Here is a 234,016-nt window from a genome sequence, read left to right as displayed (position 1 = left end):
AGTCCTTGGGATCAGGGAACACAGATGGGGAAGTGTGGGGAAGAGGCAGGAAGAGAGGTCCCTGACTCCCGAAGCGGGATCCCTTGCCTTCTTTGGGGCGCACAGTGAATCCTGAAATCTATCAAGCCCTTTCCCTTTATTGGCGCAGAGAAAGAATTCACTTCTGGGTGCCTGGCCTCAGGCTTTGTGAAATGATGGGCAGGGCAGGTGGGTGTCATTGCAGCCAAGCAGTGAGCAGAGAGGGGACCCAGTCCAGAAGAGTGGGCGAGGAAGAGAATAAACCCCCCAAAGAGGGCATCTCCCCCTGCAGCCCAGGGAGGGCTGCGCTCCCGGTACAGGTCTGAGGACTCGGAGTCCGTCCATCTCAGTGGCCCTGTGCCCTGTCGTGCTGGCTTCCAGATCAGTCCTGTCTCCCACAGCTGGGTGACCCTGAGCAGTTCCCCTGGCCTCTCTGAGCCGTGGCTTCCATGGGGATGTTGTGTGGATAAGTCAGCCCAGTGAACGCAAGGCCCTGTACACAGCTTGGCAGCTGGGCGGCGGGTAGGGGGCCAGCACTGTGGATCGCTTGCTCCCACTGTCTGTGGCTCAGGCCAGAGATCACACAGGGTGTCCACGGGGACACCAGGCCTCCAACCCAGGAACCTGGTTCTCTTGTTCACTCGCTGAGCGACCCCATCCTGGGCCTGAGGAGTCAGGGCTACCATTCGATTTTCTGCCCTTATGTGTCGTGTGCACGTGCCCGTGTATTTGTTTTGCTTTGTTTTCTGTGGAAAAAAAAAACAAATCCAAGGCAAGCACAGCCTGCATTTCGACATCTCCTGGAGCCGTGGAAACCAGTAATTCCCCTGGACAGGAAGGATTTCCGGTTAGACTTAATGTCCACGTCCAGAAGCAGCTGGCAGCCAAGAGTAGAGAGAGCGGAGTCCACAGTAGAAAGGGGCGTCAGTGGACCCAGATGGGAGGGCTCGGCTCTGACCCACCCCTGCCTCTCTCCCCTTGGCGTCCTCCACCACCCTCACACCCCTAGTTGAGGCCTTCAGAGAAAAGGGCTCACTTGAGGCCACTTGGGGGGCAGAGCAGGATTTGAACCTTGAGATCTCACCTCCTGGTGCAATGTTTCAGAGGCAGAGCCGGGGCTCTGCCTGGAGCAGCGTGCTGTGCTCACAGCTGCAGAGGTGGGCGAGGAGGGCTCCAGGGCAGAGGTGGTTTGGGGAGCGGGCAGCTCCAGCCCGTGAAGGCCTTGGTGTAAGACACCAGACACAGGGAAGGGAAACCAGCCAGTTCCCCAGCATTGAGTTGGTTGGGGAGAATATGAGCTCAACCACCCCCCCACCACCACCTCAGCACCAAAGGCCTTGGGGGCTCAGGGGACCCTCGTGGGGCCCAGATAAGGCTCCTAGCACCACCCTCTTCTTGAAACACACGCGTGGAGCCCCCGTGTCCTTATCTATGAGCTGGGGCACGCGGGACCGACCGCAGGCTGCAGAGGGTGCTCTGTGCCGAGTGTACCTCCTCTCACTGGCTCCCGCTGCCATGTGGCTTCTGCCCTGGGCCCTGGCCACAGGCACACGTCTCTCCTGTCGCTCGGGGCTCATATGTGCTCCTAACGGTCAAGGCAGGAGCCAGGGCAGAGAACACTATGGCAGGTGGGGAAACTGAGGCCTAGGGATGGCCCCGATGCCCCATACTGGCAGACGGGTCCTTCCATCTCCACGCCGTGTGCTTTTTCTGATTCCAGCCAGAGACTCCAAGTGCCTTTCCACCAGCCCGCTCAGGCCTTCAGCAAATGACTAGGGGTGAGCCAGGGCTGGGCCCCGTGATGACCTGGGTGGGGAGTCAGGTCCTGCCTACTCCCAGACAGCTGGACCCCAGCTCCCCACAACCTAAGGTCGGGCATCCAAAGGCCACCCCAGCTGCTCCCTGGCCTGCCTCCCACATGGTGTTGGGAGGGGAGACAGGGCAAGAGAAGCTGACATGGAGGTGGTGATGACTGGGGAAGCGCTCCCGCAGCCGGAGGCAGGCTTTTGGGTGTTCTTGGAACTCTGGCTGGAGCCAGGAACAGCCTGTCCTTGGGCACAAAGGCCCCTCCTCACACCTCTCCACACTTCTGCAGAATGGTTAGAGGCTTGGGTTCGTGGTTCCCCATCTCTCTCACACACACACACATTCACATACCTCTTTGCACTTGCTTGCGCTAACACATATCCACACACGGACACACGTGCACTCACACACTCTCAGACACATTTACACACACATACCACAAACATGCACGGCTGCAGCCCGTTGGGAGTACTGAGGGGGTAGGGAGCCCTGAGGGCAGCCCCTCTCCCTGACTCCTGTTAGCCAAGGGTCACTTTTAGAGAGGAAGAAACTCCCGCCCAGAGGGCCATGGACTTCATGTGACTCTGCCACCTTCCCCACAGGCTGTACCTCCCTGCCATGAGCCAGGGGTCTCTGGAACCATCCAGTGGGTGAGAGAAGTCAAGCCCCAAACAGGGGTCCAAAACACTGACCACAGCCTGTCCTCGTATCGAGAACAGTGGGGCGAAGTCTCGGCTTGCCAGGCGTGATGAGGGCCCTGTGAAAAGTGGGTCGTGTGAAAAGTGGCCTGTGATGAGGGTTGTACAAAAAGTGACCTCATCTGTTAGACACGCGTGTTGAAGGTGAAGCAAGACGGTGCCCAGGCTTTGGCTTTGTTCTCAAGCAATCCAGAATATAGACGGGGGTTGCTGAAGCGAGACTGACAAAATGGTGAGCCTGTCCTAGTGAGGGTCCGGGACTCTGGAGACCCACTGCCCTGCACTCTCTGTTTCATGTTCCACTCCTGGGCGGGAGATGAGCTCAGGGCAGCTGGACCAAGGAGGTGCGCGGGCATCGTGGGGGCAGGGCCTCCACACCTGTCCCTGGCCTCATTCAGCACCATCCCCCCCACAGCCTGTGTAGCCGCAGCGCTGGTGTGACCTGGCTCACCCCGGGGTTAAGTGTGGAATGAATGAGTGAGGTCTGCCCAACATCCAGTGCCAGCTGCTGGGCTGCGTGATCGGCACGTGCATCTCAGTCTCGGTCTTTGCGACAACTCTGTGAGCTGGGTGCTACAATGAGCCCCGTTCACAGAAGAAGAAGCCAAGGTCCAGAGAGGTTGACGACTTGTCCAAGATCATACGGCTGATGACAGCAGAACCTCTGCCTGTGCCCCTTCCCAGACCCCCTTCCCATCTCTCAGCACCAGGGGTATGTCAGGTCCAGGGTTTAGTCCCTGCCTCTGGCAGCTGTGCCACCACCCAAGACAGCCAGGCATGGGGCCGGCCTGCCTCAGCCCCCAGGTCTCTGGGCCCCTCACACCTGCCCGGCCGAGCCTGTCAGCCTTCCTGTGGTAGTCTGGAGCCAATAAACAGCTAGTGCAGCTGCTGCAGTGGTTACTGCAAACCTGGGCAGAAGCTAGAACTGAAGCCAAGCCACTCAACACAGAACACAAACCCCCAGGAGGTCTCCACCCCCTTCCAACCCTCTTGAAAACCTCCCTGGGGGCCTCTTTCCCAGTTGCAAGGGAGCCCTGCTGCTACCTCCACTACCTCCAGGAGAGCTAGGCCAGCACCTGTGCCTTCTCTCCTTGCACGATCACCCATTCTGGCCCTCCCCTACCCCCTCTCCTCAGCCCTCCCACCACTGGAGCCCTGTCTTCATGCCCATTCCCCATCCACATGCTCCCTCTTGGTCCTGGAAGTGAAGGTCCATGCCAAGCCCTCCATGCTGGGAGCTGAGTAGCATCCTCCTCTCCTACCTGCTCAACACCCACCCTCTCCTCTGGTCACCCCCAGAGGTCAGGGCCTAGCCCCCACCGCCCCTCTGCACCCAGCTACTGCAGCCTGTGGGGCAATTTGGGATCCAGTCCTGCCTTGTATGTCCAGGATTGTGGTACCTGCTGTGACCTCCATTTCAGCACCCCCTCAGTTCATCCTGGCAAGGACTCTGGGGTCAAACGGACTAGATGCAGAACTGCAGCTTCACTATTCATCAGCTGTCGTCCTGAGCCGAGCCTCCCCCACCCCAAACCCCAGGTTCCTCTCTTGTAAAATGGAAATGAGACTGCCTGTCCACCAGCTGAGGGTCATTGTCATGATTAAACACCTGGGACGTGCTTGAGCGTTTTTTAGCTACTGCGCCAGTCACGGAGGGGTGACAGTCCCCTGGGCCTGTGCTGCCCTTGAAATGCCATCCTCCCCCCCACTCATGATTCCCTCTCTGTCTTTTGCCTCCTATTACACCTCTCAGCACCTTGAGCCAGGCCTTCTGAAAATTGTATACCAACCAGGCGGCAGATGAGGCTTTGCCCCAGGACAGGATGTGAGTCTGTCTGGTCCTTGGACTGTAGACCCTCCCCGCACCCTCCCCAGACACCCACACCCTGTTCCGCTCTGACTGGGCTTCTGCCTGAGTTTCCCTCTTGCGCTGCAGCAAGTGACTTTGCCGAGCCCATAACTGGTCTTCCTCTCTCTGGAAACCTGACCCATCCCGACCCCACAGTGGAGACTGCTTCAAACAGTTTGGCCCAGATCTCTCTCCCCCAATATCCCTGGCAGCTCAAAATTCGCCCCCTTTCCTCTTGCAGGAATCTGCTGGTCCCCTGGTGCCTCTTGGTGGTTAAGTCTGAGAACTGCGGCTCCCTGCAGGCTGCAAGCCTTCACAGGGGGACTAAAGGGGATTTATCTTTTTGCTCTCAAACCCAGATGAGTCCTGATCACTCCAGCACAGTACTACCCAGGCCTCATGCAACTTTGCTTGAGTAAAACTGTCAAGTGGTAATATATGAGTTTTCCTTCTTGATTATAAAAATAATACATACACAATGTGAAATGGAAAGAATACAAAAATAGGAAGATGTAAAAATTCTTAGCAGCCCAATTTCCTCCAGAGACACCACTGTCGAGTTTGGCCCTAACCTTCCCTAGACTTTTTGCTTGTAAAAATATTTGTATCTGTAATGTACACACACACACACACACCAGGTTGTACTCGACATGCTGTTCCATAACTTGCCTTGTTCTAATCATCACCATTCCCTGCTAGCACAGAAATCTGTTTCGTTTGACTAACAGCTGATTGCACTCTTTTACTAGGTAATGTATTTATCAACTCCCTATTGAACAACATGGGTGTTCTTGTTTTTAAAAGTCAATTTTTTTTAAAATTACCTTTCTGTTTGGTACAGTAGGAGGATCTAGGGTCAGGACTTTTATCTAAAATAAATAAAGAGCTCTTACAACTCAATGATAAAAAGACAAATAATCCAACTTAAAAATCAACAAATATCTGAATAGACATTTCTTCAAAGAAGATGTCCAAAGGATCCATAAACACATGAGAAGATGCTCAACCTCATTAGTCATTGGGGTATGAAAATCAAAACCTAAGTGAAATACTACTTTGACATCAAGACTCAGAAAGATGAATAATAAGAAGCGCTGGTGAGGCCATGGAGAAATCAAAACGCTTATGCATTGCTTGTGAGAATATAAAATTTTCTAGCCACTCTAGAAAACAGTTTGATGTTCCTCAAAATCTTAAACATGAAGTTGCCATTAAGGCTAGCAATTCTTACACATATGTAAGAATTACATATGTGTAATTCTTACACAATATTATTTACAGGTAATCTGTGATAAATTAAGCTACATATTCTAAATCCTAGAGAAACCACTGAAAATACAAAATGAAGAACTAAGTCTAATCCGTCAATAGTGGAGGTAGAATGAAATCATTTGGGAGGAAAAACTCAATGCAAAAGAAGGCAAGGAGGGGACAAAAACCAGATGGGACAAAGATAAAATAAATAGAAAGAAGGTCAATTTATATATTGATAAGTTGAATATAAGTGGCCTAAACTTTTAATTGAATGGCAGAGTTTGTCAGATTGGATAAGAAAGCAATGCCACCACTTACAAGTTCCTTGTCTTTTAACTCGAAATCTTCCTTTCAATACCCTGTTTGTGACACAGTGACCATTGTTTCTTGCCACCTGAAATTATATTAGCCTTTATTAGTAGAGGGGCTCCCCTGGTGGCTCAGACATTAAAGAATCTGCCTGCAATGCAAGAGACCCGGGTTCTATCCTGGGTTGGGAAGATATCCTAGAGAAGGAAATGGCAACTCATTCCAGTATTCTTGCCTGGAGAATCTCATGGGACTGAGGAGCCTGGAGGGCTACAGTCCATAGGGTGGGAAAGAGTAGAACATGACTGAGCAACACACACACACACACACACACACACACACACACACACACACACACTACCAGCAGAGGGCACTAGAGAGACACTTTGTTAGGTAAACCCATGTGTGGTTAACAATTTTTCATATTAAACTTTCCGTGTTAGAATCACTGTGTTGTTTCTATATTCTGTCTGGATCCTGACCAATGCATTGACACTGGCCTGATCCTAGGAGATAACCCTACAAAGATGGTATTTAGACATTTGTTTCGCTGTGCCCTTGGGCTTGAAGGCATGGCTGAACAATAGGAAGTGGAATGATGGTGATGCATGGCATGCAGTGACACCACAGTGCTGTCACCTGCGGTTAAGTGACGAGAGAAGCACATGCCTCGGGAAGCCGGCTGCACACATGATGGTCATGGCAGTATCCATGACCATAAGGACGACACTGTGGGGAGAGTTATTTTGAGCACGCTTGATTGTTTACCAAAAGAAAATGACAAACATGTCCTTTAATTCTCGGCTTATGTTAATGTCTGAGAACCAGAAAGCTTCCATGACAACTCGAAAACATCTTTCATTTCTTATACAAATGGACTGACATCACTCAAACAAAAGTTTAACTGTGTAATCAGTTGAATTACAGTATCGTTTGAATTCACAGTCTCGCTAAGGCTTTCATGTGAAGGGCATCAGTGGAAAGGAACCGGATCCTGAAGTTTGTGATGGGGACATCTGTTTGGGCCCAAATGAAACTAACAACTTGAACCCTCCAGCCACTCCATTCCTCCCTTGCCTGTGCAAGTAGCCCACCCTTCTGAGTCTGAGAGCAGACTTCACCATGGATGGGTGCTTTGAAAGGTAATACCCAAGACCAACCAAGACTTCCATCACCAGGTCAAATCTCAGCATTTTCCAGAGGGACAGGACTTCAGAGAAACAGCTTGCACACCCAAAGAATTCTGAGACTTTACATCACATATTTTTAAGCAGATTTATTGTGATATTGTTCACATGTCATACAATTCATCCACCTGAAGTGTATAATTCAATGTTTTTTCCAGTATATTCACAGATATATGGAGCCATCAGAACACTCAGCATGGAACCAAGACTTTCTCTGTTCAACCTATTCCAGTGGACCTCAGATACAGATCTGACTTGTGGCCTCCAGAAGCTGTTCACTGAGAAATTTTCTCCTCTCTGGGCCCACCCAAGCCACCAGTCCCCACAAAGCTTGGCTGAACAGGCTGACCTACCCATCACCCAAGAGTGTCCACCTGGAAACTCAAGCGAAGCATCTTTCACAGGCGGAGGGTCTTATCCCAGCTTCCCGGAACACGCAGTGAATAACGTATCACAAGTCAGCCGTGACTCCAGTGGTCTGGTGGCCTCCCTTTTCAGTCTTGCCCCCTCTCGCCTACACTCAAATTCTCAAACCTTAGTTGAATTGTTATCTGAAAATTCAGAGACCTAGATTCCACCCTCAGAGACTGGTATTCCACAGGTCTCAGCCATGGCCTGGGAATCTGCATGCATTCCCAGCACCGCATGATTCCTAGGAGAAGCATCGCTTTAGACCTTACCAGACCTTGGGAGCACTGACTGACATTCCTTTTCATGGAGCAACATTCTATAAAGCCCAGCAGTGTGTTAAATTCTCCCACATCCTTATACTTGCTACTCGAAAGAAGTCAGACACAAAAAGCAAATCTTGTAGGATTCCGTTTCCACCAAGTTCTAGAACAGGTAAAATGTATCCACAGAGACAGAATCACTGGGTTCCTGGGAGCAGGCACAGAGGTAGCTTTCTGGAGAGATGGAAGCTTTCCATCTCTTCATGGAGATATGTTCTTTAATTTAATTTGGTGGCGATTACTCAGTGTATGAATTTGTCAAGTCATTGATCTGTACATTTAAAATGTGTGAATTTTACTGCAGGTAAATTATACCTCAATGAAGTCATTTTTTTTTTAGATTTTATAATTTTTTTTTAGTTTTTAAATTATGAAAGCATTATAACATATTTACAGGACACTTGGAGACTACAAAGTTACATATAGTTCCACTATATATTACAATATTTTTAAGTAGATAAATTAAGACTTTTTTAGTTGGAGTTTCAATATAAAACTCTCAAAAATTAATAGAATAAATAGAAAGTAGGAGGAAATAGTAGACCTGAAAAGCACTATGAACCAATTCAACATAAGTAAGATTTATACAATTTTCACACAACAGCAGAATACTAATTCTATTCAAGTTCCCATAGACTATAAGCCAGGAGGCACTGGAACATATCCAGGGATGTAAAACAAGGTACAAAAATTTCATGGTTTGAAGGTTCAATGAAGTCAGTTTGAAAACCTCTCCTGTGTTGTCTCAGAAAACTGCTATTTCAGGTATTTAAACACGTTGTGTTTACATGACATCCGCATATGAGTCCATCTGTGCGAGCACGTGTATGACTCACCGTTTCTTTCATGCATTCGGCGCTGTGCGTCAGCAACAAGTCAGTATCCTAATTTGTCTGTTGCGTAGGCTCTGCTTTGTATAGTAAGACCAATTCGGGCCCTCGTGCAAGAGTTCTAGGAAAAGAAATATAGGGAATAGTCCCACCTTTGGGAAATCTGTTTTTAGGAAATTCCTGAATACTTTGTTCCCCTCCACCACACCAGACTCCTCTGCATGGGAGGCACGCACACGCACACACACGCACACACACACACACACACACACACACACACACATGCTTCCTCCTCGTCAAAAGGGAAATGCTCTGTGAACTGAACACACGCCCCACAGGCTCTGTGACCCTGCGAGTCCTCAGAAGTCATCAGGGGTCCAGTGGTCACACCTCAAGGAGGTGGCCCTCACACTTGTCAACAGCACCACTGCCTCCTCCCAGAATCCCCAGAGGTCAAGAGGAAACCACAGGGACCAAAATCATGGCTTTGACCTAAGAAATTCAAAGAGCTCTGAATGTGTGTGATCTGAAGACAAAGGAGTCTGTGGAAACGCCTCCCACGGAGAGCCCTCTGGTCTGTCAGGTCCGGGATTCTAGCCCCTGCTCTGCCAACTGACTCCGGAAGTCACCTTGGCAACCATGACCACTCTGGCAGCCTCAGTTTACCCAACTGTAAAACGCTGGATGGACTGACCAATAACCGTTATTGATACTTGGCTCAAGACCCCACGCTTCAAATGAAATCCCTTTTAGAAAACATAAGAGGGTATCTATGGTTGAAAGACCACCTGATGTGAAGAGCCCCCTCATTGGATAAGACCCTGATGCTGGGAAAGATTGAGGGCAGGAGGAGAAGGGGTTGACAGAGGATGAAATGGTTGGATGGTATCACCAACTCAATGGACATGAGTTCGAGTAAACTCCAGGAGATAGTGAAGGACAGGGAAGCTCGGCATGCTGCAGTCGATGGGGTTGTAGAGTCGGACACGACTTAGCAACTGAGCGATTGAAGGGAGGTTCAGGGGCCCGCGCTCATGTCAGAAGACGCTTCAAGGCTCTTTGAGAGCTGTTTGAGAACTACTAGGTGAGCCGAGTTCCCAACCCATGTAGCTGAACTGACTTCACAGAAACTCTCCATGACGCTAATGACCCAAATCCTCTACTTATTTTTTGCTTTTAGTTGCTAAGTCATGCCCACCAGGCTCCTCTGTCCATGCGATTATCCTAGCAAGAATACTGGAATGGGTTGCCATTTCCTTCTGCAGAGGATTTTCCCAGCCCAGGAATTGAACCCAAGTCTCCTGCATTGCCAGGAGGATTATTTGCCGCTGAGCCACTATAGAAAGTCCAGCCACAGTGACCTGAGAATGACTACAAGGACCTGAGACCACACACCATCACACTCAGGGAACTCCAAGGTGAGGTAATGCCAATCATCTTGTGATTCTTCTATTATTCAGACTGTCCTCCCTTGGCTGTTTAAGGAAGTTCTTACTCTCCTCCCACCCCTCAATCTGCCCTCCATGTGAATTTAGAAATACCTGTCATTTAACTCCAAATTTAAATGGCACAGAGGGAAATAAAGTCCACATCTAGTCTGACATAATCAGAGCTCCTTCTTTTCTAAGACCCAGACACACCAGAAATGGCGCCCTTGCCCCTCCAGACCACATGCCAGGGCCCGTGCTGTGCACTTTGCACAGATCATGTTCAACCTTCACCACCTGTGTGCTGGGCACTGTTATCCCATTATTCTGCTGAGCAAAACTGAGGCTCAGTCAGCCAGAGGCACACCAGGGCTCTCAGGTGGGCTGTGGGTGCCGACAGTCTGAGCCTGTTTCCTCTCCTGTTGAACAGGATGACAAGAATGCCCTCAGAGGTTGCTGGTGGACGCAAGTTCACGTAAAGGCCCTGCTCAGAGCACGGAGTGACGGCAGTTAACAATAAACGCTGGCTCCAGACACTTGTGTTACAGACAGTGCTTGCTAAAGGCATGGACACCAGACAGTCTTTTATAGAAAATAGGATTTATTTTCACATTTAAGGTGAACATAAAGAAATTTTCCAAAAGTATATTGTGTACATAATCAATAGCTTTAATTTATTAAACACACAAGAAAAACAAATCAAAGCCCACCAGGAAAATACACTTTGACTTCCTTCCAGAGCACATAGCACTTACAGGTTATTGCTATTTTCAACCTGGGAATTCACATTGACAAGGCACAGCTTGTAGTGGGTCTGTCCCCCGGTTCAGCTGCTTCCACCCCCACGGGCTCTCCCCAAATACAAGAGCAGCAGACCAACGGGATTCACAGTGGCTGGGATTAAAGGCCTCGGCTGCGGGACCATCACAAAGGCCTGGAGTGTGCTCCAAAGGCCAAGCTCTGTAGGTCTGTGGCCTGTGCCACCAACTCAGGTCACACCACAGCCTGGAGTAGTTAGTGTCACAGCTTCAGCTCCAGGGAGTCTAGTGAAATTATTCTGATCAGAAAGACAATATTAAACAGATATGACAGCCCTTTACAGCAACTGGCTTTCCCCTGTGGTCAAAGAAAAGGCAGAAACCGCCTTCAAAGCTAACCCATCATCTGTGCCCGAGACGCAGGTGAACTTGAGCCGGGTGGTCACAGGCGATGCCTACAAGGAGCGGTAATACTGTGTCCACGATGGGTGTCCAGGAACGGGGCGCTGGGGAAGGGAGGACACTGGGGAAGCTGCCCGGTGGGCCCTGTGGGGTCTGACATTCCTGAGAGGCCTCCTGGAAGCACACAGGGTCAGCTCAACTGGCCGCAGTCTGTGATGACGATCTTCTTGGACGTCTTCCCACTCTTGGAGCCGAAAGATTCTATTTTCTTCACGACGTCCATGCCCTCTTTCACATGGCCAAACACAACATGTTTGCCATCCAGCCTGGGAGGAGAGGTGAGCCAGGTAAGCAGAAATGAGAGTGCTGCAATGTCCCCCGGGGTCACAGTCCCTAGGTCATGGAACTATTTACTGAAAACAGCAGTTCTGAAAGGAGCTCAGACCGAAAAGCTGGCCCAGCCCCTCACAGGTCCCGTGTGGAGCCTTGCTGAGCCCCCAGCACGCACCAGAGCGTGGCTCCCTCCCAGGCTGTGTTCTGCCTCACCTGCTGTGTGACCTTAGGCCAGGCCACTCAACCTGAATCCTGGGAACCTCACCTACAAAGGGTGAATTGTTCTCATCCTGCACAGGGAGATGATGGGATATTGAACTATTCTGAAGAAATAAGTCTGTGTAAAATGGAATCATTTTAAGTTTTGTTTTTTTTTTGATGTGGACCATTTTTGAAGTCTTTATTGAATTTGTTACAATATTGTTTCTGGGGTTTATTTATGTTTTTTGTGGTTTTTTTTGGACACGAGGCATGTGGGATATGAACTCCCTGACCAGGGATCAAACCTGTACCCCCTGCATCAGAAGGTGGACTCTTAACCACTGGAGCACCAGGGAAGGCCCTTATAGAACTGCCTTAACAGTCAGGAATTCTGGGGTGAGAGCCAAGATGATATGTATGGTGAACCTACTTGAGTCCCAAGCAGCTCTCAGTCTGAGAGAGTCCCGAAAATCTAAAAGGCAGCTCAGTTCAGGGCCACCAACCAAGACTGGTTACCCTTTGGGATCCACTAAGGGTTTTCATGGAAGGAGGGGAGGCAGGGCCAGCAATAACCTGCCCACTCCAACATCCGTGTCCCTTCTGGCTCAGAGGCTACAGACCACTAGTATCCACCACCACCTGGGTCTCCCTAAAGTCCTGGGAAATGGGCTTTATTAAGTCTTAGCTCCAGGCCAGCTGTTGTCCCCTCACCCTGCTGAGACGCCTCAGGGTGAGGACACAGGGGACTCTGAGTAGAGAAAACTGATTAGGTAGTGGGAAACTGACCTGGGACGACATCCCTAAAATACAAGGGCAATGGGAAAGAGGGTCCGGGGGCGCCGGTGGCTGCCACAGGCTGGTGCTAACGCCTGATGAGAAATCCGGTGTGATATCCAAATGCTGTCTACTGCAGCATTTTCCAAGGTGCAGCCCAGGGTTAAATAAGCTGGGAAATGGCAGGTTAAACCAAGTGAGCAAGCTTCTGCCACAGGCCATCCTGAGGCCTGATAAGTTCTGCAGCATCTCCCCAATGCATTTGGTAAAAGAATTCTTTCCTGTGTGTACGTGTGTTGCGCATGTGCATGCTCAGAGCACTGAGAAATTCCAGCTACAGCAACAATGGGAAGCCTGATAAAAGACAGAGTTGCAAAATAGCCCAAATTCTTCCTCAACCCTTTCGGGGACTTTCTCCTGTTACACACTCAGCCGGGTGAGGGCTACTGCCCCAGAGCAGAGAGTTTGGCCTCAGACTATCCTCCCCCTCCAGCTCAAGGCCAACCCTGCTACCAGAGGGCCTGGACCAGGAGCCAGCAACTCACCAGTCTGTCTTTATGGTGCAAATGAAGAACTGGGAGCCGTTGGTGTTGGGGCCCGCGTTGGCCATGGACAGGACGCCTGCAGAAACAAGTGGGGTGACCAGGCTGCCCAGGAGGCATCTCACCTGGGAGCTGTTCCAGCATGGATGACGCAAAGCACAGGAAGGATACTTGAGGCTGAAGATACTTGGGGCTCAGAAGAGAGAGCCAAGCCCAGAGCACACAGCCACCCAGGGCCTGTCCGCCTTGATGACACAGGAGGGAAGGGCCTCCTGGGAGCTCTCAGTGGTAGAGCAGGGGCGGGACCTCAAGTCCTGAACTCTAGCTTTTTCCACATCGCACGTTGGGTCCTAAAGGTAACACAAAGCTAGGGCTTTGCTTAACAGCTCTCAAAGAACGGTGGTCAAAGAAAGGTTTGTGTTTGAAACTGAGCGCTCAGGATGAAAAAGCCTCTGAGACAATCCAACAAGCCCACCCTTCACACTGAAGGAAGGAACGTGTGCCCTGGATGTGGAGCCATCAGGTTGCAGCCTCCAGGCCTGCTGGGGTGGCAGCACCAGGCTCACAGCTCAGGGCACATACCCAGGTGGGGACTGACAGCCTTACTCACCCGGCCCCTCGTGCTTCAGTTTGAAGTTCTCGTCAGGGAAGCGGCTTCCATAGATGGACTTTCCCCCTGTGCCGTTGTGGTTGGTGAAGTCACCGGCCTGCGAACACGGAGCGCTGGCTGAGTGTCGCCACTAGAGCTGGCAGAGGGGTGCCATTCCCATGCTGCGACACAGCCCCCAGCCCACACAGAGCCCACCCAGCGGGGAGCCCTCAGGCAAAGGGGTCAGAAAATACCCGATGATAGAAGGGTTAATATAATGCTAAGGAGCATAAGCAGCAACAAAATAAAGATTTCATACTTTCTGCCCCAATAACTACCCTGGTTTCCGAATGATTCATTTTTGTCTGAGTGAGATTTTAAATGATCCTTAAAAATTCTAGGTCATTTGGAGCTGCTTCTTAAGTGACCTAGAATTTTCTACCCACAACTCTTGGAGGGTAAACAAGGAGGAGGCCAGGAGTCCCTGCTCCCCAGTGTGGTCTGTGGGTAGCTGGCACAGAGCCAGGTCCCTCCACTGAGCCCCCGTTCCTGTCCCAGCATCTCCTTTTCACCCGGCCCAGGACAAAGTCCACCCAGGGCCAGTGGTCTTCCTCAAAGCTTGCCCGAGGCTGCCACAAGGAGCCACAAACAGAAGAGCCCAGGGTCTGCCAGCCCAGCCCCCAGCCACCATCATATTGCTGTTTTCCTGAGATGACCTCCTCGGGTGAGAGGGATGACCTGACCAGCCCTGCTTTTGAAGCATTCACAAATGCCAATAAGGTGTCCCCAGAGAGGACTGGGCCTCCCGGTGCCCGGTCCCACCATCCCGTGCTTCCAAGTGCCCGCCAGCTTTGGAGTCCCTGCCCTTGCCTGCTGTGGTGAGAGGAAGACCCTAGCCCAGCTTGGACATCCACTTCGGCTCCTGCTCAGTCTACAGCCTCAGGCAGAGCTGGGAGCCTCTGCAGCTGAGAGCCATGGGCTGTGGCCAGGCCTGTCCCACAACCACAACCCCCGCCAATCGCTGCATTCCTCATGTCCAACATGTCAGCAGGCCCAGCCCCAAGCCATGCCACTCACCATGATGTGACGACAGCCACCAGGTCAGGGCAGAGGGAACTGGGGGGCAGAAATCCCAGCTGACAGGACTTCAAAGAGGTCATGACAGCCATGCCCCTGCCTCTAGGCCTGCTGGCCTCAGACATAAGCCCCTGTCTTAGCAGGGTCTGACCTAACACAGGACAACCCTTAGCGTGGCTCAGGCCCTGGCACCAGCGGAAATTCTCACCTGCCACACCTACCCACAACACTTCTAACACAGCAAAGCTAATGCTTCTGAAAAGAGGCTGAACACATGACTAAAGAGCAAATGCATTTAACCGAGAAAGGCGCCCTAGGCTGGAGAGAGGCTCCAAGTCTGGACCTGTGTGTTCTTGTCTGTGCCTGGCCTCCCTCCTCCCCTTCCTCCTTATCTCCTATGCCGAGTGCTCGGTGGGACACACTGGGGGCTGTGGGCAGAGACCGAATACGCTATTACTCCAAAGCCCCCAGCACATCCACACCCCGATGCCATTCTCCCTCCGCCGCTCCACTCTCCCGGCGCTGCCAGGCAGGGCCGACCTGCTGCTTGTCCTGTTGCTTAGCTCCTGGGGCAGGGAAGGCACTATGGCTGCCAGGACAAGCTCCAGACTCTCAGAAGGAGAGGACAGGCTGAGCGAATGGCCGCGGCTGCCCTCCTTCCAGTACTCTCCAGGCACAAGCACACTGGCTAATCCCCGTGACATTCTCCAAGGTCGCCCCGTCAGTATGCTACTTACAGAAGAAGAAGTCGAGGCAGGAAGAGGCCCACCATACCTGGCACATGAAGGACGGAATCACTCTGTGGAAAGTGGATCCTTTGTACCCGAAGCCCTTCTCCCCGGTGCACAGGGCTCTGAAGTTCTCTGGGTGGGGTGGGGGGGTGGTGGTGAAGGAAAAAAGCAGGTCAGCAGGGCCAGGCCTCAGTGCAGGGGCCACAGCTGGTTCTAGCCAGCACCCTCTCTACCCACCCACCCCCGGACATGGGAAGATCCCTGCCCCGGGGTCTCTGCTGACGGTGTGATCTGGGCCAAGTGGTCCTGTGCCCTGACCTCAGCATCTGAGCACTGCGGCAGGAGTAGCACCAGGCCAGTGGGGCAGGGAGTCCAGGTAAGTCCAGCCTCCACCAAGAGGCTCAGAGAGGGTCAGAGGCTGCTCCAAGGTCCCCAGCAGCTGAGCACATGTGGTGGTGTACTCCAATCTGGCCATAGGTCTCCGCCCTGACTCCTCTCACCATCCCACCCACCTCACCATGCCTCTCTCTCTTCCATGTGGCCCAGAGTCAGAAGGCCCCGGTCCCCGTCTTACCTGCTGTCTTTGGGACGACATCTGCCTTCAGCTGCGGGGAAAGGAGAGGGAAGACAGGCTCAGTCCAGAGGCAGGTGAAGGAAGGACCCAACCCCCTACACGGTCCAGGAGCGAGGGAAAGCACCATTCCTGTCATTCTCAATCCTCCGTGGGAAGCCACCTAAGCAATCATTTCTGCCAGATGCTTCCTGAATTGCAGGTTGGGAGGGGCAGCCTCGATTTCCCAATCTGTCAGAAGAGATGACAACACCACCCTGGCCTTCTTCTGGGGGCAGAACTGACAGAGCTGCTTCAGCTGGGCCCAAAGCATCAGAGACGCAGAGAGGGTGGCCCCTGGGGGGAGCCAGTCCAAGCTCCCCAGTGGGCAGGTGGGAAACTGAGGCTCAGAGACAGGCAGGAGGGTGGGGGAAAGGGAAGGCTGGAGCTCCATCCAAGCCTGCCTCTTGCCTCCCAGTTGCAAGAGCCACCCTAGTGTCTAACCTTTAAAATAAACGGGTGCTCTCCATTTTCCAGAACAGGAAACCGAAATTTAACTAAGACCCCTTTGTTCAAAATGGGCTTGAAGGCTACACCCAAGCTTCCCCTCTGTTATTTTCTGGACTATGTAGGTCTCTTGCTTTGTTCTTCAAAAAGGCCCAAAGAGCTGGGGCAGGCACTGTGTCACCTTGGGAGGGTGACTGGGGTTGGAGTTGGGGCAAAGAGCTCTGAGCACAATGCCCTGACCCCAAGAGGTCTATGCCACGTCTGTCTGGTGGCTGGAGCCTGCGGCCAGACCAGCGCGAACTGCTGGGAGAGGAGGCGGCCCAAAACCACCTTAGCTCTCGGGACAGCCGGATAGCAGGGGGCGGGGCTGAGGCCGGCTCCGCCTTCTGCAAGGGCCAACACGTGAGCTCCCCGCCGGCCCGCCGCCCCGACCCCCGAGCCCCTGACAGCCACTTCGAAGCTCGGGCCTAGGCGCCCACCCGGTGAAGTCTCGGAGCCCCTCCTCGGCCGGCCAGCGGGGCGGACCCTCCTAGCCTACGATCTGACCTTGAGCTTTCTCCTCCACAAGCGCCTTCCCTCCCGCCTCCACTAGTTCAAAGATCCGAAGGGAAGGCCTGGAGAGACCAGTCCGATGCCCCTTCTTAAGAGATGGGGAAACTGAGGCCCAGAGCCCGGGGGCAGGAAGCAAGGTCACCCAGCGAGCCAGGCACAGCGCCGGCCTGCGGTCCAACGCTCTTCCGGGACCGTCCCCCACGCCCAGTCCAGAGCGGTCCGGTTCGGTGGTCTCACCTCCAGCACCACGCGGCCGAGCGGCTGCCCGTCAGCGCCCACGTCCAGGTACACTAGCGGGTTCCCGGAGGTAGAGGACGAGCCGTGGGAGCCGCTGCCGCTGCTGCAAGCGCGAACCGCCGGGAGGCGCAGGTGCGCTGAGCGCGGGCCGGAGAGCAGGCCGAGCAGGCGGGGTCCGCAGCGGAGCGCTAGCATCATGGGCGCGCGGGTCCGAGCTAGAGATCAACCGGCGAACGGAGAGGACGGAAGAGAGGGTCACTAGTGCCCAGTGGGCAGAGTCAGCAGCTGCCGCGCACCGCCGCCTTTATTGGCCCAGCCGGCCTCGCGGCCCCGCCTCCATCCCGCCTCCTCCAACCTGTTCGCGGGCTCCCCCTGCTGGTCCCAGATGGCAGCGCACCCCGGCTGGTGGGGCGGTGGGGCGTGAAGTCTGAACACACCCCAACCAGGGCTGGAAACCTGAGGGACAGACGCGACTTTGCCAAGGGAGGCCGGTTCTATTTTGTGAGGGTCCCAATAGATGAAAAGAAGGGGTAAATGCTAAAACGTGGTTAACTCCAAAATAGGAGCCTCCATATGTTTTTCTTTGAATATAACAGAAGTCTGCCTTTGAGGCTTTTGTGTTCACTGTCCTTCGCCCTATCATAGGCCCTGCAAATGGACAGACAGACCAAGAGAGACTGTGGCAACTGAGAGTCAGACAAAGAAAGTTGGAATCGAGAGGTGGAATTAGAATGAGAGGTGACAGGAGGAGACAGGCAGACTCCTCCCATTGTGAACACAGGGCTCCTTGTCCAAGCCTGGGCTTGTCTCCAGATGCTTCCAGAAACCAGTCCCTCTTCCAGACTCAGCCTGGGCCTGTCATGCTCTTACCAGACCCCCAGCCCTCCACCAGGACTGGGTCTGAGTCCCCCTCCCTGACGCCCAGATAGTCCTGAATGCCAGCAACCAGAACAGATGGCTGCTAGCTCCCCTCCTGCCCCCAATCCTGCCCCCAAAACTGCATCTGCAGGTAACAGTACAGGGGCCAGTCCAAGGAAAAGCGAGAAGGCAGGATGGGAAGGGGAACTGAGAGTGAGGAACCACAGTGAGGGGGAATCTACCCCACATGCTGAGGTGGGCTTCACAGAAGCCTACGGGCATGAGAGGCCCACAGGAAATGAGTGACCGGCAGGGGACTTGAGAGAGCATCTGAGCCAACATCTGCAATTCCCAAGATGTATGACTGAGGCTGGGAGAGAGGAAGGCACTGCCCAGAGGTCAGCGAACAGGGAAGTCCCCTGCCGCCAGCCAGGGCCAGTCCTCCCAGACCTCTCTGCAGAATAGTGTGTGATTCTAATCTCTCCCCTTCTTGTTTTCCAGGTCTGTTCCAAGAATAAAAGGAACAAGAGTAAGGGGGTTGGTCAGCTATTAAGTGCTGTGCCATGAGCATCAGCGGTGGACAGAGCGTGGATGGTCTTTGCTCAGACAGTGGTGGGCCTCGGCTGCAGGGGCTCAGAGTTCTGAGTGGGCAGAGAAGAGGGTGGGATCTGTGCCTTGGAGTCAGATGAACTTAAACTCTAAATTGATCTGCCCCAGACCCTGAAATGACTCCTGGGAAGAGGTCAGCCAGCAAAATGCTGACCTAAGGCAATTCATGGGGGAAGAGCATAGGGTCCTAGCCACATGGGAGTGCTGGCTTGGCCTTTTTCTGGAAGTCCACAGTCCTCTTCTCTATTTCTGCCCCAGGAGGAGCCTGGTCACTCAGTGATATTCCGGCTACATCCTGGAGCCCAGATGCTCTCCAGGTCCCAGTCCAGGACAGGGCCTCACTCTATCCTGAGGAATAGCGTCTCCTCTTTTGTGATTGTGCCTTGAAGTAGAATAGGCTTGCTTAGGAAGCCAGCTTGCTCCCTGCCCTATGTGGGCCCTCAGCACGTCTCCCACATCCTCCCCTATATCAGTACATTCCTTAGATTCCAAAGAGGAAGAGAAGAATCACCTTACATGTCAGTTCCAGGCCCTGGGCTCATATAGCTCTCAGCTAACCAAGTGTGTTCTCAGTCCCCCATTGTCTCTCAAGCTGGCTCCTGGAGGGACTCTGTCTCAGTGGAGTATGAGAGTCCAGTGCCAGGGAAGAGCTGCCTTCATTTGTGTAACCTCCTTAATTTCCAAAGCCCTTGCCTAGCCCTCACCGCAGCCTGAGAAGCAGTTCCATTGCCTAGATGGGGAAGCAAGGCCCAAAGTGTTAGGCGAGGAGTTGCCTAAGGACAGAGCTGGAAGGAGTCTGACCCCGAAATCAGGGTTTGCATTTGTCGTGATTATCAAGGAGCTGGTAGTTGGGACAGAGTGGGGAGGGCAACAGAGACCAACCTTGGACAGATGACACAGCAAGAGAGAAACTAAGGAGTTAGCCAGGGGGCTGTGGAACTCAGGGGACAAGGAAGATGGTTTCTGTCTGGGGGATCAGCCTGGAGACAACTGCATTTGAGGGACAGAGACAAAAAATGCAGAGAGGAGATTCCAGAGGGGGAATGAGCCAAGGCCAGCCCAGAACTGGGAGAGGTCAGGGCACCTTCAAGGAAAGGCTCCAGTATTAACCATGAGCTGAAAGCCTGGCAGGGGATGAGGCGTGGTGGCCACGGAGAATCCTGAAGGCCAGGCTGAGGTCTCACGTTGTTGAATAGCACTGGGAAACCACGGATGGTGCAATACTTCATTCCACTCTGTTGTACCTTCTATCCTCTTTGGAAAATCAGACATCATCACTGCCTCTTGCCTGAGCCAGAGAAAATTGCACCTGCTCCACAGGCTCAGCTGTGAAATCATTTCTTCCTGTGCTGACCTCAGTCGGCATCAGGAGCAGGGACTGTCCCTGGCCTGAGCCATGGACTGAAACATGCCCAATCCCCACCCAGGTGAGACGGGGTAGGTGTCACACTCACCTGGCTCTGAGGTTATTTATAAACTCTGTGTCATCCTTAGAAACAGCAGTTTCTCTCTGCTCAGCCCAAGTGGCTTCTCATCCAGGGTGTTAATGGTTTTCATCACTCAGGGATCCTGTAAAGCCATCTTTAGGCCTCACAGAGCCAAAGAGCTGTCAGATTATGCTGACATCTGGGGTTGCAAGCTCAGGTACCTGTCGGGGCCGGGCAGTGACACCTCAGGGTGAGGCATGCTGGGCAAGGCTACAGGGAGAAAGTGGAGGCAGCACTGTGTCCTGTGTCCAAACAGCACCGTTAAAGGGCAGCTCCTACCCCAGCCGGTCAATTATTGTATGTATACAATGGGTCCAGTGTAGTCAGGTCTCATTTTTCAATAAAAACTGAAAACTTCGGGTTTTATGGAAATCTCCCAACTCATGTATTGGCAACTCATTTTAAAATAAAATTAAACCCTAAATAAGCCCTAAACAGCATATTCACACCCTGGCTGGGGCCTCTGGCCCTGTAGTTTGCAAGCTCTGATCTCTACTGTGTAGATGAGAGACCTGAAGTTCAGAGAGGGAAAGGAACTTGCCTCTGGTCACACAGCCTAGAAGTACTGGGACTGTGGTCAAACCCCTCTCTTCACACTTACCGCGGCTCTTTCTGCAAGATTCACTCAGCAGACATGTTTTCAGGGCTCCTACTAAATGCAGGGTCTGAGCTTTACCCTCAAGATACAGAATAGCTCCTGTTTCTTCTAGGTGGTCTGTGGGGTTACTAATGTCTGCGTCACAGAACTGTTCATATTAGGGAGCTGGTGAGGGGCATTGAGCATGAGGGCCTCTGTGAATGAATGAATGAATGAATACACACCGCCTGACCTAGGCCAGCTGAGGACTCGGTCAAGGTGGGAAGGCTGGCTTTGAGTGAATGATGTGGTGCCCTATGGATATGTACCCTAAGGTGCACTCCTGTGAGTGGATTTTTTTATGGGTGGATTTAAAAACATATATATTTATTATTTTTATTTGGATTTGCTGGGCCTTAGTCAGAGTATGTGGGATCTAGTTCTTCAACCAGGGATCAAACCTGGGCCCCTACATTGGGAGGGTGGAGTCTTAGCCACGGGACCACCAGCGAAGTCCCTGATAGATGGATTTTTTTATGGGTAGATTTTTACTACTGCTGACCCAAGACTCCCTTTAATAATGTAAGAACACCATCATCATACCAACTGATGTGTAATATTTGGAGGCTTGCTTAAGTATATTCATCAGACCGTGTGTCTTTTGATCCACAACACAACTTGTGAGGTCAGCTGGGCTGGAATGTTATCTCACCTAGTAGAGGAGGGAACTGGAGCTGTAAATAGCAAAGTGGCAGACAGCCTAAGGCTATACTGAGGAGCCAGCCCTTGAGCCAGGGTCACCGAGTTTGGGCTCTTCCCACTCTATAAAATGGTTATGTGGCTAAGACTCCATGCTTCCAATGCAGGGGGCCTGGGTTCAATCCCTGGTTAGGGAACTAGATCTCACATGCTGCAGGTAAGACCAGGGCGGCCAGGTAAATAAACCAATACAGAGTTATGATGGCATCTTTCCCTGATCCCACCCCCAGTGAGTCAGGCGGGCTCTAAGATGATCCCCAGTGATGCCCAGTAGTCACAGCCTGGCGTTGCCCCCATCTTGGATGTGGGCTGGACATAACAACTTCCTCCTAGTGAACAGAATAGGGCAAAAGTGGTGGGGTGCCTCTTCCAAGATTAGGCAACAGGGAGACTGTGCTTCCCGCCTGGGGCTCGCTTCTCTGTCTCTCCTCAGCCGCTGCCCTTTAACACACTCAGGCAGCCCGTGGAGGCCCCGGTGGTGAGGAACCCAAACTGGCCAGCCACTACAGGAGAGACTTAGACATGCATCTTCTGCAGGCAGCCAGCAGCCAAGTGTGCCAGCTTGGAAGTGGATCCTGCAGGTCCCGTAGAGCCTTGGGGTGACTGCCGCCCAGCTGGCGCCTTGACCACCACCTCCTGAGAGACCTTGAGCCAGGAGACCCAGCTAAACCATGCCCGGACATCTGACCCACAGGAACCCTGAGACAATAAGATGCTTGTTCCTTTAAGCTCCTCAGTGTTGGGTCACGTGTTATGCAGCACAGATAACTAATAGATAGATGAAACCTGTAGCCAGGGCCCTTTAAAACCCAGCTCCTATCCCATTGCTCCACACACAGCTCCACTCTGACCTGCCATCTCAGCAGGCTTGTGTCTTCACCCACTTTTGGCAGAGACCTCAGGGCCGAGTTGGCGACAACTGGCCCTGAGAGATGGCCTGATGGGTCTTGGTGACCATGTGGGCTGGGCTGCTATTGTCTCATTCCTCTGAAGGAGAGAATACGTGGAGCCTGAGAGAGAGGGGAAGGTGTGAGGAAGCCATTGGCAAGAGGGCCTGAGCTAGGGATTAGCCATGGCATTCCAGTGGCCTCAGAGAAAGGACAGTACTTCTTAATAACTTAATAACACCCCATCCTCAGGAGGAACCTGCTAACTGGGGGATTAACTCTGTTTACAGATGAAGGAATGGGTGTCCAGAGAGGGTAAGCAATTTCTCCAAGGTCCCTCAAGTGTCAAGTGGAGACTGGCATTCTTCCCCATTCTCCTTGGCTATGTGTCTTCCTTCAGGAACTGGTGGGTTCCAAGTGGCACCTCTTAGGTGGATCATACCAGATAGCATCCCTTTCTTACAGCCTTTCTTCCGGCTAGCCTGACACTGCTTGGCGGTTTTGATCTGCCATCCCATCTATCCTTGTGATAACTCCACAAGGGAGAGGCTCCTGTCTGCACACGGTGAGGACAGCTCCAAGCCAGTGACTTACCCAAGCCGCACAGATACCAGGTGGCTGAGCAGGACTTGCCCAGGCCTGGCTGGCTCCAAAGCTTGCATTGCCCCCGCTCTGGCTGGGTCTTCTTGCCCTAGAGAATCTACCATTGGTTTTCAGCCCTGCTGGAGATGGTGTCCACTTGCACAGGTGAGCGATGTATAAACACACATATACTGTTATTCACACAGAGTCAACAGGAAAAGGAGCCCGCAGCAGGACTCAAGAGCTTCCCAAGCCAGCTCAGGTCAGCCATCGTGCACACCCACTCCCACCTGTGTTGGCCAGCCCTGGTTGGTATTGTTATCCTAAGGATAACAATATCCTAAGGACAGGGCCTCATTGCCACATTCCCTAAAAGTGGGACTCGAGCCTCTGCCAAGACTAAGGGGCTGCTTGGGCCAACCTCATCTGAGCTCTGAGCTCTACTCTGTGGCTGCCAGGAGGCAAAGAGCCTGCAATTCTGCATCCCCATCCCTGCTTTTGGTTTGTTTGTTTCTCCTGTTGACCTGTGTGATTTTCTTGAATCTATTGGCTTTACCCTCAGTCTCTGCTTATTAACATTTGTATCTCTTCATCTTCCAGTTGAATAAATTCCCTTCGAATTAACATTACCTACCCTCTACATAACCAAGATTGCCTACCAATGATGGCAAGTTTTGTTTTTACTTCCAATTAAAATAAGCACTATAGTCTTAGATGCTTGATAACAGTAAGAATACTTATCATTTACTGCACACTCAATATAATTGCACATGGTAAGAATTTACATTCTTTCTTCCTATTTTGGCTGAGCCATGTGGCTTGTGGGATCTTAGTTCCTTGACCAGGGATTGAACCTGGGCCTTTGACAGGGAGAGCATGAAGTCCTAACCACTGGACTGCCAAGGAATGCCCTATATTACTTTTTAATCCTCCACGGCCCTTAGGAACAGGTACTAGTGTTAACTGATCTTTATAAAGCAGTTATAAAGAGCTCCTCTTTGGAGGTCTCCAAAACTAACAGAGGTTATATAAGCTGTCTGACGTTACAGTGTCTTCCTCACATTAAGTGGCTAAGCCTGTATTTGACTTGACTTGGCCTAATCTCAGAATTAATCTCCATTGTCCTTGAATTTTAGTACAAAAGGTTAGCAGATAGTAGTTAGACTGGAAGAGGCCTCAACTTATATAACAAAGATTTCAGATGTTAGATGAGCTTGGAAAATTGATTGACTCTCAGGCTATGTTCCTAAGACTGCATGTCAGTATCACAGGGCTGTCCCTGGCCTAGGTTCAATCCCTGGCTGGGGAACTAAGATCCCACAAGTCATGTGGCATGGCCAAAAAAAAGAAAGAAAGAAAGAAAGAAAGTACATGAGCAATTCAACAGTTCATTATAAAATAGGCTTAGTGTTAGATGATTTTCCTCAACTGTAGTCCAATGTAAGTGATCTACTTATGTTTAAAGTAGGCTAGGTTAAGCTATGATGCTTGGTAGGTTATGTGTATTAAATGCATTTTTGACTCAGGATTTTCAACTTAAGATGTGTTTATGGGGATGTAACCCTATTACAAGTTGAGTCTGACCCTCTGAAAGTTGTTGTGAGGTCTGTTGAGATGCTGCAAGTCAAGCCCTTGACACCATGCCTGGCACAAAGAAAGGGTGGAAATGACTTTCTTTTCAGCCCGGATCTGCCTCTCAATCATCCCAGCCATAGAGCCCACAAGGGGCTGACTTCAGGGGGTATCTGTCACCCCTAAGCTCTGAGCAAACAATGAACAGAAGGGCCACCCTTGGGCTCTCTTTGCCTATTGAGGGATCAGAGAGGCCAGTCCAGTCACCCCTGAGCCAGACCTGGCAGAGTCACCGTGAGGGCTGGGCTCAGCAAAGAGGTGGGGGAGGGAGAGAGAGGAGTCTGCGTGGCGGCAGGTGTGTGTCTGGGGAGGGTCCTATGGCCAAGGCTCGGGGGTTGCTCAGCCTCCTGTCCTCGATTCTTGTTTCAGTCTCATCAGGCACTGTGGTTGGACTTACTGTCTGATCCTTCTCCAGCCCCACAGGCCACTCTCTAGGACGCCTTGTTTGCTGAAGCCCCCCTGTCCCTCATGGCACCAGCCTGGTCTGCTCAGCTGTTCCTCTCCCCAGGGCTGTCCCCACAAGCCATCTCCTTTGACAAAGGGCCAGTGTTGTTGGGAGGGCAGGTGCTATGCAGTCAGGATGGCAGCCAGGCCCGCATGGATTCTGGGCGGTCAGATCACAGAGGAGTGACCAAGGCCGGGCTGGTTGGGGCCAAGGCCAACAGGCTCTTCTTTGTTTTTATTGGTTTTGAGCCACTTCCCCGAAAGAGGTCAGGGAGGGAGCCAGTCCGATGCTTGGCTTGGGGAGATGATATATATTTGCCAAGTCAGTGGCCAGAGGTTAGATGAAGGCCCCCAGGAAGGGTACAGTTTCTCCACCCTCCTCACTACTGGCCCAAGTCCCCAGTGCAACTTGAGACCAGCAGCAGAGAGCTGGAAGCCACTCCTTTCAGTCAGGAAGGAGACCACCCTTCTACATGACAGCTTGTACCCCCAGCCCCTGTCCCCATTTCCTTCTTGGTCAGCTCCATCAGATGGTTGAACTCCTGCTTGGGTCCACTGCCTACCTCTCTGCTGCCAGGTTAGGCCACCTGCTGGTCCCACAGGGCCAGCCTTCAAATACCCATGCTGGCTAGTCAGCCCTGGTGAAGGTGTCTCCTTCTGACCACCCCCGCCCCCCAACAGGGGGACACTTCTCTGAGTACAAGCTGGTCACAAGCAGGATTTAAGCCAACGGTGGGCCAGGGCTGTTGACCATCTCACGCCTTATCAATAAAGACCAAGTACCTGAAATGTGAGAGGTGAGAATCACCTCTGCTATTTGTAGCTCGTATTTGTAGGAACAGGACTATCTACAGATATTAGAAGGGGTCACAGAACAAAGACAAATCAATGGGAGTTTCAGAGAGGAATGAATGAAAGCTACAGATTTTAGGACGGTAGGAGGATAAGCAGGAACCTGTCAAGGACTTCATGTGGGTTGTATTTTCCCACCAGATCATAAGCTCCTTGGGGGTCTTGTTCATCTCTAACTCCATCACCATCCCATCCTGTAACTACGTGTCATCACTCAGCTCATGGTGATGGCAAATGTGGGCAAGATCGATGGATGGATAGATGGATGGATAGGGGCGTGAGCGGGTGGGTGGATGGATAGGTGGGTGGACAAACTGATAAACAGCTGGCTTCAGAGACAGGGTTGGGTGAGTAATAACTATCTGAATCCTGCCCTGGGAGGAGGCCAGAATGGAAGCTGCATGACCCTTGCCAGCACAAAACCCGGGCTTCTCAGCGATTTCTTAGAGGATGTAAAAAGCATCAAACACAAGAGAAGAGACGGATAGCTTAGACTTCACTAACAGTAGTAACTTCTGTTCAACAAAAGGCATCATTAAGAACATGCAGTAAAGAAGTGAAGCCATATCTATGTGAGATGATGGACATTCACTAAACTTACTGTGGTCATCATTTCATGATGTAGGCAAGTCACGTCATTATGCTGTACACCTTGAACTTACACAGTGCTCCTATGTCTCTTACACTGCAATAAAACAGGAAGGAAAAAAAAAAAACAGAATTCAAAAAGAAGTAAAGAAGTGAAGCCATGAACTGGGAGAAGATATTCACAATGCATACATCTGACAAAAGTTCATATCCAGTAACATTAAGAACTCCTATAAATCAATGCAAAAAGGCAAACAGGCCTAAAACAGTGGTCAAAAGACTTGACTAGGTATTTCACACACAAAAAAGCATATCCACATAACCCACAAGCATATGAAAAGCTTATCATAAGTTATTATCATAAGTCATTGCTACTGCTAAGTCACTTCAGTCGTGTCCGACTCTGCGCGACCCCATAGACGGCAGCCCACCAGGCTCCCCCATCCCTGGGATTCTCCAGGCAAGAACACTGGAGTGGGTTGCCATTTCCTTCTCCAATGCATGCAAGTGAAAAGTGAAAGTGAAGCGCTCCGTTGTGTCCAACTCTTAGCGACCCCATGGACTGCAGCCCACCAGGCTCCTCCATCCATGGGATTTTCCAGGCAAGAGTACTGGAGTGGGGTGCCATTGGAGAAAGCAAATGTTTTAACCATCCATCATAAAGGAAATCAGTCCTGAATATTCATTGGAAGGACTGATGCTGAAGCTGAAACTCCAATACTTTGGCCACCTGATGAGAAGAACTGGCTCATTTGAAAAGATTCTGATGCTGGGCAAGATTGAAGGCAGAAGGAGAAGGGGACGACAGAGGATGAGATGGTTGGATGGCATCACCGACTCAATGGACATAAGTTTGAGTAAACTCTGGGAGTTGATGATGGACAGGGAAGCCTGGCGTGCTGCAGTCCACAGGGTTGCAGAGAGGCAGACACGACTGAGTGACTGAACTGAACTGAAATGTTTTAAAGCCCTAGTGAGATAGCATTATATAGCCATTTGGATGGCTAGAATTAAAAGAGTGAGGATGTGGCATAGCTAGAACTTTCATGCATTGTTATTGGGAATGTAAATGGGTTCAATCATTTCAGGAAACTGTTTGGCAATTATCTACTAAAGTTAAAAATATGCTAACCTATGACTCAACATTCAGAAAACTAAGATCATGGCATCTGGTCCCATCACTTCATGGGAAATAGATGGGGAAACAATAGAAACAGTGTCAGACTTTATTTTTTTGAGCTCCAAAATCACTGCAGATGGTGACTGCAGCCACGAAATTAAAAGATGCTTATTCCTTGGAAGGAAAGTTATGACCAACCTAGATAGCATATTCAAAAGCAGAGACATTACTTTGCCAACAAAGGTCCGTCTAGTCAAGGCTATGGTTTTTCCAGTGGTCGTGTATGGATGTGAGAGTTGGACTGTGAAGAAAGCTGAGCACCAAAGAATGGATGCTTTTGAACTGTGGTATTGGAGAAGACTCTTGAGAGTCTCTTGGACTGCAAGGAGATCCAACCAGTCCATTCTGAAGGAGATCAGCCCTGAGATTTCTTTGGAAGGAATGATGCTAAAGCTGAAACTCCAGTACTTTGGCCACCTCATGCGAAGAGTTGACTTATTGGAAAAGACTCTGATGCTGGGAGGGATTGGGAGCAGGAGGAGAAGGCGACGACAGAGGATGAGATGGCTGGATGGCATCACTGACTCGATGGACATGAGTCTGAGTGAACTCCGGGAGTTGGTGATGGACAGGGAGGCCTGGTGTGCTACGATTCATGGGGTCACAAAGAGCCGGACACGACTGAGCGACTGAACTGAACTGAACTGAACCTATGACTCAAGAAAAATTCCACTTCTAGACATATATTCAAGAGAAATGAGAATGTCCATCTGTATTGAACATTCATAAGAGCCTCAAACTCGGAACAACCCCAATGCCCATTAACAGTGAAATAGATACCCACACTGTGGTACATCCATACAATGGAGTACCACCCAGCAATAAAAAAGAGCCAACTACTGATACATACTGCTTCATGGGTGAATCTCACAGACATATTGAGCAAAAAAGAGAAAAAAAGCCAGAGTGTGTACTGGATGATTCCATCTTTAAGAAGTACAAGAGAAGGTAAAACTCATCTAAAGTCAGAGAAATCAGCAGTTACTTTTGGGGTCAGGTGAGTGAGAAGGTGGTACAAGGAGCCTTCTGGAATTCTGGAAATGTTCTATATCTTGATCTGGGTGTGGTAGCTATGTGTGTACAATTCGTCGAACTCTACACTGATAACATGTGCAGTCACTATATTATTATGGTATACCTCAATAATGGGCTTCCCTGGTAACTCAGATGGTAAAGAACCTGCCTGCAATGCAGGAGATCTGGCTTCGATCCTCGGGTTGGGAAGATACCCTGGAGAAGGGAATGGCTATCTACTCCAGTATTCTTTCCTGGAGAATTCCATGGACAGAGGAGCCTGGCAGGCTACAGTCCATGGGGTTGCAAAGAGTTGGAAATGATTGAGCAACTAACACACTTTCTATATCTCAATAAAACATGTACCCAAGTTTAAAAAATGTATCGAAGTTTCCTTTGTTCAGGAATAATTCAGTGCACCAATAATTCAGTGGACGTGGGGAAAGGGAGAAACCAAGAGGAAACCCCATCATGGCCCTTCAGAGATGCTCAGTTCTTGGGACTCAGTGGAAAGCATCTCGAGGAACTTTTTGACCAGTGATTGAGTCCTTGCTGAGGCCGATGACAGGGAGAGAACACGCTTAAGGGAAGTTCAAGGGTGGGGTATATGATGACAGAGTGACGCATGACAGGGACTTTCCTGCCAGCTCCACCCCAGGCCCCGGTGTGCTTCATCTGCTGAGGCCTACAGAGGGAGCTGGCTGAGCTTTTATGCTTCCCTGCCCTTCTGTGCCATGTTCTGAGGGGAAGGGTAACCCCTCACCAGCTTCCCATCCACCTCTCTGGGAGGGAAGGGTCTGTGTTGGCCACTGTACCAGCAACTGCCCACCCAGCTGAGGTCAGAGTCGCGTGGGAGGAGGCGGGAGAAAAGCAGGCCTTGGGCTCCTCCTCTGCCCTCCCAGACCTTGGTTGTCTCCTTGGTTACACGGGGAGGGTGGGCTACCCCTCCCAGGTGGCTTTTACTGGAAGTTCTAGTGGTTCCCTGGGTGCCCCAAACCACCATGAGTCGAGCTGGCCCACCCAGCCTGTAGTCTCCTCCCTACAGCATAGCAAGCACGTCTGGAAAGCCCCAGGGCCCCACTCCGCTGATCTCAGGGCCCAAGTTATCTGGGCTTCTTCTGCCATAAGTCATGGAGCATCACAAGATGGTGACACAGGTGACAGCTGGAAGTCCCAGGGATGGAGTGGGGACAGGCTGGTGACTAAAGCACCAGAGGTGCAGAGAAAGGGGCCCACGAGTCACACCCGCCTCCTCCCCACTGCCCGCCTCCTGTCAATCAGGAATGCCTCTCCACCTCTTTAGCATCCCTTGTGCCCATTCTGCCACTCCTGCCCCAGCTTAGAGACTGGAGGATGCCTCTCCCTGTGCTCCAGCCTGAGCCCCTCTGTCAGACTTCCTCAATGCTTCCAGGAGGTGCTTCCCACCCCACCTCCAACTTTATTCGAGTGTAATTTACCTTCAATAAGATGCACCAATCTGAAGAGTAGAGTTTGAAGAGTTTTGACAAATGTTTATCTTTATGCAACCAACACCCCAATCAAGGTATAGAATGTTTCCATCATCCTGGGACATTTCCTTATATTCCCTTTCAATCAGCCACCCCGCACCCAAAACAATCTGTGTTCTGGTGAGTTTTGCAAGTTCTTGAAATTCACATACAATGGAATTTCATAGTAATTAATTATACACAACACATTCCTTTACATCTGGCTTCTTTTATACAGCATAACGCTTTACCAGCATCCATCTTATTCATTTATTTATTTGACTGCGTCGGGTCTTGGCTGCCGCACGTGGGGTCTTTGTTGTGGTGTGTGGATCCCACATTGCGCTGCACGGGGCCTAGTTGCCGTGTGTCTTGGGGGATCTCCGTTCCCTGACCAGGGACTGACCTGCATCCCTGCGTTGGAAGGCGGATTCCTAACCACTGGACCACCAGCGGAGTCCCTACCCTCATCCATCTTTGGGACCCGCTGGAGATGTTTCCATTTTTGAACATAACTCAATTTGCTTATCCATTCTCCTGTTGATGAACAGCTAGGCTGTTTCCAGTTTTTGTCCACACCAAAACTTGTAGAATTCTTCATAATAGTAAACAAACAAACAAACAAACAAAAAACAACTGGAAACAGCCTAGCCTACAAGTTGAATTGCTGGGATATACAGAGTGTATATATATATATATACACACACATATATACACACACACATATATACATATCTTTGTGCAAAATTGCTTTTCCAAAGTGGTTTTATCATTACAAGCTCCCACCAGTAATGTATGGGTATTTTGGTCAAGTCATAACCATTCCAGCATTTGATGTGGTTAATCTTGTTAATTTTAGCCATCAGAAAATCTTTTTAAAAGCCACATCTTAACAACCCAAATATACATCAACTAATGAATGGATAAAAAAAGTGGTAAATCCATACAGTGGAATATTACTTGTCAACAACAACAACAATCAAGCAGAAATACATGCTGCAACACAAATGAACCTTGAAAACATTATATTAACTGAAAGGAGCTAGTCACAAATGACCACAGATAGTATTCCAGTTATATGAAACGTCTAGAACTGGCAGATCTATGGAGACAGAAAGTGAATTAAAGCTTACCTAGGGCTGAGGGGCTGGGAGGGCTGAGGGATGATAACTAATGGGCATGGGTTATCTTTTGGGGGTAATGAAATGTTCTGAAATCGATTGTGGTGATTCACAACTCTGTGGCTACATTAAAAGCCATTGAGTTGCACACTTTAAATGGGTGAATTGTGTGGTCTGTGAATTGTATCTCCATAAAGCTGTTTACAAAACCCACCACATTTGATTAGCTAGCTACCCCCCTGCAGCGCCCTGGTGTCCTCAAGGTAAAGACCCAGATTCTCAGGCCCAGATTCACCCACATCCTCTGGCTCTTCCCCAGGCGCAGTGGACATTCTGCCGTTTCCAGATGCCCCGTCCCCCTTCATGCCTCTGAGCCTGTGGACATACTTGTCTTCCTAATCCTTGTTCCACATCATTCTGACTCACTCTTTATGGTCCAGCTCACCTGACAGCCTTCTCTCACCTTTCTTCTGATTGCTCATTTGTTCGTTCATTCATTCGTTTATTCACCAAGTAATTATTAGGCTCCCACTGTATACCAGGCTATAGTCTAGGCACTGTGGATACGCCAGCAACAAAACAGACAACATCCCTCACAGAGATTGCGTGACTGTCTCGTGAACAGTATCAACTGAGCACTTAGTAAATGTGAAGCCTCATACCCCAGCCCCTGTCCTGCCAGCCTCTGCTGCTTTCTATTTGGACACTAACCCTTCTGGACTTTCACAAGTTGATGGTAGGACTTGTGGTCCTCCAAAATTGAAGGCTCTGTGGGGTCAAGACACAGGACTGGCTCTCCTGGGCATCAGAGCAAGGCTGCCGCTTTTTCCATGGGCACCTCCCTCCACATCTTATAGAACCCTGGCTTAGCCCTGCTCCCATCTACCTGGTCACTACCCTTCTTGAGCAAGACAGGAGTTGTGATGAGATGAGAAGGTAGGATGCCCACTGCCCAGATGGGTCACTGAGGTCCTGAGAGGAGAATGGGTGAACGTTTGAGGTCACACAGCTTGTGGGACTGACAGGAAGCTGGGTTCTCTCTCTCTCTCTGCTCTGGGCAGGTTCCTTGTGTCCTGGCCAGCTCTGAAGGCTGAGGATGGATGTCCCCCAAACCAGGAAGTGATTCCAGGCCCAGCCAGGACCATTGCCCCCAAGGCTGGTGTGGTGGGCATGTCTCAGGCTGGAGCAGCACGTGGCAGGACTACCATATGGCAGCCATGTGTCTCCCGAGCCTCCTTTGCCCTCGGCCTGGCTCAGGTGAGTCACACACCTGAGCATGCAGCTGTCCTCTGGGCAGCCTCTCCCCGGGGAGTACAGTTTACAAGGGCAGCCACAGGAGCAGGGCTGAGAGCACACGTCCTCAATGACTGGTTAATACTCAGGTGTCCTTCTCATGATGACATTGCTTCTGAGGCCTCGCAGACACGTGGTTCCTCCTTGCTTTTGTTCATTCAGGTCTGCTCTGGCGGCAGCAGGGCGGAGCTGGGTCTTCAGCAGGCAGTTCAGGGTACCTGAGGCCTCCCCGGAATCCTCATCCGTGGGTCTTTTTAGCTCATTTCTCCTTGCTTGCTGGGGTCAGGGCCCCTAGGGCGGGGGGATCACTGCCTGGGGTTGTGTCCCTGTTCCTCTTTCTCCTGCTGCACCACGAGGCAGGGGAACTCCCTTTATGTCCATCACCCAGTGCTTCCTGGGACTCGTTCCTCTTTGGGCACCAAGCTGCGGGACTGGAGGTCTCTTTCCAGCCGCCTCTGGCACTTGGAGGAAGAGGCTCACAGGACATGCTCCTGCTTCTCCGCTGCACACCACCAGGGGGCAGCTCAGAGGCCGCAGTGGGGGCGAAGCTGCCTCCTCTGCACCCTTGGCCCCTAGCTGCAGCCCTCACCTTTCCCCGAGTGTGGAGCAGCTGTGAAGGTGCTGAAGGGGTTGAGTGATCATTTCAAAGTCTCAGGATGTTGAGGGTAGGGATCAGGCTCTGCGCCCTTCCTGGCATTAGTGATGTCCTCATGTACCAGAGCGGTAACCCCACAGGCCTCTGAAAAGCTGCCCACATACACCCTCTGCCTCTTTCTCCATATCCTCTCTCTCTCTCTCTCTCTTTCCCTTTCTCTTGCGACACCCCATCTTTCCCCAGAGCCATGACAACACCTGGGCCCTAGTCCTCGGGCTATGATGGAGCCCAGCGGTCCTGGGAGGACTGGCCCTGGGAGTGACAGGGGAGGATGGCGAGGGTTTCTCTCCATCCCTCCGTGCCTTGAGCTTGGGCTCTTCTCATATAACCACCAATCCAGCGCATCCTGCATGGCATATGTGAATTTGCTTCACGCTGATGGTTTGGTGACCTATGGTTGCATGACAAACCAGCCTGAAGCAGCAGCTTCAATCAGTAACAATCGCTGATTCGGCTTACGGACCTGGAAGCTGACTGGACCCAGCCGTTGCTGACAGTCCTCCCTTGGGGTGTTCTGGGCCAGATACTGGCTAGGCTGGGGTTATCTTGAAGTCTTCCTCACTCTCGTGTCTGGTGCTCAGGCTGAAACACTTAGGCAGGACTGGAGACAGCTAGGGCTCCGGGGGCATCCCTCACTTTCTCTGTGGTCCCTCCTTGTGGTCTTTCCAGACTGTGGCTTCAGAGAGATGGACTTCTTCATGGTGGCTGAGGACCCCCAGATCTCTAACAGATATCCATGTTTCTCCATCTTATATAACTTGACTTTTTTCCTGACAGTAACCTTAATGTTCTTGAATGTTTGGAGAGTTCCCACTCCGTCCTGCTATGAACTGCATAGCAACACGTCTTCTGTTAACTTGACAATGACAATGAAGGGCATCTGGTCCAAATCACTTCACTTTAATTCCTGGGTTTCCTCCTGGATCACAGAACTGATGGGGAGACATCTCCGTTTGAAGACAGACATACACACACACCTCTTTGTCATGTCAGGCCTCCCACAGTTTTTCCCCTTCTTAACAACACTCTCACGTCCCTTGGAGGGAATCTTTTTCCCTCTACATCTTCTGAGTTTATAAATCAATGTATCCAGGTGCCTGAGCCCTACAGTGTAAACCAGAAGTCCGCAAACTTTTTCCTAAAGGGACAGATAATATATTCTTTATGTTTTGTGGGCCAAGAGGCAAAATTGAGAGTATGATATAGGTACTTATATATGACTTGAATTATGGTAAAGCATCAGGATGCAGAGAAGACATCAGATTAAATAGCTATTTAGGGGGCTTCCCTGGCGGTCCAGTGGTTGGGAATCTGCCTGCCGGGGCAGAGGACATGGCTTCGAGGCCTGGTCAGGGAACAGGGATCTCACTTGCCACGGTTACTTACACTCTGTGATTACCTGCACGCTGCTACTACTGAAGCCCGAGTGCCCTAGAGGCCGTGCTCGGCAACAGGAGAAACTGTTGTGGTGAGAAGTCCTGCATGGCAACTGGAGAGCAGTCCCCACTTGTGCCGCTAGGGAAAGCCCACACGCAGCAACAAAGACAGTGCAGCCAAAATGTTAGAGACAGAGATTTAGGAAGTCAAGTCATCAAAACTTGGTTGTTAAGATCGTGAGAGGGATGGGGAAATTGCAGACGAGGCCAAAGGGCACAAGAGCAACATCCAGAGAACTGAGGCGTGCTGCGTTAGGTGGGGTTCTCCAGAAGCAGACCTGAGATTGAGATCCGTGTGACAGTGATTTGTTGAGGGACTGCTATTCAGAACAACCTGTACGACTGGGAGGGGTGGAGCAGGGAGAGGCTAGCGTTGGCCTGATCACAGAGCAAGGGCTTTGGAGCATAAACTGTACTACATGACATCTTCCTTAAGGCAGAGGGCCAGAATTTTAGACTCTGTTCTAGCCATTGCTTGTGGGCTGCCCCTTTGGGGTATAAGTCCCCAGATAAGACAGTTCTTGACACCTCAGGGCCATTCTCTAGAGAAAAGGCAGCTGTGGGCTAAGAGCCCACACTCACGGTAGGTCTGGGCTTTGGCCCTGCAGAGGGATGTGGGCAGAAAACAGCAGTGTTTCCTATAGTCCTTGCACTGCTCAGACCCACCTGCTTCTCACATTAAGCTGATCTTGTCTGCCTATTGACAGACCAGAGTCGTTATTGGTTTGGGTTGTAACCAAAGGATAGTATCCACCCTCACAGGGTGTCATCTCCAATCTGATACCTCAGCTGCATCTTGACGAGGCCGTTCTACCATCTCTCAGGTCCGCAGCCTCTGTGTAGTGTAGAACCTAGGATCATGGAGTCATGGCCACACCATCTTTTCTGTAACTCAGACCTCTAGTCTGCAATGATCTTGTATGAGAACCCACATCAGTGAATTAGACACTCTGTGAGCCCTCAGATAGGGCTTCCCTGGTGGTTCAGACATTAAAGAATCCGCTTGCAGTGCAGGAGACCTGGGTTCGATCCCTGGATCGGGAAGATTCCCCTAGAGAGGGGAATAGCAACCCACTCCAGTATTCTGCCTGGAGAATCCAATGGACAGAGGAGCCTGGCGGGCTACAGTCCATGGGGTCACAAAGAGTCAGACACGGCTGAGCGACTAAGCACGAGTCCTCAGATAAGGGTGCTGGCCTCAGGCCCTATAGGACAGAGAGGCAACCCCTTACCCAGAAGATGTATCAATTTGAGTCAAGGTGAATCACCCCCCCACCTCTCTGATAGAAAGGGTCCTATGTAGTAAACTGGCACCAAGTGGCTTGTTGACCTCCTTGTGGAATGTTGTTGTATCAGGGGCTCAGCTTTGGTCTTCATGGCTAACAAGTTGGACTTTCAGCAGTGGCAGTAGCTAGATCAGCCCTGATGACAGGGAGTCTCTGCTGTTGGGCTCACACGTAACTTGATCTCTATCTCTCTGACACTCTGTTCTCCATGACACTTGCTGGAAGCCCATATTATGCAAAACACTAGATAGAGAGCAAGGGATGGGGACAGATTCTGGCTGATCAACTGGTGGAGTCACCCTGCCTCCTTGGTTGTTCGGTGCCTCTTCTGTACTGGACGCTCCCTGGCATCTGATAAAATGTGCTCTGTGGATCCTCACATTTTCCCGTCTCATAGGTCTAACCACATACCTCTTTACCAGTCCTCCCATCTCAGGTAGGCCACTCTTGCTCTTTCCAGTCCATTATTACTCTTTCCAGTGCATGGTCAGGACACTTCAGGAGCACTGAAGACCCAGAAGAGGGGACTGTCATGGAATCCAAGACAAGGGAGTTTCAAAGCAGAAGCGGCAATTATCAAAGGTAGCCGTGAGGTCCAGTCTCCAAAAGGGGAGCAGACTTGAGAAAACAAGGGGTCGTAGGCGAGCTTGTGAGAGAAGTTTCAGAGAAGAATATCAGAGACTTTGGCTGCATGGTGTCAAGGATGATGAGCGATCAAGGGAAGATTGAGAAGTCTGCATGAGAAGGAGCAGAGAGGCTGGACAGTCAAGGGTGAGGGTGAGGCTGTTAGACCCAGAGCCTTAAGCTCCAGGCCTGTGGAAGGGAGTGGGGGAGGGTCGGGGAAGGGGCTGAAGTCCTTCCCAGAAGAGATGGAGGTGACAGTTTCAGAGGCTGAGGAGGGACTGGTCCTGACTGGGGAAGGAACACCACATCCTCTGGGCCTGGGCGGAAAAAGATAACTCTGGGGGAGGATGAACACAGGTTAGTGGGCGGGGGAAAGTTAGTGGGGGTCTATATAAGAGTGGGGTAGCTTGCTAAGCAAGGTGGGCATGGTGTAGCAGGAGGCAGGAGCTGAAGAAGAGAGAAATTGGTGGGCAGGTAGGAGTTCCTGCCCTGAGGTCTCAGTGAAGCAGGAGATGCTAATTTGTCCTTGAAGCCACAAGCGGGGCTGAATAACTTGCCCTACCAGCACTCTATGGCCTTATGTGGAGGGACAGTCATTTAATAGAGGGTGGGGGCTCTGTAGGGTGGGTTGGCAAGAATGGAAACCCAAGAGGACCCATGGGCTGAAGGACATGCTGAAGATGTGTGAGGGGAGAGAGGAAGCAGAGGGGAGAGAGCGGTATGGCAGGAGGCTGAGTTCCAGGCTGCTCTGAGCGAGGCCCTTCCTGGGATTTTCCCATTGGCTTCTCTCACTCTAGGCCCACAGAAGGAAGTAGTCAGTCAGGAGGAGTTAGAGGGGTGGGGTGGGCGAGTCTCCATGCAGCCTTGCTAGGAGGTCACCTGACTCTATTAAGCTGTATCCCTGGCTTCAGGCTCTGAAGCTAGAACAGCAGGAAGGTTTGCTTTTTATCTTAAAGTTAGGGGAGCATACTGCCCTGCCTCTCCCTCCCCACCCCCTGCCCACTTCCTGCCTGTAAGGCAATGGCATTTAAACTTTTTGTTTTTAACCACAACCCACAAGTAAGAATTAATTTTACAACATGATTCAGCAGACACAGACATACAATTGCAACACAAGTTTCATGATACAATCGGCACCCTCACTTTGTAAGGGTGCTCTTTGTGTTTTCCATTTCATTCTCATCTATTTCTTGAAAAAGTGCTTGTCACAACCCACCAAAATGATTTCAAGAGCCACTGACAGGGCCATGGGAAAGCTCTGCTCCAGGGCAGTGGGGAACTGGGGGCCCCTTTGGGAAGCTGTTGTTGATGCTACTCATCCCTCTTCCAGGAGTGTCGGTTCTCAGAGAAAACGCCTCTTGCCAGCAGAAGGCAGTGGCCACAGGATTCCAGGTTTAATGTAAACTCTCCTTCTGCCCTTCCCTTCCATCTCCCTCCAAGAAGAGAAGCTTGCCACCCTGGAGAAGTCCCGGAGGCAGGGGACTTCCTGGCCCCCAGTTCTCCACGGGCAGTTCTGTGGCTGATGACACCCTGCACACATCCTCCTGGCTCACTCTGGCACACACACACCTGCTCACATGCAGATCTGTGCTCTCTCCTGACACACATCCCCCCCACACTCACCTGCTCATGTGCAGATATGTGCTCTCTCCTGACACACATCCCCCCTCCCCACACACACATAGGCTCCAGGGGATATACTTTGGGGTGCCTCCCAGATTCCACTTCCTTCTTTGGACCCGGTCTCACACTGTCTCTGTGGAGGGAAAGCCACAACAGTCAAATTCTAGTCTGTCCTATTTTCTGAGGCCAGAGCTGAGCGAAGAGGGGAGCTCTTCTGATGCTGGGCTGAGAATCAGATTCACTTCCCTGAAGTTCAGGAGGAGACACAGGAAGGGAAATCAGTTGTGTGTGTGAGGCTGTAAGGACAGTTAATAGAAACAGGACCTGGGCAGCGATTGTAGCAAAGAAGCCTATGTAAGTTGCAATCATGGGCAAGAGAAGACTCAAAGTCCCCCTTAAAGGGGAAGGGGCCGAGGGTGCTGAGAAGTGGGGTGGCCAGAGAGAGGTGGTCAGAGGGATAGCAGCTGTGTTAATGTGATGAGATTCCTGTTTCTAAGCCCAGAGAATCCACCAGGGGCTTGCTATTAGAGCCCAGACAGCACTGCATAGCCTTTGAGTCACAACGGGCCTGAGGCCCAGCACTCCATACAGGGCCTGGCACCATTCAGGGTCCTTTCCTGCCTGCCAGGCCATCCCTTCACCAGGACCAGGGATGCTGGAGACCTGGAGGTGAGACCACTGGGCGCTGCACATTCATATGGACTAGGTTCCAGGTTCTCTGCAGGGACCCCTATATCAGGGGCTCCTCCGACTTAACACCTGTCTGCATAGTTCTGTTTGTTTTGTTTTGCAGGGTGATCGGGCAGGGGTGGCGGTTGATAAAGCAAAACCAGCAAACACCCAAACCACTCCCTACCATTCACAAAATCGCTAGTTCGCCAAACCTTCGTTTTTGTCCATTTATTTAGAAAAAAAATTAACATGGGCAAATGAGATACCTCAGTGTTACAACAGAGTATAGAAATGTCTAGCAATAGTCAAATAATTTGATCTTTAAATACAAAATAACCACATGAACACCTAATATACAGGTTTCATCTGAATACATATTTATTAGATAAATATTAGAGGCTGTCACATCATCTAACTACATACAGTTTTGCAAGACTAGAAATCACAATTAGTTTTCTGACCAGTTTAAAGTATGAAATGATTGCATTGTACAGAGATGTACAAAGACGATGACGTCGCTGTGGGGGTTACTTCAGGCTGCACGGTGGGTGTGTGTTCATGTGTGTGTGTCAATCACCTGCGATCATGATATCAAAAATTATACAAAGGATGAATTTGGTTACAATTTTCTTCTGAAATCCCCGTTTCTTTTCATTATTTCCATAGCACCCTAAAAACACACAGGTGGTGGGACTAGTACACTGAAGCTAAATAGTACATGTAGGTAAAATAAAAACAAAAACGGAACAAAAAAATTCCTTTCCACACAGAGTCAGAGTATATTACATGATGAGACAGATGCGGAGAGAGACCTCACAGACGCTAACAGACAGGATCTAGTTTTTTTTTCCCACATTAAGATGGAGTTCCAAGCCTTTTTGTTTTGTTCCGTAAAATAAGAACAATACACATTCCGAGGGAAATGAATGCATCTGTTAACATGTCTCTATTTCTCATTTACATATGTACACATGTCCCTTGAGTGGCTGCTGCCTGCGTCGCCCTGTCTGGTTGGGTGAGGCCGAGGGAGCAGGCGTGGAGCTCTCTGGGGGCTCAGGGCTTCCATTAGGGAGAAAGTATTAGTTCCTTAAAAAATAAAAATGGCTACAGGAGTATGATCCGTGGGTAAAGCTTCAAACCAAGAAGACGGGGTGACTGCTTGTACTTGGGCCTTCCCGCCTGCCTGCTGGCGCCCTGTCCATTCCGTGGAGTGGAGGCAGCAGCGTGCCTGTGGCCTGGGTGGATGCTTGTCATGGAGACGTGGCTTGCTGAGGCATCGTTTTTGCTGAGGTTACGTATGGCTCCAAGTAGTCATCCAAAAGGGTCAGGGAAGCATCTCCCCGGAGTTCAGAACCGCTCTTGCTTGGGGAAGCCGTCGTCACCTGAATGTGTCACCAACTAGGGCTCGTCCCAGCCCCGGACACCTTGATGCCTAGCCCCCTACCCCCACCCCACCAACCCGGCTCCAAAATCGCTCTGGAAGAGTGTGTGCCCAGAGTGCAGGATGCAGGCACCGCAGGTCTGGAAAGCTCTCTGCTGAACTTGCTGGTGGAGGCTTGCTTGAGAGGGGACCCAGGAAATCCACCTCAGGGTGCTGAGCCCACGGCTTACTCAGAGACGGATGAGGGAGGCGCCCAGAGCCTGGGTTGTGGGCAGTAGATAGACCCTCTGTGCTAGAAAGCTGTGGGTAAGTTGGTGAGCAGAGTGGGGACACCCTGATAACAAGAACACACCCAGGCCTTTTTGAGACAGTCTTGCAAGGCAGGAAGCGGGAAATTCTAAGGAAGGCATCTATAGGTCTGTCTGGGGTGGGGCATCCCCAGATGGCCTGACACAGCTGGGGCTAAGGGTCACTGGTCGGAGATGGCCGCACGTGTCCCCACCAGCCAACTGGGGATGGCTCCCAACAGCGGGTGGCCTGGTCTTCGTCTAACTCACGGTACAGCCACCCATGCTTTTCATCCCTTCATCTGTACAAATGGCCCTGGTTGCATTTTTGTTTTTGTTTGTTGTTTTTTTTTTTTAAAAAAGGGACTCGATCTTTGTCGTTGAGTCAAGGTATTTTAAAAACACCAGCAAAGGCTATAACCAGGTCATGAAAATGTTGAATATTATCAAAGACAATACTAAAATATTCACAAAGATATTTACAAAAGCAATTCTTAAAATAATTGATTTGCATACGGAACACCACGCTGTTTGAAAAAACCTCAACAACGGGACAAAGGAAAGAGGTGGGGGAGGGACGATGGCAGCTTTCCTACAGAAAACTTTGTGCCGGGCCACCTGGTTCAGTGACCGGAAGTCAACAGCTGGGGCCAACGTTCCGGTCAAATCCAGAGGAGTGCTGGGTGTCCCCCGGCCAACAGAGGGGGAGACAGAGACTGAAAACACAGACAGTGAACGGGGGAGCCAGTGAAGGTCCCGGGCAGCAGCAGGGGAGGGGCATGACAAATTTACAGAGGTGACCCAAGCGACCCAACCGCCCAACATCACAGCCCACGTGGCTCGGGGAGCACAGGGGAGCCTGGAACAAAACGGGCGCACAGAAAGCTACCCGGGGCACTGTGAGAGCGAGCGATTGGCGGGATGGAGCAAAGCACGGAGGGTAGACCAGAGGCTGCTTCTGCTGGAGCAGGAGTGTGGGGTGAGCTTGCAAGAGCAGAGGGACACGAAGCGAGGGAGAGGCTGGCGGCCAAGAGCTGGGGCTGAGACAGCCACAGAAACACCATGCGATGCTTGATCCTGGCACACACGGCGATGGGCTGGGCTGGAGCCCGGGGCAGCCTGGAGCACAGACCAGACAGGCAGAGGAGCCGGAGAGGGAGCGATGCCCGGGGTTCCTGCTGCTGAGCCCTTGCATGCCCTGCCTTTCCACCACCCACCCTGCCGTCCGGGCGGACACGGGCACTGGGACAGAGGGACGTGGGCATCCCACGTAACAGTCTCAGAGGGGCTGGGGCGGGGGAGCAGAGGAAGGAAGCAGAACACATGGGGAGAAATGGTTCACTTGCTGTCCAAGTCCAATGTTCCTCTTCTCCAAGTGACTTCGTAGCTTTGTTGCGGTCGTTTAAAAAAAAGGGGAGGCTTGGAGCAAAACTGTAAGTTGCTGATTCTATTGGACTCCAACTTTGACTGGTGGCCCCCGCTCCCTGCAACTAAGGGCACAATAATTTCAGCTGGGTTCCTTCTCTGCACCCCCGTCCCCCCAAGGCTGGACCCTGGCCTGAGTCAGTGGTTCTAGGGCCATCCTGGCTTTGAGAGGCCCTGACTCCCTTTTTCCACCCATCCCCGAGCAAGAGGGTGAATGGCTCTCCCTCTCCCAAACACAGAATCTTGTCTTTTTTCTCTGCTTTCTGAGACTGTTCATAGGGTATCCTGGCTTAAGAGGTCTGGGGTCAAAGCGATAACCTTGGCCCCTGAGAGTTCTCTTGCCCAGAGGTTTGTGCTTTTCTGTGGGTGGTGGTGGTGGTGGTGGTGGTGGTGGTGGTGGGCAGGCCGTTCTCACTGCTGCCGACCGCCGCTGCTCCTCCAAGGCTTGGGGCCGCCGGGGTCTGGGGGGCTCTCTCTCAGGGTCACAGTCACTTGGAGATGGCTCTGGGCCAGGAAGCAGGGAAGCTGGGTTACAGTTTACAAACTGGAAGAATCTGGGGGGCACTGGAGGGTCGTCTGGAAGCCGCCATCAGCGTGTGCCCCCTCCCTGGGCTGTTGCCCCATCTCGAGGGTCATCCTCAGGGCCTGCTCTGGGCGTGGGCTCCAGACCCGCACCGCCTTCACAGCGCACCCTCCTGCCCCTTGGCTCTGAAGGCCGCAGAAGGGGCGGTCCGAGGGCTCGGGCTCCCAGCGGGGAAGTGTGTGGGGCAGACGGGGAAGGAGGCCGAGTGGGGAGGGGTGGCCCCGATGCAGGGGTGGGCTTCAGTTGTTCTCAAAGAGAGACAGGAGGTCATCGTTACTATTGCTCGGCAGGTCAGGGGGATCCAGATACGAGAGGAGCTCGTCAGGGTTTGTGAGTTCTGGAAGGAGCTGGAAGAGAAGTACAGAAGCCCAGTTGAGGTGTCGGCCGAGGGCTGGGCCAGCCCAAGGCGAGGAAGGCAGGGCACCCCCCGGCCTGTTCACTTGCCCTCGACCTGCCTCCTGGGGTCCTGGCCCAAACGGGAAGCTCAGTGCTCATGGTCCCCAGATGCACCCAGGCCACCATGCTGGTCTGGGGCACACCGTGCTCACTTCACGTCTGGACGGTGGGGCCCTCAGTCCACCAGCTGGGAGGCTCCTCAATGAACAGAGTAATCCTCATACTTGCCACAGCAACTGGGGGTCACTTGGGCCTCCCAGGAAAACCAAGTGGCTTTGCACGTAAGGCTGGGTGATCTCTTTGGATCCCACCACCCCACACCTCACCCAAGAACTCCTGGCTCCTTGCTGAGCCCGTGGCTGGCTGGCAGACCAACCCTACCCTCTCCTGCGAGGTCCTTGGAATCTTCTGATTTCACAGGGGAACCCTCATCAATCTACAAGCACCTTCCCTGGCCTGGTCTGGGGAGGAGAGTCAGACAAGAACTCAAGATGGCCAAAAAGCCGAGTGAGCCCCATCCACTACAGAGATCAAGGGTGACTCCTGCTGGGGCTGGGGCCTGAGGGAAAGGAGTGATGGAGGAGAGGGCGGGCCTCCTGTCTGTGATTCTAGAGTCTAGGGATGAGGGATGGGAGGGGCAAGTGCTGTGTCCCTCTCCCTGCAGCCCTGCCCAGCTACCCAGCACCCATCACCCAGTGTCCCCCAGCCCCACCTTCCAGATCATTCAGTTCTCAACGTGGGGGGGTGAGAGGGTGGTGATCCCTAAATCTCAGCTTCCCACTCCCACCTCAGTCACCACCACCCGCAGTGTGACCCGGGGCCTCTCACAGTGAGCGATGGAGCGAGCAGAAGCACAGGGCATGGGCGACACACAGACTAGAAACTGCAGACAGACATACACCAGCGACAGACGGACAGACCCTGTCCCTCCAGCCCCGCCCGTGCCGCGGGGCCAGAAAGTGTGGCAGACGCGGAGATGGCAAGCCGATGTGGGGGAAGGGGAAGGGGGGGATGGGTGGGGACCCTCTCGGGCTGCCTCCAGGACCAGCCCAGAGGGACTCTACAGGGGCCTGGGCGAGGCGGGGCAGGGCTGGCCTGCGGGACTGTGGCCAAGGGGACGGGGGCGGGGCCAGCAGCGAGGGGGAGGGGGCTGGCCCGCTGTGGGGTTCCCTGGTCCTGGAGCCAGGGGAGGCAGGTTGGCGGGGCCCACCCTCCGGCCGCCCACCCCTCCTCACAGCTAGGCCTCCTCCACCCCGGGCCTCGGGCCCTCAACACCCGCCCCTGCTCTCGGACAGGTCCCGGCGCCAGGCCTAGCCCCAGGCCAAGGCATGTGGTGACCCCAACTTACATCCAGCGAAGGCTCCGGCATGTCAGATGCTCCCTGCGCTCCGGCCTGACCCTCTAAGGCTGAGGAGGGGTTAAAGGTCAGGTCGCTGTGTGGATGGTTGCCGGGAGCGGCCTGTGGCGGTTGCCGGGGAGGCTGGGAAGGAGGAGGAGGAGCCCCACTGTGATGTAATGGAGGCCCTGACTGGCTGCTGGGGTGTGGGACGTGCAAACCTTGTTGTATGGAGGGATGGGGCTGGTCAGAACTGCCAGCGTGTGGCATCTGTGGAGGAGGAGAGAGCAGGAAAAAGAGAGGTGAGGTGACAAGGTACAGCGACGAGACGCCTGGAGAAATGAAAACCAAACCAAACCAGGAAAATAACAAACCCCCAAAACAAAGCCACCCCTCTACAAAGCTGAATGCTTTTTTTTTTTTCCCTCTGCAGAGAAACAAACAAACAAAAATCCTCCCCCCGAAACCGCCTGTCAGGGAGGCTGAGGCCACGTGGGGCCGGGAGGGAGGCGGCCAAGGGCTCTGAGATGAGCGGAGACACTGAGACCGCGGGGTCCAGGCAGGCCCCTGGGAGCCCCTCTGCCTCCCTGGCCCGGACACCAGCACAATGAACAACAGCAAGGGCAGGATGGAGAAGCGAAATGGGCACGTGTCCGGGGGCAGGGAGGTGGGCAGGAGCGCTGCTGGCGGCGTGCTGCAGGCCCGCGCTGGGCTGGCGGAGAGCAGACATGGACGACAGCATGGGGCAGGCGTGCAGCTCGGGGTGGGGGTCTGCGCCCCGACGTGGGCCCTGGGCTGGGGGTGATGCTGGGCGCACAGGCTCCGGTGCGAGCTCTGCCTGCTGCCCCAGGTAGGGTGTAATTGAGCCCATGGAAAACGAGCAGACCCGGGGCTTCCGAATCCTGCCTGCTGGCCGCCCACCTGGGCATCCACAACATGCTTCTCTCATAGACAACCTAAGGACCCACCCCCCGCCCCACGTGCACAGGGGCTGTGGGCGGGCAGGGACACAGGCGTGAGTGAGTGAGAGTTACACTTCCCCTGTTGGTCTGTTTGCTGCCTCAAGCAGTCCTGCCTGCAGAGCTCAGATCTCAGAGTGAAAGGCTGAGTCCAGGTCCTGGCCCCGTCTCCGGCATTCCCCAAGCGACGGCCCCAACGCCCGTCACACTCTGCTAGTGCACGGAGCTCCCTGATGGGCCAGGCTGCTTGCTCACTTGGAATGGGCCGCCAGGTGGCCACTTGTCTCTGTGGTCTTTCATTACCCTCCTCCCCGCCCTGTCTTCTGGGCCACACAGAAATATTGACACTTCCTTCGTGGGTTTGCAAACAGCAGCCACACCGTCCCGATCTCCAGAGAACCCAGTTCCTCTTCCTGTTTCTCCTAAAAGTTGTTTTCCGGGCCTTGCTGTGGGCCGGCCTCTGCCCACAGTTCAGGTGGCCCCCTGCAAGCACTGCCCCTACAGCCCGGAGCCCTGAGAACAGGCGATGTCCACATGACCTTAAGGCTGGTGACCCTGGGGGAACATGTGTGGGATGCAGACGAAGTAAGAAGGACCAGGAGGGGCTGGAGGGACGGCCACCACGGCTGTCAGTGTGAGGCCAGCCTGTGACTCCTCCCCACGCCTGCGGTGCTCCACAGTGACTGCTCTGGGAAGCGGGGGGCAGGAGGGGGCTCCACACACCTGGAGCAGCCCAGCCCTAGACAGACAGTCCCCTGGATCTGCTGACACAGCTGCCCTGTTTGGCCCTGACATCTTGCTGGAATTATCTCGGAGCCTGGAGGGGCGGGTGCTCTCTGGTGCTGCCGACACACCCATCAACCTCCCACTTGGCACAGGAGAGCCCTTGGGTGAACGAGCGCCTGCTTGGGGCCCTCCCACTGTGCACTGTGAATCCTTCTGGCCTCGCGCTCAGCCGGGCGAGGCTGCTCTGCTTGGGCAGGTGTGGGGGGTTGGTCGCCTTGTGATTGCACCCCATCACCTTGTGCATCTGTACTTCTGGGTCTAGTCACCATCTAACACAAGCCCAGAAACGGGCGACGATGGTGCATATTTGAGAAGCATCCTGGGGGGCTGTGGAGTCAACTCACAGGCTTAGGTCCCTCTGCAAAGACCCTAGGCAGCAGAACTGACAAGGTAGGAGAGAGTCTTGTTGGACAGAGGAAGGAAACACTGCCCCCGTTGCCATGTTCGAGTGTTGGGAATTGTGAGGACTCAGAAGGTGCCATGTGAATATGGGGTCAGGGGGTGATCTGGGTGACTCCTGGGCATGGAATGCTGAGATCCTGGGGAGCAGGGCTAGGGAAGGGGGCCAGGAGAAAGGCTCCCAGAAATCAGAAGCCCCACAGGGCAAAAAGTAACTTACAAAAACATGGCCAAAGGCCTGTGAAAGCAGCTGTTTCTGATGTGGCATTCTGGGTTCCTGTGGGCAAGCTGCTACAGCGCCCCTTACTCAGAGTCCTGGTTAATAGTCGGTCTGGCTGAGAATTAGTGGCTCTGGTGTACAGGACAATCTCCTGGCCCAGTGGCAGAGCCAATTCCATGTCAAGTGTGGGGAACACAGTACAATCCAGAAGCCCCTTCCTTCGAGGCCACACCGTGGAGCATGGAGAGCCTGGAGAGGTGCGTTTGGGTACAGGCCCAACCCCACCGCTGGGCGCTGACGAGACCCCCTGGCCCCTTCCCTCTGGCAACTGTGACCCAGGACCTACTGACAGGCCCTCCGTGACTGCCCCTTAGCTAAGATGAGAGACACAAAGAATAACGGAGGCCTCAGTCTTCAGCGCCTGGGCCTCGGCTCTCCCAAAACACCAACTGTGTTTCCTCCATCCAGGCACCACCAGGCATCACCAACTTCTGCTCCATGAGCACGGGGCCTGCGTCTGTCTTGCTTGCAACTGATACAAGGCACAGCTGGGAGGTCAGGCTCAGAGAATGCCCACTAGACCAAGTGGGATCATCTATCGCCGCCTAGATGAGGACCTGGGGGGTGGTCAGACCTCCCACCACTGCTGTTGGGGCCACAGGAAGAGAAGGGACAGCACAGGGCACCTCACCCAAAGGAGCTTTCTCAGCAATAGAGTGTGTGTTAATATGTGAAACAGGATGAGAAGTGAATCCTCTTGGGATAAGTAGATGTCCTCACTTTTCTTTTTGAAGAAGGAGGTAATCAGACTCTCAGGGAGTAAAGTGATTGGGTTTGGGACAAAATTCTAGATGGCTGGATGGAGCTATGATAAGTCAGTGTAAGTGTGTGTAAGAGGGGACGGCATGTCTGTGTGTGTGCGTGTGCATGTGTAAGATGTGTGCCATGTGTACGGCAGTGTGGGGGCCTGTGTGCGGGGTGTGTGTAGGCATCCGCACGTGTGCATGTATATGCAGTATGTATGTGCAGGTAGAGCCTGAAGTTTCCCCCATCTGAGAACCTGATGTCCTGGGTGAAACAGCCAAATCCAGGGATGCTGTTGAGCCATGACCCAGCCTCAGTTAGGCCCCCCACTCCTTCCTGAGTCCCCAGACTCAACTCTCCACCCTCTCCTTTGCCTGGGAGGGAACCAGGCAAACATCAGAAAGGTCCAGGGGAGCCCTCTGTCCCAAACAGCCCCACACTGGGGCTGGGGGCACCGGGGAGGTGGAGGGTCAAGGGCGAGGAACAGGTACTCACAGTCTCCTGCATGGGGTGACTGAGGGGCTTCTCGAGGGTAGCCATGTTGTTGGGCATGTCCGGGGGGTGGGAGAGCTGGGGGGGCCCATGCATGAAGTCGTTCATGGACGTCCCGCCGGGGTTCCCGTGGGGGAAGTCAAAGTTGCCATGGCCTTGGTAGTTGTTTCCTGGAGATGGAACCAGATGGGGAGGGGTGTCATCCAGAGGGAAAATGCCCCCCCACCCCCTGCCCAGGGAATCAGAGTGTGGAAACGAAGAACCCAGGCCTAACCCCCTGCAGGGCTAGGGTCGGCTCTGGCAGCTCAGACCTCCAGGCTGTATGGTGGGGCCCAGGGTGGCCTTCTCCTGTGGTCCTTCGCACCCCCAGGTGTCTGCTGGTTTACAGCTACAAGCAGGGCCAGCGTAGGGGGACGGGGTGGGTGGGACTCCTGTTGGCAGAGGGTCCTAGAATGAGGCCCAAGTCTGAACTCTCTACAGGATCTGCTGAGCTAGCCCCCAGACCTGCTCCCCTGCAGCCACCACATGCCTTCCCTTCATCACTGGTACGACCCAGGCCCAGAGCAGGTGGCCAGAATCTGCCCAGTAAAAAAGGAAGCCGTGTTAGATTTGAGAGTCCACCCTGAGAAGTCAGCTATCTGGCCCCCAAGCCGCTGCTCCCTTCACCGTGTGCTGGTGGCGAGAGCTCAAAGGATCAGCACGCTGGAAAGCTGGGCCCCTCAGTACGCTGCGGGACTCTGGCTAGGTAGGCTAACCTCTCTGGGAATCTGATCACCCTGGAGCCCCGGGGACCTGAGGGCAGGGATTCCGTGGGGTGCTGCCATCCCCAGCCTTCTGGGGGGCAGGGAGGGTGCTCTCTGGGAACCGAGGGCAGTGCAGTGCAGCTGGGTCTGGGTGGCAGAGAGAGTGAGGGACAGTGACGGTGACCTCGGCGGCTGAAGGCTGGTGCTCCAGGCTCCTGGACTCTTGTCTCTCAGAGGGTGGCAGAGTCACAGGGACAGGGCCAATATGCAGACCATCGGAAGGAACACAGGGGGCCTGGGGAAGGGCCAGAACTCAAGGGGCAGGTGGTGGCAGCGTCTCAAGCAAAGGAGCTCGGAAGCCCCTGAGATCGGCAGCTGCCGGCCCGGGAGCTCCAGGAGTCAGGAGAGGAGGCTGAGCAGGGTGGGGTGCGAGGGGCAGGAGGCTGGCTCACGGGGCAGCATCTCACGCATGCCTTCCCAACTGGGTACCAACCCGCAGGGCTGAACGGAACCAAGCAGTGGGACGGAGAGGGAAGGATGGCACTGCACCCAAGGCCAGCGGTGCGGTGTTTCTGGGGGCAAGTTACCTCTGCCTCTTCACACTACAGCTTCCCTGCACCTGCCACCATCACCCCAGAAATCCTGGGCCCCTGCCGTGGCTTCTCCCTCCCTCCTCATCGGCCGTCACCCACCTTGGCTGCTGTAGTCGTTGGAGTTGGTGCTCCCAGGCGGAGGCGGGAGTGGATAGGGGGATGGGCCAGGGCCCAGGGCGGCGATCATCTCCATAACATTGGGCATGATCATCTGGCTGGGACTCATGGTCTTGAACCTCTTGGAGGGGATGCCATCAGGGTCATCTTTAATGTGTAGGTCCGACTTGATGGGCACTGGCCGCCAGCTGCACGTGGGGTCGATGGTGACCTCTTCAAACTCGGAGCTGGGGGAACAAAGGGGCAGAGCTGGGGTCCTGGGTACCAGGTTGTAGACACAAGAGCCTCCAGCTTGAACAGACTTTGTGATGCTCTCATCCAGGCTCCCTCTGCCCCCATTCCCATCACACTCTGCCTACAACAGAGGTATGGGAGACTTTTACATCGTTGGAGAGAAGGGGAGACTGAGGCTAGGAAAAGCAAGTGGCTGTGCAGCTGGCCCCAAAGCCTGTACTCCCGGCATGGCCACCACTGCAGGCATTGTCAGCTTCCTGCTCTGACTGAGCATAGTCCTTTCTGGAAAGTTCATTTGCCCCCAGGTAAACAAGTCCTTAAATTTGCAGAGAGGTGAGGAATGTGGGGAAATGGTCTGCCGGCCCAGTGGGGGGTAAATTATCAGGGGCAACCATGTATGCTCACCTCATACCATCAGGGCCCGCATTCTTGCTGTCCCCCCCACCCCTTCCCCACATGGAGAGGCCTACTTACTGTTGGATGGCATTCAGGATGCCCCACATGTACTGATCCACTTCCAGGCCCTCCAGCAGAGCGGTTTTACTGGAAAAGAAGAGAGGCAGGGCTTGGGCTTGGCTCCTGAATCCTAAGGCGTGGAGACACAGCCCGCTCCTCCCCACTGTGTCCAAGAGACTCGGCGCCTGCCTCTGGTTACTACTGGGGCACCAACAGGAGAGGGCAGCTTTGCAACAGCTTGGTACAAGGGGACTATGCACTGCCCCTGTAATCTGAGCCCCTCTGCTATGCATTTAGGGCAGGTGGGAGGTGGCTGGATCCCATAGAACAGGCCCAGAACTCCTCCCACAGCCAGGTGACTGTGCTTATGCTGAGGCAGGTGTCACTTACTTGCACACAGGACACCTCCAGGTCCCTCTCTCGCAGTTCAGCTGCAGGTATGACTCCAAATCAAAGCACTGCAGAGGCCGAGAGACAAAGACAGATGAGCCCAGGGCCCTCAGAAACCACTTACATGCAACCCGAACTGCCTCTGGGACCCTCATGAACATGTCCCACCAGGGAGGGAGACAGGCGATGGAGAGACCCAGGGCTGGGGGGCTGGGTGGAGTGATAATCTTGCCTATTTTCTGCTGTGCATACAGCCTATGGGCCACACCAAGTCCCTGCAACGCTGTGCCCGGCCCTCCTCATACCAGCCCTGTGCACCAGATGACCCATGGCCTCCGAGCAGCTTTCCCCTGCAGCCGCCCCTCACCAATCCTGCCCCTCTCACTGGCCGAGCCCACGCAGGGAGGACACACCCCATTTGGTTCATCAGCATGTATGAAACAAATTAGACAACCAGACGTCCCCTGTTCCCGTTTTCCCAAGGAAAGAGCTTTTGATGGAGGGGGGCTCCTGACCCACTATGAAGCCCTTGGGGCCTGTTGTGAGAGGGTGAGGGCTGAGGATGTGGCTGGCCTGGCCCCAGGGTAGCTCCCACCCAATGCGTCTCACCCTCTAGGGCTGCCTGTGTTTAGCCACCCAAACTGTGACCAGGCACTCAACCCACGGCCACTTCCTGAGCACGTGCTCAGGGCAAGGCCTCAAGACGAGCCGGGCAGAGATGCCCCTGCTCTCAGGCTCACATCAGCCATGGTGGCCAAAAGGGCAGTATTTCCAGCTGGCTTATGACATCTGCCAGGGCTGGGACTGTCTAAATCCAGTTCTGGAGCCCTCTGGGGCTCCAGAAGAGGTCTCTTTAATTCTTTCTCGCTCCTTCTGAGAGAGGAAACAAAAAGAAGTGAGTGGCTACCTCTCCCATTTATAGACATCATGACGATTGTCATTATCTGTCAGATCCAAAGAGTTCTGTAAGTTGGACAAGGAAACTGTCCCCACGGCCCAGAGGAGGTACTGAGGCTTAGAGGGGAAGAATGAATTGCTATGATGGTGCATAACCAATGAAGCCTGAATTCCAAGTCCCCAGCACTTTCATTTTGGGGGTGGGGGCTCCATCCTCTTATTTCTAACCTTGTTACTACTTCATCTTCTGTACTGTTCACGTCTCTTGGTTCATAGGGAAGAAGCAGGTCCCACCAGTGAGGTTTACATCCATCCTAACTGCTCAATAAAACCTCCTGCTGCTGCTGCTGCTAAGTCACTTCAGTCGTGTCTGACTCTGTGTGACCCCATAGACGGCAGCCCACTAGGCTCCCCAGTTCCTGGGATTCTCCAGGCAAGAACACTGGAGTGGGTTGCCATTTCCTTCTCCAATGCATGAAAGTGAAAACTCAAAGTGAAGTCGCTCAGTCCTGTCTGATCCTCAGCGACCCCATGGACTGCAGCCTTCTAGGCTCCTCCGTCCATGGGATTTTCCAGGCAAGAGTACTGGAGTGGGGTGCCATTGCCTTCTCCGAAAACCTCATGAGACTTCCTCAAATCCAGAGAAGTTAAGTCCTGACACTTCAACAGCTCGTTGACAATTCACAAACCAGATGGACCTAGCTCTGAGTACACAGAGAGTTGCTTGAAGGATAAATGATGTCAGGAATGAGTGAGTGAGATCAGCTGCTAATGGCCATGGCATCCTTCCAGGGTTGGAGACAGCCCTGCTGCCTGCGCCTGCCCCATCACCATCCCAGCCAGGTTGCAGGAGGCTCCTCCCAGGACCGCTCACCTGGACATGCTTGCAATCATGGCCTCGAGCAGGCAGCTGGATGCGCCGGAACGTGATGGGGCACTTCAGAGACACCTTGATGGCTGTCTGCTCCACGCCATCCTCCCCATTGAGGGTCGTGTTGCCTGATGAGGCCGCCACACTGCTGAAATTCCGCTTGACTGTAGGGTGGAGGCAGAAGTGGATAAGAAGGGCAAGGCTGTCCTGTACTTCCCCCACTCCCTCAAGTGGCTGATGCACACCCTGGTTCTGCCTAACACTGGGAGGTCTCAAAAATTGGTGCAGGGCACCTTGGCCTGGGTGAAAGCGAGATCGGCACGCTGGGGGCCCGGGGATGCCCAATACTCTGGAATGACACTCTTCAGGTGAAAAGTGTGAAGTGTCCCTGGAGGTGCCATGTCGTCAGCCCCCCAGTCTCTGCAGTTCATGCCCTGTGTCTTCAGTAGGAAGGCAGGACTTTCTGCAAAACCTGCAAAAACAGTCTGGCACTTCACTGATTTTCTGGGTCAGTGGGAGAGCCCCACAGGCACTTCTGCACTTAGTTCTCCGAGTGTGGAAATGGCCTGGCAGGATTCTAGGGCTCAGCATACGAAGAAGCACATTTGAAGAGGGTGTAGGAACATACTTCCCACTTCCTGCATGGTGCCCCCGACCCCAAGTGTCTGCACCTGGGACTCAGAGCCAAGTCCCTCCCTCTCAAGTTAGGCCTGGGCTGTTGAGGTAAGGAGTCCAGTCTGCAACTGACCTCTGTGCTTCCCCCACAATGAAGAACCCTCTTCTCCAGTTCCTCCCATCCTTCCAGGTGATCACCTCCAGGGAGCCTGTCCGGACTACCTACACCATGGTATCTTGGTTTAATCTGCCTCATCTCCTGTGATAACAGCACCGTGTACTCATCTGATTGTCCCCACAGCCCGAGGAGGGGCACTGGAGGGGAAGGGGGAGGGGCTGGTGCCAGGGGACCCTCAGGGCCCAGTGGTGTCAGGCTTGAGGGACAGTGCATGCGGAGAGACTGGGGTCTGGTTCCAGCCCTGAGCCCCGACTCACTTTTCGTGATACAGTGCTCCGCAGGCAGGAGTCGCTTCTTGAGCAGGCCTTGCAGCACGGAGCGCACAGAGGGCCGGTGGACCAGCTGCAGCACAAAGAGGTGGGACTGCCAAGAAAAAGCAGAGACTCGGACCCTGCCATGTGGCTCCCATGCCCACTCACTGTGTGCCAAAGGCTAAACACAGCAAAGGGCCCCACATCCACAGTGATGCCCTGCTAGGAGAGGGTCCCTGGGACCTGGGAGAGCCCTAAAGGACCAGGATGTGTCTTGGGACCTGTGATCTGGGGACCTAGAGAGGGGTCACTCCCCAGGGACAGTGGGTCTCCACCAAAGCTGACTCTGATGCTCAAATAGCAACCCCCACCCCCCGCCCCCACCAAAGGAAGTCACAGGACACAAGGCATCAGGATTGGAGCCAAACACTTCCTCCCCTTGCACCCTGCTGTTCCCCATCATGCCTACTCCACCCTTCCCACCAGAGGATGTTGTCTTCACTCCTCCAGGAAGCCTTCCAGGACTGTCCACTCCAACAAGCCCCCACAAGCTCCTCACTCTGACAGCATCCCTAGTCCTGTGACCCCTATCTCTGGGTGGTCTTGAAGCCCCAACCCTCATGAGGGCTGGATCAGAGCTCTTTCTCCTCCAGGGGAGGCCAGCAGGCACAGGCAGGTAAACTGCAATTCCCAAGCAAGCCCTGAGTACCAGACCCTGATCCTGGGGGAGAGAAGCATGGCTCAGACGTGGTCCCAGATCAGTGAGTCACAGGTCAGGAGACACACACACACACACACACACACAGAGTTCTGAGCTAGCACTGCTGGGTGATCAAGGGAGGGTGTTAACTCCAGACTTGGTGGAGTTGGGTCTGAGGGAAAAAGATGATTAGAATATAAAAATTTCTTGCAAATGAGGCATGAATGCAGCCTAGCTTTGAGGGAGACACAGAACTTCCCCAGTGGAAGAAGGTGGTGGGCATGGGGGCAGCTGGTGTCCAAGAGCTCCGGGAGGAAGTGGTGCAAGGCTGTAGTGCAAGAGGGGAGAAGGCCAGAGCACGATGGCCTGAATTTCATCGCACAGTCCCGGGGGGTGGGGGGAAGGACAATGGCACATTTCTGGGGTACTTCTAAAAGATCACTCCGGGAGCTGTGGGGAGGGGGACCCAGGCCATGGCTGACCCCACGGGGCGCTGAGGGTCCCCCACCCCCCACCCCCGGCACACTCACGCAGCAGCAGGCGGTAACGGTGATCTGGATGGTGTTGCGGCCTGGCTGGCACACGTGCTTGAGGTGCAGCGGCTTGTGGGATGTCTTGTTGTCCCCGCGCTCGATGGTGAGGGGCGTGGCGTTCACGCTGACCTGCACTGAGGCCGGCCAGTTGGTGTTCATCTGCCGGTCCTCATGGTGGTAGCACTTGAACTGCAGCTCCAGGTCAGACCTGGGGGTGGGGCTGAGGCTCAGGGCGGCTCTGCTAGGGGGCTGCCCGGGGTTTCCAGGATGCCTGGCGGGGCCACACACCTCGGCCTCATCACAGCCCCCCGTCAAGTCGCCCAGGACTCTGTCTTCAGCCATAAAGTCTCTTCTGACCGCCTCCTCTCTTCTCTCTCACCCTGGACATTCCCACTGCCCAGGCCCCCCAACCCCATCAAAACCCATTCCAACAACCCCAGTTCCCCCAGGACTCCCACACACTGTTTAACCATAGCCCCATGGCTCTGGCCACTGTCTCCCAGCCCCCTGCACGTAAGGACAGAGACAGAAAGGACACTAACTCAACGAGACCAGCTGGAAGACTGATTATGTCCTAGGCTCCTGTGGAAGAAGCATCCCAGGCCAGGGCCGTGTCTGGTTCAGTCCCCGCATTCCCCTCCATGGTGGGCCCCAAGGACACAGCCCTGAAAGAATCCCCACAAACCCAGCAGGGACCACACATGCGTGAAAGGTGAGCAGGGGCAGTAGCCAGGGCACAGGAGGTCTCGGGTGAGGGTATGCACGGGTAAGGAGGGGTGGGTGAGCAAGGCCCCTGCACGGGCGTCTCTCCTGCCTGAGTGTGCTCCCACGCCCTTATGCTCACCCTGGCTGTCTCAGGCCTGCTCTGCAGCCCGATCAGCCTGATCAAGGCAATGGGCCAGCTGCGTGTGCACAGCTGTGTGTACACAGGTGTGTGTGTACAGGCAGCCGCTCAGCTCAGACACATCTCATGCCCTCAAGGTGCTCAGCGGGCAGCTGAGTCCTGGCAGAGAAGGGACCGAGGGTGGAGACACCAGTGGGTTCTGGTGTCTAAGAGGTCTGAGCCCAACTCCCAGTTCTGCTTCTTGCTCCCTGTGCGGACTCACCCAAGCTAACCACTTCTCTGGCCTCAGTTTCCTCACTGTCAATGGGGCAAGCAATGCCTGCTCATAAGATCAAAGGAGATCAGGTATAGGAGGCTCAGAACACAGAGCCTGGGCTAGCAGGGGGCCTCTAGACCTGACGCTCCAGTGCTGGATGTTTGAGCAGCAGCCCCGTCCAGTGGCCAGCTGCTCGCCTGGTTCAGGAAGGACCCAGCCCTGCTCCTGCACCTGTCTATATTCCTGGCTCTGGCCCCATGAGCCACGGTCAGGGGCCAGCTTAGAGTCCCTTCTGGAATATCCTGCTTCTCAGCCTTTAGGTCTCAGCTAGCCACCGTTTCCACTGGGAACTTGTCCTTGAGCACTTGCTGAGGGCCGGGCTCAGTGACAGCTGACCCCCACGCTCGGGCCCCGAGGCCAGGGCAGCTCTGTCTGCCTCCAGGCACCTGCAGGTTTCCTGTGACAGCCCCAAGGCCTTGCACGCAGCAGGGCCCAGTCAGCGATGCTGAATGGGTGACGGTGTCCAACAGATGCTGTTACCACCTCTCCCAGGCAAGGCCGCCTCCCCCTGGCGTGGGCCGTGCCGCACGCTTACACTCACCTCCACATCAGCGTCTGGTGGACCGTGGGCCGCAGGTGAAAGACGTGGTTGCTGACGGCCAGGTTGTGCTCCAGGCGGAAGGGCTCCAGCACCACGCCGTCCCGCACGGGGAACGTGAGCCGCAGCTCGTCATTGTGGTTGGCTGCACAGGGGAGGAGCCGGTGAGCCGCATCGCCCTGGCCGCCGTGGCACCTGACACGCGCCCTCGGCTGCATGTCCCGCGTGTGTGTGTGAACAGGGCCACAGCAGCCGGGCACACCAGACAGCTCCTGGCATCTTCCGGTTCACTGGACCCCATCCTGAGCATCCCTGCATCCCAGGTCCCACGTATCCTGTTCTTGTCCCACCTGCGGTCTGCCCTGGAAGCCCTGAAGACTTCTCCCAGTCCTTTTGCACAGCTGAGAGCCACTTTGCCTCCCAGCCTCCCACTGCTCAGGCAGGGGGAAGGAGGTCTGCTCTCACACCCTCCACTCTTCACACGCCCAGCCCACACAGGCCAGCAGCCAGACTTCCAAGTCCCCTGACTCCTGGTGTACTCTGAGGGAAGGGGAGGTCGGGGCATGTGGAGGTGTCTGGACAGAGGAAGGGAGGACGTGAAGGAGAGGGCGGGCGCTCACCTGGGGGCGGCGGCAGAGCGCTCATATTTGGCTTTATGTCAGGCGGGAAGGGTGGCTTAACGTCTTGGCTGGGCGACAGGTATGGGGGGATGCTGCTTCCGGGGGTCATGGGGGGTGTGGGGTTCCCTGGAACAGGTGAGTGGGGGTAGTTTGCCACAGGAACTGGCCTGGGAGGCTGGAAGGAAAGAGAGACCATAGATAGGTTACGGGTTTAAGAAATAAGGAAGGAGGGGCCCTGCCTCTGGACACAGACCCCGCCCACCCTAGCATCCCAGGGCTGCGGCCGTGGCTCCCCCAAGGGGAGAGACACCCCCCCGCCCCGCAGGGAAACCCCTTCCTCCACTCTGGGCGCACTCAGGCCTCTGCTCCCATAGGAAGACAGGTGGGTCTGGGAAGGGCATCACCACCCTTCACTTGGGTCACGACATCAAAAGACTGTAGGGTCCCCAGCCCATTTGACCAGCGAGGACACAGGCTCAGGGCGATGGAGGACTTGCCTAATACAGTCTGGGGAGAAGAAGAAAGCTAGAAACAGTTCCAGGTCTCCTGCTGCCCACAGCATTTTTGTAGGCCACGTCCTTCATCCCCCTCCCACCACACTGGGGTCCCTGGATGGAGTCAGGCGCCAAGCATCTCCAGGAGCCCCTTCCCTTAGTCTCTTAGTCCCCACATCGCTTTTTTCCAGGGCTGGTCAGGTCCACACTCATTCCCATCCCACCCATCTGAACTGTGGATTCTCCAAGCATCTCTGTGGCTTGGAGCAGATGGGCCTACTAATGTCCAGAAAGACTGGGGCAGAAACAGTGAGGTCCCCTCTAACAGTGCATATGGGTTATAATTCCCGAGATGGAGACTGAAACATACCCTATTGACGTTCCCTTGGCTGTAGTTGCTGTAGCTGCTTCCAGAGAAGGTGTTATTTTGTCCATTAAACTGCTCTGGCTGGTAAAGCAAGATAAACAAAGCCATGAATGGAAGGCAGAAAATCTACCAGAAACCCTCTCTCCCTCCTGAAATGAAAATCTTCCAGAAGGACAGCGGATGGTGAAGAGGCCCACCCAGTGCTGGGGTGGGGGGCCGGGTGGGGGCAGAGCAGCTCACTGCCGTGGTCAATGTTTTGCCTCTCTCTACCCATCGCTACCAATTTAGCGAGTTTCTAGAAATAGCAACACCTAACGTGCTGAAGTTGGGGTAAAAATAGTAAGCCCGCGTAAGCCAAGTGGTGGGTGGTCATGTAAGTTGGCATGATTCATGAGCAAATAGGTGTAAATTATTTCCAGAGTCTTCCTCGCTCCTGAGAATGTACTTTACAGTAATCCCAAAGAAGGAAAGAGTTACGTGCATGAAAATATTATAGTACTATTTCAAAAGTGAAACCGCAGAAAAAAACCCCACACGTCCAACAGAAAGGATAAAATGCCGTATGGTTCTCAGGAGAATGTTAGGTAGCCATTAAAAGTGACAACCACTGGGACTATAGCAATAAGTAACACACTGTGTCAAGTGAGAGAAACAGGTTCAAAATTACAACCGTAATAAGAACCATATAACGTTGGTGCCCATGTGCATAGAATAATCGAATGTAAATATATTTGAGCGGGTGCTTTTTCTTAAAAAAAAAATATATTTCCTTCATTGTTATTATCTTACATGCACTATAAATAGTAAAAGGAGAAGGAAAACCATCGTCTGAGCCCCGTGAGAACAGGAACCAAGAAAAGCCAGTCTGTCATTTTGGTCACCACATGCATAGCTCGGAGCATACGAGGTCACATCCAGAAATCTCCGCCTGCCCCCTGGTGACCTCAGGGGGTGCCCGGGGCCAGGATGACGCAGGTGGGGGAAGGGAGCTGAGCTGGTGAGGAGGGAAGGGGCCCGTAGGGCAGTGGGACTCACCTTATAATACTGCCCCATGTTGACCGTGGGGGGCGGGTACTGCCCAGTGCTCGGCTGGCTGGGCATCCGCTGCCCGGGGTAGTTGGGAGACGTGAGCGGCCGCGGGGGGTTGGGGGTAGGGTACTGGCCTGGCTGGGTGGGGAACTGGCTGTTTGGTCCGTATTGCTGGTTTCCATAGTTAGGCTGTGGTGGCAGAGAAAGGAGCAGGGAAAGGTCATCAGTGTCTGGAAGCCAAGCTGCCCACCGATGCTGGGGCCGCCTCCTCTCCTCTCCTCTGCCCCTGATGGCTGCCACCCACAAAACATCCACCCCGCCTGCAAAGAGCAACAGCTCAACCAGATGATGCCTGGGGCCCCTTTCTGCTCTGACATGCAGGGACATAACAGCTGGCCTGTCTTCTCAAGGGCCTCCCCTAGAAGCTGTCTTTCTGGAAGCCCCACGGCCCCGGGTACTCCCAGAGCCTCTTGTTCACACCATCAGGAGGGCACTTGATTCCAAAGCCCCCTTTGGGTTTCTCCTGGTGCTTGGTTTGTGACAGACAACAGGAGGCAGATCTGTAAAGGTGAGCCCCTGAATCTGGGAGGCTCTGTCCCCCTACCCCACACTGAGTAGAACACACTGATGTTGAGTTCTGGGTCGTCCATGCAGAGGTTGGGAGAACCAGGCTGGTGAAGGGACAAGACAACCCCTCGTGGGGAAGGCAACCGTTCCTGGGAGGGGCAGGATCACTGTCCTGGGAGAGCTACTCCCCACCCTCCAGTTGCCTCCTCATTCGTAAGATCAGGTGACCCTGGGGCACCCCATGTCATTCCATCCTGCAGAGTTGGTGCTGCTTCCCTGTCTGTTGAAACTCCTTGTCTATTTGCTATCTCTCTTGCCCTCTCGGCTCAGAGGTGCAGGAGACGGCTATGTCCCAGTGTCTGGCAGCGAATAGGCCAGCAATTAATACTTGCTCAATACATGAAAGAAGGGCAGAGAGTAAGCGGCGGAGGAGAGCCAGCTTTGAATCAGCAGTAAAGAACTCGGTGCAGCTCTCATTACTGCCCATGCGGCAGCTGCTCTGTGTTATGGTGGGATTTCTGTCACATCACTGCAGGACAGGAACTGGAAGCTGAGATTGTCCACCAGCAGAGTCCTGTGCGGGACCAGGGGACTGCCCCCAGCCCCTGCCCCAGGGTTCCAACAGCCTGAGAGGTTCTATGAGAGTGTATGTACTTAGAGATTCCAAGACAGGCTAAAGCTGTGTAGGCTGTGGCCCCTGGTGTCACAGCCCAGTATCAGGAACTGTGTAGCTGGGTAGCATCAGCAGTTCACAGGAGATGACTTAGTAAAGATAGAGAGCCTTTGGTGTGCCCTGCTGTGGCAGGCAAGAGGTGGGGAGCCAACAACGTACAGGAGCAGGGCTGACACCAGGCTGATGCTGGGAATTCTGCTGCCTCTTCTGGGGTCACCTCCTTGGGTGCCTGCAGTCCTGAGGCTGGACCTACAGATGCACTCCCAGCCCAGCCAGTGGGGACGCTGGGCTTCTGAGCACAGAGGGGGCTGAGAAGGCCCTGAACTCGTATGGGGACTGTATGGGAGTGGGATGCACAGGTCAAGGGCCCCTCCCATCCCCAAGGACAGCCAGGGCCTCAGGAGCTGCCATCCTTCTCCGGCTTCTCCCCGAGCTGGGGCCACCCTGGAGAAGGTCTGGGCTTGACCTTGTTTGACCCTGACCTCTCCTGTCTTGGACCCAGGGCACCTCCATCAGTGGCCAAGCCATCTTCTAGACCAAGGGAGCGGTGGATGCCGAGGGGAAGCACACAGACCTTCGATGAACTCGAGGTCTTTGGGCTCTAACCGCACGGTAAGCCCAAGCAGGAGGCACAGTTCTGAGAGGGGGAGGAGCCAATCTGAGGAGATGTGCAAGCAGACACTGGGAGATGCTTGGGATGGGCTCTATCCAGGTGAGGAATCAAGGTGGGCCTCCCGAGAAGCATCTCTGTGTCTTCTGCAGGTGAACTAAACCTTTACCTAGGTACCCACATAGGCCACTCACTGCCAACCTATTTTCTGAGTGCTCTCTGAAGGCCCTGTGATGCCTGCTCCAGGAAGTTCTTCTTCAGACCTCACACTGAGTTCCAAACACCCCATCGTGCATCATTCCTTTGTGGCTTCCGGCTTAGACCTCATCCTTCCGGCTGAAGTCCTGGCTCCTGGAGGACAGGAGGTGTGGGTTTGCTTCCCTTGGTCTTCCCCAATCCTGTGGCTGAGCGGGCCGGATAGCCTGATAGGCAGCCTCGCGCCTGGCAGAGCCCCAGGAACATGCTGCCTGCCTTCCAGTCACTTCTCTGAGATGCAAGGCCTTCAGATCACCACAGGGTTTTGTCTCCTCTCTCTCTCGGGTGAGATGCCCTCACGTGGGTGTGAGGAATGTGGACCCAAGATCTTAGTTCCTTAGCCTAAGTCGCCCAGCTACTGTCTGCGCTAAGACAGAAGAGAGTCCTAAGGGCGCTCACTGCTTGCTAAGTGCCTGCTCATGCCAGCCCCAGGGCGAGGAGCTCCAGGTACATCCCCTCATTCAAGACTTCCAGGCAGCCCCATGACATGGGCTGGATGGTCATGAAAGAAATAAACGGAGATTCCAGGAGAAGACATGGCTTGCTCAAGGTCTTCTCGATGGGACATGCCAGTGCTGACCTTGAACTCAGAAGCACCCGGCTCCTAAGACTCTGCCTTTTGGTTCAGGCTTCCTGAGGGTCACTCCACGCCCTTTTCAAGGTACTGCCCACAGCACCCGTGTCTTCAAGTCCCAGGTCCTCCCCGCTACCCACGCTGCCCGCCATCTGCCTGCTGCCAAACTCACCTCTCCAGGGTATGGCCTCTTTATGCTCTGAATGGGAAGGGACTGGGGCCGGGGGCCCGGGTACGTCTGCTGGGGCATCCGCTGCCCGTGTGTGCCAAAGGGGCTGATGCCGGGCGGCCGGGGCTGGTTCATGCCCATGGGAGGGCCGCTCATCCCCGAGGGTGTCATGCCAGCCGCCATGCTTGCGGGGTTCATGCTGCCCCCCATGGAGGCAGGCCCCCGAGGCCCGGGCTGGTTCATGAATTGGCTGTTATACGCCTGGGTGGGACCCATCTGGAAAGAGGAACAGACCTTCAACGGGAGAAGAAGAAAAAAAAAAAGAATAAAATGCCACATGCATTGAAAGTGCAGGGAAGGAGGGGTGGGGGAAGTGGGGGCTCAGGACTGGAGCTGGGGCTCTTTCCTGTGCGGCTGCAGCTGGAGACCAGGCTCCAAAGGACCACCGGCCGCCTGGGCTCACGGCTGCCCTCTGCAGGCCGCACAGGGAAGATGCAGCCCGAGGGGGGTTAAAGGGTGGGGCGCAGTCACTCCAATGCACAGGCGGCATTTCCAGGGAGGCAGGCAGGGAACAGGGAAGGGGGTGCAGGGGTGGGGAGGGGCATGGGAGGATGGAGGTGGATGAGGATGGAGGCAAGAGCCCCTTTCCTGGAAGCCCTGGCCCCGCACTTGTTTCTCAGCCAATAGATACACACCCTCTATCCATCAAGTCTGCCTATCTCTGCCCACCCGCCCTGCTGTCCCCAAACTTAAATCCCCAACCTCCACACCCGTCCTGCATTTCTGTGAGGGCTCCCCGTCTCCTCACACCCCATCCCATCCTTCTGAAGGTCAGAGCTGGGACCTGGGCAAAATCCACAAACGAGACAACTAGCGGAGCCCCAGTCTTCAGAGGACATCAGGGCACAGACTGGCGTCGAGGCTGCTTTAGACACAGCCTGCTCTTGGGTTAAGTGGGGGCCAGACTGCAATATGGAGCATCTTTCCCCATACAGAGACATACAGGTAACACGCAAAACCAATACAAGCTCCCAAACACCCCCACCACACTCATTCACACTGACACACCCACACCTCAACACATAACCCCTCCCTGTGCTTCTAGGAAAACCTAAATGCACCCTGACGCCATCCGCTCCTCCCAGCACACAGACACGGACAGCCCAACTCCGATCCCCGGGGCCGTCTGCTGAGTGGGCCAGGACTAGTGTGGCCCTTACCGGTCCATACTGGTTTATATCCTTATTCTGTGTTTCTTGCAAGGCTGCCACGGTGGCCGTAGCTGTGGCTGTGGCCGTGGCTGCTGCCGCCGCCACTGCAGCTGCTGCAGCGGCAGCTGCTGGCTGAGTGAAGTCAGCGGGTGGCCTGGTGTGTGGAGGGACACCCATGCCTGCAGGGGCATTTGGACCCCCAGGGTAACTGTGAGGGAGAAAAGAAGGGTGAGTTAGATGTTGCCTGAGCCTAAAGATGAACCCACGACCAGCCTTGGGTGGGGAGAGAGAGGTTGGGCCATTCCAGGCCCTCCTGCCCACAGCTCATGGAGCAGGGAGGTCTAGACTCACAGCCCAGCAGGGCCAGGGGCCTCCTGTGGGTTGTCAGTCCCTCAGCCACTTGGCAACCACCAAGTTGCTGTGTGCCTGGAGCCCCCTCTAGGTCCTAGTGGGTGCTGGCTCCTACACCCTAGGTCATGGTACTCTCGGCCACCGCAGTGAGCCCATTTCCTGGAGGAGGACACCGAGTCTCAGAGAACCTGAGCCACTGGCCCATGGCCCCCAGCAGGGGTGGCAGGATGGGGATGCAGCTATGTTTCACCAGGAAGCCCCACTGTACCTGGAAGGGCTGCAGTCAGCCCTGGGGACCTGGGGGGGTGAGTCCACAGGGCAGTCCTGGACAGGGCAGGATGGACAGTGAGGGGAGGACTGGGGCCTCTGCCCCACCCCACGTCCCCGGAGTGCTTCCTGCGGTTCCTTGCTGTCTCCCTCCCTTACTCCTGAGCCGCGGGACTCCAGTCCCTGCACACTTCGCCTCCACAAGCAGCGCGGCAGAGCGGACCCTCCTGCACCCCAGCTCTCTCGGTGTCTCCCAACTTGTAAAGGTGCGACGCAGAGCAGCATCATTGGGAGGAATGAGAAGGTTGTCCTTCAACCCCAAGGGCTGATGGCCCTCAGAACGCCACCCAGCTGCGCCGCATGGGACCTGCAGGCTGGCCCTGCTCACCTGGCCCCGAAGCCCCCGCTGCCGGGGTAGTTGGGCCGGCCGTACATGCTCTGCTGGATGTAGGGCTGAGTGGGGCCAGCCTTGGCTGAGAACTGCTGCTGCTGCCCAGCGAATTGTGGGGAGTTGAGGCCGGGGTTGCTGGTGGTCATGCCCGACGCCATGGGGTTGCCGCCTGGATTCATGGGGTTGTTGGCATTGGCCATAGGGTTCCCAAGGACCTGTGGGCAGAGAGAGCGGCTGTCACCCACGTGGGTACCCCAAGTGGTGTAGGGAGGGAAAAGGACAAATGGCAGGGGGTGGGGGAAGCATCAAAACACAGGGAGGACAACAGAGAAAGAGGAGGGGGAGGAAAAGGGCAGGGGGCTTTTCAATTTCCTCTGGGCATGAACTGCTGGCGCAGTACACAGTATTAGAAGCGGGTAACTCAGCCCGGAAGCGGGCTTTGTAGATAAGAACGTCAGCCCAGGGTGGAACAAGGTGAGGCTGGCCTGCACATGCTGCAGGTGGGAAAGGCCTGGACTTCTCAGTCTTCCCGTCCTACAAAGCAGCCTGGATGCCCAAGGGTCAGGCCCCACGGAGGCCCTGCACTGCTGCTCTGTGAGGGCCAAGGGAAGCCCAACCCTCTAGCTCTGGAGGGTGGCAGGGCCCTGGCCGAGGGGCTCCCTGTGGCCCAAGACTGCAGATAAAGGGCGCTGGTTCTCTACAGGGTGGCAAGTGGCCCTGAGCCATTCATGTGGCCAGGCGGCGGGAAGGAACGCGTGGAGGAAAGAGGAAGGAACAAGAGCGGGAGGCACGGCAGACGAGGGATGTGGGGTGCAGTCTGTCACGAGTTTTAGGCTCAATCTTTCGCTGAAATCTAACCCAGGCCATCCAGGGTCAAAGACTCCAGGTGTTGGGACCCTAAGGTCAATAACCTCCAGGAAGTTCTCCTGTTAATCCAATCTAAGTAAATGTGAGCCAGGAAAGAACCCTTTGCTCTCTGTCGGGTGAAAGCCATTGCCCCAGCAAGGCCCTAGAGCTGGGGCAGGGCATAGGGCCAGGTGCCATCCTCCTGGGGCAGGTGTGGGCCCATCCTGGGTAGAGGCGTGTCCACAGCTGGGTGTGCCCTGACAGCCGGTCTTTCCAGCAGGGGAAGAGCCTGGGAGAGCCAGCAGGGCTAGCATGGCAAGGTGACCATGATGGATGGTCCCGCCTGGAAGGAGCTGTGGCTGGGGGGGATGACAGGCTCTTACCTGGCTCTGGGATGTGTTGGTCACTCCCCAAACCGTGGTGACCACGGAGAGGGAGCCGGGAGGCTGGTTGGTGTTCTGCTGCCAAGGGACAGAGTCATAGGGGAATGACCCATCACTGCAGAGAAAGACAGAGGAGGGGCCTCAGGGGTGTTGCAGACACAGGCTCAGAGGGAGGCAGGCCCCATCACCCCACCATGCTCTGTGGCTCCTGGCCACTCTCCATTCTGGACCCCCTGAGCCTGGCACGGTGGCCTGTTGTGTAACAGTGACCAGCTCTCCCGGCATCACTGCGGAGGTGCCACCCCCCTGGCTGTCTGTCTCCTGTGAGACCAAGTCCACAGGTCATGCTATGGAAGAAGGGACCTGCAGCTCAGTTTAAGCTTTGCCTTCGACCACAAGCAGCTCTAAGAAGTTCTCCAGAAAGAGCCCTGGTTCCTTGGCACCAACTTCCCCTCAAAACTACCCATCCCTTCTCAGAAAGGGCTTCCCTGGTAGCTCAGATGATAAAGAATCTGCCTGCAACGCAGGAGACCCAGGTTTGATCCCTGGGTCAGGAAGATTCTCTAGGGGAGGAAATGGCAACCCACTCCAGTATTTTCGCCTGGGAAATCCCATGGACAGAGGAGCCTGGCAGGCTACAATCCATGGGGTCACAAAGAGTCGGACACGACTGAGCAGCTAACTTGCACTTCTCAGAAAAGGTCAGCAGGGCCCTGGTCTGAGTCTTGGCTCTTCCCTCCTCCTAAGCCCTCATGGTGAGTTGGCCGCCCTGCTCAGCTGACTTGGCCTTTGGAAGGAGGGTCCTCAAGTTGCTTTTTCTTCCCAGATGACAGGTACTGGCCTCCCTGCTGTGCTTCCTCCCTTGCTCCCACCCAAACTCTCATGCACATCCCACCAAACTAATCTCCCTCGGACACCTGAGACACAATCAAAGACCTTCAGTGGTTCCAGTGTTCACAAAGTCCCCACTCACACTGCAGAACAGTTTACCCCACTGACTAATCCCACCGTACCCTGCTTGCCACCTTGGCTCTCACTTCTCCAGGAGCCGACCCCCACCCCAGCCACTCCCCCACCTCCCCAGTCTCCTTTCTAGTACCAGCAGTAACCCACCTTGCTCAATGACATCTCCCCAGGAGGCCCCAGTCATCTGAAGCAAGACCCCATGCCCGGCCCGTCACATCAGAAGTGCTCAGTAATAGCTTTCTATTAGTTGCCATGGCACAGATGGAGAGTGAGGTCCAGCAGACCCCAGGGAGGGGAGCCGGGGCACAAGCTCGAGAAGGACCCGCCAGGGTCCCAGTCCCTGGGAGTGCTGGGCTGGGGCAGCCTATGCCCTGCAGCCCGTCCTTCGCTGACTTTTCTAGCACCTCTCACAGAGAGAAAATCCCAGAAGTGGCCCCAGAAAGAGAAGAAGCACCGAGCACCCATGTCTGTGCTACCACCTCTGCCCACGGCATTCCGACTGGGCTGAGGTCGGCAAGGCAGCAGGGGAAGCGGGTTCTGGAGGAGCGTGGCTTGCTAGGAAAGCACCTCATGCCTCTGACTTGCACCTTCATCACAGGAAGTCAGCAGAAGACCAACGCGCTCACTCACGCCTGGAGACACCTGAACCCTAGCAGAGCAGCCAGCTTAGGCCCTGGAGGTCAGACGTCCAGGAAAAGGCACAGGCCTGCAGGACAGAGGAGCAGAGGGCCCCGGGTTTGAGGGAGTGGGGGGTCTGAGCCTCGTGTACTGCTCCTTGCCGGGCAGGGCTCTCGGTCACGTTGGTCAAGTCAGGTCAGACTGAAGGGAGGTGTCACTGACTGCCCATGCTTGCTCCTCCCTTGCCCCTGGCTTCCTTCCTGTCTCTGTTCAGAAGTCACCTCACTGGAGCTGCTGCCCTGACCTCCTGGGGAACAGCAACTCCGCCCCTGTTCCCTTTTCCTCTCACTCTCGTCTGTTTTTTTTGGTACCCTGGGTACAAGTCCTGCCCCTCCCTGGTTCGGGGACCCAGTGCGAACTTCCAAGGCTGTCTGTACTCAGTCTCCTCATCTGTTAAATGGGCGTAAGAACAACACCTACCCCCACTCCCATTCTATTCGGTCTTCAAACTGCAGGTCATGACACATGAAGTGTGGTGTGACATTGAACCAGCATGAGGGGGAAAACGGAGGGAATAAAATAGGAAGCTATCCAGTGTGAGCACAGAGTAAGGAGGAATATCACCCTTCGAACTGACTTCCTGGTGTTACACATGAGCACACACGTACCCTGGATCATGGGGTAAATCTGCGCGTTGCTGAAATTCTCAGGTGTGTGTGTTAATTTGCTTCAGTCACGTCTGACTCTCTGCGACCCTGGGGGCCACAGCCCTCCAGGCTCCTCTGTCCATGGGATTCTCCAGACAAGATTACTAGAGTGGGTTGCCATGCCTTCCTCCAGGGAATCTTTCTGACCCAGGGATGGAATTCAGCCTCTTATGTCTCCTGCATTAGCAGGCGGGTTCTTTACCACTAGCACCACTTGGGAGCCCGCTGGTCTCAGGCAGGTAAGTCCGAACACAAGCCTCCGTGGCCTAAGTCTGATGATGTGGCTCTAAGAGGAGACTGCAAACAAAAAGTCTTTCTTAACTGGAAAGTGACACTAAGTGACTTCAGCATTACTCATGATTTCTGAGAGGAAAACAGTGGGCCTAGAACTGGGGGGTGAGGAGCTCTCCTCAGGGAACCAGTCCGTCTGCCTGCCTTCTCCCTCTGCAGCCCAGATGTGATGTGGGTCAGCGGAAAGGAAGTGAGGCCCAGATGCACAGGCCAAAGGTGACCGACAGCTCACACTCTCTACACCTGGGGGTGCTGCTGGGGGGCCTGAGAGCCTGGGCAGGATGGAGAAGCACAGGAGAACAAGCAGAGCCTGCTCCTCGGCACAGCTGGGCTGGAAGCAGCCCTGCCCTCCCAGGAGGTCGCTGGGGATCCCAGCGTAGCACCCAGTCCCAGGGCTGCCGTTCCAGTCTCACAGGGAGGCCGCACAGGCTACAGTTTTAAACAACAAAGAGGAGACCCCTGGATACCCTGCCTCCTGTGGAGCCCTTACCCTACATGCGCCGGGACTAAACTAAATGGAGCAGAGCCCAGGCCGAAGTCCGTCCTCTCTCCCCAGAATTCCTGCCCCACAAACTCCCATCAGCCCTCCAGGCTGAATCTGCTTGTGGCCGAGGTTCTTACCCAGCAGTCAGGAAGCAGGGCCCCTGGGAGCTCCCCACGAGCCACCAGCTGCTGCCTCACCACCTCAAGCGGGGAGGCCCCGGCTCAGCGGGATACAGGCCTGTGAACAAGCTCCCAACTGCCCTGCAGCTTGTGGGTGGGCCTTGTGGGCGGAGACCGGCTCCTTCCTGTTTTGTCCCCTCCACCCCAGGCTTAGTGAGAAGCAAACTTAACCCGGGTTCCCAAAGTGGGCATCCCACTGTCTGGCTGGAGGGTTCACCCCAGAGCCCAGATGCAGACCCAGTGTGTGTGGGGGACATGTATGTGTGTGTGCACACAGAGGGGCCCCGCTGGCATGTGCGTGCGTGGAGGAGGAGACGGGCACCCGCATGTAGGGGTGGTCTCGGGGACTTGCTCGCCCCCACTCGCACCTGCTGCAGAAGCAGAAGTGGCAGGCGCACCGACACGGCTGTGACTCATCTCCTGGGGAGACGGCGCCCGCTGGCGCGGGGGAGCTGCTCGCCCCCACAGGCCCATGGTGGCAGTCAGCCCTGCCGACGACGCCTCTGCCCAGACTCAGACACTGCTGTCGGGGGAGGGGAGGAGGCCCGCTTGGCTCCCGGGGCCCCAGCATGAAGGTCAAGCCAGGCTCCTGGGTCCAACCAGGGTGGGAGGGGCTCAGGGCAATGAAGAGGAGGTCAAGGGGTCTGGGGGTGCCCTGAGGCCGTGTCCCTCCTCCGCAAGCACTATTTCACCAGTATGTGTGCTCAGCCCGGGTCGGAGGTCCCTGGCATTTCAGAGCCGCTCTCCTCCTGTCCACAGCTGATCTCAGTTCAGAGGGAGGCCCCCCAGGATCTGAGAACCCACTCTAAGTAGTCCTGCCCAGCTCTGCGCACCTCCAATCCGGCATGGCCTGGTCTCAGGCCATAAGCCACAGTCCTGACCAGCCAAACCTGCCCCACCTGCAGAGGCACCGACGCCAGAAGCCCTAGTAGCCTCAGCAGCGTTCTACCTGCCGAGCAGCTCCCGACCTAGCGCAGCCACTCCCCTGCCCCTGGGCCTCCAGGTGTAGGCCTGGGGTGCTCCATCCTTGCCTTGAAACGTGTCACTCACCTTTAGTCTCTTCCTCCAAAGGCCGCCTCTAGCAGGAAGCCCTCACCACATCCACGGACCTGAGCTCCACTTGCTCCTCATATGCTTGGGGCCCGAGTACCTCCCTGCCCTTTTCCTTCTGCCCCAGGAGCCCTGAGTTCTCCGGCTACCTGCGCCTGGCATGGTGTCTTCACACACCTGCAGGGCTCAGGAAGCCTCTACTAACCAAAATGCCAAAGAGAAACACCACCCCTCTGTGCCAGCCCCCAGAGCGATGTCTGAGGATCAATGAATGCATTCTCTCATTCAGCCCAACTGCTGACCACCTACAGTGCACTTGTGACCCCATGGGCACTGCCACTCAGGAAGGGAGAGGCCCTATCCTCCAGGGAGGGGGACAGAGGAAAGCTAATGAAGTGGCTACCCTCTCACGATGCCTCCGTGTCCACTGAGGCCACCCCTCACCACGCCCAGGGATAAGAATGGCCCCTCTCTCAGAGGCGGTCATGAGGATTTAGTGAGCTCACATGGGTAAGGCAAGGCCCAGCACACCTCCTGCGGCCTGAAATTACTGGCTGCTAGTATCGTTATTATGATTCACTGAGAGGCTTTTACATGCAAGGAACTGTGTGAAGGGACTTTCATCCAAGAACTCATGTGATCCCTTGAAGTGGGCTCAGCAGATGCCTCTCATAGGATCTGAGGCTCCCAGTCTCCCAGGGCTAATTGAGGGCAAGGCGGACAGTGGGTCTGGCCAATGCTAAAGGAAATCAACCCTGAATATTCATCGGAAAGACTGATGCTGAAGCTTCAATACTTTGGCTACCTGATGCAAAGAACTGACTCACTGGAAAAGACCCTGATGCTGGGAAAGATTGAAGGCAGGAGGAGAAGGCGACGACAGAGGATGAGATGGTTGGATGGCATCACTGACTCGATAGATGTGAGATTGAGCAAACTCCAGGAGATGGTGAAGGACAGGTCAGCCTGGGGTGCTACCGTTCATCGGTGGCAAAGAGTCGGATCCGATTTAACTGAACACCAACATGGAGCTCAGAGTCCAGTAAGGTGGCACTTCCCTTTACAAAGATGGCAATGATGCAAGCAAGCACACATTACAAAGGCGATCCAGAAGTCCATGAGAACTCCAAGAAGGGGCAGAGCTTCCCAAAAATTCCTGGGGAAGTTGTCTTTCAGAAGCCACCCAGTGAGGGCATACAGGGGACATAAAGTTATGCTTCAAAGACTGGCTGCAGACGAAACCCAAACAGTGTCCCAGGAAAAAACACTTTAATACATCACATCACTAGCTTTGGCCTCGACTGAGTGTATTGGCAGATATTCAAGGGCTCTGACTAAACTTTTTTTAGCTAATGTTCAAATGGCAGAGGGAGGCCTCTCAGTCCAGTGGTTAACTAGGCTCTGAGCTTAAGATTCTTTGAGGTCAAACCTTGACTATGGTTGGCCACTGATGATTCCTGTGACCTGAGAAATGTTACTTAAGTCAGCCTCAATGTTCTCATCTGTAAAGTGGGACTAATACTCTCTTAGGATGAAACATGCAAATACAGGTAACGTTTAGCCCAGTGCCTCGCAGTCAGTCGCTGCTCAGCAGTACCTAGACCTTTCTCTCCATTTCTCCAGCTCAAATGGGATCAAAGTACTCAGATGTATTTGATGATACAATGATGGCGCTTAGAAGTTTTGCAAATAGGCTATCAATGGGAGGGGGTGTTATTATCATTCCTGCCTGCTGAACCTGTGTTCCAAGCCTCCAAGGCCTTCCTCAGGGTGCCTCTGCCTTTCTCGATCTAGCAAACTCCTATCCATACTTTGAAGCCCAGCCTGGATGTTCCCTTCTGTGACTCTCCAATGCAGAACACCAACGGCATTTTCCCCTATTCCTTCAGCACTTTTTTTTTTTTTTAAATATATTTTACAAAAAGCTCTTCACACTGCAGCTACAGCAGACAGTTTATCTGTCTGTTTGCCAGCCCCACGGGCACTGACCAATGTTTGCTAAATTTGAGAAAATGAGTAAAGAGGGAACTATGACCGTCAGTTCTTGGGCACCTCCTGTGAAAGTATCTACACAGACATTCAAGGAGGGAAGAAGAAGGGAGGGCTGAGTTATTTCTTCCCTTGCACTTCTAACAGCCACTTTATTTGGAGGAAATAACAAATTCCTATTAAGGGTATTGTCAGACCCTAATTCATTTCCCTGATCTGGCTATATCGGTCCCATCTCTGCGCAAGGCTGTAACATTACCACTAATGAAACACCAAGCCAGTGAGGAGCTGAAGCTCCCACCCTCTTTAATTTAGGGGAACCATTAACAGCGCTCTCCATCATCACAATTACTGGGGACCACTTCCTTCCCTCCCTGCGGTGAAACTCGGAGAGGAACTTGTGCAGCTAACTGCATACTAGAGGGTTTTAAATTTTTTCCAGAGGAAGGAGGAAAGGAAAAGATCCTTGCATCTTGGCAGTCTGAAACTGATGAAGCAGGATTTATAGATCCTCCAACCTCCCTTTCATTGCTTCTTTTTTCCTGGGGGTAAGAGGGGGATCTATAACAAACTGAGCTTTTGGTGTGGCTGTGCAAAAAAAGAGCTAAAAATGAAAGCGGTGAAGGCGGTGTGATGGTACCAAGGAGAGACAAGCACCGGGGTCAGCTTTACTAGATCCCTTCTTTGTTAGCTGGCCGTGAATGAGGACATTTGAGTCTGGTGGCACCCGGCTGAGGGTTCAGAGAATAAAGACTAGTCCGTGGAGCGACCTGTGCCCAGGCATGGTGACAAGCATGTTGTTAAGTCCTGTGCGGTGGTTGTTCCATTTTTACACATGAGGAAACTGAGGCAGAGAGAGAGATTACAGAACAGCCCAAAGTGACCCACCTAGGAGACAGCAGGGCTGAAACTAGAGGCCCAGCAGCTTGGCTCCAGGGCGTGTATGCCACCTGCTGCACAGACAGCAGCCCTGGGCCTGCCCAGGGCCAAGGGGAGCCCCAAGGCCCCTCTCAAGAAACCCCTCCAGGAGCTGCAAACCCCTCACCTGGAAGAGGAAGGGTGGCACCCCTTGGTCTTGGAGGCTTCCCCAGCTCTGGTGGACTTTGATTGTAATCAAATTAAGAGTGTAAACAAGATTTATTAGGCTTTCAATTACCTTCATGACACTGATTTGCATAAGGACAATGTGTTAATCACAATGGCTTTTTGAGTCACTCATTAAAAATCTAGAAGAAGGCAGAAATCTTTGCAGGCATCATGTCTGGGTCACCGCAGGGACTATTAAGGGATCCTGCTGCCTGGCCCCCAAGGCCTGAGGCCCCAGCTGCCCTGGACTGACCTTTCCAGGGTCCCTTCTATGCAGCAGTCTGTGGGCGTCTGGAAAGTGGAAGGACAGCCGGTCGACAGTTCAGTGGTCAGGACCAGACAGGGACGAACCCACAGTGCTCCACAAACCACTGAGCTCCAGCCAGACATGTGGGTACCCAGGATTCCTCCCAACTGCCGACATGCTCAGAAGCTGGTTCCAGAGGTTAGAGGCACAGGCTCCGACTCACAGAGTGATGCTGCAGTGCCGACCTCCATGGCCTGTAATGGATGTGACCGTGATGCCTGAACTACAGATATACAGCAGTCACAGCCTCCCCACCCAACAGCCTGGGACTTCGAGCATCTTGGCTCCCTCACCCTTCCCTGTTTGCTTGTCCTCAGAGAATTCAGACAAGGACCCTGAGTCTTGGAACAGTCACATACCTCCAAGTACCGAATCATGAACATGCAGGGTCCCTAAGCTCACCCCCACCCAAAGTTTCCTTAATGAAAGGCAGAAAGGAGGTTCCTCCCTCTAAGTCACCTGACACAGCTGTGGAGGAGGGCAGGCATAGAGTTTCCTTCTGTGACAGTACCTGTCTTTCTCTTCCACTTCCTTTCCTTCTCGTTTGGGAAATTACAGGAGGGACTTAGAAGGTGAGGCACCCCAGTGGAGTTTCTCTAAAAATGAGAGACTCACCACCTGGAGGAAATTCACGAAGTTATAGGCAGAGAGCAGCCACTCTCCAGTCACAGGCCACAACGTGCCCTCGGAACAGCTCTGGCCTGAAGGGACATGGGTTGGACCTTGTTCAACAGATGACACTTCTTTCTGGTCTCAACTGCCCCACTATAAGTTGGGAAATGGGGCGAGGTGTGGATCAGGATTGGGTTAATGACTAGAAACCATGTCACTGGTCTTGAATGGCCAGCGGGGAGGAGGGTGAAGGGCAGAGCGCTGTGTGTGGTTCCCTGCTCTGTCCCTTCCTGACTGTGCATTCTTGGGGAAGTCGCTGTCCCACTCTGGGGTTTCCCTCCCAGTTCTGCCACAGGAGTGAAGGATATTGCCCAGAATGCCCATTGCCTTGCTGTGCTGCTATTCATCAACACTTAGCAAGTCTACCCGCAGGCAGAGCTCTCCCTTCTCTCAGAGGCCACTGCTTTGCCCTCTCTAGCACCCCATGGGCATGCACAGGAGGCTGAAGCGGGGGTGGTAGCAGAGCACTGGGTGCCAGACAGACAGTGGCTCTTCAGTCACAGCATTTCTTTAAAAAGCCAGTTCGAATTCTGGAATGCCATCCAAGTCCTTCAAGGTCAAGGTCCACCTCCTCTGGGCAGCCTCTTGACTGTGTCAGCCTGGCCACCTTCCTCCTGCTGCTGCTGCTGCTAAGTCACTTCAGTCGTGTCCGACTCTGTGCGACCCCAGAGAAGGCAGCCCACCAGGCTCCCCTGTCCCTGGGATTCTCCAGGCAAGAACACTGGAGTGGGTTGCCATTTCCTTCTCCAATGCATGAAAGTGATAAGTGCAAGTGAAGTCGCTCAGTCGTGTACAACTCTTTGCGACCCCATGGACTGCAGCCTACCAGGCTCCTCCACCCATGGGATTTTCCAGGCAAGAATACTGGAGTGGGGTGCCATTGCCTTCTCCACCTTCCTCCTAGAGAACCCCAAAGCCAACCTGTCACCAAACCCTAGCTTTGCCTTGATCTGCCAGCTCGCAATTTTGCCTCACCAAGTCTTTCTTCCCCAACCAGCAAGAGTCAGCTCCTGGAGCAGAGACCCCCTTCATCTATCTGTTTAACCCCAGGACCAGGCAGTCTCATGCTTTCAGCTCAACTCAGCAAAGACCTGGCCAAAGGCTGGCTGTGGTCATGGCCAGGCAGGTCTGTGGCAGGTCTCCAGAGGAGCAGGCCTGCCATCAGCAGCAGCAGCTTTACTGAAATGGCTCAGAGGACGGGTGGCTGAGAAGGATGTGGGATGTGGGATGACGAGACGCAGGACGATTCTGGCAGGACAGGGAGTTAAGGAGCCAGAAGGTAACAAGGGTAAATGCAAAGGGTGTGGCTTGGATCGCAGCGCCTGTGCTCAGTGGCTGGCAGCACTCAGCCGGAGAAGACCTGTGGCTTCTAGCCAGGCCGGGGTCAAGCAGGCGAAGGTGGATGAAGGAGGGTTTGGCCTCAAGAGTGGTGGGTCTCAACCACAGGTGGTATCTCTGTCCTTTAGACGTGTGAAAGTCCTTTAGCAATGCCTGGGGTGGGGGGGTCACATAGGAACTGAGTGGGCAGGAGCCAAGACGTGACCTGCCCCACAAAGTCCTGCACCATTAAAAACTACCCTGGCCCAAAAGGCCAATAGTTTCCCACCCCCAGAAACACCCACAGAAGGGGGCTGCTCTAAGCGACTGAGCTGTCAGACTGAGGGTGCGATGAGGCAGTGACCCTGAGAGGGGGTGAGGGGCTAGGTGGTGAAAAGCACTTCGCAGTGAGGCAGGGAACCAACCCCCATCCTGCCCGAGCAGGTGCTGGACCCGAGGAGCTCTAAGCGCCCCTTCTGGCTCCAAGAATCAATTGCCTCTAATTCGATTTATGAGCATGGCCAGTACCCGACTTCCCGGCAGCGCCTCTATGGTGTGACCCAGGTCTCCTGCAGCGCACTCTGGGCTGCAGGTGCCACGGTCAGGCCTGGTAATGAGTGTGGAGTGCCGACTGCAAATGCCCCTCCCTGTGGTCAGCAGGGACTCACACTGGGAGAGCAGACCGCACAGCAGGCCCTGCTGTTCCAGGGTCAGCCTGCAGAGCGCTCTGAGAGAACAGCCCTGCTCAGCGAGGGACCTGCGAGATAATTAACTAGGACACGGGCCGGTCCTGACCATGTGCTCCCTCTGGGGTTGGTGGAGGGCAGACTGGCCAGTTCCTCAGTGCCTGCTGCCTCTGGCAGGCCCAGTATCACCTGTGACGCTGGGTTTCCATAGCCCTGCCCCTATGTTGAAGGTCCAGCCTCCCTTGACTCCTGCCTGGGTGGCCTTCAGCCCAGTGACCTTCCTGAATCCCTTCCAGACCTGCCTGTGATTCTGCTCAGGAAAGAGGGAAGGCTCTGGATTTAGGGATACTAACTTTCTACCGAAAGTCTAGAACCTAAAGAAGAGACAGCTCTCCACCGAAGGGATCAAGCAGTCAGGCTGGATAAGATGGCACTTTCAACTTCTGTTTTGATGGTGGACAAATAGCACTCACCCATGAGGATTTAAAATACGACACCCGGATTTTAGAAAATGTACTGCCCTCCTGACTATTCAGGGGCCCCACCCCGGTTCTCTGACCTGGGGACATGTCCAAGGAGACCTGGGGGCCCGAGGGGTGGCTGTCCAGCACCCACGCAAGCGGCGCCTGGCCCCAGCCCGGGTGGCGCACGCCCACTCACCTGTGCGACAGAGTGGGTTTCATGGAGCTCATGGAGTTGAGGGGGGGCTGCATGGGGAGTTTCCCGGGGGGGTCGCTCTGGCGGCTCTTCTGATGTCGGAGCAGCAGCAGGCGGCCGAGCTCCTCGCACCAGGAGGACAGCAGGGCTGCAAGGAAGGACAGGATGGTCAGCGAGCTCGTGACTGGCCACCGCGCCTTGCCGCGCCTGGCCCACCTCGCCCACCCAGGCTGGGCGCTCCCCACGCAGGGTTTGCCCCCAGCTTGACACAAGTATTCTAGCCCTCTCAGTATTCTTGCCTGTATAGCGGGATAAACATCTGAAGGAAAGAGGACCGAAAAGCTGCTATTGCTGAAGGAGAAGATCAGAGGAGGGCAGAGTGTAACGGCAAAGAGGGGAGAGTCAAGACGACGGAGAGTAACGCAGAGGCAGGGCCAAGGTGAGGCCGGAGGCCAGGCACAGACCGGCGTGTGCCCAAGTTAGGAACTGCTGGTTGCCCCCACACATCTCAGTGAGGCCCACACCCTTGGACTCTGGATAGTCAGCTCAACATGGCTTCCTCTCCATGAGTGGGACCCCAAAATCACAAGGTTTAAACAAAATCTGGATCCTTCCTAGAACCTGTTGCTGTTTCCAGGAGTGTTTGCAGAGTTCTCCTTTCCCCCAAAGTGCCTGGAAGAACACAGGTACACCCACCTTCCAGGCAAACCCGTGATGGGTCCCTGTGCTACTGGGCACAGACGCTGGAAAGGACAAAGCATTTCCAGGGCACAGGGTGGCCCGGGGGTGGGGCAGGGGCCGAGCCAGAGTCTGCCGGGGGTACCAAAGGCAGGAGCACAGGAGAACGCTTCACATCCAGGCTTGGGGAGGCCTCAGAAACTAGGAAACGCTACCAGAATAAGCTAGGTGTTGGGGGATGAGAGAACAATTCTACTTCATCCTGAACTGTGCCAGTGAGGCCACCAGAGGCCACAAGCACCCTCAAGGTCAGTGTTTCTGGCCAGTCCAAAAGCTGAGGTTTGGGGAAGGAGTCAGAAATCAGGAAGGCTGGGTTGTCAGCACCTCGCTGCGTGATCCTAAGGAACACACAGACCCTCTCGGGCCTCGGTTTGCTGGCAGGGAAAAAGGAGTCATGACTGACGCCCTGTCTTTCCTCCAGGGCTGTGGTCAGGGGCAGAAGGGGACACTGTGGAGACTGTGGCCACAAAATGGGTTGATCACAGCCCAGCCAATGCTCTGCTCCTGCCGTCAGTAATCAGTCACACTAATTACTGTTCTGAGGAGTTCTAAGGAGTCGACCCCGTCAAGGAGTCAGGAGCCTTCTGAAGCAGGACAGGACGCACAGCCCCCTAGCCCATCTCCAGGGTCTGCCATCTGAGCACTGTGCAACATGCTTGTGTGTCCTTTTCTTGAACCCATCCCCTGTGATCCACGGTATTAGCTGTTCTCCCCATTCTACAGATCAGCAGACTGAGGCTCAGACAGAGGAAGTCACCCGCTCACAGCAACCACTGAGGGAGGGGCAGACACTCAGATGGTGCCCCTCCTGTGTATCCTGGTGGGTGCAGCCCAAGGCTGAACCAGAGTGTGGGGGAGAAGATGAAACTCTTCAAAAGGCCCAAACTGGGGCTTCCCTGGTGGTCCAGTGGTTAAAAGCCCCACCTGCCACTGCAGAGGATGTGGGTCTGATCCCTGGTGGGGGAACTAAGATCCCACATGTCACAGGACAACTAAGACCCAACATAGCCAAATAAATTAAAGAAAAAAAAGGGAGGGGGGGCCCAAACCAGGCAGCCACGGTCTCCAGCGCCCTGACTCAATGAGAAACTCCTCCTGCTTCTTCTGAGTCACACCTTTTACCGTGTTCAGCGGGCGATGGGGGAAGAAGCATAGATACACAAGGCCCTGGAGAGACGGCACAGGGCTGCCAGTTCAAACCACCCAGACCTTGGATAGGCTCCCCTAGTAGCCCAAGGCCCGGAGAGGCAGGCTGGGCCCCTGGCCCAGGGAGGCTGTATCAGGAGTGTAGAGAGTGGGGCCTGGCATCTTGAGGGGCAGCAGGCTCTTTCCTGCCCCTCACCGGGTGGGCAGGGGCCAGGAGGCAGCTTTTAGGACCAGCAGGAGAACACTGTCCATCCAGCCGTGCTGAGTGCTGGCTAGGAGGGAGGTGCTCACGCTCCCAGGGGCCCGCTGGGGACGGAAGGGCGAAGGAAGGGTGGTGGTTCTTGTGGGGATGGGGTGGGGTGGTGAGGGGTCCTGCCGGCATCACTGAGTATGTTTGCCTGGCCTGTGTGGTGGGCAAAGATGCTCAAAGAGGCAAGAGAGGCTGACATACAATCTGTGCCCTTCCCAACTGGGCACCTGTTTCCCCCCCTCCAGGAGAGGGGATCAGTGGCCGAGCTGTGTGTAAGAGCTGCATCCTGCCCCCTCTGGGGGCCTCACCATGCCACCACCTGCTCAGGGAGGAGGGTGCCAGAGAGGAGAGGCCCCCACCCTGGCTTTTGTCTGCCCAGAAACCACGGCAAAACGCCCCCCATGCGGGTGCCCAGCAAACATCTGCCACAGCTGGAGCGGGAAGCGGCCTATTCATCGAGGCTGGAACAAACAGAAATGAATTTCCAGATTGCTCCATTCTTCTCCCAGGCCCCTAGTTACCGCTTCTTGTGCGGGGGGGCACCGGGCATCTGGAACCTCATTTGCACGCCAAGCACGAGGCCCAGCGGATCACAGCGACGGAGGGGCCGCTCGGCTGCCAGCACAAAGGATGGCCGCAGATGGTGCCGCCTGCTGCCTGCCCTGCCCACGCTGCCCCTCCTGGCCCGTGCTCCTCCTGGGGGCCACCGAGCCATGGGAGGGGCTGGGGCACCTCGGGGGGCCTTCGGAGCTTTCCTCCAATGTCACAAGCCACTCCCCCATTTGGTCAAGGACGGCCCTTGTCTTCCTATTGCTAGCAGAGTGGTTTTCCGTAGAGAGAATAAAGGGAATGGTGTAGAGGGGCCTGGGATGCTGTGAGCAGATGTGATGTGGGTATTAGGCGGCCCCGACACAACACAGATGCCAGGACAGCCACATTCCTACAACCAAGAGGGAAAGGACCGGGAGCGAGGCAGGCACCACCCGTCACCCCCTCGGCCTGAGCGGCCAGCTGGCAGAGGCCACGCGGGCAGATGCAGACTGGAGAGACACAGGGTAGGCTCTCATCATGGTGCAAGCCAACACAAGCCATTCCGAGGCAAATGCTGGTTAGTGATAACACGTGGGGATTTGCAGCCACAAAACCAGAGACTCAGGAGGACAGACAGACAGAGACAGGCAGGGGATTATACAAGGACAGACAGACAGCCTGGCAGGGTGAATGTCTGGGTGTGCGTCTGTGGGTAGGCCTGGATCTGGGCTGTCTGTACACGGCTGAGTTGAGCATGCCTCTCTGATGAGGTGATACCAATGTCTACAATACTCCCAGGAGAGGGGAGGAGAGGGGACAACGGTGAGCAGGCTGTGGACGTGATGACTAAGTGTCCTGGCTCTGGGGTTCCACAGACCCGGCTTGAACTGTGCCCTGACGCTCTCTAGCTGGGAGATTTCACACTGGCTGCTTTACTGCTTGGAGCTCAGTTTCCCCATCTGTGAAATGGATTTTTATAGGAGCCGCCCACCTCAGAGAGTGGATGTAAGCTGTAAATCAGTGCTGTTAGTCAACCAAAAGAGAGGGAGGGTCGGCGGAACATCCGAGCAGAAGCCAAAAGAGAAGCAGGGTTGGCGGAGGCCCAAATGACCCGTAACTCACAGCAGCCCCAGGAAAACCACCACTCGATCGCGCGCCCACCTCTCCCTTCACACAGCACCTGGGTAGCTGGTGAGGTACGGACCCGACGATCATCCCAGCTCGCTCTCTACCGCCCATGTGAGACCTTGAGCAAGTCACCTACGTTCCCGTGCCTCAGCTCCCTCATTTCTAAACGGTGGTCGCGGTAATTCTACTCCCTGTCTCACAAACCAGCTGTCAGGATGCTGGTCAGGTGCTGAGTTACCACCATGCAGTGAAGGAACAGCATCGGGCACAGCGTAGGTGCTCTACGTATGTTTGCTACAAAGATGATCAGTATTATTGACCTTGGTAGGTAGATAAGCAACCAACAGGATGGGCTTTGGTGTCTCTGTCCACCTCTGACCATACAGCAGCAGCCCCAAGGGGTCAGTGGAAGAGAAAGGGGATTCCAGCCGGGGAGAAGACAGACAGGTTGCCCTCTCAGAACTCCCACTGCCTGCATGTGCCTCTACCGCTTACCCGGCAAGCCACAAGGGACACTAGGGTTCCATGGGCTTAAACAACCAAGTCATCTGCCAGCAGCACGTGTCTTACAGTCGAGGCCACAGCATGGCGTGACGGGTGCTGTGTTTTCCTTTCCCAGTGGTACATCAAACAGTGGTGTGTGTGACAAAGGGGGCTGGCTGTCTCCTATTCCTGGGACCCAGGAGACGTGTCTAGGGGCCCCTGCACCAGAGGGTGCTATGGTGAGGTGGCACAGACATCTACGGAAGAGAAGTGGAAATGAATGTGGGGTCTGAGAATCACATAGGACACAGGAAGCAGATCTGAGGAAGGGCATTGGGGGAGAGCCCAGTTCCTGATATTTGCTCCCCAAGAGCTCCCTGGCTCCTGCCCCTACAGCTGGCAGCCACCACAGTGTCCCTTAGAGACCAGTAAAAGGAAACCAGATGTAGAAATGAGGGGAGGTCTGGCGTGAAGCTCTGGGGCATCTTAGTCCAGGCCTGTCCGAGATGTGGCCCGCCTGGAATCAGTGACAGGCCCTGTGTTTGCCTCTGACTGCAGCTCCCGGCAGAAGAGATGCCCAGGCTGGGCTGGTCCGATGGACTAGTGTGGGGCTGCCAGTCTTGAGAGAGGCGGCAGAAGGAAGGGGCTGCATGGCTGGATCTGGGAACCGTCGGGGCCCCAGGTAGGGAGGGTGGATCTGTAATCTCCAGCCCAGCAGAGTAATCGGCAGACAATGAGTCACTTGCGGGTGGAGGGGAGGCAGAGGCTGGGGTCTGGGAGTCAGAGCATCAAAGGGGCAGATGAGCTTGCCTAGGCACATGCGAAAAAACTGCCCCTTGCCAGGCAGGGCTTGGGCTTAAAAAGGAGCCAGAAACCATAGGCACTCGTGTGGCCACACACACACACACACACACACACAAAAGGCGTTTGTTCCCTATGAAGGCAAGCAGAGGGATATTAAGACAGTGAGAGGCCAGGATATTCAGTCCTGGTGAGGTCTGGGAATGGGGAAGGGATGGGAGCAGCTGTGGGGGGATGCAGGGAGGATGAAAGGCCGTCTGGGGAGGAGGGTGCAGAGACCTGGATGTGCGGGCCAAGCAGGAGAATTATCAAATGTGCTGCAGCCTGGGGAAGCTACATGCAAAATGAAACAAAGGCGTATTAAGTATCAAAGAGCATCTTAGCGGCTAAAAGGCTGCTGGAGAACAGAGGAGCTCTGAGTGTGTGAGTGTGTGAGAAGGAGGGCTTCTGAGACTCAAGGATGAGGCAGGGCTCGGGGTGCCCAGGAGGCATATCTGCCAGGCAGCAGCCCCTCAAATCGTGCTTTTGGAGGGGGCTGGAGAGGAAGAGTCAGAGTGTGGCAGAAAGGGCCCCTGGGAATATGCAAACGGAGTTCACTGTGCAATGAAATATACTAATGATACATTTTCAAAACGTTTCCATACATTAGCTTACTACATCCACACAAGACCCTCTGAAATGGCAGCAGGAGCTCAGTGGTCCCTCTCCCAGCAGGGAAGACTGGCCATGGGCTGTGCCTGGTGAGTCAGGGCAGAAGAACCAGTCCTCCATGCTGGGCTCCTCCCCACCTCTCCTCCTTTCCTCCCTGCCACAACTGAGTTCCTATTCCCGGATCCACTCGAATTCCCCAGGATCACCTCAAGCCACCTCGGGAAGATGGGCACGCCACCCCGCCCCACCCTTGGGTCACTGCAGCCTGATTATCTTTGCAGTCTGCCGCCTCTGCTTCTTGCCTGTTCCAATCACCTTCTGCAGCGTCGTCCTTTCTCTCCCGAATGATGACAAGTGCGTTCTATCATTAATCTCAGTCTCCAGTCCCGCCTCCTGCCAACCCACACGCTACAAGGCGGCCGGAGGAATTTTTCCACAAATGTATGCTGTTCACCTCTTTCCAGTCTGTGTCCCCAGAGGCTGCATAGGGCCTGGGAGACAGCAGAGGCCCAGAAAATATGCTGATTTCACTGAGAGTCAGGCTACCTGGGGAAAGTTGGGGAGCAGGGTGTTCTACAGTGAGAGCGTGAACCCCGAGGGCCAGGATAGGATTCCAGGGGTTTGCTTCTGCAACCCTGGCCCCCAGCACAGGCTACGAAGCCAACACACCACTAACAGATTAAAATGTACTGCATCTACATTACCCAGTGTGCAGAAGACAGGCGAGACAGTCAGACACTGGACACACTGCATCTGAGACCCAGTCGATCAGGCTCATACACGTGACCTGGCATCCTATAGCTTTTCAGCCTGCCAGCAGCTCCCCATTCCTCAGGGTCAGGGACCCAGTTCCAGGAGCACCAGCCCTGAATGCAATCTGATTCACCATGTGTCCGGGTTGCTGCTGTCATCAAACAAAACCTACCACCAAGTCAAGTGACACCTGATTGTGACATGCACACCCCATCAGCCGACCACGCCCAAATAGGGAACGAAAGGTAAGCAGATGATAGAAACAACACCCTTTCGTTAATGCAGAAGAGCCAGCTGTGGGCACTGTGTTCATGTTGATGCGTCCGTCACACCCAGGATGACAAAGGGACTTCCTAGAGCATCTCACCCCAGGCTCCCTGGAGATGCTGCTGCTGCTCCTCCTTCTGCCTCCTAGACGCAGGCCACACCCTCCTACCCTCTGACCTTCTTTTATCTCCCAAAACATGGGGTCCTGCCTGGGGCCACTGCCCAAGGAAGCTTGGGAGGGTGAAAACCAGCGAGGACTCCTGCCTGTGCCGGGGGACCAGGGTTCTTCTACTCTGCAGATCCGGGCAGGGAAAAGGAAGCACAGTGAGAGCCCAAGAGGGATGGGTGAAGGGGGCTGCTGAGATGATGATGACGGCCTGGCCTCTCCATCTCATCTGTAAACTGCGGAGTCAATAAGAGGAAGCTCTCCTCACAGGCCTGGTGTGAGGAGCCCTAAGATGAAGGAAGGGCCTGAGATTTAAACCACATGTGCAAGATGGCAAGTCTTCTGCTAGAGTCTCAGCTGCAAACTGGAAGCTGTGAAGTGCTCTCTCTTGCTTTTAGAAGGCAGAGTGGCTAAGAGCACAGACTCCAGCCAGCCTTCTGGGTTCAAATCCCAGCTCAGCCACTTAGCAGTTGCGCGACCGTGGGCAGGTTACTTAACCTCTCTGTGCTCTTGTTCCCCTTTTGGTAAAGTGGGGATAATAAATAACACCTACCTCCGAAGCCATCATGAGGATTAAACAAGCTGATACATATAAAATGCTAGCGTGATGCTGAGCGCGCTTCCCCAGTGGCTCAGTGGTAAAGAATCTACCTGCAACGCAGGAGCCACAGGAGACGAGGGTTCATTCCTGGGTTGGGAAGATCCCCTGGAGGAGGGTGTGGCAACCCATTCCAGTACTGTTGCCTGGAGAATCCCATGGACAGAGGAGCCTGGCGGGCTACAGTCTACAGGGTCGCAAAGATTTGGACACGGCTGAAGCAACTTACGACACACGCACGCACGCACATGATGCTGAGCATATAGGAAGGACTTTAAGAATAAACTGTTACTGTTTCTGTTATTAAGAGGTTTCTCTGTCTCCCCATCTACATACTGTAGCTCAAATAAAATACAATTTCTTTCACCCATCTCCAGGAGGAGCACAAAGAAGGCGTATATGCCCTGGACCCAGTCTTACACCACTTTCCGCACACTGGGTGTGCTCTGGGTGGTGCTGTTCCTTGGCACCCAGTGGGAACCACGTCCAGTGTTTTTCTCTGCCAGACACTCTGAATTCGGCAGACCAGGGCCCCCATGGAATTACGTCCCAGCAGCCACACACTCTGACTCAGCTGAGGCCATGCAGTGCAGGGGGCTAATCTGGGTGGGCTCCTGCCTGCAAAGTGCCTGGGCGGCAGGCAGACCCTCGCCCCTCCTCAGTCCCTATGTCCCTGTGTGTCCAGCAAGAGGCGGGATGGGAGCCAAGTTCAGGATTCCTGCTCTGATCCGTGACCCCTGAGAAGAAAGCTGTCCCTGGAATTGTCTGCCTGTCCTCCTCTGTGGGCGCACCACCGCTGGGTGCCCCAGAAATAGACAAAGGGCCTCCTCCCTGCCAGTTCTCTTGGATCATCTCCTCCCAGGAAGCGGCACCAGATACATGTGACCACAGAACGTCAGGGCGGGGGGCCGCGACTCAGGGCTGGGTGCTGTGGCGGTCTGACCCAGCGGGCAGCTGGGGCCACGTGTGTATCTGTGAAATGGGGCGAGAGCACCGCACTACGGATGGGGAGGACCTAATGGGATCACGGAGTGGCATACGAACAGGCCTCTTGCTTTCCCAGCCGACTGGTGCCCTCTGCCTCACTGCAGCCTCACGATGCCCAGCGAGCGGCTGGCCAAGGATGAGGCTGTCCGTGTTCTATGGGGCAGAAATTGAGGCCCAAGAGGTGATCCAAGCAGCGCCTCCACTGCTGGTCTTGGATGCTTTCCCTTTCACCCCCACAAGTCAGTGATGTCACCTATCTGAGAGAAGGTACATCCTCCGGAGATGCCTCCCACCCACCTCCCCCTCCCAAGATTCGGCACCACCCCAGTGCCCTGTCCCTGGTCTGCTACCAGCGTCCTGTGTGACCTCGGGTAACTTCCTTCCCTCTCTGGGCCTTATGTAAAAGAAAGGTGAGAACCTGTGCTTTCTACAATCTGTTCCCCATGAAGCAGCCCTGTCCCCAGAGGACCCCTCCTAATCCCCTCCTCTTGGTCCTGCAAATGCCAGTGTACAACAGGATCCAGGTGTGACAGGGCCCAGGGACGTGGGTGGGCGGGCAGGACTCAACCTCAGCAACTGGGACTACTGACAGGTGAGAACCTCTCCGTGGTTACAGGAAATGTCATTCCCTGGGGGCTTGTAGGTTGAACTTGGGTGACCCTGACAGCTGACCCCTAGAACATAAAACCAGAGATGTTTTCCTTGAGGGAAAACCCTGCTATCCTGCAAAATGGCTGCATCATCACGCTGGCACCAGCAGCACACTGTCCCGAGTTTCAACTGCTTCTGGCATTTCTAGATCATTCCCACACTTTGCAGCCAGCTCTGTCATCTCCCATCACTGTGGGAAAGAAAGTCAAAACAAGAAAGGATCGACGACTGGCCCTTTGGCTGTGAGTGACCCTGTTCCTCTCCAGCTCTTCCTGGCTGCCCCTCACCCACCTACACTCGGGCCCCACGTACAGGGAGATTGACCAGGGGGGTGGTACCCGGTCCCAGGATTTGCAGAGGCCTGTGGCCCGGCCCACCCAGCCCTGCCTGCTTCCCCAGGCAGATCCTACCACCTGCAGTCCTGTGGTCCAGGCAGGCAGGAGAGGGCCTCTGGGCTGTCCCTCCCTCGGGAAGGCTCCACCAATGTTCCCACCCCCTCTCCCCATGGGCTGCCTGGGGTGGCAAGAGCCAGGAGTCTCCAAGCCTGTGAACTCACCCTGGAACTGAACTCTGGGGGATCTGGAGCTGGGGACAGCTGATTCCCAAACCAGTTCTGCTGTCTGTCAACCCCGTGGCGGAGGATGCTCTGGGACCCAAGAGAAGTCAGACAGGTTGAGCCTGTCCGTGAACTTTAGGAAAATCCCATCCCGGAAAATTCCTTGTCCACCTCACACTATCCTCTGGGCCTTGTGAATAACTCAGATTCAATTGGAAAGATGCCCGAAACAAGCTCAAGGTGGGGTTGGGGGTTTCATCAGAAAGACGATGAGCCTTTCTTCTCGGGGGTGCCCTGCAGACCTACTGGCCTGAGGGATGGGCCTGGACAGGGCAACAGCCAAAGAAGCATTGCTATTTGCCGAGAACAGCTGGTAGGGCACTGCCACCATGTACAGAACCCCGCAGGAGCACTGGCTCACACACTTTTGCCCCCCCCTTGGACTTTTATAAGCCACCTGATGGCCGGGAAGTCACAGCTCCCATCTTGGAGGTAAGGGGTCACAGAGAAGCTAGCTAACCTGGTTTGGACACACCTGAGCTTGTGGCAGGCCAGGACCTGGGATATTTGCTGGTGGTGGGCTGAGTGTGGAGATCTAGACCATCTCAGTTGAAAATTATGCAGCGTTAGTAGCAAAGCAAGTGTTCTGAGGAGGGGAGGTGCCCTGAGCCACCTCCACAATGGACCGAGGCCAGGAGGCCTCTGTGCACTTGACCCCAGATTCCAGAAGAACCTAAGTTCCAAAAGGACAGACCTCTCTGGCTACCCAAGCATGGACCAGAATATCCATGGGGGCTGGGGAGTGGGGTGAGCTGGGAGCCAAGAGTCTCCCCACCTCCCTCTCATTCTGAAGTAGACCTAGAGCAGGATGGAGGAGATCCAGAGGTCCAGGGTGGGGAGGTTGGTCTGCCCAAGCCACCAGCCCCGGGGTGACACTCCCAGTGCATTTGCAAGACAAGATGGGAGCCACACCCACCTGCTTACTGGCAGAGACCACGCCCCTCATTCCTACTGGCCACCTGGACAGCTGTCCTCTACTCCATGGACAGTTTCTCCGGGGGTTAAACACTGCTGCCTGCTGCTCCCCACTCAGGGAGCCCGAGGGTATGGAGAGGCCACAGGAATCAACTTCTTCCCTGGGCACTTCACTTTCCTGAGGCCTCCCAGCTGTGCACTCCATTTGGCTGCGTCCTCCTGCTCCCAGTTTAAGAAGGAGAGGCTGATGTGGGGCCAGGCCTTGGCCAATCAGACCCCTGAGACCAAACACACAGCCTTCCACCTTTGTAGAGGGCCAGAAGGCTGTGAGTCTGAGCGCTCTCTCCATCTGCTCTGGCCCGCTTGTCTAATTTCAGGCCCTCGGCTCTTCCCGTGGGAGCCAGGAGCCAGCCACAGACCCAAGGACCCTCAGATGGCAGTTTCCTTCCACCCAGTCTGGGCTCATAAAGCCAGGGTCGACCGCCTTGTTTCAGAGCCTCAGGGTTTCTATAAAGAAACCACCTGGAGAACCTCCCAGAGTGGCCACGGGGACCTCTGGTGTGGTGGCAGGGGCAGGACAGAGATGCGGGGGCAGGCGGCACTTTGCTGGTGATCTTTGATCACTGGGAGTCGGGTTCAGGTCACTCACTGCTTTTTCAGAAAAAGCAGATTCTGGAAAAAGCTCCTCACCAGACCTCCAGCTCTCCTGCCTCTAACTATTTGGACCCCACCCCACTCCCTTCTCCCCCTGAATGAGTTACCAGGTTAACCTCAAAGGATCTCAAGTTCCTGGTGCAAGAAATGCAGACAGCAGTCCCTACCTGCCACTCCCAGCTCCAGGCTGGTTAGGGGGAGGCCCAAGCACTGGGCTTAGAGGGGGGACAGGCTGCTCCAGCTGTAGTCACTCTGGACATCAGCTCAAGGGTACCTGACCTGGCCCCATAGGTGGCATTTGGTGGCACAGGCAGATGCTACTTCCTGACCCCGCACTATGGGAGATGACAACCCTCCAGTGGGTTCCCTATCCAGACTGTGTGGCAGGGTTTTCTCTTATCCCCTTATCCAGCAAGGGCAGCCAACCGCCTGCACATTTCAAAGTGTCTATGTCTTAGCTTCCTAATTGGCCACTCCACTATTTTGTGAGAACCCCTGAGTGTGGGTATTTGCTGGAACCCTGGAAACCACCCATGCCTGGCTATCACAACCCCCTCCAGGTGCTTAGCAGGGGTTGGCAGTGGATGACCCAACTGCCCCCACACATTGAACTGGCTTCCATTTGTTCCACGGTGTTCTCCATCTAAAAGGCAGGGGTTCCTGATGTATTTTGGAGACTATCTGCCATTCATATAGCAGGCTGTCTGCCTGTTTTATTTATGTGTAGGTACACACCATTCAAAGAAAACCTGACATAGAGACAGAATTTATAGAACACTTTGGGGGAAGCGGGGCAGGAAACGAGAGAGGAGTTTTCTCCTTGCAGAAGCTCCTTTATGTGATGAAATGATTCTCTGTGAGGTTTCTTTAAATATCCAGCTGCCTCGTTGCAATGAAAATAAGATTCATTTATAAGAATTCCATTTACATCGAGCACTTCCTGGCTGCACCTGTCACTCGGAGTGTAGCACACCTGGTGATGTCTAGGTAAGTGTGGCCTGGATGGTGAAGTGCCATGGCAGGACTGAAGCACCGGGGTTTCCAGGCCAGCGGTCCCTGGTCCTGCCTGTGCGTCAGAAGCATCTGGAAGGCTTGTTCAAACCCAGAATGTTGGGTCTCACTCTTAGTGGGGTTTCTCATTCAGTGGGTCTGGGGTAGAATTTAAGAATTTGCATTTCTAACCAGTTCTCAAGTGATGCTGAGGCTGCTGGGCTGGGGACCCCAGTTTGAGAACCACTGCTCTAGCCTGATGGTTAAGCTCAGTTGCCATTTTCTGCATGAGCAGGGGCTGGGTGGGGGGAGGGCATTCCTCCCGCTCCCCTTCATACAAGCTCTCCAGCCAGGAGGATTGAGTGACTGACAGATGGCCTCTGACTACGCTGCTGATTCCCCCTGATCATTGTGTTCAAGGCTCTGGAGGTTTGACCCTGGACTCTCTTCCAGGCATCAGGCCAGGAGAAATAAAACTGGGCAGAGGTGGGTGGGCCTGGGTTTGACCTACTGTGTGAACTGGGTGCTCCTGGGCAACACCCTAGCAGATGTGCGCGTACCTCAGCTTCCTCACCTGCATGTCAACCTGTCTCACCCAGCTGTTCTGAGGTGTGACCGGCCAATCTAGGTCATACATACTTGGCCACATGGCATGCGGGATCTTAGTTCCCTGACAAGGGATTAAACGTGCACATCCTGCAACCAGAGCTCGGAGTCTTAAACACTAGACTGCCAGGGAAGCCCAAAGGGCAACCCTGACAGTGGCTTCCGTGGACCGAGAACTTGATTCAGACCAGGCGCTGTCCTGGCCACTTTGCACACACCATCTCACTCAGGGCGACACTTTAAGAGGTCACTACTGATACAGCTGCCTCCTCGTAAAGGTCTCCCCTCCACCACTCACAGGCGTGTTATCTGTGCGGCCCTGAGACCTCCCTGCCTGAGGGCTTGCTTCCTGGGGGCCATCAGGACTGAGCTGACTCCTGCAGGGCTCAGCATCTCTATGGCTCCCCGGAAACAGCCCTCAGGGCAGCTCCAAGTAGGCAGGCGGGGGCTGACAGCAGCCTGGGCCATCTGCAGTTCAGGCGGCTCCCTGCTTCTCTCCCAGAGCAGCTGGGGGAGGGAGTTGCCATTTGTTTAGGCCTCTGCAGTGTTTAATCACCACGCAGTGCTGCCTCCTTCCCTCCTCCCTGCTCCAGCGCCTGCTCTCTCCCTGCAGGAAACGGCACTCTGCCTTCTGCCTCTGAGGGAAGCCATGAAAAAATGAACACAGCACCCAGAGAGAAGGAGACAGGGAGCAGGGAGGGGTGTCGGAGCCAGATGACCAGCTGGAGAAGACAAGCTGCTCCCAGCAGAGCAGGCTCTTGTTGGGCGAGCTGAGGGGGCTCTGACGGGCCCTCCATGGGGTCTTGGATGGCCATTGGTCTCGGGGTTCAGAGCAAATTCATCTGCCTCTGAGCGAGCCGGAATGCAGAGCCCGGGCCTTCCTGCAGCTTTCGGAGAATCTGAGGACAGTAGTCTCTGCCTTTGCCCTGCAGAGGGCCAGCTCACGCAGGGACATGCCTTCGGGAAGGTCAAGTCCAGGCCAGGCAGAAACTTGACACACTCTTCTTCTCCATCCATTTTCCCAACAATCCCGTGATGGCACTATCACTACCCCTATTTTCCAGGAGGAAACTGGCACTCAGAGAGGTGGAACCTGCCCAACAACAACCAGCCAGAACAATCGAGTGAGATCTACTTATTTTTAATTAATAAAATGACTTTCATTTACTTAAATAATGCACGCATAGTCTCCTTAGAAAGCTATCATTTCAGATAGAGGGATTAGGACCCACATCTGTCGGCCTTCGACTCCACAGTTTTGCTATGACATCTGATGGTTCCACCTCGCTGTTAGCACTTACCCACCCTCCCTTCTTTACTTTTCAATGGTAGTTTTTGAAGAAGTAGTGTGTGCATGTGATTAAAAATATACAGAAGCAGAAACAAGATATGTTCTAAAAAACGCAGTCCCAACTCCCCAGTCTTGTAGCTCAGTTCCTCCCACCAGGGAAATCGTGCTCGTGGCTTTGGTTTTCCTTCCAGAATTGTTCCGTCATTGACATGTATCGTGGTCTTTACACCATCTGCCTGGAAGTTTCCTGCCCTGGATATTCACATGGTTCAGCCCTTACCGGCTTATTCAGGGAGGGCTTCCCTGACCTCTCTAGCTTGTAGGTGGCAATATCTACACCACCACCTGACTCTATTAGCCTCCCCTGCTCAATCCTTCTCCACGGCACTTACTGCCTTCTACTTTATTTCATGTCTCATCTGATACCCCACTCCCTGCCCGGGAGCAAAAGGTCTTCCTTTTTTCTGTTGCTGTATTCACTGCCACACCTCTGTGCCTGGAACAATACCTGACGCACAGGTGATGATCAGCTTCACCAGGAGCACCTTCACAGGTCCGGCCTGGGTCTGCAGGGGCGACCCCACCTCGACCCAGAGGGTGGCATGTCATACATGCTGAGCTCAGCCTCCTTTTTAAGAATACAAGTTTCAGCTCAAACTGATCGTTGTTCCTGGAAGACAGGAACGTGCTTTTTCTACTCCTTGTTTCAACCGAGGACTCAGCCTGGTCTGGGCGCATAGAGCCCAGAATGGCTGGACTGGAAACTTGACCCCTACCTCACACCACAGACCAAAAAAAAAATTTGTAAAATAATACATTGTCTGGAGATGGTATATGGAAGAAACCCCCTCCATGAAAATGAAATATCTCCATGACTCTGGGACTAAGGAAGACTCTCAAAGAGGACACAACAATCACCAACTACATGGGGAAGTTGAGAATTTTTCAACATTAAAGCGAAGAACTTCTGGTATACCCCTCGAGACGAGTGAAAAGGCTATCACAGGGCAGGGGAGCGTCTGCACGAGACAGGAGGCAGAGTGCACGGTGAGTCCTAGATTAAAGGGCTCTGGGGGTTCAGGCTCCCCAGGACTGCCTGCAGCCACCCGGGAAGGCTTCTCAGAAGAGGCAGAAGGTGACTCCATCTCACTCATCACCCAGCTCCAGCCACTTCCTCCTCCTCCATGAAAAGCCAGAGAATTAAGACAGACGGAAGAGCCCTAGCCCCCTCCTCCTTGCCCCACTCGGAGATAACCAAGCAAGAAAAAACAAACGAGAGAGCCTTGGAGCCTGGCAGGGCCTTGAGAAGCTGGGCTTGACAGGGCAACAGCATTTAGCAAAGCTCACATCATCCATCACTGGGGCCCAGTCATTGAGATACTGGGCATTTGATTAAACTAATATGGGCGGCTGGGGCGAGGCATGGCTGGGCGCTTCCTACCCTCGCCTACAAATGAGACCGTCACACACAATCCGATTACCTTGACTGCCACATTTATCTCGGGAGAGGGGCCATCCATCACTTCTCAGCAGCTGGCTCTGCACGTCCTTCTGCAGGAGGGGAGTGAAGCATGCCCCAAGTTTCAGCAGGCAGTGCTCACTCGGTCATTCATTCCATCATGCTCTCGGCAAACACCGCCCCAGATGCCCAGTCTGGGCTAGGTCGTGGGATGGGCACTAGGGTTCCGAGGAGACACAGTCCTTGGCCTGGAGGGGCCCACGGAGGGCGCGTGAGGAGGTATGTGAGCTGGCAACCGAGGAGAGCTCAGTGCGTCCCACACCTGGGGCCCAGGTTTGCAGCCCAGCTCCCACTCCACCAGCTGGGACCCTGAGTATGACCCATCATTGATCTAGTCCTCAACTTCACACCCGAGAAAGGGAATGGCAACACAGGGCAGCCTGTCCAACAGAACTCCTGCAGTGATGGAAATGTTCCATCTCCGCGCTGCCCAGAAGAGGGGCCACAGGCCACGCATGGCTATTAAGCGTTTGGAACAAGGCTGCTGTCCTGAGGAGCGGAGTTTTACACTGTATTTAATGTTACTTCATTAAATTTGAGTGTGACCGGCCACATGGGGCTCTGGCTCCTGTGTAGGACACCGCAGATACAACAGTAGCTGCTTTTTCAGGGTTGTGGTGAAGGGTCAAACCAGGCAGCCTTCAAATGCCCAGCCCTAAGCTCTGCATGTGACACTTGCTCACTGAAGGCTGGACCCCTCCTTCTCTGAGGCCAAGGATAACAGCAGTGGTTATCTGATAACATGGTCACCACTACCGTTGAGTTGTCCAGCAGGGCGGACACTCTCGTTTTAAAGAAAAAGAAGCAAAATTCAGAGGTTAGGATGACACAAACCGTGATGTGGCACACATAGCTTGAGTCCAGGCTGTTGTGGGTTTGAACTCCCTGGCTCCCCACTGAATACCTGGTTAACCAGCAGACGTGCAGCAGGAGCAAAGGCCCGGGGACAGGGCATGTGAGGGCACATCAGCTGGGTAGGCAGAGACCACCACAGTGTGCAGACCAGCTTGCCCTCTGGACTGGACCCTTCAATGCCAGTGCCAAGGTGGGTGCCAGGTACACAGAGGCACCCCAGAGTCGCCCCAGCCCCTCCCAGTGCAGGGCAGCACTGGGACAGCCGCCAGAACTTTGGGTTCTAAATATACCAACCCTAGGGACTTCCCTGGAGGTCCAGTGGTTGAGACTCTGTGCCTAAAAGCAGGGGGCACAGGTTCGATCCCTGGTTGGGGAACTAAGATCCTGCATGTTGTGAGGCATGACCAAAAAAACAAAAGGTTTTTAAATATACCAACTGTAGATGGGGCCCCCTCCTGAGACTCTGAAAGAGGACAACCACACAGGGGGTCTCCATGACACCGCAGGGGGAGCCTGGGGACCTTGGGCTGCCTTCTGCTTTATAGGATGTCAGTCTGCACAGACTGGAAGGCTGGCACACATGGGCTCAAGCCAGTTTCACCAGGAACCTGAGCGCTGAGAGTCACGTGTCCTCAGCGGGGGCCTGGCCATCCCTTGCAGGGCTGAAGTGGGGATGAGGGGCGCTCGTGAGTGTGCGAGCAGAACTCAGCACCTGCAAGCGTCGGCACTGGGACCTGTTCAACACCGGCATTGTCCCCAGCTCTCAGAGCGGGTCAGAGACGGGGTGAGTCGCCCCCTAGCCTGCATCCTGTACGTCTGGGAAGGCTGGAGAGACGGCTTTCAGAAACAAGCACTCCAGTACGGACCTGAAGACCTCGCCCTTCACTGGTAGTCTGTGTGACCTGGTGCCAGCCACATCACACCTCCATCAAAAACGAGAATAAAATCACCAGCACGCCCTAATCCTTCTGTAAGGATCAGATAGAACATGCAAAAACACTTCTAACCTGGATTTGGACAAATCTGATAGAATCTAAGCATGCCAGTGGACAAGCTTTCTCGGTAACTTCAGAGCAGCCTGACCCTGGAGAGAAATCACATCCCTAAGGGAAGACAAGCCCCCCTGCCCGCCTCCGCCCCACAGAAACAGCTGGAGCTCAGGAGTCCAGTCTCCAGACATTCAAGAGATGGCCTGCCGGCAGAGGACTCGTCATAAAATCAGAGGCTGGAAAGGGGCAGGCCCGGGTCACTGGAGGCCTGCTTTGTGAGCTCCTCCCGGAACCTGCCACGGGGGTGGCTGGCAGGCTCCCAGGAGTGGGCTGCCCTGGCTCACTGGGCCAGGCACGGGGGCTCCCAGCTGGCCAGGGTGTCTGGGGAAGATACAGGGGACATGCTACAGCTGTAGGAGGGAGTAGGTTGCTCTGGATGGAAGGCAGGAGGCTCCTGGCAGGAGAGCACCACTGGGCTGGGAGATGGGGAGAGAAGCCCATCTGGCTCCAGGTGGGAGCCAGGCCAGGAGAAGAGCCTAGAGGGATGAAGTGACCTGGAAGAGGCAGAGATGAGATGGGGCTGGGGAGAGGGGAAATCAGGGGACTTGAGGAAGCCTCCCCTGAACACCCTCTCCCACCAGACTCACCCATCTCTGCTGGCCCAGTCGAAGGCATACTTAGCCACTCACACATTAGTATAAAGGGAGTTTGTAACAAACAGTACCAAGATGAGCAAGGAGCAATAATTAAAGGAAAAATAACGAGGTGGGGGAAGGTGGCCGGCAGCTCGCCCTACCAGGCAACCTCCACAAAGGCTAGGAAGACACCAGTGGAGACCTTCTGCTGCCAGGACCACTGGCATTTCCCCCCACCCACACCCCTCCCCAAAATGCCAAAATGCCAACACTCTTTTGTTGCCACTTAAACCAATTTGGGGGTAATTCTGCAGGCAATTGTCTTCCTATTTACAATGCGGCTCAGTGATTGCATGGAGGCTGCCGGTTCAGGCTGTAATTGTATGGTAATCACTTCTGTTTATGATCGATGCGGAAATCACTATTGTTTTCCAGCAGGCTTGTTAAATCAAAAAAGTGCAGGGGTTGGGAGGGAGGGTTTATTTCTGTGAGTTGGAGCCCCGGGAAAATGAAATTAAGCAGAGCAACTCATTGTCGGGGGGAGGCGTCTCTGACGGCAAAGATACCCTCACCAGCTCAGAACTAAGAGACACAGAGGGACACAGGGATGCAGGGACAGTGAGAGAGATGTGGACGGTGTGGATGGAGAGACAGGGAGGCAGGCAGGGACGCCGAGGGAACGGCCAAGCTCGAGACAGAGATGTCAGATATTCCGGTGCTCCAGAGGTGCCAGACAGGTCCTACTGCCCACGTATGCAGAGATGCCAAGAGAGAGGGCACCCCCTTCCACGCACCCACACTTCACCAGCCCTGCTCTCATCCATTCCTAGGGAGGTGGGGACAACCCAGGTGCCAAGTAGCAGGCCAGGCACCACCTGCCCCATCTGGGATCTGCCTGCGTTCTCCTTGCCCCTGCCCCAAGGCCGCCTACCTGCCACCTGGAAACAGGGTGGCAGATGGCACCTGGGGGGCTCAGGTGGCAGGACCAGGGCAGCGTTGTGAGTTGTGTGCTGTGAAGAATGGGGTGGGGGTGGGGGGAGCCACCCACCTTGTGGGCAGAAACCTGAACCTCCCAGAGGCTGCAGGGGCGAGCGGCAGTGCCTCCCAGGCGGCCGTGGGCACTCCATGGCACCACAGGACCCAGCCAGCCCAGGCTGGAGGCCAATGGCCCACAGGGAGCGAGCAGGCACCAGCTGTGTGTGCAGCTCGACAAACCCCTAGGCTGCAGGCTGAGCTTGGCTGAGGGCATATGTTTATTTTCTACTACATGCTCCTCTTCCCCAGCAAAAGAGACCATCAGGCAATGTGTTGAAAATCACGACTCTGGCCAAAAGCATTAAGTGTTTGGTTTCTAAAGCCTCCAGGCCCGACGCCCCTTGCCTCTGCCAGCTCTCCTTGCGGTGCCTGGTTCTCTACACCTGTCTGAACCACTCTCTGTATTTCATGGTTCTGCCCCCGCCCCCCTCCAGGAAAGCCTGTCTGGGGTTCACCTGGCTGGACCCTCCTCTCCTGGCCCCACGGTACTGAGTGTCACACTGCTGTGACACAGCACTGTGGTGGCCCACAGCTGGCTCGAACCAGCTCAGTGAATGAACAGTGAACGGGTGACAGGCAGGCTGGGCCCTATCACAGCTGACCTCGCAGTGCCCAGAGCAAGAATACCACTCGACGGTGTGGGCAAGAAGGCCAGCCTGACCCGACGAGGTGGCTTTCTCCAACCCAGGGTGCCTCAACTCTGTTTTTGAGCCCTGCATGTTGTTCTCCAAGGCGGTGAGAGCCCTGGGATGGAGGGCAGTAAGCCTTCCCCGTCCTGAACGGACAAGACCCTTCCTGTCTCTTGTAAGACCTCCTGAGTCCAGGTTCAGGCCCTGAACTTGCCCTGGCCCGGCCTTCAAACAGGCCACCTCCCAGTCGGGCTGGGCCGTGAACTGGGGTGCCCTGGCTGCCTAATTAGGGGCTTGGCAGGGCATACCAGGCAGCCGCTGGAAAAACCTTAGAAGTGGAACAATCACTCCTAATTGGACTTCCAGGATTCAGCTTAAAAAAACAGACTGCTTCTCCCCTGGGACCTCACTTCTGAAATATATACAAACAAGAGACAGTTGTTCAACATTAAAAACAAAGTTGGCTAAAATGAGAATTTAAGCTACAATGAAGTTGTCTAAGTGGAGAGGGACCCCCAAGGGCCATGAGTTAATGTGTGTGCATGCGCGCATGTGCAGACCCGCACGTCCACACAGGGAAGGCTGGGTGATTAGCAGGTGGATTACCTTTTAGGGTCATGGTCTCCTCTCAGCCCCTAACCAAGCCTGGGATCCTATGGTCTGGACCCTCCGCCCTTCAGGCTCTGTCAGGGAAAGGGACAGGAAGGTCTCTGGCGGGCCAAAGACTTGCACTCTGAAGGTGGGAGGCCAGAGCTGGAGCCTCAATACCACGCGACAACCCCCGCCCACCCTCAGCCCCCGTGTCTGCCCAATGTTGGCAGCAATTGTATCCCCTGTCCCAGGGGAGAGATGGTGCCACACAAGTGGAAGCATCCTTCTGGACCCTGAGGCACTCTAGAAACCAGATGTTTTTACTCCCTGCTCCCACTTGTAATCTCAGAGCCAACGTCTGACCTCTGTTTATTTAGCACCCTGGAGTCAGGACTCTGGGTGGGAAGTGTAAGGTAAGACCTCCTGGCCAGAGTGTCCCCCCTCCCCACACGACCCCCCAGAGGGGCAGAGCGGTCCAGGTGAACCTGCAGAGCTGCTGACAGGAGGCCGAGGCTGGAGGGCAGAAGCCAGGGCTGCTTGAGAAGGAGCCAGGCCAACCGAGGGAGGCGCTGGCCCGAGAGATGGGGCAGTGAGGCTTGGAGACTCAGTCTGGACTCATCCTGGTGCTAAGCATGACAGGAGTCAACCACCCGGTTTTCAGAATGGGAAAGTAGAGCCCCCGAGAGGCGAGTGACTTCCCGATGGTCTCCAGACTCTACTGTGCTCGGAAACAATGACCATCTGAAAGTCTCTCTCTGCAGGCACCTCTGAGAACAGAGAATTCTCTGCCATCCCTGAGACAGGCAGAAGGAAGCTGTAGATAGCCAGGGCTGATTTCACCAGGAAACCATGAGACGCCTTTCCTGAAGGTCTGGGAGGGTCCAGTCAGCTACCGGAGGATGGGAAGTGACTTCTGGGGTAGGTTCCACGAGCCTTCCCAGGCCCCTCCTCCAGTCCCCAAGTTGTGCAGGGAGAGGGCTGCGGAGCCCGATGCCCTCAGCTGTGTCTGGGGAGGAAGAACATCCCTAGAGCCTTGGATTGGGCCCCCTCTCGGAACACTGTGTCTTCCCTCTGGTTTGAGTGGGCTAAGGGCGTGCCTGCATGGGAGAAGGGGCAGGAAAGGTCCAGATGCAGTGCCTGCCTTTGTCCTGGCCCCCAGGCCTATCGGGGGACCGTCCCCCCTACCCCAGCATAATGATAACAACTAACATTCATGAAACGCATCCCCTGTGCCAGGCACATGGATGTGGGGGGTGCTCACAGTCACCTGGAGGTCACTGCTGTGACCACCCTGTTTCTGTGGAGGCTGAGGCATCTCAAAGCTTCAGTAACTCGCCTGAGTTCACACAACTGGTAACTGGAGGGGCTGGCCGCACAGCCTCTCCCTGCCACTGACCACCATGGTGGGCACCTGCCTGCCCCAGAGGGAACAGGACTTGCTAATTCTTACACGCATATGCCATGCAGCTCCCAAGGTGCCCCTCCCACATCACAGACACTCTCAACATCCTCCAAGTTCACAAATCTACACAAACCCACAAGAACACCATCATATACACTCATCCAATAGTCTGGACACATGCCTGTCCAATCTCGTGGTACATGATGTATGTACGCAGATGCAAAACCCATGTAAGATTCTCCAGCATTCCATCTTATACTCTCCTGCAACAGGCACACTCCCACTTCACAGACGGCCCTGCTCACCTGGTGCCTTCCAGAACTGCCATCATCATTTGAGGACTTTAAGCTCCCAGAGGGCAGGAAGCCCCTGTCTCTCTGCACATGCCCCACAGTGCCCAACCGAAAGCCAGCTCTTCAGTTGTTCGTTCATTCATTCAAAACATACTAATGTGTAGTTTTTGCCTACTTGGATGCAGAACATACAAACTTGAATGAGCTATAGCCATGAACTGGAGGGGCTTCCCCCGTGGCTCAGTGGCAAAGAATCTGCCTGCCAACGCAGGGGAGGTGGGTTCGATCCTTGAGTTTAGGGAAGATCCCCTGGAGCAGGAAACTGCAACCCACTCTAATATTCTTGCCTGGAGAATTGCATGGACAGAGAAGCCTGGCAGGTTACAGTCCATGGGGTCACACAGAGTCAGACATGATTGAGCGCACATGCGCTTCATGAACTTGAAGAAACAAAACATTCCCGTGCAAACCTCACAGTGAACCCAGAGAGGGCACAGGCGTGCGCACACGTGTGGAGAGCATGAGTGCAGTGCCTTGGCAGGACGCCTGCTCCAGGACTCCTAGAAAGTAAGGGGGCCCACATTTTACAGAAGAGGCAACTCAGTGGCTAAGGGGAATCACAAGCTCCTGACCACCTGGGTAGGGTGCCAGCAAGGCTTCAGGTAACAGGTGTCTAAGGTCAGGGAGACATCTGGGGAACCCAGCCTGTGGGTGGCCAGATCCATCCCGGAAGCACCCCCACGTTCATCAGGAAGCCACAACCTGAGAGGAAACCTCCATGGCGGGGCTGTAACCCGAGGACAAAGATCTTATCCAGGTCATCAAACGTATTTCTCAGAGAAGGTATAACACCACACAAAGCTTTGAGAGGATTATCGGCCCCTGACACAACTGATGCTGGGAGGCTTAATTCCAGGGAGGTGGGTGGGCTGTGGGGACTGCTCCCAGGGTGCAGGGTGGGGTCAGGAGGGTGGATGGGTGGTGATGATCCCTCTCATGCTCAGTGGCGCCTTGGGGCAGGGGCATTCGGAGAGAGCGGAGGACCCATTTCTGTTTCAAGGATCAAAGTGGCCTGAACAGCAGGAGCCAGGGCCTGTGCTCAAAAAATGAAGCCACCGCTTGGTCCTTGCTCGCTTTCCTGTCCTGATGCTGACCTCTGAGCGCCCCGCTCCATGGGCGGGGCTGTCTCCCTGGGGCAGAAGTCATTAGAGACCCAGTGGTAAGGCTGCCCTGGGTCCAATAAGGTGGGGGGTGGGGGGTTTCCTCTGCTTTGGGTGCTACTGCCCTGAGACCCCTCAGGACAGTGGTGTCTGTCCTCCCCTGACCCAGGGCCTTCCAAAACTGCCCACGAACTTTGGGGACTTATGTTGGCGAATGAAAAGCAGATACATGTGAGGGCTTGAAGCCAGCAAACGGTGAGGGAGCCCTGTGCCGGGGACCAAGGAGAAGGTGGAGGGAAGGGTAGGGAAGCACATGGGCAGACTTGGGCTCTGATGGAGGATTACGAGGAGGGGAAGCAGGAGGGTGTGTCCCCAGAGGAACGGGCCCAGCAAAGCACAAGGAAACCCATGACGGAGCAGCAGGACAGCTGATGCCTACTCAGGGCTGAGCAGGTCCCGGTGCTGTGTTCCAAGCTGCAGCTAGAATATACTCTTTAATCTTTCCACGACCTGATGAGATGGGTGCTATTCCCCCATTTTACAGATGAGGAAACTGAGGCTTAGAGGGGGTTAGAGGACCTTGTGTGGAACAAACAGGAGAGAAGGGGAGAGATGCTGGTGAACAAGGATGTCAGGGCCGGGGTGCGGGGGGTAGCCTCTGAGGCGTGAGGGCCTCCAGTCCCTAATAGCGGGGAGCCATGGGAGGACCATGCCCTCTCCACCTGGAACTCCTCTCCATACCCACTTCTCTGGGAATACCCAGCCCTCACCTCCTCCAAAAATTCTCCCCAAGGAGACACATCCCTCAGAAGCCACGTGACCTGGCCCTGCAGCCCCAGGTGCATGAGGTCTGATCCCCAAGACTGTGGCTGCCTCAGACTCCGAGGCTGGGCCTGATGCTGTCCAGCCTTCCGGAGTCCAGCACCCAGCTGTTGTCAAGCCCTAAGGTGTGAGACAAATCAGCTCACTGGCTCCTGGGACCTCCCCCATCTCTGAGGATTTCTTTTCACTGAGTGTCCTTCCAGGAGCCCTCCGGACAGCTGGAAGCTGGGCCTGGACCTGCGGGCCTTATCCTGCCAGTCTGCCTCCGCCGGGCTGCTGGCCCCCGAGGCTGCCTCCACACAATGCGGCTCAGAGACCCTCTGCCTGGCAAATGCACTCCACACAGGCTGGGGGCTCACGGACCCCAACAAACTATCCATGGACCTCAGAAGGGAGGCATCCTTGGACAAGCCGCCTAGAGGGCTTCCAGAGTCCAAAATGTAGTGTACAGCTCCTTTCCCAAGAGAGACATGAAAGTGCGCACCTATGTTGGGCTCCCCCGCCCACCCTGCCCTTGCTCCAGGGCTAGGACACAGACAGCTGCCTGCAGGGCAGCCCGGGACTTCTCAGGACAGAACGAGTGCAGGCACACTGGCACCCCTGGGGCTCCCCTGTTCTTCGCAGGTTCCCGTTATAGCGGCCACACAGAAGAGGGGCAGGAGCCCTTGGACAGCCCGCCCTCTGCCCTGCACGGCTAGGTCTCGGGTCACAACACACAGTTTAAGGAGTGCCTTACAGACAAGGGAACTGAGGCCTGAGGTGTGGTGCGACCCAGGCTCTTGGGCTGGAGAACTCAAGAGAAACCCTAAGCCCAGTTCGTCTGGAAGCTGATCACACGCCTCGAGGGTATTAAGTCAAAACCTGATGGTAATGAGAGTTGCCACTCACTGAGCAATTATTATGTGCCAGACACTAACCGCCCGAAGCCCCTTCTCATCTACTCCCTGCCGCAACCCTGCGGGCACGGGCAGCTCAGTTTTATTAATTTAGGAGACAGAGACTTGGAGAAGTTAAGTGACTTGCCCAAAGTCACCCAGTAAATGACAGATGTGGGTTTCATAATTACTCCCCTGACGCTGTCTTGGGAAGGACGCTGGGAGGCCTCGCTGAAGAGCCTGGGGTGGAGGTGTGGTGAAACAGGGAAGTCCTGCAGGGCCCGGTGATTCACAGAAAGAACAGTGGGGAAAGTCCAGGGCCCTGTGCATGGAGGGAGGGCTGGCAGCTCCCAGCAGGAGGCAGGCTGAGGCCCTGGGACCCAGCATGGAGGGAGGGGCTGGCAGCTCCTAGCAGGAGGCAGGCAGAGACTGTGGGACCCAGCCTCCCTATAGATCTGCAGTGACAGAGCTACGAGGCCCCTTAGACACCCTCCATCACTGTCCAACAGAATCTTCTGTGATGATGGAAATGTTCAGCCACTGCTGCCCAATGTGGTAGCCACCAGCCCCATGGGGCTACTGAGAACTTAAATACGACTTGTGTGATTGAGGGGTCTGAATGCTGAATTTCAGTTAATTGTATCCAACGTACACTTAAATAGCCACCTGTGGCTAGTGGCCTTTCTATCAGACAGCAGGGTAAACCCAGTGATTCTTCATACAGGCGGGATCCCAGAGAAGGATGAGGGCTTCCGCACATCACAGGGTCACCTTGGGAAGCCAGAGCTGGCCTGAGAGCTTGGAACTCTCCTTTTTTTTCCTGGGTGACTGCCTTCGCTGTGACCCACCTAAGGCTGGGCTGGTCATTTAAGAGACATATATATGAGTACCCAGCACTGATACATGCATGGATGGCCTGTCTACAATGTACAAGCTAGTGGGGATGACGGTGGCTCCCCTGGTGGCTCCATGGGTAAAGAATCTGCCTGCAGTGCAGGAGACCTGGGTTTGATCCCTGGGTTGGGAAGATCCCCTGGAGAAGGAAATGGCAACCCACTTCAGTGTTCCTGCCTGGAAAATTCTACGGACAGAGAAGCCTGGCAGGACACAGTCCGTGAGGTCACAAAGTCGGACGTGACCAAGCAACAAATACACTTTCCAGTGCGGATGATACCTGGTGGAGCAGGGTCCAAGATGAAGAAAGAAATGAAATAAAGCACAGCAGACAGGTCCTGTGTGCGCTGGGGGCAGGGACTAGGGGAGGCTTGCTGGCTGGTGACACTCAGGGTGGGCCTGGAAGCGGCAGGGTGGAGAGGAGACGGTAGAAGGAAGGGCTCTCCCCTGGGCTTTTCTGCCCTCCCCTCTGAAACGTGGCCCCCCATTTTCCACAGCCTCCCTCCCACACATAGGGTCTGAACCAGATGCTGCTAAGGCTTCCGTGCACAGCTACGAATCTGCTAAACAGATCATACTCTCGGGAGGTGGACCGGGTGCCTATAAATCACCAGCTGCCTCAGGCTCTGCCCGGAGAGGGCACTGAGAGGGTGTGAGGCCAAAATCCAGTTTAGAGGTTGTCCCCTGTCACCTGTCCCCTCCAGTCCCAGCCCCAGGGAACCGCCCACAGAGATTTAAACCCTCCCAGGGCGTGGCTGCAACCCCCGAGGACTAGGGGCAGATTCCACAAACAAGGTTCTCTTTTTTTTTCCACGAAAGAGCAGAGGGGAGGCCTGGACAAGTTCCACCAAGTTCCCAGAGCTCCTCAGAAGAGCTGGCTGCCCTGGCCCCCTACCATGGGCGACCGCAGAACAGGAACCCTGCAACACGACAGGCTTTCCATTGCGTCAGCAGAGGCAGGGACATTCCCGCAGCAGAGCTCCGACCTCTCAGGGTTCTCCCACTTCCCTGCACAGATTCCTGCCTCAAGCCAGCAACATCCCTGTTCCCGGAAGCCCTTGGGAGCCCCACAGGTCTCCCTGGCTCCTCCCTGGCTCTCCCCTCCCCTGGGGATCAGACCTGTGCTCCTGGGATAAGATCTGTTTCAGCAATGACTCCACTTCCTGTACTCGTCTCTGTTGCTTCACCTGGAGGAACCACCTCCCTAGGTGTCCCAGCTGATATTCATTCCCTTTCTCACCCAAGACACCAAATTCTACCCATTTCCAAATTCAAGGACCGCCTGGGAAGTTTCAGGCTATCCCAGTCCCGAAGCCACCACTTTCCCTTCCTCCTTCTCCAGCTCCTGGAGCGTGGAACACAAGACTCTATTCATTCAGTTTTCCTCATCCCGGCATCTCTTACTATCACCTGCTGTACCATCAGATGCTGGGGGTAGGTAGCACCCACAGGCAGGACCAAGCCTTCATCACCCTCCTGTCCATTCTAGCTCAAGACTCCAGTAGTTTAACTCTTGGATTGGAGTCTACCATTTAGAGCTGAGACACAGGGCAATATTCTCAGTACAGAGATGAGAACACAGGCCCCCAGAGGGGTAGTGACTTGACAAAGGTCACACTAATTTGGCACCAGATCCTAGATGTTATCACTTGAACCCTAGGCCCTGGAGCCATGCTGCCACCAATGGTATGGGAATTATCTGAACCAAAGCCAAATCACAGAGGCTGGGATGTACCCCAGAGCTACCGAATCTTCAGGGCAACTGGGGAGTCGCAACTTCAGGGAATGTGGGTGTCCTGGCCAAAGTCCTGACCTTCATTCACCAAATATGCACGAAGAACTGACTTCAGCCCCAGTCCAGGAACTCGGAGGGCCTGCCTTTGCCCCAAGGGGTAGTCGGAGAACTAAAAATGATCTCGGGGCTCCAAGCAGGAATCTGTGCCATGTCTGGGGCTACTGGCTAGCCCAGCCTGATGCTCTGGGTGCCCAAGGCAGAGCCTGGCTGTCAGTCAGTTGTGAAGGGCACACAGCACATCAGATACGGGGGACCAAGAGCGTGTGAGCATCCCCAGGTGGCCCACCTCGGCTCCAGGGAAAGGTACAGCAAGCAGAGGCCCTGAACACCGCCCCCACCTCACTCAAGGGGACTGGGAACCTGGGGTTTTCCCCAGAGCTCCTCTCATCTCTCAAGCTCCCCTGGATGGGCCTTAAGGAGCCTCTTTTGGGTGTGCTGGGGTCCCTGGCAGAGGGCCAGCCCCTACTGAAACATCCTCCTTGAGTCAGCTCAGGCCCCAGGGGAGCCGGAGGCTACAGTGAGGCCTGCTGTTCACAGCAGGTGGACACCTCAGGATACCTCAGGACAAGGCCAGAGACAAAGTGATCTAACAGGGCTGGAGGAGGAAAGTGAAGCAAGGCACAGTGAAATCTCATATAAACTTCAAGTTCAAAATGGCAGACAGGGATCTGCAGTGGGCACGAGTGGGCATTAGCTCCACCACTAGCCTGCCCTGCCATGTGACCTGGGGGCAGGAAGTCCCTTTACCTCTCTGGCCCAGGAGCTCCTGGAGAGGCTGCAAATGCATGGAGGGTAGTGGCCTTGTTTTTCCCTGAGCAGGTTCCCTTGTGAGGCTGCTGCCTCTCTGTTGGGCCCTGGGAGAGTTTCCTCCTGCAGCTGAGGCTTCAGGGAAAGCGAAGGAAAGGGTGGCACCTCGAATGCCCCATGACATGAGAGGCAGCAGGCCCTGGCAGGATAGGAGCAAAGGGCATCCTGTGCCAGCCAGATGGCCCCCAATCCTTCTTCTTTGCAGCCCTGGCTGGGGCCTGCACATCTCCCTCTGGGGTGGAGCTAACAAACCTGGCCACAGGCCCGCTGATGGGGTCCTCCTCTGTGGAGAAGAGCCGCCTCTCCCTTGGGACCAAAGCCGCATCCATCAAGGTAAACACCTCCCTCGCCTGGAGAGCCTGTCTCCCTTTCCTTCCAGCTCTGCCAGCAGAGAACTCTCTGTTCCTGGGGACGCGAGGCTGAGCTGGCTCTCCCGCCCGATCGATGGATGACTTCACAAAGACTGACGCCTACCGGGCACCAAGACAGTCCTTGGGGAGATCTGAGGCTGCTCCCGGGACCATTGCCCACCCGTGACCCCTGGCTGACCTCTGCTGGGTGGGAGTGCTCTGGCGGAGGAGCTGGAGACCTGGGGCTCATGCCACTTACTAGGTGACCTTGGGCAGAACTGAATCTCGGCCTTCTCCCATGCTAAGTGGGAGCACCTGGCTTGTCTATACCCCCCTTGCTGGGAGGCCGTCGGAAAATGGAAGGTCCCTGCATCCTATGGACTCCTCCTGCACTGTCACACTGTCTAACATCCTTACCTCACGTCTGTCCTAAATCTCCATCCTTCCAGGCCAGAGATATCCAGTGGAGCTTTCGGCCCCAGTGGACATAGTCTATGATTTGACCTGCCCAGCCTGGTAGCCACTAGCCACATGTGGCTATTGACCATTTGAAACGTGGCTGGTGCAGATGAGAAACTAAGCTTGTAATTAAGTGTACAAACAGCCACATGTGGTTAGTAGCTACCATACTCCACAATGCGGTTCTAAACAGAGCTCTGCCATCCTTGTTCCCTGGGGTGTGACCCATAAAGCTCCCAGGTAGGGTTCTGGTTGAACAGCTGTGGGAGCTTTCAGTCTGATTGGCTAACAGCAGACCTGGAACTCATCTCAGAGTTCCCAGGGACTGAGCTTGGCCTGATGATTTAGTGCTCAGCCAACACTGACTTACAACCAGAAGCACGCTTTCAGGCTCTCCATCACCTCCCCACTCCAACAGAGGAAAGCAGCACACGACCAGCTCTCTGCTCATGCGCTCCCTCGGGAGTCAGAGCGCTCACCACCTGCCAGGCCCAGTGGCTGGCACCAGGCTATACTGTGATGAGTAACATACAGCTCCTTCCTGCCTTCAAGGAGCTCACAGTCAAGGCCACCCTCGGGTCACAGTTATGACTGGCTTCCTCTGTCCCCTACTGGGTGGTCTCAGGGACATCAGTTTTTCCATCTGAAATGGGGCTCCCGAGTCCCTGAGCACACAGGCTGCGGTGAGAACCAGTACGTGAGAGAGAGAGAACAAGAGGCAAAGGGGCTCTTGCTGAGAAGGTGGCTGTGCAGGGGAGCAGAGATGGCAGAGTGAAGCAAGTCTCAAACTCTGTGCAGGCTGCTGCTTCCGGTAAAGACCCAGATTCTCACCAAAGCATCACTGTTTGGTGGTTTCTCACTAAGGAAGTTCAGGGTAAAAATAGCTCAGGAGGGGACTTGAATCCTGCTAGCAGTGGGGGTAGTCACCGCCTGGTTCATACACACAAAAAAGGGGAACAAGCTTACTAGTAGCCACGTGGACTTCAAGGCTCACCTCCCTACACCCCCTGTCGTGGGATAGGGCTTTCTACTCTGCAGCAGATGGGAGATGACCTTCCAGCCCAGAGCCTCAGAACTGGAAGGGGCTGAGTCCCTATAAGCCATCTGGGGTCACCCTGATCTCAGGGAGCCATCACCCTGCCCACTCCAACTCCCTCCCCAATTGGATTTCTGGCCCACTCTCAAGGATGGGCCATTAAGAAGCTCTCTGGGGCCAACTCCTTGCCAGCTGCCTTACAAGACCTTCCTGTGGAAGGAGTTTCCAGCCATGCTTAGCAACCATCTGCCAGTCCAGCCTGATGGTCAAGGGTAGGGAACCTAGGTCTCCATCCTGAGAATGATGGTCTCCTGGAGCCCATAGGTGGTGCAAAGGGAGGGAAAGACAGGGAAAGACAGCCTGATCTCTCCTAGTACCACCCCAGCCAGCTTTCAGTTGGACTCAAGAACAGAGGCTTATCTAGTGCACCAGGCGCCAAGGTTTGTAAGATTTCCCCAACACCAAAACCACGTGCTCCCGACCACAGAGACAGACCTTCAGCCCAGGCAGTCCTCTGAGAAACCCTCTCTCCAAGGTCTTAAATGAGATCTTCACAGCCTGGTGTCAGGCACCACAGAAAGGCCCCTTCCTGCTCTCTGGTGCAGACCCATCTCTCTTCCTCCAGCCCGCCTCCCAGCAAACATTTGTCAGAAGTATGTTCTGCACCCACCACCTCTCGGAAGGGCACCCTGCAGCAATGGTGGCACCACCAGCGCCCATCGGGGTCTCTGGGCGCTGTCAGCATCAGGGCTGCATCCTGACAAAGGAGCAGCTTGAAGTTAAGGACCCTCGGCCACTGCCTCCGCGGAAGGCTTCCTGGCCCATTCAGATTTTTGCAATAGCAGCAGCCAATTGGGGACGCAGCCTTGTAAAATGTCTGCTGGAGAGCCAACACTTCACCTTCGAGAGTGGCGGGGGTGGTGGGAGGGGAAGCAACCTGGCCCCGGGCCCCAGAGAAAATAAGGGGCCCCTGTATGAGCGCACAAAACGGCCCGGTGCACGCCGGTGCCACTCTCGCCGCCAAGCCTCGGGCTGACACCATGCAGCACACGGCGCTACCCACAATGCACCGGCCCTTCTCTGTCACACACAGGCACGCACACTCACCCCCGCTCCCGGAGGGAGCCCGGCCCGACCCGCGGGCGCCCCGGCGCCGACCCTCCAGTCCCGCACTTACCTGGAAGTTGCACCGGCCGCGATCCCGCCCTGGCGCCCGCAGCGGGCTGGGCCCCGGCCGGGGGCGGCCGCAGCGAGCGACTCCGGGCAGGGTTCAGCCGGCGTGGAACAAAGGCTGCGTGCAGGCAGCGGGCGCCGCCTGCATCCCCGCTCCGCGCCGGGGCGGCGGCGGCGGCGCGGGGGCCCGGGCGGCTCCGGCGCCCGCTCGCTCCGAGCTGCCCGCTCCGAGGGCGCTCCGGCTCCCGCGCTCCCGCTCGCTGCTGCCCGCCACCGCCGCCGCCGTCCGGCTACCGCACCGCACACATCAATTATTCATCGCCCGTCTCCAGCTTCCCGGGCGAAGCCAATCACAGTCGGAGGCTCTGCTAATGGGGCCGCCGCCGCCGAGGAGGCAGCCAGCCGCGCGCCCGGGCGCAAGCGACAGCCCTCCGGGGACGGGGATGGGCCGGGGGCGCGCGGGGGCGGGGGCGCACAGGGCGCGCCGGCGAAACTTCCCACGGCCCGCGCCCTGCGCGGCGCTCCCGCACCCCGCCGGCGCGACCACCCACCCTGCTTGCGTCCGCGTGGGGCTGGGGGCTCCGGGGAGGCCGGGCGCGCCGCGGCTGGGGGAGGGGTGGGAGGAGGAGGAGCGCGGGAGAAAGATGAAAGGCTAGCAGACCTGCCTCGGCGTCTCCAGGGAACCCTGGCTCGCGCGCGCCCTCCCCGCCCCACTAGTCTCGCCGTCCGCACCCCCGCCCCGCAGCCCGCCGCCCGCACTCACTCGCGCGCGCAGACCGTCAGCCCAGCCACTTTGCTGCGAGGGAGCGCGAGCGAGTATGAATCTGAGGCAGCTCACATTTCAAACTTGCACGCAGGGGTGGTGCTGGTGCACGCCGCCGCTAAGCGAACGCACGACCCGACGAGCGGCGCTCCAGCCTCCGGGCGGGGGCGGCGACAGGCCCCCTTCCCTCCCCCGCCTAGGCAATTAATTGGAAGCAACACTTGTACGAGTGGGTCTCCCGGAACGCTGCCGCCCAAGGGGGCCGCCGGGAAGGCACAGCCGGTGGATGACTTCGGGTGTCTCCTGCCCCCCAGGAGAATCCTCCCAAGTGGTCTTGCTAATAAGGGTCCAAGGCCGGGTGGGGGCGGAGGAGGGAGCAGGCCTGGAGGCGGCCTCGGCCCCGCGGGAGGAGAGGGGGCGGGGCGGGACTGGGGCATCCGGATTGTGACCTGGTTTAAAGGATTTTCGGAACGGGCTAAGGGGCGGAGAAGGCAGGCGGTCTGGCATCTTCCCTGGCACAGAGGCCCCTGGCACCCCTGGGATTCCCCGAGGCAGGGTGAGCGGGCGCACGTACGCTCGAGCTGGCTGACTTAGGGGAGTCTCTGCGCCCTGGAACCAGCGGTAGGGAAGCCAGGGGTGGCGGCTGCGCGCGGCCCTGCCCCGCCCTGGGAGCTGCTGCCTTCTGACATTGCATCCTGTGGTGGCCGCGGCCTCTTCCTTCCAGCCTGTCTGTCGCAAGGGCTCCTGGCGCTGAGCTGAGCAGACACCCTTGGAAACCAAACCGCCGCCCTGCCACCCCAAAGGATTCTTCGCTCCTTCTTTCGTAGGCACTTCCCATCACCGCGATCCTCTTTGGGACAAACTTTATTTTAAGCCCCTTTCCCCCAGCCCCGCCCTCTCTCAGTGAAAGTTTCTTGAATGGCAACCTAACTGCCCAAACAATTAGGAAGGTAAGTGGGGCCCCATCTTTCACTCTAATGAAAGCCAGCCAGAATTGTCTTGAAAATCCCCTCTATATGAGACTTCCCTGTACTGCTCTCCTTGCGATCATGGGAAACTGACCAGGTCTGCTAGCCGTTGACTTAGCTTCTCCTGTTCTCCTTCCTTCATTCCCCATTACCAGCCCCCTATTTTCAGTCTGAGCTCTGGCTGGCCCGGAAACCTTCCCGTCTGTCCTACTGCCAGCCCTGGAAGTGCCTGAAACAAATCACTTATCTAGAAATTATGTTCTTGCTCCCTGTTTGACATAAATCGTTAGCAGGCTCTAATCCCACCCACTGCCACTTGAAATATCACTTTCAGAGATGGCATTTGGAAATGCAGTTGTCATGGGCTTTCCCTCTGAGGGGCTGGTTAAATGGATTAATTCATACTTCATAACTTGCTGCCTTTGGACAAGAGCTAGCTTCCTGCAAGAGAGATTAATTGGCATTACCTTCCTGCAGGGCCAACCCGGGGGCAGCCAGCATAAGGACTTTCCTGCTTTGTCCAAATTCCAGGCTTTGCTCAGTCTCCCATCCTCGGAGGAGCCTCCCCTCATCCTGAGTTACAATGGCTTCTTTAGGGACAGTCATTTATTCACCGAGACATCCATTGGAGGACCTGCCTTCCCAAGTAGCTACAGAGGGGTTTGAGAGCCCATGAGGGAAGAGCCTTGGGGCCAGTGAAGACCTTCCCATTCTTCTCTTTGGTTGGTCCAATTCGCTTTGCAGATCCCGTAGAACACAGACTCCTATCCAAATCCCAGTGCTCAGCAGTGACACCCAGAAGCAGAGGAGACACGACAGTTTGGTCCACTTTTCAGAAGAAAACATTGAAATGGATGTCTCTAAGACCCGTTTTTCTAACACAAATCTGGTTTTAATAGGATGTCAGGGCTCAAACCTCGATGATACAGAACCCAAGTCACCAAGACCTCAAATACCCGAAACACCCGTCTTCTGGATTCTTTCCCCCCAGAAGTTCTGTGCAATGATAGTTCACAATATTTGCCTGGTCCTTAGTGCCTTGGGAGCCACCAAGGACCCTAATGTTTGGAACTTCCGGATTCATTCTTGAAATACTCTGTATACATTGGTACCTGTGTGGCTCTAGGCACTGAATTCAGAAAAACCACTCCTGTAGGTTGAACCAGAATTTGGTCTGGAACGGAGCAGAGGAATACCTGAGAAATACAGACCTGTAGGCCCAGCCTGGGAATAGTAACAGTCCCACCCCTTCCCCTCCCCTATCTCTCCGCTCTCCCCAGAACCCATTCTTGAAGGAGCCCCAAGGTAGGGTGAGAGAAGAGTATTGATATGCTTATTTAAACTTCACAGGCCTGGGACCAACAGACTTTCCCCAGGTGAGAGGGGAAAAAAAAAAAAGGTAAATACTCTGCTAGCAGATTTATGTAATTAGGAAAACAAATTGTTTTCAACAATCCATTCACCAGCCCGCACAGAAGGCCTCCAGGCCAAAGCTAGGGTTTTCACATGCTAATTTCAAGACCTGCTTGGTCCCATTCCAGCCCCACTTGGTTAGCAAGCTCTTAATACTACAGCCCAGAGCCTAGAGAAACATGGATACTCCGACCAGTTCCTGCTTCAGAAAGGCATCCCCCTACTTATTCTACATTCCAACTCCACTTCTCTAACTTCCAAAGATTTTCTTAAAAGCCCAAGGTCCAAAGTGGCCTGCTCCACCCCCTGGGCGCCTGCCTTGATAAGGATCTACAGGAAAGAGGCAGCAGACAAAGGCGCTCTCCACCTCTGCACGCAGTCACTGGCGAGCTCTCCGAGTGACCTCGGCGAGGGGGGCACAGCCTGGGGGAATGACTTGGGAGGCAGAAGAAAGGAAGAAGAAAGGGAGAGCTGCGGCCCCAGCGCCATGGCTCCTTGATGAATGCCCGGGAGCGCTTGGGAAGCCCGATTCGGGGATCAATAGCTGGTGGCTTTTCTTGTGGGTGTTTGAACTCCTCCTGCCGTGGGCCCTGGCGAGGAGGAGCCGCCAATAAATCACAGCACTGCAGCCGGGAAGGCAGCCGTGGCTTGCACTGGAGGGCGGGGGAGGGAGGGTGTTTCACCCATCTGGGGAGCCTGTCGTGTGGAGCTCACCTCCACAGGACCACCCAGGCCACGGAGGGTGACTCTATGGTGGAGTCTGGCGTGTGGGAGGAGCTTCTTCCAGGCCTCCTGAGCTCACCTCTAGAGGGATGGGCTCCTGGATCCTGTTCCAGCCCAGGCCAATGAGTATGAAAGAGCAAAGCCACTGGATGTAGGTCCCCCGTGAGTGGAGAAGTGGTTCCCAGGCCCAAGGCAGGGTCACCTCCTCTGCAAGGCTTTGCGGGGGGAGGTGGAGGTGGCTAGGGACATACAAAGCCCCAGTTCCCTCCAACTGAGACTGAGAAGCAGAACAATGAACCCCAGAGTCACCCCGAGCCAGGTCTTCCTCAGGCAGGGCTTGCTGATTCAGCAGGTTTCAACAAGGATCCCAGTGACTCAAGGATGTCATCCATGCAGGCTCTAGCACTCAGCTGCTGCTGCTGCTGCTGCTAAGTCACTTCAGTCGTGTCTGACTCTTCGCGACCCCATGGACTGCAGCCTTACAGGCTCCTCCGTCCGTGGGATTTTCCAGGCAAGAGTACTGGAGTGGGTTGCCATTGCCTTCTCTGCCAGCACTCAGCAAGGAGAGTGAAATAGACAAGGAGGCCCCGTGTGGTGTCCATGGGAGTGTGGTCGGCATGAGCTCAGGCCTTGGGAGCTGCTTGGCCATCTGTCTCCACACAACTGGGCCTTCTCGGGGTGCTTGGAGGGGCGTGTGGGGCATGGAGTGGGTTCAGAAAAGGCACACACACATATGGGGGATAACTGGCCATGGGGCATTTGTCTCACTGCCAGCTCAGTTGCCCCAGGAAGACTCAAGCAGCTGCACTGGGCGTGAGTTGATTCAGGCACTCTGCCTTCAGGGACCTTCTCCTGGGGCTTCTGCCCACCTCTGAGGGGTCAAGACACAAACTTCCGTGTCCTTCACTAAACCTGTTACCTCTGCCTCTTTCCCTCCCTCCTTCACCCTGGGCAGCCTCCTTGATTCTGCACATACAATCTCAAAGAAGGAAGGCCCAGCTGAGGTTCGGCTCCCAGCCAGCCAATGCAGGAATCTCAGCCAGCCCTGGGGCCCCTACCCACACACAGGGACAGCGGGAGGGCACAATCCCACTGGGGACACCCAGCTGAGAGTTCCAAGCTGGCTCCAGGCCTCTCCTCTGTCCACAGTCATACAGAGCTCGTGATGTCAGAGTGTCTGCCAGTGCCAGGCACAGTTCTAGGCACTTTCCAAGTATCAACATGCCATCCTCACCCAAAGCCTCTCTGATGAAGTATGATTAATTCCGCACTGCAGAGGAGAACAGTGAGGCACAGAGAGGGTTAGACAACTGGCAGAAGGATTTAAACTAACCGGCCATCTGGCTATAAAGTCTGCACCAGTAACCTTCAGATTGTATTCCCAAGATGGGACTCCAGAGAGTGATCATCAAAGTCACACAGTGAGTTAGAACTGTGATAAGAGTCGTGTCTCCCTGACTCATATTCTTTCCAGCACACCATATTACATATAAGGAAATGTCTACTTTCTTTGTATTTCTTTTTTCCTGTTTAGCCTCTGTGCGATTTAACCATCCACCCTGCATTCTGGCTTGTCCAGGGCTCCACCTGAAGGGGGGATGGGGGTGACAGTGGAGAATGAGACTTCCCTGGCTCTGAACTTCCTGTCACTGCTCCCCACCCTTCCTGGAGGTATCCCACAGTGGGGCCCTCATCCCCCACTAAGGCTGCATTCCCAGCAGTCTGTATTTGGCATCAACCCAAATCTTACAATCATTTCATTAAGAAAACAAAACCAACCCCTGCCCCACACTCGATGGGCACCTCTGAGAAGCCCCACAGTCGTGAGGTTATCGGGGATCCAGGAAAGCCTCCTGCCAGACTGGAGAAGGAGAGAGGACGGGGGTGGGAACCCAGAAACCAGGCCTGAAACGGGCCCTCAGGTGGCTTCTGCCTTTAAGAGCTGCTGCCTGCCCCTCCACCCACGCAGCTGGGAAGGCAGCCACACCCAGGCTGTCTGCCCATGTCACGGGGATGTCCACAGCCTCTCAGCTACACAGAGAGGTCGGAGGGATTTCAGCAAAGACGGGAAGGCACTGACCATGTCTTTGCTAGCTGAGGAGTTGTGGAGGGAGGAGATGTGCCCGGATTTGGAGGCCAAGGCTTAGGAAACAAGCACTGACTAGCTGATGGCCTTGGACAAGTCACTTTGGCTTCCTTGAACCTCTACCTCCTCCTTTGTAAAATAGAAGCGAGGCCAGCAAATACCAGGTGCCGGGGAGGACCAAAGAGATACAGCGATCATTCTCAAGAGGCTGAGAGGCCACAGGGTTGTGGGTCCCCACATCTCCAAAAGATGCTGAAGTGCTAACCCCCAGTTCCTGTGAATATGACCTTTTCTGGAAACAGGACAACAGATGATCGAGTTAAAATGAGTTCATTAGGGTGGACCCTAACGTCATAGGGCTTCCCAGGTGGCTCAGTGGTAAAGAGTCCGTCTGCCAATGAAGGAGATGTGGGTTCGATCCCTGGGTTGGGAAGATCCCCTAGAGAAGGAAATGGCAACCCATTCCAGTATTCTTGCCTGGAAAATTCCATAGACAGAGGAGTCTGGCGGGCTACAGTCCATGGGGTCGCAGAGTCAGACACGACTGAGTGACCAAACAGCAGCAGCAGCTAACCCCATATGGCTGGTGTTTTGATAAAAAGTAGAAATTTGGACACAGAGACAGACATGCACCCAGGGAAAGTGCTGTGTGAGGATTGGAGTTCCGCTCTCAGGAGCCGGGAAACTACCAGAGGCCCAGAGAGGAGCCTGGCAGAGGTCCTTCCCTCGTGCCTTCTGCGGGAACACAGCCCTGCCACCACGACATGTGGGTCTCAGACTTCTGGCCTCCAGAGCCGCGAGACAACAACCCTTGTTGTTTAGGCTGCTCCTGGGCTACTTTGTTATGGCGTCTCCACAACCTGATACGCGTGGCGACGCTGCCGAAACCCAAGTTCACAGCTCATCATTCCTCTGCTTAAACCGCTCCGGCTCAGTCAGTGGCAAAATTCCACGTCTTTATGGGGCCCCACAGGACTCTGACTGACCGGGTCCCTGTCGCCTCCCGACCTCATTTCCTTCCAGTCTCCCGGACTTCAGGCTTCACACACCCCCAGCACTCTTTTCCAGGTGGCCAGACTCACTTCCCGCCTCCCGCAGGCCTCCACCCAGGGGACACCCGAATCTCAGGAAGCCTTGCTCAGCCACTCTGCTCAAAGCTGCAGGCCCTCCTCATTGGCTACCGCTCCTCCCTGACTTAGGGTCTTCCTTGATTGATGATCAATTATTCCAATTATTTCTCTTGGTACCCCTGTCTCCCTTGGTAGAAGTCAAGCTCCCTGCCAACGGCAACTTTTGTCTGTTTTGTACATGTTTTATTGATAGGATCTAAACTATGCCAAGCAGATGCTTGATATCTGCTGCGTGAATGAAGCACAGACCAGCAACCTGAATGAATAAAAGAATGAGGGAATGAACGAGTGAACAGTAGGGTCTGTGGTGCCCTGCTTCTGCCCTCTGATGCTGCTCAGAGACTGGGTCCCTGACGTACTGTCTGCCAGAACGTGGGATGTTCTCAGTGGAAGCTGCCTGTGCAGACAGGAAGCTCAGGTCAGCAAAGGGGCTGCCAGAGGTGGTGAGGAGCTCACCACCCAGGCCCCTAATGAATCTCTTCCCATTGATTTTTGGAGTCGCCTTTGAAGGGATGGGATGGCCAAGGCAGCTCGAATGTCCATGCCTCAGCACTCCTGGGGTTTTATTGCTTCTCCGGGGGGGCTTCCGGACAGCCCCCCAGTTGGACTGACATGAACTCTCTGCAGTTGGAAAGGCAATTTCCCTTCCTTCTGTAGCTGTTGGTCTCTCTGCATGCCTGGCTGGGCGACACACCTCCCTGTCTGGGCTGGGGCAGCCAACTTCACTCCTGATGCTCCCCAGACAAAGACTCGTGCAGGCACCAGGAGGGTGCTGTCCTCCACTCTGTGGAGGAAAAAATGGAGCTGGGATGGGGGAAGGATTTCAGTCCGGACACTCTGACTCAAGGCTGCGGCGGGTGGGGGCCGGCAAGGCTGAATCAGGCTGCCCCAACAACCACTTGACTCCAGGGTGCCAGGAAACCTGCACAGCCTGTTACATGCAGCGCCCTTCCCTGCAGAGCCTCTGCTTGCGTGTTTGGAACCACCAACTCACTTAGCACTGGAGTAAAGAGAGCCTAGTCTTAATTTTCAGATGAGGAAACTGAGGCTCAGAGAGGGACCAGGGCTTCCTCCAGTCACACAGCCAGTTAGTGGTAGAGATAAGACTAAATCCAGGGCTTCTGGCTTATTCCAGAGCCCCAAGCCATCTTACCATGTTGTGTTTCCACCAACGGTAATGTCAAGGGTGTGTTCTGCAAATTGTAAAGTCCTAGACACATGAGGACTCACCATTCTAAAGGGCTCTTGGCCATGCACTGTCTCCTTCTATGAGCTGGGATTCAGATGGGGATGGCCTGCCCCACTCTGTTCTTCCCCCTCCTCACAGGGAGGTTGGGGACCAGACCCTGGACCTTTGTCCTTTCCTCATCCACAGTGGGGGGGGGGGTCATGTGCACCAGGAAGATAGATGTGGGCATCAAAAGAAGATAGGCTTGGGCTCAGAAGAAGGAAGGAGCTCCTGACAGAGTTACCCATGGTGGCAGTGAACACCTTGTCATCCAAGGTGTGAGGATGGAGAGGGGATTCCCGCAATGGTAGGCTTATGTTTCTGAGGCCCTCTTGGTTCTGTGGTGCTGTGATAGGTAAGAAGAGAGGAGGGTGCTTGAGAAGCATGCCCAAGCACCTCAGTGCATCTTGGGCAGCAGTACAGCAGTTTTATGAACTTCCTAAGCCCATTAAAGCTCACCAGAAACCCTGCGTCCTCTGGTGTTCTGCCCACCGCCTCTCCTGACAGTCCCGTGGGAGAGAACACCCTGCAGGCACCTGCTCCTTTCAGCCCCATGCCCCTGCTCACGGCAGCCCCGGGGATCCAGTGACTTCCCACACTCATGCAGTGTGGTCCCCAGGTGTCCCCCACCCCCGGGGCCTCTGGACGTGAGCAGACAGGCCACACAGGAACGTCTGGGGGAAATCCAAAGTGGCCGCCAGGGCAAGGCAAGGAGTGGGAGGCCTGATGTTGAAATCAGGATCCGCAGAGCTGAGCTCAGCAGGCGAGAACAGCACACCCCTCAGCCAGAAGCCAAGTCCCACACTGAGACAGATGCTGCCTGGGAGAGGGGCTTGGGGGTTTGCTGTGTGACCAAGGGCAGGTCAGTATGTCTCTCCGGGCCACAGCTTCTCCACCCAGTGAAGACATCTAGTGCAAATGCAGGACATTTCTGCTGGGGGCACTTGTCTCCCCAGTTCTGGCTGGGAAGGCCTCAAGAAGTGGCACTATTGATCTGACCCCCACTGATTTCCTGTAAAGGATGGAGCAGGCCAAGCAAGATGCTTACGATATAGTCTGCCCTCCATAACCATGGACGCTGCGTCTGTGGATTCAAGCAGTCGTGGATCAAGAACATTTTGAAAAAACTTTTTTTTCAAAAAGTTCCAAAAGGCAAAACTTGAACTCACTACATGTTGGCAACGATTAACATAGTATTTACATTGTATTTATAATGATTTACTTAGCTTTTGCATTGTACTAGGATTTATAAGTAATCTAGAGATGATTCCAAGTAAATATAAGCACATCAGTTTTGGTAGACTGTGAGTTCCATGAGGACAGAAATCTTGTGTTTTGATCACTGCTGAATCCCTAGTGGCTCATACTTGGAACACAGTAGGTGCTTAACAAGCATTTGTTGAATAATGGTTATTCATCAAGTTATTATCCCATGGAAGTTAGATTTCAGCTATTCTTTAATTTCTTTTTAATTTTCTGCATGCCATAATTGTTCTGCAAGGAGTTTGCTAAGAGAAATAAACACCCCCATACAACCACTCTCATTTTAGAATTAAGTGAATTCAAAGTTAAGACTTTGCCCACCCTGAAAAGCATTGTGCGTCATCTTCAGAAGCAATAACTCGTGAGGCAATCATAGAACAACTGTGTGTGCACGCTCAGGCGTGGCTGACTCTTTTGCGACACCACAGACTGCAGTCCGCCGGGAATCTCTGTCCATGGGCTTCACCAGGCAAGAATACCAGAGTGGGTTGTCATTTTTTCCTCCAAAGGATCTTTCTGACCCAGGGATCCAACCGGTCTCTCCTGCATTGGCAGGCGGATTCTTTTACCACTGAGCCACCATATCACCAAATGAGCTTCCCAGGGCCAACCTGTAGGCAGCCAGGGTGGGCATATCTGGAAAGTCCCCATCCATCCCTTTCTTTCTGCATATATCACAATTTCACCTCCATAGTTTCTTGACTGGGAGAACAGCCTCCAACCTGGTTTCCTGCCTCTGGTCTAGGTCCCTTCTCTACCCTGGGCTTTCTCAAAAGCAAATATGATCACATCACTCTGTCTGAAACCTTCCCTGGCTCCCCAGGGCTGTCAGGATCAAGTTCAAATTCAAGCGCCTTAGATTGGCACTCAAGGCCCTTACGCATGGTCTCTGAGAGCACCTGTGTGCTAGCCTCAACCAGGGTTGCCCCTGTCTGGATGCCTCCAGCAGGTGCCTCGAAGACATTTACAAACCCTGGTTCATCCAACTTTACTGGAGGTGTGTTCTCTCTCTGAATTCATATGCCAATCAAAGTGTTGAATAGTGGCTGGTACCAGTATGTAGCTGGGAGGAGAAACTGCCACAAGTCCAAGGATGGCAGGGAATCTAAATCTTGACGTGGGGGGTCTTGTCCAGGAGGAGAGGAGCCAGGACCCCTGTGATGAATTTGAGGTGTGGGACAAGCCATGGGCCCTCAGCTTGGGTTGGGGCTGTCGAGGAGGAAAAAAATCAGCCCTGAGGTTTGGGGCTAAGCAGCTGAGCCTCTTCCCTGGCTCAGTTTCCACATCTGGGGTGCAGGCAGTAGTTTGGGATGCATGGTAGGAAAGCCCAACTCTGGGAGCAGGACTCCAGCTGTCCCTTCCCCCATCCCAGCAAAGGGAGCCCAAGCCCCCCTTGGGCCTCAGACAGACCTGGGAGCGTGGTGTGTAATTGAATTTGGCCTCATTACCTAATTGTGAGGAGGAACAATCAGTACCAACAGAAGCCTCAAGTGTCGGGGGTGGTTGGAAGCCAGGAGCCAAGAGGCAGCCTCCAGCTTCCCTAGGCATTTAGGGGGGCAGTGCCAGCACCCGCACCTTCATATCCTTTAAGCGCTCAGTTGCCTGGAACCCTGGGAAGCTGGGGGCAACAGTTCTCATTCTACAGGTGAGGAAACTGAGGCTCAGAGAGAAGCATCTTGCACAAAGTCAGAAAAAACAGAAAGAACAGGTGAAGCCACATTCCTTCTGCACCCAGGGCCTTTGCACATGCTGTTTCCTCTACCTGAAATGCCTTTCTCTGTCTTTCTCTTTGGGCAGACTTTCTCCTGGGAGCCTTTCTGTGAGAATCATTTCCTTGAGAAAGCTTTCTCTAAGCTCCGAGGCTCAGTCCCCCTGCCCCCCTCGGCTCCTATAGAGCCGGTCATAACGATTATATCATCACTGGAGGGCGTTTATCCCAAGTTTGTCCTCTCTATCAAGCCCTGAGCTCCTAGAAGGTAAGGATTGCACTGGGCTCACTCACGTGATCCAGGCATTCAGCATAGGTCCAGGACGCAGGGGTGCTCCATGCTTGTTTGCTGAACGAATGGATGAACGGCCTCTGAATTCTGGGTTTTTTTTTCTATATGCAGTCTATTGGTTTCTTGCCATCACTGGCCTGGGCCTTGGGAATGGGGGCCTCATCTGTAAGGAGTGCTGTGCCTGGGGGTATGACCAGGGCCCTGCGGAGTCACGGGGAAGCACAGAGAAGCCACTCTGTGGGGCCCTGGGCTGGGCGCTTCAGATGTGACATCCCACCACTGGGAGATGGGCGATGAAGGGACCGGCCCAGGGTCGCCCAGCCTGCAAGTAGCTAGAACGGGAATCTAGGATTGCCTGAGTCTGGGACCTGGCCTTACCACCCCTCACCACGCTCTTATCAAATGACATACTGAATGGACAAGGCTCACTGACAGAGGGACATGCAATTTAATCCAAAGAAAATCATGTGAAAAGCGGAATTTCAGGTCTTGTGAAACAAGGCAGGAGACAGACTATTAGATTCCTCCACAAAGGCAGCTGCCCAGTGAGCTAATCCCCGTGCAGCCCTACTCTCCAGGTGCATCCAGGCTTCCATTCATCCAGGCTCGGGGTTGTCAAGCCTCCTTCCTTTTTCTATAAGGCGGTCTGACCTGGTACCCAAGTGTGCAGGAGCGGGACTGCCTGGGTCTAATTCTAGCCCTGCCACTTGCTAATTGTGTGGCCTTGAGCAAGTAATTAACCTGAGTCTCCGTTTCTTCTCAATATTTTTATAAAGATGAAAGGAGAGGAAGTCTGTGCAGTATTTTGCCTAGCGTCTGGAACATGGTAAGAACTCAATAAAACTTCACTTAATTGATTCATAGTAGTAGTAAAATAATGGTAGCACTAGTAGCAATCGGCTAGTGTGAGTAATAGCAATAGCAGTAAGAGTAGCTGTCCTGGGAGTAACAGTGCTCCTGCTAGTAATGGGAAGAGTATCTATGTTAAGCACTGTATCAGGCTAGGGCTTCCCTGGTGGCTCACTGGTAAAGAATCCGCCTGACTATGCAGGAGACGTGGGTTCAGTTCCTACGTTGGGAAGATCTGTTGGAGAAGGGAATAGCAACCCACTCCAGTATTCTTGCCTGGGAAATCCCACAGACAGAGGAGCCTGGTGGGCTACAGTCCATGGGGTCACAAAAGAGTCAGACACGACTGACCAACTAAACAACAACAGCTGTTATCAGGCGGATCGTGCCCCTGGCACCATGAGGGATGCTGGGGACATTGCCCCATCTCTGTGCCAGTCTCCCCTCAGATAAAAATAGGCCAGGTGATTCGGGAAGGCCCTCTGCAGTCTGACAATCACATCCAACAGTATCAGTGGCAATTAAATCGATACTACTACAGATACTATTTATCCTTATTATACACCCACTGTCCTCCACAAGGGCACTGTCCTCCTGCTTCCCCCTTTCTCTCCAGGACACAGTATCCTCCTCCCCAACCCAGCCTTCTTCCTCCCACAGCTCATTTTTTGGGAGAGGGTACTCTCCACCCACCTGTCTTGCTGCGCTATGTATGGCAAATGGATACTGAGTCTTCACCACGCGCAAGGCACAGCTTCCGCCACATCATCTACTAATTCTCAACACCCCAGACACCACAGACAACTGGGAGGGAGGTATGGCTATCATCCCGTTTCCTGGTACTACTGCTAAGGCTCAGAGAGGTTATGTCAGTTACCCGAAGTCACACAGCTTGAAAGCAGGGAACAAGATGCAAACCCAGGGTGGCCTGCGTCCACAGCTAGACAAGCCACATGGGTTATTTCTACCCTTCAGAGGTCCTGTTGCCCCACTCCACCCCGTTCAGGTGCTCCTCACTGTCAGCCCTCCCCTGCGGACATAGCATGAGGTCTCTTTCTGTACTCAATGACGATGACATAGTGCCATAGACTCCACAGACAGGCCCCCCTTCTTGGCAGCCACGAATCAATCTATCCCCACTTGGTCCTGAATGATCTAAGTTCCAAGCCCCCATTGGCCACCTGAGAGCCAGCCCTCAGGCCCAGCTAGACTGGCCAGCGCTGGGTCTTAAATAGGAGATGCATGACAACGTTAAAGCCTCAGGAGATCTGTCATGGAATCGGAAGCCCTGGCAGTTGTGGGTATGTGTCTCACGCGGCCTCAGGTGGCCCCCCATGCCGTGGCTGCCCACTGGTGGTGCTGGGCTCTCTGATCCCCAAGTCACCCTGTATTTCCTGATGCCATCGCTCTTGACATCACCTCCTGCCCTGTGGACATGTGGATCTTCCAAGCTGAGGAAGCCCTTCTGTACCAGGAGGAGGCCTGGGACCTGAACTCAGACATCTAGCCTTGGCCAGACTGGGGCACCAGCAGCGCTTGGGAGGGAACAGACCCCATGGAAGGGGCCACCTCTCCGCTCTCTGTCCTCTCTCTCTAGAGGGGCGGTGCCCTTCTCCTCGGTTGTCTTTCCCCCTCACAGTTCTCTCTCTGTTTGGGGTGAGAGGAAAGAACCAGATGCAGAAGCCCTGTCCCAGGAGGTAGGCTAGTCTCTCCCCAGAGATGCTGAGGCGCGGCTCACAGTCACACACGGGGCGGGCGGCTCACCACACTTGCCAGCACTCGGCTCCCCCATGGAGCTCGATGGCAAACAATTTCCCGCCGTCTGTGCCTGGGGAGGGCGAGCTCCCATTTTCTCTCTTCCTGGCCCTGTCTGCACAGACGTGGGCCCTTCACACGCACGCGGCCCCTTGCCTCCCGGCCTCCCGGCAGACGCTTAATTGGGCGGCAGTGATTCTAAACATCTGGGCGGCACATCTGAGAGTGGGCTCGGGACCACACGGAGCCTGGAGGAAATGGGAAAACATGCAATTATGTCACTTCCTCGGCTGAGGGTACTCAGGAGGGGGACAGCGCCAGACAGCAGCAGGCATTTATTTCTGGGGGTGCGTCCCAGGGCTGGGCAGTCTGGGGGTGGACTGGGTGGTGACCCCAAGGACAGTGAACCTGAGGATGGAGCAAGAGGCTGCAGGTGACACCTCGGCAGAGCTGAACTGCAGCCAGCGGTACCAATGGTGCATGGAGCTGTGGTCCCAAGGGGAAAGGAAAGACAAAGGAAATGAAGGCGAGAGGAAAGGAGAGGGGAGGACCTGCGGGGGAGAGAGAAGAAACGAGAGGGCAGGAAGGGGGAAGGAGAGAGGGAGGGGGCGTGAAGTGGGGGGCAACATGGGCAGAAGGAAAGAGAAAAAGAGAAGGAGCCAGAAGGACAGAGATGGAGGATTATTTTATTGTATTCATCACAGAGAGAGCGATTGCATTCTTCCAGGCGATGGAGCTGCTCCTGACAGCCCACCAGGAGAGCGGGGGTCCCCCTTCACCGCCCCGAGAGGATGCATGGTGGATACAGGCCCAGTTCTGATCTCAGCTCGCCTACTCCCCAGCTCTGTGAACCTAGGCGTGGCCTTCACTCTTCTGAGCCTCAGTTTTCCCCATCTGTAAAAGGGGACAGAGCTCTCCCTCATGGGCTGTTGGAAAAGTCAAAGCTCTCACTTGTGTGAAGTGCTGGCAGAGTCCGGGGTGTCCCTGAACTGTTCCTGATTTTTCTAGCAGCTCTGGGTTGGGAGAGCTTGCTGCTGGAAGTGGCTGGCCCCAGGGGATTCTGCATACCACCCCTCCTCCCCTTCAGCTTCTCCCTTGGCTGAAGTGGGTCTGTTGACATTGTGTTTTTTCTTAAGCTGTCCGGGTCTGTGAGCTTCTCACAGATATAGACAATCTTGATCTTCCCTGGTGTCTCAGATGGTAAAGCGTCTGCCTACAATGCAGGAGACCTGGGTTCAATCCCTGGGTCGGGAAGATCTCCTGAAGAAGGAAATGGCAACCCACTCCAGGATTCTTGCCTGGAAAATCCCATGGACGGAGGAACCTGGTTAGGCTACAGCCCATGGGGTCGCAGAGTCGGACACGACTGAGCGACTTCACTCACTCAAGGTTACCTGAGTGCCATTCATGAAGTCTGCATATAATAGTTGCCCATGCACGTCTGTGGAAGGGGTGAATTAGTTTATCCTTTGCACCCAAGTTTCTGCTGTTATTATAATTATGTGCCTGTTTCAAAGGCAGGCTCCAAATTTTTCCCCGCTAGTAATTCCTGTTTCCTGCCAGAGACAATAGTGGCTTTTCATCCCAAACAGGTGAGACTGGGTCTTTTGGAATTCCCTACAGGAGTCCAGCCCCAGGCAGCGTTTTCCACCTGGCCAGCCTCAACAAGCCAGAAAATGTGCGGAGGAATATAATGAAGCATCTGTTAATAGCTCCTCAAGGAAAGTCATTGGCTAGAGTTCCCAAGCTCTGGAGTCGGTTTCTCTGTGCACCAGGAATAGCAAGGGCAGGCAGTGACTGAGGCAGCGAGGATTCCTTCCAGCCACCTGCCTGGCCACCACCCTGTCCCCAGTGAGAGGAATTACCACCTTGCAGAGCTTCCACTGCAGAACACAAACACCTGGTTGCCTGGGCAGCACCTTGCCAGGGCGACGTGATCCAGATGGTCCCTTGAGAGGCAGCTGGGTTGCCAAGGAAACAGAATTGCTGCCGCTCCAGCCAGGAGACCCGGATTCTGGATCTTTTGGACCCCAAGCTTAGAAAAGTGAAGTGATTTGCATAAACTCACGCAGCAAGTAGGTTTTAGAGACTGTACTGTAATGCAGGATGTAATAATCAAAATGGTTATGTACGAAGCCCTTCTGAGATGCCAGCTTGAGTTAAGTACTTTGTACTTATCGCTTTGTGAGAGACTGGGAGATATAGCTGGGGTCACATGTAGCACGGAAGTGATGGAGCTGAGCTGAGCCCAGGTCAGCTTGATGCTTAAACCTGAGCTTGGACCCCTGTCCCACACTGCCCTGCCTGTGGCTTCTAGATCTTTTTCTCTGCTTGTCCTGAGACCAGTGCTGTTCCAGCAGCTGGCTGGACCTGACTCAAGGGCCACTGAAAGTGTGGAGACCAGGCTGGGAACCTGCAGGCTAAGACTACAGTTTCCAGGGCCTGGTTCCTCCTAAGCCCTTGCTCTGCTGTGCACGTGACTTGGGTAGCTTATGAGGGGCAAGAGGATGGGGGTCTGTTGACCAGGGTCAGATTGCCCCGGGGACAGGCCGAGCATGACACTCACAATGAGCCTGATCCATGAGAGAGAAGGTACAGCAGCCATGGAGGAACAGAAGAAGGACTGAGGCTTGGAGGTGGGGCAGGCTGGTCTACATCATCAACCTGATTCTCTTGCTTGTTTTCATCTTTTCTTTAGTCTCAACCGTCCAAATATCTATCTGGTGAGTGCCATCTATCCACTCATTCCTCGCCTTGTTACACAAAAGGATTTGGGCAAGTGAATAAATTTCTTTGTCTATCAGTTTTCTGATCTGTAAAATGGGTTGGTTTGTCATGAGAATCAGTGCTGATGTTCATAAAATACCCAGCATAGAGCCTGGCATGAAACAAGAGCTCTATAAGTAGTAGTAGCGAAAATGTTAGTCCTTCAGTCATGTCTGACTCTTTGCGACTCCATGGACTGTAGCCTGTCAGGCTCCTCTGTCCATGGAATTCTCCAGGCAAGAATACTGGAGTGGGTAGACAGCCATTCCCTTGTCCAGGGTATCCTCCTGAGCCAGGGATCGAACCTAGGTCTCCCGTATTGCAGGTGGGTTTTTTACCATCTGAGCCACCAGGGAAACGGTATTTTATTTTTTAATTTGAATTTTATTTTTTTGTGGGGCCATGCCGCACAGCATATAGGATCTTAGTTCCCCGACCAGGGATCGAACCCTTATTCCCTGCAGTGGAAATGCCAGGTCCTAACCATTGGGCCATTATGGTCCTTTAAATGTCACTTTCTCTCGAAAGACTTTTGAGAAGGGTTGCTGGGAAACTTGGAGAGACAGAGGCCCTCAAACCTCCCAGGCCAAGGCACAGACAGGGTGCTGCTGGCCCTACCTAGGCCGCCTCAGCCAGCTCTCTACTCTCCACTCAGCAGGCTGTCTACCTCCCTGACTGGAGCCCAGCCTCCTCTTCTGGGGGAAAAGAAGATGCCGTCTTAACCCCATGTGATCCTCTGTTGTCTTGGAGACAGCTGTGGGCTTCTGGTCCTGGAGCCTCAGAAAGGGGCCATTTCCTGGACTGAGTTAATAGGATCCCATTCACCTACCTGGGTTTCCCGGTGGCTCCGTGATAAAGCATCTGCCTTCAGTGGAGGAGATACAGGTTCTACCCCTGGGTCAAGAAGATTCCCTGGAGAAGGATATGGCATCCTACTCCGAAGTGCTGGCCTGGGAAATCTCACGGACAGAGGAGCCTGGCGGGGTACAGGCTATAGGGTCGCAAAAGAGTCGGACATGACTTAGTGACTAAACAACACCCTCTATCTACCAACTTGGAGGTGGGTGCGGTTGGCATTGACTTTGGCCCTATCTAAGTAGATGTTCCATATTTTCCAGACCCGAAACTACAACACAGGGTCAGGCACAGGGTTTTAGGCTACTTCCAGGTATGTGGGGCATCCTAAGAAAGTCTGAATGCCAACGCGTTGGAGTAAGATTGCTAACATGTATACAGCATTTGGAACTTCCCCGATGGCTGAGCGGTAAAGAATCTACCTGCAATGCAGGAGACGTGGGTTCGATCCCTGGGTTGGGAAAGTCATCCTGGAGAAGGAAATGGCAACCCACTCCAGTATTCTTGCTTGAAAAATCCCATGGACAGGAGGCTGGCGAGCTACAGTCCATGGGGTCGCAGAGTCAGACATGACTGGGCATACTCAGTATATGCCAGGCCTCATTCTCAGCACTATACATGTACATATACTATACATGTACTCACTTAATACCTACGATGGAGGCATTATTAGTATCCCCTTTTATCGAATGAGGCAAGCTTGGCACAGAGAGCTTAAGTGACTTTTCCAAGGTCACACAGCTGGGGAGTGGAGGTCCAGGTGGTTTTCACAACCAGACATGCTATTGCAGAGTCCATGCTTTTAACGACTACTCCATTCATGAAATAGCTGAATAGTTTCTGGAGATAAAAACATTTGGAATTGGGGCCAACCAGGAAACCGTGATAACAACACTTGACATGTACTGAATGTTTACTGAGTGCTAGGCTCTCTGCTCCTCACCAACCACGAGACCATGAGTATTGAATGAGCTCAAAGATATGAAGGTGTTTAACCCACCAACAAGGACAAATCATTGTCAAATACTTAATATTTCCACCTGCACTAGTTCAGGTGATCTTGACAAGCTCTCTTGAGTCATTACCCTGTCTTTCCCAGAATTTGATTTCAATCTGCACATAGAGGAAAGGGCAGCTGATGACTTCAGGACTAGGTATTCTTGTTTGAATTACAATTCAGACCTTGGTCAAATTGCTCAATCTTCCTAAACCCCAGTTTCCTCATCTATAAAATGGGGGCAGAGATGGGTCTGGGATCACTGAAGATGTTGCATTCAGTGCCTGGTACTGGGAAAACACTGAGAAGATATTTGCTATCATCATGATTGAAAGGGGCTATAAATCAGATTCTTTTCTTAAGCCAGCTGCCCTGCCCTGGACTCTGTAAGTCTAAATAAGCAAGGTTGATGATACCTGCACTGCTGTTAATTCCTGTCCGTCTGTCTAACTCAGAAGGTATTTACAAGGCCGTGGCTTGCAATGCATGCCTTAAAAGTTCCATAACCACCTCGCCCACTTTCTGCCAAGTCCCTGCTCCATTTCATTCTCACACCCTTGAATCCCCTGAAATCCTTCCTCTGGGGGTGAGAAAGCTAAGCTCCATCTTAAAACCAAAGCTCTGGCTTCCTTAATCCTCTTACCTGGCTCTTTCCTCTGCAGAATTAATTGCTGCCCATGGCTTTATTAACTTCTAGGCCAGCCATGGCATCTTCAGGGCACCCTAGGGTGGGGTGGTGGAGACTGTTTTGGCAGGACCTCTGTCCCAGATGCACCTTTGGTCTGGGTGGTGGAAGGCTGGGTGGTGGCTGGAAGGTGGTGATACCTTGGTGCCTGAAGGGCTATAATCCTGTGGTCCTGCATCTCCCCAGAGACCATGTACCTCCTTGGGGACACCAGCAGAGAAGCAGAGATAGCCACAGCTCTGGCTCCACTTCTGCCTGCTCTGAGACCACCTCCCTACCCCTCAGAGCCTCAGACTCCTCCCCTTTAAATGGGAATAAGCCTGCCTTGGGCTTCCCTGGTGGCTCAGATGGTTAAGAATCTGTGCCTGCAATGCGGGAGACCTGGGTTCAAGCCCTGGGTCAGGGAGATCCCCTGGAGAAGGAAATGGCAACCCACTCCAGTATTCTTGCCTGGAGAATCCCATGGACAGAGGAGCCTGGCAGGCTACAGTCCATGGGGTCGCGAAGAGTTGGACGTGACTTAGCAATGAACACTTTCAGTTTTCACTTTCGAGCCTGTCTCGGGGACCTCATGGGGCTGGACAAGGAAGGCCGTGTAAAGGGCTGTGTCTGTGTGTAGGATAACTGTCATTTCTCACCCTCAGAAAGGGAGCATTGATTTCAAACCCCGAGAGCAGGGACTGTGTGGGGTGCATTTATATGTGTGTGTAGCCCCCGTGCTTGGCACGGAGTGGGCCTGGCACAGGACGGCTTATCGTTCCTTGCCCTGAACATTTCTGTTGAGTATTTTTTATTTTGAGAGGCATTCCCACGCCCTTGACCTCATCATTGTTCCTGTAGCCGTGAAGGTAGAGAAATGGTCTGGATGCATGAGACTGTGGAAGAAATGGATGCTGAAGGTGGGGGAGCATGGCCTGCCCAGGGGAGGTGGAGATGGAAGGTGGCCCCCAGACCCCCACGGCCTTGTTCAGGGGCTGTCTTCTTTGTCTGGAGCACCCTGAAGTGTGGACTGGGGAGGCAGCCCCCGAGATGGCTTAAGGTGGTCACGGGACCAGACGAGAAAACCACTGCTACATCAGCTCTCTTCCCATTTTGGGGATGTTGCTAGTTCAGGGAGGAGAGTATCAGTTTCCTGAATCCCAGGCTCCATTTTTAACTGGCAGAGAGCTGGCCCAGACTCTACCATGGGGCAGGCACCTGGAGCTATACCTGGATGCAGGGTCCACTCTCTACTGTCTTTACCTGGACAGTTAACATCTAAATATGGTCAGGGAGGCTGGTTTGCCAGATAAGGTGGTAACAGAGAGAAGAAAGTTTTCTTTTCAAATTTCCCTCTTAAAGTCAAAATAAGTAAGCAACCACATGAAGCATACAATCAGAGTATGAGTGGGACTGGAATACGGCAGGGTGAGATGAGGATGAGACGCAGGTGATGGAAAGGGGGCCGTGACTTGTTGCTGGGGTTGTGGGTGCCTCACTGCGCACCCCCGGGTGACCATGGGCACTGTGGCTCTGCCGGACATCTCCGCCAAGGCGTGTATTGGAGGGTACATCCACCCGCCCCAACCCCAAGGAGACCCCAGCCAATAACAGATGCCAGATGCTGGATAAAAACCTCCTCGTTCTGGCCTCTTAGGCTGACTGAGGGGTGCATTCTACTCCATCTCCAGGAGCTCCCCGCACCAGGTATGGCACTTCACATCACACTCTTTCAATCACATCATTCCCTTCCCCATTTCATTTCTCTGCTTCTCTACTGGTGTTTTCTGGGCTCTTCCAAATAAATCGCTTGCACTGGAAACGTCATGGTGGGGTCTGCACCTGGGGGAACCCAGACTCAGACACACATCATGTGACTGAGGCGCCTCCAGCAGCCTTTCCTTCCCCCATCGCGTCACAGACCCCCGTCCCCATCATGTGGTCCAATCCTGAGTGTGGAGTCCCGGCTGGGGTTCTGGACTGGAGCGGTGAGGATCCAGGTAAGACAAGTAGTCCCCTCTTGAGAGGGTTCTGTATGATCTGTTGGGGTCCCAGCCCCTAGGCAGCCCTGCTGTGAGCTGATGCCCTCATCCCCCGACCCTCTCTCCTCCGGACAGGCCTGGAAAGCAGATCTCCAGCAGCTGTATCCTAGCACACCCCGGCTCTGTGGGGAGCCAGCGATGAGCTAATCCTGAGAAGAGAGGGAGGCAGGAAGAGTAGCCTCCCCTACAAGTAGGGGCCTGCCCCTGGGGCCCTCAGGGAACCAGAGAAGGCCATGCTGGGGAAACTGCTGAGCCAGCCTAGAGACCAGGGTGCTCTCCCCTCCCCCAACCCCTGCAAACTCCAGCCAAACTCCAGAGAAACCCACAACCACCCTGGAGGCTTCTGCTAACAACAGAATCCATGCTTCCTGCAGAAAATATGGGAAACAAAGTTGACGATCTCCCCGCATCCAGATAGATTCCTGATTTCTAAGTTGACATTTTGGTATATTCCCTTCTGTTTCCTGTTTCCTGTGCCTAACCAAATGTATATTTTGTTTCTGCACCTAGCTGAGGTCTTACTGAGCATGACATTTTGTTACCCTCTAAAAAAATTAATATTATGTCATAAGCATTTCCGTACGTACAATCATTCTTAAGGGACCTCACTTTTCAAGGCTGCAGAGTGGCCACTGAAATAGTTCCCGTTTCTCCGTGCCTTGAAGCTATTTCCAAATCTGCCCTCTCATTCTTCTGGGGCACTGCCCCCCTCCTCGTTCACTCCGGTCACCCCAGGGACCATCACACACCCCTCCCCCAATTCCTCAGCCTGGGAAAGCTGCGTCCACAAACCCTCGGTCACATGGGCTCCTCCCGCGGCCCCCCCCCCACACCCCCGCCGCCGTTCTTTTTCCCCAAGAGCAGAGTGAGGCCACTGGATCCCAGGCCTCAGCCCTCAGGGAGCCAGGGAACGGGAGGGAGCCCAGGGCCACCAGTCCAGGACGACCTATCCCACCTGCTCATTCAGGGTTACTCAGAAGGGGCACACCTCCCCTGGAGGTGTTACCCTCCCCTGGAGGGTTACTCAGAAGGGGCACACTGCTCCATCTGGAGGTCCTGCTTCCAGCCCTGGAATTCAGATAACTGCTCTGTCTCTTCCCTGTTAGAGCCTCAGTTTCCTCCTCTACAAAATGGGTGTGCTGATAAGAGGCCCCCGTGGCCTCTCCCACAGCAGTGACCCGATGGAAGATGACTGATAAACAGGTTCTGTCCTTTAAACAGAGCTGACTGCAAGTCGGTTCCCAGGGGCCGGGTGATGAAATCCAGAGCCCTTTCCTGAGCAGGACCTGACCTGGAGTGCAGAGGCGGCTGAGCAGGAGGAAGGAAGCCAAGTCCCTCCCCCACAGCCCAGCTCTGCTGAGCTCAGATGTGGGGGTGGGGGCTGGTATCCAGGAGGAAGTCTTTCCCTGGCCTTGACGAGGTGCCCAGCCTGGCGGCCTGGCATTTCAAGGGCAAGGGCCCGCCTGCCCGCTGTCTCTGGGGGCAGCCAGCAAGCGTTCACAAATCCCCTGCAATTTGCACCCACCAATCCCTCCCGCTCACTGGGCGGCTGCGAGCCGTTTTTCACGCAGAGCTGCGCACAGCTTTGTCTTAGACAGATCTGGCAGGGTGTCCCTGAATAGGACCATTTGTCCTCTCTGGTGCTGGTGACGGGAAGGCGGCTGCATGCTCTGGGGTGGGCAGAGGCAGAGGGGGTGCAGAGAGGCCAAGGGGGAGGCGTGAAGGTAGGATAGGAGCTGGGATGCCAAGAGAGGCCAGGACTGTGACCACCACTGCGGGGATCTGAGAATTCCACCCTCCCACCTCCACCCAATTCAGTCGGATGGGAGCAAGAAGGAATGTCTTTAACGACAGAGGAAAATGGTTTACGACCAGCTTTCTGCTCAAAGAGTCCTGGGTGGAAGTGGTGAAATGACCTGGCTGGCCTCTGAAGCCTGTGTCCCATCCCAGCTGTCCAGCGGGGGTGGGACACTTGCCATTGGCCGCCCCCAGGGCTGGGGTCTGTCTCTGAGCTGCAGAAATCCCCCTGGGACTGAGGGTTTCCAGGGAGGTCCAAGATTCTCCTGAGCCTCTCCTGAGTGGATCACAGGCTATAGATCGACAAGGGCAGGGCCGGGGCCCCATCGCATTCCTAATTCTTGCCCTCCCAGGCTGGCCAGGGGCCCAGGGCCGCCCTCAGCCCCCTCCCGCGGTCTGCTGGCCGCCTGGTCTAGGGGCTGTCAGCGCACTGGAGAAACCAGACCAGGCAGATGGTTGTCGACACAGAGCAAGTGATCCACTTTGCTTGGGTTACCACCCCTGGGCCCAGGGCTCAGGCTGCAGTGCTGGGATGTGAGGGTGTGTGTAGGACAGAGGTAAGAAACACACATGTCCACAGGGCCCAGCAGGCTTCCAAATTCAGGAAATGCTTGGGGTGTGAGACATGGAGGAAGCTCAGCACCTTCTCCAGGGGTCAGCCTCCACCCAGTCCATGGCAGGTTGGGAGCCAAGGTTGCCATTCAAAGGAAGCCAGGCATTTGACTGGACAGTACAGTCTCGCAAAGAGTGAATGCTGGAAACTAATATGCATTTTAAAAAACCTCCAGTTAGATCTCAGCTGTCTGCAGGTCACATCCAGCCCACAGGCGGGTGACTGACAACTCCCTCCGCTTGTCCCTAAGAAGTCTGGCCTCCTCTTCCTGGGAGGTTTCGGGGGCTGCCTTCTCCAGCCCTGACCTCTCCCGAGTTCTCTGGTCCCTGCTCCAAATGTCTGTTGGTCGCCTCTCCCAGGATGCCCCCGGGATACCCTGGCACCCCCAGACCTGCTGCTCTCTTCACATCTTCCACTCTGCCAGCAACCTCATGCCTCTCACCTCTCACCTCTCACCTCTCAGGCAGGAGCCCAGGGAGGCAGGAGGGGTGTGAGGACAGGCAGTGGGCACCTGAGGCTTTTGTCTGGGCTCCACCCTGCCTTGCTGTGACCTGGGGCAGGTCCCCCTTTCTCTGGGCCTTGGGCTCCCCATCCCGTGGGTTCTGACATTCCCTATTCTATTATTTTAACACGCCACTGGGCTGCTCAAAGGGGTCAGCTCAGGGGACTGAGTCATTCAAGGACAACAGCAGAGGCACACGGAGGGCTCTTGGGGACCTTGGACATGGCGACTGCCTGGAGCCCGGTGCCCACATAGCCAGCAGATGTGGGCCTCTCGGAGCCAGGGAGGTTGACATTTCAGCACTGCCTGCCAAATTGCTGAGAGCTGGCATGCAGCAACCTGGGGAGCAGGGTGGGCCTGCTGTGGCCAAGGAGGGGGAACAAGGGGAGGCGCAAGGCAGGTGACTTTCTAGATTGAGGCAGGGGGGCCCTTGCCCCCCAAGGACCTTCCCAAGGAGGAGGACGCTGCCACGTGTGCGTGTGTGCGCGTGCTTCCGTGTGCGAGCACACAGGCTAAAGGCTGCACCAGAACAAAGAGCTGGGGGCTGGGTATCAGAGGGGCCCACGTGGAGACGCCTGACTTGGCGGTTTGCTGCAGTGTCTGCTCTGCGCTCACGCTCCATCTCTGTCTCTCTCTCTCTCTCACACACACACACAGACATGCACGCACCGCACAGCACTGCCCCCAGGCCTGAGCTCGTGTTCCAGAGCCCACACACCCAGCGCACCGCCATCTCTCCTGACAAAGCACCGCTCTGCTCCTTGCTGCATGAGCTCATCCCACCGGCCCTCTGGCCCCAGCCTGGCCTCCTGACAAGAGAGACAGACAGGGAGAGGGAGCTGGAGAGGGGTGGCGGAGGCACAGAGAGGGAGATGCACACACAGACACACACGTTCACCACCACACATGCACGCACACACACAGACACACACGTTCACCACCACACATGCATGCACACACACAGACACGTTCACCACCACCACCACACACACACACACACACACACGTGCACACACACACATATCACAACACAGGGAGAAAGTCAGAGGCAGTAGGGAATGGAAGGAAAGACAGGGACAGACACACGGCATTAGAGACCCTCAGAGAGAAAGGAGAGGGAGACACCGGGACTGAGTGAGGCAGAGCGGGAGCCAGGAAGACGGGCAGGCAGAGAGGCTGCAGGAGCTCCGGGGACAGAGCGTGTTCTAGAACTGCAGAGGCCTGGCTGGGAGACGCCCAGCTGTAGCCAATGTGTGCACTGCACACCCCGAGGACCTTCCCAGCTGTACCCAAAGTGGGGGCTAGACAGGTCATGCACCCACCCACAGAGCCCCAGACACAGAGAGCAGTGGGAAGCAGCTTCGCTGGTGCGGAAGGGGCCTTAGAGAGGTTGGGGACCACGCAGGGGAGAGATGGCAGAGAAGGGCGGCCGGAAGCGACCTGCCGCGGCACCCACCGCACACCAGGGAAGCTCAGTTAGTCCCCTGGGCAGCCTGTGGGATGGGCATATAATCCCTCCTTGCAGATGAGGCCGCAGCTCTGGGAGGTGGGCAACGTGGTAAAGATGGGGGCCAGTGCTGGAGCCGCTTCTGAAATCTGGGGTCACTACCCTGTGCTCCACGGTCTCTACCCCTCTCCTGGTCTGGCTAGTCCCCCGCAGACCCTTTATCCCACCAAAGAAACTTTCAGCTGGCGCTTTCCCCATCAGACTGGCACCCTGCCTTCCCAGAAGATGGGCCAAGAAGAGGATGGCTGGGACCCTGAGAGCTACGAGGCCCATACTTCTCAAGGGGGTGTTGGCAGCCTGTGAAACGTGGTTAGTCATGGCTCTTGGTGCTGACCAGGCTTTGACTCTTGGTAAGTGAATTTATGTGACAGCTAAGGCACAGGTCCTGCTGGGCCTCGGCATTCTCAGCTATGGAATGGGTATACTGAGAACTCACCTTAGGGGCCCAGAGCCTGTCATGTGACTAGATAGACATATATATGGGAAAGGGCTTTATAGACTGTAAAGAGCTACCCACACCTTGGGGTTACAGATGGAAAAGGAACAGAACACTTATCTCAGGAGCAGAAGGGATGTTGGAAATACCATTGAGAGACAGGCAGGGCCATGTTAGAGAGACTTGAGGGAAGCGAAGGGCTATCCCAAATGGAGGAGCCTCTCAGATCCTGGTCCAGGGGGACAGAGGCCTCCTAAATTTACATCCCCAACCAGCTTCAGAGTCAGCTGCGATGCAGGGGGCAGAGCTTTAGGCCTGAGTTAGGAGGCCACGACTTCAAGTCCCAGCCCTATAACTTACAAGCTGTGCAACAGCAGGCAAGTCACAAGACCTCTCTGAGCTCCAGAGTCCTCCTCTGTAAATGTAGACAATACCCAGTGTCTCATAGAGGTGGGCATTGAAGCAGAATAAGGGAAAGCCCCCAGAATGTCCTGGCAGGCTGATGAGACGCCCTTGAGGGCGGGGCAACACGGTGGCCGAGAGAGCAGCTGGGGTTCCTGGAGCAGCCCATCCGCCTGGTTTTCTTCTCAAACCCTGTCTCTGTTTTGATGCTGCACATCCCCTGGAGTCATCCCTTGGTCTCCACTCTACTCCACAGGAATTGGAACCTTCCTGGCCCAGCCACCATCATCCGCACCCTGACACCCCAGCACTCTGCCATCTGGCTCCTTCCATCCACACCGGCCTCCCCTGTGCAATCTGTTCTTTGAAAAGCTGGAGCCATCTTTGCAAAATGAAAATGTAGCCATGTTCCCTTTAGTCTTAGGACAACCCTCAAGACGGGCCCTGTGTGTTTAACTGCCTCCGACTTCTGCCTCCGGGCTGTGGAACCACTGGCCTCCTTTCAGTTCTGCCAAAAAGCCACGCTGGCTTCTACTGCAGGGCCTTTGCATAAGCCTGGTTGCTCCCTTTGCCTGGGTAGCTTTTCCTCCTTTGCTTCACCTGCTCAACTCTGACTTGACCTTCAGGTCCTGGGAAGACTTCCCTACTTCCAAACTGTCTCAGAGCATCCCCGAGACTGTTCCTTCATGGCACGTATCATAGCTTGAATTTACACACACGCACACACACACAGAGCTATGATTTTTCTGCATGTCTTTTTTTTTTTTTTTAATTGAAGTTTTGGGCTTCCCTGGTAGCTCAGTTGGTAAAGAGGGGGTCAGAAAGATCCCCTTGAGAAGGGATAGGCTACCCACTTCAGTATTCTTGGGCTTCCCTGGTGGCTCAGACAGTAAAGAATACTCCTGCAATGCAGGAGACCCGGGTTTGATCCCTGGGTTGGGGAGATCCTCTGGAGGAGGGCATGGCAACCCACTCCAGCATTCTTGCCTGGAGACTCCCCATGGACAGAGGAGCCTGGAGGGCTACAACCCATGAGGTCGCAAAGAGTAGGACATGACTGAGCGACTAAGCACAGCACAGAGCTGATTTACAATGAGGTGGTAGTTTCTAGTGTACAGCAAACAGCTGTGATTATCTGATCCCATGGTTTTCTCTCCCTCTAGACCAGGCATCAGGAAACCCTCCTGTCACCTACTTTTATAAATAAGGTTTTCTTGGAACTAGCCACACTTATTTGTTTACATATTGTCTACAGTTGCTTTTGTGCTCTGCCTGCAAGGCCTGAACTATTTACGATCTGGTCCTTTACAGAGAAAGTTTGCTGATCTCTGCTCTGGACAGTACGTTTCCCTAGCAGAGACCACATCTGTTTTACTCCTCGGCACAACCCAGCCCCAGTCAGGCGCCTGCAAAGAGCCAGTGCTCAAGAGCAATACAGATGTATATGCTTCTGGGATAAGTAGCAATTTTTCCCCTGTCAAAATTGTATTGACTTAAGTTATTATTAAAATTGCAGATTTCAAGAGGAACAGACGTCACTTATGAGATTCCAAGACTGTTGTCTGGCAAACAGCTCAATACACGAGTGACATTCCCAACACAGGCTGGCGCGTCAGGGATCGCAGAGCAGCTACTGGCTAACGAGACCTTCACCACCTCTTGTAAGTGACCCGCCATCCACGTGCATGGGCCATCATAAACTTAACAGAGAAAAGCACAAACCCTTGTTCAAGTGATTGTGGGCTGTGCAGACCGATGAAAACCTATCATGAGAAGTCCTTTAAACATTTGCATTACGCTGTTTCTACAAATGCTCCAAAGAACTGATGGACGAATTCAGAGAAAACGTCTGTTTTATTGTTATACAGAGGAAATAACTGACTTTTGTTCTTTTTCAGTGAATTGTTCAGACTCGATAAAGAGTGTTAACCACATATCGCGACACGGCTCGGCACTGACCCCAGCACGGTAGGGGTCGCTGTCACTCCTGCCCTCCCGAGGAGATAAACTGAGGCTCAGAGGTCACATACTGAGCAAGTGCCAAGGCTGGGTGGTCCAGGTCTGTTCGAATAAAAACTTACGCAGCATCCCCTGCTTTGAAGCAAGGTAATGAAGATGGAGGGGCAGGTAAAGCTGCATCCTTGGTGTGCTTAAAGCGCTTGCAGAGAGAATGCTGCCAGGCACCTGCTGTGGCCTCTGTTTACTAAGGGGTCAGAGGTCCAGCGTGATGATGGAGTTGTAATGGAGATTACTACACAGAACAAACTTTTAGGACCCTGAAAGTACTGATTCAACAAAAAAGTTTGAATGAATACAGCAAAGCCTCAGGGTCGAGGGTGCTGACTCTGGAGTATAGGCCTGGATTTAAATCTCAGCTCTGCCACTTCCTAGCTGTGTGACCTGGGAAATCTCTCCAGCTTCTCTGAGCCTCAGTTTCCTAGACTGTAAAATGGAGATGATCCTAGGACTAACACCAAAGGGTCACTGTGGTGATGGAATAAGATGATAAGCATCTCCCTTTAGCCCGTTGTAGAGGGGTGTGGTGTGCCCTGGACCCCTTGCTGGCCCGGAGATGAGGGAGAGGCCCTACCTGAGGGCCAGGTGAGCTGCTGCTCCTTGGAGGCTCACACCACACCTGAACGAACCGAGGCACCAGCCGACAACGGTGGTGACAGCCCTGGGTTCGAGTCCACTGCCCAGCCTGCCTCCCGATGACACCGTGGAGCCCCCAGCCGTCACCTACCGGCAGACTTCGGAGTGAACTTGTCTCGGTTCGCGGCACACACAGCCAGCAGTCGGTAGCCGAGGTCCAGGTCGAATCCTTGCTGAGCTGCCACCCGACTGACCACCTGCCAGCAAGATGGGGAAGAAGGGTGGGGTGAGTCACTGTGCATGCCAGGCCTTCGAACCCAGAGTGATGGATGCGCCCATTTCACAGGTGAGGCGGGAAGACTAAGGCAGGTCCTCAACATTAGGCAGAACTGGGACTCAAAGTGTCTTGTTCAGTCACTCAGCAAACACTGATAAGCACCTCTCCCATGTTAGGTCCTGGGATCCTGGGCTTTGCCCTCAAAGGTGGGCCTGAGCCCAAAGTCCAGGACCTGCTCTTTCAAGGGCCCAAATTTGGCCTCATTCTAGAGGTTGGCAGGCGATGCTCTACCACCATGTTTAGCATGGCCCACGGCCAGGGTCTCTTCTCCCTTCAAACTCCATCACCCCAAATCTCCGACCCCCAGGAAGTCTCCTATGCCCACCACCTCTCCCCCATCCCTCACTAAGCCCCAGCACCAACCACCACAGGATACTCGCTACTCTCGATACTCCAAGAACAGTCCCCACCCAGCAGCAGCATCCTCTCCTGAGTCAGCCTACATCTGGAGAGAAGCACAGAAGTAGGACTCACCACCTCCCTGGAGCTCCAACTTGGAGCTGCCCAAATGGACTACTAAGAATACCCCAGAGTGCACGGCTGGTGATCGCCAGCTCCATGCCAAGCGCCCTGCAGCATCTCGGACCCTAGTCCCCAAACTGCAGGGCTGTCATGCTCAGCCTGGGGTCTGTCGCCAGCGCCAAGCACTGGCCCCCCGCCATGGGAGGCGCCTGTAAAAGCATGGGCTGTGCATTTGGACTGGAGGTCCCACCTGTCTCCCCATGAACCTCGGAAGCATGTGCTGGAATGGGGAGAGGCAAGGGGCTGGGAGGGCTGTCAGTCCCGGGGGGTCCATGCAGTGAGGGACAGGGTGCTTGGGATGGCTCACGAATGGCTCTGCAGGCTCACACCTGCCCACTCCCAGGTGTCCCACCAGCCAGATCAACTCCCTCCTGCCCGCCTTCCTCATTAACAGCAGCCGAATTAGGTTTCCTTATTAAGAAGGAAGGACCTTGGAAAATGGAGTCGTTTTAGGAAGCAGCTGGGGTGGCTATGGCTGACTGGGAAAGGAGGGCTCCCAGATGGGGGGCTCACTCTGCCGAGAAAGGGAAGGCTCCATCACTGAGCCCCTAGAGACCACCTGCTCCAGAGGCGTTTCGAGGCCCTCCGAGGGTCTAGGCTGCAGTGGAGTTTGGCCCAGCCCCTACAGCCATTAGAAGAGTGCCCCATTGTAGGCTTTAAGGGCTTCCCTGGTAGCTCAGCTGGTAAAGAATCCACCTACAATGAAGGAGATCCTGGTTCGATTCCTGGGTCAGGAAGTCCCCTGGAGAAGGGATAGGCTACCCACTCCAGTATTCTCGGGCTTCCCTGGTGGCTCACACGGTTAAGAATCTGCCTATAATATGGGAGATCTGGGTTTGATTCCTGTGTTAGGAAGGTCCCCTGGAGAAGGGGATGGCTACTGACTCCAGTATTCTTGCCTGGAGAATTCCATGGACAGAGAAGCCTGGTGGGCTACAGTCCATGGGGTCACAAAGAGTCGGACACGACTGAGCAACTTTCACTTCATTTCATAGGCTTTCTATTTTAGGGGTTTATTGCAAGAACTCTAGAGCTACAGAGTGTGGGAAAACCACTTGTCTTGGCCAACCCTCTCATTTAAAAACTATGGACACTTGAGGCCCAGAGAGAGAGCGTCCATGGTGTACCAGGAAGGAGCCAGTGGATCCCTCCTTCCAGGACCAGCATGATCTCCTGACCCTGCCTCCCCGCCTCCATCTCCAGGGAGCTCTCTGTGCAGGGAGGAAAAAGGACTTTCTCAGGTTCGAATGTTTGCTCAGCTTCTCTGCTGCACACAGAAGCCCCTGGCACAGGAATCTTCTGTCTCCCCAGGCCTCTTTCCCACGGGATCTATCTGTCCCTGCACTGCGGCTCTTACGCAACTCCCACCCAGCTCCCCACCCCCATCTGCCACACGCACCACGTTCCGGAGTCCCCGAGCCGCCTCAGGGCCAGTTATTCCTTACTGTTAGTCTCACGGTCCAGGCAGAAAAAATAGGGCCCTAATCCTTTTTTTTTAAAATATATATATGCTGCTAAGTCGCTTCAGTTATGTCCGACTCTGTGCGACCCCATAGACAGCAGCCCACCAGGCTCCCCCGCCCCTGGGATTCTCCAGGCAAGAACACTGGAGTGGGTTGCCATTTCCTTCTCCAATGCATGAAAGTGAAAAGTGAAAGTGAAGTCGCTCAGTCGTGTCGGACTCTAGCGACCCCACGGACTGCAGCCTACCAGGCTCCTCCATCCATGGGATTTTCCAGGCAAGAGTACTGGAGTGGAGTGCCATTGCCTTCTCCGAAATACATATATATATATACATATATATGTATTTTTGATATGGACCATCCTGTAACCCCTGAACTGGAAGGTGAAGTCTTTTTTTTTTTATAAAATAATCAATTAATAAATTAAATCTTTGCTGTGCTGGGTCTTCGATGCTACACGGGCTTTCTCTAGTTGTGGTGGGGGTGGGGCTCCCCTCTGGTTGTGGTGCGCGGCTTCTCATTGTGGGCTTTCTCTTATTGCGGAGCACTGGCTCTAGGCTCACGGGGTTCAATAATTGCAGCACGGGGGTCCAGTAGTTGTGGCGGCCTGGCTTAGTTGCCCCCTGGCATGTGGGATCCTTCTGGACCAGGGATCGAACCTGTGTCCTCTGCAATTGGCAGAGAGATTCTTAACCACTGGACCACAGGGAAGTCCCTGGAAGGTGAAGTCATTACCACTGGACTGCCAGGGAAGGCCCCAAGACCGCTAATTCCCTCTGGACTGTTGAGCATTCCAGTTCTGGAGACAGACGCTGTAGAGTAGGGAGAAGGGTCACTGCAGCTCGATGTTGACTACAGAGCCCTCACTGGTGGGCCAGCCTTGGGGTGGGTGCGAGTGAGCCCGGGCAGTTTTTGGACTAGGGCATCAGAAGGCTGCTGCTTGTGGGCTATGCTGACACGCTGGTGCAATGAGAACGCTGGCTTCCATGAACGAAGGCTAAGTAAATGCTTTGTAAGCAGTGAGGTGCCAAATTGTCACAATAGTTCCATGGGGTGGTATGACCGTCTCTGTTTTACAGGTGAGGAGTCTGAGAGTGAGAGAGCTTAGATGCTATGCCAGGCAGTCAGGCTGCAAAGCCTGGGCTCTTTGCACGAGAGGACTTCTTTTTCAACCCACAAAGGGTTAAGGCCAGAACTCCCCATCTGCATGGAGAACCCTCAGGCTCTGGGTTGAGGGCAGAAAGGCAAAGGTCCCTCTGTTTGGCCAATACTGGCTGAACCTGTTGCTCTGGTTCCAAAAAAAGAAAGAAACTAGCTAGATTGAGCAAGAGGGGCCTGGTATTGGTTCTAAGGGCTCTCCTGCAGGCCTGGAAGGGCCTGTCACTAAGTTCCCCAAGCCCAGTATTCAGAAGGGTTATTGGCTCCAACAATTTCCTTTTATCAAGACACAGAGAGGGCAGGGCCTGGCTGAAGGTCACTCAGCGCAAGTGTGGCAGAGCAGGCTAAGCTGGACCCTGCGATCCTAGACTACTTTGTGCAGCCCCTGTCTTCCCCTGGCCCAGCCTAAGGACCCCCTGCAAAGTCCCGTGAGGAGGGTCTGATTGTCAGTGGTAGGGAGAGTGGGCTCAGCTGAGTAGGCTCCTGTCGTGTTTCAGGGATGCCTGCTCCCACCCCACGGGTGTGAAGACCCCTCCGTGAAAAGCCTGCGGTGAGCGGCCGCGGCACCGCTGCCCTCTGCTGGCTGCCTCGGTCCGGTCAGCTTGGCCCAGCCTACAAGGTGCTTCTAAGGCTGACTGGTGTGACCTGGCTGTCTGAGACCCAGACCCTGGCGTGCTACAGGTCAGGGAGTCCAGTCCCTCAGGCCACAAAGCAGGAAAACTGGAGCCCAGAGGCTAGAGAATAGGCATGTTCAAGGTCATATGGCAGTTGCGTTAGTCCCATAAAGGCAGTGCGTTGCCTTTGAAGGCAGCAAGTCTCCTGGCTATAAAACAGGACAGATTGTCTAGGAGATGCTAAAGAAGGGGTTCCTGCTCTCAGCTGGTGGCTGGATTCTGTCATCCTATGAGGCAGTCACGGGAACCGGCCTGTGCTCCGATCCTGCTCCATCCTATACTGAGCAACTAAAGGCATGTGACTTAACCTCTCTGGGCCTCAGTTTCCTCATCTGTGGAATGGGTACACAATCTCCTCTTTGCAAGGATGACAGCCAGGACCAGGCACACGGCTCAGTGAATGCTGTCTGTGAACGTTCACCCGCGACTTCGGCAGTGAACGCTTTGAGGCTGTGGGGACTCCCTCCCTGCAGGGGTGGCAAGGGCCCTGCTGCTGTGCTCACTGGTTTTTGGTTTCTCTTTTCCGTCTCCTCTTATACCTGTCTCCCTTCTCCTGTGTCCTCGCTGCCTCAGCCTTCTGTCTGTTCCTCGAGCAGATCAAGCATGTTCCCCCTCAGGGGAGGAAGGAGGAGCAGGTCCAGAGAGGCCTGACTTTGAGGGGGACCCCCAGAGAGGACAGTCAGCCCTGCTGCTAAGGGGAGGGCCCGGGAAGGAGCTGGTCCAGAAGAGGAAGTGGTACCTGGGCTGACGTCCCTTGGGAGAGGTTGCAGGTCTTCATCCTGGGGTCAGAGGGCATGAAAGGGAGGGTGGGTAGGGGACTGCCAGCAGCCCAAGGTTCTTCAACCCAGGGCCAGGCCCTGGTATGGCAAAAATGTGTCCACTTATTTCCTGAGGCTAAGTGGTTTTTAATTTATATCCTCCATGAAAGTGGAATCCAGAGGAAGTTGTTTCCAGAGGTCATCGAAAGGGTGAGGGCAACCTGGAGGGCTCAGGTAGCCCTCGGGATGGGAAGGGGTGCGAGTGTGTCTGTGTGTTGGGGGGAACCCTGACTAGACCCCGTGGGATCACTCACCTGTCCCATCCCATCCCTCTCCTGGGGCACAGCTGGGTTGAGGACGCCCAGGGGATAGGAGGGCTGGTGGCAGGCCCCAGGGCTCTTGCGGGGGCAGCGGTCCCACCTGGGACTGTAGCAAGCTGCTCCCCCGACTCCGTTGCCTTGTTTGTAAAACAGGGTGATAAACCCTTCCCTGCCCCCTTGCAGGGTCCTCACAAGGCTGCAAGGAGATAGTAACAGGGAGACACGTGGGCACCGAGGGTGTCTTCTATAAACCACTCCCCGCGCCCCCTGCCAGCCTTTCCCTGCTGCAGGTTTTATAGGGCCCTAAGCAACAATCACACTCAGGTCTCCACAGCTGTGGCCAGTGGCCTGAGTCCCCTTTCTGGCTAAGTGGCAGGTTGGGAATGGGGTGGGGTTCAGAGCTGGCCATTCAACCAAGTGAGTGCCTTAAGCTGGGGGCACAGCCGGCACTGGGCTTTTGTCTAAACAGTTTCCTGTGCCTGGGAAGCCATGGCCTCATCCCCCTTCAATCAGATCCTACAGTTTCCCCTGGGCTTCCTCCTCCACGAAGACCTCCATAATCCCTCCATCCTACCCTCCAGGGATGCTCCCCTTCAGAGCTCTTGTCCTCAGATAAATTATATCCCATCACTCACCTGCTGAAGACCCTGCAAGGGCTCCCCACTGCCCTTCCAATCACATCCAAACTCTTCTCGGTCTGCAGCCTCGGGGTCAGCTGGTTTCTGCCCCCCTCTTTGACCTCCTCTTGTACCCCTCGCCCACGCCTGTGATCCTGTCACCTGAGACCGGCATCAAGCCTCAGGGCCTTCGCACTCCCATTGCCTCTGCTTGGACAACCCTTCCCGCTCATCTTCCCTGGCAGACTCCTTTTTGCTCTTCAGGTCGCACCTCCTCCAGACACTTTCTGATCACCATCCTGCTCCCTCTTACAGGGTGCTGGGAAACATCCTTAACTTACTCCTTCATGGGCCTTAGTGTCAGCCTCTCAGACAGAAAGCTAAGCTGCTTGCGAGAGGACCACACTGCTCACTGCCCGCCTCTCCAGGGCTGAGTGTGGACTTGGTGAATATTTGCTGAATGAATAGATAAATGTCAGGGCCATGGTGGGGCCAGTTACTGGTCATCTCATGCCCACCTGTCCAGCCGCCTGACCGAGGCCATCACTGGCTTCAGCCTTAGGTCCCTGCAATCTCGCAAGGTCAAGCTCGGGACAGGGAGCATGGCAGCGCTACCCCCTCCCTTCCTCACGACTACCAGTGGCGGGACAGGAGTAACATCTGGCCCTGCCCTTGGGGCTTAGCCTGAGCCAGGATCCCCACAAAGAGGATTAAGGGAGCTGGGTGAGGGAGGGGCAGCCCAGGGGCTGGAGGATGGGGAGGGCTGGGAAGTGCAGGCGGTCGCCTGGTTTGGCCCAGTGGCCCCGAGGGAGCCAGATGGTGTCAGCTTCGGACAAATGGAGAAACCTTGGGAAGGTCTGGGTTGCATCCCTGCCTGGCATCCCTAAAGGCCAGGAATAGAGGTGGACGGGTCCCGACCTGAATCCCAGGTCCACTTCTAACTGGCTGTGTGAACCTGGGAAGGTAGTCCCCACTTCTCAGCTTCCTTCTCTATACAGGGAGGATGAGGGCAGGACCAGTGTGCTCTGAGGAGTCAATGAGAAGGCACATCCTGGGGGCCACGCTCAGTGTCGGGCACGGAGGAGGTGCTCTGCAGGGATGGCCTGTCACCTCTCTCCTGTCTGGAGGTCTTTTCAGAAAACATGGTGGCCTTGGGTTGTACCCACTGTTGCTGCCTGATGAGGAGTACATTTCGGCCCCTCCTCCCCAAGTGCTGGGGTAGCCGGGCTCCCTGGAAATCTGTTTACCCACATTCCCTTCAAAGCTGACTCTGGATGGTCTGAGCAGCTGTCCCCACTGGCCGCAGAGGTGCCCTCACATTTATGGATACAGGCCACGTGGCTGGGGACAGTCATAAGCTTTGAGCTCCTTCCACGTGGCTGTCAGCCAGTGGGCTCCTAAGCTTGGCAAATCAAACCGCTAGCCCTGGGCCTGGCCTCTGCCCAGCTTGGATCCTAGACCCTTACCAGGATGAGTTAATTTCAGTTTCCTGGATTCTGCCGTACATCCGGGCACTGGCGTGCTCTGCTCCACGTGCTCAGGACATTCTTGCTATCCTCAGGTGCTGGTGTAGGTTATCAGACTCCTACAGACGGATCAGGGGCGCCCTTCCTGTTTTCTGCAACCTGCCCCACCACCAAGATGGGTACCACTTCCCTTCTCCGTGTTCCCTCCACCTTCTCATGATCTCCTCAGCTGTCTCTTCCCACAGCTATCTCCCCATTGAAGAGGGAATCTTTCCCATCTTCAATTTCCCAGGACTTAGCAGAGGGGATTGTGCATGATAACTGAGCGATCAATCAGTGTTTATTTGCATAGATGGATAGATGTAATAGAAGCTCGATAAATGCTTATATGAATGAATAGATGAATGGATGGCTGTAAAAAGAGCTCAACAGATGTTTACCGAAGGGAATGAATGAATGGATAAAAAGAGGGCTGAAAACCTTCAAGAGTCTCTCTGCTTTACTTATGATGGAACATTTACTCTCAAAAGTTTAGAACGCTTCAAAGTAGGATCATGTCTTTCTCATCAAGGGTAAATAACGCACGTAATCCCGAGAAATGTGTCTCCCCATCAGACTAGATTCCCTGCAGGTGTAAGCCTATCAGGGGTCCATGCAGACGGGTCCTCCCCTCCGGCCGCAGCCCAGCACGTGAGTCCCCAGCCATCCTCCCTGGGTGAGGGCACAGGCTGGGAGGAGGCAGACTCACCGTCAAACAGCCCATCAGGCTCTGCTCAAAGGGCCGCTGGAAGGCTCGCGGGTCTCCACACCAGTCCAGCAACTCCGTGGCGGCATTGTGGAAGTTGGCGGGGTTCTGTAAGTGCTGTGGGAGAGGGAAAGGAGGCAGCGTGAGGCTCCAGAAGTGAGGCCAGTGCAGTGTGAGGGAGTCCGGGGCAGCAAAGACCCCAGGTTTCCCTGGGGAGGAGACACACAGGATGGGGCAGGCCAGGATTAATGAGTTCTCTCAAACTCCTCATTCACTTTCCCCCTGAATCTCCACTCCAGCCTGCTTTCTGATGGGATGGGAACTGCGGCCCCATCGCAAAGATGGAAAAACTGAGGTCTAGAAAAGGGCAATGACGTTAGATATTAAAGTGTTTTCTGGTGCTGGCAGTGGGGGTTAGGAAGCCCTGTAGGGTTCAAGAGGGTGGTGTGTGTGGCTTCCATCCTTGGAGCTGGTTCTCCCTGTGTCAGGCAGATTCCTTATTGATGAGCACCCCCAGCCCCACCCCCTGCCTCGCAAACCACCACCATCACCACAGCCAGGTCTGCATGCCACCTGCTCTGGCTCCGGCAAGCCCTGCTGGAGCCAAAGAGCAGGAGCAGGGGCACAGAAAGAGGCCTCCAGGCCACACCCAGCTGGGAAGGTGCGCTCAAGCACAGGGCACCCAGGTGACTGGCACGTCGTGATGAGGTGCATGTGGCTCAGCCATTCCTGTTCCCCTCACCCAGGATTCCTGGGCTCAGGGATGCTGGCGTTGCTGGGAGGGGACCCTGCCCAAGCTCAGGCCCCACCCAGTTATGGGGTCTAAGTCAGCAGAGGCTGAATTCTGGTGCCAAGGCTTCTAGATTCTGCTTCAGAGCCAGGCCATGGGGCTGACGGGTTGAGGGGGCAGAGGGGAGGGGGCTGCTGCAGCTATCCCTTCCTTCTTTAACACTGATCCGAGTCTTCCTAGGCCAGGCTGAGTCAGGCATCGAGTCCAGGGACACGGAGCATGTTGGGGCAGAGTTGGGACATCAGGGCTGAATGTGACTCCCTGTGAGGTCCCCAGCAGGACAGGCAGGTGTCCACACGGGCTGGAGTAGAAGCCAGCTGCAAAGGGGATCCCCATGTCCTTGGTACTGGGAGAGACTGCGAACAGCAGCTGCCCTCGGACCAGCGACTCGCTCCCACCCTGCAGTGAAGGTCTGCCTTGGAGCCACGGCCAGGAGGGGTCTCAGGAGTTGCCAGGTCCCAGAACTGCACAGTGAGCAGGATGTGCTGGGGGAGCCCCTGTGGGGCTGGGGCCCTGGAATCACACCGCCTTCACCCACAACCATCTACTGACCTAGGGCATCCCCTCCTCTCTCTGCGCCTCAGTCACCCTACCTGTAAAATGGGGATGGCAGATCACGGCTTAGTGGTGGGGATTTTTGTTTCCTTTAGAGTTCCATGATTACTATTACAATGTGGTTTATGAAAGGCCAGATTTAAAAATGGATGGAGGAAAGAGAAACGCATCCGAGTATTCTCCCTCCGTGGGAGCAAAGGGACAGGGAGAGGTGAAGGGGGGAAAGAGGGCAGGTGTGCAAGCCCTCTGTCATGGGGCCGTGGTGAAGATTAAACAAGAGGAGGCTTACACGGCCCTTGGCAGAGCGCCTGGCACGTGGGGCTGCCCTTGGCCCTGACTCTGTCTTCCAAAGGCTCCTCTGGAGGCGCAGCTGCACTCAGCACCTCCTGCCCTGGCTACACATACACACACACACACACACACACACATACACACACACATACACACACGGCTCTTTCTGCAGACAGAGCTCATTGCATATGAAGATAGGAGGATGTCTGTGGCTGGAAGCAGATCCTCTGAGCAGGCAGCAGTGGGCCCTCTGACTCCTGTGTCCTCTCTAAAACCTGCCCCCTCCAAGGCCATGGGCAGCATCTGGTCTCCGCGTGGAAAGCCATGCAAATCGGTTAATCCCCTGCCCAGCAGCCTCCCTCTGCTAACCAAGTTATTCCGTTTATTTACGTGATGTCACACCCAATTAACAGGGTCAGCAACCACCGCGTGGTGCTCTCAGAGTTGCCCACCCACAGCATCCCATCTTTGACATCCCTTTTTGGGGTCTTAGGCTTGCAAGGGGTCTCCGAGGCCAGTCTCATGGGTCCAGTTTTGTTTTGGCCCCAGGCAACCAGCCTTCCATATCTGGCCAGCCCACCTCTGAGCTTCTCCACTCTCGCCCCAGCCAGCTCATGAGGTCTTGGTTTGGGCTATGGGAGGTGACTCGTGGGTGCAACTCATTGGTACAAAAGACCTCAGGCATCCCATTTGGTAGCTACCGCTCAGTGGCTGTGCGGCCTTGGCCAAACCTCCACCCCCTCTGTGCTTCTGTCGTCCATTTAGAGACTCTGAGGTGGCTGAGGGATGCAGTGAAATGAAGAGGACCCCATCTCAGCCACTGAGTCTCATGGCCCTGAGATTCAGATCTCTCTTCTGCAAAATGGGATGCGGACAGCGTGCAGGACTGCTGCAAAGTGTAGAAGCAACATCCGTAGTGGCATCCCCATTACAGAGCAGGTGTCAGGCAAGACTGCCATTGCTCGGTACACTAGGACCTCTCGATGGCTTCTTGTTTCTCCTCCAAGCTCCCCCAGAATAGAATTAGTGCCCCCTTCATCTCCAGAACCCCCCAAACTGGCGTGAGGCCAGGTCCACGCAGAAACGGTTTATGAGCAGTTAGCTGCCCAAGGCATGCTGTGTACAGAGCAGGCCAGCAATCTCGTAGCTTCAGACTAGGTCCCCAGTGGTACTTGGAGGGCCAGGACTGGGTGGGGTGAGCTTGGCAACCCTTTGATGATCTGGGGATGGGAGTACAGATGTGAATCACAGGCAGAGTTCTCCCTGGCTGCGGCTGTTACTGGATACTAACAGCCCACCCCCTCACCAGGAAGCCTGCTCATCTCTGTAATTCCTCAGAAGACCTTCCTGGGCTATATCCACTGGCCACTGAGTCTGCTAGAGCAGGAACTGGGGACACCAGTGCCCAGATGAAGTGATGAATGCATCTTATCAATCCATCTGTGAATCAAATGACCCATCCATCCATCTACCCATCCATCCATCCAAAAATGAATCAGTTCACCCATGCATCCATCCACTTGTCCACCTACCCATTCATCCATTCTCTACTTTATCCATCACTCATCCATCCATTCATCTACCTACTTATCTTTCATTCCATCCAGAGTTTATCCAACCACCCACGTATCCATTCGTTCATCATTTTTATCCATCCATCATTTATATCCACCCACCATCCACTCACCTAACTGCCTATCCATGTGTCCATCCATCTATCCATCCATCCATTCCCTTAGCTACTGATCTGTGATCACCTACCCCACCCCCATTCTTCCCCAACATATTTAGGCCCCACCCTGGCCTGGACTCTGCTGACGTACGATGAATACAGCTCATCTTCTGCCCCTGAGGAACTCAGCCTGGAGGGAGACCTGATGCACACCCTGTGGGGCTTATAGCTTAAGGGAGAAAGAGCAGGATGGGAGCGGTAACTGGGTGCCCAGGGAGCACCAGGGCTCAGGAAGGGGAAGTGCAGAGACTCAAAAGAGCACCTGAGGTTTGGGGAGGCTGCTGTGCAGGAATTAGTCGATTGGCATGGCTTTGCACGTGGAGCCCAGATGTGCCTGTGGGGACAATTTAAGGCATGTCCTAGAGAGGGCACCGGTTCTCCCAGCACCTGAAGCTCAGAAAGCACAAAGGCAGCTGAGCCAGAGGTCTGGAGAGAAGACGGACAGACAGCTGGGTGCTCGGGGGCTGGCAAGTGCCAGCAGTGGGGAGAACTAGGGCGGGTGGACAGGGAGGGCTGCGCTGTAAGTCAGGCAGGGTGGAGAGTCGGAGGCTGAGGCTCCGCTGGGAGCCACAGCTCCACCAGCCAGAGGGAGGCGCAGCCAACGCATGCATCATCCTCAGAACATGCAGACCTTTCTCTTCTGATCAGTCTACGGGATGTCTGAGAATCAACAGTCTTCAGTCACCACGGCTGCCCTCTGGGGCAGCTGAAGAGCAGACAGACATCAGCGCTGAGCTGTGTCTGACTGGAGATGCGGGAGCACCGTGGAGGACGCAGGGAGCTCTGGACAGCCCAGGGGCATCTGGACAGCCTGCTCACCCTCACAGATGAGCCACAGTCTGGCCCAAGCACAGAGCTATGTAGTGTGTTTGTGTGTGTGTGCATGCATGCAGACATGTGTGTGTGGGGTAGGTCAGGCGAGGACAGTGGAGATGATCCCTGGCTTTTAAGCAGCTCCAGGACCCAATGACTGGCTTGCATCACGATGCCCATTTACAGACGATGGGAGATGAAGTGGCAACTTAATCAAGGTCAGGAAACCAGCGAGTGTGGAAGGGAGACTCAGGCTTACTGACTGGTGAATCTGAGTCCATGTGCCACGCTTGGAGAGGCTGCTCCTGGGTGGGCTCTGGACCCTGCTGGACCCCTGGGTAGCCCAGGGGGTAAAGGGCTCCCTGATTCGTGCAGAGAATCAGATGCAGGGAGAAAAGTCAAGTTGTGAGTAGGTTGTAGGGGGAGCCGTTTGCCCAGCAGCACACAGAGGGCTCGGGCACAGGGGCTTGACTGTATTACTGGGGGTGGAGCCACTGACAGCTGATCCCTCCTGGGCGGGAGAAACTGGGTCAAAGGCAGAGCTGGGAGAGAGCCCCACGGAGCCTAGAGGAGGAGAAGAAGGAGGAGGAGGGACGGGCAGGGGAGGAGGAGCCCATCGTCTGGTTTCTATTCTGTGACCGTGAACAGAGGCGTAATTGGCGTTTGGGAGAGCTGTTCGGCTGAGTTCAATCTGTAACAAGTCGTCTTCAATTTCCTCTCCGCAGACCCAAGGCCCCGGCTTCCGAGATTGCTCTGCTTGATGCTAATGAGAGGACGCACATCCCTCATTCCCGCCGACTAGCCTCAGTTCCCCTGGGCCCTGGGGATCGGGGAGGGCAGGCAGGGCGGGGGTGGGGCTGTGCACTCTGCCCCCGCCTCCCCCGGGGGGTCCTGAGGCTGGAGGCCTACACTGGCTCCCCAAACTGCCAGCTAAGCCCACCTAAGCCAGCGGCGTCGCCCCAGCACTCCCCTCCCCTAAGACATCCCCTGTCACTGAGACACCAACGACAGCGCCCCCCACCACAATTAGCAGATCATCTGCCACCGGGCCAGGCTCTGCGCTCCACTCATAATGTCCTCAGAGCATCCCCTGATGATGGCATTACTGGACCCGCTTGACAGGGAAAACTGAGGCTCGGAGAAACAGGGCCAGGCCTGATCTCAGAGATCACACTGTGGGTACACGGAGGAGTGAGGATTTGGGCTCGGGTCTGTTTGATGTCAAAGCCTCTACTCCTTCGCTCTATCTCCTCTTTCCTGGAGTAAAATATCATCAGAGTCTGTGCACGGACATGCTGCCTTTGGCTTCAGGGAGCCTGAGCCCAGAGGGAGGGAGCATCACTCCTGATCACCACTAGGGGGCGCCTGCCTGCCCAGGCTCAACCAGGCTTCTTAAAGTGGGGACTTCTGAGCCCACTGTGAAGGGTTCCCTATGTCTGAATAATCCAGAAGTGTGTGTGTGTGCCAAGTCGCTTCAGTCGTGTCCGACTCTGTGAGACCCCATGGATTGTATCCCTCCACGCTCCTCTGTCCATGGGACTCTCCAGGCAAGAATATTGGAGTGGGCTGCCATGCCTTCTTCCAGGGGATCTTCCCGACCCAGGGATCAAACTCCTGTCTCTTTTGTCTCCTGCGTCGGGAGGTGGGTTCTTCACCACTAGCATCACCTGGGAAGCCCTGGCAGGCAAATCACCTCTTACGCTTGGTGTGAGCATAGGCAGGAGGGGGAACTCGCACCCTCCAGGACGAGGCCCTCCCTGCACCAGTGGGGCTGCACTCTGTGACTTCAGGCGACAACTCTCTTCCCCATTCTGTGCCTCGGTTTCTTTTTCTGTAAGATTATTGATTTTCCAAGACCTTTCCTTTTCTATTTCTTTACAAAGAACCACTAGAGCAAAGAGGCGGGGAGCTTGGGTCTGGGAGGGACATTAGGCACTTCACTGCATCCTCAAAGCAACCCAGAGAGCAGAGCCCAGAGAGGGCATGACACTGCTTCAAAGTCACACAGCTGGGAAGGGCAGGGAAGGGGTGAGGCAGAGCTGGCATTTGAACCTAGCGGAGTGATTCTAATGTGAGACTGGTCCATGCCAGTTCTCACGAGGTGGGTGGTCGGGGAGCCTCAAGCAGTCGGCCCTTGCTGACTGTCACCTCCACCCAGCATCTCAGGTGCTTACTACACAGTACATATCAGTCCCCACTCTGCTCTGCCCGCCTCACCTGCCCTGCCCTTGCCAGCGGCCAGGCTGGCAGAGGAGGCGGTGGGAGCCCGGCTACACACTCACCTGCTTGATGCACTGCAGTCGGTCGTTGGTCTGTTGGATGTGCCTGTCCATAGAATTCATTCTGGCCGTTTCGCTGGGCTCTACCCGAGAGCCATGAACGTTGTCCAGCCTGTGAAGACAGAGGACAGTGGGTGTCACTGGGGCTGTGCCAGGCCCGCCGGCCTCTGCCCCGGGGCAGCCTTGGGGTGGGAGGAGGAGCTATGCCCATGGCTGCCCAGCCCTTCTCTAGGCTCAGGGCAGGAGGCGTTCCTGGGTGTTCTTTGCGGGTGGCTCATGTGAGCACTGGGCAGGCAAGGCCAACGCACATGTCTACACGCACGTGTGTGTTGGGTGGTGGCGGCGGCAATGGCAGCCCCATCTTCAGGTTCTTGCTGCAGGACTTAGCCCACTTGCTGTGGCTGTATGTGCACGTGTGCGCAGAGATCTCCCCATGTGACAGCCCTGACTGCAGCATGCATCGTTTAAGGCAGCAATCCTGCCGTGGATGCCCTCCCCGCATCTCCCATGCCTTGGAGTTTACAAACCACAATTTCATGTTTTCCCTTTGCTCTCCCAGGAAAGAAAGAGGGTAGCCATCAGCACCACTTCCCTTTTCCAAACAAGAAGACTGAGGTTCAGAGAGAGGAAGGGAGTTACCCGGGGTGGCACAGGGAGCCCGAATTGGGCCCCGGGACTCTGACTGCAAGTTCCTGGCCGAGTGGTTGGGGCACAGGGCTGTCCCACTCAGCAGGATCACTCTTCCTGAATGATGCTGGGCCTGGGGCAGGTGAGCATGTGTGTAACGAGGTCCCCTCGATTCCGCAAAGCCCATGGAGCCCCCAGGCTTCTCCAGGGAGGCCACGAGCGCAAAGGCAGAGATGGAGGAGAGGCAGACAGATGGAGAGAGGTTCAACTCTGGCCCTCCCACTGCTCAGGAGTCCGGGTTCCCAGGCCTAGGCAGAAGTCTGCTCCTCACTGGCTGTTTGTCTTCCCATAACCCCAGGGCATTTCTGGCTGCAGACACCTGGGTCAGACACAAGGGACTCAGCAGAGGTTCCCCACCCCTGGCCTTCTCTGCTATCCCAAAACCTGCCCCCCTGAAGGCCTTTCCTCTCTGGCCATGTCACCAAACGTCCCATCCACCAAGCACTTGCTGTGTACCGGGCCCTTGCATTCTCTCCTCAACTCCTCACACCCGCTCTGTGAGATTAGAATCGCCTCCATTTTCCAGATGAGGAAACTAAGGTCTGGGATCTCCCATGGCAAGTGGCGGTTTGGACTGTGTCTGCCTGTCTGCTCCCATGTCCTGTCTCTCTGCCCCCACCCTGGTTCAGAAAGCTGACAGTCTGCCTGACCACAGCCTTGGGAAGAAGGCCCTGTTCCTCTTCCAAGGAGCTCTTCACCGCACAGCTCTTCTCAAGCACTTCTTATTGTTCCATTTGTGCTTGAAAAGGCGACTCACTGGCGTGGTTCAAAAATCCCAGGTGTCCAGGGTCATGCTGGCCTTGTCCCCTGCCCCCAGGGACCCTTCCAGAGAGAACCAGTGTCATCTGCCTCCTTCTGAAGGACTCAGAGAAGCAAATATCTATGTGTACTATCCTCTGCCACCCCTTAAAAAGCATAAAATGATAGCATTCTTCACACACTCTCCGGACCTCGCTATTTTCCTCTTAACGATATCTCAACGTGTATTCCACATCAAGACATAAAGAGCCTTTTCAGTTTTTAATGGCTGCACAGCATCCCAGGCACTGATGAGTCATTTATCCAACTGCCATCTGAACATCCACCCCGGCCAGGTGCTGTTCTAAGGCCTGAGGCCCTAGACAAGGCCCTTCTGCTCCAGGGGCTCACACTCTGGCCCGAGATGAGGCCTGCGCTAGCCCCAGATTTCTTCATTGCAAACAGTGCCAGAGGATCGCCTTTTATATCAGCCACATCATCATGTGTGAATTAATCTAGAGAGCACACCCCTGGAGGTGGAGTTTCTGGGTCATTCGGGCATCTGCACTTTGATCAGTGCTTGCTGGGTTCATCTTATCTTCTAGCGCTCCAGAAAAAGTAAAAATGGGGGTAGCATCCCCACATTGATCTCTTCTACCCTCACCTTCCAGCGTCCTTCCTATCACACCACCTATCACACATTTACACACCCAGATGTACAACTTCTCCATCACTTATCCATCTAGATGCTTGTCTGTCCATCCATCCACCCACCCATCCATCCACCCATCCGTCTTTATTCTCCACTTGTCCACCCTTGCATGCTTCCAACTCACCCAGTAAATACTTGTCAACATCGTATACTGTGCTAACTCTATGGAACACGGGGAGGTGAAAATGGAATCATTTTCTCGAGCTCATGGAACTCTTGGTCCAAGCCTCTATCTAGTCCACGTCACCTTTTATATGACTATTTGTTGAACTCTTCTCATGTCAAGTGCTGGTCCAGGCACTAGGCAAAGACACGGTTCCTATATCCTCACTTTATAGATGAGGAAACTGAGGCCCGAAGGTGGCCTCTCAAGCACCACAGGGTGCACACCGAGCTGGGCCTCTCCAGCCCCCACCCAGGGCATGAGCGAACACTGGTTACCAGGGTGCCAGTTACAGACTGCTGTTTCCGCAGCTAGCAAGGCAGGGGCACTGAGCCAAAGGGCCTCATTAAAAAGGAGGAGCCTGAAGGGAAGTCAAAGGGAACCCCAGGCCTGTGCAGACCTCAATCCCCTGCCCACAGGCAGTAGCCAACCAGGACAAAAGGCCTGCGCTGGCCCATGTGGCCAGCAGGGGGTGCTGTTGATGAAGATAACTGCCCAGGGGGTTAGAAATCTGAACTCTGGAAATTTGGTGAGGGATCTCAGAGGGTAAAGCGTCTGCCTACAATGCGGGAGACCCGGGTTCAATCCCTGGGTTGGGAAGATCTCCTGGAGAAGGAAATGGCAACACACTCCAGTACTCTTGCCTGGAAAATCCCATGGACGGAGGAGCATGGTAGGCTGCGGTCCATGGGGTCGCTAAGAGTTGGACACGACTAAGCGACTTCACTTTCACTTTTCACTTTCATGCATTGGAGAAGGAAATGAAACCCATTCCAGTGTTCTTGCGTGGAAAATCCCAGGGACGGGGGAGCCTGGTGGGCTGCCGTCTATGGGGTCGCACAGAGTCGGACACGACTGAAGCGACTTAGCAGCAGCAGCAGCAGCAGCCTACACTGACTCATGCACTGTCCTATCTGGAGGCCTATGTGATCTGAGATAGCTCCTGGATTCAAAGATGCTCAGAATATCATTGACCAAAGGTGCCTTGAGTTCTTCCACCACCTCGAGTTCAGCTGGCTTTATTCTTGGGGGGCCTGAGGACCACAGGTGGAGTGTCTAAGGCCACACAGCACCTCTGAGCTACATCTAGATCGCAGGGGGTTTTACTCCCAGACCCAGGCTCCATGTTGTAGGAACCAAGACATGAACGGTGGGCGTGGGACACCTGTGAGACCCAGAGGGTTGACAGGAGAGACATCACATATCACAGGGACGACTGTAAGTTGTGTGTGTCTCAATCTATAAAAGAAAAAACGTCTAAGTGATTAAGGGGACACTCACAGGTGAGGTGACACTTCTACACCACCAAGATCAGTGGAGAATTGGGGCTAGTAACACCCGGAATGGATGGGCTAGTGCTTCCGGCCCATGAAGGAAGAGGGTCAAGGCCTAGAAGGCTAAAGATCACAGACATGAAGAGAAGAGAAGGTGCTGAAGGAGGCATGAAAATGGTGGCTCCCTGAGGGGCAGTGTGAGATTTTCCATTAGCTCTGCACCTACTGCGTTCAGGCACTAGGCCAGGCCCTGTGCATTGCTAATTCACTTAATCCTAAAAGGTTCAGAGAGATGAAGTGACTTTCCCAGGGTCACACAGCTGGGACGGTGTTGGGCTGATTCAAACCCTCCACTTTTTTAACCAGAGGCATGTTCTTTCCAATGCTCCAAGACTGGAGGTCAGAGCCTCCTGGAAGTCCCCACCCAAGACTGTGTCTGAGCCCAAAAAGATGTGCCCCTGGCACCTGTCCACACCCACCCACTTGCTTCCAAGGCCATCCAGTGCCGCTGGGCTCCCTGCATGCTGGCTGGTGTGGGAAAGTGGGAGCGTCAGCGGCCAGCAGAGGTCGCCCTCCACCACAGGAGCGCTGCTGGGCTTGGCTGCTGCTTCCCTCCTTCCAGCTTGGACACCTCTAAGCCTATACATGTCGCTTCAAATCCTCAGTGGTGGCTGTAACTCCAGCGCCCACTGCGGCCAGGCTCCCTCCCAACTGGAGATCACTGGTGGCCAGGCCCTGGGTGTACCCATGCCTCGGCCCTTCCTGCCGTGTTTGCCTCCGAATGGAGAGTAGGCTCAGGCGGTCTACCTCTGTGGTGCCTGGCCCTCTGTCCTGGTCTGAGCAGCCAGCAGCCTGCAGGAGATGCAAGGCTAGTCAGTGTGGGGACCCGGAGGCAGCCCAGCTCTGCCACCCTCCTTGGTTTTCCCGTCTGTAAAACAAAGCCTAGCCGCCTGCTGGCAGCTCTTCAAACTCAACATCTTAGGATTTTGGTGTCAGGAGCTCCAGCTGTTTGGAAAACGCCATCTCAACAAGTGTAAGATGGTTTGACTCTAGAATTGCAAAGCCTGTCTCAAGACAGGCCTGCAGGGAGCCTGCTGGCCCAGGAAACTCTGGAGGTGGTCACTCTTCCAGGGTCACCTCAGACCTCAGATGCTTCCCCTTTCTCTGTGACATGCTTTTCCTTGAAGCTAATGCTCGACTTGACTTAAATGTGTGTAGGTAAGTTTTCCAATGGTGACATCTGGGTTAGCTTCCCAACTCACAGGGGAATGCTTGAAAGGGCCAAGCTCTCATTTCGCATGACTCACCACTAGTAGGGGAGTTCGGGTGAGTCCAGCCTCAGGGGAGCTCAGCACAGAAGATGCGCTCAAGGAAAGCTTGCTGCCCTCAGGCAAGTAGGGCGGCTCGGAGAGTAGACTGTGGAGACTGGAAAGGGCGCCTGGGGACCACATGGTCCCGGCGGGATGGTAGGCAGGGGCGGAGAGAGGGGAGGACACAGGGGAAAAAGGATGAGTGGGACTGGAACCCACCTTGCTGGGCCCAAGGAGAGACCTGGGCCACCTCCTGGCTCCCTGGCAGATTCTCACCTGGTCTAAAATGTTGGAAGAGGCACATGGCCCTCACAGGCTCCTCCTTAGAAATAGAGAGTGAGTTGCTCTAATCTGCTCCACGGAAAGTGGGGCCCTGGAACCTTGGCGGCAGCTCCCTAGGGCTGGTATCAGGGGTACTAACATCAGGGTGTTTTATTTTCCCCCTTTGAGGCCAACAAGTTAACTGGTACACTTAACAAACGTGAACTCAGCCGAGAGGCTTGTGCATCTGTGTGTGCACACCCACATGCTTATGTACCCCCTTTGCACACTTATGTATAGGCACATGCACACACTTGAGTGCTGACCCAGACGCATGGAGCACACACATCTCCTGACAGCTTGCACAGGCAAGTGGCGGGTCCCCAGGGGAGCCGTGTGAGCAGCGGTGTGCAGAAACGATTCAATCACCATGCACATCTGCAGCTCGGGTCCCCCGGGACGAGCGGTGCTGGCAGCAGGGGTGGGGGGGCTGTACCTACAGTCTGCAGAGCAGAGGCTGCATTCCAAGGCATCGTCATGGCCAGGGAGCTTGGGATGCGCCTGCTGCTCAGCGTGGTGGGAGACCTGGGGTTCCAGGGGATGCATCCTGGTCGGCCGGTTTACCAGCTTTTGGACTCTAAGAGGGGTGGATGTTGTGGGCCCTGGGTTCAGCAGTGACCTCTGTGTAACAGTGTCAGCCCCTGTCTGGCCCCCACCTCCCACTACTCCCCGCTGATCCCATACCCTCCGCGTGGGGCTGCTGCCCGCCTCTGGGACCGTGTTCTGAAGATCACACCTCTAGGTCTTTACCTCTGTGCCTCAGCCCACAATGCCTGGCCCCCTTCATCCATCAGGGCCTGGTTCGGTGGTCACCCTCTTGGCTGGTTTCCCCCAGCGGAGCCACTCACTTCTGCGTCCTCAGTGCCCCGTCACGAACCCCCAATTTGGTGGTACTAGATAAGGGCGATGTCTTTGCATCTGGCTCCCTCATCAGTTGAGATGTCTTGCAGTTATGGGTTCCCAGAGTCTAGCCTAGCCTAGGGCCTGGTACTCAGTGGGTGCTCAGCAATGCTCATTAGATGGATGGATGGATGGGTTTTCAGCAAGGAGTCAGTCCTAATCAGAGGATCTTATCAGGGAGACTCTGATAAGCCAGGCTGCGGCTCCCAGAGAGTGATACATGTACCACTAGAGGAGGAGGAGGATTTCAGGTGGTCCGTGGGCAGAGGTTTTACATCTTCATAGTGAAGTATTTGGACTAGGACAGCCATCACTGGCGAGTCTGTGGATATTATTATTGGGGATGGGTTAAATAAGGGAGGGGCGGCAAACCTGGAAGGATTAAAGAACCATTTTAAACATAATATAAATGGTATGAAAGAGACGGAGGTTAAGAAAGCACTGATACAGTTGATGCCTTCCTCATCTTAAAGGTAAAGGCGCTCAGAGAGGTGTAGCAGGTCTCCAGGCACGCTGCTTGGAGGCGGAGGAAGAGGGTGATGGTAAAGCAAACACAGTCGGGGTGACTTTGTGTCCTGGCCCAGGGAAGTCAGGGAGGAGGGCAGAGGGACAGACTCGAGTGGGGAGAGGGAAGAGGCAGCTCCAGGCAGCTGCCCTGGACCAGCTGCTTCCCATTCTTGGCCAGGCAGCTGGAGCAGATCCTGGGGTCAGCCTGTGACCTTGCTCTTGGTGGGGTCCCTGGGTAGGGGTGGGCCCTGAGAGCCAGACCTTCTTGGCAGGGAGGCTGTGGGAGGGCCCTTTATCTCCCCAAGCCTTCATCCCTCAAACAGGAAGGTGTATCCCCTCCCTTCCCACTGAGCGGAGGAGCTGAGTAAGTGAAGTCACGCAGGGCACATTGTTCTGAAAAGGGAAATCCTGATTTGGACAACAGTCTCTTCCAAACGCAGGACCCCTCCTTAATTTGGGGAGTGCCCCTTATGCCAGGACTGGACAAAGCTGCATACGTCCTGACCACAGAGTTCAGATGCTCTGACTTGGCACGGTTGCTGGAAGGGTGGACCCGCTTCTCTTGATGACCCAGTGTCCCAGCACCCGCCTTCCCTACAGGAACCCCCGTTGTCAATGGTGGTTAGCGGGACACCACCATGTACACCTGGGTGTTTCAGAGGGGCCGCTCCTGAGGGCGGGTAGGTACACCTGACAACCTGTTCCGGGACACACGAACTGATCCAGAGGAGAGGATGGCTGATTGGGAGGACACGTGTTAGTGTCGCTCTGACAAAGGTGCCAGCCCACTGTCCCAACCCACACGGTTCTGGGAGTCCCAGCTGCACCCGGGTGTGCTCATCTCCCTGGGGCCCATGATGCCTTAGCAGGCCCAGGTCGTACTCTCGGGGTCAAAACCTCCCACCACCCTCTGGCCACACTCCAGGTCCGTGACCTTGCAGTGAACTTTCACTGACAGCTTCTCTCCCAAAAGGTGGAAGAGGGCCAGCTTTAGTCCTGGGTAAGGTTGCTGGGTTTCCTCTCCTCCCCAAGGCTATGCCGCCTCTGCTTTTTGTTTCCTCCAAATGGAAAGAGAAGCAGAGCAAGGGCTACATAGCCCATGGGGTGGCAAGAGACTGACGCCACTTGGCAACTGAACAACAACAAATGAACTTATACGTCCAGACACTAGGTTCTCTACGTGTATTAGCTCACTTTAAGCCCCAGAATTCCACTGTGATGTTCCAGTTATTATTACCATACTATTGATGAAGAAACTGAGGCTCAGAGAGGTAACACGACTTGCCCAAGGTCACACTACTGAGAAGTGGCAGTGCCCGGACTTGAACCCCAGGCGGTTACACAGCCCACGAGGTTTCACTGCATCATGCTCTCCGTGGGAACGTAGGCTTCCTCAACATCTCTGCGAGGGACAAAGGTGACTGTCACTGCAGAGCCAGGGAGTCACGGTCCTGCCTGATGCTGTCTGGGCCGCAAGCCTGCCCTAGGACAGCAGAGCTCACGCAGCGGCCCTGACCTGGCTTTGTTTTAAGGTTCTTGCCTGCGATTCCAAAGGTTCAGATGCCATGAAGTGGGGAAGAGGGAAGGCAGAAACCATTCCCTGGGGGAACTCAGAAGACACAGTGTGGGATGAAGTTGGAGGTGGAGCCAGGGTCCCCTGACCACCAGCTGGTGTCCTATAGACGGCTGTAAATGCCCTGAAGATGCCTGCAGCTCCAGTTCTGGGGACAAAAAGGTGTTCCCCACCATCTCTTCCTTACCCTAGCTCCTCGAGCCTCCAAATCCACCCACCTGGCATTCTCCAGGAGCTCCAGACAGGGGTGGGGCAATGGCAGGTCCAAGGGAGAGTCAGTGTAACTAGATTAGCCCTTAAGAAGCGCCCAGCACACAGAAGGTGTGTGGTGTAAGGATGCCGCCCCTACCTCCTGCACCCCTGACAGGCATGGCTAACCAGTCACTGCATTCTTCCACGGGGCCCACACACGACCCAGCCAGTCATCCACACACCCTTCTGCCCAGTCATTCTTAACCACTTGGTGCCAACACATGAGAAAACACCTGGGCAGCTCCATTTTTAAAAGGAGGGTGAATAGAGGCTCAGAGTGGGGAAAGCTTAGCCAAGGGGCACCAGCCAGTCAAGACACGAGCAGAGATCTGCATGCAGACTTCCCAGTTCCCTATTTAGTCCTCTTTATTGGGAGTCAGAGCCAGGCTCTTCTCGAGCTGAGAGCCCACGTTCGGACCACACAGGCAAACCAGCCACATGTCAAGCAACCTTCCATCAATCACAGCCTCACAGCAGCTGGTGGGCAGTATTAGCCTATTTTGCAGAGGAGAAAAATGAAGGCTCAGAGTGGGTGGGTCGTTACTCCCCTATCATGCAGGACTGATATGGCTGGTCTAGGACAGCAGCTGTTTCTCCTCAGCCTGGGCTCTTATTTTTACTAACTGGGTATGCCTTCTCTTTTAGTGAGTTGCTATGAACTGAAAGATTTGTTTAAAAATTTCTCAAGAAAAGGGAGGTGGGGAACAGAGGAATCAAAAAGCAGGCATTTATTTGACTTAAAAGTGGTAGATGGCAAAAAACCAACCACCCAACACAAAACCAGTCCTCATGGCTTAGATCTAGAACGGATCTGGGGATCTGTTCGGACACATTGTTCACAGATGAGGAACCTGAGGCCCAGGACAGGGGTGTGGGTGGAAGTACAGCAGAGCCTTGAGCCTCTGAGACAGGTCAGAAGTGGGGCCAGGGCGACACTCAGGCCTCGGGAGCTCGGGGCTGCCCCGAAGGTCTCGGCTCTCCCTGCTCCATCCACATCCAGGCCCCTTCTGCAGGTGTCTGCTGAGTGCACACCTGTGGCCCCAGACAGCTCAGACAGGGACCTTACCAGGGAGCTCCCGGGGGTCTCCAGGTGGGGGTGAGGAAGGACAGGATGGCCGTGGCCAGCCATGCCAGACCCGATGGCGGCAAGGGCTCTGCTCCTAGTGGGAAGCATCTGTGATTTCATCTCTGCAGAAACCCCGTGACGTCCCCACGGCTCCTTGGGGACTTTGGCACCCCAGCTGGGCTGATGCTGGCACACTGACCCCGTACGTCTGAGCCTCTTTCTAGAAGGCCTGTGGTGCAAGGGGCTGAGTCAGCTGGGTCTGGTGTCCATCACCCTGTTGTCATCAGATCTGCACTCAGGGAATCTCTGGGTGTGAGGGACTCAGGGACTAAGCCACCCCGACCCATGCTGGGAGTGGGGGCCTCATCTCTGGGGCCCTTTGGGGACAAGCTGGGTACCCCACAAGCAACCTGAAAACATGCCTCCTGAGTGTCTATTGAGAGATAAGGATTCACACCAGGTGCTCCAAAAGCGAGTGCTGACTTGACACTCTGACTGTGCAAAGCACTCTACAGTTTACAAAGCCCTGGTGTCATAACCTCATTTGACCCTTGTTGTTGTTCAGTCACTCAGGCCTGTCCGACTCTCTGTGACCCCATGGACTGCAGCACGCCAGCCTTCCCTGTCCATCACCAACTCCTGGAGTCTGCTCAAACTCATGTCCATTGAGTCAGTGATGCCATCCAAACCACCTTATCCTCCGTCACCCCCTTCTCTCCCCGCCTTCAATCTTTCCAGCATTTGGTCTTTTCCAGTGAGTCAGTTCTTCACATCAGGTGGCCAAAGTATTGGAGCTTCAGTTTCAACATCAGTCCTTCCAATGAATATTCAGGGTTGATTTCCTTTAGGATTGACTTGTTTGATCTCCTTGCTGTCCAAGGGACTCTCAAGAGTCTTCTCCAGCACCACAATTTGGAAGCATCAATTCTCAGGTGCTCAGCCTTCTTTATGATCCAACTCTCACATCCGTACATAACCCTCATTACCACCTCATTTATGTGGGTCATATAGCTTAGTGGATCAGCTCACCAGGCTGCTTGGGTTCAAATCCTGGCTCTTGCATGTGCTAGCTGCTGTGACCTGGGGCAAAATGCTCTCTTCTACGTGCCTCAGGCATCTGTAAAGTGGATGCAATAACAGTGGTGCCAACTTCATAGGCTGCTGAGTTCGTTAAATGAGTCAGTGAATAGGAAGCACTCTGCACAGCCCCAAGCACGTGGGCCCCAGCTCTGCTCAGGACCAGGTGGGTCTTATCATCTCCATCACAGGCAGGAGGAAAGCAGGGCCAGAGAGAGGAGCCGGTATCCGCTAGGGGGGTGGTGGGGGGAATTAAAAGCCACCACTCTAGACGTTAAAGACCTTCAACTTTTCTCCCTCCATGCACCCTCACACAGGCGCCTCTGGGAACCACCCTGCGTCTCAGAGCCAGGTGCCTTTGAGGACGTGGGTGGTTGAGGCAGGGGCCTGTGCCCACCAGCCAGAGTGCTGGGTGGGGGGATTTGTCCTTGAGGCAAAGGCCAGTCCTGAAAAGCTCAGGAGGACAGAGGGATAGGGTCACTGCTTCGGGGCAGATGGACAGAGTGCTGCCGCTCCAGAGCGGCACCGGACACCCACACAGTGTCTGTCCAGGTGGGCAGTGTCACAGGAGGAGGCAGGGGGACCAGAGGAGAGACACTGCCTATTCTGGGGAAAAGGAGGGTAGCGGCCAGGACGCTGCAGGTCAGGCTGCCTGCGGTGAGTTTCGCGGAAAAGGGTCCTTCCTGCCGAAGGATCCTCTGGTAAGACTGGCTGGGGAGAAGCTGCATATTCCAACCACTCTTGGTGAGGAGGAAGCACATAAAGGGCCTTAGAGCATCTGGCTTTTCCCAAAGTGAATGGAGTGCAAAAAACTTTTCTCACTAAACACATTTTAAAATCCCATAGACTAGTTTTCCCTGGAACTGGCTTTGACAGATTCCGAACTAAGAGGAGTGGCTGCGGGGTGAAGAGGCTGGACAGCAGGCAGAGAGAGAGGGCAGAGAGGGATGGGCAGGCTGGGGCAGCGGTGCCTGGCAGGGTAGGGGACCAGAAACTGAAGTGTCTGCGGGAAGAGAGGCCACAGAGCATCCACACCAAGATCTGGAACCCACCGCCCAGGAGGACTGGGGCCTCGGACGCTGAATCCAGGATTACGGCCAGCGTCACGAGGCCACCATCACTTCAGTTGCTCAGTCACGTCTGACTCTTTGCTACCACATGGACTGCGGCACACCAGGCTTCCCTGTCCTTCACCGTCTCCCAGAGTTTGCTCAAACTCATGTCCATTGAGTCGGTGATGCCATCCAACCATCTCATCCTCTGTTGCCCCCTTCTCCTCTTGTCCTCAATCTTTCCCAGCATTAGGGTCTTTTCCAATGAGTTGGCTCTTCACACCAGGTGGCCAAAATATTGGAGTTTCAGTTTCAGCATCAGTCCTTCCAATGAATATTCAGGGTTGATTTTCTTTAGGATTGACTGGTTTGATCTCCTTGCTGTCCAAGGGACCCTCAAGAGTCTTCTCCAGTACCACATTTTGAAAGCATCAATTCTTTGGTGCTCAGCCTTCTTTATGGGCCAACTCTCATATTTGTACATGATTACCGGAAACACCATAGCTTTGACACTATGGACCTTTGTTGGCAAAGTGGTATCTCTGCTTTTTAATAGCTTAGATGTACCCAACCGGCCAGGACCTGCCCATGGGCCCGGCAACTCCCTACGCTCAGCAATGCTGGCCTAGGTCAGGAGGAGAGAGGCCCAGGTCACTTTCTAGAAGGGCAAAGGCCAGAGTTGGAAGGTCAACTGAGCTGCCTGAGGCAGAGGCTGGGTTGTCTGGGGAGGCTGGGTTGTCTGGGGAGGCTGGCACCTTCTCTGCCCCCTCTAAGCCAAGAAATCTAAAGGGACAGCACAGGCCAAGGTAGCCCCGGCCGCCAGAGTCCCCTGCCCCAGGCTGCCGGCCTGTATGGCCCTTCAGCAGCCACTCAGAAATCTCTGTGATTGTGATTAAGAAGAAGAGCAATATCATTAAGTACCTACTGTGTGTTGGGTGGCACATTTGCTGTCTCACGTGACTTTTCTTTATGACAAATGATAAAGATATAGTTAGAATGATTAGCGCCATCTATAGATGGGGAGAAATAAGACTGAAAATGATTAAGTGACTTGCCCAATATCTGAAAATGGCACAGCTGGGATTCAAACCTGTCTGTCAGACTTGAAAGTCCAGCATCCCTCCCCTAAGCCAAGCCACCTCCACACCATCCAGGGGCTTGGGGCTGAGAAAGCTTCTTTGCAGACGACCCAGCTCAAGGCTGTTCTGGAAGAGGACTTTCAGTTCAGCCACCCACTGGGTACCACCCTTTGCTAGCTCTGCATTGCTGTGCCCAGGCTAGAGTTGAAGAACATGGATAAGAGTCATCTGTGCTCAGGGGGCTCCTGGTCTTGGGAGGGTTCCAATCATGCCAGTTACATGCACAGTATGTGGATCACAGTTGGCCTCTCTGGGCCTGTTTTCTCAGCCTGTAAAGAATGGGGCTGATTGAGATGTCATACACTTCTCCCTGTACCCCCTAAACCTCTGAGGACAGCAGGGGACACTCAGGATCCAGTAAGCACTCCCTCTGCACCAGGCCCTTCCACACACAGATTACTCCCCTAACTCTCACACCAACCCAGCGAGGTGGGCATCCTTGCTCAGACTTTACAGATGAGGAAACTGAAGTCCAGAGAGGTTACGCAACTTGCCTAAGGTCACAGAGCGGACCAGTAGGGTTGCTGGGATCGGAACCTGGGTTTAACTCATTGCAAAGGCCCACCCAGCCTGATGTAAGACTAGGAGAGATGCAGAGAGAGATTCCTCCTAGGCCTGAGCCCACTCCACCAGGTGAGTGTAGAACTCAGCCCCTCAGTTCTTAGCCTTGGTGAAATTCGGCCTAGGTGAGACCATCCCTAAGGCATTTTCTAGCTTCAGCGCTCTGGCAGGAGGCTGGGGGAAGGAAAGATCAAATCACAGTAAAAAAGTAAGATGAATCCCGGATTTCCAGAAGCCTGGAATCCAGGCGAAGGCAGCCAGGCTGAACTAACCGACCAGACGGCCATGCCCACCATGGAGGCCAGACTGTGGAAGGCCCGGAGTTGGTCTGGCGACAACCCCATAAGCTTCCTGGAGGTGGAGGGGCAGAGCCAGGCCCGCAGGAGGGGCAGTGTGGCTGGGGACAGGACCAAGACATGGGGGTGGGCTGGGCTGGGGCAACGAAGACCTGACTTATTTTGGAAATAAAACCATCCATGCCCAGTGTCCTTTCGTCCAGGCCTGGCCAGTCAGCTTGGCAGGATGGCATCAGGGTCTTTCTTAACGAAGGTATTGAAATGAAGCAGGACGCATACAATTCATCTGCTTTTTAATTAACTTGCCCCGCTGCCTTAAGTGATTCCCTGCTTACGTTCATTCTTTTGAAAATTCCAAAGTGCTATTTCTGACCTGTGATTTACTATTGCCGCACGTCTCTATAAGCAGTGTTTTAGCTTAAGTGGCAGTTGCATATTAATTACAAAGTTAATTATGTGCTGTGTAATCATGCTGTAATTCATTAGTTTACTCTACACTCTGAGAGCCTCACGCTAATAGCAAGATCTGACAGAGGGGTTTAGGAATCACCAGGAAAGATCTGTTGAAGACCTAGAATGGGGCTGAAAAGGACTTGAGCCCTCTCAGGATGGTTCCTTGAGACACATCTGGCTGCCTGGAGGCTGGGTCTCTGGGCCCCTCGTGGTTGTCCTCCTGAACACAGTACAGGACCCTCGCTGCCCCGGGCTCTGAGGGATCGCAGCCTGGAGTACATACTGCGTGCAAACCCTTGTCTGCTGAGGATGGTGGAAAACCCAGCTGGGTTTTGTTTTTTTCCCCCACGGAAGTGCAGGGACTGGAACAGAATTTGTTTAAAATTACTTACGGAACAGAGAGTTACTTCTAGGTGAAAAATTAACTGCTCAGATTACCAAGACAAAATGGTCCTGGGAACGCTGACCGTGGGGCAGACCTGGGAGGGGCTCTAGAGGCTTCAGGTCCAAGACGGCCATTTAGATGGGGAGACCCCAGCCTGAGAGCCGGCGGGGCACGCTGGGCTTGGGACCAAGGTCTCTTCACAGCCGTTTCCTTCCCTACCATCTCCCCTGAAGTGTCAGGGATCTTGATATGAACACTGGCCACCTTTCTCTTTCCTTTCTTTCCTGTTTTGTTTTGTTTCCTCATGAATTGGGCTTCTAAGATGGCTCAGTGCATAAAGAATCCACCTGCAATGCAAAAGACCCAGGTTTGATCCCTGGGTCAGGAAGACCTCCTGGAGAAGGGCATGGCAACCTACTCAGTATTCTTGCCTGGAGAATCCCCATGGACAGAGAAGCCTGGCAGGCTACAGTTCATGGGGTCACAAAGAGTCAGACACGACTGAATGACTTTCACTTTACTAATGAACTGACCCACAGGGTGGCCTTGGCTGTGAAACCCAACTCCACTCTTTAGCCGATCTGAAAACCCTGCTGAGGCCCAGGTACCTTGTTTCTGAAATGGGGTGAAAGTTCCCTTCAACTCGGCATAGAGATCTGCCCCTGTCAGACCACTTGAGCAATGTTCCAGAGGATTCTTTTCTAGAACCACCCTTTCCCAGCCAGTGGAGAATTCCCCATGATGTTCCAATGGCATTTAAAAGTCGATATGAATAAAGACAGGCCTGCTGCAAAAGCCCCACTCTCTGCAAATCTGTGGGTCAAATTTCAAGCCTTTGTCACATGAGAGGATACAAGGCTGTGACCTACCCTGGACATAGTGATCTGGTGGCTGAGACCCTCTGCTTTCCAAATATAAACCTACTTGTTTTATTTTTGCTGACAGCTGAACGAAAAAAAAAAAAAAAGATGTGGAAGTCTTTCCCTTTCTGGATCCAGTCAACAGAGGAGAGAAGGGCTTGGAGCCCCAGCTGGCATGGGAGGAAGATAAATAAGAAAAAACAAAACATGTCCTCATGCTACAGTGGAATGTTTAAAAAACAGGTGAAAAGCACAAGGTCGGGGCAGATTTCATTTTCTATAATTTTAGCAGGATCAGGGAGGAGGCAAGATGCTGCCGACTCAACAGTTTTGGGGGAATCAGTTTTGGAGGGAACTCATTTTTTTTGGTGGGGGAGGGAGGGGGGGTGTCTTAACAGCCAAAGGCGCTGTGGTTTCCTTTCCAGGGAACACACTGGTTTCCCTGGCAACAAGAAGTCCAGCCTCCAAAGTTCTGCCGCGAGACCAAGGCTTGGCCTGGGATGCTCCCGACTATTACCCACGGCCAAGGTCTCACCATCCCACTCTCCCAGGCAGTGAGCTGGGTGGGAGAGGGGCAAAAATGTCAGCTCTGCAAAAATGTGGGCACCAGTCCCCATCTCTCCCCCCTGCACTCATGCAAGCAGCTACTCATCCCTGGATCACTGCTTTCCAGGGCTTTATGGCTGAGCAGGTGAAAAAGAAAATGCTAGCAACAGCTTGGAAACAAGCCTGCATTTGACAGCACCTGGGGACCTTGTGGGAACAGTAAAGTCTCCGGGGCGGGCGGCCAGTGGCCCAGCAAGGCTGGGTCTCGTGTCTAGCATGCTTTAGCCTCGTGTGGCTGGCACAGGGGAACAGCATGGGAAGACAGAAGGTCTGAATTTCTGAAGTCACCTCCCTCTATCCAGGCTCGCTCATGTGGCTCCAGAGGCGTCTTGTGGATTTTTAGAGCCCAGTTTCCCAGAGAGAAATATTTAAATGTCTGGCCTGGGAAGATGCGATTCCTGCAGCAGGTGTGGGAGGGGTGGGGTGTGAGTGGGAGGAGGAGAGGAGAGGAGGCAGAAAGGGGCCAGTGATGGAATCTGCAGAGCGCTGATCCCCGGGCGCGCTGTGCTAAGTGCTCCACATGCTCTGTGTCTAACTCTCTCTCCAGTTGCCAGGGGAAGCAGGCACAATTATTCCCGGCTGGAGGGAATGAAGGGGTCAAGTGACCTGCACAAGGCCACCCAGTAAGTGAGTGGCAGAGCCATGAGTCACACCTGTCAGTCTTGACCCTCTTCTCAGGAGAGGGGTGGATGGAATGACAAGGGCAGGGAGGGGAGAGTCGCTCTGGCTAGTGCTTTACTCCCCTTGTGGTGAAAGGGAGACAGAGGTTCCTAAAATTCTCCCTTGTGCTCCCCTGCTAGTCCCTGCTGTTATCTAAACATTCCCCAGGAAGACAGGCCCCAGAGCAGAGTTATCCGGAGGCTCTGACCCAGAGGGCCCAGTCCCCACACTCCACCTCGAGGCAGATGTAGCACTGGCTGATGTTTCCCGAGGGCCTGACATTGCATCCTTTACAAGCTCTATCTCCTTTAAGGCCAGAATGGTCCTATGAAGTAGGTAGTAAGAGTCAATTTCACAGATGAGAAATGGGAGCTCGGTTGCATGTCCAAGTTAGTCAGCAAGAGGCAGCGCTGGAATTCAAGCCCTGGTCAGATGCCAAAATTTAGGTATATCCTTAACTAATGACGATGATAATGATAGCCAAACTTCCCTGAGCTCTCATTATGTGTCTGTCCTGTTTGAAGCACTCTGTGAAGACTCTTGAGAGTCCCTCGGATAGTAAACAGATTTAACCAGTCAATCCTAAAGGAAAACAACCCCGAATATTCGTTGGAAGGTCTGATGCTGAAGCTCCAATACGTTGGCCACCTGATGCAAAGAACTGACTCACTGGAAAAGACCCTGATGCTGGGAAAGATTGAAGGCAGGAGGAGAAGGGGACGACAGAGGACAAGATGGTTGGACGGCATCTAGATTCAATGGACGTGAGTTTGAGCAAATTCTGGGAGACGGTGAAGGACAGGGAAGCCTGCCATGCTGCAGTCCATGGGGTCGTAAAGAGTCGGACACGACTTAGTGACTGAACAACAATAAGCATTCTACAGATATTTACTTATTTTATTCTCTCAACCATCCTATGAAGTACATGTTACAATTAGCTCCATTTTATAGACCTGAAAACCGAGGCACAGAGCTCTGTAAGCAACATGGCCAGGGGCACACAGTAATCTCTAAGGCCAGGCAGACTCCTGAAATTCATACTAGTGATTCATGCTAATGACTCATACTACGACCTGTTTCTCCAACCACTGGGACATCCTGCCTCCCAGCCTTGAGCTCTTGATTCTGGATGGTTCTGGGACCCTGGAAGGCCAGGCAGCCATTGGGAGCCAGGGCTTTTCCAAGAGAGTGCCTTCTCCCACCCCAGGGAAATTGCAGGCAGGACCTGGACTGTGCTCCCGAGTGTGGATGTGAGTGTGCACGTGTGTGCACCTCAGGCTGGGCAGCATCAGGGCGTGCATGATTTATGACCCTCAGAGAAACAGAATTGCAAAGCTCACTCACAAATCTTCCCTATCGAGGGACTTGTGGCGGGCAGACATGCAGTGAATTCCCAAGAACAGGCAGGCCTCCCTGCAGCCTCTGCTCCTGAGACGAGTCCAGGTGACCTGGCCACCTGTGGGTCAGCTACACAGAGGTCCAGGCCAGTGGTGGCCAGCCAGTGGACAGCCGGCTCAGCCCTGGGAGTGGTCACCGACCTGGGGTGGGGGACCCGTTTCTGTGTATCAGAAATGCTGGCTCCAGAGTGACCTGGCCCCTGAGGAAGCACCCCCAGACACAGGTTACCCATCCTCTACCCTCTGGCAGGTCCACCCCACAGCCAGCCCTTATACTCTGGTCCTCATTGCTCAGAAGTTTGGGATCAGGACCCTTAGCACCTACTGAACTGAAGACACTAGCGAATGTCTCTTGACTCATACTACATGCTTTTGTACTGTACTAAGTTTTCAAGGTTTGTCTCATTTGAGCACATGTCACATGCAGAGGCTGGAGAAGTCTCCTGAAAGTCCCTTGGACAGCAAGGAGATCAAACCAGTCAATCCTAAAGGAAATCAACCCTGAACACTCATTGGAAGGACGGATGCTGAAGCTGAAGCTCCAATACTTTGGCCACCTGATGCAAAGAGCTGACTACATCAGAAAAGACCCTGATGCTGGGAAAGATTGAGGGCAAGAGGAGAAGGGGATGACAGAGGATGAGATGGTTGGATGGCATCACTGACTCAATGGACATGAGTCCAAGCTCCTGGAGATAGTGTGCTGTGATTCATGGAGTCACAAAATGTTGGCATGGCTTAGCAACTGAATAACAACACACGCAGAGGCAAGGTTCAGAAAAGTGACGTGACTTGAGATGGGATCCCAACGGGAGTAGTCTGATTCCAGAGCCTGTTCAGAGAACCACTCCACCGTGTTGACTTAAATCCTCAAGCTCCTTTGCGGTCCCCAGGCTGTGTCCCTGGCACACAAATGCTCAATGCGCTTTCCCCAGAGGGGACAATGGAAGGGGGGCTCCAGGGTCCAGGCTTGGGTCTGGCTGGGATCACTCTACTGGTATTAAACCCCATCCCAGTTCCCACAGCTGTAAACTATGAGATGTTTCCAGCTTCTTCATGCCCAGAACTAGCGGTGCCACACTCTTGAGTCTGGCTCACAGTGACCCTTCTAAACCAGGCCCTGGGGGCTGCTGTGAGGACAGAGCAGTAAAGGGATGCATGCCTTTTTCCCAAACCTGGCTTGGCAACACCCTCCCCAGCAGCAGGCACAGTGGGCGACCGTAGCACACCCCATAGGGTACCCAGCCCTTGGGCCCTCTGTGATCTCCCAGCCAATTCTCTTGATGCCCCACCCCCACAGGTGGGAGGATGGGCAAGGGCAGGGCAAAGAGGCTGCCAAGCAGGTGGCAGTTGAGGGCCAGGGATAGGCCAAATCTTGGTTCTGCCCTAACCTGCTGTGTGACCTAGGCCAGTGTGTAGCTCTTTCTGAGTTTTGTCTTTTCTAGCTGGGAAATGAGTCAGGCATGCCTGTGTGATGGTTGGGGGGATTACATTAAATGAGCATGAGTGAGGGCCTGACCCTTCTGAGAGGTGTCATCCACGCACACACGTGCACACGCAGAGCTGGGAGGACGTTGGGTTACAGGAATCCCCATCCCGGCCTGCAGAGCACGCCAGGCTGCCCTACCCAAGAGGTGTCTCTGGGGCCTGGCACCAGGGTGAGAGTCTCCGCTCCTCCTCCTCCAGCTCAGACTCCTTCAGCCCCAAACCTATAATCCCCAGCTGGGAAAATGACAGCCTTGCCCAGCAGCCGCCCTCGGCCGCCGGGCGGGGAGCCGGGTGGTGGCCATGGTGGTGGCCGGGAGGCGGGTCCGGGACACACAGCCGCCGAGTCAGGGGAGGTCAACGGCGGGGGACAAATGCCGTGGGGACTGTGGGCTCTGGGGTGGCTGGACAATGGATGAGAGGGGAGAAGGGGAAGGGAGGGCACAGGACTGCAGGGCCGGTCTGAGGCTGGCCCTGGGCAGGACAAGGCCCAGGCAGATCAGCAAGGGGTCATGACCCTGAAGCCAGGAGCACAAGGAGGGGGCCTCTGTATAAACTTGAAGGCTGGGGCCCAAGACCCTGAGGCTGGGCCGGCCCCTGGAGGCCGCAAGGCAAGCCCTGCCCACAGGTTGGGGAGCAGCAAACACACTGATTCCTGGCTCTGCCCCAGCCTCCCCTGGAGGGTGGGGGATTCTGTGTTCTGGAATGAGCTCTGGGATCTGGTTTCAGCAGAGTGGCAGGTGGCTGCGTGGGGACCTCTGGATGTCCCCTGTCACAGGGAGGTGCTGGGGTTTCTCCTGCCTGTGCCGCCTTCCCCGCCACTTGGCAGGAGGCAAAACCACAGCAGTGCCATGGACACCATGTCTGCTGAGCTTTGCTGCTCACCACCTGTCTGCTTAGAAGCACATGACCCATTTGTGGGCGGGGCTGCAGGATGGTCAGACCGATCAGCAAGGCTGGGGCCAGCCCCTGAGCACCCGTCCCGGGCTCCTCCCCACTGAGAACAGCTGTCAGGGAGCTGAAACCCTGGCGCTCTCTGCCTCCCCTCCAAACCTGCCTGGACAGGGAACTGTCACCAGCCCTGAGCTGCTGGGCTCTCGTCCAGTGTCACGTGGACCCTTGCCCCATCACAGCGGGGAATGAATGGCCTGGCCTCCTGGGACATCCTGCCCCAGGCCATGCTGCCCTGATTCTCCAATCACCTTGGACAAGTCACATATCTCTCTGGGCCTGGGTTTCCTCATCTGAAATAGGAAGTGGGAGGAGGCTGGACTTGGCAGCAGGCAGGCTGTGAGGGGAGGGCATTCCAGGTGGACGGAATGTCTTGAACAGCAGCTCAGGGGCGGGAGCACATGGGAAACACACCCATGTGGGCTGGGCCAGGAGACTGGGGTTGAGGCTGGATGTGGCCTTAGGGTTAGGGTCAAGGTTGAAACTGGAGTTGGGGTCGGCACTGTCTGAAGGGGAAGTCTCCTGAGGGCACTCAGTGTCCCCCGAGCAGGGGCCCTTGGTGGCTGTCCTGACGGCTCTGGATCATGGGATGGGACTAGCTGTGCTGCATGCTCAAGAGGGGAACGGCAGACTTTACTCGAGGCCACCCCAGGGGGCCACCAGGGAGCCCGGAAGAGAAATGGGGGTGCAGCCAGCCTCCCTTGGATCAGCCTGAGCACAGCGATGGCAGGGCCAGGGCCTACCCTATGGTGCTGTGCTTAGAAATCAAGCCCTGGGGTGACAGGCCACGGGGCAAGGGGATGTCCAGGCCTTGAGGAGACAAGGGCCCATCTGGGCATAAGGGTCCCTGGGTCAGGGCCACGGGGAAGGTGCAGCTCAGGCCTGGAGGTCAGGACACGTGCCCCGGGCCTCCCGGGGCACAGGCTGTTCTGGGTCCGGATTCCCCACTGGTGTCCCCACAGCCCCCATCACACCTGTTGTCCTGTGGGGTACCTGGAGACCCTGCCTCTAGTAAGAGGGTTATGCCTAAGGACCGGGGTGATGCCTCAGGGCACACAGGAGTGCTGGGGTGTGCACTGCCTGGAACACTCAGCCATTTCCTTGGGCCATGCCACTGTGGAGGCCAGCAGAGCACCACAGCTGACCTCCTCAGGGGACAGGCCCCTGCCCTCTCCTGGCCCCCAGCTCCTATGTCTGCCCTCCATCTTGACCTCCAGGATGGTGTGAGGCACCTTTAACCCTCTCCTGAAAGGAAGAGATGGACAGGCGGCAGGACAGGTGAATGAGGGGCCAGTCATTGGAGGATGGGGCCTGCCAGCTTCTCTCTGACCAAACACTGGGATCTGAAGCCGGGGGCCCCACAGGAGGGCAGGGAGCATGAGGGCCCGATGCTCCTGGGGCCTGCCCACCCGGCGCGCCTGCTCACCCGCTGCCCGGTCCCACTTGCCACGGCCTCGCCAGCCCCTTCCCTGCCCCCTCGAGGGCCTGAGATGGCTGTCACCATGGCAACCCTGCTCATTCAGCCCGGGATAATGAAGCCAATGTGTTTTTCATTTCCATGAGCTGGAGTGTGGAGCAGAGCGGGGGAGGGGGCTTCCCCCTCCAGCCCCTCCTCTTGGGCGGAGGAAGGCAGGCTGGAGAGTGTGTGGGGGCCTGAGCAGCAGAGGAACAGACACCAGCGGGAGGGGTGGGTGAGACCTGGAGCCACCAAGCTCTCGACCCGCTGCAGCAGCCTTGCAACTGGATAATGCCAGCCAGAACGGCAGACCTCCCTGTCAACACCCAGGCCAGGAGCGGTGGCTTGGAGCCAGGCAAAGGGGGGCTCCATTTCTAGCTGTGTGACCTTGGGCTGGTGATATCACCTCTCTGGTCTTACTTCAGTAGAACCAGCAGCATTTGCTGGGTCCCTTCTGAGTGACTGGCCTGCTGCTGCCCCCAGAGAGTTAGAGAGGACCAGACAGTGCCTCATCCCTCAAGAACCCAAGGTTCCTGGGAGAAGGAGTCTGTAGTGGGCACATTTCTAAGCTGTAAAAATAAGGCCAGTAATTCTTACTCGTTGTTATCTTTGAGATACAACTGGGAGCGGGCAGGAAGGGGAGGAAATGTGAAGTCGCGCACGGGAACATGCCTGCTGTACATCGTAGGTATCTTACCAGTGCTGACCTCCCTTCTTTTCTCCATCCTGAGTCCCTGGCCTACAACACACAGATAGCAGATGTTTAAGAATTTCTCACATGTGAGTCAGCAGTCACAGCTGCCTGGACGCCTTTTCTTCCCCTTGGCGTCAGGACAGAGACCTGCCCGTTTGGCGGGAGGGGAAATCGAGGCCTGAGCAGGGCTGGGGTGGGGGGAGAGCAGGGTGGCAGAGCCGTGGCCCTGGGCCAGCACTGTCGGTGGAGGGCTCATCTGTGGTCCAGACAGGGGACAGTGGGCGGGGGCAGAGCGTCTGGGAAACCCATGGCCCACAGTCTCTGCCATCACACCCCTCCCCCTCCCCAGCCCCTTTCCAAGGGCAGGAAGCCAAAAGCACTCACGCAGAAAACCCTGGCCTATCTCCTCCACCCCCCACCCCCACCTTGCGCAATAATTCAATCACCTGGAGGCCAGTGGCCCTCTCTCCTGGCTGGGCTGACAGATTAGAGGGGGAGGGGAGGGAAGCCTGCCTAGGGAGGGGGCAGGGAGACATGGAAAAATCAGAGCAGGGCTTGAAAAATGAAGAAATAAACCTGCCAGGAGGAAGACAGCCTCGACCCGTCCTCCATAAAGCTGTCTTAGGGCCACCAAGGATGCTGGCGGGTGGAGGGGGTCGGAGCTGGCTCCTTCCGGGACCCCTGCCACCCCTGCCCAGCTGGGTTCCAGCCCCCCACTGGTGAGGGGTCAGGGAGGAGGGGGCTGGATGGGCAGGCATGGGGGAGGTGCAGGTGTCGGGAGAATATGGCGGGAACAGGGGCCTTTTGTCGCCCAGGCTGACTGACACCTGAGCGCAGTAGGCACTTGACGTCCAGCCGGCCCTGGGAGGAACGCAGCCCCATGTGCCCGTGGGGAGCTGGCGTCGAGCCGGCCCTCAGAGAAACACAGCCCCGTGCGCGTGGGCAGCTGGCGTGGAGCCGGCCCTCGGAGGAACGCAGCCCCGTGCCCGTGGGCAGCTGGCATGGAGCCGGCCCTCGGAGGAACGCAGCCCCGTGCCCGTGGGCAGCTGGCATCAAGCCGGCCCTCTGAGGAATGCAGCACCGTGCCTGTGGGCAGCTGGCGAGCAGGCCTCAGAGCAGGCTGACTGGCTCGAGGGCGAGATGGAGCCTAGTCCTCCCTTCTGAACGATGGGAGACAGGCCAGAGTCACACACAGCCCGGGGTGTCCAGGCCAGGCCACCTTTCACCATGAACTGCAGCGTGGGGGGACCTCTCCTCCCCACCGAGGGGGGAGACCCCCACAGAGTCCCCATGACATGGGTATGCCAGGCTGGGGCTGAGCAGACCTGTGAAGGGGTTGCGCCCTGGCCCTCATCTGGGCCCCTCCTCAGGGCCATCAAGAATCATGTTTTTAGGAACACCGAATGACCCTGAAAACTGCTCATGATGTAAGTCCAAAGGAGAAGGACAGAAAATTATAAAGTGACCAGAAAGTAATATACCAGGATGTTGACCAGGATAACTCCTGGTTGGAAGGATGATGGGCAGTTTTTGTTTTTCTTCTTCCAACTTTTCTGTGACTTCCAGACTTTCTACAACAAGCATGCATTACTTTTACAGTAAGGAAAAAAAAGGACACTATATATAGAGTTTAAAATCAATAAGCCACTTCCACTAAATGCTACTTGTGCTACATTCTCTATGTGAAGGACATCAAAGAAACTCTTGCTGGATTTAGGTGGGTTTGATCCCTGGGTCGGGAAGATTCCCTGGAGAAGGGCATGGCAACCCACTCCAGTATTCTGGAGAATCCCACGGACAGAGGAGCCTGGCAAGCGACCCATCCCTGGGGTTGTAAAGAGTCGGACAGCTGAGAACTGACACTGACACTCGGTGCGGGCACGCGGGCACGCACCCTCGCCCACGCGAGCCTCCACGTGAAGTCACTTCAGGCAAGAGGGAGGGACCAGGGCTGCTCTTTATGTGTTGGGTGGCTTTGGGTGAGTCCTGCGCCTCTCCGTGCACCGCTGTTTTGCTTTTACCCTGCTGGCCTCACTGGATGGATGCTGAGGATTGCTAGGTCCTGGTGTGCTTGAACTAAACTCAGAAGGCTTCGTGAATTCCGGGCACGGGGCTTCTCTGATCAGAGGGGCACTGCTGGGGGCAGAGGGGCAGCTGAGGCGCCTCCAAAGACTGGGCAGGCCAGCGCCGGGTGGAGGAGGCGGGCCCAGCAGCGCCAGGAGGCAAGGGGTCAGCTTTCTCCCCCTGTTTACAGTGGAAACACAGACTTGAAAAGGCTTCACTTTTCCACTGTTTTTGTGGCGGTGCTGTGGGGAGCAGGGCTTCCTGAGAGCGAGGCCAGCTTTCCAAGGCCACACCGAGTCCAGCCCTGCACTGGCCTCCGACAGGAAACATCATGTTTTCAATTTACCGGTCCCTGCCAGGCGCTGTGAGCAGGCCCACGCTCCACCAATCAGCTGTACGGAGAGAGCGATTGCAGACCCTGCCGCAGCTGGGAGCCCTCAGCCGGTCAGCGGAGCTCCAGGCCCACAGAGGGACCTCGCTGGACCCCTGAGGGCCCTGCTCCGAGACAGCTCTGGCTGCAGGTCCCCGGCAGTTTGTATGGCTTTAGCAGCAGATGCACCCAATGATCCCACTCCATAAACACCAATCCCTGGCCTTCTGGCTCCCACATCAGTTAGTCCTACCGTCTTGCTGACAGATGGGGAAACTGAGGTCCACAGAGAGAAGAGGTTTCCCAGTGCCATCAGATTATCAGTGAAGAAAGAACACCTCAGATCGGATTGGCAGATTCCCAACTGAGTCCCCTGGCAAAATGGGACTGTCCTGCAGCTGCCCCCCTATCCCACATCCCTCCATGATGGTGACGACAGCTGAGCCCCACCGCACACCTATGAGCCAGGCATCGTGACCACTTTTCAGCCGCAGAACCAGCTCGTGAGCTGTCTGACCTTCCTATCTTACAGATAAGGAAACTGAGTCCTAGAGAAGTTTAGAAACCTCTCTATGGTCATGGGGCTATGACATGGAGCTGGGGGTCTCAGAGTGCACTGCGAAGCTGGCCTTCTCTACCCCTTCCCAAGGACCCCTGGTTCTGTGCCCCCAAGGCCTAGGGAGGTGCCCCAGGTGAGACACACTGATCCTCCCTCTCCACCCGGCTCATCCCTCACCTCCTGCTCATGCTCAGGGAGAGCCAATGGGAGGAACGTTAGACAGAGAGGAAGGTGGGGACCACCCCAGGGAGGGCGGGCCAGAGCAGGAGTTGCCACACCCAGCTCTGCGGGGACAAGCCTCTTCCTGTCTCTGGGCCTCAGTTTCCCCGTCTGGGGCAGGTGGGATCTGCCTGGCTCCTCCAGCCTGTGCATCTGGGGTCTCCAGAACACCACATTTCGGTATCTTTGTGCTGCCTGGTTTCTGTGTAGTCCTCGCCCTCTGCCCCTATTTCTGGATGAACTCTGAACTCTCCAACCTCAGTGCCCATTGCATTCGGATTTTAAAGCCCAGACGTGCTGTGGGACATCTGAGCTACAAAGGGGCTGTCGACGTGACCCCCTTCCCTGCCAGAACCCGGGGGAGCAGGGCTCCCTGACACAATGGATTTGAGGAAAGCTTGGTGAGAAACGACACAGTTGTATTCATCTATAGATCCGTAGCTTCACTAGCTCCTTGACACCCATCAGACGGAGGTGGGATTCAGCCTGGGGGCCTCATCACGCTGCTCCTCCTACACCCCTCTCTGGAGCCAATGCCTGGGTGGCCAGGACTGGCTGCGCACACGGTCTTCCCCCAGGGCCACTTCTGTCCACTCTGTCTCAGCCTTCTCCTGCCCTCTCCATGTGTCTGGGCATGGCCTGCAGCTCAGCCCATCCTGGCTGTGAGAACTACCTGAGTAGATGCTGGGAAGGGATCTGGGCCCCGATACACATAGGCCTGACGATGGCTGTGCTGGCAGCTTCAGAAGCCCGGCTAAATCTGGAGAATGCATCTGCAATGTGACCCATCCTCCAGGCCCTGGTGAGGAGGCCCCATTCTCCTCATTTTATGATGAAGAGGAAGAGCTTTTGGGGGTCAGGTGCCCTGACCTTACACAGCTCAGGACCTGAAGATTGAAAGATACTTGACTGTCAGAGATGGAACTGACATACCTCCATGAAGCCCCCTCCGATCTTCTTGGTTGGTGGGGGGCTCTTCCCCAGCAAGGCCCAGAGTGAGTGCTCTGTGTCTTGTGTCTGGCTGAGGACTCAGGCTTGAAAGTCAGGTGGAGCCGGGTTCAAATTCTGACCCTAGCTCCCAGGGACTGCACGAGCTATTTAACTTCTTTATCCCACAGTTCACTCATTCGCAAAGCAGGCTCTATAAGTATTAAGTTAGATAATGCATCTAAAGTTCACACAGCTGTCATTAAGACTCCCCCAATGCGCACACACACACACACAGAACAATATACCATCATGATTAACAGCAAGGAAAAGGACTTAAGTCCTGTTTGGGTGACCCTGGGCAAGTCACTAGCTCTTTCTGCTGATCAAAGTCTATTCTTAAAATTTCTCCTTATTACTCTCCAAGAGATCCCCTTCTCAGCCCCTAAAAAAAGCAGTGGCTTGGGGCTTCAGTGGTAAAGAATCTGCCTGCCAATATAGGAGACGTGGGTTCTATCCCTGGTCCAGGCGGATCCCACATGCCACAGAGCAAGTAAGCTGGTTCGCCACAACTACTGAGCCTGTGCTCTCAAGCCCAGGAGCAGCAAGTACTGAAGCCCGTATGCCCTGGAGCCCGTGCTCAGCAGCAAGAGAGGACACCCCAATGAGAAGCCCGTGCCCCACACCTAGAGGGTGGCCCCCCTCACCAGAACTAGAGACAAGCCTGTGCAGCAATGAAAACCAACACAGCCAAAAAAATAAATAAATAAAATTATGCATATTAATATTTTTTAAAAAACCAGCAGAGTTGTCCTTGGGGCCTGAGGGATTTTCTGACTACTCCCTGATTCTTTGTGTCCTTTTCCACACTCACAGCCCACCGAGCTCCAGCCACTTCTCAGAAGCTCCATGGCCCAGGCCCTCTCTGGGGGAGCCAGGCAGGCCCGGTGCCACTGGCTTTTCAGAAAGCCCAGCATCAGCCCCCGCTGGAGACATCGTGGTGTTTCCAGTTAGCTCATTCTTGGTGCAGAGGCGGCATGTTTGAGAAAATCATATTGCATTGAGATTAAATGCCTTTAATTCCTATTGAATCTCCCATCTGACTCACTAGCCTCTTCCCCAGGCTGGCCCCGTGGTCATTACCATTTCAACACCTGAATTATCAAACTGCCGGGCACCAAAGGCTGGCAGATAAATTATTTCCGTTACAAAAGACTGATTCAGGGGAAGGGCCCATTCTCTAACCGCTGGGCGTTCATCTTCCCACGGAGCTGGGAAGGTGCCGGAAGGACCTGTGCAAAGATCGATAATGAAAGACTTCAAACGATCTCTCGAAGAGTTTGCACCCTCCTTCTTCTTTGTGTCCAAAAAGATGCTCCAGAGGCTTTGGGAACCACAGGGACAGTAAGGGCTGATAGGGGTGAGCCCGGGGAGGCAGGACAGGGTGGAGTCCAGGAGGGTCAGACAACACGAGCCCCACCCTGGCCCTGCCACTTGGAGACTGACTGTTTTCCTGGCCTCCCCCTGCCTCAGTTTCCCCATCCCCAACATGGAGATGACACTTCACAAGACGGTGTTGGGATCAACGGAGATGCTGCCTCGCCTGTGACACTGTCCTTATTATTGCTGTCACAGGGCCCCATGGCTTGGTTGTTCTTTGCTTTTTAGCAACAGAGGTGTGGCATGCAGTCATTGTCCTCTGCTCTGGGGCGTGCACTGAACACCATGTACAGGGGCGCCCCAGGGAGGCTCCCCCTGCCCTGCAGCTAGGCCCCGAGGGTCTTCACCCACCACATCTCCACTTGGGCAGGTCCCAGAGCGAGCCCTTGGTGGGCACCAGCTATCCAGGATGCTAAGGAATTCTGCTGGGCTGCTCCAGGCTTTGCTCCCTGTCCCCCGGCTGTGCCCCCACCTCTCTGTCCCTGCTGCCTCCTGACCTGGGTTCTCAGTCACTAGGCTGATGCTCGAGTGTGCATCATGTAGCCTTCATTCAATCTACATCTACTGAGCACCTACTATGTGTTCCTTTCCACAACCCTCAAAGGACAGCTACTCTGTGCTGCTCACCCACTTAATGGGTGCACAGTCCTGAGCACACAGTGCCAGGCCTGAGCACACAGTGCCAGGCCTGAGCACACAGCAGAGCCACAGCCCTACTCCATCCAACGGGCGTCCCTGCTGCCTCCCGAGGCAGGAGAGGGCCTGGGTGTGGTAGACTGTCTGTGGGCCTGTATGCTGGGCACTGGTACAAATGTCACCTCCCCCAACTCCAGGCACAAGCACACTCACACACAGGCATCTATCTATCTAGGGTCCTGCTTTGGACCACACACAACCTAAGGGTATGGCTTTTCCTGCCTCACCCCAGCCCTACCTGAAATCCTTGAAAGCCTTTGACCATCTATTGACTCCATTCAGCCTCCTCCAGGAAGTCTTCCAGAACCCTTACTCAGCAATAAGCCCTCCTGGTGCCAGAGGCACTGGGTAGTATTCATTTGTCCTCTGCATGTGTGTCTTGGCCTAGACTGTGGGCCACCTGAGGGCTGCCACGGGGTCTTCTGCTTCCTTATCACCCCAGCAGCTAGGCACAGACCCACACAAGGAGTAGGTGCTTGCTAAATACTAACACCTTACTGACTGCAGATGGAGAGCTGCGGGGAGGACCAGCCTGTGCAAGGGCCCTCTGCCAGGTGCTGGCGTGAACCAAGGACCCGGCCGGGCTCTGGGCCCAGGGAGGGACAGAGCCACCGGCCCCAGCCCACACCAGGACTGGCGATGCGAGCAGGATGCCAGCGGTCAAAGGATCATAGCCCAGACCCTGAGCCCCAGTTCTGACATCATCCCAGACAGGGGGTGAAGGCCTTGGGGGGGAATAATTCCTCCTCTGCCACCTGCCAGGGCCCAGCCAACTCAAACGAGGTCTTATTAGAGCAAGGGCTGGTTTTTCACCTCTCCTTATTAATTCTCCAGAGCGCCAGTGAGTGGAAAATGGGAGGGAATCTGGGATGGAGAGCCTTGTCGTTTCTGGAGCACGATGCCCTCTGCGTGGATATTCCTGGAAACCTTCCACAGGGCGTCCTTGGCTGGGGCAGGAAGACTTGGGGCAGAGCGGGGGTGGTTGTTTCAGTATAGCAGTGTGGTTCCAAAAGGGCCCAGTGTTTGGAGCAGCTAGCTCCCTGGTCCCTGTCCTAAGACAGCCCTCATCTCTTCCCAGGAGCTGATTTAGGGCTCAAGCCTGGCAGGCCTACCCATCTCAGATGGACTTTTTAAGGAGAGGGGTGGTGGGTGGCTTGGTGTGGCCCAGAGACCAGACCACAAGCCAAGAGGCTTGGTTCTGCACCTGCTTCCCTCTTCTCCCTGGCCAGGCATGTTCCACCCGGGGCCTCAGTTTCCCCAGCTATAAAAAAGAAAGGGTTCCACAGGGCCCTTCTTCTAGTACTGACATTCAAGGTATCCATGTGGGTTAACTAATAAAGCGCCAAGGTCCCTCAGAGGAGCCAGACAACCCCATTCCCCTGCCTCGCTCAGCCAGGACCAGGCTAAGGGGCTAGTTCAGCTCAGGGAAGAGAGTTCAGATCTGCAGATGCCTCTTGATCTAAGGCCTCCTGCAAGGCCCAGGGGAATCGCCACTAAATGGCCCATCGCACCCAGGGAACAGCTTTTCTGTCCCTAGGGCTCTGGGGCTGGCGGGTGGCTGCTGCCCTGAACGCTCTGTGGCCAGAAGGAATGGGGCTGAAACTCACAGATGTGACTTGGGAGCCTGGCAGACGGGACACCAGGAAATGTCCTTCTGATTATCACAGGGTTTTTAAGAGCAGGAAGAGCCTTTACAGATCATCTAAACCCCGGGTTTATTCATGAGAAAACAGCCACACACAGGGACAGGGCTTGTCCAAGTCCACCCAGTGAGGCTGTGATACTGTCCACGGCCTTACCTCTCGGCCAGCTTCCTGTGACCAGCATCCGTGTGTTCCAGACTGGCCTGACTGCAGGTGTTATATGGGTTATTGGTTAGAAATTCAGAGTCCAAAACCCAACTCTAACTCACAGAATCAGACTCCAAGAGAGAGGCCTAAGAACAGGCATTTAAACAAGTGCCCCCTGGTCTGTGTGTGTTGGCGCTTTGGAGAAGAGCCATATTGAAGTGTCATCCTGACAGTTCCCACCCCAGAGCTCCAGAGAGGACTCAGAAAGCCAGCATCGCTGGAGAAGGGAAGTATCTAGGTCCTGCATCTAACAGGCGCCAACCTCAAGCAGATGGTCCAGTGCTGAGGGGTCGGGGCGTCTCTCTCAGGGCATCTATTTACAGTCAACAGGGAAGCCTGCCATTGCTGCATTCCAGCCCTGCAGCATCCCTGCAGGCGAGTGGGTTTCTCCCCACTTATAGATGAGGAAACAGAGGGAACCAGTGACAAAGTAACTTGTCTAGACTCACCCACTTGATCAGGTAGAGCAGGGATTTGAGCCCCAAAGTGTCTGTCCCAGGTGGTGCTAGTGGTAAAGAACCTGCCTGCCAGGGCAGGAGACATAAGAGACTCAGGTTTCACCCCTGGGTTGGGAAGATCCCCTGGAGAAGGAAATGGCAACCCACTCCAGTATTCAGCCTGGAGAATCCCATGGACAGAGAAGCCTGGCGGGCTACAGTCCATAGGGTTGCAAAGAGTCGGACACGGCTGAGCGACTTTCCACGTGTCTGTCCTGCGTAAGTGCACGTCCTACTGTGTGCTGTACGCACAGACACCAGTCGGCCCACGGGTGGTGAGCTCTCCAGCAGCAGAGGTGGGCAAGCAGCCGCTGGAGGATCTTGGCAGGCAGGGATGACCTTGAACAACCTTCCTGGAGCTGTGACTGGGGAGAAAATAAGCTGGATAAAGGGTGCAAGAGTGTTCCTTGTGTTTCTTCCACACATAAGGAAAATGGTCCAGATTATTTCCAGGTTCTAGTTCACTACAGTCCTCTTGGCTCAGTCATCAGAGCTGCCAGGCAGGGGACAACTAGGGGCCTCAGCTGAGGGCATTTGTTGGGGGTGGGAACAGGGGGGTGAAGGGGGTTGGCTCAGCCAGACAGTGACAAGGGTGGGGGATGACTCGGGTGGGGAAGGGAGCGCAGCAGGGACCACCTGGAGAGAGCTGTCCCATGCTAGACCGTCCACCGACCGAAGCGTGGGCCAGACCGAGAGGCACCGGGGAGCATTCCACGGAGGCTACGAAGTAGAGATGCTCCCACACGAACTGAAACAGGCCCCCAAGGACGCCTCAGGATGGCAACGAAGGGTCCCAAACAGCGTGAGGCAACACGTGCCACTTCCCGAACTGGAACTGAAGAAGGGCGATGAGCACTTGACAGGGGAGACAGGGGAGACAGGGAGGGGCTCCCGCACGCCCCCTGCTCTCCAGTAACCAGAGGAGTATGGCAGACAGGGGCTGGTGCTCCCCAGTCAGCTCTCTAGGGGCGTTCTGTGGTCCTCATAACCTGGGGACTCTAGAAGTTTCCCTGAGCTCCGTCCACACAGCAGCCACGGCAGACCGACAGCTGTGGGACCACACTGAGGTGACCGCCTCCTCCCCACACCCCCACTGGCCATGGCTCAGAGTGGACACATCTGACAAATAGATGCGATGGTCAGGGAGCCGGGGCTGAAAGGGCGCATATGCACCAAGCAGCGCACGATACTATTCCTCACAACCTGGGCACAGCCTCAGAGTCCTTCTTGACACAGCCTGCCCAACACATTCAAAACCGGCACGCCGGACAAAACCTCCTTGCCATCTCCCGAGGAAGCTGAGGGCACACAGCCCCGGTGCCTGCTGGCTTCCTGCTGCCGTTTAGCACTGGCATACCAGGACCTTGGGCTTCCCAGGTGGCGCTAGTGGTAAAGAACCTGCCTGCTAATATGGGAGACAAAAGGACTCGGATTCGATCCCTGGGTGGGGAAGATCCCCTGGAGGAGAGCATGGCAACCCACTCCAGTAATTTTGCCTGGGAAATCCCATGGACAGAGGAGCTTAGCGGGCTACAATCCATGGGGTTGCACAGAGTCGGACTCAACTGAAGCAACTTAGCATGCATCCCAGGACCTTGTGGACGTGGTTCAGAGCTTCCCTGAGTCTTCAAGGGGCATTCACTCCAGCAGAGAGGGGGCCAGCACCTGAAACTCCTGACTTTCTGCCACAGCGCCAGAGTGGAGGCAAACAAGAGTGCACCTGTCAACTGAGCAGGCAGCAAAGTGCAGCTGCCAGGGCCGTGGGTGACAAAGAGGAAAGTCAGCTCCAGACGGTGGGGCTGGAGCCCCTCCGGGTGGGCAGGGGCAGGGCCAGGCTCCAGGGAGACAACTCCCTTCTCCCAGCTCCTGTGCCTGGAGCTGGCCCTGCTCCACCGTCTCCTGACCCTGTGGGGAACCTCTGGGTTCATAGGTACACCCGCTGGGCGCCTCTGCAATTCAGACTGCATCCTGGATGATGTGGGAGGGGGTGGACGACAGGGGCGTCCTCCCTTCCTGGGCTCCAACCCCCAACCCTGTTTTCTAGAGAGGTTGGAAAGAAGCTGGGGGTGATGGGGGCAGGGACTGGCCCCTATCGTGGCATAGCCTGTGAGAGGCACCTCAGTCTGGGGCTGTTTGGGGATGAGGTGGGGAAGCTCACAATTGCTGAACCCCTTTTGGGGGGAATGGAACCCTCATAATTTCTCCCCTAGCCTTACTGAGGTTCAGTCACTTGGGTATGGGCTACAGTCTTGCCTGATTCGATTTACCTTTCTGACCAGTGCGACATGCCCAGTTCTTTATTCTGAACAGCAGGACGGCAGCAGCCTTGTCTTACAGAGAGCACACTGGCTTTGCAAACTCTCATCTGCAAAACTTCCTTCCCCTGCTTCAGTTTCCCCCCGTGTGAACCAGAAAACCGGGGTCACCAAGGCTGCACGTGGTCAACTACGGCAGCTAAGAACCACACATGGCCACTGACCACCGAAGTCTGAAACGTCTTCTCCGCATTAGATACACAACAGCCTTCGAAGACTGAGCATGAGAAAAGAGTATAAAACATCCAATATGCTATTATCCCAACATGTAATGAATACAAAATAAAAGATGATGTGCCCAGCGGTCTGCTGAGCACCCTGCAGGGCATCAGAGCAGAAGGAGAGGGTGGAGAGCTTAGGGTGGAAACAACCAGGGCCTCTGAGGACTGGAGGCCTTGAAGTCCCCGGGGGACCAGGCCATTTCCATCCCTAGGGGGCGGGGGGAAGCGCAGCTTGAGGAAGGCTCCGAAAAGGTCCAGCTCTACAGCAACAGGGCCAAGGGCTCTGGAGGCAGGAGCAAGCGCAGAAGAAAGGTGCAGCCTGGCGACAGGTGATAACGATGGGGAGGGGGCAGCACAGTGGAGCTGCAGCTTAGGACGCTGGCCGGCAGCTAGTGTGTGGTGTGGCCGTGAAAGAGGCTGGGGCCAGACGGTGGCAGCCTTGATGCCAGGCTGAGTCGGCCTGGCACACAGATGGCACTTACAGGAAGACTGGCTGGCCAGGGATGGGGACTCAGAAAGATGCTAAGGGCATCCAGATGAGTGGAAACCACTAGCGCCCATCGCCCCCCTCACAGGTCACAGATACCCTCCAGGCCTGCAGTTCTCCAGGAGCCCACCCTCTGGCTCCTTCTCTCCTCGGAAAAGGACAATTTATTTATTCATGAGCATACACCCGCTCCCGCCAGGCAGCCAGCTCCTGGATACCTCACTTCTAATTATAGCAAGAATTTCATTAGTGCTGGAGGGAAATGCTGGGTTTCCAGCTGCCTCTGCTAGTGGACGCAGGCCTCCCCCCTCTCCCCTGCCCTAGCTTGTGGCCAGGACGTATGCCCAGGACGGCACAGAGGGGCAGCCATGGGGGCAGATCTCAGCCAGGAGATCAGGCTCCATCCTGAGTGGCTGGCACAGTGAGGGTCCATGGGGATGGGATGGTGGTCATCCCCAGCGGGTAGGAGAGGGGGGACTCATCACACATGGCTCAAAGCCTCCAAGCAGCGGGACTGTGGGCTGCTGCCTTGGATACCCTGAAGAGAAAGGTGGGAGGGAGCTGTGTGTTGCCAGAGTTGGGCAAACAGGGGGAAAGGTAGGCGCTTCGGAGCCTGGGAGGTCTCGGTTCTGCGGAGTCCTAGGATGACGGAAGTGATGACGCAGAGCTGGGAGGGAGGCAATGGGGCTGTGGGACTGCCACTGAGAAGAGAGGGGAGCTGGGCAGGGGAGAGGAGCCCGCACAGAGAGAATCAGACAGAAAGAGACAAAGACACGGAGGGCGGGCAAACAGAGAGACACACACACACACATGAGCTGGATTTGCAGGCCAAGGAGAGAAGTGAAAACACTGGGCCAAGTTGGTCAGGCTGTTCAGAGGACTACCCAAGCAGACCCCTGCCTCCCCCCGGGGGCCTGGCTGCACCCACCCACTCTTAGGACTAGACTCAGGCATTGGCATGGTCAGCAGGGCCCATCTGGCCAGTCTGAATGTGCGGCTGAAGCCAGGCCTTGTGTACGGGAATGGCCTGAGGTGCCAAGGTCTTGCTGGGAGCCGCACACGTGGGTGGGGGCACCCACACACAGGGGGCACTCTCCTTTTCTTGCACACTCACACATATTCACACACTTCACACCCTCATACGTAGCCTAGCTAATCACACACACATCGCCTCACACCGGTTCAGGGGCACACACGGGCACACACACCCCAGCACACCTTCCTTCCCTCCAGGGAACAGGCTCCAAAGCTTCAGAGTCCTGCGTGGACAAGCCCCTTTCTCAGTCTCCGCTGGGGGCCCTGGGAAGGAGCTCCAGGGGGAGAGGTTTTCCTCTCTGCCAGTCCAGCTTCCTCGGTGTCCATCCTGGGGAGCCTCATGCTCTCCCCCAAACTCAGGAAAGCTCTGAGCCCCTCAGTCTGCTGCCTGAGTGCCACAGCTTGCATAGTTTCTAGTGACGAGGAACTCACTACCTCCTCAGAAACCAGCTTAAAAAAAAGTCTCCAGACAGCTCAGACTCTTGGAAAGTTGAACTTGAGGACACCTCAGTGAGGTTGCCGCCGAGGGGCCTGAGCTCTGCTGGCCAGAGTTTGTCAGTCAAGACTGTCCTTTCATCATTGGCTTGGAAAGTAACACAGCCAGCCAATCACCCCGGCTTTCACTCTACATTAGAACAGAACCAGAGAATCAGTGTCCTACAGGATCCCCTCCTTGACTGATGACTGCTAATAAAGACCCAAGAAAATCATTCATTCATTTATGCACTCAATTGATAAACCATCAACCAGGCAATGACCATGTGCTGGGGAACTCGGATATGCCCCGGATCGTTTAAAATTCCTTCCTAGTCTGACAACTTGACTTTCGCCCATTTTATAGGTCAAAGGTGAGACCAGGGGGAAGCAGAGACTTGCTTAGAGTCACACTGGGGGCTGATGGTCAAAGGCAGAGCCTCACTGGTGACGCTGCAGGCACTGACCATCTGCCAGCCCCGGGAAGGACGGGAGAAGGCCGCACGTCTGCCACCCCCATCCCCAGCCGTTTCTAGGACACCGAGGTATTGATTACCACCCTCGCCTTGGAACGGTTTTCTTTCCTTTTCTTTTTTCCACCAAGGCTTTCTATCCTCCTCCTTTTTTTTTTTTTTAAAGAATAAACTCCAAGCCGCTCCTATGATTAATTACCAGCTGCCTAATGCTCCTCCACCAGCAATTTCTGGAAAGGGAATGAATTACCTTGAAAAACATCCGAAAAGAGAACCCACCGTGAAGGAGAATTTCAAAGGTTACCTCACAATTAGCAATGGGCTCCCCTAGCCTGATCGAGTTGCCGGTAGGTCCTGTGGGGAGGGACAGGCCACCAGCCCTCAGGGGCCACCCACTGGCTCCTGAGGGCCACCAGGCGTGGAGGGCTGGACAAAGGCCGCCCGGCAGAAATGGGGTTGTTTCCTGGGCACCCACCTTGGGCCTGCCCTGTGGCTCTGCCCCTGATCTCTAAGGCATTGTGGGCTGCTTAATTCTAAGGTATCTCTCCTGGTTCAAATCCCCACTCCACCACTTACAGCTCGGTAGGTTTCTTAACCGCTCTGAGCCTCCAGAGAATGAGGCATTAAACACACCTCCACATGGGATTACTGAGTGGGGAAATATGCATTTATGGAGCACAGTGCCTGGTCCACAGCCGACTCTCACCCAGCTGTAACACTTGGAATATTCCAGGTTTCTAAGCATCCTCCTGACAGCCCTCTCAGCAATGTTGGTATAATTATCCTCGTTCAGATGAGAATTCTCACGGAAGTGAAAGGACTCGCCCAAGGTCACGAGGAGGATAGGAGGAAGCCAGGATTTCCTATGGCAGGAAGGGAGATCAGAGTCTGCTCCCTGGTTCCAGCGCCTGAGTGAAGCACAGAGGATCCCCAGGGCTTGTCTGAGTGTGGGTACCTGGGAGCACTGGGGTCTCAGGAGAGATGCTGAGAGCAGCGGGGAGACCATCGGGCGAGGCCTCCCACCAGGACGAAGACTCGAGCTCCCCTGGCTGGGCCCCAGAGCCTTGGGACAAAGGGTCCTGGACCAAGTCAGCATTTCTGAGACAGCCTCTCATCTCTGGGTTGGGAGCCACCAAATAAAGAGGGATTACATGGGTGGCCCTCTGGCACAGGGCCAAGTGTCATCAACCCTGAAAAGCCACTCTGTGATGAGACACGCTGGTGTCGGGGCCGAGGCAGGCCTGGGAGGCTCAGCTTGGGACCCTCGGGCTCCAGCTGCTTCCGGGAGCTCCCTGGGGGCCCAAACCGCCTCATCAGGCTGAATGACCACTTGGTGTCCATCCTGGCATGGTTGAGCCCTCAGGGAGGAGGGATGGTGGGAATGGAGGTGTGCGAGAAGCAAGGGAAATGCCAGATCCTGAGCGTTGGCTGTGTCCAGCTGCGCCGGTGCACATGTGGGGTCAGGGGCGTGGTGCCCAGCCCTCTTTCACAGGCAGGTAAACTGAGGCACAAAGGAACCACACAGGGTCATGGTGGATGAGAGGCAGGGCCAGGATTTGCATGCAGGCACTTTGACCCCAGACTTGTGGGTGCTCAGGGGACTGTGGGAGAGAGAGGGTGGGGCAGCCATGGCCCCCATCTCAGTGAACAGGCTTCTCTGCCCATCCCGCCTCTTGCTGTGTGGCTGCCATGTTGCTTGGCACATGAGGCCCCTGTGCCACGGGGCTGAGTGGTACAGACAGGGCTGCTGAGCTAAGGTTGGGGACGTCAGACCGTCCCTCTTCCTGCGTGCATCTCCCACCCCTGCCGGGCAGCCACTGTAGACACAGGCTAGGCCTAAGAGGCCCCAAGAAGTCCTTTTGAGGAGCAATGAGATCTCAGTGGGGGTGGTGTGGGGGCTGCATCCAGTCCCACCCAGGCTGTGCAGCAGTCAAAGGCCAGGGCGCTGGGGCCAGCACCTCCCCCACTCAGGACACGCCTCCTGCCCCTTCCCCCAGCATCCAGGCCAAGCCGCCCCCACCAGCCCGGCTGCACACCTACCTCAGTGACCCGTGAATCACCAGCGTCCCACGTGCCGGTCAGCAGCTGGCGGTTCCTCCGCCTCACTCCAGCTCCATTCTCCTGCAATGAGAAGGGTGGTCAGGGACCACTCCCAGGAGGGACCCCAGAACTGACCTGCGGCCATAGACCCCCACCCACCTGCTGGAAAGTTCACTGTCGGCTAAATCAAATCATCTCCACTGGACAGATGGGAATCTGAAGGATGGAGAGGAAAAGGGGCCTAATGCCAAGGGGCCCTAAGAGACCCCCGACACCCCACAGCTGCCAGTTACTGGCTGTGTGACTGTGGGTAAGCTCCTGGCCGCTCCGGGTTTCAGTTTCCTCACCCGGCAAATGGAATCACAGGGATCTCTCCGAGGGTTTCTGGGAGGATCTAAGGGCCTATGGTGACAAACGCACTTGATATCCATTCATTCACTCAAGAAACATTTAGCGAACACCCTGAGCTGTAAACAGGATCATAGAGCAGCCCTTGTGGGGACTCATAATAGGCAAAGAATCAAACAACACATAATTAAAAGTGGCATCTGCCAGGGTGACACAGCATAGACTCAAGGTTCAGGGCTGTCTCTTTGGGGAAGTAAAGTTGAAGGATGAGCCAGAGAGAGGCAGGCCAAGATGCATGGAACAGTGTTCCAGGCATGGGGAACAGTATATGTGAAGGCTCCAAATAGGGAAAACACCCTGGCTCAGCAGAGTACTTGAGAGAAGGTGGTGTGGTGGAGGAGGGAGGTGGGGAGGTGAGAGGGCCAGAAGGCAGGGCTGACCATCGCAAGGGTGGATGGGAGGGTCTCAGCAGCTGAGCCGCGTGAGCCTGGGTCTAGTTTGAGAAGATCCCCCAAGGATGCCAGGAAGAAGGGCTTAGAAGGGACAGGAAGAGGCAGGGAAACCAGTGGGGAGGCTGCCCCTAGAGTCTGGGCAAGAGACAATGGTGTTCAGAGTGGAGGGAGCAGAAGGCAGAAGTGGAAGGATCCCCTGGGGCACTGGGCGGATGAGGACCCCAGACTCTGTCCCCCCAATGCAGTGGGTTCACCTGCCCCATTTCCACAATGGGCCAGCCATATTGCCCTCTCCTCCCCACCCACAGGGCCCCTCAAGAATCCAGCAGGGCCAGATCCAGACCCCAGACCCAGACCCTGGCAGGCTAGCTTCTCTGGAGTCCTGGCTGTGGGGTGGGAGCCACAGAGCCCTGAGTTGGAGTCCCAGCTACAAAAGCATCTCGCTGGGTGGCTCCGGGTGGTTGCCATGCTCGCGGCACCTGCGTGCCCTCCTCTAAGAAACGGGAAACCTGCCAGCAGGGCTGAGTGCCTCTTGGGATGAGGCCCGTGGCTACCACGGGAGTGGGTGTGCACAGGCCACATGAAGGCTGGGTTCCCACATGTGTTGGTGACTGGCGGAGGGGTCAGACCTGCTGTGCAGTGGGCAGGGTTCCCAGGGAGCCAAGTGTGTGCCTATGGCCTCAGTAAGGGGCACCAGGGCCTGATATTTAAGAAGTGGGCTCAGTACTGTAATAAAAATGATCTGGTTCAAGTCCTGGGTTCATCCCCTTACCATGTGGCTTTAGGCAATTTCTTAAACTGCTCTGGTCCCCAGTTTCCTCATCTGTGGGAGGTGATAAAGTGATAAGGAGGGGTCCACTCTCAAGGAGTGGTACAGACAGCATAAGGTAATGCATTTGAGTGCCAGACACACAGGTCGCTTTCCAGCCGTGTTAGGTGAGGTGAAATTACTTCCAGGAGCTGGTGCTGGGCTCCACGGAGCACTGGCCCCTAAACCTCGGGCTCCCACAGCCCGGCTCAGCACCCCTACTCCACATGGGGGACAGAATGTCTCTGGGGCCTGACTCTGACTCTGACAGGCCCCAAACTCTGCTCACCGTGGGGACACAAATGGCCCTTGACTCCAACTCTCCCATTTCACAGAGGAGGACAGTGAGGCCTGGAGAGGGCAGCACCTGCCCCCGTCCCGGGGTCACGCAGCAAGTCAGAGGCTGGGGCAGAACAGGAATCAGCCTCCTGCTTCCCCACCGGCCACAGCTCAGTCCTTTCCCAAAGGCTAGCTGGCCGCAGACCCGCTGACAAAGAGAAAATAATTATTTTGGCAGCTGAGACAGAAGCCAGAGCCGGAAAGTCCTCGCTCACTCGGTGAGCAATGTCCCGGCCCCGAGGAATGACGCCCGCCCATCCTGCCTCGAAGAGGTGCTCCAGCTCACGGCGACACGTACGTGTCTCTCCACCCCAGCCATCCTTGGTTCTCTGCTGTTGGACTTGTGCAAAGAGGCAAACAGACCAAGGTCACACAGAAAGGGTATCACACAGAGGGTCACCAGGATATGAACTCAGGCCCTGATGAGGGACTATGAGCCTTAGGACTATGAGCTCATAGGACCCTTCCCTGTGAGCCTGCACTGGACCCTCATCTGGGAAGGAGAAAAGGACCAGGAGCTTACCTGAACTGGGTCCACACTGGGGACTATTCCTGTGATACTTCTTTAGCCCTCAGCAAAATGCTATGAAGTGGAAACTAAATAGCACCCCCAATTTACACATGAGGTCTAGAGAGATTCTGTAGCTTCCTAAGGTCACACAGGTAATGCAGAGTGAAAAGTAATAAGAACAGAGGCGGGCATGAGTGGGTGATCTGTCCACACAGACTCAGCTTGTTCAAGATGACCAACTGGACACCCGGGCTCCCTGGTCTGTGCCCTGGGCCCCACTCTCGCTGGCTGCACAGACAGGTTGGGGTGGAGGTGAGGAACTCAGGCCCAGGCGGGGCTGTGAACACTCAGGTGAAGTCATCCGCCCTCATCCCTGGCCCCCTGGGTGCCCGTAGGTGAGCCTCACCGCCTGTAGGGCTCTGGCCACCTGGGGAGACTGGGAGAGGCATCCCACGTCTGCGCCCAGCCTGGCCAGACCACAACCGTGAAGGATAGATTCACATAGGCGAGTGTGCTCTGCTTAAAAGGCCCTCCATGCCACGGAGCGGAGGGCAGCCTGAGACTCAGGGCTTGAGAGGGGTGGTGGGGCCCACCCAGGCTCCCCAAGGGATGGGGTCCCCACTGCCCAGAGACAGGGCTCTGCTGAGCTCAGGACTCTCCCTCTGGGTTGGATGAGGGGGACGCCCCGACTACAAGGCCGCGTCTGGCTGCGAGGGCAGGAGGGGTAGAAGGGGAGGTGTGCAGACCACAGGTTGAAGTGTACTTCCACTCTCATCTCATGTCTGGCGCTCCCAAGGGCAGGGCAGGGTGGGAACGAGCTCCCTCTTTGCAGAGCAGGACAGTGAGCTCCGAGGGAGGGTAGAGTTGCCAGGGGTGAAATGGCTAGAAAGTGTCGAGGTTGGGTCCGGGACTTGGCAGAGGTCACTTGGGGTGGGGACTGTCCCAGGACCCAGATGGATTCTCCCAGCCCCACCCCCTTCCCATCCCTTCCTCCTCTAGGGATCCCCTGGGAGGAAGGACCCACCTGGGTGTGGGCTTGAGTGCAGGCTCCAGGCCAAGTGGACTGGGGCCGGGGCTGGCCCAGAGACACGCAGGGCCGACTGGGGATTCCGGGAGGACAGAGGTGCCCATGCCACGGTGCATCTGGGATGTGGGGCTCTGTGACAGCTCTGTGACAGTGGCCAGAGGCCCATGGCTAAGTGACCAGTGTGCTCTAAGCCACCAAGGGTTGGGAGCCCAGATTCTGGACTGGAGCCTGGCCCTGTCCTCAGAGGTAAGGTCCAGGGCAAGGATGGTTAGAGCTGAGTTTGAATCCCTATTCTGCCCTTTAATGCTGGGTGACCTTGAGCAAGTCACTTGGCATCTCTGAGCCCCCATCTCCTCTCTAAAAAGGGACTGATCACTCCTTCAGCTACTCACCCGCCAAGAGAGGCTTCACATTGACCTTGTAGAGCCTGACATTGGCCAGAGCACTGACCTATCCACAGGTTTCTGGGAGAGGGGCTCGGGCTGCCCCAGTGTGGTCTCTAGGGCATGGGACCACATCAGTGCTGAGCTGAAGTTCTGGACTCTTGTCAACTGCTGCTAATCACGCACACATGCCCTCATGTTCTGGTGGCTGTGAGAGCTTCACAAGACACGGGATCATAGACGCCAGTGCACCGACATACAGGTCAGTGAATGGTGACTGTCAAGGTCATAGGTGGCCAAGTGCAGGCCAGAACACGGTCATGTGGGCACCCACCCAAACTGAGTCCAACCTGCTGTTCCACGGGCTGAACTGACCAGCACTGGCTCCCACGTGGGTCTGACCCTCCTCATCTCAGTCGGGCCAGGCAGCTCTTCCCACCCTCACTTTACAGGTGGGCCGAGCAGCTTCTGGTACTGTGGGCCAGGGGCCCTGTTTGGGAAGGTGGCCTCAGACCCAACTCCCAGGGTCGCCGGGGAGACACAGGTTCCTTCACCTCAAAGACCCACCCAGGGACGCATCCCCTTACATGACCCTGGGAGCAGGCCCCCTCGTCCTCCCCTGGCGGCCAGTGCTGGCTCCGGGAGCAAGGCAAATATTTACCCCGATGGTTATCCAAACCGGGCCAGCTGCCCCGCCTCCCACATTCCTGGAATACATGTTCCCTGACCTCACCAAGCTGGGGGAGGGGGAGGAATCCAGACGTGGATGAGACAGACCGAGGGTCCGGGCCTCGTGGAAGCCAAGGCCTGCTGGCCAGGAGGAAAAAGGCGGCTTCGGGTTGTCTCTCCAGCTACTCACCCACTAGGGGAGGCCCCTGCTGACCTTGTAGAGCGGGGCATTGGCCAGAGCACAGAGCTACCCGTAAGGCCCTGGGGGAGGGGGCTGGACCACCCCGTTTGGCACGGTGGGCAGGGGGCTGCACCAATGCCAGTCTCGGCCTGCAGTTCAGGGCTGTCACTAGGCCTCAGGGCCTCACACCTGCTGCCAATAACACACGTGCCTGTGCACACCCATCGTGCTCAAGATGTGAGGGACTCAGGCTGCCAGAAACCTGGTGCGTTTGCTGCCTGCCAGAGCCCTTCCTCGATAACCCAGAAGCTGTCAGTGCCTCAGCACAATCCTGTCACCAGGGAACCGTAAGCCCATTTTACAGATGAAGAAACTTCGCAGCAGATACCAGTGGTCATGCAGCTGAAAAGTGGAAGAGTGTGCCCTGTCTTACCTCAAACCACACTTTCAACAGTTCTGCAGTCCCAGCCCTGCCCATTGGAACCCTGTCCACCCTCTGACGCCCCAAGGACCGCCTCCACCATGCTGCCTTCCCTAACAGTCCCCTCAAGTGAGCTTTTCCTGCCCTGAACTCCCAGATATGTGGACAGTATTTCTTTCTTTCTCCTGGCATGATTAAAATTGGGTGTCTGGTTATCTCCTGTTGTGAGACCCTTGCACTCACTCCACGCACAGCGGGGTTGAGCTCAGAGGCTCAGCAAGCCCTGAGTGTTCAGGAGAGGCCTGAAATCCTGAGTCTTTTCCCCAAAGGACAGTAGCTGCATTTGGTCTCAAGGAAAAGATAAGTAAACAGACCTAGGAAGCTGGTTGGTTGGGGTCTGGGCAAACTCCTGGCCCAGTCTGCCTGAGAATCACAAACTTGGCTCAATGATCCCGTCTGTCTTCACTTTCCCTGAGAATAGCTGGAGCTGTCCTCACAGCCTGCCCACACCCAGCACGTCTGGTCTGGCCCTGCCCTGCAGGTCCTCACTGCGCGCCCCTCGCTTTCCTGCCTCCCTTTCCTGCAGGGAAACTTCGCAAGTGACTGGGGCAGGGCAGACCGGCAGGTTCTGCTGCATGAAGTGCAGGCCTGGCACGTCTGTTGCTGGGCCCTCAGGGATGCCTCTAAGTGGGAGGAGCTGGAGATGCCCAGTGCCAACCTGGGTCCACACCTTGGCACCATGGGGACCCAAACAGGGGGTGCTGGGGAAAGGAAGAGGCTCCCAGAACCTCCCGACCCACTGAACACCTCTGAGACGTTTCCCAACATTTGGAAAATGGGGGCTGTAAACGGACTTGTAGGGGATGTTCCTTCATGTTTGTTTATTCCATCTATTCACTTCCTTCTCCTGACAATAATGACACTGCCTACCATGTGCTGGAGGAGGAAGAGGAGAAGAGGAAAGAGTAGGGGTGGACGGTGGGCAGAGGAGGACAGGGTCAACATCGCCAGCCTGGATACTTCCCAAGGGTGTTTGCACACTGTCCAATCGAGGTGGGCAAGACACAGAATAACTCTAGGACAGAGTGCTGGGGGGCAGCAATGGGGGGTCGGGGGCATCGAGGTCGTGGGCAGAGTCTCTCAGGCAGGAGGGCACCCCTTCCAGGCAAAGGCCCATAGTCTTGTCAGGAGAAAAGCCTCAGACTGAAGAGACAATGATAGAGGAAATCAGGAGCAGGGACAGCTGCATTCAAGGGCACTTGCAGACACACCCGTGAGGGCCCCACCAAAGCTTCACCCAGAGCCCAAGCCTGATTTGCTGCGTTTTCAAGGCCAGGATAGACAGGCACCCCTCGGGAGAGCCCTATCAGAGGGAAAGCCCTCACGGTCTCCACTGAGCATCACCCAGGCCCTAAGGAGCAGCATTCATCCATCCTGACTCTCAGAGGCACTCTAGCTCACGGTGTGCATGTGTGCCGAACCACCTAGCCTTCTGGCGTCAGGCTTGCGCAAAGGGGCAAACTGAGACCAGACAGAGCTTGGCTGCGATGCGTGGCTGCTCCCAGTAGAGGAAGAGGGGAGTGGCTCCCTTTCCCCCAAGCCATCAAATGAACAATTTCTCCTCTAATCGAGGGGTGAGGTACAACATGGACTAAGAGTGCATAATGTGGCTCTAGGTTTGACACAGCAGAATGCATGTGTAGAATAGCTCTGCTCTTCACTGACCTGTGAAGCTGGGCAAGGAACTTAGCTTCTCTGGGCCTCAGTTTCCTCATCTGTAAAATGGGGATACTGAGTCGCTCCTCTCACAGGGCTGCAAGGATGTAACTAGATTACACCCACACTGCACTTGCGCAGGAAGGGCTCGGTAAATAGGGCCGGTCCTTGTTCTCACTGGCTCAGGTTTGCTGTCAAGTACAGACTTGGGGTCTTGCTGGGGATGGAGGCACTGGGTCTCTTACCAAAAAGATGGAGAAAGATCCTGAGAAGATGAATCCTGGCTTCAGACCCTCTCTGAGGCGAATTCAAGAGTCAGTCCAGTGGATCTGCTCCCCAGAGACGGCCTGCACCCAGGAGGAGAGGCCTCCTGTCACTCCCCACAGAATGGCCAAAGGTGCCGAGCACCCTCTAGATACAAATGCCATGCCAGAGGCTCTCTTCCACACTCACCACGTCATCAGACGCCATGGGTGGGTATAACCTTATGCTTCCCAGGGATGAGGGTCTTGTCCAGAGAGGTGTCTGACGGGGGCTAGCCAAAGTAGGGCCCCTGTCATACACCTGGGTACTTGCCACTCCCAATGTTGATGATTGAAACTGAATTTTCAGCCAGTGGCCCCTCTTAGGGGCTTTGTCTCTTGCACCTGCTCACTCTGCTTGGGGTGGTCTGGCTCTGCACTGCCCATCTGAGCTCAGCCCTGGAGGAACCTCAAACCCACCCCAGTGATACCCCTGATCCCCAATCCCCTGCAGCATTCATGGGGCCTGGCAGAGGCTCTCAAAAGAGGCTGTGGAGGCCGTTGGTCTCTGCCTGCCACCTTGCAGAGTAGGGGACTGAAGTCCGGAGAGGGGCAGGATGAGAAGCCAGGCCAGCTGTAGTTGGAGGTTAGATGGAGGAGCTGAGGACTCATATGGGAGGCCCCTGTCCCTCCAGGTCTCTGTTTCCTGGTTCGGGCTAAGCCTGGCTGGAGGATTAGCCGAGCTGACATGACACCCATGGTTGGTGCAGGACTGGCAGCCTGGACTCCAGGCCCAGGGCAGGCGGGAAGGTCAAGAGGCTGAAGGGCACTCTAGACAGCACACATGAGACACCCAGGACTAAGTGTCCCCAGCGATCCCCTTCCCGGGCCGGGGGCCAGTCCCCGGCAGCCACACTCTCCAAACAGCCGTCCCTCTGGGATTCTGGTCACACGTGGGCCAGGCCAGTCTGAAGCGATGGCTGAGACCCAGGTTTACAGATGCCAGACAAAGGAGAGCAGTGTTCTTGCTTGCGGGAGGTGGCGGGTCAGAGCACGGGCACGGACGTCACCTGGGCCTGGATGAAATCCTGGTTCTACTGCTTGCAAGCCACGTGGCCTCAGCCAGGTCCCTGCACCTCTGCCCACGTCAGTTTACTCGACGGTGCAATGGGGAGGGAGAAGGCTGAACCGGGGTAAGTGTGTGGCCCGGCCCCTGGCCCTCAGAGGAGGCTGGCCATGGGAACTCTGCCTACTTGTAGGGACGACAGCCTTCCCTGTCAGGGCAACCCAGTGGCGGTCTGCAGGCTTGCTGCTGGGAAGGCTGGGGAAGCAAAGGACTGCAGGATGTGTTAGTCATCCAGCCTGTCCCGAGATGCTCCACCAGTGCAGCAGCCCAGAGAAGCCTCCCATCAGAAATTGTTTACACACAGGTGGGCTCCAGCCCTGACAATCCAAGTGCCTTCCAATCTCGTAGGTCTCCACCTGCCATCTGAAAGTGGAAGAAATGAGGCTTGCCTAACATCCTTGGTTGCTGAGAGGACTCTAGGAGATGGAGGATGGGGTCAGGTTTTGTTTCATACCCTGCCCACCTTGGCTGCTCCTGCCTTGCTGGGCAGCCCCAGGGCCCAGGCCTGTCTGCACCATCACACACCCAGAGCTTGTGCCAGGAGGCACTGAGGACCCCTTGGGTGCTTCCTAGCTGAGGACTAGCCTATGATGCCCCTCCTTCTCTTTTGAGTCCGGAGTCTCTCTGCGCTCTCTTTTTGGCCGTGCCACGTGGCATGTGGGATCCTACTTAGTCCCTGACCAGGTATCAAACCTGCATGCACTCAGCGGAAGCACAGGGTCTTAACCACTGGGCCTCCAGGAAAGTCTGTTTTTCGTTCTTTAAGAAAGAAGGGCCCCTTCAGCTCAGCACCTCGGTGGGATTCTTAGGGGAGACATCCCCCACCTGCCCATCAATCCTTTGGACTGACAGAACCTACCCTCTGGGACTGGACCCCTGGATGGGCCAAGGCCATCCCCCACAGTGGGTGTCTTCTTCCTTCACTCACAGCGCCCAGCTCAGGGCTTGCCCCCAGAATGTTTGCTGGATGGATGAATGAGCAGTGATGGAGGGGTGGTGTGAAAACAGATTTAGATCAGAGAACACAGCAGCTGACACTTTCGTGGTGCTCACCACATCCATCCTAAGTCTGGCTCCAACAGACACTGGCTATGCTGGTTAATCCATTAGTCCCCACAGCGATTCTATAAAGTGGTAGGATCCTCCCCATTTCACAGACGAGGAAACTGAGGCTCAGGGAATGAAGTCACTTGCCCACAGTGTTAGAAAGTGGCAGAACTACAATTGGTGTAGGCCCCGGGCTCCAGGATCCACGTGCTGGTCCACAATGTTGCCTGGGGACTGTGGGGAAGGTGGAGAGAGCAGCTCATCAGAGGCCGTCCAGACCAAAGGTTCCTGCCCAGGATCCAGGCCCTGCCCCAGGGATTTAAGTGGTCTAGGGTGGGCTGTCTTGCAAAGCTGCCTGGGATCTTATGGACAGCAAGGGCTGAGAACCCCTGCCCAGCTCCATCCTCACTCTCCAACCAGAGAAACTGTGGCTCAGGGAGGGAGGGGACATGTCCAAGGTCACCCTGGGCGTTGGGAGAGCCTGGGACCCGGAGTCCAGCTCCTCTGACTTCTCCGTCGTGGGCTTGGAGCTCTTGGAAACAGCACTGTGGCCCCAGCAGAGCCGTCCACAGGCACAGACGCGGGCGGGAGAGATGAGGCAGACGGACGCAGGGAGGCCAGCACAGCAGGCAGCCGGATGACACACAGGCCCAGCAATTCCTGACTCACGGCCACCCATCCCGTGACTCCACCCACCGCCGGTGTCCCCACCCTGGCTCACACTCCACAGCCTGCTGCAGTCTCTGGAGTCCCCTCCCATCTAGGACCAGAAAGCCACAGAGGGAGGAAGCAGCGGCGGGGGCCCCACCCATGGTTGGGTGGGAAACCCAGACAACCCGAGTCAGGGGGACTTCGGGACACACAGAGGAAGAGGCCTGAGACTGCCCTGTCCTGCCCTGCAGCACCCACACTCCCACCCCGGGCAGGCCAGCGCCCGGTGGACCATGGACCAGGAGGAGCGCTGGCACTGACACCCACCGGGGCCAGCTTTCGTAGCCACGTGACTCCCTTCGCATCAGGGCCGCACACCTGGACGAGCATGTTAGGTTTTCCAGCTGCCAGGACCTCTCCCAGAGGAGGCATTACTCCTCCGGCCAAGAACCCTCAATGGCTCCCCATTGTCCACGAGGCCCCAGACGGACTCTGACCTGGAGTGTCTGGGCTCTCACCTCTGTACCCTGCCCACATTAATCCCGCTGCCAGGAATGTCCCTGTCCCTGTGGCCTGACGCCCCGGAAAGGAAATTCACAACCTTCCCTCTACTCCCAAGGAGCCATGGAGGTCAGAAGCTACATTCCAGAACCTCAAAGACTTCTCACAGCTTCCTATATCTCTGGTTCTCAAAGGCCCATTTGACAGATGTAGAGGCTGAGGCTCAGAGTGGCCATGTGTCCAAGAAGGCTGGAGGCTGAGATGTCACCACACAGGGCAGGGGCTCGGGCTGCTTGGACCTAAGGTCTTTCCTGTTGCTAACAAGCTCTCAGCTGACCCACAAGCTCAGGTGGCCTCGAGTCTATTAGCTCACCCAATGCCATGGTGACTTGGGTCTGCTCACCTTGGCATCCTGACCCTTCCTCCACCCACCATGGGAAACAGGCTGCACCCTCGGATACTGAGCTGGGCTTAGACTGGGGCAGCTGGCTGGGGGAAGTAGGTCTGAGAAGCTGTGTGGCAGAGTGGCCAAGAGCACAGACTCTGGGACCAGCTGCCCAGTTCAACCCCAGAGTAACCACCTGAGCAGGTCAATTCACCTGGCTGGGCCTCAGTTTCTTTCTCTGGAAATGGGGACGATAGGATTAGTGAGCTCACAGAGATGCTAAACATGAATTCCTGTAGATAAAAGATCAGAGTAGCAGCTCTGAAGACTGCTCTAGAAAGGTCTGGAGTTCTTAGCATTGTCGCCCTGTTCCTCCCTGCACCTTAAGCTCAACATCACAACCAAAGAAAAACCGAAGGCCTCAGAGCACCAACCAGGAGGGAGGAGGAGGACCGGGGAGGGGCAGGAGAATCTGCTCTCAGCACTGCCCCCTCCCAGGCTTCTGGCCCATAGGCTGCTACCCCGGCCCATCTGCCTGAGCAGGGCTGAGCAGAGCAGAGAGAGCTTGGCATGTTCCACCTCAGCTTCTGGGAGGAGGGAGGATGGGGAAGAGGGGAGGAGGTAATGGGGAGGAGGAGGGGGGAGGGGAGAGGTAGCAGGGAGGAGGGGGTGCTCCTCTCCAGGCAGAGGTGCCCAGCTGGCCCCTGTGTGGTCAGTGGGATGACCCAGAGAGGGGTAATGCCAGCATCACTACTTCCACTCCCCATGAGGACACTGGCAGCACCCACATCTCTCTCCCCGCTTAGCGGCCATCACAGACACTGTGCCCCACTGAGCTGGATACAAAGATATCTGAGAGGCAGTGGCGTGTGGGCAGGGAGGTCTGGGCCAGTTAACTGCAAACATGGCTGTCCTTACAGGGTAGAGATTCATCCTACCTCTAAACCCTTTATCTCATGGGATGCTCATAGCTGGCAAAGCTTCTTCCTCTCCTCTTTCTACAGAGTGGTCGAGTGACTAGCCCACATGCACCAGCAAGCTAGTGATGGATCCCAAACAAAAAAAAAACCCTGTCTCTGGGCTCCCAGGCCTGGCCCTACTGTGAGGTTTCTCTTGCCAGGCTCCTAGAGGTGACTGATCATCTAGGAGAAGATAAGTCACCAGCATGTGTGGCTGAGGGACGGGTGTGGACCCAGAACTTCCACCCACGGGAGGCCCTGGGAGGGGGCTGGAATAGGTCAGAGGGAGGGCAGCCTGCGAGCCTGAGGTCCAGCTTCCTTTCTCAAGAGGGCATGATTCCTGGCAGCAGCTCCCACGGGAAACAGTAAAAGCGCCACCCGCGGGAAACACGGGGTGGGACAAAGGGGGTGCCGGGCAGGGTTTCCTGTTGGGTGGGTGACCTGTGCGCCTGTGGTCCTAGGGCCAGGCCAGGGCTGGGTCTCGCCTCATCCCTGGCTCCGGCCCAGGCCACCCTGAGTCCCATCCTCCAGGCCTGGCCTGGCTTCCTGTCCCACTGGCCCCTCCCAGCCCAGGAGAGAGCAGGGCCCCGTGGAGGCTTCCTGAGAAGCATCAACTTTTGTAGGGCAGGAAGGGGCAGCTGCACTGGCCTCCTCGGTGGCCTTTGGCCTCTGACCCCCAGACCTCCAGCTCTCTGTTTTCCAGCAAGAGGCTTCGACAAAAGCTCCACTGGGTTTTATTCCTGGGACTTCGGGCACAGCTGAGTAGGGGCTGCAGGAACCGGCTTCTCCCTGCGATCAGTCACTGTCTGCCCCGCTCTGGGCAGCGTCACTTCCAAGGAGCCGTGCTGAAGGGACCGGGACAAGGAGAGATGCTAAAGAAGGATGGATCTCAGGCCTCAAGGACAGATTCTCAGGGGGGCAAAGATGAGAGACACTTCTGAAGAAGGTGGGTGTGGCATCCCCACTGGGCAGGGAAGCCCCACACCAAGGACAATGTGATGTCAATCCATGGGAACAGCACCCAGAGAGAGATGCCTTCATCCCCACCGCCCCTTCCCCCCAAGTTTGGGGGGGAGGTGTCAGGTGTCTGGGTGGGATGGGAACTCGGCCTAGGGGCTAGACCCATTGTCTCCAGTGAACCAAACCCATTCCATGTGCCTCAGGAGCTGGGGATTCACCTGTCCACAGGTGGAGATGTAGTGGGAGTGGAGAAGTTAGTGGACTGGCCCAGTGAGGGGGAAGAGGTTTGAACAAAGGCCCTCAGGCTAGGGCACAGGCTATGGGAGAAGCACCCCAGGTCTGTCTCAGGGCTGCTGGGCAAACAGGCGACTCAGAAAGCAAACAGCCCAAAGAGGGCAGAGGACTCTTCCAGCGGCCGCCACGGGGCCCACCACAGACAGAGGCCTCTTGTAGCTCAGAGCTGGGGAGGAGCGCTAACGGGAGGCGGCCTGGGCTGAATGGGGCTGGTCCTTGCCTGGGATCACCCTGGGGACAAGGATGACGGGGATGGAGCTAGGATCAAGGGGCTATGCTGGGAAGACGGGCCTGCTGACTGGGCCAGGGGCTCATGTGGGCTTCACCTCGGCTGCCCAGGGCGGGACACGGATGACACGGCCACACTAGTCCACAGAAACAGGCCCCGATGGGGCTGTCTGGGGGCCCAGCCTGATGATCTTCCTGGAATCACTTAAGTTTGGGGAAGACTAGGTTAGGGGGGCTAAAACCTCAAGTCTGTGGGCCTGAGGTGGGCAGGGTGGAAGACAGAACCAGACTTCAGCCTGGTGGCAGCCAGGCCTAAGTTACCATGGAGAGTTACTAAGATAGCCATGGGGCAGTAGTGAGCCTCCTGACCCTGGGGCATGCAAGTCAAGGCTAGAGATACACAGACTTTAGAATTACTCTGGCCAGAATCCATATTCAATCATGGGTGGAAGGATGACTGGCCCGTGTCACCAACTCAATTACTGGCCACCCCACCTCCATTCCTTTTCTGGATTGATGTTTTCCAGCTGTATCAGAACAGCCTTGAGCTCATGAGCTTGTGGGACCCTTAAGGCTGAACACCCCCAAATCGTATCACAACAGAGATGAGATCTAGGTATGCTCTGTGTGGCCCTGAGGCCAGCTCTCTGCGCCCCTCAACCTGAGAGCCTGATAGAGTCCGGCTGAGCCCATCCAGAAAGCATGCCTAAGTCTCCCCTGAACCCAGGGCAGCCTGGGGGGTCAGCCGCAGCCTGATGCCCACCAGTGACTGCTTCTCCCTGGGCCTCAGCCCTCCTTGAGATGTTGCTGATGCCAGTTTGGCAGTGAGCATCTCCAGGGCTAGGGTTGAGCACAGACCTGGCACAGACTTGGTCGCCAGGAAATGTTTGTCAGAGGAAGGATAGAAAGAAGAGCAGGGGAGATGGGGGATAAACAGATGCTGGAACCCGGGCAGGCACTCAGAAGTGAAGCTCCCCGGGCCACCACACGCTTCTCCTCCTCCTCCAGGACCTGGGGGGACTGTGCCCTCTACCGCTAAGACATAGTATGCAGGTCAGGTAAACACAGAAGACCAAGGAAGTCCCTACTCAGAGGATTCCCCTGGACTCTGCTGTCCGGGTGGGCTCGGAGAAGGACCCCAGATGTCTGAGCTCAGCCTCTGTACTCTACCCACTTCTGCTCTGGAAGTCTGACTCTGATGTCAACCTCTCTGGAGGACGGGGACCCTAGCCCCCGCTGCTTGGTCCACGAGGGATTCAGTGATGTCTCTTAACCCCTCCTGGAGTCCCCTGCCCAATGCTGAAGTTTCATCCTTCTGGAGTGGCGGTGGGGTGGGACACGGCTGACTCATGATGGAAGCACAGGGTCTTTGCAGCGAAAGGTGATCCTACCCATGCCACAGGAAGAAAATACGTCACAGGTGTGGGGGTCCACAGAGCTTCTGGAAGTCCTGTGTGCTGACAACCCTACCCTTGGCTCAGTTCAGGTCCTGGCACACAGTAGCTGGATTAATCAATGGCATGCTGGATGCATGACCACGTGCTGACCTGGGCTCTGCTGCTGAGGGTCCAGGATTCGGCAGCATGCTCCAGGGACACCACGGGGGTGGCTGCGTCCACGTGCCCTTTCTGGCCTTTCTGAGCTGCTCCTGGAAAGAGGGTGCCCTCCCTCTCTGGCTCAGGGTTGGGTGTGTTTTCTAGCGAGCAAGCCCAATATCTTTTCTTAACAGATGGAGGGGGGGGAGGTCCAGGAAGGGTTGGGGATCAGAAGCAGGGCCATTCCCAGGGCCAGGCCTCCCCACACCAAATCGAGAGCCCGAGGAAATCCAGGACCTGGCTCAGAGCTGCCCTGTATCCACCACCGCCTCCCCCACTCTCCCCAGTGTGGCCCCCTGCCCCTAGCTGCCTGTCTCAGCCTCCTGGCTGCAGCCGGCCTGAACTGCTTACTTAGACAAACAGGGAAGGCAGCCACGTGACCAGCTAAGGTTTCCTGGACCAGGGACACACACAGATACGCACACACACACAGCCACTTGCGGCGGGTCAGGTGGTCATGGAGCCCAGCAGGCAGGGAAGGGCCAACTCGGGTTTCTGTGTCTGAAGGACAAGGGACCGAGCCTGCCTTTCTTCACCCAGAAGAATGCCTTCTCCAAACACTTGTTTTCTGCTTCCTGGACGCGCCAGGGACGTGCTGGATGGGAAGAGAGCGGAGCGGGAGGAGGGAGAGGAGAGGGGAGGAGCAGCGCCCGCAAGGCTGTGTCTGGTGTTTTCCTTCCGCCCTCCCCACCCAGAGGGCAGATGCCTGCTGGGAAACTGTGGCCACCTAGCCGCGGATGGTGGGGAGAACCCCAAAGCCCAGCGCTGGATGTGGGGCAGCAGGGAAGCTGGGGCTCAAGGGGGAGTCTCCAAGTGAGTCAGTGACAGGCCTGTCGGGGCCTAGTACCCACCGCAGTGATTCTGCAGCCTCGAGGCCATGGCGCAGCCCAAGGGGCATCCGGGGTCACACACAGACATGAAAGAGTGGGGAAAGGGGGCATCTATCCAACCTGGTGGGAGCAGCTCTGCATCTGGTCTGTTGTTGGGGAAAGGTCTGGGACCCAGGGTCTTCAGGCTCTCTGGCTTTGGGAGTGTGTGCTTCTCAGAGGCTCTCCCAGAGCAGCAAGCCCGCCCCTGTTCACAGCCCCAAGACCAGCCGTCTAAGGGAGAAGGAAGTCACATCTCTTGAAGGCAGGGTTGAGACCTGGCTCCTGGAGGATGGCCACCAGCTCTGTGGGGGCCTGTGGCTGGCTGCCAGCCTGCCCTGACCTCAAGGCTGACCTCCACCACCCCAGCAGCACCGACACCCACTGGCGAGGCACCTCAGGAAGGCCACAGAGAAATGAGGGGTGTGGCTGAGAGTTCTCAAATGAAAGCCAGTACGGGTCAGTCTCCCTGGCTAAGCTAAGCCCTTCTTCATACATGATCTTACTGAATACTCATGACCTTACAAGATAGGTAACGTTGTCACCCCACTTTACAGACAGCAATCTGAAGGTCACATTGTTAATAAGGGGCAGATCAGAACCTGTACCCAGAGAGTCCACATTTAGCATCCACACTCTTAGCCAGCTCCCACAGTACCAGGGCTGGGCCCCCAGCACCGGGTGAGGTCCTTCCTCTCCAGTGATCCTCACAAGGCCTCTGAGTCCAAGCCCTGGGCTCACCAGGGATGCACAGCCAGCCAGCCCCCCTCTCATCCTCCGTCCGTCCCAGGCACACACGGAAGCCACCCCTACACACAGCTTCTGTGAGCGTTTACAGGGTAGAAGAAGAAGAGGATGGAGGGGTGAGGGAGGAGAAAAGTTGGGGAAGGGGAGGCAGGGGGTGCAGAGCAGGAGGGGGGTGGCTAGAGTTGGGGGTGGGAAAGGGTGGAGGAAGACACAGAAGAAATGCAGAGGGAGGAAGAGCCAGCGAGTGAGCGAGAAAGAATGACAGAGAAATGGAAAGAGAAGGAAGACACCGGAGGTGGCAAGGACAGGAGGGAGGAGGGGACGTGGAGGGAGGGAGACACAGCCAGAAAGAGCAGAGAGGAACAGGGAAGGAAGGAGGAGCAGTTACAAGAGGAAGAAGGGAAGGAGGAGAAGTGGTGGAGTGAGTCACAGGGAAAGGGCAGGGGATGAAGGGAGAGGGAACAAAGGAGGAAAGACAGACGGGGGTCAGGGAGGGAGCGGGCCTTGGAAAACCGAGAGACAGAGGGAAAGCGAACCCGCCCACCCGAACATTAAATACCTAACAGGAGATGACAAATCAAATGGGAATTACTGTGGTAAAAACATAATTAGAAACTTGATTGAAGTTAAACAGAATTTACATAACACTGCAAATTAACTTTACACGGAAACTATTCACTGGGAAGGCAATGAAAAGGCATTTCATTAGTAATCTATATTTAAACAATAGGCACAATGGAGCCTTCTGATGAGGAACTTGGTGCCTTCAACCCGAGGGAATGCCAGAGGCTGCTGGAGAACAGGAAGGCAGTGGATGCTCCAAGAGGAAGCGGGCAGGGTCCGGGGTGGGGTCCCCCGGCCTGCGGATGGCGGGGTGGAGCCGGGTGGACACAGTGGGCCAGATCAGATTCTGGTACCGGTTCTGCCCTGGGCTTGCTGTGGAGTCCTAGGTGAGTGTCTCACCTCCTCTGGCCTTTGTTTCCTCACTGACAAAATGAGAATGTTGGAAAGGTGGTTTACCTGGAGGTGCTTACAAGTCTGGATATTCTAGGAGAGCCTGGGGGATGGTAGAAGGCAGGGCTGAGCATGGACTTGGGGTTCAGGTGGACGGGTTGGTTCAAAGCTCCATCCTGCCAGCTGCAAGCTGTGGCATCATGCAAGCCTCTTCCTCTCGGGCCCTGGTTTACCCATGTGTTCAATGGAGATAAGTGCACTGCCACTCGATGTCACCCAGGCAGTGGAAGGATTTATCGAGAGATTGGGTGGGGGCAGGCTTAAAGAGAAGTGAGTCTAAAGGCACAGGATTACTTGGCCCGTCTGCCTGGCACACTAATTAGATTACCCACAGCCTCCTGCCACCGGCCTGCCACTGAGCCACGCAGCATCAAAGCGGCTTCCCACGGATCCCTGGTCCCCATTCCGGAGTCAGAGGCATACCTCCCTAGGGAACTGGTGGGTCACCAAGTCCCCACCTGGCTCCATCGTGTACTCTGTATGGAGAAGTCTCCTGGGCCTTTGCACATCAGTCGTGTCCAACTCTTTGCGACCCCAGGGACTATAAAGTCCATGGAATTCTTCAGGCCAGAATACTGGAGTGAGTTGCCATTCTCTTCTCCAGGGGATCTTCCCAAGCCAGGGACTGAACCCAGGTCTCCCACATTGCAGGCAGATTCTTTACCAGCTGAGCCACCAGGGAAGCCCAAGAATGCTAGAGTGGGTAGCCTATCCCTTCTCCAGCAGGTCTTCCCAGGCACAGCAGGCTGTGTTTGCTGAGCCAGAGGAGCTGGCCTGCTCTGCTGCCCCACCACTTGCCCTCCCTGCACCTCCCATCCCACCTCACACCCTGTGGAACCCTTGCCTAGCCTTCCTCTCTGCAACCTTCCCTGAATGAGCCTGGTCCCTCTCTCTACCATGAGTTGAGTGCTGGGTATGAAATACTGCAGGTGCACCAAGGCTGACCCTTACCCACCCAAACACTCATGCACTGGCCCACCAGAGGCAGTGAGCGCCCCTGCCAGCGGAGCATGAGTGGGCAGCTCATAGTCCAGGAAGTTTCTCCAGTTTCTTTTCAGATATAGGATCAGGCAGTGCTTAGAGATTCAGTAGGAAGCTGTTGGGTGTCCTTGCCCTGCAGACAGTTCCTGAGCTGCTGCCTTGAGCCCTATGTTTTCAGACAAGTGCTCTGGCCAAGGGGGAGGTCTCAGGGGCCCAAGAGACCCAGAGGGGTGGTGGGAGGTTGGGAGAGGTTGGCAAAGGTTCTTAAAAGAAAGTGCAAAGTAGAAGACATCATCAGCTGAGATCAGGGAGTGCCAACCAGGGTGACAGGGAGGGTCCTTGGAACACGAACTTGTTCACAGCTCAGCCAGACACCCCGTGGGCCCTGGTCTCTGTGTGGCCAGGTGTGCAATGGGGAGCTGCTTTGGTCCCCTGCCCCTCTCCGCCGCTCCTCTCCAGATATGGCTCTGTTACTGAGGTCTCCGAGCCTTTGTAATGCTGTTCCCTCTACCTGGAGAGTCCTTTCCCTGATTTGCCAGCAAAACCTTCCTGATCCATGAGGAGCCTGCCCCCTCAGTTCTCCTCCTCCCTCCCCAGCTGCACCTTCTCCATCTCCTTCACGGCCTCCACCCCACCTTCCCTCCCTCTAAGGACTGGATGCCCCATGACTCAGACACAGGCGTCTGATGCGCTCTATCTGCACTCACTCCCAAGATGACCTCATCAGCTTGCAACACCATCTATACATGACAGCTCCCACACTCATATCTCTAGTCGGGACTCTCTCTGCCTCCCAGACTCATATATCCAACTGCCTTCTCAACCTTTCCCCTTGGATGTCTCAAAGGCGTCTCAAACCTAATGGGTCTAAAACACAGCTTCTTGGCCGCCCTCGGCCCTCCCTCCCGTCATCCCCTGCTGAGGAAAACAGCCACCTCTGTTCTCCCAGTGGCTTCCTTCCCAAACCCAAGAGCCTTCCTGGACTGTCCCCTCTTGCCCTGTCTTCCACTTCTAAGCCACCCACAAGCCACCCTGCAAGATCTTTGAAATACAGACTTTGACAGTTCCCACTGTTTCCCCTGCAACCCTAGCCCAAGCTACCACCACCTTCCACCTGGATGTGGGCAACAGCTTCTCAGCCATCTCGCTGCCCCACTTTTGTGTGCCGAGGTGAGTGGGCCCCCCAGGACTTCTCTGGTTGCCCCTCCTACCTCTCACTTCCCTTCTTCCACGTGTATCCCTGCCACTTCCTTGAACACGCCAAGCGCGCCCCGGCTCACTCCCTCCTTCCACTCATGTCAATGTTCAAATGTCACCTTGTCAGAGGCCTTCCTTGATCATCCTTTGTCTAAGAACACTTTATCCATCCTGTAGGCTGTTTCTTCACTCAGCTAATTTCTCTTCCTAAAACTGAGCATCATCTGACATGACATAATCTTGTTTTAAGTATTTATTGTCCATGTCTCCTCATGAGAACGTACACGCCATGAGGAAAGGGAGTTTTGTCAGTCTTATTCCCTGCCAGGTCTCCAAAACATCAAGCAGTTCTCAGCACAGAGACTTTCTCAATAAACAACTGGAGCATTGATAAATGAGCAACGCCACCTCCCCTGGAAAGCACTCCCTGAATGCCTGCCTGCAGAGCCGCTCCTCCCTTCCTCATATAGTCTCAGACACCACAGGGGCCTCGAACACTGAACTTATGGAACTGAGCCTGGCTCTGAGATCATGGATCAGCCTCTATCACAGAGCGAACCATCTCCAGGGCAGGGCTGGAGCTGATCTATCTTCAAACCCAGCCCTTAGTGCAGGGCTGGCCTGATATGAGTCAGTGTGTGTTTGATGTGTGAATTCATGAGTAAATACATGGTCGGAAGAATGGGTGGATAAAGAGATGAGTGAATGGATGAGTGAATGGAAGGATGACTGGGGTGGGAGGACGATGGGTGGACAGACGGATGGGTGGATGGGTGGGAGGGAGGTTGAGGAGGAGGATGTACAAATGGATGGGTGAGTGGATGGACGATGGGTGGATGAATGGATGGGTCCCACCACGGGCACACAGTGAAGACTGGTGGTTTATTGGGCTCAACAGCCAGACTTCTCTGGCCAGACCTGCAGTTCAGCAGGCGTACAGAGACTGATCTAGCAAGCAGGATAAAGCAGAGTTGCTACAGTGTGGCCAGAGCTTGCTGTGTGACCACAGCAGGCACACCAACTTGCCTGTGCCTTGGTCCCACAGTCTAAAAATGCCGATGGTAATTCTTGCCCAGAGCTACCAGGGAGATCACTTTGGAGTTTCAAATTCTGCCACAAAGGAGACCACAGCCACACCTCCAGTGAGACACATCTCCAGTCAGGGCTGCCCTAGAAAATCCTTTCTTCTCAAGCCCTGTCTGGCCCTGCAGACCCTGTGATTTTAATACTACACCCCCAAGGGCTGGGACCCTTGGCTCTGCTCCCAGGTTCAAACTGAGCTAGGCTGAGAAGATGGCTTAGCTCCAAATAACAAGGAGGCGCAAGTGATTCACGGAACCCTCAAGAACTGGAATCAGTAGGGGACCCATTTTAGAGATGGACAAACTGAAGCCCAGAAGCATTTTGTACTGAACACACACAAGGCATTAATAGAGAAGCTCTGAAGTCTGGGCAAGAAGGGCTGGGTGAAAAGGCTGATAACTCCTGCCTCATCACCACCCACTGCCCGACCTCACCCATGGCCAAGTTTTAGGTGAAAGCCACAGTGCAGCCTGGGCATCAGGGCGTCGGGGGTCTAGTGTTACCTTTCTCGCTCTGGCAGGGGAATGATGGACGGCAGCTCTAATCCTCACACCCCTCACAGCATTGGTCCAACGGGCCTCCTCCTCCTCGTCCTGGGTACGCGGGAGAGAGGACGCATGTGAGCAACAGGGACGCAGGTGGCAGGTCACTCTCCCCAGCTCTGTCCCCATCAGTGGTCTAATCTTGGTGGCCTCTTGGGCCCTGTAAGCGTGCCCCGGGATGCCTGGTTTATCAGAGCTGGCTATCTTCCCCACCCTGTGGTGCTCCAGCCAGCAAGCCAACTCCTCCTGGTGGGAGTCTTAACAAAATGTGAAATCTATGTAAGTTTTGTTTTTTCTGGGCTCGGTGGCTTTATGTTGTTGTCTTTTTCTTCCTGGTAAGAAAGGCAGAGAGCCAGGGCCTTCCTGTGCGGCCCCAGGCAGGGTGACAGGGAGAAGTTGTCGGGGGGTATTTTTAGCTGGGCCTCTAAGCCCGTGGCGTACTCTGCGCTGTGCCTGGCTTCGGGGAATTATCTCATATGGCTGGCCAGCCGGCAGCCACTTCCAAAGCCACTCTTTGACCCCTGCCTGAATTCTTTCCTCATTATGAATTGTTCACCAGATCCCAACACTTGGGAGTCACCCTGTGTGTGCACCTCCTTGGAAAACCAGCCTACTCCCCCCTCGTCCCCTCCTGCCTGTGGGGGTCCAGTTCTGGAGGAGGTCAAGAACCAGAGTTTAAAGCAGAGAAGAGCCCTGGTGTTCCCCAAACTTCAGTCCTTCTCCTATGTATTTCACGACTCTCTCAGTCCGAGCTGAGTGCTATCTGTATGACAACTTAATTAATACTCACTCATTATTATTATTATTATTTTTAGCTCTAATGAATCTGGCCTTATCCAAAAGGATCATATCTGTGAAATCATTGGTTTGCTAAGCTAGTTATACATTTCTAATATACCTGAATAAGGATATAAGTAATGAACAAAAATAGATGTTCTTTCAAGTACTCATTCTAGAATCGTGTCCCAGGTTGCCAGAGTTACGTAGGCCAAGCTTTGGTAAACTCTAATATTTATCATCCCTCTTCTTGTAAGGGAGGAGAAAGAGGTCAGGGGGAGGGGTGGTTGGTCAAGCAAGCCCAAGAACTGGCTAGCAAACAGGGCCAAGGGAGGTAAAGGGGTCAAAATCACAGTATGCTGGAAGCTCTTGGTACTGTTCTTCCCAGAACCAGGCATGACCATTCCCTCGAGTGAATTTTGCTGTGAGAATTTAGCTGGGTGGACACAAGGCCTGATGAGGAACTTGGTCTCAGGATGGGATGTTCCCACTGAGGGCTGTAGGCTGTGCAGAGCCCCAGGGTCCGAGCATCCTCTGTGCCTTTACCCAGGATCCTCTGAGGCTCTGGTTTACCTCTGCCCTCTTCCATTGGGCTCCCTCAGAGCTGGGGTTGGTCAGTAGGGGCTAGATGCTTAATCTCCTCTCCAGTTAGATACGGAAGCACAGAGCGTACCCCCAAGCCCCGCTGCCTGATCTCTTGCTCCTTGGCTCCTGTGTGCTCTTGGGTGGCCCCTGACACTCTCTGGGCCTGGGTTTCCCCGTGTTCGTCCTGAGGGGTAGATCCTGGTGATCCCAGAGGCCCTGCCGTGCAGCTCTGGGGTTTCACTGAACTTCTCCATCCCCTCCAGCTCTGCCCACAGGTTACAGACCCCTGGCTGCCCCCCATCCACCCCCCGGTGCCCCAGCTGTCCGCCCCTCCCACCCAGAACAGGATGTGGGTGTCAGGAGGTGAAGGAGAGTGTGGGGTCGGGGTGGGGAGTGGCCTCAGGACTCGACTTCCTGAAGCCTGATCGGTTTACCACAGTCAGTTGGGCCCAGGACCGCACAGCTGTGAGTTATAAATGTCCCTGTCAGAGCCTGGGCTGAGAGGCCCCGCTGCTGGCAGAGGCACCAAGGCCCAAGGCACCCACTGCTCTGGGGGCCTCCCCAGGCAAGGGTCCATTCTCCAGGAGGCGCCCCCACTCCCCACAAGTGTCCAGCACTCCTGACCTCTGGGCTCTCTCAACTCCCCCGAGACGCCTCACGCAACAGGGTCTAATCGTGCCCACTCTCTACCCCTCCAGGTGCAAAGCTTGTGGTTCCAGCTACCTCGAGAGCTCTCAAAGGGCAGGGGCCATCCTGAGTCCCCACCTACCTGACATGAAACCCAGGGATTGGCGCACAGCCAGCCCCACCGGTGACAGCCTCTGGGGCAACTGTTCCTGCTCAGCAACCTGCTTCCCACGGCCCCAGCCACCCCCTGTGCCTGCCCACCCAGCCCACCCAGGGTGGAGGGGGCGGAGGTGGGGGGCAGGGCTTCAGCCTGCAGTGCAGGGCACTCAGACCCACTTGGCCCCTGGACTCTGCACATCCAGGGTCTCCATCAAGAGAGGGTCCCATTCTCCCTGCCTGCCCTCTCTGGGGCTCCCTTGACCTGGAGTGCAGGGTAGAGACTGCAGTCTGGGGTGCATACACAGCTGTACAGGGTACAAAGTTAGGTTCCTCCAGCCCCAAAGCTTCAGCCCTCCTCCTGAGGTGGCCAGGTCCCAGAAATACAATCAAGGGAACAGGAATCAGCAGGGGACCGTCCAGGTTTGCAGGACCTGAAGCTTACACTATTTTGGAGGTCCTCTTTAGAAATACATGTCCAGTTACATTTTTTTCTTTTCTCCTTTTTTATTTTGCCAAGGGATGTTAGTTCCTCGACCAGGAACTGAACCTGGGCCCCTGGGGAAGTAAAAGCACAGAGTCCCACCACTGGACTGCCAGGGAATTCCTGACACATACACATTTGGAATGAGAAAAGAAGTAACAAATTCCTAGAACCTTAGGAAGTCAGGCCCCTTTAAACAATTCACCAGAAATGCTTACACAGAAATGCTGTGATGGCAACCTCCTGCCCCTCCCCAGCCGCCAGCAAAACCCCACCTTCATCCAGGCGGTACAGGGGTGGGGTCAGGAGGCTGAAGGCATGAGCTTTCCTCTAAACAACAGTGCTAGAACTGGTGATAATAATAACACCCAGCATTAATGGATCTTATTCGGTGGGTATTCTTCTAAGTCCTTTACGTGAGTTAAGTCCTGTAAGTTCAACACGGCTTATGAAGTAGGTACTATACCTATTTTAACACATGAGGACACAATCACAGAAAGGTTTAAGGAAGCAGCCCAAGGGCACACAGCTAGGATATGAATCCAGACAGCCTGGTGTTGGGGCTCTTATGAGCCCTCAACCATTCCTCTTTGCAACTGCTCTGGAGGGTCCAGGGGTTTCCCCTTCCCTTGGCGGCTCCAACAGCAGCAGTGACCACAGGGCTGACAGTTAAGCCTCCATCTGATTAAGCCATTCATTCATTCCAGGCAAATGCTTACACCCAGCACCAAGAGGCTGTGAACACAGGCTTCCTGTTTGCCTCGCTTGGCCCCGGGGAACTCTGGGGTCCTCTCTATGGGTAGAAGTGGGCACCCAACTTGACCCTCTGCAACCCAAGGGTAGGAAGAAATGCGTTGGCCTCAAAGAGACTCCAGCAGAGGTGAGAGGGGTGGGGTCTGCTGGAGAGCACTCTGCAAGCTGTCCCACTTCCTCATTTACAGATAAGAAAAAGGTGGCTTGGAGCGGAATGACTTTCCGAGGGTCACCCAGCAAGTGGGGAACCCCCTGTGAGGCTAGGGCTAGTCTGGAGGGGCAGGCCAGGTGGCCTGAAGCCTGGGGTGGCACAGGCGCTAGTGGGGACAGGCTGGCCAGGGCCGGAGGGGGAGGAGGCCCCTGCCTTTTGGCCTCTTGGAAGCAGTGCCTTTGTTCTCTCTTTGTTTTCCATCTGCCTGCGCCCCCACCGCCTTCCAGGCTTCCCCTGATTGTGCGCAGGGCGATAAAAGGGCAGATGAGCGGGAGATCTCTGGCAGCAGCGGGTCACCTCGCACAGACATGGTGGCGGCGGGTAGGAGGCAGAGGGGCCCCCCACCCCTGGCCCCCAGGCCAGGGCTCGGGCTCACCACCAGCTGCACAGAGCGCTCCTCTGAGGAGTTTTGCACATGGCTCTCAGAATCCCTTTGGCAACCCTGGGAGGAAGGCACGGTGACCTCACGATCTACAGAGGAGGAGCATGAGGCTGCAGAAAGCTGCGGTCAGGACCGGAACCCTCACCTCGGGGATTTCCAACGGGCCACGCTGACCCTGGCCCTGACCTGGTCAAAGCTGTTCTCCCTTGCCATCTAGAACCAGCCATTTTCAGACTTTCAGGATCGAGGAAGACAGAGTAGAGGGTCAGGCAGGCTCTCGCCCATGAATGCAGGGAAGCCGGGCTGGCCAGGGAGCCCAAGAAGTCACACGCTCTACTTCCTGGCCACTCTGAGGCAGAAACAGAGTCCCGGATAAAGCGCCTCTGAGGGCACAGCTTTCCTCTGCTGGGGGCTAACTCCACTAGCCTCCGGGCTGGGAGAAGGGCATGACGCAGGGGCACTGTCGGCCCAGCCATGGGATGAGGCAGCGGTGGCCTGCAGGCCAGGGACTGGCCAACCCTGCCCTCGAGTCCTTGCTGCTGACCCGGGACTCGCCACCCGGCCCCTGGTCTGTGTTCTCAGACCCTCTGCCAGTGTGTTCCCAACTTTAGTTTCTAGAAATTTTAAACCAGGTCAGGTTTCACCTAAATCATTTACATATTGCTCTCTAAATCACTTTGAACCAATCGCATTCTTTTTATTTAAACTCACCTAAAGCAATATTGTCTGTGAAATCACAAGTTTGATGTATTAATTCTATTTGTTCCTAATTCACACTGAGATAAACGCGTAATGTTGAGATGTGAGATTCAGACCCTCACACAGGTCCTAGCAGCCCACGGTGTGTAAGGCCCGGACTGGGAGACGAGACGAGCCTCAGGAAGTGATGTCAGGAGGATCCGAGCCCTGGCTGGGTGCGAAAGTGCGAGCAGGCAGAGGTTTACAGAAGGGCAATTGAGGGTCTGGCTTGGGTCACGGGCTCAGACCAGACTATGTCTTTCTTCCATCTGGGCTGGAGTTTGGTCCAGATGTTGTTCCAGTTGCAAACAGAGGCTGCAAATTCCCCCAGACAATACCTCTACACAGAGGGAGCACTGGAGGGGGTGCCCAAATGCCTGGTTTCATCTCTGTTACTGGACCCAGTAACAGAGTCCTGGGTTAGGGAGTCACTTAGGGATGCTAGACCTGTCCGAGCCTCAGTGTCTCCATCTGTGCAGAAACAGTGGATGAGTCAATGGTTCCTCCCAGCTCCATGGGTCAGACTGCAGCCCCCTTGAGCCCTGGTGACATGTGGTGATCCAGAGGATCCCTGGGCCTCAGATCGACCCTCTAAACATGCATTCAGACCTCCCTGGGCCTTTTCCTCCCACACCTGATCAGGGGCCTCGAGTGGCATCTGGGGTTCAAAGGGGAGACAGGGCAAGCCTGTGTGACAGCTATAAAATTAGATAATCAGCTAATCACCAGCGAATTAGCATCCCATCTTTACATAGAACAAATATAGTATTTACGTAAAAGTTGTTAGGAGTTTCTCTCTTTTTAATTAGCAGAAATAAATGCAAAATGAATGGTAATTAGGCAGCTGATGGATTCGGTAGTACAATTATGCTTGCAGCAGTGCCCTAGTCCTTAAACGCTGCCTGCTCTGAGGAATCAGAGGAGCCTATTTATATAGTTTATTTATAAAACAAAGTTAGCAGGAACAGAGGGGCAAGGCCTGGGTACTGCTGGGGGAGGGTCTTGGCTGCAGGGACGGGGCCCTGGGAGGAGAGGGGAGCTTCTGTGCCCAAGGAATGGGTGGTGGTGGTTCTTAGGACTGGGCTGTCCAAGTGCACCACCAAGGCCCCCACATGTCTATTTCAGGCCCCACATGTGTCACTGGGAATGGCCTCCCTGGCAGGAAGCAAGCTAGAGTGTTGTGGAGGGGCTGGGAGCAGCTGTTCTGTGCACTCCTGTCTGTCTCTTTCTTCGGCCCCTACTTCTCTCTTTTTTGCTGGCCCAATTTCTTCATTGCTGCACCTTGAGGCATATTCTTCTACAATGTTCTCCCTTTCCCCCAGAAACTCAAGCGGAAGCGGGTCTCAGAATAACGCAACCAAACACAGTAGCACTGAGTTCCGGACCAATGGAGCACCTGGTGGGAGACAGAGGCAGCAGAGTCTTGAGAGGAGGCAGCCCAGAGGAAGAGACCAGCATTGGGTTTTGAAGGATGCGTAGGAGTTTCCAGAGAAGTTGGGAAGTAGCAAAAGGACCTGCATGTGCAAAGGCAGGGAGGTAAGAAATAGCCTCCTGTGGGCGTAGTAAAGGGGTTTCCCTGGTGGCTTGCCAAGCTGGAGACGTGGGTTTGATCTCGGGGTCAGGAAGATTCCCCCTGGAGAAGAAAATGGCAACTCACTCCAGTACTCTTGCCTGGGAAATCCCATGGCCAGAGAAACCTGGCAGGCTACAGTCCACGGGGTTAACAAAGAGTCAGACACAACTGAGCGCCTGAGTACGCACACGCCGTAGTGAAGAGTCCACCAGGGCTGTGGAGGCTGGGGAAGGAAGTGGGGCCTCATTTTGATGAGTCTTGGATGCCAGGCTAAGGGTTTGGACTTAATCCTAGAAGCCGTGGGAAGGTCTGAATCCAGGGAGTTGGGCAGCCCCTTCCCACTCACAGTTCTTTTCTGAGCTTCCCCTCCCCCACCCGGGAGCCAGGGGGAGGGCCAGGTCGACAGGCCATTAGAGGCAGCTGGCCCAGCTCAGCAGAGTGAGCACGGAGCAGGAGGCTAACCTGATTAGGAGGGACAGGAGGTTTGTCTGCAGGGAGGGAGGAGGGGAGGGTGACTGGGTCTGAGGGCCAAGGAAGGCGGGGGTCTCCTGAGTGAGGGGTCTGTCTTCCCTGCAACGGAGCCTCTGCCCTGCCCCCAACCCTGCCGGCTGGGGGGAGGTGCACCAGCACTGCAAGAGGGGCCTTGCCCCCATCCCCAGCTCAAACCCCAGCCCCTCCACCGCCTTGTGCTGTGACCTTGACACAGCCCTCCCAACTCCAGGCCACATTCTTGTCTAAAACAAAGGCTTGAATTAGACTCCGGGAGAAGCAGTAGGCAATCCAGCTCACAGCCCCATCCAGGATAGTTTTAGGGGTAACTTTGAGGGTTTTCTGCCTGCAATGTAGGAGACCTGGGTTTGATCCCTAAGTTGAGAAGATCCCCTGGAGAAGGAAAAGGCTACCCACTCCAGTAGTCTGGTCGCAAAGAGTCAGTCACGACTCCTAGGGGTCGGTGAGGGGTTTCAGGGAGGCATGCACTCCAGTGTACCCCAGTTCCTCTGCGCCCAACTCAGGCTCCTGTGGCGGCTGAACCTCCCTCTCCAGGGACTGCCCGTCAAGCAGGATGCCCAGCTCAGAGGTGGGAAGAATCATTCGTGTCCACCCAAGCCCTGGCAGCCCTCCTAAACTCAAATAAAGTCAGTGATCTGAAGGGGCAGTCTGACCCTGACACTGGAGGTTGGGGAGGATTTCACACAGGGAAGTTTCTAGCTCCCTGGTGGGGACAGCTCCCTCACCTCCAAGTGAGTGAGTGAGTGAGTGCTCAGTCACTCAGTCATGTCGGACTCATCGCAACGCCATGGACTGTAGCCCGCCAGGCTCCTCTGTCCATGGGATTTTCCAGGCAAGAATGCTGGAGTAGGTTGCCATTTCCTTCTCCCCCTCACCTCTGAACCACCCCTTTAAAACACAGCAGTTCCATGGAGGTCTGGAAACCTGAGCTCCGCCTGAGCCGGTATCTGCTGCCACTCAGGACTGTGCTCTGAACTTGTAAGGGAAGACAGAGATCACACCGCATGGCCTCTCTGCTCTGTAAGTTGCTCTCCTGCCTTTGGCCAAAATCAATCCAGTTCTCCACTATGATTGCTTCACCATCATGAGGGGCCAGGCCCCTTGTGATGACATCCCCACCCCCGCACTGGCGGAGGATACTGAGGGTCCCGCTTTATCACCCAGCCTCAGCCCCACGTGAAGAAGTGTGGGGTGGGGGTGGGGTGGCGATGGGGGGCAGTGCGGGCAAGGAGTAGGGGGGCTGCCCAGAGCTGCTCTAAGTGCCTCTCCAAAGACAAGCCCGGTGCTATTCATCAACTGGTTTTCAGGGCTGTGAGAAATCAATGGCATTTGTGCTGCAAACTCATCATTAGGACAGGAAAAACTCTGCAATGGAATTGATTTGTTTAAATATAATAACACGATTTAACAGAGAACCAAGGGGGTGGGGAAAGGACCCAGGCAAACAAAACACAGGGATGGCACAGAGGACCACAGAGGAACCAGCTCTGAAAACCTTCCAATGCAGTGGCCCAAACCCACCACCCTGTCTCCCTCAAGCCCTGCGCGGGGGAGCCCAGAATGGGCACAAGCAGGGACCTGGTGGGAGGTGGCTCAGGCTTGGTCTCAGATGGGCCCTTCATCAGCATAAGGATGCGCCCAGGGACCTGACTGGTCACTGCTGTGCTGTTCCTGGAGGTGACTTAGGCTCCATGAATGTCTGTTTAACTGAACAAACTTTTTTATCAGGCACCTACTGTGTTTGAGGACCCTGTAAGGGTTGTGGGGTAAACAGATTAAATCCTGGGCCCAGCTCTGAAGGACAAGGTCCACAAGGCAGCTATGCAGGTGACAACTCGAGACCAGGGAGGGCTGGACTTCCTGGGATTTTAGGAAATGTGGGAAAGGAGTGCTGGGGAAAAAGGTCAAAGGGGGCACAGTGAGGAGCAGAAGTGGACGGTGCACTCAAATAACCAGGAGGAGAGGGCCCTCATCTCATGGATATGGTACCCCGCTGGCCTGATGATGATGGAGTTGATGATGATAAAAGGTGACTTTATTGATCCTTAAAACGTTCCAGGGTCCCACAAACATGTGTCATTTCAATGAATCTCACCATCCTGTGGAGAAGCAACTATTATTACCCACATTTCACAAATGACACCACTGAGGCTCTGAGGGAAATAACTGCCTGAGGTCATACAGCTAGTAAGTGATGGAGCTGGGGTCAGACCCCAGAGCTTGTGCCCTAACCACTGTACCTCCTCCCCTCACAGGGGCTTGTCCTTCACATGAGCTGGGGAGCAGATGGCCCCTGGCCTCCAAGATCTGGGACAAGCGATGCACGGAGCAGTTTAAAGTGGGAGTCTGAGGCATGGTGTGGGGGGTCCCTGCACTGGGCTGGGGCCCTAGTCACAAACCTGCTGAGGCTCAACCCTAAAGGAAGGGAGAGGCTGGAGCACTGGGTGCAGAGCTGGCCTGGCACTCAGGGTGCCCTGATCCCTTGCACACCTCTTCCAACCTCTCCCAGAGGGTGCGAGTCCTGGGGGAGGGAAAGTCATGGACTGAGTTCCCGAAAGGCATGTCTGGGAGGAAGATGGCCCCCTCCACCCCACCCGGGGCTGGGAGATGCTCATCTGAGGGTGGGGACGGCAATCTCAAGTCCTCAGGGAAGGACCGGCAGCACTGGGCAGCCTCACTGAGCTCAAAAAGAACCTTTATGTCAGTCTCGGAATTCAGACTTTATTCCTGGTGACAGTGGGCAGCCAGGGCGGGCAGGGGCGAACTGGGAAGAGCTCAGTAACTGAGACCAAGGAAGACAGTAAGATCTGAGAGCTAGCAGAGGGTTAGGGGTGCTGAGGGGGGACCCGAATCCAGAGATGGCTCAGAGAATTTAATCGACCACAGGGGTGAAGAAGAGGGAGGTACCAAGGATGACCCAGGCATCTCCCCCAGCCCTCTGGGGGCTTCAATGCCCAGCTTTGCTGAAGCAGCGGCTGCCTGAGTCAATATGAATTGACCAGGACCCCAAGGAGCCCTGGGCCCCTCCCCCCAGGAAGCCCTGACTTGGGGGAGGGTGCTGCTAGCCGGCAGGCCGACACCAGCCCCACTCTGTCCCACTGCTGACCTTTCTCCTTTGTCAGCAGTGCTCTCCATCAATGCACCGGAAGGGCCAGTGCAATCTCTCCCGACTGCCTGGGGCCAGGGCTGGGGGCGGGGGCCCACTGCGTCTTCCCTCTTTTAAGGAAGAGGTTTCTGAAGCCTCTCTGGAAGGCCGGGTGCAGAGGAGCCAAAGCCCTCAGTGTAGATGGGGAGCCTGAGGCCTGAGAGAGGTGGCTCAGGACCCAGCAACCAGCTGCAGGCACAGCCCTGGGCACAGAGAGCCCCTCGGGGGTGACCCACAGCCCCCGAGCTGGCAGAGGGGAGGGTGAAGAGGAGGGGAAGCTGGATGGGGAGGCTGGGTCAGGCCATGGAGGGATGGGCAAGGATATCTGGTGAGAAGAGGGACCAATGAGGTGTGGGAAGGGGGCAGGGGCAGAGCAGGGCTGTGCCCCAAAGTCAGGAAGGGGTCCGGAGGCGGTGATGGGAACAGTTGTGGAGTGGAGAATCAGCGGGACTAGCTCATCAACTGTCCCTGTGGGTGAAAATTAAGAGGTTTCCGGGATGTGAAACTTTGAGTGCTAAGACCTGGCAGTCCCAGGCAAAGCGAAAGGGCTGATCACCCAGCAGGGCTGAACCTGAATTCTGGTTTTCAGCACTACCACTTCCAGACTGTGAGTGACCTCTCTGGGCCTCAGATTTCTTCCTTTGGAATGTAGAGATTATAGGAGTACCTTGTGTAGGGCTGTCACGGAGATTAAGTTAAATAATGACTGTTAAGTGCTTAGCCTCTGACATAGCCTCTAATACTAATCATTCAACCAAGGGTGGGGGCTGCTCTTATTACCGTGGATGGTTATGACTAACGTGAACACGCGCCCAGGGCTCCCCCCGTGCCAGGCCCTGTCCTAAGCACCACACCAACACTCCTGGTTTAATCTCACAGTGTTGATGGCAGAGGAGCCATTATTATCCCATTTTCAGAGGACACTGAGGCGTGGAGGGGCTAAGCCACCAGCCCGGTTCTCATAGCAGGTGAGAAGAGAGCCCAGAAAACCACTTCCATTTCCATGGGGCTCACCCCACAGCCAGGGACACGTAGGCCAATGTCAACACATCTGATCACACTGACCAAGGGCAAGAACTGGACAAAATACACAGGTGGGATGGCTGTGGCAGGGCACTCAGAATGTGCACAGGAATGGGCAGGAGAGCCCTGTTTTTGAGGGGTACCAGTCCCTAGTTCTCAGCCTGGGTCTTTTAAGACCTTCCTCTTCCAGTCTACATACATCAACCAAATGTATGAGGCTTCCAGGGCTGACTTAACAGAGCAAGAGAAAGGAAACCTCCCAGAAGTGCTCAGGCCTCCTCCTGGCCTGGGGCAGGCAGGGCGGGGTGGGGCCGGGGGTCAGAAGGGAGCAGCTCTCTTGACCTGACACCTTCTCTGTGTTACCTCATTTCATTCCTGCAATGACACTATAAAGTCAGTCACAATGCCCACTTCAGAGATGAGAGCACAGAGGCTCAGAAATGCGTTAAGGTTTCACAGCTGGATTTAAACATGTCCAGCCCTCCAGTCTGGGCTCCTCTTGCCTGCAGGATGGACATGGAGCATGAAGGTAAGAAGCTGCACCTTGGACCACTGTGTTGGACATGGCACAGGTCTCAAGGTGAGCACTGGATAATCCGGAGGAGGAGGGGCACCGGCATAAACTCCAGCAGCTCAAGGAAGGGGCTTAAGCATCCAGGGCTGGAGTGGCCAGCCTGGCAGGATACTGCACCCAGGGAGAAAACGGGGTGGGTACTAGGGTCTGGGCAAGGGCCCATCACCCCAATACTGGGGGGTAGGGAGGCCCTGCAGAGAGCTCTCTTCAGTTTCAGGAGCAATGCCATCCCTGCTCAGACCCCTAGGAAGTCCTCAGCACAAGAAACTGTACTCTCGCGAAGCAATTAGCTTCCAGCACCCAGGAGAAAGGTCGCCGAGGCAGGCAGGCAGGCGATAGCTGGGCAGGGGCCCTGGGAAGCTGGACCCGGTTATTTTTAGCATCTTGATTCGAGAGGGATGAGGCCTGCCTCCCTACCAGGTAAATGTCAGCACCACTGGCGGATCCGCCAATTAGAGTAACTGGAACCAAGGAGGAGAGACTGACTCGGGGCCTCTCCCTTGAGCTCCTCGCCCCCCAGAAGCTCTCCTCCTCCACTCCCTCTTCCTGACCCTGGCCCATCTGCATGTAAGCCTGAGCAGAAAACCCTGGCTCCATCCCAAAAGGAGTTTGACTACCACCTGGAATTCAAGGTGAGTCCTGCCTTGGCCCCATGACCCTGGCCAAGTCTCATGCCTTCTCTTCTCTGATTCTAATTCCCCCCTGGAAAATGGGCCCCTGAGAAGCCCACCTACTATTTTGAGGGTACAGGAGCCAGGGGTCATGGAGAAGCTTTGCTATGAGGCCAGCTCGCCCTTCCTGGTGTGGATGGGCTGTTGTATTATTCCGGGAAATGAATTCAAGGCTTCCTGAGTGGGACCCCGGACCAGCCCCAAGCTGATGAAGCTTGAGCAGCTGCTGTGCAAAGTACTGGGGGGATGTGTGAAATCTTGGGTACCAATAGGCCAAGGGCCCCTAGGTGCTGCTCTGCTGATAGGCAGGGTGAGAGGGAGGATGCTGTGGGTCGTGAACACAACCTGGGCTGAGCCCTTGGCTATGGGGAGGGGCTGCACCCAAGGGGGCATCCTGCACCCACAGCTCCTGCAGCAGCCCACAGGCACATATAGCTCAGAGGGCAGCCCCTTCTCCGTCAGGCTCCGAGCCAGCCCAACGTCTAGGGCAGGGTCATCTACTCCCACCTTGCCCCACACACCTTCCTTAGAAGGAAAGAGGAAACTGGTCACAGGAAGTACAGGAAGCCCATTGCTCAGCCCACCTCCCCCTCAGACTCTCAGCTTCATAGTCTACTCTGGGAGTTGGATTTTTAGCAAGCAGGAGAGTTCCCCAAGGGCTGAGTCCCCTATCCTCCCTGGCTGGGGAAAACTTCTGGCAAAGCCTGGGTCCCCTGGAATCCTTGGCCAGTTGCCCAGCTCCCGGGGGAAGCCTAGGACCCTGGCACTTGCTCACACCCTCCCCAAAGGTAGGCTCTTCCACTGCGGCCCTGGCCTGCTGTGGCCTGCCTGGAACTCCGAGGAGATCTGAGGCAAACAGGCACAGAAACGGAGAAGGGAATCTCTCAGGGATGTTTAGCAAGTTAGAAACAAGTACAAACTTCCTCCTTCTTCTGCCATCTGGCCTGTAGGGGGCATCTCCAACCTTATTTCCTTCACTGCCCACTCTTGGCACGACTGATCTGTCCCCAGAGTGCCTGCCTCAAAGCCTTGACCCAGCTGATCCCTGTGTTTGGAATGCTTTCAGATCACAATAATGTCCATTCTTCAGGAACCAGCTAGAACTCCACCTCCTCCAAGAAGCCCTCCCTGACTTGGAACCCTTCTTGGGGACCCTGAGAACTCATCCTAGCAACTACAGATCCAAAAGCCTCCTGCAGACTGGTCTCTGGGCACCCTGCTGTGGCTCGGCGAAGGGGGCTGACAGGGGACACAGGTGGCCTCAGGTTTCCAGAGTCCACTTTCCTTCCGCACCCCTTGCATCCTGTCAGCTTTCTGATCAGAGCCTGACTCTGGAGCATTCTCTCTGCCCTGGCCTCCGGGCCTACAACCTCCAGACCCCACTGGGCTCTCAGCGTAAACAGAAGCGAGGAGAATAATAAGGGTCGCAGGCCTTAGCAGGAGCTGGTGATTACAGGAGGCGGAGTACAAACAAGGCCTTCACAGAGTCAGGTCTGAGGGCGCCCTGCTCTGCTCTCCACATCCCCAGAACTTCCCAGGGCCCCCACTCTGCACCCCCAGCCCCTCAGGGGTGGGTCCTGCCTTTCTGCAAGCACCACGCCCCACAGATGGGTCACATCAGCTGTAGGACTTGGGCCCTGCTGGCATCCACATCCGCCACACAGTTTAGGGTGGCAGCGAGCTCAGCTGAAAGCCTGCAGTGCCATGTTGGGCTCCTTTGGGGTGCACCCTCCATTCTCTGAGCCTCAGTTTCCCCATCGGTCATGAGGGGGTGGGCCAGGTGATTTCCTAAGGCCATTCCTCCCCCACGCGACGGAGATGCTATGATTCAAGTAAAGAGGCCACCTTCACAGCTCCACCCAGTGTCTGCTCCCTGCCTGCAAGGTCACGGAGCCTTTGGACCGGGGACATGGGGCATGGGTGTGGCTGCCCTCACCCTGAGTATGTGGCTCCCGGACCAGAGGAAAACAAACTCTAGGGCTCAGAGAGGGGTGGTGAGCAAACACCACAGGGAGGGAAAAGCACCCGCTGTGAGTAACACCCAAGGAATCCTTCCTGGTGTAGTTCACCAAATCCCTGCTTGTCCTCAGAGAGCCCTGCGGTGGCCGAGGCCAGTGGTCCCTGGGGTACAAGGGCAGCCCCACACACCACAGACAAAGCAAGGCTCCCACCAGACTCTGGGAGAACCAGGGGACCATCCTTTCACCCCCTAAAAGGATGCCTCCTGTCTAGGCCGGCAGCCTCCTGCAACTGCTGTGATGATGCTGTGTGACTCTGGGTTGGGCTCTGGGTCTCTCTGTGTCTACCATGTCATTGGACAGGTTTGCTCATGGCTCCCTTCCAGCCCCACCTCTGGGCTAACGTCAGGCCTGTATCAGGAAGGGGTGCAGACTGTGGCCATAGAAGGCGGCACCTGGGCTCTGCTCCAGGGCAGCTTCCCACTTCAGCATTTGGGCAGACTGGCATCCCTCTGGGAAAGAGGCCCAGCTGCTAGCCCAGGAGAGGTCCCAAGGTGCCTGGGTTGCTGAAGAGGACTCGGTGTGCTGGAGGTTCAGCCAGCGGGGGTACACAAGCCCCCAGCGCTGCCCCTCCCCTCTGCCACTGTCTCTGGGTGAGCTGTGAGCCTCTGCTTCCAGGCCGAGGCCAGTCCCAGCTCCTGGCCTTCACAGAGGAGCTGCCACTGCCCCACAGCCCCCTTTGGCTCCCTGCAATCTGCAGGATCAAGGTCAAACTCTATGGCCCCTGGGAGCTGCCTCAGTACCTGCTCCCAGGTGTGGCTGAATGAAGTGTCCTCTCCCAGGAGACTCCTGACCGATCCCACCAAGTTGTGCAGAGACTCCAGGAAGACCCTGTTTCCTCACTCCTCTGTGTAGGGATCTAGACCCCTCCTCCAGGCAGTCTCCCCTGCCTGCCTCCTCCAGCACAAGGGAAGAGCTGTCCCTCCCATTTCCTACTGCCTTCACCTGCTGAGAGCCTCCACCTAGCACACACTGCTCTGTAGACTCCGTTGACCTCCGTTCAAGTCCAGGGCTGTGCTCACCCAGCACTCAAAGAGGCACTTGTGAATGCCAGCTCCTAGCCCAGTGCCGGAGCCCATTAAGTGTTCAACCCACTATGACTGATGGAATGAATGGTTCACCAGCAAACATACCTGTGGCTACCAGAGACAGAAGCAGTGGGGAAAACACATATTATGGTGTCAGGTAAAACTGGGCTGAATTTCAGCTCCACGGATAGCACTGTGACCCTGTGTATATTTCTAAACCTCTCCGAGCTTTGGGGCTTCTGTCATAGCTCGGTTGGTAAAGTATCCGCCTGCAATGTAGGAGATCCCGGTTTGATTTCTGGATCGGGAAGATCCACTGGAGAAGGGATAGGCTACCCACTCCAGTATTCTGGCCTGGAGAATTCCAGGCACTATACAGTCACAGGGTCGCAAAGAGTCAAACACGACTGAGCTTTGAGCTTCTTCATCTACAGGTGGGATAATCCGAGTGTCCCTGGGTTGTTGAGATGTTTGAGAATATTGCAGGTTGTGAACCCTGACCTGTCTCAGCAGAGCCTCTGGTTTTACAGACCAATGAACCGCTGCTCAGAGAGGGACGGTGACTTGTCCAAGGTCACACAGCAGGTCTGCAGCAGGACTGAGGCTTGAACTAAAACTTTGCTCGACGGGCTTGGGGGGGACAATGGCCCACCTTGCTGACCCAGAGGGTCCCCCACCTCGGGGAGGAACGACTAGTGGGCTGTGGACTGTATTTCCAGCTTCAGGTTGGGTGAGGGGTCAGTGCTGGCTGCAGAGGCTGGGGGTGGACAGGCCTGGACTGCTGGCAGTGAATTCCAAGGAGGGAAAGGAGTCTGTGCATTCCCAGCTGGCGCTGGAGACTGACATGCACGCCACATGGGGACCCTGGAATTCAAGCTCTGTGTGGCCACGGCCAGGCCCGCCATGAGCTGGGCTTGGCACTCAACGTCGTCGAAACCAGCCCCAAACTTGCCTTGTGCCATGTAGTCCTGGAAACGTGTTGACTGACAGCTGATGGTGTTCATGCTGTCAGTGTGAAGCCACAAACTCAGGGCTAGAGGGGCTGTCAACCCAGGTCCCTGCCTACAGAGCTCTCATCCACAGCTGTTTGGAACTGCCTCATGTGACACCCCAACCCCCGCTGTCCCCCTACAGCCTCTCTGAAATGACAATCCAACCACGTCTCTCCCTGTGTGCCCACAGCCCTGGGGATCAGCCCCATCACTCAGCCCCACCTGCTTGCGTACCGTCAATGCCGTGGAGCACTAACCTCATCCCAGGCACTGCAGCAAGGGTTTATGTGGATGACTTTATTGAATTCCTCACAACTCAGTGGGGTTAGTTCTATTATTATCCCTATTTTACAGATGAAGAAATGAGGCACAGAGAGATTAAGCCACGCTTCTAAAGTTACAAAGAGAGGAGTGTGAAGAGTCTGGAAAACCCCAATGCCAAGGCTCGGAGTCCATACCTTTCACCACATCTATGCCCTCTGCACTCATCCACCAAAGGTGTGCTGAGTACCTTTAATGAAGTGCCAGCCGGGGGGGCAGCTGTCATGGCCCTGACTAGACATTCTTCTGTGTCCAGCTGGGTTGGCTGTCATGACCCAGACCTGGCTCCACTTTGCCAGGCTGAGGGAAGCGGGCCAAGCCACTCCCAGGGGTGGGTAGGTCTGGGGGCTTGTGTACTCAGCTGAAGAGACCTTCAGCCCGCTGGGTCCTCTTCAACAGCCGTAGCACCTGCAGGGCCTCTCCTGGGTAAGGGGCTGGGAGAGCCCGTCTTCCAAAATGCTGAAATGGGGAGCTGCCTCGGAGCACAGCCTAGGTGCCACCCTCTGTGGCCACTGTCTATATCCCTTCCCGAGGTAGGCCTGACCTCAGCCCGGGAGCTAGGCTAGGGATTGCAACTCTGGGCCTCTGTTTTCCAGTCTGGCAAAGGGCATAGGACCTCTCAAGGGCTTTCTCAATGGCCTGATGGGGTGTGAAAGAGCTTACACACTGTAAAGAACTCTACAGTAACAGGTCATTGTAGCTACCGGAGCGGGTCACAGGGCGGAGGTCAGGAGGGCAGGCCTGGGGTCAGAGAAGGCTCCATAGCATCTGGCCCACAGAAGTGAGTTTGCCAAACAGAGAAGGGCAGGCAAGGGGCAATGAGGCAGAAGGCTCTGCAAATAAAACACAGAGCAGCCCCCAACCCCCTCTGCCCTTGTGGATTAGGCAAAGCACACAAACACCAGGTTTCCAAAGTGTGTAGGGACAGGGCTCAAAGGCAGACAGTGCACACCGGGACACCCCTGGACACCACTGCCTGCTGGGGGTGGGGCTGGCATCCCACCCTCACCGAAGCCACCGTCCCCAGATGCTTGAGATGAGCTGGATGCTGGCTCCACTGGGGCTTCTGCAGCCGGTGGAGAGGGCAACGTCTCTGCCTTGGACAGATGAGTCTCACAGGGCGATGCGGGACCTGCCTAAGGTCACTGGGTCTGTCAGTGACTGGCGGAGCCTGCATGTGAAGTCCGTTCTTCACTTATTCTAGGCAGTGCTGGCTTCATGGGCAGTTGCCTGGGGCCCAGGCTCAAAAGGACCCACTCATGGTTTAATGTTCTATGGCCACCATCGTGAAATCCTTAATAATTTTTGAGTGACAGGCTCCACAATTTTGTTCTGAACCAGGCCCTGCAAATTATTTAGCCAGACCTGATTCTAGGAGATTCTGGTGGACATGTTGGGAGAGGAAGTAGAGGGCCAATAAATGAACTTTTTTTCTTTAACTAGAGGATAATTACAAAATGGTGATGGTTTCTGCCATACGTCAACATGAATCAGCCACAAACTTTCATTTCTCTGGGACTTTGCAAGAGCCGGACCTTCTGCTTGGGCTTCTCTTTTCTCCTTTATATCAACCTAGCAAATTTCTCCCTGCCTTCCAATGCTCAGCTCACTTGTCAGCTCCTGGGGATTCTTCCCAGATCTCTTCCCTCACCAGAGAACATACCAGTCAGAACTCATGCCCCCTGTGCCATGGTCCCTTCTTGGAACACATCCCTCCCTGTGTATGCGTGTGAGTGCATCCCTGTGTGTATGTGGAGATACCATGTGTCCTGAGAACCTGTGTCTGTGTATCTGCGTAAAGAGTCAACACAGAAGTTTGTGAACGTGCCTCTATAAGCGTACGTGTGCAGCAAGTCTGTTTGTGCACATGTGTGTCTATAGTGTGCACGAGTGAGGTCTGTGTGTATACGCATGAGAGGGAGTGTGCCTCTGCAGGTTTCTGTATGTATCTGTGCACACACAACCACTCATGGCTGTGTGTGCACGCACATCTATAACCCCTTAGCATGTAGGGACAGGTTTACAAGCACACGTTGCCTGTGTAGAGTACACATGTACACGTGTTCATGGACACAGGTATGACTATGGGGTAGAAGACCCCTCTAGGACTTGTATGTGTATCTGTACTTTCAGATGAAAAACCTCATGTTCACGTGTAACTATAAATGGTCTTCTTTCTCAGGAAAATCTTAGTCCTCTCAGAGACATTCTGGATCATAACTTGGGCTACCTTCTCCAATATTTCCTAGATTCCAGCCTCCCCATACTCACATGAAACTCCAGTGTTAATCTCATCCTACATCATGGCAGCCTTCCTAACCTCATGCTTCCCACCAGCCAACTGAGGACACCCATGATCTCTTGATGCCCACCCACAAGAAAAGACCAGCAGAGAGGGGGCAAGGCCAGGGGCAGAATGAACCAGAGGTCAGGACGTGGCGCACTGGAGCCACACAGACCTGGAAGTGAACCCCATGGGGGCTCAGCCAGGAGTGCGGCCTTGGGCATGCTCCTTTCAGACCACAAACCTCAGTTTTCTCGCCTGTACAATGGGAAGGATAACAGCACCCACCTCACAGGGCTGTGATGAAGATGAAAAGAGTGAATAACTACACAGTACTTAGCACAGTGCCTGGCATACAGTTAAGTGCTCAGAATGTTAGAGGATATTATTATTATTTTCATGAGCTAAATGAGAAAACGGAGGCTTTCAAAAGCGAAGGGACAGGGCTACCCAACACTACACTGGGAGTTGGCAACTGGATAAAACCTGAAGTTCAAGTGCCAGACTAGGGTATATCCCTTCCCACAACCCTCCATTCTCTGGCTCCCTCTGAAAGGAGGATGCCAAGGAGAAGTGAAAATTAAGAAATAAACCCCTTCCCCTAATTCCTCAGTGATGACAGCCCAGCTCCCGCTTCTCTAGGCCCTGAAACAGCACCAGCCGCTTGGACTGAGTCCCACACCTGCAGACACCCAGGGTCAGGGCCCAGCTCATTCTGCTTACCTGCCAAGGTCTCTGCTGACCACGGGGACTGGAGGCTGCTAAGGGTGTCAGGAAAAGGCAGTCACAGGGGAAGGAAGCTGTAGCCCCAGCAGTCCAACCTGGCTGAGCAGAGCTGCTGCAGGTCCTGTGGAAGAGAGGAGAGGGTGCAGTGAGCTCCAAGCCTGAGCCTGAGGGCCCCGACCCTCTTCACCCACCTCTAGGTCCTGCCTGCCCAGGCCCCTCTGGCCATCTCCGAGAGTTGAGCAGGCCCACAGAAGTGGAGCCACCCTAGAAACTGGATAACTGGATGCTGTCCCCCTCCTCCACTCCAAGTAAAGGTCAGAGGTCCAGAACAGGCCCCAGCACCAAGGTCAGCTTCTCTGTACCCTGTCCTGCAGCTTCGGCCATGCTGGGACACCCACCACTGTGTTGCAGTCAGCCTAGCCCCCTGGAACCCCATCCTTTGGATAAACCGGGTACTCTGTCTGGGTCAGCCTAGCCCCCCTGGAACCCCATCCTTTGGATAAGCCGGGTACCCTGTCTGGGTCAGCCTAGCCCCCTGGAACCCCATCCTTTGGATAAGCCAGGTACTCTGTCTGGGTCAGCCTAGCCCCCTGGAACCCCATCCTTTGGATAAGCCGGGTACTCTGTCTGGAGCCCTTTCCCACATGTCTCTGTCTTTCAAAGCCCCACTCTGCTCAGAAGTTCCCATGGAGCCCTCACTGACCTGCTGCTCCTTTCTTTGTTCATCCTGCAGTGGCTTGGGTCCAGCTGACCATGTTCCCTGCCCTCCCCCCAGCCCCAGCTTTCTATTGGCCGGGTTCCCCTGTGAGCAGAGCTCCTGGTCATCAGGAATGAGGTCTAGTTTATGTCTGTCCTCTGAGGCTCACAAGGCCACAGCGACTGCTGGATGGATAAATGGAGGGATGGATGGATGGATGAGTGGGGCAGTGAAGACAGTCAGTAAATAAGTTGAACAAAATGGGCCATTTGACATATGCCCTAAAGTCCAGAAGCCTGCTGAGCTTTCCACGGGCCTCCTCATACCCTTGCCCCTGTTAGATTCCAGAACCCAGAGTTCAGGGTGGTGAGACCAAAGAGGCTTGGGGAGGTGGACTCCCTTCTCTGCCAATTCACATATGAGGAAACTGAGGTCCCGATAAGGGAAGGGTTCCCATTGCAGGGTTCCCAAGGTCCCATTGCAAGAAAGAGCCAGGCCAGAAATTAAGCCCAAATCTCCTTGTCTTGTCCACTGCCTGGAGGCAGCCACGGCAGTCCCTTCCACCTCCTGCATCCTCATGTGTCAGTTCATGCAGGCACCTAGCTTCCCTGATTGTTGGGGGATGAGGCTAGCTGTAGAAGGCGGACTCTGGGTAAAAGAGGGAGGGCAGTAGAAGGGCTGTGGGATAGGAAAAAGTGCAGTAATGAAGATCAAACTCAGAAAAGAGCCATCTGGTCTGATGGTCCTCCTTTCCCAGCCAGGAGGCCTGAGGCTAGAGGCAGGCCAGAGAGGGGACATTACAGGGAACCCTGGGGTCAGAGACACCTCTCCAGCCCACATTCAGCTGGGGGGCCTCTCCAAAACCCCCATTAACCACTTCACTGTCCTCCACAGAGGTCTTCTGGGCCTCCCAAACACGGGTTGGTGGGGCATGTCATGGGCACCACCTTGAACAGTTCGCATGCATCCCCTAGCCTGTGGTCTATCCTCAACCCAGCATTTTCAGCTTCACAGAAATGTGTGCATGTGGTCACCCAATGATGCATACTAGAATGTTCACAGCAGTGCTAGTCAAAACGGCCCAAGAATGAAAACTTCACAAATGGTCATCAACTGTAGAACGGATAAATCAGTGTATCCACACAATGAAATACAACACAGCAACAAAAACAAATAATCTGCAACTATATCCAACAATACAGGTAAGTATTATGAACATAATGTTGACCAAAAAAGCCAGATACAATGGATAATATACTTGTGTATTCAGTCACTTCAGTCCTGTCTGACTCTTTGCAACCCTGTGGACTATATAGTCCTCCAGGCTCCTCTGTCCATGGGATTTTCCTGGCAAGAACACTGGAATGGGTTGCCATGACCTCCTCCAGGAGATCTTCCTGACCCAGGGATCGAACCTATGTCTCCCATGTCTCCTGCTTTCTTTCCCACTACACTAATAGGGAAGCACCGAGAATATACTTAAGGAGTCCACTTATTTAAAGATCACCTGATGCGAAGAGCCGACTCATTGGAAAAGACGCTGATGTTGGGAAAAATTGAAGGCAAAAGGAGAAGGGGATGACAGAGGATGAGATAGTTAGATAACATCACCGATGCAATGGACAAGAATCTGAGCAAACTCTGGGACATTGTGTAGGACAGAGGAGCCTGGCATGCTGCAGTCCATGGGGTAGCAGAGTGAGACATGACTTAGTGACTGAACAACAGCAACAAGAATAGGCAAAACTACTCTAGCCTGGGGTAGACTAAATCCATATGGCCAGATTCTCTGCAGCTGCTCCTATCAAAAGGCGAAGTCCAGGGACTTCCCTGGTGGCCTGGTGGCTAAGATTCTGCAACCCCAATGCAGGGAGCCTGGGTTCAACCCTGGGTCAGGAAACTAGACCCCACGTGCTGCAACCAAGGGATCCCATATACCCCAATGAAAATCGAAGATCCCGTGTACCACCACTAAGACCTCGTGCAGCCAAATAAATAAGTAAAAATAAATATTTTTTAAAAAGGGTGGAGCCTATCCTCTATCCCTGAATCCAGGCTGACCACGAGACTTGTTTTGACCAAGAGGACTTGGTGAAAGTAGTATTTTGTGACTTACAGAAACTAGGTCTCAAGAAATCCTGCTATTTCTGGTTTGGGCCCTCTTGGAATGTGGCCTGGCCAGGGAAGGAAGCCAGTCTACCCTACTGGGGGATGGAGGAGAACTGAGGCTGCCCAGCCAATAGCCAGCACAACCTGCCAGATGTGACTGAGGCCATCTTTGACCATCCTGTCCAGCCGGCCTTTCGGGTGACTGGAGTCACATAAGCCCAAGGGAAACTGGCAAAGGGACTGCTCAGGCAAACCACAGAATTACGAGACATAATAAATGGCAGTTGTTTAAGCCACTAAGTTTCGGGGTGGTTTTGGGGGCAGTAATAGATAACTTATAGTATACTGTTGATATTGTAAGGATAATGTAGTCATTATCCTTGCGGGGGAGCAATGACTGGAAGGGGGTATGTTGGGGGGCTTCTAGGGGATCTGGAATGTTCTGTTTCTTGATCTATATGTTGGTCACATGAGGGTATTCATTTTGTGAGAATTTGTTGAGCTATGCTTAGCATAT

At 55.2% G+C, this 234,016-nt stretch overlaps 2 protein-coding genes across 8 annotated transcripts; both read right to left on the bottom strand.

Annotated features, from left to right (window-relative positions):
• Window positions 1-10,692: 10,692 nt before the first annotated feature.
• PPIF (peptidylprolyl isomerase F) lies at window positions 10,693-17,659 on the bottom strand. The gene is made up of 6 exons (XM_061405456.1): window positions 17,363-17,659; window positions 16,091-16,121; window positions 15,560-15,648; window positions 13,730-13,826; window positions 13,123-13,198; window positions 10,693-11,595 (listed from the first exon to the last, which is right to left on the bottom strand). Exons 1-6 carry the CDS (start codon window positions 17,558-17,560, stop codon window positions 11,460-11,462), a joined length of 627 nt encoding a protein of 208 aa, XP_061261440.1. The 5' UTR covers window positions 17,561-17,659; the 3' UTR covers window positions 10,693-11,459.
• A 21,582-nt stretch (window positions 17,660-39,241) lies between these two features.
• On the bottom strand, window positions 39,242-189,923 carry ZMIZ1 (zinc finger MIZ-type containing 1). Of its 7 annotated transcripts, none has more exons than XM_061405448.1 (22): window positions 189,843-189,923; window positions 151,604-151,712; window positions 145,144-145,257; window positions 137,232-137,337; window positions 76,192-76,336; window positions 65,180-65,294; window positions 63,948-64,165; window positions 62,951-63,149; window positions 61,734-62,024; window positions 58,889-59,071; window positions 57,857-57,934; window positions 56,993-57,167; window positions 56,376-56,517; window positions 54,672-54,882; window positions 53,448-53,553; window positions 52,401-52,561; window positions 50,630-50,697; window positions 50,258-50,326; window positions 49,532-49,776; window positions 48,100-48,266; window positions 44,449-44,706; window positions 39,383-43,051 (listed from the first exon to the last, which is right to left on the bottom strand). In XM_061405448.1, exons 2-22 carry the CDS (start codon window positions 151,661-151,663, stop codon window positions 42,944-42,946), a joined length of 3,219 nt encoding a protein of 1,072 aa, XP_061261432.1. In that variant the 5' UTR covers window positions 151,664-151,712; window positions 189,843-189,923; the 3' UTR covers window positions 39,383-42,943. The 7 variants fall into 7 exon arrangements, with proteins under 7 accessions (XP_061261434.1, XP_061261432.1, XP_061261433.1 ...); XM_061405449.1 differs by having other exon boundaries at window positions 61,734-62,006; XM_061405450.1 differs by lacking the exon at window positions 44,449-44,706 and having other exon boundaries at window positions 39,242-43,051.
• Window positions 189,924-234,016: the final 44,093 nt, after the last annotated feature.

This window comes from Bos javanicus, chromosome 28 (assembly GCF_032452875.1).
Source record: "Bos javanicus breed banteng chromosome 28, ARS-OSU_banteng_1.0, whole genome shotgun sequence".
In the NCBI taxonomy this organism is placed as follows: domain Eukaryota; kingdom Metazoa; phylum Chordata; class Mammalia; order Artiodactyla; family Bovidae; genus Bos; species Bos javanicus.
This window is presented reverse-complemented; position numbering and strand designations above follow the sequence as displayed.

Excerpts from the sequence above, each read along its gene's own strand:
- ZMIZ1 (XM_061405448.1), bottom strand. The coding sequence starts at position 151,663 with ATGAATTCTATGGACAGGCACATCCAACAGACCAACGACCGACTGCAG. Across the intron at positions 62,025-62,950 it reads ATATAAACCAGTATGGACCG|GTCTGTTCCTCTTTCCAGAT; the intron begins GTAAGGGCCACA and ends CTCCCGTTGAAG. Across the intron at positions 52,562-53,447 it reads GGAGCACTGTATCACGAAAA|TCAAGCGGAATTTCAGCAGT; the intron begins GTGAGTCGGGGC and ends TCCACCCTACAG.
- PPIF (XM_061405456.1), bottom strand. The coding sequence starts at position 17,560 with ATGATGCTAGCGCTCCGCTGCGGACCCCGCCTGCTCGGCCTGCTCTCC. Across the intron at positions 13,827-15,559 it reads TTCCGTCCTTCATGTGCCAG|GCCGGTGACTTCACCAACCA; the intron begins GTATGGTGGGCC and ends CCGTGTTCGCAG. Across the intron at positions 13,199-13,729 it reads ACTGAAGCACGAGGGGCCGG|GCGTCCTGTCCATGGCCAAC; the intron begins GTGAGTAAGGCT and ends TTGTTTCTGCAG.